At 57.4% G+C, this 277,039-nt stretch overlaps 6 protein-coding genes and 2 long non-coding RNA genes across 26 annotated transcripts; 4 read left to right on the plus strand and 4 right to left on the minus strand.

Annotated features, from left to right (window-relative positions):
- The first annotated feature begins 10,304 nt into the window (after positions 1–10,304).
- On the plus strand, positions 10,305–90,769 carry SEMA4G (semaphorin 4G). Of its 7 annotated transcripts, none has more exons than XM_050958011.1 (17): positions 10,305–10,894; positions 39,198–39,442; positions 58,746–58,894; positions 64,495–64,557; positions 64,664–64,762; positions 66,136–66,229; positions 66,777–66,890; positions 68,048–68,211; positions 70,212–70,381; positions 75,332–75,476; positions 76,682–76,904; positions 77,203–77,318; positions 78,857–79,011; positions 80,949–81,010; positions 81,394–82,623; positions 86,222–86,358; positions 87,791–90,769. In XM_050958011.1, the coding sequence occupies exons 2-15, from the start codon at positions 39,322–39,324 to the stop codon at positions 82,230–82,232; spliced, it is 2,514 nt and encodes an 837-aa protein (XP_050813968.1). In that variant the 5' UTR covers positions 10,305–10,894; positions 39,198–39,321; the 3' UTR covers positions 82,233–82,623; positions 86,222–86,358; positions 87,791–90,769. The 7 variants fall into 7 exon arrangements, with proteins under 7 accessions (XP_050813968.1, XP_050813969.1, XP_050813972.1 ...); XM_050958012.1 differs by lacking the exon at positions 10,305–10,894 and adding an exon at positions 16,628–16,792; XM_050958015.1 differs by lacking the exon at positions 10,305–10,894 and adding an exon at positions 25,280–26,012 and having other exon boundaries at positions 86,198–86,358.
- Positions 90,770–94,459: 3,690 nt separating this feature from the next.
- MRPL43 (mitochondrial ribosomal protein L43) lies at positions 94,460–98,586 on the minus strand. The gene is made up of 3 exons (XM_050958251.1): positions 98,424–98,586; positions 97,605–97,711; positions 94,460–94,704 (listed from the first exon to the last, which is right to left on the minus strand). The coding sequence occupies exons 1-3, from the start codon at positions 98,552–98,554 to the stop codon at positions 94,475–94,477; spliced, it is 468 nt and encodes a 155-aa protein (XP_050814208.1). The 5' UTR covers positions 98,555–98,586; the 3' UTR covers positions 94,460–94,474.
- A 968-nt stretch (positions 98,587–99,554) lies between these two features.
- On the plus strand, positions 99,555–203,388 carry TWNK (twinkle mtDNA helicase). Of its 8 annotated transcripts, XM_050958156.1 has the most exons (8): positions 99,555–100,349; positions 101,269–101,509; positions 102,306–102,413; positions 112,310–112,451; positions 114,654–115,807; positions 115,866–115,923; positions 116,041–116,155; positions 116,215–116,462. In XM_050958156.1, exons 1-5 carry the CDS (start codon positions 99,641–99,643, stop codon positions 114,909–114,911), a joined length of 1,458 nt encoding a protein of 485 aa, XP_050814113.1. In that variant the 5' UTR covers positions 99,555–99,640; the 3' UTR covers positions 114,912–115,807; positions 115,866–115,923; positions 116,041–116,155; positions 116,215–116,462. The 8 variants fall into 8 exon arrangements, with proteins under 8 accessions (XP_050814113.1, XP_050814110.1, XP_050814105.1 ...); XM_050958153.1 differs by lacking the exon at positions 116,215–116,462 and adding an exon at positions 203,367–203,388 and having other exon boundaries at positions 115,866–116,097; XM_050958148.1 differs by lacking the exon at positions 115,866–115,923 and having other exon boundaries at positions 114,654–115,865; positions 115,924–116,155.
- LZTS2 (leucine zipper tumor suppressor 2) lies at positions 132,703–187,194 on the plus strand. Of its 5 annotated transcripts, XM_050958066.1 has the most exons (7): positions 132,703–132,789; positions 133,630–133,833; positions 161,219–161,289; positions 181,506–181,946; positions 182,255–182,845; positions 184,176–184,445; positions 185,422–187,194. In XM_050958066.1, exons 4-7 carry the CDS (start codon positions 181,545–181,547, stop codon positions 186,085–186,087), a joined length of 1,929 nt encoding a protein of 642 aa, XP_050814023.1. In that variant the 5' UTR covers positions 132,703–132,789; positions 133,630–133,833; positions 161,219–161,289; positions 181,506–181,544; the 3' UTR covers positions 186,088–187,194. The 5 variants fall into 5 exon arrangements, with proteins under 5 accessions (XP_050814023.1, XP_050814021.1, XP_050814024.1 ...); XM_050958064.1 differs by lacking the exons at positions 132,703–132,789; positions 133,630–133,833 and adding an exon at positions 147,580–147,660; XM_050958067.1 differs by lacking the exons at positions 132,703–132,789; positions 133,630–133,833 and adding an exon at positions 152,116–152,373.
- On the minus strand, positions 188,909–212,944 carry PDZD7 (PDZ domain containing 7). Its single transcript, XM_050960777.1, has 16 exons — positions 212,752–212,944; positions 211,500–211,640; positions 208,695–208,869; positions 206,720–206,896; positions 205,232–205,379; positions 204,704–204,764; positions 203,590–204,009; positions 201,729–201,917; positions 201,008–201,049; positions 199,612–199,766; positions 197,517–197,608; positions 195,771–195,862; positions 195,022–195,096; positions 193,199–193,747; positions 190,096–190,196; positions 188,909–189,294 (listed from the first exon to the last, which is right to left on the minus strand). The coding sequence occupies exons 1-16, from the start codon at positions 212,942–212,944 to the stop codon at positions 189,109–189,111; spliced, it is 2,796 nt and encodes a 931-aa protein (XP_050816734.1). The 3' UTR covers positions 188,909–189,108.
- An 18,560-nt stretch (positions 212,945–231,504) lies between these two features.
- Positions 231,505–248,939, plus strand: SFXN3 (sideroflexin 3). Of its 2 annotated transcripts, XM_050958203.1 has the most exons (12): positions 231,511–231,593; positions 234,936–235,053; positions 235,639–235,805; positions 236,597–236,767; positions 238,323–238,421; positions 238,810–238,885; positions 239,660–239,745; positions 240,359–240,486; positions 240,641–240,690; positions 241,764–241,813; positions 242,922–242,969; positions 244,480–248,939. In XM_050958203.1, the coding sequence occupies exons 3-12, from the start codon at positions 235,642–235,644 to the stop codon at positions 244,574–244,576; spliced, it is 969 nt and encodes a 322-aa protein (XP_050814160.1). In that variant the 5' UTR covers positions 231,511–231,593; positions 234,936–235,053; positions 235,639–235,641; the 3' UTR covers positions 244,577–248,939. The 2 variants fall into 2 exon arrangements, with proteins under 2 accessions (XP_050814161.1, XP_050814160.1); XM_050958204.1 differs by lacking the exon at positions 234,936–235,053 and having other exon boundaries at positions 231,505–231,593.
- On the minus strand, positions 236,775–238,309 carry LOC127053478 (uncharacterized). Its single transcript, XR_007775046.1, has 5 exons — positions 237,832–238,309; positions 237,652–237,781; positions 237,486–237,559; positions 237,161–237,277; positions 236,775–236,933 (listed from the first exon to the last, which is right to left on the minus strand). It is a non-coding gene; the product is annotated as an uncharacterized LOC127053478 (long non-coding RNA).
- Positions 248,940–268,880: 19,941 nt separating the features above from the next.
- On the minus strand, positions 268,881–269,067 carry LOC127053483 (uncharacterized). The gene is made up of 3 exons (XR_007775052.1): positions 269,043–269,067; positions 268,960–268,999; positions 268,881–268,917 (listed from the first exon to the last, which is right to left on the minus strand). It is a non-coding gene; the product is annotated as an uncharacterized LOC127053483 (long non-coding RNA).
- Positions 269,068–277,039: the final 7,972 nt, after the last annotated feature.

Raw genomic sequence — 277,039 nt, forward strand, 5'->3', positions numbered from 1 at the left:
TCCAGTTAAGAATGGGGGGAAAGTGTTTTCCCCTCAACCCCAGATGGCTCCTGTTGGTGCTTTAATATGTGATCCACCCGCTCCTCCCAGTCACCCGCTGACCAGCAACGGTTGGTTGTGGGTGCGCTCGCCTTTCCCTGCCTATCTGACTGCTGCAAATTTAACATGAGGCTCTGATGGCTTCCAGAGAAAACCAGCACAGCAAAGCTCCCCTGGCTCTGCACAAGGGAGATGTCCTGGGCTCATTTAGTAGACTTACTCCCTAGGCGCCGTAGCGGTCATGGCGTTAGAATGGGGCAGAAAACCATTTTCTTGTCCTGGGAAATTTTTCACTATTTTGAACACTTTTCCTGGCCCGAATTAGTCAAAATCTTGCACCTTTTCATAAAGTGCAACACCTCCCCACCCCAAATATTTTGCATCGGGTCAATGAAAATGTTTTGATTTCAACCTCTTTTTAATGTTTTTTTTTCTATAAATTATCTCACTTTCCCAAACGAAAAGCCGCTTTGAACCGAAAAGAACGTTTCATTTGGAGAAATGCCCAAACAGGATGCACTGGCAATTTTGAAGCTCCCTTCCCCGTCCTCCAAACAGGGAAGTCACCAGACCAGACCCTTTCCCATAAAAAAACCCTTTGTTTTTGACCAATCAGCATTTTCCAGTGAAAAAACATTTCATTGACGAATTCCCAGTGAGCTCACCTGACAGTGCTGGCTCCGTCTGTGCCCATCTCCCAGAGGCCGAGCAAGATCCCTGTACGCTCACTGCCCTAGGACGCTCCCTACTCCATAGTCAGCAGCAGGCTTCCTTCTCCCTCCTCCACCTGTCTTCCTTAATATAGTACCCCCGGCTCGTCTCTTAGGCTGGGATGTGCCATTGGATCCTGAAGCCACCATATTCCCCCTCTTTCCTTCCTGCTGCTTTCTCCCAAAAGCCAGCCTTTGGGTACCTGCTACATGTTCACTCTGAGATGAATGAGTTGTGGGCCACACACTGCATAGGAAGGCTGCAGTTGTAAAAGGCTAATTATATGGTCCGTGACTGGGGCTTCTAGCTGCTAAGATAATGCAGAGGACAATATAAGCATGTTATAGGCGTTGGTTTCTCTTACAGAGGTTTATAAGCTGCCTGGAGCAGATGATTAATAGAAGGCCTGTAAATGGGTTGATTTTGTATAAACTATTCAGAAGAACGTTCAGGCTGCGGCAGATTTAAGATGGCCCCCATGCAACCCTAATTCAGCCCCCTCTTGAGCATATGCATTAGGTTGAATACTATTCCCTCTACCCCTTTAGTGGGGATCTGCTCTGGGGACAAATCAGGGCTGGATAGTGAAGGAGGCTACCTGTGCAGGACCTGTGCCTCTTTTGCATAAGGCCCCGCGGGTCTAGAACCTGGGCCTGAAGAGTTGCTGGCCAGCTGGCAGCTCCATTGTGCCACCCAGCAGCAGCTTTAATCTGCTTATGCTGCACCTTCTGGGATCTGCTGTGGACACAAACCATGGGATTTACCACCTCAAGGATTTGACAGCAGCCTTGTGGCTCCTGATTGGCTCCCTGCCCTATGTAAACCCACGGGGTGTTCCATGAAGTGTCCTGCCACCGGCTTGGCTCTCCTGTTGGTACCATGATTATTCCTGCTCCCAAACGCCTGGCTTTGACCTCAGCTTGATTTGGACTTTGCCTCCTGACCTGAACCCTGAAACCTAACTCAGAGTCTGACCCTTGGTATCTACCCTGGCCTGGAACCTGACTACGAACTCCTCTGCTACTCCCAGACCCAGGTTTGCCCCTGCTCTGACCCCTGGTCCTGACCGCCCGCGTTAGGATCCCGACGGGTTGTTGCAGAGGTTAGAAGGTGTGTAATGAATGAAGATGGTCTCTTGGGTAAGGCAGCTGAATGCTGCCCTGGCGAATTGGATTGTTTTCCTGCCTCTGCCACCGAGTTCTTATGTGGTGCCTGGCAAGTCGCAGAAACTCAGCTTTTCCCAGGTGGCCACTAACTGTGTGTTCCTCATTTTCTGGGTGCTCAGCACAAACCATGTGGGGCTGGATTTGCAGAAGTGCTGAGCACTCACAGCCGCAGCGAAGGTAGAAGGAGCTGTCCTTTGAACTCATGTGCTATGACCACACTAAGGGCTCTGGAAAACAGTGGCCTTGTTGTCCCAGAGTGGGCACCCAAAATTAGTGGATGCTTGGCCTTAATCTCTGTGCTTCAGTTCCCCATCTTTAACAGAAGGGTATTAATCCCACCTACTCTCGGGTGTGGGATGAAGATGAATGCCTGTTTGTAAAGCACTCGGATGCCATGGTGAGAGAGCATCATAAAAACGCCCCAGGAGGAAGTTGTTAATCTTGTACTCAATGCAGGGTTTAGAAAAGCTGTGCTTAAAACAGGCCTGGGGCCACACACTGAACGAGGAAGATGGAGAAAAAATAGTGACTAACTCTTCAGTTACTGAATGAGGCAGGGTCCTGTTAGGGGGTAATAGTCTGTGATCGTGTAATTAAAGACTGTGTCATAACGCATGTGCCGAAGGGGGCTGAATCAAGCTCAGAACTGGCAGTGTTTAACTTTGGAATGCCGGAATGTTAAGACAGCGTAAATCTGTTAATTCAGGTTTATTGGATGATTTTCTAAGTTTTATTTTTAAAAGCCCCAAATTCATCTGGAACCATATTGACCCCCATTTTGGTCAAGAGCAGGCTGTGGACCTTTTGATCCACGGCACAGACATCTGCCGCTTGAGCTAATGGAATAATAATAGCAGTAGTAGGCTGTCGTCCTCTCCGCAGAGTCACCACTAGAGGGAAATGAGACACACACTTTGCTGGTGGGCTTCACAAATGTGTGCTGACAGCAGAGGAGTGGAGAGATTCAGGACTTTGGGTACAATTCTAGCTTTTGGAGGGGGAGTGTGTTCTAGTGGTTACACTTCCACCCCAAACCCTGTCTGTATCCCCCAGCCCTCTCTCTTCCTACCCACTCTCACCCATCCTGGTTCCTGCTCCCCGTCTTCTAACTCCTGCAAATGCTTCCTCCCACTTCTTCATCCTCTGCATTTGAATCAGGTGCTTCCTCTGTCTCCTCCTCGTTGCCTGGATGCCAAAAGGGGAAGCATGAGAGTAGACAGTCTCCCTGATCTCCATTCTCGTGCCCAATGCCACAGTGGCCACCGGCAGCGAGAGGAGCAATTGCAGGGAAAGTCCTGCTCAGCCTCTGCGGCCCTGGGACGGAGCATGCTCAGTTGCTCTGTGGGGATGGCGTATGTGCAGTCCAGTTGCATGTAGGAACCGTGAGGGGCTAGCGCATGCTCAGTGCAGATGGCATCTTGGGAGAATTTAGCTGCCAAACTTTAACAAGTCTGTCCTAGTGTGTGTGAATCAACAGTCTGTCTGTGGCTCCCCTCTCCCTGGGCTTATAATTTGGCCAGATTTGCATGAATTTTCACAGGGATGGCAAAAGACACGTCCCTGGCACCAGGGTGACACCTCCACCCCCACCAAGTTTCAAGTCCTTGCTCCAAAGCAGAGGCACCAGAGCTTCTCAAGAAAACATGGGGAAGAATTATTTATTTTTTGCATGGGCAAAATGTATTTAGCTGCAATTTTGAAAAAATAATTCCATCTGAGGTGTGGACATGGGACACAGCCTGGAAGCAACCTCTGAGGTCATCAAGACCCCTCCCATCACAGGGGCACGGGGCATATCAGCCTGAAGGATTTAAGTTTTGGAAAGTTACAAGCAACTGAAAACTGGGTCATATAGTGCAAAGTGTTGGGCAGCTTTAACTAGAGGTGGCACTGCCAGCTCTGCGTATGATACCCTGAGTCTAAAGTGTGACCAAACGTACGTGAGTGATGCAATGAAAGAAGACGGGACTTTTCATTTTAGCCGTATTCGCGTGGAAGTGTTTTTGAGCACTTGTATGTTGCCGCCTTTGAATGTACTATCTTGTAGTCTGCTGCTATTCTGGTTTGTGTTTTGTTAGTGCTTTCACGACTCTTAATACACAATTCCAATTTATTTGGTCGCATGTACTGGAGGATAAAGAGCATTCATCTGTTGACACAAGGAGAGCCGTGCGAGATAAGGCAGAAGGCACGTCAGCGTTTCAAGGGAGTATAATTGCATTTGATTAGTGCAGAGAGCTTGGCAGAGCGGATCTTCTGAGACTTCACCCTGGCGCTGATCTTTCAGAGTCAGAGATCAGGGACACGAGGGAATATCAGAGACCCGACTCTGCAAATCTTCACACAGTTCTACAATGTAGTATAATTCCCTGAAATGCTGGGGCGAGTCCGTAACTTGCAGCTCTTACTACAGCTGCTGAGTCTAGCGTTCGTTGGGTTTGTGAAGGAGGAGCTGAAGGCGCAGAGTGGCACCTCACTGTCCTTCTGCGTCTTATGTACTTTTAAAAAAAAGTTTAGCCTGTTTTTCTTAACTTAGAAGATGTTGCTCATAGAAAGTCCCTGAAGAACGGCCTGAGCCGCTATGTAACACAGAGAATAGAAGATGGGACCTGACGTTTTCCTCTGGACTATCCTCTTTTTTTTTTAATTAATGCTAAAAAGGGGGAGCTGGCTCTGGTTTCAAATAAGCCTCCAAGTTGGGTGGAGAAGCCCTTAAGCTAATTCTCGGGTGCACATTGGCTGACTTGATATCAGTGGGGATTGGTTGGGGTTGGTTCTGCTTTGAGCAGTGGGTGGGACTAGATGACCTCCTGAGGTCCCTTCCAACCCTGAGATTCTGTGATTCTATGATTGATTGATTCAGTGCTTCTGGCCTCTGAACGTGGGCAGGTTTGGATGTTGGAGTTCCACAGTCCAGTGCTGCCCTCCAAGTAAAAAAACACTTTTACTGGAAAAATTAAGTGAGCTACGCAAGATAGAGGTGAGGTGATTGGTCATCCCTGAACGAGAGCCACATGTGGTGCTGTGCTAGGCTCTGGAGCCAATCTGCAAGCCAGGAGCAGATCTGGTGACTCTCAGGACGGGTATATAAGCCTTGCAGGAGACGTAGCAGCTGAGTCTGCCCAGTGTCACTTCCTGGCTTGGACCTGTCCCCTGCCTGATAGTGGTGACAGACTCCGCATGCCTTTGTCTGCTCCAGCCCTACCCGTGCCTTGTTCCTACTCCACTCTTGACTCCTGGCTCCGGCTCTGACCTCTGGTCCCTGGCCTGGCTGCCATCACACTGACCAATGAGCCGGACTGCCGCTATAGGATCGTCTCTAGTTAAGCAATACCACACATAGAATTACCCATGGTTCCAAGTAACTAGGGGTGTGTGGAAGGCCAATGAGCGCTAGATCTACTGGGACTCACCGCCTCTCCAAGGATAGCCTGATGATTAAGGCGCTGGAGTGGGATTTAGGAGATTGGGATTCACTTCCACATGTCACTTAATCCTACACTTCTGTTTCCCATCTGTAAATGAGATCATATTCCCGCCTCTGTCTGTTTGGACTGTAAGCAAGGACCATCTCCCACTCTGTATCTACACAGCACCTAGCCCAATCTCTGAGGCATCTGGGTGCTACTAGAATATTAATTGTGGTCCCAGCGATATGATGTAGGTCCTCAAGTGTGAATCTAACCTAATCAGCAACTCCAAGGGAAGGCAGTAACTCACGGACTCTAACATTAGACTGGCTTGCTAACGTAGAGGAATGTTCTACCGCCCGCTGATCCCTGCGTTATAGATCTGCCATTTTAAAGTGATCTGTGACCGTTAGCATTTTAGTCCACAGTGATAGAGTTCTGGGGAATGGAAAATCCACTTGGGGCAAGTCTTGCTTGCTTTAGAGTTAATGGAAAAATAAACTGGTTAGCCGTCGGAATGTAATTCACAGCCCCTCATAGGACATCTGTCTTCAGGTATGTATTTTTGCAGTGACTGTCGGAAAGAACAGTACCAAGAGTTCCCATTGTGGGTGGACGCTGTGCATGGGCGGGTTGTGTTTGATTTGAGTCAATGTCACACATGCTAATAACAGTGGGGTGGGAGGCTGTTTTCCAGTGGGGAGCATTCCCTCTGATTGTAGGAGCTTGCGTATATACTTAATGAATGAAGCTGCGTAGCTGGCTGGCCTTGCGAGGCTTTACACTCGACTTGATGGCATTTCTCTGCTTGTAATGCAATAACTTTTGAATGCCACGTCCAGTTAATTCCAAAATTTAAGGGAATGTTTCAGGCATCAATGGTTAGAACTCTAATGACTTTTTCTGGGGGGCGGAGGAACTGAAAGTAGAAAATGGGGGACATCCGGAGGAGCCCCTGGCATTTGGCTAGCAGAGTTATTGGCTTCTGCCACCTCTGTAATTATTGGTTGATGGCAACCATTAGCACATTCCCACATAACAACCTCTCCTTTTAGCCTTGCCGATACTCCCAATAGAACCTAAAAGTGTTGACATCCTGGGAGAGAACGAAAGAAGAATAATATGTAACAAATGGAAGAAAGGGGAATTTGATAGTAAGGAATATAAATCAGAAGTTAGAAATTGTAGAACATTGATAAGGGAAGCAAAGGCACACAAGGAGCAATCTATGGCCAACACAGTTAAGGACAATAAGGAGTTTTTTTGAATATATCAGGAGCAATAAGAATCCTGACAATGGTATTTGTCCATTACTAGAGAGAAATGGTAGAATTAACAATAATAATGCAGAAAAGGCAGAAATTCCAATGTTTCTGTTCTGTATTTGGTGAAAAAACAGATGACATGGTCTCATCCTATGGTGATGATAACACTCTTTCCATTTCAATAGTATCTGTGGAGGATGTTAAACAGAAGCCACTAAAGTCAGACATTTTTAAAGCAACAGGTCCAGATAACTGACATCCAAGAGTTTTTAAAGAGCTGTCAGAGGAGCTTGTTGGACCATTAATGTTGATTTTCAATAAGTCTTGGAGTACTGAGGAAGTTCCAGAAGACTGGGTGAAAGCCAATGTTGTGCCAGTTTTTACATAGGGTAAACTGCATGACCCCAGGTAGTGTGTGACGTGATAAAAAAACTAACATGCTGTCAAATTAACAGAATACACATTACGTGGATTTAAAACTGCCTGATTGATAGGTCTCAAATTGTAATTGTAAATGGGGAATTGTCTGCAAGCAGTGGGGTCTCGCAGGGATTGGTTCTTGGTCCTACGCTATTTAAGATTTTTGTCAATCACCTAGAAGAAAACATGACATCGCTAGTAAAGTTTGCAGATGACTCACGAATTGGGGGAGTGGTAAATAATGAAGAGGACAGGTCACTGATTCAGAGCGATCTGAATCGCTTGATAAACTGGGCACAAGCAAACTGTGTATTTTAATCTGACTAAATGTACACATCTAGGAACAAAGAATCTCGGCCATACAGTATGGGGGACTCTAACCTTGGAAGCAGTGACTCTGAAAAAGATATGGGGGTCGTGTTGGAGAACATGCGCTCCCCGTGCGACACTGTGGCCAAAAGAGCTAACATGACCCTTGGATGACTAAACAGGGGGATCTTGAGTAGGAGTAAAACGGTCATTTTACCTTTATATTTGACACTGGTGCTACTGCTCCTGGAAGGCTGTGTCCAATTCTGGTGCCCACAGTTCAAGAAGGGTGTTGAGCAATTGGAGAGGGTTCAGAGAAGAGTCATGAGAATGATTAAAGGAATGGAAAACCTGCCTTATAGTGATAGCTTTAAAGAGCTCAATCTATTTCGCGTAACAAAGAGAAGGTTAAGAGTTGACTTGATTAGTCTGTAAGTATCTACATGGGGAACTAATATTTAATAATGGGTTCGTCAGTCCACCAGAGAAAGGTGTAGCACAATCTATTGGCTGGAAGTTGAAGCTAGACAAATTCAGACTGGAAATAAGAGGTACGTTTTTAACGGTGAGAGTGACTAACCATTTACTAAGGGTCGTGGTGGGTTCTCCATCGCTGGATTTTGAAATCAAGATGGGATGCTTTTCTAAAAGCTCTGCTGTAGGGATTATTTTGGGGCAGGTCTCTGGCCTGTGCCGTACCGGGAGTCAGGCTAGATGCTCCCACTGGTCTCGTCTGGCCTTGGCATCTAGGAGAATAAGAATGGTGATGAGAATGGGGCACACAGATCCCCTGGCATGGGACGGAGCGAGAGCGTTGCAGGGAGTCCCTAAAATAGATGGGATGGGAAGATGACAACAGGGAACCTGTGGGGGCGGGAGGGAATGGAGGGATGGTAGGAGCCCAGATGGGCTTCTAATGGAACAGGTGACAAATGTGGGTTCTCTTAAAAGCTTATTCTGTTCCATCGCTCTTAGTGTTCTGAATAAGAAGACTGGGTCTAGCGGTTTCTGGGCTATCCTTGTCTGGCCTGAGGCAATACTCTTGTGATAGTGCCTCGAGTCCTCAACCGGACTGGTCTCTGTTCAAGCCAGCATACAAACATGGCAAATGGCCTTCCCTGTCCTAAAGCGCTTACAATCCTAGAGTAACACAGAAAGCCAAGGTCGGTTAAAAACATTCCCATCCAGCTGGTTGTTCCAGCTTAAGTTGTGGTGTGATGGGAACCAGTCCCAAAACTGAATGCAGGTTTGCTGGGCGAGGTGTAACAAAATACAGGAGAAAAATGGAGGGGCCCCCCCTTTTGTTTTATAATCATGGAGCAATTTTTAGTTTGATTTCTGACGTCTAAGAAGAAAGGAATAGGATTTGATTTCAATTTTTACTCTAGAAAAGCTGCGACATTTGCAATGTGTTGTGTCTCTGGCTTGATACCTTTAACTGTTGGTATGGTGGCCTATAATGTGGGGAGAGAAATCTATGGACTATGATTTGAATGTGTTTTTCTTAACCAGGGCTTGCAGGTTAGCAGGCAGAATATTTTCTGTAGAAGGCAGAATATGTATTCCTAAGTATCTGAGAGTTTATGAATGAGAGAGCAGGATTGTGAGAATGTTCACAGTGAATTTCAGCCTATTGGATTTAAGGAAATAAATGTATACCCCAAAAACGATGGCGTGGGGGATTTCTGTTGTCCTCCATGGCAGGAAGAGATCTCAGCTTTTGACACAGGTGCTTTGTTTGACATGCTCAGTCGAAAACTCTTGGGAGCACTGAGTATATTGCTGGCACAAAGGCTTGTTTGGGAAAGCTTTTGATCTGTGTAAATGGCTTGGAACTCTTTCAAGCCACACCATTTAATAGCCAACAGAGAGCACAAGGGCAAAAACTAGGAGTGGGAGGAGGTGGGGCAGCCTAAGCGATAAGTACAATGCAGTGGAAACGGGGGATGTTTCTACCCCAAGCTGGAGTCTAGCTTTCAGAGAGCTGGGTAGTAGTTTCATTTAAGATGTTCCTACACCAGTGCAAGAACAGCCTTTCGTGTGCAGGCCCACTCGACGGGATCATAGGCTTTTCCCACATGCAATCCGGTGATTTAGAGGACAGAAGGAACTCAAATGAGGCTTCCTGGCCCATTAAAATAGATTCTTTTAAGTGTAATAAGGCTTTGGACAGTTGGCAGGTGGGACTGTGGCATCTTACATTGAATACTGCTCTTTAAATGTAAAAGGCTCTGCATTGGGCACGGACGTTCCACTTTGATGCCCACTGATTTGAATGGACACTAAAAACTTAAAGCCCCTTCACAACTTATTCTGATCTGGAGCGACGCAGGAGCGTCTTGACTGGTGGAATAGCACGCAGCCCATGCGGACTGAGGGCTGTGCTATGTCTGAGCCACTCTCTGCATTCCCTTCGTGTGCAAAGCTAAGGACTTTATGAGAAGTATGTAGACGAGCTCAGTGTTACGAAACTGTGGTCTCATGGGGTAAACTCTGTTTATGAAAATCGGACACAGCAGTGGCCAAAGTGCAGACCGACCTAGGATGTTAATTTTTAAATGAAGTGAACTGAGATAAATACGAACTGTGTCCTCAAGCTGCAGCTAATCTTCCTGATTCTCCCTTATAACTGAGTTCACACCACTCAGCTTCATGTTTTGCATGGCCCATGGGGACTGATTTTACTGTTTCCCTCCTAGGAAAAGAGACATTGTCCTGGCTGGAACAGATCAATGGCCAACTCTAGCCTTGTGTCTTTTCTATCCCTGTGATCCCTCCAAAAATGTAGCCAGGCTGGAAAGGAGAGGGTGGTCTGAACAACGGTGGCAGGAGAACACAGTCGGACACATCTCATGCTTGGGGACTGGGTGCAGAGCCCTGTATCACACTATACGGGAAACCTGAGCTACTATCACTCGTTAATATCAATATTAACTGCTTGGATGATAGGGATCAGGGAACAAGATTTAAAAGTTAACAGATGCTTCGTTTTCCAGCAGAACAGTTAAGCGAGGGTTACGTCAGCGTAAGAATCAAGAACAACTCCGCCGAAGTGAACAGACGCTTGCATAAGCAAGATCAGAATCAGGCACCAAGGAGCAGTCCAGGCACACTTCCTGCCTGCTGCCTGGGGGCTCTTTCACGCTGTGATTGGGAAACACCTCAAGTGAGCACTGAGAGGACAGCAGTGAAAAGTGGGGGGACCACAGCGGCCAACAGCCCAGGCTCTAAGACCTCGTGAGGTGAGACAGTCCCAGACGTCAGGCAGCAGCCCCAGCCACAGTATCTACACCACAGTTAAACAGCCCCTCAGCTGGAGTCCCTCGAGCCCTGGTCAGTTGGCATAGGCCGGTCCCAGGTCTCTACCATAAGGGAATGTCTACACTGCTGTTAAAGTACTCGGTCACAGCTGGTATCCGCGTGCATTCCACAGCTGGGTTCTTGGGAACACTCCTTTTCCTCTCAACTCCCAAGAGTCTGACACAGGGTTAAGAGCCCTCTGCGAAGACATCAAGAGACCCCACTGTTTGAGCGCGGGATCAGAAGTCAGATAGGATTTCAGCTCCTGTGTATTGTAAGTCTCTCTGTTTTTTTTTTTTAAAGGAAGCTTTTAAATTAGAATTAGAAAAATGTAATTAGGACCAGAAACTAAGCAAGGAGCTTGCCCCAGGAAAAACAGGCCGACAAGAGGCATAAGCTCTGCTTTAGCCAGGAGTCCTATGCTGCCAGCTTAAAAATGTCAGCTTTAAAAAAAACAGCCAAAACACATGCTGCTGCCGAATGTGTTTTCAGACGCTGAGCTGTTGGTTATGGTGTGAGGTCTGTGTAGCGGCAGCACATGGAAATGTAATCCCTCTTCATAGGCCCTGGCCAGGAGATTTTCAAAAGTCTGTTCGACGCTAACTTATTTCCCAGCACTATTTTATCTGGGGAGGCCATGATAAGTAGAAAATTGCTATATTAACGTAGAAATGCAATTACACCAGCTAGAGTAAACGTTAAAGGAGTATCTATTGTCATGCTTCAGGGCACAACCTAGACTTGTGGAGTAGGGTCAGGAAGAAAGTCGCTACATATACAGCCACATCATGGTATAGTCCAGTTCAGCACTGACTTTTGAAGTGGAACCTTCCCACCTGATGATCCCACTCTCTGTTGGCAGCGAACTTGATGTGGCTTTGGCGAAGCCCGTTTCACAGCAAAGCATTGCCCTGTTTCTCCAAGAATGCTACAAAACTCCCCCTAAAAAGGGCCCTGTCAAGATAAAAAATCAAATAGGTTCATGCCATTTGTGTACAGCACTTTGTTAATGCGCCTGCGTGTTGGAATGAGAGTTATTATGCCCTTGTTTATCTTGTGCTGGCTGTTGACATCTGGGCTCTATGTGGTTAGCATGATGGTTCTGGAGACTGGTTAGTTTTGCTCTCCAGTTCTCACATGTTAGAACAAGACTCTCTGGGTTCCCAGCTTGGCAGGGGAATGCTGGAATGTAAATAAATTGTGTCGAATTTTTTTTTTCCATGCATTATTACTTTTTTTAGTTGAGTAATTTAAATACCAGGGGCTTAGTCTCCTGAGAGCTATTATACTTTGGTCTAATCGTGAACTCTGTGGAGAAAGTGAATCAGGAAGTGTTATTTACCCCTTCCCATAACACAAGAACCAGGAGTCACCCAATGAAATGAATAGGCGGCAGGTTTAAAACAAACACAAGGCAGTATTTCTTCACACAACATCCAGTCAGCTGTGGAACTCCTTGCCAGGGGATGATGCGAGGGCCAAAACTAAAATGGGGTTCAAAAAAGAACTAGATAAGTTCCTGGAGGGTAGGTCCATCAATGGCTATTAGCCAGGATGGGCAGGGATGTAACCCCATGCTCTGGGTGTCCCTAAATCTCTGATGGCTAGAAGCTGGGACAGGACAACAAGGGATCAGACACTCCCCTGTTCATTCACTCTGAAGCATCTGGTACCAGCTGCTGTTGGAAGACAAGATACTGGGCTAGATGGACCATTGGTTTTAACCACTCCGGCCATTCTTATGTCTTAATTCTGGTCGTTCACTTGGTGGCCTGTGATATGCAGGAGGGCAGATGAGATGTTCTGGTGAATCTTTCTGGCCTTAAACTCTGTGGCTCTGGAGAACCTGGGGCAGGCCAGGGAGTGCCCAGGTGGCTTTGGGACTCCCTAATTTTGACCTTCTCCAGGAACCAGCGCAGCCCCCCAAGTGGATTGGATCCAGCTGCCTTCTGTCCTGACCCCTGTGTCAGGTGGGCTGTGTTGGGCTGCTTACCTTGGCCTAGGCTGGGAAAAATCTCCAAGGGGTTGTTCCCCCCACCGGGCCCCTCTTGTTGAACAGAATTGGATTGATTTTTGGGGTGGCAAGGACTGTCTTGCAGGGCCACCCAGAGGATTCAGGGGGTCTGGGGCAAAGCAATTTTGGGGTCCCCTTCCATAAAAAAAAGTTGCAATACTATAGAATACTATATTCTCGTGGGGGCCCCTGCAGGGCCCTGGGTCTGGGGCAAATTGCCCCACTTGCCCCTCCCTCTGGGCAGCCCTCCTGTCTTGTCCGGCTTAGACAGTCTGCTTGGGGCTGCCCAGTGCACAATAGCTCACGTTGTGGCAGTTTCTTTCATCCTGTAGCTTGTCCCCTCCCGAGCTGTGGCATCGTGGATGTCGGTGTTAGAACGTAGACTGGCGTGGTCTGTGGCTGGCACATCCTGGATGAGGCCTGAGAGTGACCTGCAGAGCTGAGATGCATCTGTCCGGTCAGATCGTGCAGTTCTGTTTGTTTCTCTCTCCCTTCATCCCTTTCTGGGCTGAAGGGGGATCAGTCCAGGTAGGAGCAGAGGTGGGGGCATCACGTACAGGCTCAGGGAGGAAGTGCCAGGAGCCTGCCAGGGCATCAAACTTCTAAACCCAGGCTAACTCTGAGGCTGGGACCGAATCTTGTCTTCTCCCCGTCGCTGATTTTCCCGGGGAAAGCCATGCACTTGTTGAACCTGCAGAACAAACCCAGCTTCCTCTGGGTGTGAAATGCCAGCCAGCCAGTCCCCTCGGTCCATGTGGGCACTTCCTCCTCACTGCACTGTGAGCCTTGTATTGCCCCCTGAGACTTGTATTGCCCCCCGACTTGAACTCTGCCATGTGACTCTCTGATCCTTTGCTGAGGAACAGGGTCGAGTTTCTCTCCGCTTTCCCCATGCTGAGTGAAGGCCTCTGAGCACCCAGGTTTGCCAGTCGAACAAGGCCAGGGATGAGTTAATGTCCCCTGCTTGCAAAAAAAAAAAGAAAAGAAAAGAAAAGAAAGAAATTAAAACCCCAGCAGTTCCTCCTCCTGTATCCACTGGGTAAAAAATTAACCAGCTTTTACAGTGAATTGGATGATTGTCCTTCGAGACAAAGAGCTGCCCATTGATCGCAGGCAAAGGAGTGCTGGGAAGGAGGTGTAATTACTGCTCTGCAAAAACACCGAAAAGCTGACTCCATAACCCCTAAGGTGGGAAGACGCGCATGCACTGGCCTCCGGGTCGGCCATTAGCTTTTGCTTTGCCCTATCTGGTTACATTTGAGACTGCTGTTTGAGCAGAGTTTGCTTTGTGATAAAGAAAGGCCCAGCAATCTTTCCTGATGCCGGGCTTGGCCCCGGGCTTGGCCAGCGATCTGCCAGCTTTCTAGAGGAAGAGATGGCAAGGAAACAAAGTTTACGGCTTATTTATTTTTGGAAGACAAACTGCACACGCCTGTCTGTAGCCAGGCAAATGGCATGATTTTTATTGATCTGTTTTTCATCTGGTGCACGGAAGAGAAGTAGCCCAACATTTACCAGCCCAGATGTACAATTTACTTGCATGCCTTTTTTTGGGCAGGGAGCGATCCACTGGCTCCGGACAAATGATTTCATGTTCTCGCTTCTGCTCGATGCAGCATGGTCCAAGCAGTGCGCAAGGCTCGCACGTAGGAGTCCCAGGGATCTGGTGCTTGGGAGCCCGAAGCCGGCTTGCATGAAAGCACTTTGGTGTCGCAGCCCCTGGCAGCCTGTGACACACTGTGCGCCCGCATATGTCAGTGCTTGCAACGGTACTCAGATAAATGCCACCCTGGTGCTTGCCCTTGCTCTTGCGGAACTGGGTGCTGTGTCCTCCATTGCTGGTGCAGCGACTGCTCAGATAGGGGCTGTGCCTATCCAGTTGGTCCCTACAGTGAAGTTCCCCGCATCCTGCTCACCCTTCGGGGACTGCTTGGAGCACGGGCCCTGCCTCCTGCCAAGCCCCTCGCTGGCTAGCTGTACGCAGGGCAGAGAATGGTCCTGCTCCACACTTGGTTTGTCCATTGTCCAAAGCAATGAAGAGACACCAGAACAATGAAATTTCCACTGCATGAGCAGAAACTCTGTGCATCCCCCTAGGGTTCCGTGCAGCGTTGTTCTGGGAAGGCCTCCATTTGGATCCATCCCAGCTTTAGCCCCTCCAGAGAAACTCGAGAGAAGGAAACTTAGCAAAGATCCAAACCCACATCTGAGGAAGGAAACTGTTAACGAAGATCCAAACCCAAATCCTAGAAACATAGATTCCAAGGCCCACAGGGCCCATTGTGATCATGTAATCTGACTGCGTGTGCAGCACAGGTCAGAGAACTGCCCTCCAACAATTCCGAGAGCAGAGCTTTCAGAGAAACATCCCATCTTGGTTTTAAAAGGGTCAGTGACGGAAAATCCACCATGACCCTTGGTAAATTGTTCCTAGGATGAATTATTCTCACCATTAAAAGTGTACGCCCAATTGCCAATCTCCGGTTATGAGCAAGGGTGTACCAACTGCATGCAGATCTGGTTGCCCCGTCTCAAAAATGTCATATTAGATTTGGAAAAGTTACAGAGAAGGGCAACAAAAATGATCAGGGGGGTGGAACAGCTTCCATAGGAGAGATTAAGAAGACGGACTGTTCATCTTAGAAAAAAGATGACAGGTGGCATATGATAGAGGTCTATAAAATCATGACTGGTGTGGAGAAAGTGAATAAGGAAATGTTATTTATTCCTTTCCCGTAACATAAGAACCAGGGATCAACCAATGACATTAATAGGCAGCAGGTTTAAAACAAACACAAGGCAGTATTTCTTCACACAACGCACAGTCTACCTGTCGAACTCCTTGCCAGGAGATGCTGTGAAGGCCAAAACTATAACATGGTTCAAAAAAGAACCAGATAAATTCCTGGAGGACAGGTCCCTCAATGGCTATTAGCCAGGCTGGGCAGGGATGGTGTCCATAGCCTCTGTTTGCTAGAAGCTGGGAGTGAGCGACAGGGGATGGATCATTTGATGATTCCCTGTTCTGTTCATTCCCTCTGGGGCACCTGGCATTGGCCACTGTTGGAAGACAGGATACTCGGCTAGATGGACCTTTGGTCTGACCCTGGATGGCCGTTCTTATGGAATAGCCGTGCAGGGGGCACTGACTTACGTACTGGTTGAACGCCATGTATGCTGCTGGCTTTGGCTCAATAGCCAGGTTCAGAGCTGAGGGTCTCTGGATCACCTTAATCTTGCAGTGATTTGTTTCCAGATGGAGGGTCTCTTACTCCAGCCCCAGGCCCACCTCTTGGTGGTATATAATAGAGCAGAGGGAAATAAGACTTAAATGGGCGTGAGCCGTTCTGAGAATCTGCACGGGAGTTGTGCTGCACAGCCTGCCATACAACAGTTGCCTGGCTTGGGCCAGTAATCAGCTGGGCTGATTTAAAATCAGTGACTTCGAGGGTGGAGGCTCTGTGTACTGTTTTATCAGTCTCCCACGCCAGCCGGTTCTCCCTTGCCTGTGCTGCACCCAGATCTTGCACCGCTCTGGTGAGCTTTAACAGAATGAGCAAACTTACTGTTGTAAAAATGAAAGGCGGCCATGTCTGGAGGCGAATGCGTGTTTCAGGCAGGCTGGGAAGCGAACTGATGTCTCTAAATAGATGTGAGAAAGTTACAAGCCATTAATAAGCGGAGCCGAGATGGGAACGGATCCCGTGGGGGCATCTAAGCAAGGCCACTTTCTGTGCATGCCTCGCAAATGAAAAACAAGGTTATCCATTTCTCAGTGGGCTGCGGCGGTTTTAGAAGTGCTTTGTGGGAAGAGGAATCCAGAGGGGAATATTCGGGCGACTGGTTGTTGCAGGAGGGGAACAGTGACAGCTGCATTCGATATCCGCATACAGAGCTAATGAGGAGATTTTTAACGGCCGCTGGCGTACAAAGGAATGGGAGGAAGTGGCAGGCCCGAATGTTCTGTCGGCAGCTTCTGCCATGTGGGAATGGATTGCTACGGGAGAGGAGGGCCAGCATATTACAGCTCCCCTGTGATCCTTTCGAAGCCCTGACTGCCAGCATCAAACCCCAGTGGGAGTAGCGAGAACTCAGCACCTCTCGCAATCTCAGGCCAGAGGCTTTTGACCCCTTATCCAGCAAAGCACTTTTAAGCATGTGAGTACTCCCGTTAGCAGCTCATCAAGCCATGGGACTTGAAACAAAGCACATGCTCTGCTGGGCTTGGGCTGCAGAGCCGAGGAAAATGGCTCTGCTGATGTAATCGCCGTCCCAGAGCAATGGGCAGTGACATGGGACGGTGGTTTAGTTTTTCCCAGATGGCCATGAAAATTAAAATGGCTCCCACTGTTAGCTCCACAGAGGAGGACAGTGCTGGGGACGGACGGGGGGCGAGCGGCCGTCTGGCTGGTGGGGGCTTCCTCCTGGGAAGTAGATTGGCCCGTGTGGTGGGGAAGAGAACATCCCATCAGGATGTGTGGGGAACATGAGCTTGTCATATCTGTCAGCGCTAAACTCTGCTTTTTTGACTAGCCTGGTGGAGTGGCGCGGAGCCCAGACCCCAGGCCGGGGGGAGGGAAGGAATGCCCGGCCGGTTTTTGCTCTGATTACTGTTAAATAAACACTTGAGTCAACGAATAATTAAAAAATGTCTTGCCACTCTAGAGTAAACAGAGCACTTAGATTCTTCAGTGTCTTACCCTGCCCTGTCGGGCTGTCGGCTACAACAGGGGCTTCTGGTTCAGTCCTTCATCTTGGTATTGTATTAGAGAACAAGTTTGTTTCCAGTGACCAGCTCTCCTCCTAACGCAGCTGCTGTAACACCTTCCTGCTTTTCGTGGGTGGTTCCCACCAGTGGCCTGATCCTGAGGATTTGTACCCATCACTCCTCTTGCAGGCTCCGCTTGGGTGTCTCAAGGTTGTCCGATAAGTGCTAGTCCCAGTAGGGTATTTGCAGAATCAGGCCATTTACTCTCTGTTCCCAGCTCTCCTGAAGGGCTGTGTGCATTGGGCCTGGTTCTCCATTGCCCCGGCAAAGTGGCCGTGTGGATGATCAGGTAGCGTTTGCTGCTCGCTTTGCGCGGGTGTTTCTGATGAGACAAGGCTCACGGCAGGGGACAGTCTGGCTCAGTACATCCTGCTGAACTGAAAGCCGGAGTCCAGCTTTCTGACAGCTGGGTAGTGAGGAGTGGGATGGTGGATGGGCCGTGTCTCCTGGAGAGATGGGAGGACAAGCTAAGGTGCAGGATAGTGTTAAACTGCTCTGGAGACGCTGAAGTGGCAGTCGCAGAAGAAGTGATGGAAGTTGGGACTGAATCTACAAGAGAGTGGAGGTTAAAGGATGAGGAGGAGACAGCTATAGGCAGATGCTATGAACTGGGAGGACCAGCAAGGAGTCTCTGGTCATGCTGGATTCTGCCCAGGGCTTCTGAGCTGGGGGTTGGGACGATGGCAAAGCACCTCTAATCTGGGTACCTATCTGGCCCCCAACACTTTGTCCTGTGGCATTAGGGGCAGGAAGCACAAATGCCCATTTCCACAGTCTCCTAGGTGAGAGGGTTGTAGGTATGTTCCCTTGGGAGTGGTCGAAACACTTTCATTAAAGGTAGGGCTGTGTGAGTTGGGGGTGGGCGTTTAAATGAGAAGTGGCCCCCAACCCCCTCTTTTCCAGCTGAGATGGGGGAAGAGTGAAAAAGCGAGTGGGTTTTTTCCCCAACAAAATCATATTGTCATTTTTTTTTTCCACCAACAAAATTGATTTGACACTTTCATGGGCCGACGGAATTTCAAACAAAACAAAAACACCTTAGTTTCTTGCAAAATATTTTGTGAAATATTACCCCCCTCATCCCCCCTCCCCCGTCTCTGGTGTGCTTCCTGAGAAGTGTATTGCATTGGTCCCAGAAAGACACCGGACTAGAGATGCTGAAATAGCTCAGTGATCATCAGGTGGAGAAGCGCTGCCTGTGATGGAGAGCAGAGATCTCTCTTCTTTGTGTAAGTTTAAAACAAAAAAATCCACACAAAGATTTTGCTCCACACGCTTAAAATCCAAACTGCCCCTTTTTGCTCCCAATTGCAGGGGGCAGCTGGTGGCCCAGCGACTCTGATCTCAGAGGCTCCAGTTACTGGAGTTTAGAGATGAGTTCCCCCTTTGCACTCCGCGCAGTCATTTCCCTCCTTGCCCCGCATCTGAGTCAGCTAGGCCCCTGCGCGCCTCTCTGTAACGTGGGAGGGTGCTTGTGGGGAAGACGGCGCTCTCTTCTGTGCTTGGGGGGAGGGGACGGAACAGGCTTCATGAGCAAAATGATGGTGCCACCCCCAAGAAGTGGCTTAATGTGACCCTTTTGGGGAGGTGGGGGAGTAGCAAAACTGTATAGGAATGTTATACCGAGAGAGAATAATGGAAAGAATCCACTTAGTGCTCTCAGGGATTTAAACCATAGGTATGCACAGAACAGGTCCAGCAGAGGCAGGAGAGGGGCTAGCTCCTTCCTTCCTCTCCTATCTCCCCCTGCCTCCATTCACACCTGCCGTGGTAGTGTGCCCCAGCTCCCGTCTGGATAAACTGCACCTCTTGGGATAATTCAACAGCCTCCGTGGCTCTCACGGGACTGCCAGGCAAAGGAGAAATGACTGTGACAGCTCTAATGGCAGGTGTCACCAGGTGGCACCGTCCTAGTCATCCATGTTCTTAGCATGTGAGCAAGTTTTCACTCTTGGGGAGACATGCTGCCGGGTTGTGTTTTGAGAGTTTCTGTGTAGAGGCAGCCTGGGAAGAGAGGTTGCTATGCAAGCAGGGGAGTTGGCTCTCTGCCTTGGTCTCCGATGCCTCAAAGAGGAACAGGGCTCTGCTGTTGGGCCGAGATTCCTGGAAGAAGGGATGGCTTTGCATGCGCTTTTGAGCGCCTCTATTCCCGGACTGGTGTGTGTGTAAAACCAAGGAGTTACCCTTGGAGTGTACCTGGATTCTTTGACTTTAATTTCTCCTCCAGACATTGGTGACTGCTGACCAGCAAGACTCCAGACATTGGCGACTGCTCAGCAGAGATGTTGTAATGGGCCGCTGGGCAACACAGCCGTCCTATGGGACTGGCTTTTGATCATGCCTGGAAAATTCATCCCTCCAGCTTCTCTCTCCAGGCCCGCAATCCTGTTTAGCCTTTTAGAATTTGTTTGTTCTCTGTTTCAGATCTGATGAAATATTTGCTCTTGGGAAACCATCTGCAGCAAGCATGTTTGAACAGTGTTCTGGAGGGCTAGGTAGTTGGTGTGTGTGTGTGTATATATATATATATATATATATATATAAACAATATGTATATAAACAAATCTTAAGCAAACAAATCCACATTAGTAGCTTTATCAAGAGGTCATCTATTCAGAGTTCTTGGCCCATCTCTCCTGTTCTCATTAGTTCCTTTTAAAATTAGCTGGCAGCTTCTGCTGGAATGGCTATTCCTGTGATGGGATTGGAGCTAAATAGCTTAGAGGCGATGAGGATTTTGTTCATTAGAGCCCAAAGCAGAGGCAGAAACGCGAAAGCCGGCAATAAAGAGACATCAGCTTTTAGGTTTGGTTAATGGCCTTTAACACCCACCTCCCCAGAATCTGGCCTGTACTGTTTTAAAACAGGAACTAGCAGGCCTCAGGGCGACGTCAGGGATTTTTTGGTAAATTACAAAGCTCTCTATACGGATCAGCTTTCTCCACTCGATAGTCTGACTTCCCCTGCTTGAGACCGGCAAGCGCTTTGAGAAGTAGCTTGAAAGCTTATCCCAGGGCTGTTGCTGCTTCTGTGAACGCCTTTCTGTCCTCTCCTGAAACCGAAGAGAGGAACGAGGGAGGGGAGGGAGCAGTGGGAGACGCTCTGGGAGGGTTTTTAAGGCTGCTCGGTGCAAGTGGAGAAGCAGTGGAATGAAACTGTGCAAAGAATGACTGACTTGTGACCCAGGTGGGCATAGAGAGGCCTTTCCATTGTTCGCTGCTGATCAAAACTTGCTGCTGGAAATAGCTTCTTTGCTCATGATTCTTAATAAGGTGCCGCTCTAATGTTTTGGTTTTTGTGCGGGGGGAGAGAGGGCTTGGTTTCCATTGCTGGGCCCTCCGGGTTTGGGAATGCGCTGGTGTTTGCTAGCACAGATGTGTCTGTAAAGGTGATGGTGTGGAGTTGGAGGCAGAGCTGTAGCTGTCTGACGTTCACTCTCTCTGATGCTTTTCCGGTTGTGCTTTACTTGAGCCTGTCTTGCCTCCCGAGTGGAAATGAGAGGCCAATCCGGGGTCAGGACTTGGCTGAGTCTCATTCCCACCCCCACGGCTAAAGAACCATTGCAAATACTTAATCTTAAATCTGTGCTCCTAATGAGCTGGCCCACATAAGTGGATCTAAATAGTGGTGAGTTCACTAGGGTTGGGTATTTCCTCCCTTGCTGGCTGTTGGGGGAGATGCTGCATAAGGGGCACCTGACTGCTGGGACAGTCCTAGCCAGGGTCTCCCCTTCTCCAGTGCACATGAGGCCTGATCCTGTGAAGCGAGCGTGCATGAGCCTGGGTGTTATCGTACACGCGGTCTGTCTTGCTGAGCGGCTGCTTCTCCAGCAGTAGCACTGCCAGCTCTGCTGCTCACGCCTGCACCCACATACTCAGTCCAAGGCCTTGCCCACCCTCCGCTTTTTGCTCTGGTATCAGCCAGCCTAGGGTGAGACAAGCTGGTGCATCCTGGTTGGGTTTCTACTGCAGGAGCTCGACTAGCACTCGGGACAGAGGGACCAGGACTGGATGGGCACGAAGGGCGAGTGTGCAGGTGCTCTCTTAACAAGATTGAGGTTGTTGGTGGGGTAGGGAGGGATAGGCTGGCCCTGGTCCTGGACCTGCCTTGAGATGGCTGGTCTCTGAACGTGGCCCCATGTGCATGGAGCCCAGGGCCAGGTGTCCAACCCCCTGGAGAATAGGAGCCCTGCATGAATCGTTCGGCACTGGCTAGTACTGCTAGGGGTCTTATCCTGGGTTTTCCACGAATGCATCCTCCACCGGCTTATGACTGAGGTCCCGTGTGAGCAGGGAGCAATGTGCAGACAGAGAATAGAGAAGGGCCTGGGAAACCCATTCACTCAGTCTTGCTTCCCCCCTGCTTCAAGTCTCCAGCTGCAGCGGGAAGCCAAGCCAGCTGGCAACGTGCCTCTGTGAAATGCTCTTTGCTGGAAATGTCTCTGCTGCGTTCCCGAGAGCCGATGGCTCCAACCCGGTGCTGAGCTTGAGGCCAGGGCTGCAGGTAACTCCTCAGAGGGGACTGTCCGGGCCGTATCAGGGACTCGGTGCCAGCACAGGCGGGTGAAAGACATTCCTGAGAAAGCAGGGGCGACTAAGGGGCTGGGGATTGCAGGGGGCTCTCCCAACCATCTCTCCCTTTCTGGCTAGGTGGGGGCGCTCTGGGTGGCAGACCCAGGGTTCCACTGTGCAACACCTGACACCGTGCAGTGCCTGTGAGCCTAAGGAGTAAAGCATAGGACAGTATCCGGTCAAAGCTACAGGGGGGAATGTCAGGACGCTCCACGGCCCCTCGTCATGCAAAAAGTGCCCTGCAATTTTCCAGGACCACGAGTGTTTGGAGTCTGTTTTGCATCCCCAGCAGGATGGCCCAGCCCAGCGTGTTGATTCGTGGCTCCCTCTCAGAGGGGAGGAAAGCCACCAACTGACCCACCGTCCCCACTGCCTGCCACGCTCTGGCTTCTCCTGGAAGGTGTCTCTCAAATGCTGTCCAGACCTGACCCTGCAAAGCTTCGGGGAGCTGCTGAGGTCACAGCCTGTGGTGTTCATTCCGCCTCAGCTGGGTGTGGGGTTAGACTCACCCTCATTTATCAGCAGTGTGGTGCTTGCAGTGTCTCTGAAGTCCTCGGTGTGGGGTTCTGGGGCCCTTTGGTTCTCCCTCCCCAGTGCCCTGCTGGGAAGAGCTGGCCCCCAGGCCCTGCAGAAGCCATTGGCACAGCTTCCAGTTCACCCAGAGGAGTCAGTATAGAGCAGGATGTGGGGCGATAGCTCTGAGCCCGAACTCGAGCTCAAGGGTTGAGTGGAACAAATATGTTCCCATGACTCGACACGTGACGAACCCACGTGTCTTTTCCGTAGCGCTGACAGGCGGAGCAGGGCTCATGGGCGTCCAGGCTTCCAAAGCTAACAGCGGCTACTGGGGCGGTAACAGGAGCTGATCCTCCAGGCACCTGGAGATGGCTGCATTGGGCATATTAGCAAGAGTCTGATTTTCAATCTCTCTCTAAACGGTGGGCGCAATTCTGCCAGGGAGGGAAACAGCAGAGGCAGAGATGATCCGAGAACGCAGGCAGGTGGCTTCCTTGGGTGTGCTTTGCTCGGAGTCATCTGAAATACTCCAGCTCCCTGAGGGGAGCAGTGCAGAGAGACAGGGCTCTGGCAAAGCCCAGGCTCTGCCCCTGGGAAGCCGGGCACTGCAGTGACAGCTTCCCTCACCAGCCATCTCTCGGATGAGCTTCTTGCTCCTTCTGCATTGGGAGCAAGGGAAGTCAGTCATGCCCACAGGCACAGGAAGGGAGTGCTGCTGAGTGGTTAGAGCCGGGCACTGAGTTGGGATGGCTGGGTCCATTCCTGGTTCTGGCAGACTCTCCATATAACCTTGTTCAAGCCACTCTAAACTGGGTCAAACGGCCACCTCGCCAGTGGGTGATGCTTGTGCCATGTTTGTGACGCACCTCGGGCCCCCTGGCTGATGTGTGCTATGCACTGGGGCTGCAAAGAAGCCATTAAAGTGAGGGGCCGTTTAAAAGGCTGGGGACTCCCTGCCTGTGTGATGCGGGGTCAGTGACAGGACTTGGCTGAGTCTCTCCTGTTTTCTCTCTGACGGTGTCTTTTCCCATCAGTCACGTTGGCCGGAATTTTCAGAAGTGCCCGAGTGGATTTCTAGCCACACCTGGCCGGCGGGGCTCTGAGCTCTCGAAGCTCCAGCCCGTTATTAGTTATTCCCTGGCATTCCCCTCCCTACTGGCTGTGCCCTGGCAGATATTTAAAGACATATTTATATAGTGGAGCTGATTTTCCGCTTAACAGGCCCCGGGGGTGAAACCAGAAGCTATTGGTTTATGATGCAGCAGGGAAAACATAATGCAATTCCTAGGCACAATCCTAGCCATTCAGCCGGTGGAACGAGCTGAGGTTCTGGGGGATCATCTTGGCCAGAGATAATCAGGGCTAGACTTTGCACCTGTCTATGATGGGAGAGTCAGGAAGGTTGGAACTGGTTGTGTCACAGCTTGTGTGCGAGAACTAATGATTCACTTAGAACATAACATAACATAAGAGCAGCCACCCTGGGTCAGACCAAAGGTCCATCTAGCCCAGTGTCCTGTCTGCCGACTGGCCAATGCCAAGTGTCCCAGGAAATGAACAGAACAGGGAATCATCGCGTGATCCATCCCCTGTCATCCATTCCCAGCTCCTGGCAAACAGAGGCTGGGGACACCATCCTTCACTCCACATGAGTCTCCGTTAGAACCTTGAACCCACAGTAATTTGCATCATCCTGTCTTGGTGAAAGAACTTAATTGTCAGACTCTGGGTCAGACCCCAGACCTTGTCCTTTGCTCCTCTGCCAGCAAAGGAACTAACAGCTGGCACGACTGTCCGAGATAGCAAATAGAGGGATGGATGGAAGAGCCCCCTAACCTTCAGTCCTGTGTGGGGTTGGGGGGACCCTGTTATCTCACACTGAGCTTCCTATAACCAGAGAAGAGTTGGAGACTCAATGAGGTTCGTTGGGCACCTCCATATGGCAATTTAATTTAAGCTGGGAAGTGATCAGACACTATGGGTGGGCAGCTGGTGTGCTGAGACCACTGCCTGTTCTGCTGTGTGCTGACCACTGTCACCTGATTGTTTTCCTCTGCTTCCCCTCTTGGAGCAGGGACTGTCTTTGTACAGCGCCTAGCGCCTTGGCGCCCTGCTCCACAACCACAGTACATATAATGACCGTGGTGATGGCAGCTGTTGCACTCCCCGTAAGGCAGCGGTCCCCAAATTGTGGGGCATGTCCCCCAGGGCGTGCTGAGGAACATTCAGGGGGACATGCAGCGAGGACCAGGCTAGCCCCCATGGAGGGTGCAAGGGAGTGCCACATCCCCAGCCCCGCTCCGCCCCCAGCCCCTCTCCACTCCCAACCCTGTTCAGCCGTAGTCCTGCTCGGCCCAAAGCATGCAGATGGCAGCCCCACTAGATTTGCTTAGCCTTGAAGAGTCCCAGAGGAATAATTATCTAGCTGGGAACCTCAAGGGCATGTCATATAGGTCAGGCCCTGCTTTATTACCCTGACCTTTAGTGTGAAAACAAGGGGTTGTGTGGTGAAACACCAGCATCATACATGTGGGTTGCACAACCTTACGGTGCTGCATCCTGCCTCGACCCCTTTCCTTGCACGCTGTGCTGTGTTCCCCTCCCTGGCTGGCCGTGTAAGCTCTTCCAGGCAAGCACTTGTGTTTGTAACGTATCTCGTGCCCTGATCACATCACCCTAGTTACCAGTAAACCGACTGGAGTTCGCTGCTGCAGAAAGTCAGCAAGTTCAGTCTTGCGTGGCTGGATTGTTTTAATCCTCCCGCCTTCGTTGTGCACAGCAGTTCAGGTTTCCCCTTCTCTTGGTGTGCCGGACTCCGTACTTCAGGGGTGTAAACCGAACTCCTGTGGGAGGCCAGGACGTGGGCTTTTCCCTGCACACCGCAGTGCTTAATTGGCTCCCTCCATTATGGTGTTAGACCTTCCTTTGAAACACAGGGTGTCAGGCACGGCCGGATTAGACGGGTTTGCTGGACCGGATCAGGTCACTGGCACGTTACGTGCGCTTTGGGCCGGAATTTCCTCCCTACTGGAACGGAATCCAAGACAGATGCTGAATTTTCAGGCAGTGTATTAAGGAGAAGCTGAAATCTAGTGGAATAATGTTGGGAAACCCGCTCACCCTACAAACAACTCGGCTAAGGTGCCAAATTGCTCCTGTATTCTCCCTCCGCTCCTTTTCGTTTCTGGTTCTCTGGTTGTGGTCACTGCCTGAAATGTCTTCACCTGAAGGCCCTGTCCGCTCAAGTCTCCCCGCTGTGACTTGCAACTTCAGAGACGCCTTCCCCGGCCCGTCTCAGCACCCGTCCGTAAGCTGAAGGCCTAGGACACAGCTGTGTCAAAGCTGAACAGATCTTGTTAGGGGACTCCACATGTTAATTGCAAAGACGCCGGACCTCCCCTTACCTTGTCTCTCTCAATTGCAAAAAGAGGCATGAATCCAGCTGTGCAGGAAAGGGCTGCCTTTGTGAACAGATGCTGCCTCACGAAAGGGGGCGTCGAGCTCCCTCGGGCTGCAGGAGAGGGTAGGGAAATTGAAAACATCTGGATCTGTTCAGTCTCTTCCTCACATGGTCAGGTTTGTTCCTGGCTAGCTTTTCGCTTCCGAAGGGGCTGGCCCAGGCTTTGGTTTTGAAATGTACAGTGCAGGGAGCTACAGTCCTGTTGATTTGGTTGTCCACTTGCATCACATCCAATAAAGCTTTCAGCTGAAGAGGAACGTGCCCTTCCGGTTTTGGGAACACTTGCTGTGTTCTTTGCCCCTGTCTGGAGAGGAGTCTTAGGGCAGGTCTACACTACAGAATTACTTTGGTGGAACTACGCCGCCCCAGGGTGTGAACCGCCCCCCCCCGAGTGCCGTAGTTACACCGATTTAAGCGCCAATGTAGACAGCGCAGACGTCGCTACTGCCTCTCAGTAGGATTAACTACACTGACGGGAGCGCCCGTTGATGTAGAGCATCTTCATTAAAGCGCTACGGCTGCGCCGATATCAGCGTTTTATGTGTAGACCTGCCCTTCGAGTCTGTCTACACTGCAGTGGGGAGGTGCGATTGTGGCACATGTGGACATAACCGAGCTACCTTTGAGCCCCGTAAGCTGGCGACTTGGAGCGCCTTCTGGCGGTTCAGAGAGATGCTATGACAGCGGAGCCCTAACTCTGACTAGACAGAAGGAAAAATTGCAGAATGAGCCATATGGGACGAGCGGCTTCCCCATCCTGTCTCTCTCCACCGTACCCAGCTTCCTTTGCCATAGCCTGAGAGTTCTCTCTACTTCTCCCTCACGCCATCTTCCATTCAGCAGGGACCGGCGCAGAGAGCTTGGGCCTTCCTGGCCGGTGGGTGCTCTGCCTCTCAGTGGAAAGGGCTGAAGCGTTGTCCTAGGGAGGAGTGGGCGCAGCGCTGGCTGTCCCTTGGGGCTTCTGAGCCAGGCAGTGAGGGAGCTTGGGTCAGGCAGCCCTGCAGCTAATTGTCCCCGCAGGAGCCCTAGGAGCTGCAGAGCAGTTGGAGGCTTCTCAGCTCTGCACCTGGCTGGCATAGGAGCCCCAGCTGTGGTCTGGTTCCTCCTGCCCCCCGTCCACCTCCAAAGCCACCATTAGCTGGCCAAACTGGCCGAAAAGCTATCCCGCCATTGTCATAAACAGATAGCTAAGGGTTAATGTTCTTTTACCTGTAAAGGGTTAACAAAAAGTTACCTGAAACACCTGACCAGAGGACCAATCAGGAAACAAGACTTTTTCAAATCTGGGTGGAGGGAAGTTTTGGGTGTGAGTTCTTTGTTCTTTGTCTTGGTTCAGTGACCCTCTCAGCTCTGAGAGTGATCTTTCTATCTCCAGGCTTTCTAATGTTCTGTTTCCAAGTTGTAAGTACAAGGATAGTAAGACAATAGGTTTATATTTTTTTTTGTATTTACATGTGTGTAGTTGCTGGAATGTGTTAAATTGTATTCTTTTTGGATAAGGCTGTTTATTCATTTTTTCTTTTAAGCAATTGACCCTGTATATTGTCACCTTGATACAGAGACCACTTTATGTCCTTTTTCTTTCTTTTTATATAAAGCTTTCTTTTTAAGACCTGTTTGAGTGTTTTTCACTGGTTAAGGCTAAGAAACGAAGGGAGTGGGAAAATCTCTTTGTGTTAGATTTACTAAGCCTGACTTTGCATACCCTCTGGGTGAGAGGGGAGAGAGATTTGATCCCTTGGTACTTGTGTTTCAAGGACTTGAAGCAGGGAGTATCCTAGGGTCCCCAGGGCAGGGAAATCTGGGAGGAGGTAAAGAGGGGGAAGGGAAGTGGGTTATTTCCCTTTGTGGTGAGACTCAGGGGATCTGAGTCTTGGGGGTTCCCCAGGGAAGGTTTTGGGGAGACCAGAGTGAGCCAGACACTGGAATTTTTCTGGCTGGTGGCAGCGATATCAGATCCAAGCTGGTAATTAAGTTTGGAGGTTTCATGCTAGCTTCTCATGTTCTGAACTCTAAGGTTCAGATCTGAGTAGGACAGTTATGACAGCCATGGGTCCCCTTAGCCCCGATGGCCTGAGCTTCCTCTGCCACTGGCCAAATGGGCCCTGCTCGTGGATGCATTTCGTGGGGCATCTCTAGAGTTACTTGGGTAACATGAAAGGCTCCCCCCACCCCTCCGTTCTGTGACTGTGGCCCTCTGCCCTGCTCTGCTGCCGACACCGAGCGTGCCACACACTGCAGGGAAGTGCTTGGGCTGGGGGCTAGCACTAGGGGTTGTGGAGGTGACCTGGTGCGTGTGAAGCACGTGTGCTGTGTTAAACCGAGCCTGCTTGTGTTCCTAATGCTACAGGAAGCAAGGGAGGTCTCCTGTCTAAACGCACCTTCCATCAGGCTGAACAACCTTAATGCGGCTCTTCCCCAGAAAACCCTCCCCTCCGCCACCTGCCTTCCCAGGCCCCGGCAGGATGTGAGGCCTGGTCTACACTATGAGTTTAAGCTGATTTTAGCAGCATTAAACCGATTTAACGCTGTACCTGTCCACACTATGAGGCCCTTTATATCAATATAAAGGGCTCTTTAAATCGGTTTCTGTACTACTCCCCAACGAGAGGAGTAGCACTGAAATCGGTATTACCATATTGGATTAGGGTTAGTGTGGCCGCAAATTGACGGTATTGGCCTCCAGGCAGTATCCCACAGTGCTCCACTGTGACCGCTCTGGACAGCAATCTGAACTTGGATGCAGTGGCCAGGTAGACAGGAAAAGCCCCGCAAACTTTTGAATTTCATTTCCTGTTTGCCCAGTGTGGAGCTCTGATCAGCACGGGTGGCGATGCAGTCCCAAATCCAAAAAGAGCTCCAGCATGGACCGTACGGGAGATACTGAATCTGATCGCTGTATGGGGAGACAAATCTGTTCTATCAGAGCTCCGTTCCAGAAGACGAAATGACAAAGCGTTTGAAAAAAATCTCCAGGCTACACAGTGCTGCGTGACAAGCGTAACAGAAAGCCAAAGAATCAAATGGACGCTCATGGAGGGAGGGAGGGGGTACTGAGGACTCCAGCTATCCCACAGTCCCCGAAAATCATTTGCATTCTTGGCTGAGCTCCCAATGCCTGTAGGATCAAACACATTGTCCGGGGTGGTTCAGGGTCTATCTTGTCAATTTACCCCCCTTCCCCCTCCGTGATAGAAAAGGGGAAAAATCATTTCTTGACTTTTTTATACGTCACTCTATGTATACTGCATGCTGCTGGTAGACACGGTGCTGCAGCAGTAAACAGTAGCATCCTCTCTCCACCCCTCCCCGGTGGCAGACGGTGCAGTAGTACTGATAGCCGTCCTCGTCATGAGCCCATGAGTGCTCCTGGCTGGCCTCAGGTGAGGCCGGCCAGGGGCGCCTGGGTAAAAAATAGGAATGATTCCCGCTCATTCCCAGTAGATGGTACAGAACGGCTGGTAACTGTCCTCATCATAGCAACTGGGGGCTGAGCTCCATCCGCCCCCTCCCTTTCATGCGTAAAGAAAAGATTCTGTACTGCCTGGACTATCATAGCAGCAGGATGCTGGGCTCCTCTCCCCCGCACCGCTTAATGTCCTGCCTGGACTATCATAGCAGCTGGAGGCTGCCTCCCCCCCCATTTTATCTCACTAACAAGTCAGTGTTTCTTATTCCTGCATTCTTTATAACTTCATCACACAAATGGGGGGGACACTGCCACGGTAGCCCAGGAAGGTTGGGGGAGGAGGGAAGCAATGGGTGGGGTTGTTGCAGGGGCACCCTCCGTGAGTGGCATGCAGCTCATCATTTCTGCGGGATCTGACACGGAGCGGCTGTGCTCTCTGGTTCTCTAGTACACTTGCCCCATATTCTAGGCAGGACTGACTCTATTTTTAGATACCATAAAGGAGGGATTGACTCAGGGAGTCATTCCCATTTTTGTCTTTGCGCCCCCGGCCGACCTCAGCTAGGGGCACCTATGACAGCAGCAGACGGTACAGAACGACAGATAACCGTCTCTGCTATCATGCAAAGGCAAATGAATGCTGCTGTGTAGCGCTGCAGTACCGCGTCTGTTAGCAACATCCAGTAGACATACGGTGACAGTAAAAAAACACTGAATGGGCTCTATTGTTGCCATGCTATGGCGTCTCCCAGGGCAATCCAGGGGAAAAGGACGCGAAATGATTGTCTGCCGTTGCTTTCCCAGAGGAAGGAATGAGTGACGACATTTACCCAGAACCACCCGCGACAATGATTTTTGCCCCAGCAGGCACTGGGATCTCAACCCAGAATTCCAAGGGGCGGGAGAGACTGTGGGAACTATGGGATAGCTATGGAATAGCTACCCACAATGCAACGCTCCGGAAATCGACGCTAACCTCGGACCATGGACTCACACTGCCGAATTAATGTGCTTAGTGTGGCCGCGTGCACTCGACTTTATACAATCTGTTTTACAAAACCGGTTTATGTAAAATCGGAATAACCCCGTAGTGTAGACATACCCTGTGAGCGGAGTGGAAAGTGACTAACCGAGCAGGCAGAGGTGCACCCAGATTAAAGCTCACATCTCTGTCCTCGATTAGTTCCGTGCTTGTGTCTGTCCGCAGCCCTCTTGCCTCTGGAAGTGCCCGATCTCTGCGTGCAGAGCTGGCGAGCAAATCAGCAGAAATCCAGACACCACATCACTGCTAGGCCAACCAACCATGGCGGACCTGTTCTTTGACTTGCTTCTTTCTTAGGCCAAATGCAGCAGGGAGCGATCTTTGCTGAGGTTCTCCAGGAACGGCCTGTTGGGTTTTTTTTATCTTTTCATTGGTTTCATTTTCAGAGCCAGCAATTCCCTCCTTTCCCCCTCCAGCACTGTGGTGTGACTAAGATCAATTGTTTCTCCTACACAGTACTCCTCACGCAGATCAGCTGTGCAAAAAAATGGCCTGAAGGCAAAGGAAGGGAAAGTTTAGGCCAGACCTTAAGGAAGATAATTCTCAGCCCCCAGAGCCATCAGGCCAGAATGCCTAGGGAAGCTGGCAGAGGCACCAATGCTGCAGATCAAAGCAATGAAGAACAATGTTGCAAAAGGCAGATGATCTGAGGGCTGACAAGCCCCTTCTGCCCTTGCGCACAGCCCATCACCCCCTCAACTCCCACGGTGCGCTTGGGGTGCTCAAGGAATGTCGGCCCAGATGCTACACTCCCTTGAGTCAGGAGGGAAGGAAAGCAGCCAAAGTTCCTCCAGTAACCCGGCTATGAAATAAGCTCTACTTTCCTGAAATATTGCCAGGTGCAACCTTGGGTCATGGGTGATAACGAATTTGGTGGCTTCTCCCCACTTTTGTGTTCATGCACCACCTGTCTGATGCAATGTTGCTGGATCTGGACTAGTGGGGAGGGGCCAGTAGCTCCGAGTGGAAGTGAATTGTCCTCACCATGCGTGAGCCCTGAGACAGGAATAACACCAGGAATGCTCCGGACCAGGGCTGGGTGGGAAGGTAATCCAGGACCTCCCTACCTGGCAGGTAACTCAAGCTCCCGTTATGTCTGGTACAACATACTTAACTCTGCCCATTGAAAACACAGCTCGCTGTTGGTTTAACTGAGCCAAGTGTGTGCTGCTCCGGCTGATCTCCTGTTCGATGCCTCGACGGAGAGCAGCCTCCCCATTACCCCAGGCACGGAGACGTTCTTGCTGTGAAAGTCAGGCCCCTGCGGCGCGTCCCGTCGCTGGTTGTTGCATTAACATGGACGTTTGTGTTGGTACAGCCTGGCCGTAATGAGCGACAGTCTGCAAATATCCGCCCGCGAACGCCGAGGGCTGGGTGGTCTCCAGCACACACTGGCAGCACGGGGGCCCTGCCAGCGAGACCAATGCCAAGTGGTGAGTAAGCAGTGGCAGCTGGTCTCCTCCAAAGGAAAGCCGCTCTGTGTGTGTGGGGGAGAGAGGGAGCTGAGCAGTTCCTGTTCCACGTCCCTTCCAGCAGCCCAGGCTCGAGGCAGTGTCACAGAACCATCCTCCATAGAGCCGTCGGGTCAGCTAGTCTAGCCCCCTGCCAAGACGACTTGGTACTTTCCAGTGGGATGTAGCTCGGCTTCGGGAAGCAGGGAAAAGCCTTCGTGCCTTCCCCGGGCTCCCTTGATGAGTCAGCGGTGGAATGGGGCGTGGGCCCCAGCCTTGTGCTCCGGGCATGAGAGCCTGGGATTACAGGCTTAGGGGGCAAAGCCTCAGGCTTGCTGCCTGCCATAGGGCTAAAGTCAGAATTCCTGTGCATGACGCAGCAGGTACATCTGGCCCCTTGGAGCAGTGTTGTTACTGTAACCCCGCCCCGCGCAAAGGCCAGGTGCCTGTGCCCACAACCGCTGCCTGTGCCGACCGGTTGTTTCCCTGTGCTTCCCCTGGCTGTCACTTTTCTCGTATTCGGGTTGTAAGCTGTTTGTGGCAGGGTCAGTCATTTCAGGGTGTGGGGGATGTGCAGTGCCTAGCAAAGCAGGGCCTCGATCCAGGTTTGGGTACCTAGATGCTAGCATAATAGAGATTATCACGTCACCTTCCCACAGCACAGAGGTTACCACACTTTTTGCCGGCACAACCCCATTGTAATGAATTATTTCCTGCCCCAGGCACCACGGAGGGTACCATCGTGAAGAGCACCAAGGCGTGCGAGGTCACTCTAGGAGGAACAAAATGGCATCCCCTGTGCACTAGGGATTGCAGTGATCCCAGCAGCTGAGGGCGTGATGTCATTTGGGTCCATGGCCCACTGTTTGGGAACTGCTGCTGTAGCACTCGTCATTTGAGGTTCTTGCAAAGCAGTAAATCTCCCAGTGCGCTGGGCCTTGGGCATTGTCCCTACTTTACCTCGGCAAATTGACGTGCCCAAGGGCAGTTAGTGGCCAAGCTGAGGGTAGATCCCAGGAGTCCGATTCCAAATACCTCCCCTGCTCTGACCACTGAGCCACCCTTCCCAGGCAGGAGTGGCTCCGGTACAGTGACATCATGGCCTGCCATGAAAGGAACCTTGTTGGTGTGGTTTCCAGGGAGCAGCTCGAGCAAGGCCTGCACCGAGGCACAGAAGGGACCACAAACCCAAGAGGAAAGCGATACCTTGTGGGGATCAGTCGGGAGGTGACCTGAAAGCCAAGCCTCTCCTGCTTCCCATTCTGAAGCAGATGGATTCCCAGCCAGTAATGGGAACAAACCCCTCCTGTCCCAGGGGCCTCCTCTCTGCTCCAGAGGCTGGTGGCAGGTTGAGAAATCTTTCTCCATAACACTTCTTGCAGGGGGTGAAGATCTCTAACCTACGCCTAAAATCTCTAGAGACTGTGGGGTCTGTCCGTGCTGCTCTGGCTTGCAAGCAAAAGCAGGGTGCGACCGAGAGAGACCCAGGCTGCTGGCAGCGGGGGACAGTAGACGGGGACAGAAGACTGGATGGCTGAGCATTGTACTGGGAGCCAGGAGCAGCTGCCCTGCCTCCCATGGCTTTGGGAGATTGCTGAATCTCTCTGGCACAGCTTTTCTATCTGCGAAACAAGGGCAGAACCTCCCACAGGCATGGAGGATTCAGGGCTGAACTGCTCTGAAAGGAGGAAAGTCCTGTGCCCGGGCCAGTGGTGTCCTGATGCCCCAGCATGTTGCCACGGGGTGCTAGGCTGCAGGTGCCATCTGCTGGGCAAAACTTAAACCCAAGATTCTAACCACGTGCAGCCATGATATATCCTAGTGGTTCTCAACCAGGGGTCCGGAGCCCCCTGGGAGCCATGAGCAGGTTTCAGGGGGTCCACGAAGCAGGGCCAGCATTAGACTCACTGGGCCCAGGGCAGAAAGCCAAAGCTCCCCTGCATGGGGCTGAAGCCTGAGGCCCTGAGCCCTGCCACCTGGGGCTGAAGCCGAAGCCTGAGCAACTTAGATTTGTGGGGGTCCCTGTGGCATGGGGCCCCAGGCAATTGCCCTGCTTGCTACCCCCTAACACCGGCCCAGGCTTTTATAAACAGAAAACCAGTTATTGGGGCACAGATGGGCCATGGAGTTTTTAGAGCATGTTTGAGGGGGAGGGGGGCTCTGAAAGAAAAAGGTTGAGAACCCCTGTTATATCCCACATGGCTACCCAGGAGGCAGGAGTGGTCTGTCCTTGTGTCCTGCCCAAATTCTACCTGGCCAGTCACTTAGTCTCCTTCAAATTCCTTACTAGAGTCAGCTGGAGGTGGCACTTTTCACTTCTTGTCCTAAAGTCCTGTGCAGTTGACACAGCTGCTGCATTGTCAGTAGTAGGAGGTGTGAATCTCTCTCTCTCTCTCACACAGACATAACGCGTTTGGATTTTGAAAGGTGCTGGTGAGAGATTAACCTATATAGGGCCAGTGCTTTCAAACCCAGTAAGCGGAGAGAAAAATTGCCTGGTTGCGAGCCAGCCTACCAGGCCTGGGATGTTACGGGGTAAGTCTAAGGTGTGCTTCCCTCGCTTTGAATCATTACGTGACCGCGTTCCTGCTGTGACGGGGGCTCGCAGAGAAGCTAAAAGCTAGCTCTGTCTCTCTGTGATCCTTTGGGACGAGTCGGCATTGCTCAGAACTCCTACAGAAAAGCTGCCCCGATGAAAGCATGGAGAGTCTCGCTGACTTACTCGCCGTGCTGGAGAGCGCTGGAAAGCTGGCAGGGATCAAAGGCGACGGCTTTTATTGGAGTCTGAACAGCTCGGAAGCTGTGAAATAAAGAGAACGGAGTCTGGCTGCCCGCCTTGGCTGCTACGCCTCTCTGCCCACCCCCCTGGGTGTGAAAGAGAACCTGACGTGTATGCAATGGCTCTCTGCCTCCAGCAGTATCTCGGCCTCCCTCTGAGCTCTGCAGCTTCCCCTGAGCGGGTTCAGTGCTGATCAGCGAGACCAGTAGATGGGAACACGGGGCAGCTGCAGGAGGTGCCAGTCAACAGGCCGCAGCCTTCCCTCGGGGCTGGTACTGGACATATTCCTGCAGCGTGGCAGTAGGAGGCGCCGTCTTTCAGGTGAGACTTAACCCCCAGCCCTCCTATCATGGGATTGTCTTCCATGTGGGGCTCGCAGCTGCCACTTCCCTCACCGCCCTCTGCTCCCGGTTTAGCTAGTTAGACGCTTAAAGCCGGAGCAAACGGTTAGCTCTGCCAAGTCTCTCTGCCCTCCTGCCTGTCTAAGTGGCTTTGCTCTCCCGTGGGACGGCCGGGTAAGTTTCTGGATGATAAGGGAACCGCAGTGCCATATCCTTCCTTTCACGCGGCTAGAGCAATGTGACCGTTCAAGCTGGAGACGCTGGGCAGAGCTGACTCCCTTTGGTGTCGCTAGCTGTCTGCCGGCTCTTGCTCCCCGCATGCTTTCAGCCTGGGCAGGTGCACCGGAGGGCCCCGTTTCTTGCCACAATATTCTGAATTGGAAGAAGACCAGCTGCAGCAAAACTCAAAGGGATTGGGAAGCCGGCGCGCCGTGCACGCCCTCTGCTTTGGTGTTAGCAGGAATTCACACCTTTCCCTAGACTCGCTAGAAAACGACACGGCACATGGGGAGGGCGGGGAAATTTTTGCTGATGGTTTCCACCTCTGGCTTACGGTTTAGCAAGTTGCTGCAACTGGTTTGGCTTAATGAATGCAGCATGTTCAGTTAACGACGGCTGCTGTCTGGAAACGGCGCCGCATGTCATGAATCAGAGGCATTGCACCTTTAACTCCATGGTGTGGCTGTGACCACCACTTGCTGTCTTGGAAATGAGCTACAATTGTCAAAGGGGGTTTGCCCTGGTAACCTTGCTTCACCGTGCACGGACGCAGTTGGAGGCTCGTGCAGGAGCCTGGGACCACCTGGGTTCTCTTCCAGTGACCTCCCCAGAACCGTAGGCAAGTAGCCCTGCCTCTAACGAGATATATACTGTAGACAGATAAGAAGACAGAAAATGTCATATTGCCTCCATAAAAATCCATGGTGCACCCAGATCTTGGATCTTGGATACTGGTCACCCCATCTCAAAAAGGATATATTGGAATTGGAAAAGTTACAGAGAAAGGCAGCACATCTGATTAGGGGGAAGGAACAGCTTCTGTATGAGGGGAGATTAAACAAACTGGGACCGTTCAGCTTGGAAAAGAGACAATTCTGGGGAGATATGATCAAGGTTTATAAAATTATGACTAGCGTGGAGAAAGTGAATAAGAAAGGGTTATTTACTCCTTCCCATAACGCACAAACCAGGCTTGCCCAATAAAACTAACAGGCAGCAGGTTTAAAACAAATAAAAGGCAGTATTTCTTCACACAAGGCACAGTCAACCTGTGGAACTCCTTGCCAGAGGATGTTGTGAAGGCCAAAAATATAACGAGTCAAAAAAGAATTAAATAAGTTCCTGGAGGATAAGTCCCTCAATGGCTATTAGCCAGGCTGGGCAGGGATGGTGTCTCTAGCCTCTGTTTGCCAGAAGCTGGGAATGGGCGACGGGATGGATCACTTGAAATTGCCTTGTTCTGTTCATTCCCTCTGGGGCACCTGGCACTGGCCACTGTTGGAAGACAGGACACTGGGCTAGACGGACCTTTGGTCTGACCCAGTCTGGCTGTTGTTATGGTCTTATGTAATTCTCTTTTGCCCTGTTTGTAATCGGTTATCAAAGTTATCCGTTACCCATCTCCAGAGTGTCTGAGTGCCTCCCGAGCAGTTAAAAATAGACATCACCCTAACTCTGTCTCTTCCTTGCCTGGCTGTAGAAGCAGTTTGGTTGGTTCCCAGGGTCAGCGGGTGGGTGGCGTATGGAAAACACTTTCGGGGACAGATAACTCTAAGGAGTGGGTGAGGTTTTTAGTCAGGGAGGTCTCTTGCAAGAGCGAATGAAAGCACTGAAATTGTGCAGTCCCTGGGACTGTCCTTGCTTCCCCCTTGCACCCTCCCCCACTGGCATTGTCATTGTTCCTGTAGCTCAGACCTGTCCTAGGAGATTGTCGTGGTAGAAGGTGTGCTGATCTCTGTGGGAACTGGCCCAAATGCATGGAGGGATAGCGAGACCTTGAGCTGGAATCTGTAGTGGGTGAACCTGGCAAATCGATAAATGCAGTGCACTGGAGGAGTGACTCCCCCTAGGTTGCTGTCTGAAGCATGAATCAGCTTAAATCTTCTAAAAACCCAGACCCGGGAGCAGGGTTCATGACATCATGCAGCAGGGAGTTCCGCAGGCTACCCAATCCCTCAAGTGTTTCCTCTTGGATTTTTTTTGGCTTTAATTTGGTCCTAGATTAGTTTGTTCTTTCAGGTGGGGCAGATAAGTACAGTAGGAAAACAAGAACTAGCCGAAATGAGGCTGAAATATTGGCCCTAACTGTTCAGTGCATTCCATAGGACTCTGTGCTGGATGCAGAATGCAAATAGAGACTCTGGTACCACAAGGATGGCTGGAAGTCCCACTTCTTTTTAATTATGTTTATTATCTCAATTATCTAAACTGAAGCGCTCGGATTGCAAGGTATAATAAAACACAAAGGATCCCCTCATCCTAGAATTCATGGCATTGTTAAACGTGAAGTGTTTGTGCATCTTGCATAAAAAGATCTGGAGGAGCAGGGATACATCAGTTTATTCCCATGTCGCCTCTTCCGGAAATGGCTGCTCCCGAGCCTTTCAGACGCTGTATTTATGATGCACATTGAATGAGTAACTGAGCTGTTACCCAGCTGCACGGCATCTTCTGATTTCTATAATACGTGGGCCACTGTTTGCCTGTGGGAGAAAGTAGCCATGTAGATCTTTGTGCGTTTGGATTTAACGAGGATAGCAGGCTTCTGGGGTTTGGTAAGGTGTGATTTCTATTTGAATGTTTTTCCCATAGGCTGTGCATGTTTATTAAATTCAGCAGATTAATACTGTTGAAAGAGGAGAACCTATCGGAACAGAATCCCTAGCCAGAGGGAGTGATGTGCAGTGGCTAGTGCAGGGGACGCTCAGAACTCCTGAGTTTCTATACTTACCCTGCTACTGACTCATTCTGTGTCTTGGAGTAAATTGTGTCCCCTCTCTTTGCCTCAGTTTCTTCATCTATCAGAAGGGGATAATGCTTCTCATAAACAAACTAGGGAAATGCAACCTAGATGGAGCTACTATAAGGTGGGTGCAGAACTGGTTGGAAAACCGCTCCCAGAGAGTAGATGTCAGTGGTTCACAGTCATCCTGGAAGGGCATAACAAGTGGGGTCCCGCAGGAATCAATTCTGGGTCTGGTTCTCTTCAATGATTCAGATAATGGCATAGAGTACACTTATAAAGTTTGCAGATGATACCAAGCTGAGAGGGGTTGCAAGTGCTTCAGAGGAGAGGAATAAAATTCAAAATGATCTGGAGAAATGGTCTGAAGTAAATAGGACGAAATTCAGTCAGGACAAATGCAAAGTGCTCCACTTAGGAAGGAACAATCCGTTGCACACGTACAGAATGGGAAGAGACTGTCTAGGAAGCAGTACTGCAGAAAGGGATCTAGGGGTTATTGTGTGCCACAAGCTAAATATGAGTCAACAGTGTAACACTGTTGCAAAAAAAAGCTAACCTCATTTTGGGATGTATTAACAGGAGTGTTATAAGCAAGACACAACTAATTCTTCTGCTCTACTCTGTGCTGATTAGGCCTCAGCTGGAGTATTGTGTCCAGTTCTGGGCGCTACATGTCAGGAAAGATGTGGACAAATTGGAGAGAACACAGAGAAGAGCAACACAAATGATGAAAGGTCTAGAAAACATGACCCATGAGGGAAGATTGAAAGAGTTGGGTTTGTTTAGCCTGGAGAAGAGAAGACTGAGAGGGGGCATGAGAACAGTTTTTAAGTACATAAAAGGTTGTTACTAGGAGGAGGGAGAAAAATTGTTCTTAACCTCTGAGGATGGGACAAGAAGCAATGGGCTTAAATTGCAGCAAGGGCGGTTTATGTTGCACATTAGGAAAAGCTTCCTAACTGTTAGGATGGTTAAGCACTGGAATAAATTGCCTAGGGAGGTTGTGGAATCTCCATCATTGGGGATTTTTAAGAGCAGGTTGGACAAACACCTGCCAGGGATGGTCCAGATAATACTTAGTTCTGCCATGAGTGCAGGGGACTGGACTAGATGACCTCTCGAGGTCCCTGCCAGTCCTGTGGTTCTATGATTCCCTGTCTCATGGGGCTGTTGTGGAGCTTAATGTTTGGGGAAGTGCTTTGCGATCCTCAGATGAAAGGATCGGCATGTTCCGTTCCTCAGCTTCCGCTTTGTGTTTCAGGAGCACGGTCGTGGTTTGCCGTGAGACGCGCAGGAGCCGGTGGGGCGATCTCCAGTGAGCTAGGCCCCTGTCTACTGGCACAGAGTTTGTATTGGCAGAGCAACGAGCTCGGTCACCTGGGAAGATGAGAAGACGTATGGCCTGTTACCTGTTGGTCCTGTTGGCGACCGCGACCACAGGCTACCCCTCTCGACGATCCGCTGTCGATTTGGACGCGACCCCAAGGATGACAGTCGCCTATAATGGTAAGGAAGTTTGGTTTTACCCCTGCCCTGGAGAGTTGTAGGACTTGTGAGAGCAGCTGGACACAGTGCATAATTGGAGCATGGCCGGGCGGATGTGAAGGCCGCCTGGCTACGGGGAGTGGAAGGTCCTGGCAGGGCTGGCTCCAGGGTTTTTGCCACCCCAAGCGGCAAAAAAAAACCCCAAGCCCCTGCGATCGGGATCGGCGGCAGCTCCACCGCACTACTTTTTTCTTCGGCGGCAGGTCCTTCCCTCCAAGAGAGACCGAGGGACCCGCTGCCGAAGAGCCAGATGTGCTGCCCCTTCCCCTTGGCCGCCCCAAGCAGCTGCTTGCTAAGCTAGTGCCTGGAGCCGGCCCTGGGTCCTGGGCAGAGGTCCTTAGATCTGTGCTTAGCTTCTGCAGCGAGCACTGTGCAAAGCCCCAGGACGCACAAGAAATGGGGTCTGGTGAGCTCGCGGTGTGCCCCCTCCTCCTCTCTCCGATGACTCCCTGGGGATGAGGCTGATGATTCCCCCTTCCCTCTGGTCCCTTTGTGTTTCGGGAGGTGGGGGAGGGGGAACCGGCTGGGAGAGCAATCAGCCTGCCCTGCGTGCTGTCTGGGAGCTGCTGCCGATTGCTAGCGCCAGATTGGAGCTGTCAGCACGACAGCATCTGCATGTCCGATGACATCAGCATCTCCGCTTTCCCAGGCTCCTGAGGCTCGAGGACATACGGCCGCAGCTCCTCGAACACGAAGGCTCTTTGGCAAGGCCTGTTGTTCCTGCCTGCCCCTGCTCAGCCCCCGGATGCTAGAGCTTCCCAGAGCAATTGCATTAGACTGACCTTCCCTGTGACATCCCTACCTGCTTCCTTCCTGGGGCTTGAAGGGAGGGTTTTGTCTCCTCTGCAGAGGGACCAGCCTGGGGTCCACACACCATCCCATGTAAACCCCAATTCTGCTCATAAGTGGTGCGTGAGCCTTGTCCTGGCCCCTCTGCCTAGGGGTGAATTCCGCCTGTGGTGGGCTGGAGGGTGGTCAGATAGGTTGTTCCAGGCCTGCCATGGTATGGCTTTGTTGGCGGGACTGGTTTCTCCAGCATCCTGCATCATCTTCCCCGACCCATGGACTGACTCCTGGTTGCACTGTCGAAAAGGAGCGGGAGTCTTGCACTTGTCTTTGATAGACGGAAGGCAGCTTGGCCTTTGCCCTGCGGGCTGGGGTGGTGACATCTCACCTGAGATGCCGCTAAATACTTCTAGACATTTTGGAAATGAAGCCAAGGCAAGAGCCTCTACCTTACAGGGATGATGAGAGGGCCGATTAATTAACTAACGGTTGCACAGTGTTTGCTTAAAGGCTGATGGAGCGAGGAGAATTCAGTTCTCATGGAAAAATAAAACCTTCATGTAACTTCAGCAATTTCTTTGCAACAGCAAAAGTGTTGGCTGAAATATCCTTGCGGAATGCTCAAGAGAAGCCAAGAACTTGGTTAAAAGTTCACATTTGAGATGAGTAGATGTCCCATGAGCATCGTGTGGGCTAGCGGGTTTAGTTTAGGGCTTGGCGCCAGGAGGTTGGTCCCAGTTTCTTCACACGTCTACCGCTGAGGGCGTGATTGCTTTGAAAACCAGAGAGCTCCTTATAAACCCTTAGCCACGAAGCAGTTCGGTGTCATTGTTCCATTTTACATAAGAATGTCACCACTGGGTCAGACCAATGGCCCATCTAGACCAGTACATAAGAATGGCCAGACTGGGTCAGACCAAAGGTCCATCCAGCCCAGCACCCTGTCCTCTGACCGTGGCCAGTGCCACGTGCCCCAGAGGGAATGAACAGAGCAGGCAATCATCACATGATCTATCCCCTGTTGCCCATTCCCAGCTTCTGGCAAACAGAGGCTAGGGACACCATCCCTGCCCAGCCTGGCTAATAGCCATTGATGGACCTGTCCTCCAGGAACTTATCTAGCTCTTTTTTGAACCCAGTTATAGTTTTGGCCTCACAACATCCCCTGGCAAGGAGTTCCACAGGTTGACTGGATGTTGTGTGAAGAAATACTGCCTTGTGTTTGTTTTAAATTTGTTGCCTGTTAGTTTTATTGGGTGACCCCTGGTTTGTGTGTTATGTGAAGGGGTAAATAACACTTCCTTATTCACTTTCTCCACAACTGTCATGCTTTATAGACCTCTGTCCTATCCTCCCTTAGTCGTCTCTTTTCCAAGCTGAACAGTCAGTCTTATTAATCTCTCCTAATACAGAAGCTGTTCCATCCCCCAATTGTTTATGTTGCCCTTCTCTGCACCTTTTCCAGTTCTCACATACCTTTGTTGAGATGGGGCGACAACATCTGCACGCAGTATTCAAACTGTGGGCGCACCATGGATTGATACAGTGGCAATTTGATATTTTCTGTTTTATCATCTATCCCTTTCCTAGTGGTTTCTAACAATCTGGTCGCTTTTTTGACTGCGGCTGCACATTGAGTGGATGTTTTCAGAGAACTATCCACAGTGACTCCACAGTCTTTTCTGAGTGGTAACAGCTAATTTAGACCCCATCATCTTGTATGTATAGTTGGGATTATGTTTTCCAATGTGCATTATTCTGCATTTATCAACATTGAATTTCATCTGCCATTTTGTTGCCCAGTTTTGTGAGGTCCTTTTGTAACTCTTCCCAGTCAACTTTGGACTTAACTATTTTGAGTAATGTTGTATTGTTTGCAAACTTTGCCACTTCACCGTTTACCGCTTTTTCCAGCTCATGTATGAATACGATGAACAGAACAGGTCCCGGTACAGATTCCTGTGGGACCCTGCTATTTACCTCTCTCCATTACCTTTGTCTCCTGTCTTTTAACCAGTTACTGATCCATGAGAGGACCTTCCTTTTTATCCCATCAGTGCTTACGTTGCTTAAAAGCCTTTGGTGAGAGACCTTGTCAAAAGCGTTCTGAAAGTCCAAGTACACTATATCCACTGGATCCCCCTTGTCCACATGCTTGTCGACCCCCTCAAAGAATTCCAGTGAATTGGTGAGGTGTGAGTTCCCTTTACAAAAGCTGTGTTGGCTCTTCCCCAGCATATTGTGCTCATCTGTGTGAGTGAGAATTCTGTTCTTTATTATAGCTTCACCCAATGTGCCTGGTACTGAAGTTAGGCTCGCTGGCCTGTAATTGCCAGGATCGCCTCTTGAGCTTTTTTTAAAAATCGGTGTTACATTAGCTACCCTCCAGTTATCTGATACAGAGGCTGATTTAAGCAATAGGTTATGTTCCCCCGTTAGTAGTTCTGCAGTTTCATAGCAGAGTTCCTTCAGAACTCCGGGGTGAAGCCCATCTGGTCCCGGTGACATAAATGACACAGTATTACCAGTTTGTTCCAAAATCTCCTTTGTTGACACCTCAGTCTGGGACAGTTGTTCAGATTTGTCACCAAAAAAGAAGGGCTCAGGTACGGGAATCTCCCTCCTGTCCTCAGCCGTCAAGACCAATGCAGAGAATTCATTTAGCTTCTCTGCAATGGCTTTGTCTTCCCTGAGTGCTTCTTGGGCAGCTGGGTTATGCAATGGGCCTAATGATTGTTTGGCCGGCTTCTTGCTTCAGATGTACTTTAAAAAATGTGCTAGTTGCTCTTCTGTTCTTTTTGGGCCTGCCAGGTTATACATTTACACTTGACTTACCAGAGTTTCGGGTCCTTTCTATTTTCCTCAGTAGGACCTGACTTCCCGTTTTGAAAGGCTGTCTTTTGGCCTCTTATCTTTTCCTCTCTTCAGCTATGGAGGCGGGTTTTTGGCCCTCTCGCTGTTTTTTGTTTTTCTTCGGGGGAGCCTCTGTTACGGTGGTGGTTTAAAAGTTGCCAAAAGTTTATTGATGAGGAACATGAGGCACAGAGAGGGGAAAGGAAGGAATAGCCCAAGATGGTATCAGAGCCTAAACCACTACAGACTAAAATGCTTCACCTCTTCCTGCAGGAGGGGAAGTTGCGGGTGGGGGGAGGGCTCCCCTCTGGTGCTGCTTTTAAGAAAAGAAAATCTAAATGCATTATTTCTTAACAAGGCTTCAGCCAAAGTGGACTGGGCTCTGCCCTCGAGGAGCACGTTGTTCACTAGATGATGGCTAGGTGCGAGAACGTGCAGGGCTGAAAAATAATTTCGGTGCGTGCTCAGTGGGTGTCATTGGAGCTTTTGAGCGGAACCTGAACGAGCTCCCTCCCCCTTAAGACATCTGTGTGCTTTGCCTGCCTGGCTTGAGCTGCTGCTGGGACAGCTGGCGTGAGCCGGTGGGGAGATAACACTTCACCGCTGCATGCAGAAGAGTCCTTCCTGGCCAAAGCTCAGGACATCCAGAAGAGCTGGTGAAAAGCCCATGCACCCCAAAGAGTGAGAAACCTGGGGTCTACCTGCAGTCCTATCTTCGAAAAGAAATCCTAGGAAATGAAATGCCAAAAACTTGGCTAAGATGGCCCGGGTAGGGTTGCCAAGTGACTGGTTTTCGACTGGAAAGTCCAGTCGAAAAGGGGACCTGAAACGTCCAGTCAGATCTACTGACCAGACACCCAAAGTCTGTGGGCAGGAGAGGCACCCAGTCGTCACCTGCGCCATCCCCTACTCAGCTGGGGCTGCCTCTGACCTGCGTTAGTTAGCCGCAGCTCCCAGCTCCGGCTCTGCAGGCAAGTCCCAGGGGTGGAAGAAAAGCAGCAAGCGATGGGGGGAGCGGGAAGAGAAGTGAATGGGGGTGGGGCCTTGGGGGAAGAGGTGAGGCAGGGATGGGGCCTCGGGAAAGCAGGGCCTCAGGGGAGGGGCCTATTGGGAAGGGGCGGGGCAGGCAGGTTCCGTAGGCACCAACTTCACCTCTGTCCGGTGGGTGCTCAGCCTAATCCCACCCCGTACTGCCCTTGCCCCACCCCCATTCCATGCCTTTCCCAAAGTCCCTGCCCCTCCCTGCCTTTTCTCACCCCAGCCCCACCCCCATTCCGCCCCCTTCCCCCAATCCCCGCCCCTGCCCTGCCTCTTCTCCGCCTCCTTCCCTGAGTGCACCGCATCCCCGCTCCTTCCCCCACATCCTGGAAAGTCCATCGCGCCGCCAAACAGCTGTTAGGTGGTGGGAAGCTCCGGGAGGGAGGGGGAGGAGCAGGGACGTAGCACGCAGGGGGAGCTTAGCTGCCGGTGCGTGCGGAGCACCTACTAATTTTTCCCCCTGGGTGCTTCAGCCCCGGATCACCCACGGAGTCGGTGCCTATGGCATTCCTGCTTAGAGCGTCCAGTTTTTCAGTATTACAAAGTTGGCAACCCTAGGCCCAGGGTCCAACAGCATCACCGACTCTGGCCCCGCTGTGCACGCTAGCAGGGTGACTTTGTTCCTCCACCCGCTGAGGGCACGTCTGTGCTGTGACTTCCAGCCTGGGCAGACAGACTCGCGCCATCTTTGCTCCGCTCACAGTAGCCGGGGCACCCAGCTCAGGCTAGCTACCTTCGCTCGGGCTGATTAGAACGTGGTTGGCCAGCCCAACTTGCTGCCCATGCCGCAACATCCATGCTGCTGCTTTTTAGCGTGCTGGCTCGGGCAGAGCGCATGCGAGGAATCGCAGCATCCAGCTGCCGCGTAGGCATGTCCATAGAGGCCCTGAGCTGACGGGCCTGTGTCTCTTGCCCCTGGCAGGAGAGGCTCATGCTTCGACATGCGGAATCAGCTGGCGACATTAGAGGAGTGGTCGATACGCTGGAGGGTGGGGATAGGATACAGATAAACCTAGACAAATTAGAGGACTGGGCCAAAAGAAACCTGATGAAGTTCAACAGGGACAAGTGCAGAATCCTGCACTTAGGACAGAAGAATCCCAGGCACTGCTACAGGCTGGGGACTGAGTGGCTGGGCAGCAGTTCTGCGGAAAAGGACCTGGGGGTTACAGTGGATGAGAAGCTGGATATGAGTCAGCAGTGTGCCCTTGTTGCCAAGGCCAATGGCATATTGGGCTGCATTAGTAGGAGCATTGCCAGCGGATCGAGGGAAGTGATTATTCCCCTCTATTTGGCACTGGTGAGGCCACACTTGGAGTATTCATCCAGTTTTGGGCCCCCCACTGCAAACAGGATGTGGACAAATTGGAGAGAGTCCAGCGGAGGGCAACGGAAATGATTAGGGGGCTGGAGCACATGACTTATGAGGAGAGGCTGAGGGAACTGGGCTTGTTTAGTCTGCAGAAGAGAAGAGTGAGGGGGGGATTCGATAGCTGCTTTCAGCTACCTGAAGGTTACTAGATGGTTCTCAGTGATGGCAGATGACAGAGCAAGGAGCAATGGTCTCAAGTTGCAGTGGGGGAGGTTTAGGTTGGATATTAGGAAAAACTTTTTCACTCAGAGAGTGGTGAAGCACTGGAATGGGTTACCTAGGGCGATGGTGAAATCTCCTTCCTTAGAGGTTTTAAGGTCAGGCTTGACAAAGCCCTGGCTGGGATGATTTAGCTGGGAATTGGTCCTGCTTTGAGCAGGGGGTTGGACTAGATACCTCCTGAGGTCCCTTCCAACTCTGATATTCTGTGATTCTATGATAATAGTGGTGGCCCAAGGTTTTCTGTGTGTTGTTTCTTTCCAGCTAGCTGAGTTTTAGTATGTTCCTCACTAATCTAGTTGAGTTGATTCTCCTCTCCCTTCCCACCCACCCCCACGAGGTTCAGGACCCGCTCCATGAGCTGGGCTGCCGCTTAACTCAGCAGCCATGATGTGCCCTGGGTCGCCCAGCATGGGTTTACAAAGGCAGCTGGGTGCCTGGGGCGGGAGGAGAGAAACGAGCTGGTATGCCTTTTTCGCTGGAGGATGACTGTCAGCTTGTGTGTGGCGCGTCCCAAACGAGGCAGCGAAGTGGCTGTGGCTGGTTTCTCTAGCAGCTGGAAGAGCGTCCCTCCATGGCACGGAGACAATGCGGGTGCGTCACACGCATAGATTGGCAATTAATAGTGTTTAAATGGAGCTCTGGAGGCTTTTCAGATAAGCCCAGCACACCAGATGATTGAAATCCACTTAGCTCAGGCCTGTCAGCTCAGCAGAGCCCGTGTTGTGCTTTCATGATCGGGGCGCAAGCTTGCAGCCATGGACAGTGTGTGGGATTCGCCGTGGCTCTTTGGAGCTGTGTGTGTGTGGGAAGGGAGGGTTCCTGCCTGTGTGTGTTGTGTTCACAGGTAGCAATGGGCAGTATAGCCTAGTGGAGCGGGCACTGGGACTCAGGAGACCTGGGTACTATTCCTGGCTCTGCCATTGGCCTGCTGGATAATCGCTGGCAAGTCACTGCACAACTCTGTGCCTCGGTTTGCCCATCTGTGAAACGGGGATAATGCTCCCAACCGCCTTTGTAAAGCACTTTGAGATCTGAAGAGGAACAGCACTGTAAGAGCTAGGAATTCTTATTATTCGACAGTCATTTCCATCGCCTAGGCTTTGAGCAGACAGGTGCATGTGGGCACGAATGGGCGAGCGGATTCTGGGGCGCTCGCCTTGTGTCTGAAAGATTGTTCCAGGCATCCTCGCTCTGTTTGGATTATTCGTCTTTGTACGTGGTTCTCAATCCAGCCCGCCCTCCCAGTGAGGTTTTCCTTTGCTGAGTCAGGCTGCTTTAGGGTGACCAGATGTCCCGATTTTCTGGGGATAGCCCAGATATTTGGGGCTTTTTCTTATATAGGTGCCTATTACCCCCACCCTCTCTCCCGATTTTTCACACTTTCTGTGTGGTCACCCTAGGCTGTCTAGAGATCTCTGTACCGGCCACGACCTCAGAGCAATTGACAAAATAAGGACATTTCCTTCCCAGGGAAGTGTGCAGGAGTGCGTGTGTTTTGGGATCACTTTTTATTGCAATAGAGGCCCCACTGGAGTTTACAGACCCGAATCCAGATATTCCTGGAGCCTCTTTGCCAGCTGGCTTTAAGACAAGGGGAGGGGATGTGACTTGCCCACTCAGGATCACACGGCAGCTCAGTAGCAAAGCTGGGACTGGAATGCAGGTCTCGGTCCAGTGGTCTAGCCACTAGGCTACGCTGCCTCTCACTGCACTAGCTTGGCCCTTCAGTTTTTGGCTGTATTTGGCACTCCATAAAATTCAGAGCCCATGGTAGTGGCTAATCCCAGCGCATGCTTCCCACTTGTAGCTCTGGCCGCACACCGCTGGCGTGATCAGAATTCCAGGGGGGTTGAACACATCCCTTCTGTTTGCCCGGTTGGTTTGAATAGGCTTTGCCCTGGGCCAGGTGGGGAAGACGTGTTTCGTGGTGCAGGTGACTGCTCCCCTCCCCGCCCAAGGCATGGGAGCAGATAGCTTAGAGGTCACTGTGTCCCCCAGAATGTCACATCTTATCTGTGTGAAGCACGTCTCTGGGTGTCCCCAGACCGCCGTAAGTGAGAGGACAAAGGGCTCTGACTGCGCACAGGCGCCACGCAGGGGTGGTGTAGGAAAGTGATGGTTTGTTCCCACACCATGAGACTGCACCTAGATCTTCCTGCCCCGGCCATTCGCCTCCTCCCCTGCATGCTCTACCCAGCAGCGAAACAGAGCCGGGAGACAAACGCCAGTAACACTGACACCTCGGTGCTGCGCACTGACACCTCGTCTCACTGCACCAGCTGCCGCTGGCGTCCCTGCTTCCGTTCCCATTTTTGAAGGCTTTTTTGTGTGTGTGACCTGAGCGCTGGAGACAAGACGTTAACTTCTAAAATAAAGGACTGGCTTGGTGAACCGCTGAGGATGGAGCCGGTCCAGCCCCTAGATGTGTGCATGTGTGTGATTCCTCCCACACACACCCTGTATGCGCCTTGCATGCACACACTGGTGGGGAGAGAGCTACGGGAGGTGCTGAAATATTCTTCACACTTCTTCAGAACATTCAGCGTCTTAAGATGCAAATCTGCAAACCACGGGTGTGTGTCCCTGTGTTAATCGAAGGCCTGTGAATAGCGGTGCTTGTACAGAAATGTACCTGCAGGATATAAACAGCTGGAGATCACACATTCCCCGGAAACTGCTTGTGTTGGGGTGTTTTGGTCTCCCTTTCTCTGCCTTCTCTTTCTGACAGCTGCAGGGGCCACACGGAGAGGGGAACAGTGCGGGGCAGGGCTGAAGCCACCTCATCTGACATGATTTGGTTCCATCCCTGGTGATCTTTGGAATCCTAGAACCACTCCCCAAATTGGAGCACAAAAGTGAAATGGCTCCACACTGGCTTGGTGGCGTTTCATGGCGGGATCCTGGCGGGCAGCTTTGTACCAGGGCGGCTCCTTACCCCCATAAGGGGACTTGGCTAGATGTTGGAATAGCCCATTTCTGTGGATTTGTGCATTCATGGCCTTTTGGCCACCCAGGTATCTTCAGACTGTCTGGAATTTGCATAATCTCTCTTTAAACAGAAGTCCTGGGGATCGGGGACGTGGTCACTGGGGAGGAGAGAAATCCAGACGCGTATTGGTCCCTGTCTGGGTTTTTTCTCTGTAGTGTGTGTGGAATGAGTACTTCCTTCCGTGCCCTCTGGGTGCGGGGAACCTGAGATCTGGGCAGAGCGGTTGGCTCCTGAAAGAGCTGGGTTGTCATGCAGGAGCACAGGGACCATTCCAGGAGCACTGTGGGTGCGGCCCATGGCCCAGCGAGATGCACCGTGCGTCACGAGGGAGCTGAGCCTGCTCTCTAGGCTTGGGAATGGTGTAACAAGGGCCTTGAAACAATAACGGGTCATCTTGGCATGGTTCTTCTCATCTCACAACTCTCTCTTTTGGTGCTAGGCTGTTAATCGACTTAACATAGCTTGTAGTGTAGACATGCCCTGTGACACTCGAGGAGTTGCAGGAGACCATTCAGAGAGAAGTGGGCGGATAACCCTTCTGCCGCCACAGGACAAAGGAGAGTTAGTGAGTTACGGGTTGTTGTGATGAGCCCAGAAACCAGGGTCTTAACTGAGTCCCCGGCTTTTGGGGCCTGGCAGAGTTATGAATTTAAGGGCTGGTCTGCCCTAGAAAATTCCATTGACCCAGCCACGGTGCTCAGGGGTATGAAAATCCACCCCCTGAGCGAAGCAGTTAGGCCGACCTAAGTCTCCGTCTGGACAGCACTAGGCCAACAGAAGAGTTGTTCCATCGCCCTGGCTCCCTCCTCTCAGGGAAGTGGATGACCTAGGCTGCTGAGAGACGCACACCCTCAACCCTGTTAGTGTAAGGAGCGTCTCTACTCAGCACCGCAGCTGGGCCGTTGTCGCGTTTGAAGTGTGGACGAGGCCTGAGCTCCCCGGCTGGTCTTTAGAAGGTGCTGCGCAGGTTTCCTTTGAGGAGGAGGATGGAGAGGTTGGAGAGTTACAGTCGCCCTCGTTCAGGTAAAAACAGTGTACGTGTTTCTTGAGGGTCAGGGGCTTCTGCACCCCACCCCCTTCCTGCCTCCCTGAAGGGTTTGCCCCACTTCCTCCCTCCAGGGAGAGCTCCATCGTGTAGCCACCAGCTTTCTTGACCTGGCTCTTTGGAGCTGGCCCTCGATGCTCACCAGCATCAGCTGAAGCTAGGGTGACCAGATAGCAAGTGTGAAAAATCGGAAGAGGGGGTGGGGGGTAATAGGAGCCCATATAAAAAAAAAGCCCCAGATATCAGGATTGTCCCTATAAAATCAGGACATCCGGTCACCCTAGCTGAAGCCCCTGTGCTGAGGGTTGACCGTAGCAGTCTCTAAAAACAGCCCCTTGCAGTCCCACAGCTCCCCACCTGTCACCTCTGCTCTCTAGGTTTGGCCCCCGTCACCTCTGCTCTCTAGATTTGCTGGATGGGCTTGTTTCAGGCCGGAAGCCCAAGGGGAGGTTGGCAGCTGCAGTCGGAGGGAAAGTGGCTTTCCAGCCCTGTGTTCGGTCAGGAGTCCCCCTGTGATGCAGCTCAGTGTGTTAACAAGCCATGACCCCATCAGGCAGCCTCCCCTGGGGACCAGGTCTAGATGAAACATCTGGATGCCGCGGCTTGTGCTGCAGATGTGACCCATTTTACGTAATGTATCCCGTGTTAAATGCAGAGGGGGTCGATTCATAAATTCTGGTCCGGGAGACGCTGGGATAAATCCAGAGTAAATAAATTGAAGTCAGAATTGAGCAATGCTGTGGTAAATTTGTACCAGATCAGAATCTGGGTTATGGGCGGGAGGGGGCCGCATGCGCCTCAGGCATTGGAAATATAGCTGCCCTAGCACGGATTCAAGGAAGAGTGAGTGAGAGAATGCAACACATAAGGAATAATATTCCTGGACTTCCCTGTGGAGTAAGTCTATATGTGCTTCCCTGGCACAGGCCTCACAGCTGCTTCTGACTTTTCCCATGGCGTTCAGCTGTGCTGGGCAGAAGGCTGGATGGAGAGCAGGGCCCTTTCTATCAATGAGGGGCTAGTGCAATTGAAGGTTCTGTAAACAAGAGGCATTGGACCTGCAAGGGATGGCTAGATGGCCAGCCAGGTGGGGCTGGGACAAAGATGAGGACAGTATGAGGAAAGATTAAAAAGAGACAACTAAGGGGGGATATGATAGAGGTCTACACAATCATGACTGGTGTGGAGCGTGGTGGTGAGCCCAGGCTGGAATCTGCTCGCAGCAGCGTGGGTTTCCCTTCCTCTAAAGTGACTGTGCAGGGCAGTACCACCCAGCGCACCTGTGGAGTGGCACAGAGCCCTCCCTTCCCCTGATCAGCTGAGCTCTCGGCTGGCTGCAGCAGGGCAGAGCGGTTCAGGGCAGAGATGAGGGGGAAGAGGTGGAGCGAGCTGTGAGCCGCCCAGCCGGGGAACGGGGACCCAGCGACAGCCCCTGCACGTGGGAGCTGTGCTTCTTCGCTCACTCGTTTGACTCCATCGGCAACGGCATCAGAATCCTTATCAAGGCCACATGCAGAATCAGAGTGTGCCTGGTCCTGCGGGAGCTGCTGCCCCACTGCGCCAGCTCTCTGCGCTGGCACACAGCCATTACCGAGACCTCCTTTCACAGCAGAAGGCAAAACTGGGTTAGGCTGGAAGCTGCTGGGAAAAGGGTCCTTGCAGATTCCTCCCTTTTCTCCTCTGCTGGAGTGAAAATCTACCCCACTTCCCTCCCCTGGAACAAGCACAGCACAGGCACACACACACGTACACACCCTGGGCAAGCTTTCCTCCTTCCCCCAGGTCCTGGCACTGTGCTTTACCCAGCCCCAGGGGTCAGGCTGCTGCAGGTAAGAGGGGACGGTTGGCTCCAGGCCTTCTTAGCCATGGCCTCTCTGGGGATCCGTCATGATGGAACCTTTTGTGCTATGGTCACCCATGGATTAACAGTTGGCTTGCTGAGAGATCTCCAAATGGCATTATCCATGGGGCAGCAGCACCCAACAGGGGTGTCCCCAGGGGGGTCCTGTTCTTGGCCCCCCATTATTTAACATTTGTATTAATGACCTGGAAGGAATCATGAAATCATCGCTGGTAACATTTGCAGACGACACAGGAATTGGGAGGCTAAGGTGTAATGGAGAGCACAGGTCACTGATCCAGCGATCTGGATCTCTTGGGAAACGGGGCACAAGCAGCCAATGTGTTTGGATATGGCTACATGTAGACGTATCCGGCTAGGAAGGAAGAACGCCACCGTGCACACAGGGCGGGTGGGGCTATCTTGGGAAGCAGCAACTCGTCAATTTGGAGGTTGAGGTGGAGACTCAGGAGAACCTGAGCTCTCAATGCTGTGGCCAAACATGCACAAACAGGGGGATCTTGAGAAGGAGCAGAGAGGTTATTTTTCCTCTGGATTTGGCCCTGGTGCGACTGCTGCTGGGATCCTGTTTCCAGGTCTGGTGCTCACCATTCAAGGAAGATGTCGATGAATTGGAGGGTGCAAGCCATACGGCTTCCTGCATCGGCACTTGAATTGCAGCGGCTCTGTGGATGCTGCCCATGCCGGCCCACACACGGCGATCCTGCAGTATCCAGTCGTGGCCCTACAGCCTGGTAGCTTGTCTCGATCCTTAGGAGGGGTCTCGGCACATCCCAGGGCACCAAATTAACCAGCAGGGCTGCAGCTGGGAAGCAGGCAGCAGAGCACAGAAAGGGGCTGTGGTTGGGTTTAGATGGCTCCGGGAAATTACCCAGACTGAGCTCCACCCCCAGACTTGTACTTCCCCCAGGCAGCACCTGTCCACTCCCCTCCCTCTGTGTCCATCTTTCCAGCTCCCAAGGCTGGGGGGGTGCAGGAGGAGGTGAAAAACATTTCAAAAACTTCCGCTTAAGAAATGAAACTCAGAGGATCTCACAAAACCTGGGCTCCAGGCAGCTGGCGCCCCAGCATAGGGACGGCTGCTGGGGAATTTATGATGCGAGCGATTTCTGCTCTCCACCCACACGTGCAAACGGCATCTGTCCCGCCCGTTCCCAGGCCTTTGTGCCAGCACATGTATCCTGCTGTCTGATCCCAGAATCTTATACTGCAGGGCCCCGGGCAGGGAAGACAGAATCAGGGAGTGGAGGGGGCTCGTCCAGCTCGGAGTCCTTGGAGCAGAGCTGGCTGGTTACAGAGTGGGCTGTGGGACTGAAGTAACACAAAACGGGCAGGTGTCACAGCTTGGGCGTGGGGTGGGGCGAGAAACCTGTGGTTGGGAGTTCTGGGCTCTGGCCCCCCCATGGGCCTGGGCCCCCTTAGCTTGGGGAGAGGGGAGATCAGTGATAATGTGTCTGGCCAGCGCCCCCTCCTAGCTCGCTTTCATACTAAAAGTCCCCAAATGGGGGGAAGGGGCTTTTCTGAATGCTGGTGAAAGATACCTGGAATCCCCCAGCCCCTACTGCTCTGTCTTCCCCCTCCCCTGTTGCTGAGCAGTAGATCCAGGCAGACACCTGCATGTTGGGACCTGGAAGGAGAGAACTCCCCGCCCTGGTTGGTTTCACACCGGGATAAGTCTTCATCCTCCCCCAGCTCCCCCCCGTCCCTGATCCCGTAACTAGCTGAGAGACAATCTGTGTGGTCCCAGCTTCCAGGCAAATCCAGCCAACCCAACCCAGGCTGCGAGCGCAGGAAGCACGTGCGAAGATCTCCATCCGGAGCGGCCCCATGTTGCCAGCAGCTGGCGTCCTTCCATCAGGCCGGAACCTGGATGTTGTCAGGCTGGCTGGGGACCTTCCGCGTTAGAAGAGAATAATCACTCCAGGTGGACATGGTAATGTGACAGTTTCTAAGGCATTGGCAGCAGGTCCTTCTGCCCTGTTCCTCTGGCCATACTCCGGCAGAACTCCCGGTGCTTTACCTGGGCGGCTGCTGGAGAGGAGACCTCTGGCTCTGGGCCGTTGTCACATCCACTGGGTGGGAAGCTGCGTAGAACTGGGTTCCCTCCCCAGTCATTCCCTCGGAGCAGAAGCACACTCCGGAGCATCTTGGCAAGGCAATCAAAAGACGCCCTCAAAAGCAGGGTGAGTGGCTGCCATGTGGGCCTTTGGGTCCCTTCCCTGTGCCATGTAAGCCTGACCTCAGATCCAGCCAGGAACAGTCAGACGCCAGCTTTCCAGTGGGGTTTGCAATGTATAGCACTCCAGGGACCTTTGGGGAGAGAATGCGGTTGCCTGGTGCTGCGTGAGGTCGCTGGCTCCGAAAACCAGCGCAGAATGCGCATGTGGTGACTGCTTGCAAGTGCCTGATTCCCACGTCGCAGCAGATGGCAACCGGAGTCCTGTCGATTGTGATGTCACCTGCTTAATTGCAGCTCTTGGCCTAAGTTACCTTCCTTCCCTCCTCGCGGCCGGAGCCTAGAACGTCTTGTTTGTTTCCTGACTGCTTTGGAGAGTCAGTCTGCTGTTGTGCATTACTGAAACAGCAACGGCATTTCAAAGGCAGGTGCATGCCATCTGTTCTCACTCCCCTTGGCTAGGGTTCCAGCACCCTGGAGGTCAAAATCAGATGGTTTGTGCTTTGCTTGCTGGGGCAGGGGGGTGAGTTTCCTTTATTTACTCTGCACAGGCCGGTTCATAAAAGTTCAGCTATGCAAATACCTTGCCTGTGTGGATTCCAGGTCGTTTGGGCAGGCAATTGTGCACCTCAGTTGTACACACTGTCACAGTGATTGCGTGTGCAGTCGGTCAGGCCAGTCATTTCGGGGACTGGAAGCTTTTTTTGGAAGGGACTTTGTCTACCTCAGTGTATGCACAGCATCGTGCACAGTGGGCCCCCGATCCTGAGTGGGGCAGCTGGGCAGGACTGTACGATCAATATTACGTGTGCAAAATAGTAATATCTGGTGTTCCTAGCAATCTTCAGCAGCAGCTCTCAGCATGCTTTGCAAAGGAGGGTGGTATTATTATCCCAATTTTACAGATGGGGACACTGAGGCAAGGTCACCCAGCAGCCTAGTGACAGAGCTGAAGAATCCCAAACCCCCTCACAACCATTGCTGGCTTTTCCTGTAGAATGGGGACACGCTCACATCTCTGTCTAGCATTATCTGCATTGACACACAGAGAGGTTAAGTGACTCGTTTAAAGCCACACAGTGAGTCCGAGGCAGCGCTGGGGATGGATCCTTGTTCCTTGCTCTGCCGTTTGTTTAGTGTGTGGTTATTAGGGAGCAGGACCCCATGGTGCTAAGGTGGCCCAGGGCTTTTGGGTAGTTACCTGCTTTCTGCAGGCCCCTCGGGATCGGGCCCGGATGCTGTTCCCACGCGATGGCTCCTCGGGGGCCTGTGTGAAATGAGCGTTGCCCAGTCACCGTGCAGGGAGTGCCCCTGCCCGCTGTTGGGCTCGATTGTGCCCCTGGCAAGCAGCCGCAGCAGGGGGGGCGATGTGTTGGGTGGGCCACAGAGGCTGAGCCCCGCTTTCACCCCTAGCAACTTACTAACCCCTTGGAAAGCTCCTTCTGGCATGGGCCTGGGCCCTGGGAGCCCCTCATCCTTTGTCCCTTCAGTTTCGAATCGCTGCTCCTGTGTGCATTAGCCCCAGAAACAAGACACAAGCCTCTGGGTACCTGTGGGGAGATGGCACTGCCGGTGCTTTAAGGGGTGGCTGGAAAGGTTTGGCTCTTTTCCCTACAGCCGCAGTCAGGTTTCCGTGTGTCCTTCCTTTTGTGTCTGGCTCTCTAACTCCTAGACAACACTATTCCTTGATGAATTCCAGCCGTGCTCTGTACACAGCCCTCAGGCGGGCTCTCCGGGGACACATTTCTTCTCCTTCCAGCAGTGGAAGGACACCGGTGTCATAAGTGTGATTTGTTGTAGCAGGACCCAGACACTAATGGCTCCTGAATCTAAAGAGGGATTTTAATTAGTGGAGAAAACTTTCCAACAGGAGACTGAAAGCAATTAGGGCCTTTCACTTTCCACAAGACCTTCCCCCTCAATTATTTCGTTTGTCCTCTTCGCTTGTTAGCTGAGCTGTTTAAATAACAATACTTGGTGTGCACATTCAAAGTGCTTTACAAACACTGGCTAATCTTCACCCCTGGGGCTGCTTTCAGGTTCTTCAAATGAAAAGGGGCTTTTTTAGGGTGGGAAAAAAGATCCACCTTTTTAAGAACAAAATTGGCAAAATAAAATAAAATAAATAAATGGTGTCACATTTGTATGACAGTGTTTGTTTCCCCCAAACCAGGGCTTTGGTCAATGGAGATGGAATGTTTGGGAGGATGTTTTCAGTAATTTGGGGGGCGGGAAGTGGATAAATGTCACCCACAAAACTTAAAATTGGCTCATTCAAACACTTCCAAATGGAGACAGTTTTTAAGTTGTTCAGTGAACGGGTTTCCAGCCGGCTCTGGCCCAGCCCCTTTCCTGGGCTGGGTAAGGACCCCACGGTTCCTCTTCGTAAACCAGGGCAAAGAGAAGGTGACTTGGCAAAGGCTGCAGAGGGGAGCTGTGGCAGAGCCAAGATAAGGAGCTGGGCGTTCCCGGCAGTTAGTCCTTCACCACTACACTAAATCCCTTCCTAGGCCATTGGCTTTTGTTTTAATTTTTCCCGCCGTGCTGTGAACCTAGTGACCGCACGCGTGTGAAATGTCACAGGAAAACATTCACTGCTTTGCCCAGCAGCATGTGCTTCCTGCGTCTCGCTCTGCTGTGAAATACAACAGATCGGCCCGGCTCGCCGCAGCAAGGTGTAGGGATTCCCGAGCCACCGTCTGACTGGAAACGGGCCCCTTTTCGGGCCCACCAGGCCCAGTCTCCTGGCTTAAAACCTGCACGATATTGCAGACTCTAGCTGGATCCGTCTCCAGCTCATGAGCGGGGAGGTGTTGGGAAAGCCCTGGAAATCACACTGAGGCCTTGTCCCCGGACCGAAGAGGCGCCAGTTTAATTAACAGACACAAACATTCATATTGCTAGCCCAGTGCAACCGCCTGTGTGGCGACCATTTCAGGCAGGTCAGGGAGGCTCAGCCGAACTCAATCGCCTCTATTGCATCGGGCTGGCGGCCGCGGAACTAACCAGCTTTAAAGTTAGTTAAACCAGTGCCTCATACGGGCCTAGTTTATCCCCTCTCCTGCGTGGGAACAGCGATAACGCTGTTGTTAAAGCACTCCGGGTGTAGTTACACCGACTGTTACAGCCGTACGGCTCCTGTGGCTGTACACCAGGCCGGCGGTGCAGAGCTCCGTCTCCCTGCGGTGTTTGTGTCACAGTCGCTTCCCCCGCCGTGGCCCGGCAGCCAGAGGAGGCTTTCCCACTTCTGCTTACGAAATCCCAGCCGGCCTTGGCCCCCCAAGGGAAGCAGCAAGCCGCCTGCCAGCCCCCACTTCCCGTCCATCTGCCTGTCTCTCCCTGCCCCTGGGCGTGAGCCAGGCTGGCAGCCCTAAGGAGAACTGAACGTACCATGGTCATGGGCAGCCCTGCCAGCTGGTGCCGCTTGGAAAGGTGCCTCCTCCCCGCCAGGATCCCCTCCCCCATGTGGGCACTTGGTGCAAACCGACGTAGGGAGGTCCTGTAATGCACTAAAGCCAGGGGGCAAGGGATATGTTCTGAGCAGGGACTCGCTTGGGCTCGCTGTGGGCCCATCTGCTGCCTCAGTTTCCCTCTAGGCTCCAAAGTCTCCCTAGTCATTTTTCAGGGCTTCCCCTGGCTTACAGCCTGATCTGCAGCCTGCCTTGCCTTCCCTCCAGCCACACGACTCCTCAGTGGTCCTCCAAGCTGGGGCTTTTTACCCAGCAGGGCCTGCTCCCTGCATGGCTCTCCCTCTCTCCCTGACCTCAGGCCTTCACTGCATATTGGGACCCACCTCTCCACCGACCCCCACCTCCGGGATAGAGGAGCAGCAGCTCTGTGTCACCGTGCAGTCTGTTGGGCAAAGTCTGGGGGGGAGCCTGCGTCCCCTGCACCAGCACCTTCCCCACCCAACTCCACAGCTGCAGGAGTTTGCTGTTCCCGTCTGGCCATAAAGCACAGATTCACGTTTCTTATGGACTCTCTTGAGCCCAGGCAAAGGTCCAGATACAAGCTGTGCAGGCCAGGGGAGTGACAGCTGAGTGCCTGGTACATGCAGCGCTTAGAGAGAGGTGAGAGAGCGGGGTTCCCTGGAGCTGGGGGACCTCATACAGCAGCCTTACAAAGAGCAAGTGCTGCATCAAAGGGACCAGCATGGACAGCTGGTGTGCGGCTCGCGGCCTCCAAAGCTGGCTCCGGGGAAGCAGCCTTGTCCTTCAGCTCCTAATAAATGCAGCCCGGCAGCAGCAATCACATCTGCCTGCGTGTGCCCCGGCGCGGCTACAGAAGGGCATCGGTTCCTCTGCCTGGACTCATCCAGACATTTGGTTTCCTTTTCCCACCCTGTCCGTGGAGATCAGCTGGGGGATCTCTCAGGGTCCCTTCCAGCCCTGCCTTTGTGTGAGTCTGGGAGATGGCTCCCAAACCCACGCTGCTGCCTACGCGTCCTGATGCTGACCGCTGTCCGCAGCTCCTGGTCTGCTTTGCCTGTCTACAGGAATGACAATTCCAGTGCAGTTTAGTTCTGGGCAGCCACCAGATCCCCAGCTCCATCCCCTTCTGGAGGTGCAAGGGTCTCCCTGTTGTGCACGGCCAAATCCTGAATCCTTCTCTCCCCTTTGAAATCTCACAGTAGCACCCAGGAACCTCTGGCATGGGCCTGGGAAAACGTCCACTCAAATAGATCTGCGGATGCGAGGAGTGGATTTCCTTGCTAATGCCAGTGAAGTTATCCCCGCTCCTGTCTCATGCAGGTGCATTAGAGATGCAGTTCACCCCTTTGGGGGCTAGTCCCAGAGACCTAGATCCCTCTGGGCTGAAGTGGGACCTAGGCCTTCTTGTAGGGGCAAATTTCACCCTAGATGAGCTGAGCCAACTCCCCAAGTGTCCTGTTCTAACACTGCCCTGTGCTTCTCCCCCCACAGAGTTATCCAATGTCCGGCACTTCAGCAGCCGCGCCCTGAACTACACCACCCTGCTGCTGGAGGATGAGAAGGGGATCCTCTACGTGGGAGCGCGAGGGGCCATATTCTCCTTAAACTCCAGCAACATTGCCGACGGCTCCCAGAGGGAGGTGAGCAACACCCCATCTGGGCTTGGCTCTCTTTGCAGCAGTTCTGGCTGAGGTTCCTGAATGGCCAGTTGATCGCTTTGGGTGCTGAGTGTCAGGCGTCTGCAGCTGGGCAAAACCAAGTCACTGGTCACTTGAAATCTTGGCCTTGGCTCCTACCTGCTTTTTTTTTTTAATGACATATAGGGGTCAGATTAGTGCGGGGGGAGGGCAAGGTGGTGGTACTCTTCTAAGCTCCACCCACAAAAATAAACCCCACCCACAAAAATAGGCTCCACCCATGTGTCCCCCCAAAATGAAGCCTGGCTCCCAGGAGAATGTGCGGATCAGTGACCTCCCCTCTGCTTTCTCCCACAAGCAGTGACAGATTTAACCAGGCTGATGTTTGAGTTGGTGTCCTGGGTGTCTGAGCTAACCCCTGGCAGAGCTGAAGGAGGCAGTTTTCACCTCTTCTTGCGATTGCCCCAGGCTCTCTGCCTCAGTGACACTTGTCATGTTTTCGAGATTGTCTTCCTCAGGAGGAAGCTAACGACTTCTTAGTTTGTAATACAAGCTGAGATTCTGGAGGGCAATCAACAGCTCCAGCTGGATGCTCGTTAGGGCTGGGTGAGAGATGGTTTTCTAATCCCAGGAGGATTTTCAACAGTATGAAAAATGCTCCTGTCCCAGATTGTGGAAAAAAAGTCAAAATGTCAAAAATGTTCAAGAACCAAAGATCCACTGTCCACGTCAGTCCAAATGTAACGTTTTGACCCTTTTCGCCTCCCTCCTCCCTTTTTTGTGTGTGTAAATTTACAGACATTTCTGAACTCAAAGTAATTTTGACAACAATTGGAAACGTTCCGGTGCGACAGTGTCTGGCCTCTTTGACCAAGGGGTTCCATGTATGGTGTTTCATTGATCCTGACCTAGTTTCGTAAACAGTTTCGGTTTCGATAAATGGCTTTTTTTGAGGGGGGAAAACAGCTGTTCGTCAGAGAGTTCCCAGCCTGGCAGCACAGCGAACCGGGCGCATACTGTCTGTTTCTGAAGCCTGGACTTAAAGGGGAGAAATGGGCCAGGTTCCCCTAGCGGTTCCCAAAGCGCCCTGTGTTGCTGCCCAGATGATTGGGGTGACGACCGTTGCTCACAGCACCTGCCCTCTCTCTGGGGCAGGAACAAGAGCTTTGCATGCTAGTGGACAGCTCGAGGCTGACAGCCGCAGAGGGGACGCCCTCTATAGGCACAGCAGCAGCAGTGCATGCTGCTCCACTCGCACCCCCAGGGCCAGGCAGCCGAAGGGGGGATGTTCCTTGGCAGAGCAGGCAAAATTGACTCTCAGGTCCATGAGAGAGGAAGGGTGGATGGGCATGCAGCTAAAGCACAGGACTGGGACCCAGGAGATTGAGGTTCGTTTCCCAGCTGTGCCTCAGGATCCCCATGTGACCTTGGGCAAGTCACTTCTGTGCCTCAGTTTCCCATCTGCAAAATGGGGCTAGTAATCCTTCCCTTGTTTGCCTGGCTGTGTCTATGGTAAGCTCTTCAGGACAGGGCAGGGACCTTCTCTTGTTATGTACAGCACCTTGCACCCGGGGGCCCAGATCTTGGCTGGCGCTGCTGTGATTCCAGTCATTAGTGTCAACAACCAGGCTCCGTCATCTCTCAGTTGTCTACCTAAGCCAAGCTAGTTCTTGGTACCAAGTGAGTTTGCCCCCAGCATCCCCCTCTGCCTGAGCAGGGTGCAGTTTGCTGCTCCTGTGCCCACGTGGGGCCGGTCCATCACCTCACGGCATACAGGGCCATTTCGGGTACCAGTAGCTGCACTGGAGCCTTGACTTGCAGCGCTCCTGCGTGTTGGGGTTGGTCCATCTATCCTCCCAGCTGACGCCCCCAAGTGCTTCTCCCTCAGAGTCTCAGCTGCTTTACCTCCTTCCTTTGGGGTGCATGCCAGGCCCCCCGGCAATGCCGGCTGCTGTCCGCTGAGCAAGCCGGGCTTGGGAGAACACCCGTCCTGCAAATCCCACCCTGGCCCTGGCACCCAGCAGCTGAAACCCAACCAAACCCATGGTGCTGTAAAGCCCAGCACGGTCTGAGGTCACAGGCATTAAGGCAAGAAGGGGCCCCCCGGTAACCTGCTGCAGAGCCCAGGCTGTTCTCCCACACCCAGCAGGGAGCCTAGGAAAGTGGAGTAGGCCAAAGACCAGGCTGTTTGCCCCAGGGGGGACTGGGGGCGGGGTGTCCTCAGCCGCCAGCCCTCCCTTGTGGACTCTGCTGTTCCCCAACCCCAGCGCGGCCGCGTGGAGGAAGCCCTGCGAGCTGCGCTGCCTTGCCAGGCTCTCCGCTAGCCCCACTGCCGGCTGTTCATCCTCCCCGGCGGCTTCTTACGGCTGAGGCGGACGGGGATCGTGGAGCACTGGTTCGCTGCGCAGCGGAAGAGCCCTTTGCCTTCATCTGAGCCGCGGGCAGTGCCCCCAGCCAGCAGCATCCGTGCCCGTCTCGCAGAACCCCTTACCCCAAACCCCACGTGGTCAAACACATCTGGCACCCAGCTCCTCCCCAGATGTGACCTTTAACCCCCAGGCCCACTGCCCCCCCATGCCATGCTTCTGGGCTGCCATTGCAAACACGCTCCATTGAAGTCCATGCAGCCTCCAGCTGCTAGCTCCCCTGCGCCGCCCTATGGCCAGTTCAGTGTCTCCCCAAAGCTGGAGGCCTCACCTCGTTCCGGGTTCTTCTCTGCCTGTCTGTCTCACGCCCTTCAGTCCAGTGTCCCCTTCCTCGCTGCCCCAAACGCCAGCACCCTCCCCCAAGCTGTGACCTCTGTAACCCACTCGCGGGTGCTCCTGCTTCTCCCCTCCCCTGCCAGCCCATCCCAAATGCTGCCACTAAAGTCCTTCCCCCCCCAATGCTGGGACACCCCCCTCCCCGGATCCCCCGGCCACCTCCTCCTGCAGGAATTTGGCACCTGCCAAGCGCCCCTGTCTCCCTTCCCTCCAACTCCGCAGCCACTGCTGGGTGCCTGGGACAACTGGAACCCCCCAGGGTGCTGGCTCGATGGGATGAACTGGGCTGGCACATCCTATCCCACTCCTCTCTGCCTAGGGTCTTCTGCAGTGCCAGCCCAGATGCTCTGATGAGGGACGCTGTCAGAATGGGCATGCAGGACAGGCAGTAACCGGCAGCTAAGGACACGCGCCCGCAGGCTGTTGGGAGATCAGACCATTGCAGAGTAGAGTTAAGGTTTTCCAGCCATTAAGTCCTTCCAGATCCTGTTGTCCTGGGGACACACAGTCTTTTGTGTCCCGATTTTAAGATCCTCCCGGCTGACAGGCACAGCGGATGCAATTTCGCAGCCTGACAAATAGGCTGGTGATGAATGTTGTCTCTGTGCCAGCCTCCGCGGAGCTGTTCTCCCCCGCGAGGGGCCAGTCCATCCGGAGGTCTCACTGACAGCAATGCTGTCTCTGCCAGCCCCACTGCATGGGCAGGACGGTGTCGCCGGGTGGTGGAGGGGCATTTTTGCTTCCCGTCCCTGTCTCTCTGAGCCTTTCCCATGAGGGGACCCCTGGGCTTTTGTCACGACGGCAGCAGCGTCCCAGTTGTGCAATGGTTTTATTATGTGTATTACGGTGGCACGGCGAGGCCCCGGTGTGCCAGGTACTGCACAGACAGAGGGACTGTCCCCTGCCTCAGGGAGCTTTGAAATAGGTAGGACGGAGCCCAGGCAGCAGACAAGAAGGATTGTGACCCCGATTGCATGGCGACATTAAGTGGGTCTCCCGGGGCAGCGGAGAGAGGGTCTAAGGTGCCAGTCGCAGCCCCTTCAGGCCCTACGTCACTCAAAGCTTGAGGGCGGGGGAGAGCAGCTTCAGGTATTGACGCAAGGATCCTTCGCCAGCGGAGAATTCGGCACTGCGGAGCCCTTCCCTCCCTGTCCCTGTCTGGCCCAGGAGGTGGTGGGTTTGGGTACTACGGCTTCATATGGGTGGGCAGTGCCCCCTCGTGGGGTGGATTCTCCAGGGCATTAGCTGGTGGTTTAAGCTCCTTCCGGTTCTGTTCAATGTCGTCATCATTGATTTAGATAACGGCGCAGAGTGTCCATTCATACAGTGTGTGGACGATACCAAGCTGGGAGGGGTTGCAAGTGCTTCGGAGGATAGGATTAAAATCCAAACTGATCCGGACAAACTGGAGAAATGGTCTGAAGTAAATAGGATGAAATTCAATAGGGAGAAATGCAAAGTGCTCCACTTAGGAAGGAACAATCCGTTGCACACGTACAGAATGGGAAACGATGGCCTAGGAAGCAGTACTGTGGAAAGGGATCTGGGAGTCATAGTGGATCATAAGCTAAATATGAGTGAACAGTGTAACGCTGTTGCAAAGGCAGACATCGATCTGGGATGTATTAGCAGGAGTGTTGTAAGCAAGACATGAGAAGTAATTGTTCCGCTCTACCCTGCGCTGTTTGAGCCTCAACTGGAGTATTGTGTCCAGTTCTGGGTACCACATTTCAGGAAGGATGTGGACAAACTGGAGAAAGTCCAGAGAAGAGCATTATGATTAAAAGTCTAGAAAACATGACCCATGAGGGAAGATTGAAAGAATTGGGTTTGTTTAGTCTGGAGAAGAGAAGACTGAGAGGGGACATGAGAACAGTTTTTGGGTACATAAAAGGTTGTTATAAGGAGGAGGGAGAAAAATTGTTCTCGTTAACCTCTGAGGATAGGGCAAGAAGCAAGGGGCTTAAATTGCATCAAGGGCAGTTTAGGTTGGATTTTAAGAAAAGCTTCCTAACTCTCAGGGTGGTTGAGCACTGGAATAAATTGCCCAGGGAGGTTGTGGAATCTCCATCATTGGAGATTTTTAAGAGCAGGTTGGACAAACACCTGTCAGGGATGGTCTAGCTCAGGGGTCAGCAACCTTTCAGAAGTGCTGTGCCAAGTCTTCATTTATTCACTCTAATTTAAAGTTTCGCGTGCCAGTAATGCATTCTGACGTTTTTGGAAAGTCTTTTTCTATAAGTCTATAATATAGAACTAAACTATTGTTGTATGTAAAGTAAATAAGGTTTTTAAAATGTTTAAGAAGCTTCATTTCAAATTAAATTAAAATGCAGAGCCCCCCTGGACCGGTGGCCAGGACCCGGGCAGTGTGAGAGGCACTGAAAATCAGCTCGCGTGCCGCAAGTTGCCTGCCCCTGGTCTAGCTAATACTTAGTCCTGTCTCAGTGCAAGGGCCTGGACACGATGATCCCTCGAGGTCCCGTCCAGTCCTGCGATTCTCTAAGTGGGACCAAGTGAACTCGTCAGTCTGGACCATCTGCCCCTGTGCTTTGGGCGGGGAACTCAAAGCACTAAAACCCCAGTCTGTGAGAGGCATTGTCCAGCTGAGCTGGGTGCTGCTGCTGCTCAGCAGGCCCTCGCCTGGGATTAATAGCAGCCAGTCAAGAAACGTGGAAAGCAAATGGACCCAGGCATGGGGCTGTTCCTGTGCCATTAGCGTTTACCAGCCGAGCCGGCTCTTTAGGAGCTTCAATGACATCTCTCCGGGGCGTCGCGGGGCAGCTATCGTCTCCACAGCCGGGAGGCGCCAGTGAGTAACAACCCCTTTTCCCTTCACAGATCCGGTGGGAGGCGTCTCTGGAGAAGCAGATCGACTGCCTCCAGAAGGGCAAGAACAACAAGGTATTTGTGGCCGGGTCTCTGCACGTGCGGGGGGGGTTGAGGGGGCGGGGGGCCTCCGAGCGCTGGAGTCAGGCCCCCGTGTGATGCTCTTTCTTCCTCTCTGCAGACCGAGTGCTTCAACCACATCCGGCTCGTGCAGAGGCTGAATGACACCCACCTGTATGCCTGCGGCACCTACGCCTTCCACCCGCTGTGCGCGGCCATCGTGAGTGCGAGCACGGGGGCCGGGGGCGGAATTCACGAGGAGGGAGACCTCGGCTGGGTGTTGGATGTTCCCTCCATCTTTGTTCATCACTCCGTACTTCCAGCCCTGTCTCAGGCTTCTGTCGCTCCTCGCTGCTTTCCCTCCTGGCTGCCAGTATCTTCCTGGCAACAAGTTGCCACCAGCAGAAGAGAGTCCGCATGGTTGATCCATGGATCACTCAGCGGGGGACGCGGGGCATTGTTAGCCAGCAGGGAGCTCTCCACCCAGCCCGTGTTTGGAAGGGTTACGGGCCTGTCATTTTGTGGCTGGTTGAGTTTTTCTTCTCAGGGGAGCTAGTTGGATTGGTTCAAGGCCCCGACTCGTGGCTATTTTAGAAACGGGAAGATGAGCGGAACCGTTTTCAGGAAACGTAAGGGGGAAAAAAGAAATCCGGGGACATCAGTGTCTTTGTTTGAGCGTCTGCAACCCAAATCTCCCAGCCCAGGCCCCGCTGCGTGACAGTCACGAATTAAACGTGGCTTGCAAGGAATGTGGCTGGATCTTGGCCTCTACCTCAGGCTGCCCCGCCCAGGGTAGGGAGTGAAAAAGTCCATTCTGGGCTTTCTGTTCTTCACCGTAGTCACCTCCGGTCTTTGATACCCAGGAGAGGGCACATTTTAAACCAGTGTGTGGGGTCTCAGCTGAAGGTCCCTTCGCTGATGTCAGACGTTGTGGCCACGGGCGTGGCAGGGCTCTCAAATATATAAAAATAGGCAGGGCTGGGGGAAGGTTGCCTGACACTTCCCATTATAAGACCCTGTTTTCAGTTGCTTCTGACCGTGCCTGTCCAGTAGCCGCTTGGTCCGTTAGTTAGCTAGTTTAGCCGTCTGGTTGGAAGAGCCGAGCCCCGGGAACCTCCAGACTCCACCATGTTCCCCAGACCGCTGGTAATGATGGCACGTCCCGGTGGGCTGGCTTCCAGCAGTGACAGCACAGCACGCCCTGACTGGCAGGGTGGGTGGGGATGGTGGCTCTAGCGTGTGGCCTGGGGGATGAGCTAATGGGCGCTGGAGCTCTGCATCCTCAGGCTGCCAGCTCCTGTCCAGCCCGGGTTGGGCAGCAGCTGACGGCCATAACCATTTGGGGGCTCGGTGATTTGCATGGGGGCGGTGGTCTCTGCCCACTTCCCTGATCAGGCAGTGCCCACATCCCAGGACATTGCTCTGATTGTCTGCCCCTGGAGGGGGGTGCTGCCAGCTCATGGCCTGGGGAGCCTCACCTAGCAGCTGCCACTGCTGTCCCTGGTCTGTGGCCCCTGGAGCTGTGGGTGCTGGTTTCATGCCATCCTGCCCAGCCCAGCAGCTCCTCACCCCCTCACTCCCCTCTCTCTGCAGGATGCCGACAGGTTCACGCTGCCGCCCCACTTGGAGGAGGGCAAGGAGAAGTGTCCGTACGACCCCACCCGCGGCTACACTGGCCTCATCGTAGGTAGGTGGGTCCGGAGGCCGACGGGGCCGTTCGCCTGGAGTTCCCTGGGGAGGTCGCGGCTTGATCTGGCTCTGGGCTGTTGCTGGGCGAGTTGGAGCAGCCCAGGAAGGTTTTCCCCATGTCCCTCTGCCCCCACCCCTCAGGGGCTAGAGCCAGCCTCCCCTACCTCTCCTTTCACAGCCAGTCACCTTCCCACAACAGCCACCTGCCCCACGGCGGGCCAGTTCCCTTCTAACCCGAACAGTGCCCGAGCCCTACGCTGCCTGCCGTGGTGGAGCTGCATGAAGGAGAAATCCCCCGCACCTTCCGACAGGGTCTCTGCGATCAGGGCTGGGGAGCAGTGTCCACGGGCAGCGCCAGCCCTGGGCTGCTCAGCACAGCCCCACGTTACATAGCAGTCCCTAAAGTGGGTCCAGCCTGGCCATGTGGCTTCCCCTTTTCCCCCACTCCTCCCCCGGCCCTGGGGCTAAGTGAGTGGGATGCGGGTTGGGCCACAGGTGGGTTAACAACAGGAGGACCCTGACCCGTCCTTCTGCCCCGATCTTAGACGGCGGGTTGTACACGGCCACGCGGTACGAGTTCCGCAGCCTGCCCGACATCAGGCGCAACCTGCAGCAGCGGCCCCTGAAGACGGAAGAGTCCCCCATGCACTGGCTAAACGGTAAGGTCCAGCGGCCCCAGGAGAGACATGACTCTCCCCCTCCTTTGCCAGCTCTGAGTGCAGCTTCACCCCCTCCGGGCCCAACCCTGCCGTCCTCGGGCAGAATAACGCCCAGGGGACATTTAAACGGGCGGAATAGACTCTTCTGAGTTGACACCCGGGGTCTGAAGGGCATCCTGAGGTCAGAATCTTGGCTGTACATTTCATCCACAGCCCGGCATCTCCTCACTGCCCATCTGGCGTGTGGCACAATGCAGTGTGCTCTGGGGGTGGGTGCCTTGCCCACCTCCAGATCGGCAGGCGGGCGGCCCTTGGCAGGCCTGGCAGTGGGGCAGAGATGCACATGGCTCGGTGGGGCTGCAAAGTATTGGCACAAACGTGGTCAGCCAAAGGCAGCCGAAAGGGCGTTTCTGCTCTTTATGCCACGCTTTCCCCTTTGCCATGGAGAGGGCGGAAGCCGGAGCCTTCTCCGTTAGCGGAGAGCAGGGCGTAGCGGGCACCCGTCGCATGATGCACTCCTCGGAGCCTTGGCACTGATCCTAGCAAACCGCCTACGTGCCCCTTCCCTGGGAGGGCGTGACGCTGGCCATGGAGTGGGCAGCTCTCCTTTGTTCATATGGCTGAGCCCTAACCCTAACCCTTCCTCCTTCTCTTGTATGTCCCTTCAGTCTTTGCCCCCCGCCTCTTTCTGGGGGTGTCCTGGCGGTGATCACTCTCCAAACCTTTTCACACACTGGCCCCATGTTAAGTGTCAGCCTGTCCCGCTGCCCACCCTGGCGAGAACCTGCCGCTGGGAATTTAGGTCACTCCGGTGACAGGGCACCCTGAATGTCTTGCCATGTCTGGGTGGGCGGGGTGCCCTATATCACTAAGAGTTGGGGGGCTCGCTAACCAGACCAGCAGTGGGCACAGATGCCAGCTGGAGTGCTCTGGGCTGGGCAGGGGGGGATGAGACACAGCACGGATCTCAAAGCTCTTGTCAGGCCCTGCAGTAACCCTGCAGGCAGAGGGGTGAGCGGTATCATCCATCCTTATTTCGAGTGAAGGAAGCTGGGGCATCCAGAGGGAAGGGACTCAGCCAGCGGCAGAGCTGGGTGCTGATCAGATCCACCACCCGCCCAGCGGCGGGGCACGTCTGACGTCGCTCCTGTTTGCAGATGCGGAGTTCGTGGCCTCTGTGCTGGTCCGGGAGAGTGTGCGCAGCCCAGTGGGGGACGATGACAAGATCTACTACTTCTTCATGGAGCGGGCAGCGGAGGAGAGCGCCTCCTTCGACAAGAGCCAGGTGGCCAGGGTGGCCAGGGTGGCGCGGGTGTGCAAGGTAAAGAGACGCTACCGGAGCTGGGGCACGCAGCTGGGCAAAGCTTCCCAGGGAAGCCTGGAGGCTGGTGGAATGATGGGCCCTGGGTACGGCCGTTAGGCCAGGAGGGATTTCACCCTCCCAAGGGGAAGCACCCTGAGTGCTGGTGAATTCGCAGCCGCCCTTGGCACCTTGGCCAGACCAGTGTTGGACCCGGGCACCCCCTCCCCAGGTGCATGCAGGCTGGGCTGCCCCTCGCTTCTGTTGTCACCGACGGCGGCTTTTATGGCCCTCCCTCCTCCCCTGTCCACCAACCTCCCTCTGCGTCTATTTCACGCCATGCCTCTTGCAAGCTGTCGTCCCAGGGGTCCTGGTGCTGCTCTGGCTGGGCCTCTGCAGGGCCCACATCTCTGGAGAGGAGACCTCCAGCCACAGCTACAGGCGGGCAGCCCCAGATCAGTTAGTTACGCGCCGGTGTGGGCGCAAGAACAAATGGCTGTAAACTGGCTTGACATTAGGCAAAGGTTTGTAACCATCAGAGGAGTGAAGTTCTGGAACAGCCTCCCAAGGGGAGCAGTGGGGGCAAAAAACCCTAACTGGCTTCCCGACTGACCTTGATAAGTTTATGAAGGGGATGTTATGTTGAGACTGCCTACAGTGGCACGTGACCCATCTGCGACTGCTAGCAGCAGATATCTCCAATGGCCGGTGATGGGACACAAGATGGGGAGGGCTCTGAGTTGTGACTGAGAACTCTTTCCCGTGTGTCTGGCTGGTGGGTCTTGTCCACACGTTCAGGATCTATCTGATTGCCATATTTGGGATTAGGAAGGAATTTCCCCCCAGGTCAGATAAGCAGAGACTTTGGGTTATTTTTGCTGTCCTCTGTAGCGTGGGGTAGGGGTCATAAACTAGAGTAAATGGTGGATTCTCTGTCACTTGAAGTCTTTAAACCATGGCTTGAGAACTTCAGTAGCTGAGCCAGAGCTCAGGGGTCTATTACAGGAGTGGGTGGGTGAGGTTCTGTGGCCTGCAACGTGCAGGAGGTCAGACTAGATGATCACGATGGTCCCTTCTGGCCTTGAAGTCTATGAGCCCCCAGCCCTCGGTGTCGGCGTCCCGCTCCCACCACCGGACTGGCACGAACCGGGCCTGGGGCCTGGCTGCCTCTGTGGGACACAAAGGGGTTTAGCCTTCCTCAGCTGCATCCGGCACAAAGGCTGATGTGACGCGAGGGTGGGAGCTGGCCAAGTCCTCTCTGGCCAGGGCAGGCAGGAGCGGGCATGACGCTGCGGTTTGAAGCAGGAGAAGGGAGAGGCTGGTGTGCTGGACACTTCATACAGGAGCTAAATACACCAGGGTGAGGCAGGTTGAGGGGACGACATGGCCTGTCCTCAGTCCCAACTTACATCGGGGGCAGGAAGGCACGTGGCTGGGTCTCCGTTGGTTGCCCCTCGGGGATCTCGATACTCAGTCCACTCCCTCCACATGAATGGTGCGCGTCAGTGCCCGTCAGTGCCCAGTGCAACAGGGCAACTCCCCAGTAGAACTAGCAGTCGTCTGCAGGGTGTGAGGGGGCTTTGATGGCCAGGGAGGGCATAGAAGGGGCTCCTGAGAGAGCCTCCTGGGTCTGCTGCAGGATGGTGTGAACGTGAGCCGGATTCAACTCACAGCCAGCCCCGAGCCAAATCGGGTGGCTGCCGGCAATGCAGAGTAGTCCCGCCCATGAACATGCAGATGAGGATTGGTTTTGTGGCTATTCTGGGAGCCTGAGGCATGGGCCAGGACCCCGAGGTGCTAGGAGCTGTACAGACACAACAGAAGGACAAGCCCTGCCCCAGCAGTTTGCAATCAAAAAGCCAGCTGCAGTGGGGTTTACATCTGGGGACCCCCCTTCCCTGGCCCATCTGGGGCCCTGAGTAGCTGCAGGGGTGAGGGGTTTGGAAACACCCCAGTCCTGGGGGGCTCAGAGGCTGTGATGGGGCAACCCAGGCGACAGCCTCGCCCTCTTCCCTTCGCAGAGCGACCTGGGAGGGAAGAAGATCCTGCAGCGGAAATGGACGTCGTTCATGAAGGCCCGGCTGGTCTGCTACATCCCCTACTACGAGGTGCTCAAGGCCATGCACAGCGTGGACGGGGGCAGCTGGCCCAGCACCGTCTTCTACGCCACGTTCACCTTGTCGGCTCAGTGGTGAGTAGGGTCTTGCCTGGCCTGCTTTCCCCGCGGGGCCCACAGGCTCGTCCCCAGAGCAGGGGGGCCGTGGGCTGGAGCAGTTTAGCTGGGTCCCCTGGTCCCCTGCGGGCGACCCCGAGAGCTGAGAGAACGGCTGACCCCAGGCTGCAGGGGCTCCTGCCCCTGGTCGGAACAGCTGGTTCTGGCCATTCCCCTAATGGACATGTCACAGCTCCTCCCCCTTTGCATCCCGCCAGCCGTCCCCAAACCGGTCCTCTCCCACCGCGGGTTCTTCCAGAAACTCGCCCTCGGCAGTGGGCTCGGTGCTTTGTCCACTGCCGGCATCTGACCCGTTCCCCCGTCACAACCCTGCTTGGCCAGCCAGGCAGCCGGGCCGGGTCCATGTACTTTCAGCTCCCTGATCTGTGCCAAGCCAGGTCCTGCCTCTGGCTTTCTGGGCAGGCAGATCCTCCTCCTAGCACCCGCTTCTGAGAGCTGAGACTCCGCGGTCCAGCTGCCTCAGCCCTGGCACCCCCTTCCTGGAGCTCGAGCCTTCGGGCTCTCTGGGCTGCCCTGCACCCCAGCACGGAAACGTGAGAGCCGCAGTGCCCAGCCACAGACTGTGAAAACAGCATTCCCAGACCAGTCCCTCTTTCCTATAGACCACACAGGATATACGCAGCTCCAGACAACCCACTAAACCACCCGTAGGCCATCTGCTGCCTCAGTTTCCCCCCCACTCTGCAGAATTTGGATCAGCATCCTTTCAAGGGCTCTGGGCTGCCCTTCCCCTCTCCATCACTGTGTGGGTCTAAAGATTTGTTTTCGCCTTCCTGGGGAAATTCCACTGCTCCAAATCCTCCTCCTGGCCAGCCACTTGGGGAGCTCTGGTTCCCCCAGCTCAGGCAGCCTCTTTAGCATAACCATTGTCCTGTCACAGCACAGACAGTAAGGTTAACAACTTCCTCCCTTCGTTCAGCTGCTTCTTCCGGAGCAGGGGGTGGTGATAGAGATAGGGGCCCCCGATGACTGACTCACGCCCCATTGAGGCATTCACTGATACAGCAATTTCACTCAGTGAACCAGACTTCATGAGCTGTACATAGCCAGATCCCCCAAAGCGTGTCACCTCCCCCACTCTCAAGTGACGATCTACCTTAGCGCGCGCAGATCTGGGCACGCTCCGCAGCACGGGAACGGTACCTGTAGGGACCATGAGAGAAGCTGAGAGCATCATGCGGTTGCCTGGGGTGGCTCGGGGCTGTTGATGGCCCTAGTGTCACAGCTGACTTGTTCCTGGGAACGGTGCGAACAAGACACAGTGTATAAACGTGTCACTGGGAAAACCCAGTGCCCGGAGCTAAGGAGGAAGGCACAAAGCCCGGGTTACTGGGACCGCAGGGAGAGAGGTGGTGTTTTTCCTAATTTGCTGGATTATTTCCCAACCTCGGCACTCCTGCTCCACGGGGAGCTTTCTGCTTTCGCCGTCCATTCCAAACGTGTCGGGTGTTACGAATGTTTGGGCCCCTGTTTGCAATTCTTCATTTGTGTGGGGATCAGTGGGGCACAGAATCAGAATATCAAGGTTGGAAGAGACCTCAGGAGGTATCTAGTCCCACCCCCTGCTCAAAGCAGGACCAATCCCCGACTAAATCATCCCAGCCAGGGCTTTGTCAAGCCTGACCTTAAAAACCTCTAAGGAAGGAGATTCCACCACCTCCCTAGGTAACCCATTCCAGTGCTTCACCACCCTCCTAGTGAAATAGTTTATCCTAATATCCAATCTAAACCTCCCCCACTGCAACTTGAGACCATTACTCCTTGTTCTGTCATCTGCTACCACTGAGAACAGCCGAGCTCCATCCTCTCTGGAACCCCCTTTCAGGTAGTTGAAGGCTTCTATCAAATCCCTCCTCACTCTTCTCTTCTGCAGACTAAACAAGCCCAGTTCCCTCAGCCTCTCCTCATAAGTCATGTGCCCCAGCCCCCTAATCATTTTCGTTGCCCTCCACTGGACTCTCTCCAATTTGTCCACATCCTGTCTGCAGTGGGGGGCCCAAAACTGGACGCAATACTCCAGGTGTGGCCTCATCAGCGCTGAATAGAGGAGGAATAATCACTTCCCTTGATCTGCTGGCCATGCTCCTGCTAATGCAGCCCAGTATGCTGTTAGCCTTCTTGGCAACAAGGGCACACTGCTGACTCATATCCAGCTTCTCATCCACGGTAACCCCCAGGTCCTTTTCTGCAGAACTGCTGCCTAGCCACTCGGTCCCTAGTCTGTAGCAGTGCATGGGATTCTTCCGTCCTAAGTGCAGGACTCTGCACTTGTCCTTGTTGAACCTCATCATGTTTCTTTTGGCCCAATCCTCCAATTTGTCTAGGTCACTCTGGACCTATCTCTACCCTCCAGAGTATCTACCTCTCCTCCCAGCTTGGTGTCATCAGAGAAGCCCGGAGTCCGAAGGCTTCCCCGCAGAACGGTTCATTGTCGCTGCGTGCGTTATGTCACGGAGCAGGGGAGGGAGTGGAACAGTTCTGGCAGGCTTCCTATCTCCACCTTATCTGGTGGAAACGCAGCCCAGTTAAACAGGAGGAGGTTTAGCAGGAACCAGAGCTATCAAGGAGCCGGGGCGTATTTCACTTGTGCACATCTTTGTGCAGGAGGTCGGACTAGATGATCACATTGGTCCCTTTTGACCCTAGAATCTATGAGTCTGAGTCTATCTGGACCAAGCGCCAGTGGCCGTTTCCTATTGGTTATTGACATCGATGTGAATTCTAATGAATCGCTGCCTAGCTAATTAGCCGGGTCTGTCTCTAGAAGCCTGACACTGACTGTGGCTATTTATAGCACAGTGGCACAGGGAGAAGGACTGGGTGGTTTCTATAGAGAAATTCATTAATGATCACTCAGGGGGCTTGTTAACCCCCCAGGAGTGGATCAGCCTGGGGAGTGTGCAGGCAGCTGGGAAGAATCCAGGTGTGAGAGGGTTAAATTAAAGGGAAAGCGGCGATGGCACCATAGCCTAGTAGTTAGTGCAATTCCAGGCAGGGGTCCTGATCCGCTCTCCAGGGCGGTAGCCTTCCTCGCCCAGCCGGTAAGGGGGAGGGTGAAGATGAGCGGGGAGCTGCTTGAGGTGGCAGCAGCAAGCACTAATCCATCCCGCTCCTGATGAGCAGGAAACTGGAAACCACCTCCTGGGCCGGGGCTCCCCCAGGCCCGCCCCCCGCCCCCATGCCAGCTTCTCGCATTGAGCGCACCGGGCGAGGAAGGGGCAGCGGCCCAGGGCAAGCGTCTCCGGGGATCACAGGGCCACCGCGCTACGAAGCACAGAGCTGGGCGTTTACCCTTTCACCTCCCACCTCCCAGCTGTACCGTAAGCTGGGCAGAGGGTGCCGGGCCGGGGCTTAGGCCTCCTCTGTGACCTTGGGAAGGTCAGCGACTGGGAGGTGGAAATAGGGCCAGGCCAGCACTGAAGAAGAAGCCCCCTCTTGCCCCACCTCACAGTGGGGGCTGGATGCCAGGCTGTCTGGGGTTGGGAAGGAATTTCCTCTGGGGTAGGGCACAGGGGTTGTAGGAGCCAGCGGAGCTGTGAGAGCCAGTAGGAGTCCCCCGAGCTACATGCTGAGGGCTGACCGCTCACTGGGGACTGCCCTTCCTCGGCTCTGTGTGATGTCTGGGGTCACAGGGGTAGGTTTAACAGAGTGGGGAAACTGAGGCACTCGGGGCTGGGGCTCGTTGTGCACTGGGTCAGTGGCAGAGACAGGAATAGAGCCCTGGAGTCCTGACTTCCAGAGTCCTCGAATGGCAGCTTCTGTCCACCTCCCGTCCTGCTGATGTGCCATCGTGCCAGGCCCGGCTGGGCAGCGTTTCCCTCTGGTGAGAGCATGCCCTGTGGGCTGCGGGTATGCCACTCTCAGCAACTCCAGCAGGCCTGGTCTGGGGCCCCCTCGGGATCTCCCAGAGAGCCCTGGGCTTGGGAAATCGCCAGGCTCCCAAACTTGGGGGCTCTTCCCCAACCTCTGGGGCCTCCGCCTGGCACTCCCCCACCCCCTGCTGTGGCAGGAAACGTGCAGCAGGTAACCGTGCTATTGCCACGGGCCCGTTAGCATCTCTGTTCCCTGCCAGCTCATCTCCGGTGTCTTTGGGGCTGATCTGCCCACACTGCTGCGGGCAGGGGGCTGGCAGCGCGGGGACGCAGCGACCTCGCTGCCAGAGCGAGGCAGCCGCTGGGAGCAGAACTGGAACCATCTGGGCTTGTGCTGGTTCCTCTTGCGGAGCAGCCTACCTGGGAGACCCAGACCTGAACAGCAGGGGGGTTGCGGGTCAGGACTGAGGGGCGTTGGCAGAGTTGTGTGACGCCCAGGTTGGCGAGGTCGCCCATCTGCTCCCTATGCTGGGCTTGGGCAGTGGCTCTGTGTCATATGTGAATGCGCTGTCCATCCCCCCGTCCCTTGGAGGGCCTGCTGCTCCCACGTCCCATCCTGCCACAGCTCTGCCAATGCCAGCTGCCATGCTGGCATTTGCCATCTGGTGCCTGATGGAGCAAAGGGGGGTTCTCCATTTCCCATTCCTTTTCCCCGGAGACACACGTCTGGGCCTCAGGAGGCTGGGGTTCTCTGCCATTGCCTTGCCGTGTGACTCTGGGCAAGCTCCTTCCCCCTCTGGGCCTCAGGTTCCCATCTGTAAAATGGGCATCATGCTACAGATCCACCTTGCCTCCTGCTTTGAGGTCTCTGGCTGCTGGTCCATGGGATGGTCCTGTCGTTATTTCAGAAAGGGCAGCAGCTCCTTGTCCTCCTCCAGGAAAGCCTGGGTGTTTGGGGCTGTTTCTGTAGGATCCAGCTCTCAGTGAGGGACAGGGCGGCATGGTCAGTGGCGGGGTGTCTGGCGGATGGGGCAGGGAGGTGCATGTAGCCCTTGGGGGGGCTGCGGGTCGCTGATCCTGTCGCTGTCTCTCCTAGGAGGAGCATGGAGGCATCCGCCGTCTGCCAGTACAACATCTCTGAGCTGCAGCGGGCTTTCGAGGGCCCCTACATGCAATACCAGGACACCACCCGCAAATGGACCCTCTACGATGGGGAGGTGCCGTCCCCACGGCCGGGCTCTGTAAGTGACCTGGCGATGCCAGCGCCCCCTGCTGGCCTGCAAACATGCCCTCAGGTTTCATCCCCATGAGGGTTGGGCAAGGGACAGCAGGGGTGGGGCTGGGACCCACGAAGGCCTGGATGCTTGTCCCAGCTCTGCTGCTGACTCACGGCCAGACCCACCCATTCCAGCATGCATGGCTCGCTCCTTGGGGCCTGGGAGGCAGGGGGTGGCGCTCACACCCCAGCCGCCAGCCACTTCCCGAGTTTTGGAGAGTTGAGGGGAGGAATCAGTTGAACGTGAGCTCCCAGGCCAGCTAATGCAATCTGGGGATGTATAAACAGAAGTCTCGAGGAGGAGCAGCGAGGTTATTTTAGCTCTGTGTTTGGCCCTGGTGTGACCGTGGCTGGGGTCCCGTATCCAGGTCTGGTGCCCGCAGTTGAGGAAGGATGTTGATCAATTGGAGGGGGTCAGAGAAAAGCTGGGAGAATGGTTCAAGGACTGGAAAACCCGCCCGGTAGCGATAGATGCAAGGAGCTCAGTCTAGCTAGCTGAACACAGAGCAGGTGATCACAGTCTGTCAGCCCCTAGGTGGGGAACAAATCTTGGGCAATGGGTGCCTCAGTCTAGCGGGGGAAGGTCTAACACCATCTGAAGCTAGAGAACTTCTGACCGGAAATAAGGGGTAAATGTTAGCGGAGAGAGTAACTAACCGCTGGAGCAGTGTACCAAGCGCCTGGTGGATTCCCCGTCACTGGAATCCAGACTGGGCACTTGTCTGAACTCTGCTCTAGGAGGGATTTGGGGGCAGGTCTCTGGCCTTTGCTATGCAAGGGGGCAGACTAGTTGGTCACAGTGGTCCCTTCTGGCCCCGGCATCCAGGAAAACCCTGGAGGCCAAAGGAATCATTTAGTTTGCTCTCCCGTGTAACACAGAGCAGGATGTTTCACCTCGTGCTGAGACCAGGTGCAGTCAGACCACAGCACATCAGTCGTCAGGACTGAAAGGAACAGCAGCGCCCATGCACCAAGCCCCATGCAATGGCTGGGCCCTGGTTAGGTGAGACATGCCCAGGTGACCCCAGCAGATGCCCCTGCAACCTCCCGGCCTGGCCTAGCCTTCCAGGCGCTGTTCACCAGCTGCTGTGTCCCACCCCAGCGGTGGCCGCATTGCCCCAGCGGGCAGGCTGCGTACCCGTCCCTAGCCACCTCTCCTCCCCCGTGCAGTGCATCACCAACCGCTCCCGCGAGGACGGCTACCGCTCCTCCCAGGACCTGCCCAACAGCGTGCTGGAGTTCGTCAAGCTGCACCCGCTGATGTTCGAGGAGGTGAAGCCGGCGCGGGGGGAGCCCCTGCTGGTGAAGAAGAACGTGCTCTACACGGCCCTGGCGGTGGACAGGGCGCCGGCCCTGGACGGCCAGCAGTACGACGTGCTCTTCATGGGGACGGGTGCGTTGGCGCCACCCCTCCCCCACGGGAAGGTTTGGGGGGCAGTGTTGTCTGGGGGCCCTGAGTCGCTCGCCCAGGCTGAGCGGGACGGGGGACTCCAGCGCGGCTGGGGGGCCTGGGTGGAAGCTGCCACCGGAGAGGGGACCCACAGAAGGAGGGGGGGTAGCACAGAGTCCCACACCCCCATTGGGGCAGCAGCCGTGCCCAGGCCGGTGGGGAGCTTAGCTGTGCAGTGGCCTGTGGGCACAGCGCTCTCCCGCCGGCGCTGTCCTGACGGTCCCCCTCTGCCTTTGCCCAGGTGATGGCTGGCTGCACAAGGGGGTGGTGATCGGCTCCGCCGTACACATCGTGGAGGAGCTGCAGGTCTTCGGGGCCCCCCAGCCCGTGGAAAGCCTGGTGATCTCCAAAGGCCAGGTGAGACACCGCTCCGGGCTGCACCCTGACTCTGCCGGGGGAGACAGAATGGAGCCGGCCCCCGAGGAGGAGGCACTGCGGACACGTTGCCCCTCCAGGGGCCCTCTCGCTTGTAGATGACAGAACAAAATGGGCGTGTTGAAGCCCTGGGCTGCCACCACAGCCAGGCCCACTGAAATCTAGTGGCGCATCGGGGCGCCCCTCTGAGGAGGGATTGGAGCCGGGGAGACAGGCGAGGAAGGAGAGGCAGGGACTTCTGCCAGCTGGAGCAGGGGGCCGGGCGTCAGGGCGCCTGGGTTCTATTCCAGAGTCTGCCACCAACTCCTGCCCATCCGCGGCCCCTCTGTACAGTTGCCTGGGCGGGGCAGGAGGAACAGCCGCCTTTGTGATGTTAGCTGGGCTGCCAGGCCCTGGCGCTGCAGGGCGGCAGCGAATGGGGCCCCCGCAGGCTTTTCCGGGGCCTGTCTCCCACCCAGCCATGCTTTAAACTCCTTCCTAGGCAGCTGGCTGAGCAGAGAGGCCTGGCGGTGGGTGCCCGGCGTCCCTGGGGCCTGTCTTGCCCAGAGAGCTGGCAGCACTGCAGGGCGGCTCTGATTAGCCAGCCTGGCCCCTTGCCCACGGCGGAGGCTGACCCCAGCTTGGAATGACAGAGCTTATTGGAGCCTGGGCGCCCTCGGCTGCCTGCCAGCCTGCCCGCCCCAGGGCGGGGACTCAGAGCTGTGCTGTGGGGCAGGGCGCTCTGCTGAATGAGAGGGGTGTTCCTGGGGCCCCTCCCTGCCCTCAGGGTCTCAACCTCCCTCTCTCCAGCCTGCTGCCCTTATCCAAAGCCCTGGGGAGGCCCCCCCATGCACCCCCACTGGCTTTCCAAGCACAGGCCTCAGCAAGCCAGAGGAGGGAGCAACGGCGGAGCCAGGCCCCACCCCCAGCCCAGTGGGGCAGGGCCTGGGGCTGTTCCCGCATGGCCATTGTTACTGGGGAGTCTGCATGGGGGAAGGGAAACCCCCCTCTTTGTAGCACCCCCATCCCAGCCCCTCAGACAGGGCGTGTAGCCCAGAGCCTAGGAACCAGGCAGCCAGGAACCGTACTGATCCCTGGGTGCCACCCAGCCCCGGGCCCCCATTGCTTCCCCAACATCACGGGAGCGAGTCGATTGGGGGGGGGTGAGCCCCATCCCATGGGGGGCTGAGGCAGTGACCTGCCCAAGGACACACATAGGTCAGTGACACAGCTGAGAGGAGAACCCAGGAGTCCAGGCCTTCAGCCTCCCATTCTAACCACTAGACATGCTGCCTCCCAGAGCTGGGAATAGAACCCAGGAGTCCTGATCTCCAATGTCCTGCTCTGTGCCCAGTGGAGCCGCTGCCTGTCTGGGGCTAGTTTCTGGGGGGCAGATTCTCTTAGGCCTTGGTTCAGGTGTGTGTCTGACGATGCCCTAAGGGAAGGCATGTTCCCACATCAGTGTGATCGAGTTTCGCCTCGGCCCAGATCAAGGTTTCAGCCGGCTCATAACACTGGGGTCTCTGCTCTTTGCCTTGCAGAGAAGCGTGTACGTGGGAGCTGCCAGTGGAGTCCTGCAGCTTCCCCTGTCCAGCTGTGCCAGGTACGGCTCCTGCTACGATTGCATCCTGGCCCGGGAACCCTACTGCGCCTGGGACGGCGAGGGCTGCAGGGAGGTGGCCAGTGCTGCGGACAGGTACGGAACTGCTGAGCTTCTCCTGCCCCAGGCCTCCCAGCGGGGAGGTCCTGGCCCCTGAGCGGCCTGCTACCCGGGTGAGACACGGCCGTGAGTTACAGGAGCTGCCGGCCCAGCCGTCGTCCTGGCTCCAGCCCGGGCTGGAGGGATGCCGGACTCAGCCAGCCAGAACGCCATCTGGAAACTGGAGCGCTGCTGGGTGCAGGTGGGGGCACCGCAGCCTCCCCCAACGCTGCCTGGCGGGACGGCTTGCCCTGTACAGGTGAACCCACCTCCTGGTGTCTCCTGCTGGGGACGTGCGCCAGGGCACTGGGACTTCCCTACGCCCCCACCCACCAAGCAAACCTCCCCCCTGCCAGCTCCACCACCAGAGGTGCTGCAGTGCCATCTTAGCCCCTCGTTGGCACTGGTGGCCCCTTCCCAGAGCTGGCCTGGTGCTCAGGGAGCCCCGACTTCTGACCCCGGCTCCCACGCTGCCCCCGGTGCTTTCTTCACCCAGAATGGCACAGTTAACCAGGCTCTGATCAGAGCTGGGATGCTGGGGACCAGCTGACTCTGTGCGCATATGTGTCAGCAGGCGGAGCTGTGTGCATGTGTACCTGTCTGTAGGTGGGGCAGGGTGTGCACACGTGTGCGTGTCTGCGAGCAGGGCTGCATGTGTGTGTGTGCGTGTCTGCGGGCGGGACTGCATGTGTGTGTGTGCAGGTGTGGCTGTGTGTGTGCTTGTCTGCGGGCGGGGTTGCATGTGTGTGTGTGTATGTCTGTGGGCGGGGCTGCGTGTGTGTGTCTGCAGGTGTGGCTGTGTGTGTGTGTGTGTATGTCTGTGGGCGGGGCTGCGTGTGTGTGTCTGCAGGTGTGGCTGTGTGTGTGTGCGCGTGTCTGCGGGCAGGGTTGCATGTGCGTGTCTGCAGGTGGAGTTGCGTATGTGTATGCAGGCAGGGATTTAGGTGTGTGGCTGCAGGTGTGTGTCTGGAGGTGTGGCTGCGTGTGTGTGTCTGGAGGTGGGGCTGCGTGTTGGGGAAGTAGGGAAAGAACTGACCCGGATTTGAAGGGGATTTCATAGTTAAATAGTCCCCTTATGTGAGGTAGTAACAACCCCTCAGCACCGGTGCATTAACCTTACTGGGGGGGGCCAAACTGTAGTTCCCAGTACCGCGTACAACTACCTGATTGAGGGTGGCAAACTAAGTCCTCAGCACCACTTCAAACTAACCTTATTGGGGCGGCGAAACAGTTCCCCAGCACCGCTCTGCATCTCATCTTGCTGCACAGTCAATACGTTCGGATGGCTTAAGCCCAACAGGGATAGACGGCCCCACGGACAGTCCTCCTCCGATACCCCAATAGAGATTTCCAAAGGTCTCTTACCTCTCTTGTGGCGCCATGGGGTTCCAAGGGGAACGATCCGCAGCAGCTGCCGTTGTCTCAGCAGGCATTGCATTCCCGGAAGAGCCCTCAAAATTGTCGGAGAAGAATAGAGTTCTCACTCTCAGGCTGGGTGCAGCAAGTCAGATACTTTATCATCTCTAGCAATTGCGTGGAGGGAGAGCGCTAAACAGGCTCTCCCAGGTAAACAATCACAGCAGCGTTTATACCTTTGTTACATATGATAATGAGCAACGGCTGCATTTTGTTTATACATAGGCCATCCTGATATCTGATTTTTCTCACCTATTTAGACTCTAGTCTACATTCCTACTTATCTAACACAAGGTCGCAACAACTTCTCACACATTTCTTTCCCACTCACCTCGCTTCTACAAATCTCGCGTTATTAGGGTTACAGCTGGCCCAACTCTTGCTCACATAAGGGGACTATTTAACTATGAAATCCCCTTCAAATCCCTCAGTTATTTCTCTCCTTGCACACCGTGCATGTCTCTTAGGGCCGTCGGCCACCGGCCCCCTGCTGACATGGCCCATCTTGCTCCTCACAGGACCCAGCTGACCCAGGACGTGCAGCACGGCAGAGAGGGCTGCAGGAACGGCTCTGCCCAGGGTGAGGCTTTGTCCCGCACTGGTGAACTTATGCCAAGATCATCCAGCCTCTGCTCCATGGAGCCACAGGGGCTGGGCTCTGGCACTGCCCGGGGGGAGAAGGGGAAGCGTCTCGCTGGCCCCCTCACAGCTCCCACCTTCACCCCCAGTTCCCCGGGAGGGAGGTGTTGCCCTGCCCTGCCCAGTCCTTGCACTGGGGGGCTCCAGTTCCAAAGCATTCTGGGAACTCTAATGGTCAGACGTTGCCTTACCATGTCAGTCCCAGGCAGGGGGGGTGGAGAGGGGGGACAGTCCCAAGGCATTCTGGGAGCGTGCTCTGGGCTCAGCATGGGGCGCAGGTCATGGGGCGCTGGCTGAGCTCCCCCTCTCCCGTCTCTCCCCCAGTGCCCCCTGTGCAGAAGAACCGGACGGTGCTGCGGGGCGACGACGTGCTGCTGCCGTGCGAGCAGCGCTCCAATCTGGCACGGGCCACGTGGCTGGTGAACGGCACGGCGGGGCTGGCGGCTGGGCGGGGCCACTTCCGAGTGGGGGTGGATGGGCTGCTGGTGACAGACACCCTGCCCGAGCACAGCGGGGACTACGGCTGCTACGGGGAGGAGAATGGCCTGCGCTCCCTGCTAGCTGCCTATGCCCTGACGGTGCTGCCGGAGCCGCCCAAGGAGCCAGCGGCACCCACGGCCCCGCCGCTCCCCAGCCCCAACCGCCAGGCCTCCCCCGACATGAAGTTCGTCTACATCGCGGTGATCGCCATGCTGGGCGGGCTGTGCCTGGTGCTGAGCGCTGTTCTGCTCCACGTCTCCTGCCTTCAGCGCCGCAAGGGCAGGTACGTGCTGGGCGACCCCAGCGCCCCCTCCGTGGAGCTGCAGACGGTCTCGGCCAACTGCCTGGGCGGGGACCGGGAGGAGGAGGAGCTGAGCCGGGAGGACGGCTGCCTGCAGATCATCCCGGGCGAGGCCCCCACGGCGGCGTCCCCGGCCAGGGAGACGCCTCTGGCGCCCCCCCCGCCACCCCCCCCACTCCCGGCCGAGTTTACCAACGGCATCGCCGCCCTGCCCAACATGCTGCGCAAGATGAACGGCAACAGCTACATGCTGCTGCAGCAGCAGGAGGAGCCCAGCCCCTCGCCCCTCTACAGCACCACCTTCGCCGAGGAGCTGAGCAAGATCCTGGAGAAGCGGAAACACACGCAGCTGGTGGACAAGCTGGACGAGAGCTCCGTGTAGGGGCCCCCGGACGCCAGTTGGATTCAATCCCCTGCCCCCGTTCCCCCCCACCAACCAGTGTTACACAAACCCACGGGAAACTACCTCTGGAACCGAACCGCCGGGCTGGGCCTCGGAGCACCGGGATCCCTCTTGCTGGGACCGCTTGGGCTCAGAGCCTGTTGTAAAGAGACATTGATTGAAATGGCAAATCTATTTATGTATAAAAGATGACAATCCGGAAACAGAGCCAGAAATACGGCTGTGTCGGGGTGGGGCGAGAGGAGACGCCTGCCCGGGCACTGGCCTCGGACCATGGCATCGAACCGCTCCGGCGAGGTCTCTCCTCAGCCTTGGGAGCGGCAGCTGGGCCGCGGAGAGGTGGGAGCTGGCCCCTGTGCGCTGAGAAGAGGTAGGTGACAAAAGCAGCAGTTGTTAAAGCCCTGCCTGCGAGCTGCTTTCTGGTGAAAGCTCTCACGTAGCATCCCAGTGCCAGGTCGGGGCCGAGCGCTGTGGCCGTTGCTTGCCAGGGCTCTCCCAGCGCTCGGGCTTTGGCACCTCATCGCTGCCGGTGGTGGTGGGGTTGGGTCTGGTAGAGCAATGTCCAGCAGCCACAGCTGAGATCGGGGCCCCGTCGTGCTGGGGCTGGGCAGAGACAGTCAGGCGGTCCCTGCCCAGTCTAAGCAGACGTGACAGACTAATCGGGGGAGAGAGGGAGCTCCAGCCATCCCCACCGTTCAGAGTGGACTGAGTGACTCACCCCGGGACCTGAACCCTGAGCTTCTGGGCCCCGCTTACTGCTTGAACCACTAGGCCAGCCTGCCTGATGACAGCTGTGCCCTGCTGTGTGGTTTTGTTTAATAATAATAGGAGATCTGCCTATCTCCTAGGACTAGAAGGGACCTTGCAAGGTCATTGAGTCCAGCCCCCTGCCTTCACTAGCAGGACTTGCCCCAGATCCCTCAGTGGCCCCCTTGAGAGCTGAACTCACAACCCTGGGTTTAGCAGGCCAATGCTCAAACCACTGAGCTAGCCCTCCCCCCTTGCTGATGAGCCTTGGAGCTTGAGTATGTGTGTGTACAAGGATGTGGGGTGCACAAGGACAGGAGGGGGGTGTGTGTGTGCGTACAGAGGATGAGACGAGGGATGTGCACAAGGATAGGGGAGGTGTAGGGATGCAGAGCCCTGTGATACACATGGAGATGTGAGGGGAGGGGTGTCTAGCAGGGTGGTCCAGTGGTTTGACCAGAAGACATGGGACAGCTGCGTTGCTCACACAGGGTGACCCAGCCCCTCTCCTATGAGGGGGGCCCCCTCCTCATCCGTCCATCATGTGGATGGTACTTTAGGGACAGTTCTCAGTGTCTGAACAAATTACGTTGGGATTATTTTCTGTCTCCCTCCACCTGTCCCGCCAGGGGCCATAGTTTCCTGGCTTCCGATGCCCAGGGGGGAGGAAGTCCTCCCCTGCCCGCAGCGTGGGGCAGGGATCCCCATCCCAGCAGGTGGTGGGCCCGTGGTGAGGGGTCGGCCTGTAGAGCCTTGGTGTCTACTGGCCGAGAAGAGCTTCATGGCCTTGGGAGGCGTGACGCCCATCCTGGCCCTTGGGTGATTTGAGGGGGTGGATTCCCCATGGTGGGAGGGGGTTCCCCATCTGGGGGCTCTTTGAGCTGCTCCGACATGGGGTGCTGGGCTCAGCCCTGGGGGTGACAGGCGAGGGGCAGCAATGCGCTCCAAGGTGTGCGATTCTCGCACGGCTCTTTCCTCCCTCCACGTGTGTCACAGGGCCCTGCAATTCATCACATGCATGCAGATGGGGTGAGACACAGAACCCTCCCCCTCACCAGCTCTGTGCTGCCTCGTCCTAGCCTGGCTCAGCCTTGAGCTGGTGGCAAGCGGCTGCTTCCAGCCTGGGCTGAGTCTGTTTGACATCCCTGGGGCCCTGGGCAGAGCACATGGTCCCAGCCAGCCCCAGGAAGGGTAACTAGCCCAGGTTCACTCCTCCGAGAGTGTTGGAGATGCCGGCAGATGGGGTGATGGGAGAGTTGAGTTGGCGCCAGCCTGCAAGGACCTTGCCCAGCTCCTGGGGCATGTGTGGCTCGCTCCTCTGTACCTTTAATGCTTCTGACGGCTCGACTCCTAGGGATCGTGCTCTGCTGCTTAGCTGGGTTCAACACTCGTCTCGGCCCTCGCAGGCTCCTGCCCTGCTCCCTTGAAGCCCATCAGACCCCAGATTGGCCCACCCTCCCCCTGGCTTGGTGAGAGAGACCTGCCCTGGACCCATGAGAACTGCTGCTCTTTGGGGTCAATGGACCATGCAAATGCCCCCTGGCCTGGGGTCTGGAGGAGAGATACTTGGGAGGATCTGGCCCTGTCACTGAGGCCTGGAAGCTGTTGGCTGGCTTAAGAGCATCTTTTTGTTCAGTTGGCAGAGGTGCCAAGCTAGTGGGATCGCCCATGCCCTGTGGGGAGCCAGGCGGCAAAGGAACAGGCCAGCAAGGCGGGTTGAAGGATGCGATAGACCTGGGGTGTTAGCTAGAAATGCCCCTCACACCCGCGCTCTGAGTAGCCACCTGGCTCTTTGAGCCGGCCCAGCTTTGCTCCTGACACCGGGCTGTGTGTGTACTGCCGAGGTATCCTGGCTTCTGCGGGGCTTTAGTCAGTATGTGAATTTCGGTAAGGCCTGGGAAACCCCAGGTGAGTATCAGGGCTCATAAACACGGCCAGGCTGGGTCATCTGTCTAGCCCAGTGTCCTGTCTTCTGACGGTGGCCAACGCCAGGTATTTCAGGGGGAATGAACAGAACTGGGCAATTTATTGAGTTATCCATCTGCTGCTGTCCATTCCCAGCTTCTGGCAGTCAGAGATTTAGGGATATCCAGAGCATGGGATTGCATTCCTGCTCATCCTGGCTTATAGCCATTGATGGACCCGTCCTCCAGGAACTTATCTAGCTCTTTTTTTGAACCTTGTTATAGTCTTGGTCTTCACAACATCCTGTGGCAATGAATTCCCCAGGTAGACTGTGTGTTGTGGAAAAAATACTTCCTTGTGTTTGTTTTAAACCTACTGCCTAGTAATGTCTTTGGGTGAGCCTTGGTTCTTGTGTTATGAGAAGGAGTAAATGACACTTCCTGATTTACTTTCTCCACGCCAGTTATGATTTTACAGAGCTCTGTCGTATCCCGCCTTAGTCGTCTCTTTTCCAAGCTGAACAGTCCCAGACTTTTTAATCTCTCCTCATACGGAAGCTGTTCCATACCCCTAATTATTTTTGTTGCCCTTTCCTGATCCTTTTCCCATTCTCAGATCCATTTTTTGAGATGGGGCAACCAGGTCTGTATGCACTATCCAAGATGTGCACATTGAGGTCCGTGCATGCAAAGATCTTTCCCCAGCACAGCAGAACCACTTTAAAGCAGTTAAACAATTGGATCTGGGCGTAGGGCCCAATTTGGGGTCTGGGATGGGGGAACCTTCATCAGGGGTGGCTCTAGGAATTTTCCTGCCCCAAGCACGGCAGGCAGGCTGCCTTCCGCGGCTTGCCTGCGGACAGTCCGCTGGTCCCACTGCTTTGGCAGACCTCCCGTAGGTGTGGCTGCGGGAAGTCCTCCGAAGCTGCGGAACCAGCAGACCCTCCTCAGGCAAGCTGCCGAGGGCAGCCTGCTTGCAGCCCTCGCAGCACCCGCAGAGTGCCCCCCGTGGCTTGCCGCCCCAACCACGCGCTTGGCGTGCTGGGGCCTGGAGCCACCCCTGACCTTCATGCACTGAAGTGTCTCAAACACATTGATGCCTGTGTGTATTCCCAGAGCCCAGCCTCCAGCACCCACTGCCTGCTTACAGGGCATTCACAGGGGCATGCTGGGTATGAGCATATGCAAAGTAATCGCCGCAAACCCCTCCACCCCCAACTTGCTTGAGAATTTCACCCCCTCTTCACAAGCTGTGATTTGCTCAGCGATCAAATGGGGGGGCTGCCTCTGCAGTGCCCCCCATTTCCTGTGCCACAGACACGGGACCCACCGGACCGAGAGACAGAGCCGGGGAACCCGGCGTGGGAGAGAGCTGGGAGGCGGCGGGATGAGGAGTGGGCAGTGGCTCAGCGCGGGATGGCATCTCAGCTCCAGCGCTGGGCACGCGGCCCCAGGTAGGATCCATGTGGGCACTGCAGAGGGTCTCGGCAGGTCGGTCCCTGCCTGTGGGAAGGGGAGCCCGTCTGCAGGGAATCGGGTGGCAGCTTGGGGTGGCCTTGGTGGAGGGTGGGCAAGGGAGAAGGGCAGCAGTACAGGCACCAGACAGGAGTGGGTCAGGAGCTGTTGGGAAGTGGGGACAAGGCGAGGGGTGGAGGAGGAGACAGGAGCAGTGGGACCCGTCAGCGCCAGGCTCGCCCAGCTCCTGCTGATGGGGTCGAGCCCATGTCCCACCTGGCTGCACTGAGCCATTCCAGCGCAGTGCCTCCTGCCTCGAGCCGGGCAGCAGGGCTGGTTCCAGCCCCCTCCTGGAGCTGGGTCTGGGCATGCCGGGTTTGCAGACCCCCAGCCTCCCCCAGGGGCCCGTGCCAAACAAGGCCCTTTTCCTCCAGCTCATTAACGAATCACTGACCCGGGGCAGCTGGGCTCCCCCTTCCCCATGCCAGAACGGCTTGGCTAGACCGAGCGGATCTGGGGACAGGAGCTAGACGCATGGCCCCCTCCTCAGCTGCTCCCCATAGCAGCCTGCCTCCGCCCTGCCCTGGAAGGATGCCCTCTGGTGGCTAGAGCGGAGACCTGCCCGCAGAAACCTGTGTGATATTGGGTGGGGCCATGCCCACATCTCCAGGAGCCACCCCCAAAGCACTCAGCAAAGCCCTGGGTCCTGGCCTCCATTAGCAGCGGGGCCCCGCCGCTCAGAATTTGGGACAGGCTGGGCAGCCCCATTGCAGATTCCAGTTATGAGATCCCGGGGCAGGGGATGTACTCACCCCTGCTGGAATTCAGCCGGGACGCCGGGGCAGAGTGCCGCCTGCCAACCAGCCATGGCCACTGCTCACAGCACGGCAGCATGCTAGAGGGGTCTCCCCTCCACTTCCTGACACCCCTGTGGGCATGGCTATCGGCTTCTCTCCCACCTACCCCTGCCGGCTTCCCAACCCCAGCTCCCACTGCCAGCCTCCTGGCACCAGTGCCCATCCCACGGGCAGGGGGAGGGACCGGTTTGGAAGACCGTGTCCGGTGTCGCAGGGGGCTACAGAAATAATGGAGAGGGAAAGGCACCGTGCAGCACTGGCAGGACATGCCCAGCCAGCCCAGGAGCCAGGAGCTCACATGGGGTGGGGGGAACGGGTGCCGTGCCACAGCCCAAACCCGCCTCCTGAGGAGAGGTGCTGGAGCTAGACCGGGCCCCGGAGCTGGAACTGGATTTTACGGGAGGCACTGAATGGCAGGGGGTGTCCTGCTCCGCTTAGGGGGTGCCAGGGGGTGTCCCTGTGCTGCAGGGAATGTCTCAGCTCAGGAGGTGCAGGGGGGTGTTACTTGGGCTGGGGACTCTGCTGCACATTCTGTGCAAATGCCTTGACAGAAGTCGTTGTCTGTGTCTCTCAGCAGGAGCCCGTTAGTCTGTGCAGAACGAAGAGTCGTCGCAGTGGTCCAGAAGGGGCTGGCTCTGATGCAGGGCCCTGAGCTGCAGTGCCTGAGGGATGCCGGCTTTCAACACAGCCTGACCTGGTGGGGAGAGCTGTGCCTGGCCCCTCCATCTGCTGGAGAACCTAGCAATGCCAGGCTGCAGCCAGGTCGCAGGGCAGGGGGTGGGGAGAGAGTCACGGCGGAGTGAGTGTGTACGGGGGTCATTGCAGCGTGGGGGTGGAGTGGTGCGTGTGGGTGTCACTGCAGCGTAGGGGTGGAGTGGTACGTGTGGGTGTCACTGCAGCGTGGGGGTGGAGTGGTACGTGTGGGTGTCACTGCAGCGTGGGGGTGGAGTGGTGTGTGTGGGGGTCACTGCAGCGTGGGGGTGGAGTGGTGCGTGTGGGGGTCACTGCAGCGTGGTGGGGGTGTGTGCGAGGGTTCACACCCAGCCACAGCTGCACGAGATCTCCTCATTACCCAGCTTCTGCCCAGATGCCCTGAGCTGCATCTGACCCTGGGTGATCTCAATGTGTCCTACCCCCCCAGCTGTCACTCCCCAGCGCTGGTGCCCAACCTGCGAGACCAACCACTGCCGGTGGCAGCTGTCGACATGGGCAGACCCCGGCTCTCTGCTTGTGGCCTGGCTTCTGCCTTGGTCTGCCCCACGGGCACATACCCTGCTGTACTGGAACAAACTGAGTTCATGACGGGGGAGCTGCCTGGTCCGGGGTACAGCTTAAAGCACTCCCTGCCCCCAGCCTGTGCTGGCCCAACCTGGAGCCCTGAGGTTGGCCCGCTCTGGCCTGGGGCTGCCCGGCTCTTCGCCATGGGGTGCCCTGTGCCCTGCTGCACTGTAGCCTGCCTGCCCTAAGTGTTGTCACGGATGCACCCACCCCAGCCCCTCGGTTTTCACCCCTTACCTGTGGCAGGGCCCTCACTTTGCCAGGCCCCACCAGCCGTTGGGAACCAAGATCCCAGGAGCCAGGCTCAGCAACAGAGGACGGGGTGGGTGAGAGGGCAGGGTTATGTGGACCTCAAGCAAACACCTACCTCCATCCTCACATCCAGGGGAGGGCCCCATCCTGTGCCCTGTCCCAGTTCAGGGCTCGGGTTACACTGATGTAGCTGGGCGCTGGTGCTGGTCCCAGATTCCAGCTCCTCTTGGCTTCTGTTGTCTGTCTCCTGGGTCTTTCCTGCCCCGGTGGCACCTTCCTGCCCATGCGGCCGCAACTCCCCCTGCCTGTGTAAGGCCAGAACGGAGCTGGGCAGGGGAGGGCATTGTGCCAGACCCTGCTGTGTGTGTGTGTGTATGTGCGTGTGTGTGTGTGCACTCAGCTCTGTGGGCTAGACGAGCAGACACATGCCATGCGACCGTGCCCGCTCACTAGCATGCCTGAGTGCAGCTCCGGGGGCTTCCCTTCAGCTCCAGCAGCAGGGGCTGTGTTTTGGGGGCACGAGCTCCGGAGTTCTGGCCCCCGCCGTGCACACATCCTGGGTTTAGTCCAACCACTGACCCCAGGAGCGTGCGGGTGTGCAACACGCGCCAGAGACCGGCCCTCTGCTCGGTTTGTTCTTACGGCGCCTGGGACTGCGCTCGGCTGTCCCGAGAGAGACCAGCTCCCAGCTGAGCTCCACAGCCTCATCCGTCCCCGCTCGACGCGGCTTCACCCCCGCAGAGCTGCTGTCCGGTGCAAAATGACTGATTCATTAACAAGAGCACTCGGTGCCCGGGCCTCCAGCGTGGCTTGGGAACAGCCGGCGGCAACCGGCGCTTCAAACACAGGGACAGTCGACTCCAGAACAGCCACAGGCAGATGTCCCCGAGCATCCTGGCGAGAGCAAGAGAGACGGCGTGGCTAAGGCAACGCGCACACACACCTGGCTCCAGTGGTACCTGGCCAGCTCTCTAGGCAGTGCGAGTTACTGCATCGTCTCTCAAACATCACCGCCACTGAGAGAGAGACAAGGCCTGTCACGCCGTCCCCCCGCCCAGCCAGCGTGGTCTGCCCATGCAGCTGGAAGGGGCCCAAGCCGTGGGGCTGGCGCTGAGTCCCTCGGGGCAACGTTCCCACAGCCTGGCAGAGCCCCGGCCTGCTCTCCTCGGGAGGCTTCGTAGGCTCTCACACCATGGGAGTTCGCACCAGCTCTCCCTGGCTAATTGACTTTGGCCTTCGCTCTGTTACCAGGCTGCCCTGGTATTCGGGGCAGGGTGGGGGGAGAACCACCCGTAAAGCTGCTTCAAAACCCTGCTGTGGCTGGGAGCAGGGGTGTTTGCCCAGCAGACCTGCCTACGTAGCCCCCACTGCTCTCGTTACAAGGTGATGGGCGGGATGGGGGTGGGGGAAATGCTTGTTCTCCCTCCCTGCTGTTGGGAGGTGCAGTGGGGGGGCTTCTGGCATTGGGACAGCGTGGTGAAAATGCAGAGCGAGCCGGCTGATGATCCGACAGCAGTGGCCCCAGGCGCTGCTGTAACCGTCCGGGGCCGTTGCTGCAGGGTTGGTAAGGCTGCTGCTGTGCCCTGCACCCCAGCATTGCGGGTCCTCGCCCATTCCCCAGCCATGCCAGGGAAAGCCCCCGGTCAGCATGGCTCAGGGAGCAAAGTGCAGACCCAGGGCGGTGTGTGCGCGCCAAGGGGTGGTAGCCCTGCTCCTGCACAGATCATCAGCCAGCCTCGGTGCCTGGTTCCTGGGATGGGAAGAGGAGGGAGGAATCGACATGGCCGGGGCTGAGTCCATGGCTGATCCCCTGGGAAGAGACGGGGCTGGAGCCCTGCAAAACGGAAGCACCTCGGCTCCAAGACAGCTTGAGCTAAACCCAATGTACCAACCCGGCTGCCCAGCAGCCTGGCTCATCCTCAGTGACATTCCACCATGGACAGTCATAGCGGCAGCGTACAGCACCGTGCACCTGGTGGCCTCTGCCCCTTGCTGCTCAATAAACCTGGATCTGTCTGAATGAGCTGGTGTGGTGTGAGTCTGGTCTCTGGGGTCCATTCTCTGCTAGGGTCTGGCACTGCTGGGGTGGGGTGAAGAGCTGCAAGGGTAAAGGGGCACCATTCATTAGGGCACTACAGACCCTCCGGATTCAAACCAGGGAACCAGCTCTCTCTGGCCATTGTACTGGGACAGCCCTGGGGTCACCCCACGAGGGTCCATTGGACCATCTCTGCTACAGTATAAGAGGCAGTATGTGGCTGTTAGCTACTGGTGTGAGGCCCCGGCACTGTAATTTCTAAGTGCCCTCGGTAGGTTCAAGGGTTAATGACGGCAGTGAACTCCGCTGGTGGAGCCTGGCCCAGCTATGTTGTCCTCACTGGAATTGTGCTGATTAGCACCAGCTGAGGATCTGGCCACTGGGTGGCGGCTCCCTGCTATTCAGATTCTGAGACTGTGCCTGTCACCGTGGCATCTGGCCTCTTTGACCTCACAGGCTGAACCCAGCCCAAGGTTTACGGTTCTGCTCTGATGCTGAGGGAGGTTCCAGGTGTGAGGGTTTGGGGCAGGAGAGGCACAGCCCAGCCAGGGAAGGGTTAAGGGGCTGGCTGCCCAAGCCCTGTGAGTGGCCAGCTGGCTTATAAACCCTGGTTATGGGGGGCAGGGGAGCCGTGTGTGCTGGGAGAGATGGCTCAGAGCATGGGGCCCTGCATGGGTAAGACTGGTTTGCGCCACCTGAGGCTGCTCTGCGCCATGCGGGCGGGTGAGGATTAGCTAGTGCAACGTTCTCTGCCTCAGCTGGCCTGAGGAGCCAGGAGACCTGGCGGGAGGAAGGTAAAGCAGGATTGCTACCTGCTCCCGGGAAGCAGCTGGTGCCAGGCCCAAGACCACTCGCTGACACGGGAGGGCTGAGCCCTGGTGTCCAGGCCACGTGCTGACTTGGGCCATTGCACACACCCCCACCCCCGGGCGCTGGAGCACGACAGGACTTCCTGGCCTAAACTACGTAGCACTGTTAAAAGTGGCAGCCACGGCCTGCCCCAGAAGTGGTTGCATTTCAGCAGTGGGTGGTGTGTTCGTGCTCCGGGGCCCTTTGGGATCCTGCAGGATGAAAGACACTGGAGATGTTTGTTAGCAGGGAGGGGGTGCTTCAGCCCTCCCTGCCCCCCCATCTCTGTGTGGCCCCTGCTCGCTAGCAGGGGCTCTCTGCACCTCCCCACATCTCGCCAAGGGATTCTGTGCCCCCCCCTCCATGCCAGGTCCCCCATTCCTCACCCCCCATGGCAGGGGCTCTGTGCGCACCCCCAGCCCATCCCCAGCATTGTTTATCTGGGAGATTCTCCCTCGGGAGGCTCAGCCGGGGGCGTTAATTGGAGCCATCCCCAGTTGTTTGAGCGACAGCCCCTTGCTGGGGTGCTTGAAGCTGTGCCTGTACTAAGGAGCTGGCAGGGGCATCCCGCCTGCCCCATCCCCGGGGCCTGGAAACCTGGCAGGGCTGCAAACTCCCTCGCCCCGTGGATGCAGCCAGGGCAAGAGGGTGTGTGCCCCCCTGGAGAGAGGAGGAGCCAGGCATCCTTTTAGCCAGGGAAGGCAGAGCAGGCCTGGGTGGGCCAGTGCTGCAAGGCGGGGTGGCAGGAGACAGGAGCTGCCAGGGACGGCCTGGATGTGCCAACCTTGACCGGGCGGGAGGCTCAGTCCCAATACCTGCCCTGCAAGGAGGGGGTTGGGGGTGGCACTGCCCAGGACCCCCAAGCAAGCGGGGGGGTCGGATTGGCATGGGTCTGCCCAGTGCCATGCTCAGGCCCTGCGGGTGCCTCCTGCTGGTGATAGGGCATGATCACTGTCTGACCCAGTGCAGCAGGGCATGCCCACTCCACTGGGCCCTGGGATGGCTGGGGGGCAGGCCACAGGGCAGGAGGTGGATGGGCTGGTGGGTGGCACAGCCCTGTGCTGGGGCTGGGGAATCATGCTCAGGGAATAGGGGGGGTAGCAGGCCCCTAGTGCTTGGTCAGTGGCCTTTGCTAGTTGTTGGGGTGACGCCCCTGGCTCCTGTCTGGTCTTCCCCCTTCTGCCCCCTCTCACACCCACAGGAGGGGGCCAGGCAGCTGGCTACACAGGCTGGGGAAGGGCTGAAGGGGCAGGAGCATTAAAGCCAGGACGCCCCACCCCAATCTGCAGCCCACAAGCACCCCTCCTCCCTAGCACTGTCCAGGGGCAGCAGGGGAGGGGGCCCAGCACTCCCTGGGGTGAGGGAAGGGCTCCTGGGCCACACAGCCCACGGTAGTGCCCCTGCCCTGGCTGGAGCTGGGCCCATCCTCCCCACGAGACAGCAGCCAGGTTCCAGGTGCTTCAGCAGTGGCTGGAGGGGTGTGGGCTGCACCCCACCCGCCACTTTCAGGGGAGTGTGGTACAGCCTGCCTGGGTGCTGTCCCCGCCCAGGAGGGGCCTGTGGGGTCCATGTCCCGGGCACCGCTCAGGGCTGGTGGGTGGGTGGTGGTCCCTGCCCTGTCCATACAGTAGAACCCCCCGATGGGCCACGGAGCCCGCGTGGTGCTGGGCCAGCGTGGGGAGGAACCGGCTGCTGCAGCTCCTCTGCCAGTGACTCAACTCTCCTGTCCCTGCTCTGCTGAGCCCAGGCCCCTCGCTGGCACGAAATCCCTCCAAGGTGCATACACCCCCCACCCCTAAGGCCAATCACAGGGGGCTGCCCAGCAGCCAGCCCAGCTTCCCCATGACAGAGCCCCCTCCCCAATCCCCCTTCCAGTCAGCGAGGGCTGAGGGAGCCCTGGTGAACAACGGGCCATCTACCACCTGACTGCACCCGCCTCTGGGTCCGTGCAGTCCCTCCCTCCCCCCAGTCCATGGCCTGAAGATTGGGGCTTTCTCCAGACCTGCAGCCGTCTTGCAGCAGGACCTGATTTCTGCACCTCATCTGGCTGTTTCGGGCTGGGGGGGAAGCCGTCGCTCTGAAGTCCTGTCCTGTCTCGCCGTCACAGCGAGAAACGCTGCTCAGTGCTTCCTGCGGCAGGAAATCAGCAGCAGCCCCCCCGAAGCAGCGTGAAGAATCAGGCGGAATGGCCTGGCTGTGGAATTCCCCCAGGGCAAGCGAGGGGGGGGGGGGAACCACATCTGTTGGGAACTTGAAAACTCCCTCGACAAGAAACGCTTCATTTATCCCCCCGAACAGCCCACGTGGGCCCAGGCCTGGGAGGTAACACTGCAAGGCCCGAAAGTTGGGATGGGAGAAAAGTTCAGGACTTTACGAAGGTGAGTGTGGGGGCTGGGACTGAAAGAACAGCTGCCTCCACAGCTCCCTGATCCCTGTGTGCTTTACACGCTCTTGGGATAGAGATCTCACCCCCCTGAAATGCAGCTGTCTCTGGGGTGGAACAGGGCAGCTGACTACTAGGCACAACAGGAATTAGGACTCCTGGTTCTATTTGCTGCTGAGTGACCATGGGCACGACTCCTCCCTTCTCTGTGCCTCTATTGCCCCAAGTGCAAGGTGGGATAAGGGGTCTTTGCATCCCAGGGGGTATAAGTGCTTGGAGAGGTTCAGTTGCATGGCCCCTGTAGTTCCAAGCGTTACTATTAACGATGGGCTGGGTGGACACTTCTCAGAAGTATTTAACCTATGGATCCCTGGGTCTGAACCCGAGAGATGTGTCATCCCCCCTTGCGTGCGCACACACACAAAAAACACGCCTGGTCACACTCTCTTTCCAGCAGGTCACACTTTATTAGGCTGCTGCTCCAGCCTGCGGAGGCTCTGTATGGGGAGGGCGCTCGGCTTGTTGGTGAATGGGTGCCACTGGCCCTGGATGCTGGGGTTGTCCGTGTGGAAGGGCTTGCGGATGCGAATGATCTCCAGCCCTGACTGGTTGGCCAGCTTCTGGACCAGCTGCGTTATCTCAGCCACTGTCTTGTCAGCGACGATCTCTTCCCTCACTGCTCCGTTCACTGGAAGGAAAGAGAAGAGCCCAGGGAGTTGGCCTAGACCCGCTCTGATTGCCAGACACACAGGCTACGCAAGGCTAGTAATAAAGCACACCTGCAGCGCCTCATTTAAAGGGATCCCAATGTGAGCTACATGGACTCCCCCGCACCACCCCAACCGCTGAAATGCAGCCACCTCTGGGTGGAATGTGGCAGCTGTTTGACCGCGCACAGTAACACTGCACAACACTGAGGATGGGATGCAAAGGAAAAACAATTTAAACTGCAGGGGGCTTGGGGCGGTAGATCACCCTCCCCATTTGGAATTTGGACACTGAAATATCGCCCTGATCCACGCCTGCTTAGCTGTAGGTCTGGGCACGCAGCTGCAAGCCAGACCCCTCTGTCATTCCCACCCAGCTACCCCTCGGAGATGGATGCAGGAGAGACTCCTACACTTCTGCTAGCTTTGGGCTGAGGAGGCGTCTGCCTGCCCTGCCCTGCCCCCAGTGGGGGGCACAAGGATCTGCATCTTGTCGGCTGCCTGAGTTATCCCCGTCCCATCCCCTCCCGCCCCCCCAGGAATAACAGAGCTCGTGCCCCTGTGGGCTCTGCAGGAAGGCCCCTATTTCGGCACTGTCAGTGTGTCTATGTGCTGGCACAGCACAGCGAGGGGGCCGTCTTCACCTCCCTCTTGCCTCCCACCATTTGTGTGCCTGGCCCTCCCAGGAATCAACGCGGCCCTGGCCCAGGCAAGCCCCGTTCCTGCCAGACCCCAGGGCGATTCCTGTGCAAGCCGGGGAGACGGCCAGCTGCTATTCTTAGCCCGGCGTGATGCGATCTGCAGCGGCAGGTCCCATTCCACGAGCCTGCACTAGAGCCTCCTGTGGTTCTTCATGGCCTGGTTTTTAAAAACCCTCTGCAGCCCCCCTGCTCAGCCAGTGCTGTCTGCTGAGCTCTGTAGCTGTGCTGCTGAAAGGGGCTGGGCCGGCTGGGAGGAGCCAAACAGGAGAGCTCCAACTAGCGACAGGGCAGGCTCTCCCTGCTCCAAGGTGCCTGCCTCTGCTGAGCGTCAGAGAGTCGTTCTGAATGGGCCAGTACCGTCTGAAGGGCTCTGGCGTGGGTTTGGCCATCTTCGGGAGTGCTGCAATGGCACTGGGGGCGATGCAGGCAGCTGGCCCCCAGCTGAGACCCCGCCAGCTCACTGCACCCAGGCTGCAGGCCTCAATACCCCTGCCAGCTGCATTCAGAGGTGTCAGTCAGGATGGGCTGACGGGAAGCCGCAGCCCATGCACTGCCCAGGCACCTTATAAAGAGCCAGACAGGAAACACCACTGGCCTTTTGGCTTAAAGGCCAGCAAAGGACTCCTGTTTCCCCGTACCACCACCCACGTCCCTGCGGTGAACTCAGCAGCCCTTCCAGCATGACCAAGGGGAGAACATGCAGCGAGGCCCATGCGGGAGATCCAGGGCCATGTGTCTTTCTCGAGACCCTCCCACCGGCTATGGAGAGTCAATGGCACTTGTGGCCGTTAACCCCTTTGCTGCTGAGGGAAGAGGCTTTGGCTTTCTCCAGGATGGGAGCGATCTTAATGAGCGCTCAGCGAATGGAACACAGCCGGGTAATGCGTTCCCCTCAGGACATGTCTCAGATCAATGCATTTCAACACATGATCCCATGTTGATACCTCTCCAGCCTTTCCAGCCACAGCAAAATGCTGAGTGCTTTGCATTTTCTTCTCCAGATACAGTTCTTTACTCTGCTTTTTGTCTTATTTGCGCATCTGAGAAATCTATTCTAGGGAGATGGCACCACCTACCCTTCAGAACATGTACTGCGATGCCAAGATAGTACTTCCCTGGCAAGATGTTAAAAGCCCATTGAAACTGCCTAGATTTCAAATTAGCCATGTTGCTATAACCGCATACCTGCCAGGAAATGAGACAGACAAGGTGGGTGAGGTAATAACTTTTACTGGACCAACTTCTGTTGGCGGAAGAGACAAAGACAAACTTTCGTGCTACGCAGAGCTGTTCCTCCGGGCTGAGCTCTGTGCAGGCTGCAAGCTTGTTTTTGTCTCTTCCACCTACAGAAATTAGGCCAATAAAAAATTATCTCACTTGTCTTGTCTCTCATGGATTTCAAGCTGACAAACAATGACTTAAATGTAGTTGCAGGTCCTACAGCTGGTCCTGACCAACTGCTGCAGTCTTACAATCACAATTAAATTGTTTTTTCTCTTCTTTGCTGCTGCAAGAGACCCAAACCAGGGGAGTTGGAGTACATGAGGCATATGTGCTGTCAAAAGCAAGATCCCACAAACTTTCTTCTAGTTTCTTGTTAGTTCTCTTTGTTGCTTTAAGAACAGATGCATACTTTTCAGACTATGACTAAACCGGGTGTCCATTTAACAAAAGCCATCGTTTTCTTGGGCACTCTGACAGCACAATATGAACAGCACTAAACTTCCAAAAGCTTATTCCCCAAATTCTGGTCTGGGTATAGTTTTACTTGGTAGAGTTTGATTCTCTCCATCCACAGAAGACTCACAGCTCTACTGCCAGAGAATCCATTGTCAGACACCTAGAAGCTGGGGCTTGTCTATGCTCGAAAATTAATTCAGATTAAGATAGCATGTAAATGTAAAGCACTATAGCTAGGCCTGAATAATTCCAGGTGTGGACACTCTTATTCTAGAGTAAGAATGCCTAGCTCTGGTTTAACTTAATCCACTTTAAAAGTGGATTTATCTTTTACCTTCATACAGCTCTTCCCTTTCATTCAAGCCTCTTTGATCTGGGAGGAAGCACTCACCAGTGCGAGGCTTTAAACCCCCTGTTTTCTGGGATGACTGTTAAAAGCAGGGAAGTTCTCAACAAGTCTCCCCTTCAGTTAAGGTGGAAGCAGCATTTTTCATACTCACAATATTCTGCGACCACTGTGGGACTTCGGCATTTCTGTGGGGTCACATATACCACAATGCCAGGGTTCTGCTTGGCAAAGTCCAACACCTTCTCTTCTATGTAGCCTCTACAACAAAAAAGCAGGGAGAAATCAGAGGTGAGGGGTCAGTACTGTAACACCTACGTGTGAGCTCTGCGACCCACCTTACAGAAGGAGTCAGGGTGCAGGTGTGCTCCCCCCACGTGGCACCTGGCAGCTCGCCGAGTGAGACACAGGAGCCAGAATGTAAGATCTGAGTGCAGGGAGCAGGAGCTTAGTGCAAAGATCTTAACAGGTCCTTCATGAGTGGTGAGAGCGCCTGGGGGTCAGGGGTTGGGTGTACACACCTATCCCCCGCCCCGGGGTAGAGGTCAGAGTGCAGGGGTCACAGCACCTGCCTGCCCTGGTTAGAGTGCAGGGGTCAGGGGGTAACGGCACCGGCCTGCCCCAGCCAGAGTGCAGGGGTCATGGCACGTGCCTGCCCCAGTTAGAGGTCAGAGTGCAGGGGTCAGGGGTCACAGCACCTGGCTGCCCAGTTAAAGTGCAGAGTTCAGGGGTCACAGAACCTGCCTGCCCTGGTTAGAGTGCAGGGGTCAGGGGTCACAGCACCTTGCTGCCCCGGTTAGAAGTCGGAGTGCAGGGATCAGGGGGTCACAACACCTGACTGCCCCGTCAGAGTGCAGGGGTCAGGGGTCACAGCACCTGGCTGCCCTGTTAAAGGTCAGAGTGCAGGGGTCAGAGGTCACAGCACCTGGCTTCCCCCGTTACAGGTCAGAGGTCAGGGGTCGGTGGGACGCACCTGGCCCCGCGCGAGGTCTGCCCGCCGGGGCTGAAGACCAGGCTCAGGCGCTGCAGCTGACACACGTAGCGGCCCAGCCCGTTGCGCAGGACGCTGCTCAGGTAGCGGCTCGGAGTCCCCCGCGCGGTCATGGCGCCGCGCTGCTCTTCCGGCTCCGGTCCCGCCCCGGAAGTGACGTGGAGATGTTGTGGTTCCGGGGTCGGGGGAGGATGGCGCCTTTCCTGCGGCACGTGGGGAGCTCGAGAGCGGGCGGGGGCGCGCGGGGGCCGCCGGCCTGAGGGGCGGGAGCGGGGTCGGCGCCGCGGAGGGGAGGGGCGCCGGGGAGTGAGGGGAGGGGCGCGGGGGGGTGGCGCGAAGGGAGGGGGCGGGGGGCTGCGGGCGGTAGGGAGTTGCGGGAGGGCAGGAGTGGGGCAGGGGGAGGGGTACGGGGGGGTTAGGGGGCTACGGGGCCAGGAGGCGGGGGGGCTGCGGGAGGCGGAGGGAGGGGCAGGGGGCTGCGGGGGTTGCGCGGAGGGGGCAGGGGGCTGCAGCCCGTAGGGCCTTGCGGGGCGGCAGGAGGGGGTTGTGGCGGGAGGGGGTGTAGGGGGTCCCCAGGGAGTAGGCGGGAGCTGGGGGGAGGGGCTGCTGGGGGCGCCAGGTGAACTTGTGGCGCCCTGTGCGGGAAGCTGGCACTGGTGGGATGATGGGGGCCCCCCCCCTGCAGAGCCCCCCTGCGCCTGCTGCCTGCGCTCACCGGCTGGGCAAGGGGCTGGGGATCCCCGCTGGGCCTGGGGACCCTGGTTGGCCCCTCCCTGCGGCACTACAAGAAGGAGACGCTCCCTGCCTCCGAGGGCCCCATCCCAGCCGTGACCGTCACCGAGATCCGCCAGTACCTGCGAGCCCAGGGCATCCCCTTCCTCGACGGCTACAGCTGCCTGCACGCGCCCAGCCTCTTCGTGGAGGGGCCGGGAGAGCAGCAGCCCCCTGCCGGCAGCGCCCGCTACAGCCTCTTCATCGACAAGACCACGGGCAGCTTTGTGTGCACAGCCACCCTGGCCGAGGGCACTTGGCAGGACTTCCAGGCTAGTGTGGAATTGAAGCACAAAGGAGTCCCTCATGCTGGCCTGGAGCAGCTTGACGGGGTGGACCAGGCTGGGGAGGACGCCCGCCATATCTGGGACCGGGCGCTGCCACTCTGGGAGCTGCTGGACAAGGAGGAGACTCGGACGGCCAAGGCCATGTTCGGCATCTCCAAGGTGTCGGACGCCACCCTGAAACGCTTCGGGGTGCGCTACCTGAGGACTGCCCGCACCCTAGTCTTCCCCTGGTTCAGCCCCCGTGGCACTGGCCTGAAGGGCCTGAAGCTGCTGGGGGCCAAGTGCCAGGGGGACACAGTACTTTACGTGGAGAACACTCTCCCTCGGCCAAGCGCCTATCACAACCTCTTCGGGCTGCCCCTGATCGGCCGCAGAGACACAGAGGTGGTGCTGACAGGCCGGGAGCTGGACACCCTGGCACTGTACCAGGCTACTGGCTTGCCCAGCTTGTCCCTACCCCGTGGGGCTACCTGCCTGCCCCCGGCCCTGCTTCCCTATCTAGAACAATTCAAGCGCATCACCTTGTGGCTGGGTGAAGACCTTCGCTCCTGGGAGGCCGCCAAGCTCTTTGCCCGCAAACTGAACTCCAAACGCTGCTCCCTGGTGCGACCCGGCGACCAGCAGCCCCGGCCCCTGGAGGCTTTCACCCGCGGTATGAACCTCTCCAAGATCCTCCGCTCCGCCCTGCCTGCCGGGCACAAGTCCATCATCTCCTTCCGCCAGCTGCGGGACGAGGTCTTCGGGGAGCTGTCCAACGTGGAGCAGGTGGCCGGGGTCAAGTGGGCCCGCTTCCCTGAGCTGAACAGACTCCTCAAGGGCCACCGGAAAGGGGAGCTCACCATCTTCACAGGTGTCTGGCTACCGGTGTGAGGGAGGGGGCTGGGAGAATGGGACTCCTCTGGCAGCTTCAGCCTCTGTGTTTGAGCATTTCTTCCCTCTGTCTTTCATTGGCCTAGTTGTGAGGGGGTTGTCTCTGCAGAGGAGTTCTTGTCGCTGCCCTTGTCTTTGATCGTACTCCTATAGCCAGGACTCAATCGAGGTGGCTGCTGCAGACTGGTGGGTTCCTGTTTAATCCTCTCTTCCACACCTGGAATTGCTGGTAATGTCATGTCCTGCACTGTAAAGCTGGCTGTGATGTTACCAGTCTGATTTCCAGTGAGGAATGAGCAGCAGGAGCTGCCAGACATTGAAGAGATAAAGAGCCTGTTTTCATACCGTTGGCCTTAGAAATAATATTCCCCCTTGTTCCCGCTCCCACTGGAAAATGTAAGATACTGCATGAGTTTCTCAAGGACTCTTGGGTGCAGTTGATCCTGTTGAAGTGCTTCCAGGTTAACGTGGCCCAGTTTCTTTTTTCCAAGCTGCTTTAAGTGATGTGTAAATGCCCTGTGCGTCTGGCCTGCCTGTTACTGCAGGCATGGTGACGAGAGGTCGCGTGCTAGTTCCGCATCACTGTTCTCATGTGGAGAACCCTCTTGTGAGGGTGTACAGCAGCGCAACTCAGCACAGAGTCTGGCCCTTCCACATTAGAGACAGAAAAGACCTGTTGGGTCTCACTGAGTCCTTGACTGGAGGAGGGCTGGGCCCTATTGTATATTCCCCAGTGATTTCCCCACCCCAGAGAAGTGGCTCCCAACTAGGGAGGTTCTTCTCTAGTCTCTATTAGGAGGAGTTTCCTGCTGTTCAGCCTCCTGCAGCATTCTCTGGCTAGCAAGGCAGGCGAGCCTAGGGGCTCTAGCTCTCATTTAACCCTCTTGCCATTGAAACAGGCCCGACGGGCAGTGGGAAGACGACCTTTATCAGCGAGTATGCCCTGGACCTCTGCACGCAGGGGGTGAACACCTTGTGGGGTAGCTTTGAGATTAACAACGTGCGCCTGGCTAAGATCATGCTGACCCAGTTTGCTGTGAGGCGGCTGGAGGAGCAGCTGGAGCAGTTCGACGAGTGGGCAGACAAGTTCGAGGACCTGCCACTCTACTTCATGACCTTCCATGGGCACCAGAGCATCAAGTAACGTATCTGCCAGCAGTCCCGTTTTTGCACATCCACCCTCATGAGACCTTTGCACCGTGTTCACCATGGAGGCAGTGATCTGCCCCCAGAATATTTTGTATTGATATAAAATGCTGTGGGGCAGTCGGGGGCGCAGGGACTTCCCCAGGGTCTCACAAGAACTGTCGGTAGTGTCAGGATTAGAACGAGGCAGTTCTTTGCTCCAGATCTTGTGCCCGGTCCACTGGACCACAGCTCCGAGAGGGATCTAGGGGGTCCTCTGTTGCTATGCAGACTGTGATCTGGGGCACTTACATGGACCGAATGGAATCACCAGAGCCATTTGGTACCTAATGCCAAATGTATGCCTGGGGCTAAAAACAGGTCAATGGCCCTGGCCGCAAATGCCTGCCGTCTGCTGCGGGACACTAGAGGGAACATACCCTGGCCTCTGGGGGAAGAGAGTAGCAGCAGCTTTACAGGCAAGGAAGGCCTTTGGTTTGGCCTCTTACAGCCAAAAGTGTGTCTGTGATGCCTTCTGCCCAAAGCACCTTGTGAGTGTCGATGTAATTAACCACACAGCCCAGCCTGTAGATCGGGGGCCAACCCCTGGTGTAGCCGGTTGGCTGAGGTGGTAACTTGCCCTAGGCCTTGTAATGAGTGAGTGGCAAGCTGGGAATGGCTCTTCAGCGTCCCCGTCCCAGGCTTCCACCACAAGCCCCTCGTTCCTCCTCTCACCTTCAGAGGAACCAGCTTCCCTGGTGCCTCGCTGAATGCATGTGACTGAGGCAGCTTCTTCTCCTTTTCTCCGCAGGACGGTGATAGAGACCATGCTGCACGCGGTGTACATGTATGATATCAGCCACGTGGTCATTGACAATCTCCAGTTCATGATGGGGCAGGAGCAGCTCACTGTGGACAGGTGACCCTCTCCCCTCGTACTTGGTGTGTTCCACTCAAGCTTCCTCTCCCCAGCTTAGGACCTCCTCATGCAGTCCTCTCCGGTGTAACCGGTGAACCTGGTTCCTTAGGGCCCCAGCTCACTTGTTCCCCTTCTTACCTGGACCCACATGCCCCAGGGAGCCTTTCCTCATGTAGAGGTGCCGCCTGTATAATGTATTTAGGGAATCTGGTTTTCTTACCATCTGCATTGTGGCAGCACCTAAGTCGTAGACCAGGCCTCGCTGTGCCAGGCATTTTACAAACACAGGACATGCATCCGATGAAGTGGGTTTTCCCCCACGAAAGCTCATGCTCCAAAACGTCTGTTAGTCTATAAGGTGCCACAGGACTCTTTGCTGCTTTTACAGGACATAAAGACAGTGCCTGCCCCAAAGAGCTTCCAGTCCAAGTCATGTGTTTTTCAGTATCAGTCGATAAAATACCTTTGAAGAGAACATCCCGTTAGTCAGTGTCTGCATAGTGAGCTCTGGAGTTTACACTGTTTTTGGGGTTTCGATTTTTTGGTGCAAAGTGTTTTCTCAGCTGGGAATTTTACGTGACAGGAAGATCAGGGCGAAAGGGGGGGGGGAATTGCTTCAGGTGGGTTTGTATTAGGAGATACATTAAAAGCTGTTTTATCTGGCACGTTAGGGGAATAGGGGGTGCCGGTAAGTGAAAAATGCCGGTTAACTAAGAGGGAAGGAGTTTGGGTACGGGAGGGGGTGGGGGCACAGGGGGCGCTCATCTCAGGCAGCTCCCTGCAAGTGGTGACCTGTCCTGGCTGCTCCTAAGAAGAGGCGTGGCAAGCAGCTCTGCACGCTGCCCCTGCCCCGCCGCCTGGCCAGTGGGAGCTGTACTTTATTTATTGACTAGAATGATTTTGTGCTTCTCCAGCCCCTGCAGAATCTCAGGGAGCTTTGCAAATGTAGCAGCCTGCTATACAGACAGTGCACAGGGCTCTCACTTCAGCCACTGCTGAAATGCGGTCTCTTCTGGGGGATGAGGGGGAGCTGTCTGATAGTGCGCAGCAACACCAGGTAGCATTTCAGTGCTGGAAGGGCAGTTACTGGACTCAAGCGGCAGGGGGTTATAGGGAGGCAGAATGTACCTGAGTTTTGTCATTTGGCCTGGAGCCCAGGATTGTGGGGTCTTTGTGATGCACGAGAGATGAGCACTTCGGTTTCTATGTAGCAGCCTTTCCTTTTAAAGAGGCACCGTGTGAAGTTTGCTGCAGCCTTGGGAAGCTGCAGTCAGGACTCCGTTGTGCCGGGCACCGTAAAAACACAGCAAGAGACAGACCCTGCTCTGAAGAGCTTAGTCCAAAAATAGAATGACATTGAGATTTCTCGAGAGCTCGGGTCTCCAGTAACCAGTCTCGATGGGGATGACACAGGATCAGGTTCTTCATCTCAGTGCCTCAAAGTGCTTCCCAAACATCAGTGGCCAGAGCCTCTGCTGATGCGAATGGGTGCAGCTCCACTGAAGTCAACCCACCGGCACCTCTCTCAATCCCCATGTGGGGCAGGGAAGCCTTAGTAGAGGGATACATTGAAATGCAAAGAGATTAAGCAACTTGACTATGGTCATGCTGGATGTGTGTGCCAGAGCTGGGATTAGAACCCAGGTGTCCTGACTCTGCCTGCTGCGCTCACCGCTGCATGGCGCTCTAGCTGCTAGTAGGAAGGATGACTTAGTGGATAGGGGACAGCCTGGAACTTGGGTGCTGTGGGTTCAGTTGTCTGCTCTGCCAAAGACTTCCTGGGTGGCCTTGGGCAAGTCACTCAGTCTCCGTGCCTCAGTTTCCCATATGAGCAATGGGGACAGTAGCTCTGCCCTGCCTCCCAGGGGCATCGGCTCCATCAGTGAGCCTGAGGTGCTCAGGTACTGCGGCGAAGAAAGTCAGACAGTTCCTAGAGAATGGATAATCACAGGGAAATGAAAGACGTAGAATGACAGTGTATCAGGGAGGGCTCATTTCACTTCCTAATGTTTCCCCTCTCTCCTCAGAACTGCATCTTTCCCTCACTTCATGCCCCACTGCTGTTGGGAACCAGAGCTGAGGAACCCCCCTCTCTGACCAGCTGGTTACTGGCTGGTAGCCTGCTGCCATTTACCATCCCCCAGCCCCATGTGAAGTGACCCCCTCTGCTCGCTAGCTGGATGGAGAGTGGCATGTTTAATGCCATGCTTCCGGCTCTTGGGCAGGGCCCGGTACCCGGTAGGAGCGGAACTTGTGACTCCCCAGTGTTTGGCTGTCCCCCTGGGTGCTATCAGTGCCTATAAACTGGAATCTCCTGACTGCTCCTGTGAGAAGGGCTGAAGACAGGCTCCAGGGCTCTCTGGATTGCAAGGAGGCTGGTCTCTTTATTCTGCTCTCAGATTTTATCTCGTCCAAAAGCCCAGTTTATTGCTGAGATGGAACAGTGGGAGCTTTATCTTGTAAAGAGCTCTGCGTTTTAAAACCGGAGACAGCGTGGCCATGCCTGTAAGAGGCATTTTTTTGTACAAAGTTGGTAACAAGTGTTGTAGGCTAATTAGGATGTGCTGAATCCAGATACGGTTATTCCTAAGCTGTACGTTGGGAACAAAGCCTCTACAGAGAGGACAAGGTAGCACATGGAAATCACTGATGGTTCAATCTTTATTACCTTTGCGGTTAGGATTAACAAACTTCAGTTGGATTTTACTGAGCTGCAGGATGTAATAAAAGTGAGCAAACAATATGCACGATCTTTTTATCACGCTATTGAATTTCAGTTTTTATTTGGCAACAGGTACTGGGAATATTTGAATGTAATACCACCAGGAAAGAGCGTGTTCACGCGGCTCTTATATAGTGAGCATTAACACCTTGAAACAAAAGTATGCAATCTGATTTAACTATTAGAAACACAACATCTAATCCAAAAACACCTGCTTTGAAAACAAGTGAGAGAACTTTCTTGACCGAACATTAAGAGGACATTTGAATGCACGCATGTTAATGTTGTACTAGATCAAGAAACTTCGAGTCTTGACAGCGGCAGATTGAATCAACTTCTGATTAGGTCTCTTGTTATGACACACCTGCTCATTTAATGCAACCATCCTAAGCGTCAAAGACATTGACACAACCTTGTTCCAGTTCTCTACGTTTGCATGCTCCTGCACCAACAAGCCATGCTGTCCTGTGCCTACACCACTAACTTTTGCACCTTCTTGTGCAGTCACAGAATATGGTGGTATGGGTGGCAGTGACATGAGCAGTGGCACTGGACTCTGTCCTCCTGTTTCCAACCCATTGTATTTGGCAGAGGAAGTATTGGATTTGGGCAGTGGACCTGTTTCCAAACTAGTGCATGGTAATGAACCCGCTGTATGTGGAAGAAAAGAGCATGACTCGTTGGGGGTAGAGCTTCTGATGACTGCAAGTGTGTGAACTAAGTGGTACATGTGTTGTCAGTGCTGTGAGCTTCTGGCATGCCAGGCACTTCACAAACGAACTCTTCTGCACCCGAGTCCAGCTCACCTTGCCTCAGGTGTGTGAGAAGCTGATGGTGTCACATCTTCTTGCCGTGGTCAGCAGTAAAGGAGGTAGAACCACAGCCAGACAGGGCATGAAATGGGAGCAGAGATTCCAGAACAGTGGGTCCATAGTGTCGTTTCTCACATGACAGGAATGGGAACGTACTTCGGTTCCTTGGCTACGCCAGCGTTCATCCAGAGCTGCCCACGTGTCGTCGTGCTATAGTGAGCCACCGAAAGGCTCTGCGTTCCTGCCTGTTGCCATTGCAGTAGACAGCGTAAAACCATTCTTGTGTCGTCTTCTCCCTGATGTGCACACAGCCAACTGGTGTCGAGCGCAGTGCTTCAGCCTCACCCGGGAAAACGACCAGCCAGAATGATGGTTTTATCCCGTGGTGCTTGTGTCATTAGTGGCTCAGATAAAAATGTGGCCAAGTCCTTCTTATTTTCTGGAAGTGCAATGAGATTTCACTCAGTTACTTGGAAGTGGCATGTATCTGCCTTCCACCACTCTTCAGATGGGTCTTGTACCTCTTGGCCATTTTTGCCTTGTACCACCCTTAATAGATTCTTGTCCTTCCTGTCGAAGCCTGCTGCAAGGTCTCCAAATATTTTGACCCAGACAGCTTTCCTATGGCTTGTATATCTATCACAAGACATCTTCTCCCAGTTGGTGGGAACTGGACATCAGCCGTCAGTACGACACCCAGTGATGCTTCTGTGCCTGTTCTGAGATGGCCATGTGCCTGCTAATGCCAAAAGGAAAGGCATTAACTTACGTTTCAAAATCTATGGCAAATTCCCGGTCCTGCTGGCTTCATAGGCTGTGCTTAGTTGCTGATGGATATTTCAGTCTGCCTCCATGTTTAAGGCCTTTGACTTCTTTCCCTACCTCATATAGCACAGAAAAAGTTAGAGCTTCTTTCTGGGCAGTGGATCATGACTGTGTTCCACGTCCAGGCTCCCGCTCTTGTGCCATAAGCGGGGGCGGCTCTAGGCATTTTGCCGCCCCAAGCACGACAGGCAGGCTGCGTTCGGCGGCTTGCCAGCGGGAGGTCCACTGGTCCCGTGGCTTTGGCGGACCTCCCGCAGCCATGCCTGCGGGAGGTTCACTGAAGCCGCGGGACCAGCGGATCTCCCGCAGGCAAGTTGCCGAAGGCACCCTGCCTGCCGCCCCCGCGGCCCTGGCAGAGCGCCCCCCCGCGGCTTGCCACCCCAAGCACACGCTTGGCATGCTGGGGCCTGGAGCCGCCACTGGCCATAAACCATTACACCCCAGTGCTGTCCAGCTGCACTCATGCTAAGTCTTTGCATTCAACGGTGTGTCTTGTGTGGCTTCAGGAGCCAGATCTTTGTTGCAATATTTTGCAGTGAAGTGGGTGGTTCCTTCTCAGAGAGGTTCTTGACGCTTTGAAGCATTTGTAGGAGTGCATCCTCCTCTTCATTGTCATGTTACTTCTTTGCCTTGACTCGTTGTGAAGACACTGGACCTGGACATCCAGACCAATGTGGAACGTGCATCTGGTGTCTGCTGCGATATGGGCTCCTGGATTGTAAGACCAGGCTCATCTGCAGAGGGCTGAGTGAGTCCTGGTGATGCCTTCCCTTCCGCCTCCCTGTTAAGCCATGCTTGGCCCTGACCGGGGCCACTTGGTTGAACTTCTGACGTGATCTCTTGATGACGACAGGAGAACCCCTTGAGCACTTCAGCTGGTAGCTGATGCATTTCTGTGAGGTACGTGGCACCCCACCGTGCATAGTTTGTGTAGTCAAGATCTCATGAAGAATGGTATGATGTGTCAGGTCTCGAACTCAGGCCTCCCCAGACAGCTGCCATGTCCTGGCCTCCATCCACTACTGAAACCAAGTGGACTGAGAAGTTACTCGGCCTATAACCCCGGCCAAGGCACCACCCACGGGAGCTCTGATTGGAGGATAACCCGGCTCCACCGTTTGGATCAACTGCACTATTTAAGCCAGGAGAAGGCACAGAAAGTTTGTCCGAGCAATGAGGTGGTTTCCTATTGTGGTTACACTGAACCCTGCTTGTCCCTGCCTCCTGCACCCTACCCTGTTCCTGGCTTGTGACGTTATTGATATAAACTGGGACCATAGAGAACGTGGTTTGCAACCAAGGTCCTGTAGTGGCACCAAATCTTATGTAAAGGGGGTCATATAAGGTGTCCAAGACCAAGTTATGAGTTACTGATTATGATTATGCTGTCTGTATGTCTGTATCATTTTGTAGTTGAAGTTATGAATATTGGCTATATACTGTCTATATTTCAAACTTGTGCTGTGTTACTGGGAGAGATCCCAGACAAGTGGGTGTTAGCTCTGCTTAGCCTGCTTGATGGCCCATTAAGGACCATCAGCTACACAATTGACCCATTGAGAGGAGGCAGATATGCCTTGTGACTCAGCAGGGTGTGCAGAAACTGGCCCATGTGACTGCAAACTCCATTTTGCTGTAATTTTCCACAGTAAGAACAAAGAAGTGTTCTTACACCTGGAAGTGCCTATATAAGGCTGATGCCTCATCTCCATCTTGTCTTCAATCCTGCTTCCTACCTCTGGAGGGACTTTGCTACAAGCTGAAGCTCTACACAAGGAACTGATGACCCATCCCAGCGGGGATGTTCTCCAGAGACTTGATTTAAACCTGCAGTTTACTCCATCACTGCTACAAGCCTGACCTAAGAACTTTGCCATTCCTGTATGTAATTGATTCCATTTAACCAATTCTAGCTCTCATCTCTATCTTTTTACTTTTATGAATAAACCTTTAGATTTTAGATTCTAAAGGATTGGCACCAGCGTGATTTGTGGGTAAGATCTGATGTGTGTATTGACCTGGGTCTGGGGCTTGGTCCTTTGGGATCGAGAGAACCTTTTTCTTTTACTGGGGTGTTGGTTTTCATAACCATTCATTCCTAGGACGAGTGGCACTGGTGGTGATACTGGGAGACTGGAATGTCTAAGGAAATTGCTTGTGTGACTTGTGGTTAGCCAGTGGGGTGAAACCGAAGTCATTCTTGTCTGGCTGGTTTGGTTTGCCTTAGAGGTGGAAAAACCCCAGCCTTGGGCTGTGACTACCCTGTTTAAGCAATTGGTCCTGAATTGGCACTCTCAGTTGGGTCCCGGCAGAACCGCATCGTCACATGGCTCCTACCCTGCTCCTGGCTCCTGCCTTACTCACACCTTCGCAGCTGTTCCCACCATGCTTGGTCCTTGCCTCTCCTCCTGCCCTAGGCCTCGCCTCCAATCCTTAGTGACCAGTCCTGGCTCTGACCCTGGCTTCCGACCCTGACTCCAGCTTGACCCTTAGCTCTGGCATTTGGTATCCACCTTGGCTCTGACCCTCTGCTTTGATTCCTGGTTCTGACTCTGGCTTGGCCCCTGGCTCTGGGAACTGGCAGTTGATTCCGGTGCTGACCCTTGGTTTTGTTCCCAAACCTGGATGCCTGCTCCGCCCACTAGTCCTGCTCTGACTACTAGGTCTGACTGCCTACATCCTAGTCCATAACAAATGTCATCGTACATTTGAAGATGTAGAGATGCGGCTCCCAATTTCCTTCTCTCTAGGCATAGGTGAGCATGATCAGTGGGGCCAGCATTTCCATGGACTGCCACCAAAACCTGAAGTTCACACGACCTTGACCATGGCTCATCATAGAGGTGGAGGTGAGATCTTGTGAAGTACAAACTGACGTGAGCTCACCATAAAAATGTGACCCGTCACCTCTGTTCTTGAAATGTCAGATTGTGAGCCTGCGTCGCCCTGGCATGTGGCTTGGCATTCAGAGCTTGTTCTGTTTGGTCCAAGAACTCCACTTCCCATCCAGGCATCTGCTGGCCCTGAAGCCAGTGTGTGCCGACCTGTGTGTTTTTGAAAGTTTATTGAGAAGTGGAGACCTTCTGATCCTGATGTAAGTCGCTCTCTGTACTCTGGTGTGGCTCATTTTAGTTCCATCAATTTACAGTACAGAGCTCAACAGAACCATGTACTGCTGCCCAAGCACTGATGACACGTTTGCATCTCTCCAGTAGTTGTTATTTCTGGGTCTGTTGTCGTGTGCAGTTGGTTGAAATGTGTCCACCTGGAGTTCTCATTTGGATGTTGAACGATAAAGCCCATATCAGAAGCTCTTTCCTCCATTGCAGGTTTGCAGTTTTCTTGAGAGTCAGAGCACCACGTTTTGCAAACACAGCCCTTGGATGGACTGGTTTTGCTTTCCCATTTCATACATTGGCTCATGCGATTGTCGATGGCATCAGGAACGTGGAGTGTGCTGCAGTTTGTAGGCTTTGGGTCAGTCAGTATCGGATCAGGGGCAGGTTCTCTCTGCCAAGCGACAACTGGGGTTGCATGGAAGGAGCGTTTCCCATCCAGAGAAGATCATTTGTGTCAATTTTGCCAGCTGTGTATGAACAGACTTCCTGGGAATCGGGTTGGGAGAAGTAGCAGCACCATTCTCAGTATCCGTAGTTCATAGGGTTTTCTCTGCTAGGGCAGTGTCCACCTTTCAGATTCCTTGGTAAGTAATGCAGTGGCCGGCCTTATGGCCTACGACTCCTACCACTGAGGTAGGAATGTGGAATTTCAGGACCAGCTTCTATGCAAAATTGCTGTAACGATTCCCAATCTCAGATGGCTCCAAAACGTAGCCTTGACTGGCTACAGGCCGAAGCTCATTTTGAAGCCAAAACGTTGCTGTGTCAGTAATTTTGCTACCCTCACTCTTTGTCATCACAGACCCCGCAAACGGGATGTAACCAATCAAGTGGTTCTTACCTTTACGGCAGCTAAACGAACTCTCCTTTTGTGGCCAGACACAGCCTCCTTCATCTGTTCATTCATCTTGAAAGTAGTTACAGAGATGAGCCTCTGTTTAAGGGGCACTTCTTGACAAAAGATGCAGCATCTCCAGTCCATAGGTGTCACAGAACTAGTCTGGCTTGTATTACAGCCACTGGTGTCTTTACTGGGAGCACTACAATTTGCCACGTATCAGTTGCAGATCCTCTTGCTTTGCGTAACCTCTGGATTTTGCCTTTGTCAGCGTATTGGGCACGGCAGTTTCTGTGCCCCGGGACTGATACTGTCTGACATGAATGAAAGATGGACTCCATTCTGTCAGTGGCCACTCTGTGTTTCACATCTTGCATCTTCTCTTTACTGGCTCTTGCCTCCCTTATTCTAGGCAATCCTTGTTCACCTGTTTTACGCACATCTTCTCTACTTGGTTCCTGGAGAATAATACAGAGACTAGGAAACTCAGGTGGCTCTGTTGAAACTTTCAGTTTCCTGTTTTACAACTGTGACCAATAGGAGTGTCATAAACCACTGCCCCATCTAACTACTGTTCTCTGTTTGTAAAATATATCATCCTCACACCTTCTGTGTTAATTCTCCCCTAACCACAAAGCATAGTGGGCTATGAAACCAAGGCCAAGCATCCGAGAAAATGATTTCACATATTACAGGAAAAATAACTTCTGAGTTACGATTGACTTATTGCTAATATTAAGGTCTATGGATGACTGGATATTGTAAAGAGTTGAAGACTAGGGTGCAAAAGGTGATAAAGCCATGATGTGTGACTTTTCCGTTCTGGTCTGAAGAGACCGAAAGGGAATTATGGCAGACAGTGTGACAAGTTCCAGCACACCCCGTTGGTGTACCAAACCTTTTGGGGGAATTTTGTTTGAGGGTCTAAACCTCTGAATTCAGCTTGGTGACAATCATTTTTAAAATCAGCAGGTTCCAGTTATGGTAGAAGAAGTTGGTACCAGCTTTTACCAAAGAGTGTGACTAGACCGCTTCTAGAGGATGGATTGAGATTTCTGTCTAGTTGAATGGTCCGTTTGTTGGAGCTGGAATCTGGCAATCAGGACTCCTGGGTACTAGTCCTGCCTCTGCCTGGCTGTGTGAGCGTTGGGGAGTCACTCCCCTTCTCCCTGCCTCCATTTGCTCATCTGTTAAGTGGGGATAACGGTCCTTTTAACCCGCCACCTCCATGGAGCTGTAGATGTGCAGTGTGTCTGAGTATTTCATAATCATTAGCATATTTATCCGCACAGCACCCCTGAGGCAGGGCAGGGATGTTACCCCATTTTGCAGATGGGGAACTGAGGCACAGAGAGGCTTAGTGATGTGGCCGAGGTCACCCAGTCTGTGGCAGAGCAGGGATTCAAACCCAGCTCGCCCAAGCCCTCAGTTAGTACTCCAACCATTAGACCATCCTCCTCCTTAATTGCCCTGTCACTGTTGGCAAGAGGTTCGTTGCCTGCATGTTGGAAGCACTTCCCAGAACCATGCCACGAGCAATGTCTCTTTCTCATTACCTCCTTGCCATCTTGCTGTTCCAGGCTTGCTGTCCAGGACTACATCGTGGGCGCCTTCCGGAAGTTTGCCACGGACAACAGTTGTCACGTGAGCCTGGTCATCCACCCTCGGAAGGAGGACGAAGAGCGAGAGCTTCAGACGGCCTCTATATTTGGGTCTGCGAAGGTGAGCAGCTATTGGGAATAACCCCAGGCTTGGATCTGCTCAGGCTGGGTCAGCAGCTGGCCAGCATTGTGTGTCAAATGGAGCAATTTGCAGTGGCCTATCTTAAAAGAGTTGGTGGCCCATGCAGACTCCATCTCCCAGAGTGCAGTGCTCTGTTGTGATGAGTCTTCCTGGCCACGGGTGTGATAGAAATGAGCCTGTGCCCGTGCGGGGCTGTTCCCTACAGCACAGTCCTGGTGGGCACTGGTAGCGGTTCCTGCACCTGGGTCACTGATAACTTCTGGTCTCAGCCCAGAGAGGAGCGGGTGTCTTGTAAATTGTGAGTAAAACTGGTTTAGGCAGTTCGGGGTCTGGCACCTTCCCCTAGTATCGAGAACCCGCTTCCGTAGCTCGGGCACCTATGTGTGAAACTTTCAGTGGGTTTGTTCTGCAGTCATCCCTTCGGGACCAGTGCCGGTTGGGAGCCCTCTTCAGGGAATAAAATAAAGAGTTAACGGTGGGACGTCAGCTGAGGGCATGCTCTGGTGAAGAAGAGACCTGCAGACCCTGCAGTGAGGGAGCCAAGCGCCTGGGTAGGGGACACAGTGTGGAGGTTTGAGGATTGAGCCCGATTCTTCATTTGTCTTTCTCGTTGATGCTGAACTGATGTTTGCTGTTACACCCTGAGCGCTGTAGCTCTGCCGGCTTAAGCCCTTGTGTAGACGCAGCTAGGGCGACAGAAGAATTCTCCCATCAACCTAGCTCCTGCTGCTCGGAGAGGTGGGTTAAGGACGCTGGTGGAAAATCAGGAAGCTACAGTGCCAGAGCTGTGCCAGCATAGTGTAGACGTACTGTTAGTGGGGAGACCGGGGGGGATGTGCATGAACGACCCTGGCAGGTGGAGTGCACGGAAGGCTCTGTCTCTCAGGGACACTTGTACCCTCCTCCCAGTGTCTCGCTGTCCCTGGGGCTAGCGGCCATAAAGCTGTAGCAGTCCAAAGTCCTGGAGGGTCCCAGAACAGTGAATAGCTGTGAGCCAGTATCTCAGAAGGGTGCCAGAGGTCCTGACTATTGCAGCCTGGCCCAGTCCCCCTCCTGGCCGGCCACGGTCTCTTGTGAATGGCCCTAACTGCTGGGTCCCAGCCACCGGGGGTGGGCAGAGCCTGGTCGCTGTTCTGGTGCTGGCTCTGTAGGGTTCGCTCCCTGTCTCTGCACCCTTCCGTGGGACAGGAGACTCTGCTGTCCTGCTGCCCCTGGTACCAGGGCCTCTGATGATCTCCTGAGGCCCCCTAGTCCCATGGCTTATGCTTACCCCTGCCCAGGCTGTGGCCACTCTGGGCTCCTAGTTTAACCCCTTCAGGGACAGCGTGGCAGAAAAGCAAGGAGCACAGGGGCTTTCCCAGCCACTGGAGAGTGACAGCTCATTGCAAAACAACAACATTCCTGAGACATCCCTCCCACCCCCACACACGCACTCCTCTGAGGGGAGTCTTGTCAGCGTGTCAGGCCAGGCAGAGCCCCTTCTGCCTCCTCTCTCTCCAGCCTCGGCTTGCGTGGGCCACGGTCTCTGCTCAGGCTGCCCCCCTCCCGTGGTCTCTGCCCCCTTTTGCCAGGTGCCCAGGGTGAGAAACTCCAGCCCTTTCCCCTAGCCAGGCTCCCGTCTAGAGAGAGTTCATTGTTCATGGGGTCGGGCCAGCAAATCACAGCTGATGGGCCGAGGTTGCTCTGAGATGGCTTCCCAGTCCTACTCGTTCCGCCCTTTCCCAGCCCAGCTCCTGTCGGGAATGCAGCACACAGGCTGCCCTTGGCGAGGGCTGGCAGCTTTCAGCGCAGAACCAACTGGGAGACAGGGTACAAACAGAATCTGACACCAGTACGTCCCGCTCTGTCCCACTCACAATTTGGTCATTGCTGACCCACTGCACCTTCCCCAAATGCCAGGGGCTAAATTCCAATTGAGCAGGTCAGCTCCGCCTACTGTCTCCTGTAGTTTTACTTGGCCGTGGAATTCTTCACTTCCTATCCCCTACTGTTGCTGGGTGCTGTTAGACGTGTGCTCCACCCCAAAGGTGGCTGCATTTCCGAGGTGCATGAGGCATTTATGTTTGCATAAACACATAGGCGCTGTCTGAAGTGCTCTGAACCCCTCAGTCTGACAGGCGTGTGTCCAAGTCCAGGTACCTCTCTCCCCATGGCCTTCTCCTTTTTGTCTCTCGTACCCAGGCCAGCCAGGAGGCCGACAACGTGCTGATCCTCCAGGACAGGAAGCTGGTGACGGGGCCAGGGAAGCGGTACCTGCAGGTGTCAAAGAACCGCTTTGATGGGGATGTGGGGGTCTTCCCCCTGGAGTTCAGCAAAGCATCCCTCACCTTCTCCACCCCCGTCAAGGGGAAGGCCCGGCTGAAGAAGGTGAAAGATGACAATGGAGCGCCGCCGAAGCAGGCTCCAGCTGGAGGCAGTGGGGCTTCTAAGAAGCAGTGACCCAGCCCGTGGCATGGGCTGCTCTGGTACAATCCCTTCCCCAGAGCACACCTCGGCCAGTGTTCGTACCAGCCCTGAGGGGAAGGGGGCTGATGCCAGGTGCTAGGGCAGAGGAGATAGGGACACAGCACTGCCAGTTTCCATCGGAGACTCTTAAAGCCAAGGGGTGTTCCCTGTGCTGCTGCCAAGCGGGCCTGGCCAGGCTTGGGTTTGCTGCAGGCTCCTTGCCCCGCTGGGGGGGGGGGGGGAACCTCGGTCTGGTTGCGTTTGGGGAGGAGGAATCGCACACCTACCTCTGCGTTATAGTCAGACGATAAGCTATAAACGGGCTCTTGTTTTAGAGCCTGCCAGGGGCCTGCGACACCCCGGCTGACGGATACAGGCTGGTGCACGGGGGGAGTCCTGTGGGTTACGCCCCCGTCCGTTTGCTTAGCACAGGTCCCATCTGTTTGTCCCTGGGAGCCATATGTCCGGACGCTGGGGTGCTGAGTCAGTGGAGCCTTCGGGCTGGATGTCCGTTTGCCAGACCCTTGCTCCTGTCGCTGGAGTATTTCAGCCAATGGGAGTAAATCCTGACGCCAGACCCTGGAACCGAGGAGGACACGGCGCAGGTCACAAGCCAGTGTGAGTTTGCCAGGGGCTTCTCCAATCAGTCCCTGTTGCACGTCTGGTCTGTGTCGTAGAACTGCTGCTGAATTAGCTCCGCTTGTCTCAGGAGACCTCCCTCCCTTTGCTCCAGGACCGAGATGGTGGGTTCTGCAGGCCAGTCTGGAAGGACACCAGCAGAATTGGGCAAGTCCTGGGGCTGGGAGAGCTGTGGCTGCAGATCAGGAGTGAGGGGCACCAGTAGAGCTGTGCAGGGCAGGTCCCAGGGCTGAGATAGCAGGGGGTTGCAGGTCGGGATTGAGGGGCACCGGCAGAGCTCTGCAGGGCTGGGCTAGCAGGGGGCTGGAGGTCAGGATTGAGGGACACCGGCAGAGCTCTGCAGGGCTGGGCTAGCAGGGGGCTGGAGGTCAGGATTGAGGGGCATCGGCAGAGCTCTGCAGGGCTCCGCTAGCAGGGGGCTGCGAGTCAGCATTGAGGGGCACCGGCAGAGCTCTGCAGGGCTCCGCTAGCAGGGGGCTGCGAGTCAGGCTTGAGGGGCACCGGCAGAGCTCTGCAGGGCTCCGCTAGCAGGGGGCTGCGAGTCAGCATTGAGGGACACCGGCAGAGCTCTGCAGGGCTGGGCTAGCAGGGGGCTGGAAGTCAGGATTGAGGGGCATCGGCAGAGCTCCGCAGGGCTCCGCTAGCAGGGGGCTGTGAGTCAGGCTTGAGGGGCATCAGCAGAGCTCTGCAGGGCTGGGATAGCAGGGGCTGCGGATCAGGCTTGAGGGGCATCAGCAGAGCTGGGAGGGGCTGTATGTGATGAGTGAGGTGAATAGCCAAAGCTCTCGGTTGAGGGATACACAGCTCCAGCCTGCACTGTCCCATGAATCCCTCACTTCCACACGCCCTGGGAGAAGGCAGGAGGGGAAGGCAGGTGCAAGGGAGAGGCAGAGAAGTGGAAGTGACACACTTCCTGCCTGGGGGTAATCAGCAGCCCTGCTTCGGTAGCGTGTGAGTGGAGAGTGTGAAGTCCCTGCATGGCAGGTCAGGAGCCGGGGCGCCCCACCACCATGACACCAGCATCATACAGTTGTCACCGCTGGAGCTGCGGGCTGCACCTGCTTTGCATACACAATTATTTTAAAATAGCAGGAGGCCCAAGCCAGCAATGTGTCGAGAGCTCTTCGTTGCTATCAACAGCGTCTGAGCTCACGGGGCTGGGACACCTTGTTACAGGATTCTCTCAGCTTTGAATTGCCCCACAATCGGGGGGAGAACAGGCCTGTGTGAATGCACCAGCAATAAACTCCCAGCTGTTCAGCTCTGTCCTTGCCTTGCAGCAGGCCACGCTGTGGTGACCTCTGCTCCGCTCAGCTGGGCTCTGGGATTCCAGCCCTCGCTGCCCCAGCAGCGCTAGGTTTCTTTGAAGGTCAAATAATGCCGCTTGTGTCTGAGATGGGTCCCAGAGTGGGGCAGTGTGAAGGAAATGGAGCCCCCCCAGTGAATGCGATGGGGGGATTTCTGAGAGGGTTTTATAAACCATGGTCCCAAAAGACTTTTCAGAGGGCAGTCTGGATTTATTCCTCCTTCCCCAGGATTTGGAATCCTTGTGCTGGTGCATGGGAACCGGACCCTGAATCTCAGCTGACTGGAGCTCAGAAGGCAAAGGGAATCCATCATGCAAATTAGGGTTTTATAAATCCCTCTGGCTAAGCCTGGCTGTGCTGGCTGGTTTCTAATGTGACGGTGATTATGAAATGGTTTGCAGAGTTCTCCCTGTATGGCCGTCTGCAATCCCACGTCTGCTTTGGAAGGCAGACTCCGGGGGGGGGAATAGTTTTCAGTGTCGAATGCTGAATACTGTGATTTGGGGTCCCATTGCACTGGGAGGGGAAAACCTCCACAGTGATTGGCTCTCTGCAATAATTTTGTACACACGAGAGTGTGAAAAAGATCATGTTGATCAGATATTTTGTCTACAGCTTGTCATTTGATTAAAAACAAAGATCGCTTTTCAGTGCTGCATTGTCCTGGGTTTGTCCACAAGGTGTCAGTCTGCGTTAGACTTGAATCTTCTCCTTCTTTTCAAAAGGAAAACTTGATGGAACTTTCCTCAAATTCCCAGGCTCACGGGCAGTTCCTCTGCGTAGCACTAAGCGTCTTGATTTTACGCTGAGCTCAGAAATCTCCATTCCTCAGGCTATGGCTGCTGGCTGAGCCAGCCCTTTCAGAACATGGGTTTGCTTTACCTTTGAATGACCCTTTAAAATTCATGCAGGGCCAGACTGAGAGAGCCCCATACTCTGGGTGGGTAGTGCATGACTCCACGTCCATGGAACAGCGAATACACAGCAAGAGTGAAGGTGCTGGAGAGGGAGAGAAATCCAAACGCATCCCCGGAATACCCCTGCTGGAAGGGTGTCAAGTGATCGACATCTGCTGAGTACAGTGTTAGTCGACTGCTCCTGTCGGTGCAGTCTGTGGGCACAGGCAATCCAGCCGCCTGCCGTCAGCGAAAGGAACCCTCCTGGATGACAAACGCTCCAATCTCCGTTACTTAGGAGGGTGAGGGGTGTGCATCGCGTGCCATAACACCGTCCACGTGGGAATTGGAGAGGTGTACAGCCCAAAATCACTGGTAGGGCTCCAGAGGGAGGAGGAGAGACCTCTCCCCAGGGCACCTGGGCTGTCTTGGTGCACATGCTGGGGTAGATGCTGAATCAGAGAGCTTCGTGCAGACAGGTACAGGGATACGCCTGTGCCCAGGTCTGGGGTTGGCGCCAGGAGCAGGCCCAGGCAGGAGGAGGCCAGGTGCCTGGACAGTTGTGGGACAGGAGGGTTGCCACGGTATTTCCTAAACATTGCCCTGAAGAGCCCATATGGGGCTCCCGCCTGGCCTCGGCCTGGCTGCAGGAGCTCCTGGAACGCAGAGGCTCTCAACAGGCTGAGGTGTAAGCGCTGTGGGGCACCTCCAGCCCCAGTCACAGGCCCCATGCGTCCTGCAGCCCCACGCAGGCCTTTGCCCTAGGGAGGGGGAAGAGATGGATTCCGCTGTCCGATGGCATGTTCTTCCCTCTAGTTTGAGAGCTCTGCCCCCAAAGGAGTGGAGTTATGGGATTCCTCTTCATTTAAAGCAGGGGCGGGCAAACTTTTTGGGCTGAGGGCCATATTGAGTTTCGGAAATTGTATGGAGGACTAATTAGGGGAGGCTGTGCCTCCCCAAACAACCAGATGTGGCCCGGCCCCCACCCCACCTGACCCCGCCTCCCTGCTTTTTCCCCACTGATGGCCCACCTGGGACCTCTGCCCCATCCACCTTCCTACTCTTTGTCCCCTGACCACCCCTGGGACTCCCACCCTGACTGCCCCTCGCTGTCCCATCCAACCCCTCCTCTCATTCCTCACTGCCCCCCCCGGGACCCCTGCCCCATCCAACCACCCCTTTTCCCTGTACCCTGACTGCTCCCGGGCCCCCCTTCCCTGACTGCCCCCTGCCATCCCATCCAACCCCCCCTCCTTCCTGACTGTCCCCCTGGAACCCCTGCCCTCATTCAACCCCCCTGTTCCCCACCTTACGACTGTCTCGACCCCTATCCATGCACCCCCAAAGTCCCTTGCCCTCTATCCAACGCCTCCCCCCGCTCCGTGCCCCCTTACCACACTGCCTGGAGTACCGGGGCTGGCGGCGCTATGGCCATGCCACCGTGCAGCACAAAGCACCAGGTCAGGCTAAGCTCCCCAGCTGTGCTGTCCCAGGAGCTCACAGCCCCGCCACCCAGAGCATTGCGCCTATGGCAAAGCAAGCTGAGGCTGCGGGGTGGGGAAACAGCAGGGGAGGGGCTAGGGGCAAGCCTCCCAGGCCAGGAGCTTGGGCAGGAGGGTCCCATGGACCAGATGTGGCCCCCGAGCCGTAGTTTGCCCCCCTCTGATCTAAGGTGTACATTCTACATTTACATCCTACACACTGGTTCAGGGGCATCATTTATCTGGGGAGCTTCTTTCTCAAACCAGAGGCCAAGACTATAACAGGGTATCATAACCTTAGTCCCAGATTTGGACCTTAGCGTCCAAAATATGGGGGTTAGCATGAAAACCTCCAAGCTTAGTTACCAGCTTGGACCTGGTACTTGCTGCCACCACCCAAAAAATTAGAGTGTTTTGGGGCACTCTGGTCCCCCTGAAAAACCTTCCCTGGGGACCCCAAGACCCAAATCCCTTGAGTCTCACAACAAAGGGAAATAATCCTTTTTCCCTTCCCCCCTCCAGGTGCTCCTGGACAGATACACAGACACAAGCTCTGTGAATCCAAACAGAGTGACTCCCCCTCTCCGTTCCCAGTCCTGGAAACAAAAGCACTTTCCTCTTCACCCAGAGGGAATGCAACACACACAGATCTCCCCCTGATTTCTTCCTCCCACCAATTCCCTGGTGAGTACAGACTCAATTTCCCTGAAATTTCCCAGAAAAGAAAACTCCAACAGGTCTCAAAAAGAAAGCTTTATATAAAAAAGAAAGAAAAAATACATACAAATGGTCTCTCTGAATTAAGGTGACAAAATACAGGGTCAATTGCTTAAAAGAATATTGAATAAACAGCCTTATTCAAAAAGAATACAAATCAAAGCACTCCAGCACTTATATTCATGCAAATACCAAAGAAAAGAAACCATATAACTTACTATCTGATCTCTTTGTCCTTACACTTAGAAACAGAAGACTAGAAAGCAGAAACTACTTCTCCAAAGCTCAGAGAAAGCAGGCAGACAGAAAACAAAGACTCAGACACAAACTTCCCTCCACCCAAAGTTGAAAAAATCCGGTTTCCTGATTGGTCCTCTGGTCAGGTGCTTCAGGTGAAAGAGACATTAACCCTTAGCTATCTGTTTATGACACGCCCCCCAAATTGCAGACAGTGGGGAAGCTCACTGGCGGCGATTTCCTTCTAGAACTTTAAAATAAACAGATTACTACAACACATGCACCTTTACATATACTACTAAGTATATAACTAACAGACTTCTACATTTTAAGAACACTTTTTAACTACTGAATTCTGGGAAACTCTCACGGGAGAGTGCATCAGCAACTTTGTTAGAAGCTCCTGTGATGTGTTGAACTTCAAAATCAAAATCTTGGAGAGCTAAACTCCAACGAAGAAGTTTCTTGTTGTTCCCCTTGGCAGTATGAAGCCACTTTACTGCAGCATGGTCAGTTTGTAGTTGGAACCGCCGTCCCCAAACATATGGGCGTAGCTTTTCCAGGGCGTACACAATGGCATAGCATTCCTTTTCACTGACTGACCAGTGACTTTCCCTCTCAGACAGTTTCTTGCTGAGAAACACGACAGGATGGAAGTTGTGATCTGTTGCTTCCTGCATGAGCACTGCTCCTATACCACGCTCAGATGCATCCGTGGTTGCTAGGAATGGTTTGTCAAAATCCGGGGCCCTGAGCACAGGGTCAGACATGAGCATCGCCTTAAGTTGGGTAAAGGCCTTTTGACACTCATCAGTCCACTTAACTGCATTTGGCTGGGTCTTTTTGGTCAGGTCGGTCAGTGGGGCAGCGATTTGGCTGTAGTGTGGTACAAATTGCCTGTAGTATCCGGCCAAGCCTAAGAAGGATTGGACCTGTTTCTTTGACCGTGGGACAGGCCACTTTTGGATAGCATCCACCTTGGCCTGTAGGGGGTTTATGGTTCCTCGACCCACCTGGTGCCCCAGGTAAGTCACTCTGTTTTGGCCTATTTGACACTTTTTGGCCTTAACAGTTAGTCCGGCCTGCCTGATGCGCTCAAAGACCTTTTCCAGGTGTAGTAGGTGTTCGGGTCAGGAGTCTGAAAAAATGGCCACATCATCGAGGTAGGCAACTGCAAATTCTCCCAGTCCAGCTAGTAGACCATCTACCAGCCTCTGGAAGGTGGCGGGTGCATTTCGAAGGCCGAAAGGAAGGACATTGAATTCATACACCCCCGCATGGGTGACGAATGCTGACCTCTCCTTGGCAGGTTCATCTAGCGGTACTTGCCAGTACCCCTTGGTTAAGTCTATTGTAGAGATGAACTGGGCACGTCCCAACTTCTCCAATAGCTCATCGGTGCGTGGCATTGGATAGTTGTCCGGACGAGTTACCGCATTTAGCTTACGGTAGTCCACGCAAAAGCGTATTTCCCCATCTGGTTTGGGTACCAGAACCACTGGAGATGCCCATGCACTGGTAGATGGGCGGATTATACCCATCTGTAGCATGTTCTGGATCTCCCGTTCCATAGCAGCTTCGGCATGAGGAGACACCCGGTAGGGTGGGGTTCTGATTGGGTGAGCATTACCTGTATCAATGGAGTGGTATGCCCGTTCAGTCCATCCTGGGGTGGCTGAGAACAATGGGGCGAAGCTAGTGCACAGATCCTTGATTTGTCGCCGCTGCAGACGTTCCAGGGTGGTTGAGATGTTCACCTCTTCCACGCTACTGTCTTTTTTTCCGTCGTAGTAGACAACGTCAGGCCACTCAGCATCATCTCCCTGGACTGTAAACTGACAAACCTGTAAGTCTCTGGAATAGAAAGGCTTGAGAGAATTAACATGGTACACTTTAGGCTTTAGTGAGGAATTGGGAAATGCTATGAGGTAGTTTACAGTTCCCAGGCGCTCTTGGACCGTGAATGGCCCTTCCCATGATGCTTCCATCTTATGGGCCTGTTGCGCCTTCAAGACCATAACCTGGTCTCCTACCTTGAAGGAACGTTCTCTGGCATGTCTGTCATACCAGGCCTTTTGCTCTTCTTGAGCATCCTTTAGGTTCTCTCTAGCAAGGGCTAAAGAGTGTCGGAGGGTGCTTTGTAGGTTGCTTACAAAGTCCAGAATGTTAGTTCCTGGAGAAGGTGTAAACCCCTCCCATTGCTGCTTCACCAACTGTAATGGCCCCTTAACCTCGTGACCATACACAAGTTCAAACGGTGAAAACCCTAAACTGGGATGTGGTACAGCCCTGTAGGCAAACAGCAACTGCTGCAACACTAGGTCCCAATTATTGGAGAATTCGTTGATGAATTTTCGTATCATGGCCCCCAAAGTTCCATTGAACCTTTCCACCAGGCCATTGGTTTGATGGTGGTACGGGGTGGCAACCAAGTGATTCACCCCATGAGTTTCCCACAGTTTTTCCATGGTCCCTGCCAGGAAATTAGACCCTGAATCTGTAAGGATGTCGGAGGGCCAACCTACCCTGGCAAAGATGTCTGTTAGGGCCAGGCACACAGTGTTAGCCCTGGTGTTGCCTAGAGCGACTGCTTCTGGCCATCGGGTAGCAAAGTCCACTAAAGTCAGTACGTACTGCTTTCCTCTGGGTGTCTTTTTTGGGAAAGGCCCCAGAATATCCACAGCTACTCGCTGAAATGGGACCTCAACTATGGGGAGTGGCTGGAGAGGGGCCTTGACCTGGTCTTGAGGCTTTCCCACTCTTTGGCACACCTCACAAGACCGGACATACTTGGCAACATCCTTGCCCATCCCCTCCCAGTGGAAGGACTTCCCCAACCGGTCCTTGGTTCTGTTCACCCCAGCATGGCCACTGGGATGATCATGGGCTAAGCTTAAGAGCTTCCCCCGGTACTTAGTTGGAACCACCAACTGTTTTTGCGGCTGCCATTCTTCCCAGTGTCCACCAGAAAGAATCTCCTTGTATAAAAGTCCTTGGTCTATAACAAACCGGGATTGATTAGAAGAGCTGAGAGGCGGTGGGTTGCTCCGTGCCGCCGCCCACGCTTTCTGAAGGCTGTCATCTGCTTCCTGCTCAGTCTGGAACTGTTCCCTTGAGGCTGGGGTCACCAGTTCTTCCTCAGACTGTGGACTTGGGCTTGGTCCCTCTGGAAGCGATGTAGGTGATGGGGTTGTTTCTGTTGCTGGTGAACCGCTCTCCGCTGGTGCACCTGAGGGTATTTCAGGCTCTGGCTGAGCCTTTTGGGTATGGCTGTCTGTTGCTTCTGCCAGTTGTGGCTCGCTGGCGCCCACTGGCGTTGAGTTTGAAGATGGGGTTGCAATCGCTGGTGCTGGTTGCTGTTCCAGTTCCGGGCCTGGGACTGGAGGTGCTGTGGCTGTTTCAGTGGTTGACATGGAATCTGGATCCACTACCTCTGTCTTGGTCTCTGGTAACACAGACGGGGCCTCTGTGGACGGCTCAGGAACAGGAATGGGTCTGGAAGCTTGCCTGGTTTGGCTACGTGTAACCATTCCCACTCTCTTGGCCCGCCTCACCTGGTTGGCCAAGTCTTCTCCCAGTAGCATGGGGATAGGATAATTGTCATAGACTGCAAAAGTCCACATTCCTGACCAGCCTTTGTACTGGACAGGCAGTTGAGCTGTAGGCAAGTCTACAGCTTGTGACATGAAGGGGTAAATTGTAACTTTGGCCTTTGGGTTGATGAATTTGGGGTCAACGAAGGATTGGTGGATAGCTGACACTTGTGCCCCCGTGTCTCTCCACGCAGTAACCTTCTTTCCGCCCACTCTCAAATTTTCCCTTCGCTCCAAGGGTATTTGAGAGGCATCCGGGCCTGGGGATCTTTGGTGTGATGGTGGTGTAATGAATTGCACTCGCATGGTGTTCTTGGGACAGTTGGCCTTGATATGTCCCAGTTCATTACACTTAAAGCATCTTCCATCTGATGGGTCACTGGGCCGAGGTGAGTTACTGGAGACTGGTGAGGTGGACGAATAGGGCATCTGTGGCTTTACTTGGGTTGTATGTGGGGTCTTTGGCTGTCCGCGGTTGTAGGGTTTATGGTCGGTGTGCCCCCTGGGGTATTCGTTCCCCTTGACAGTAGCTTTCTTGCTTTCTGCCACTTCCATCCATTTGGCTCCAATCTCCCCCGCCTCAGCGAGATCTTTGGGTTTTCCATCTTGTATGTACCGTGTGATGTCTTCAGGAACACCATCCAAGAACTGCTCCATTTGTATGAGGAGGTGCAGTTCTTCCAAGGTTTGAACGTTGTGTCCTGTTATCCAGGCCTCATAGTTTTTTGCAACGTAGTAGGCGTGTTTGGGAAATGACACATCTGGTTTCCACTTTTGGGTTCTGAAGCGCCGACGGGCATGATCTGGGGTTATCCCCATTCTGTATCTGGCCTTGGTTTGAAAAAGTTTATAGTCATTCATTTGCTCCTTAGGCATTTCAGCTGCCACCTCTGCTAAAGGTCCACTGAGCTGTGACCTTAATTCTACCATGTACTGGTCTTCGGGGATGCTGTACCCAAGACAGGCTCTTTCAAAATTTTCCAAGAAGGCCTCGGTGTCATCACCTGCCTTGTAGGTGGGAAATTTCCTGTGCTGTGGAGCAATAATTGGCGCCGGGTTGTTAGGGTTGGCTGGCACATGCAGCCCAGCTTTTGCCAAGTCCAGTTCATGTTTTCTCTGTTTTTCCTTCTCTTCATTTTCTTTTTGTTGTTTTTCCATTTCTCGGCGGTGGTCTGCCTCTTTGGCTGCCTGTTCTCTTTGGTAGGCTGCCAGTTTGATGCTTTCTTCCTTTTCTTTCAGCTCCATCTCTTTTTGTTTTATTTCTAGTTCCTGTTTGTGTTTTTCCATCTCTCGCCTGTGTTCAGCTTCTTTGATTTGTTCTTCGGCCTCAGTTTTTGCCTTAGAAGTCATGGTTCCTGTTTTCTTGTGTTGGGGTGCCCTCCGGTGTTTATCTTTAGAACTGCAGGCTCTCTGTTGCCTCCTGAAGTCTGCCTAGCAACAGTGCCTTTAGCTAATCTTCAATGTTAAGTAAACCTGAAAAACCACTTTATTTGCATGTATATAGTGCTGGTAATGACTCTCAATGGGAGTGCTATTGTGTGACAAAAGACTCTTAATAGCACCTTAATGGTTTCTTGCTTAAGATGCAAGCCACAAACTGCCAGAGAGAGCAGAAAAAAAAAATTCTCTTTGGTTCCCTTTTAAAACCAACTGTTTCTCTCTGCTAAAAAGCCCTTAGCAGAGAAAAGAAAAATATAATATTCCTACTGGCTTCTGGATTCTGTCTATCATCCCACCGCTACTACTCATATCATAACCTTAGTCCCAGATTTGGACCTTAGCGTCCAAAATATGGGGGTTAGCATGAAAACCTCCAAGCTTAGTTACCAGCTTGGACCTGGTACTTGCTGCCACCACCCAAAAAATTAGAGTGTTTTGGGGCACTCTGGTCCCCCTGAAAAACCTTCCCTGGGGACCCCAAGACCCAAATCCCTTGAGTCTCACAACAAAGGGAAATAATCCTTTTTCCCTTCCCCCCTCCAGGTGCTCCTGGACAGATACACAGACACAAGCTCTGTGAATCCAAACAGAGTGACTCCCCCTCTCCGTTCCCAGTCCTGGAAACAAAAGCACTTTCCTCTTCACCCAGAGGGAATGCAACACACACAGATCTCCCCCTGATTTCTTCCTCCCACCAATTCCCTGGTGAGTACAGACTCAATTTCCCTGAAATTTCCCAGAAAAGAAATCTCCAACAGGTCTCAAAAAGAAAGCTTTATATAAAAAAGAAAGAAAAAATACATACAAATGGTCTCTCTGTATTAAGGTGACAAAATACAGGGTCAATTGCTTAAAAGAATATTGAATAAACAGCCTTATTCAAAAAGAATACAAATCAAAGCACTCCAGCACTTATATTCATGCAAATACCAAAGAAAAGAAACCATATAACTTACTATCTGATCTCTTTGTCCTTACACTTAGAAACAGAAGACTAGAAAGCAGAAACTACTTCTCCAAAGCTCAGAGAAAGCAGGCAGACAGAAAACAAAGACTCAGACACAAACTTCCCTCCACCCAAAGTTGAAAAAATCCGGTTTCCTGATTGGTCCTCTGGTCAGGTGCTTCAGGTGAAAGAGACATTAACCCTTAGCTATCTGTTTATGACACAGGGTTCAAAAAATAATTAGATCAGTTCATGGAGGATAGGTTAATCAATGGCTGTTAGCCAGAGTGGGCAGGGAATGGGCGACGGGATGGGTCACTGGATGATTTCCTGTTCTGTTCACTCCCTCTGGGGCACCTGGCACTGGCCGCTGTTGGAGGATGGGATACTGGGCTAGATGGACCTTTTGTCTGACTCAGTCTGGCCGTTCTTATGTTCTTAACCAAAAGGTGCATTAACTAGTGGTGTGATGGTGGGGGGCGGTATTTCTGTACTGAAGCAGATTTTCTCAGGGTATTTGAGTCATCCATTCCATGATACTATCTGCTTTTCCGGTAGAGTGTCTTTGTTTGATGAAGGCAGTTTTAAATGTGTTATAGTGTGTATCCTCAACTTTCTCCTCAGAGCATTTTCTGTTGTGTCTGAGTGCTTGGCCGTAGATACCGATTTCTTGATGTATTTGGGGTGGTTACTAGATCGGTGAAGGTAGATGTGGGAATCTGTGGGATTCTTGTATTTAGTTGACTGTACGGTTCCATTGTTAAGAACAAAAGAACAGTCATACTGGTATCATCTGCAGATTTTTCCACCTCGCTGTTTACCCCTTTTTCCAGATCATTTATGAATATGTTGAATAGGGCTGGTCCCAGAACAGACCCCTGGAGGACACCACTGTTTACCTCTCTTCATTGTGAAAGCTGACCATTTATTCCTGTCCTTTGTTTCCTATCTTTTAACCAGTTACCAATCCATGAGAGAACCTTCCCTCTGATCCCATGACAGCTTGAAGCAGATTGTGGTGTTCAGGAAATTGGTGCTGGTGTGGGAGTGTTTCAGACAGAATTTAATGAATCGGTGATGGTGGTTGAAGTTGTGGTGGAAATCTGTCATGGAGTTTAGGTTGTCTGTCCAGAGGATGAAAATATCATTGATGTTTCTCAGATGTCTCCTTGGTTTCGTGGTGCAGAAATTCTGACTCAAGGTGGCCCATGAAGAGGTTGGCATACTGGGGAACCGTCCGAGTACCCCTGGCCGTTCCCATGGTTTGACAAAGGGTTGGTTGTTGTCAAATGTAAAACTGCTATGGATGACAATGAAATGGATGAGTCTGGGGTGGAGATCTGAGGGTTGTCCAGTGTCTTATAAATATTAGAGGCAGGCAGCGATGCTGTCATGGTGAGGGATGTTGGTGTATAGAGAGGTGACACCCATGGTGGCAAGGATGGGTTCCTGAAGGCGGTTGTTAATGGTGCAGAGTTTCTGATGGAAGTCAGCTGTCCTGGAGGAAGCTGGCCCTTTATGCGATGAGTGGTTTGAGGCTGGTTTCTGAGAGTCCCAATACCCCATCATGTCAGAGTGCTGTGGCCAGATACGATGGGCCTGCTGGTTCCCTTGTTCGTGTGCTTGGAAAGCACATAGAAGGTCCCTGGGGTGGGTTTGAGGAGGGGATGAGATTGCAGAGTGTCTCTTGGAGTTGCTGGGGAAGGGTTTGACGATGTCCTTGAATTCCGGGGTGACCTGCGGTGCAGGGTTATCTTTGCGCTCTGTACAGTAGCTGGTGTCAGAGAGTGCTCGGTTGGTTCATTAACGTAGTTATCAGGGTTGAGGACTATGTTGCATTCCCCTGCCTTGGTCTGCTGGCGTGGTCACTATCGACTGGCTGGATTTCAGAGACTGTCTAGCTGTCCTCTTGGCAGTGGAGATATTGTGGTGGATGCAATGCTAAGGATTTCATGGGAGAGGTGGGCAGCTATCCCAGAATGCCCTGCTAAAGGCCAGCTGTGTGTTGATGCACCAAGAGGGGCAAGATGCCTCAGGGCTCTTCTGATGTCCCTGCAGCACTGGCTCCACCCAGCACGAACGCACTGACTGCTTCCCACCCGCCACGCTTGAGTGGCCTTGGTGAAGGCTGTGCTTGTGATCAAGCCAGGCCATCTGCCTGGCAACATCTTGTCTGGGGAAGAGGTTCGGAGCCCAGATGGTCCTAGGTCCTTGTGACAGGTTGGGTCACAGAAACCCCCTTGGGAACTGCCACCTGATGTGCTGGGACTATCCCTGAGCCCGTTTGCCCTGGTGGCTTGGGACTTCAGTACCCTGCCTGGTTGTGCCAGACATGCCAGCCTGCTACAAACACAGATCCAGGACTGAACCATGTCCCCCAAAAACTGCAGGCATAACTGAAAACAGCTTAAGAAGTGCCTCCAGCACTCAGATACCCAACTTCTAATGGGATCCAAACCCCAAATAAATGTGTTTTACTCTGTATAAAGCTTACACCGGGTAAACTCATAAATTGTTCGCCCTCTATAACAGTGATAGAGAGAGATGCACAGCTGTTTGTTCCCCCAGGTATTAATACTTACGCTGGGTTAATTAATAAATAAAAAGTGGTTTTATTAAATATAAAAAGTAGGTTTTAAGTGGTTCCAAATAACGACAGATGGAACAAAGTGAATTACCAAGTAGAATAAAATAAAACACGCAAGTCTAAGTCTAATACTGTAAGAAACTAAATGCAGGTAAATCTCACCCTCAGAGATGTTCCAATGAGTTTCTTTTACAGACTAGACTCCTCCCTAGTCTAGGTCCAGCAATCACTCACCCCACTGTAGTTACTGTCCTTTCTTCCAGTTTCTTTCAGGCATCTCTTTGGGGTGGAGAGGCTATATTCTGAGCCAGCTGAAGACAAAAAGGAGGGGGTTTCCAGGGCCTTATGGGAGCTGAGCTTGGCAGTTCCGGGCCCCACAGTACTGTGCTCGGTGGGAGAGACAGAGATCCCCGCTCCATACAAACGTTGGCTCCAAGTGTGTGAGCCCTGTTCTGCACATGGGAAACTGAGGCATGGCACAGTGACAAGGCTTGACCAGACAGAGAACCCAGCTGTCCTGCCATGTGAGCCCCAGCACCTCTCTTGGAATCCCTTGCTCAGTTCCCAGGCGGCTGGAGAATGAGGAATTGGAGCAAAAGGGGGGGAGGCGGGGCTGGCTGGTGTCTTGGTGCTGCAGACTGCCTGCATGGGGATGGACTTCTCCCTTTGCCCAGCCTGCTCCTGCTTGACTTTCCTGGCTAGGGCCTGGCACTGCACATGCCCCACTGCAGGCTGCCACTGGATCGCTGCAGAGGTCACTGCTTCTCCCCCTCCCCGCAGCTGTCTGTCTGTCTCTCTCCTCACTTGGGAGGGAGACCCTGGTTCTTAGCTTGATGAGCTCCCCAAAGGTCAGAGGATGGGGCAGGGTGCTGCCAGGGAGGTGGCACTTTCTCACAGAAAGCTGGCAGCACCCCCATGGGCACCTCATCATGGGTCTGTCCCCTGCAGAAGTCACCAACTACAGGACAGGCCCACAAAGAAAGTAACAGAACGCCACTAGCCGTCACTTTCAGCCCCCAACTAAAACCTCTCCGGCGCATCATCAAGGATCTACAACCTATCCTGAAGGACAATCACTCACTGTCACAGACTTTGGGAGACAGACCAGTCCTTGCTTACAGACTGCCCCCCAACCTGAAGCAAATACTCACCAGCAACTACACACCACACCACAGAAACACTAACCCAGGAACCAAACCCTGCAACAAACCGCATTGCCAGCTCTGTCTGCATATCTATTCAAGGGACCACATCAGCCACACCATCAGGGGCTTGTTCACCTGCACATCTACTAATGTGATAGATGCCATCATGTACCAGCAATGCCCCTTTGCCATGTACACTGGCCAGACTGGACAGTCTCTGCACAAAAGAATAAATGGACACAAATCAGACATCAGGAATTATAACATTCAAAAACCAGTAGGAGAACATTTCAACCTCTCTGGTCACTCAGTAACAGACCTAAAAGTGGCAATTCGTCAACAAAAGAACTTCAGAAACAGACTCCAACTAGAAACTGCAGAACTGGAATTAATTTGCAAACTTGACACCATCAAATTAGGCCGGAATAAAGACTGGGAGTGGCTGGGTCACTACAAAAAGTAACTTTTCCTCTGCTGATACTCACACCTTCTTGTCAACTGTTGGAAATGGGCAACGTCCACCTTGATTGCATTGGCCTCATCAGCACTACAAAAGTTATTTCCCCTTTCTTGATATTCACTGTTGAGAATAGGGCACTTCCACCTTAATTGAATTGGCCTCATTAGCACTGACCCCCCACTCGGTAAGGCGACTCCCATCTTTTCACGTTCGGTGTGTGTATATATATATATATATACACATTGCTTACTGTATTTTCCACTCCAGGCATCCGATGAAGTGGGCTTTAGCCCATGGAAACTTATGCCCAAATAAATGTGTCTGGGCTCTAAGGACTCCTTATTGTTTTTGTCCACACAGCTGGCTCTTTGATGGGTGTGAGCGCTGCAGACTGGAGCGAAGGCCCCTTTCTCGCTGCCCTTTCTGGCTCCTGGGGCCTGAATTTCCATGGGATAAAGAGGCCCAATGAGTCAAAGGGGTAACATAACGCAGGCACCGTCCAGCATTAAACAGTGTTAACCAAGGGTCAGAAGTGGGCAGCCAGAAACCTGCTTAGTGCCCCTGCAGACGCTCCCTTGAAAATCCTTCCAGCTGTAGCCCACTCTATGAATCGGATATTAAGAATGCCCAGTTCTCTCTCTGAGCATTGCTGGGTGCTTGTCCCCAGATCAGGCCCAGTCTTAGTAAAAGTGCTGTTCAGTTGGGACCCCCATGTGCACCAGGGCAGCGCCCCCCAACCCCACACCACCCAGGACCCTTCTGTATTTGCAACAGTTGGTGTGTGACTTTGCCAAAGGTGTGAATCCTCACACCCAGCCCGGGAGAGATGTGAAGAGCTCAATAAGATTTCACGGGAACAGCCTCCAGTGGCCCCTTTCCCTTAAGCTGGGGAGAGTTTTTAGAAGGAACTCGACAGTCCAGCGATGGTAATCCCTGTCCGGTGGTGGGGAGATGGGAGCTGAGCTGGGGGGAGCTGTCATCTGTTCCAGCCCGTTTCCTAAAAGACAGATGAGCCAAGGCAGAAAACGCAGCTTCTTTCTCTGGTTTACTCACTTCCAACCTCCCTGCTGGAAAAACACGGCCCCGGCCCCCCCAGTCGGATCAGTCACCCTGTGACCGGGCAAACGTGCACCGGCGTCGGGCCCTGGAGGACGTAGCTTCTAGCTGCCTTTCTCTGGTCGCAGGCTCGCAGTGCGAGAGAGACAGCAAAGGGGAGAAGGAAAAGGAGGCAGTGGGGTGACAAGTCTCCCGTTCCAGGTGCTGTTCGGGATGGAGCTGGAGCTGGATCCTCCTTCTCTTGTCTTCCAGCCAGCCAGCGTCATTCCTTTCCCCACCAAAGTCTCCCCTCCTAAGGCCCCCACAAGGGATCGGGGGGGGGGGGGAGACTAGCCCCTCCCTTCCTTATTTTGTCCATAGGCCTAATTTCTGACACACCAACCTCCCCACTCCTAGAAGCTGCCCGAACATGCTGGGCTCGGCGCCAGCTCCAGGAGAAAAAGGCTGGTGTTCTGGGGAGGAACCGTGCCAAAGCAGTCAAACTGCCACTCGGGGAAAGGCCAGAGCAGCTGGAGAGTGAGACGGACACGCTGGAGGGCTCGTGCGCCTGTGTCATGCCTCAGTTTCCCCATCGGTATAATGAGGAGTCTGATCTGCCTTATGGGAGGGAGGAGTTTGTGTGAGATCCTCCAGCCCATCTCCCTGCGGTCAGTCCCTGTGCTGGTGGATAGGCTGCAGGGCAGGGACGTGGCTGGGATATAAAAATATTGGCCTTTTTTGACATTTTTCCCCTCAAGTAAATGCTTTGATTTCCCCACAAACTTTCCAGATTTTTTTTTAACATCCTCGTTGGTCAGTCATCAGTTTTAGGGTTCATCGTCCCCTCACACACCCCCAATCACCAGTTTGGTCGGCTGTGTCACATGGTGGGATCTTCCAAAACCAAAAAGGAGATGAGAATTTTCAGGGCTGCAAAGCTCCAGAGCTGTTTGTCAGAGTCCAGGAGCCCTCAACGCCCCATCAGCAGAGCTCCCCTGCCAACGCAGATGGTCCTGAGTCCTAATCCTGTCTGCGTGGGAGAGTCTGTCTAGCTGCAAACTCCAGAGGAATTTCCTTGCCTAGGACGTTTTTATTTATTTTCCAGCCATCCCTATCTTAGGATATGGTAAAATATTTACCAGCCCCCACAGTCTCAGTTGCTTTGCAGCACCAGGGGCAACTGAAATGCAACCTTGTGAGCCAAGGGAGAGTTTCACCTTATAGACTACAGATCCCAGCATGCAATGTGCTCTGCTAATCAGAGCAGTGCATCCTGGGACCTGTAGTCTCTGAGTGCTGGCTGGGAGCTGCCCTGGGTTTCATGCTGGGAAGATGCTGTGGGTGAATGTCCAAGGTCCGATGGTGCTTGCTGATGTCTCCCCTAGCTAGGTACATGCATGCACCAGGCGCTGTGTAAAGCTCTGCCGCGTGGGGCCGTGGGTAACGAGGGGCGAATGGTGACTGTTGTCCTGCCCCAGTTCCTACGGGGCACCGCGGTCCCTGCCCTGAAGAGAGTGCAGGGCAGAGGGCTAGAAACTCATGTTGTTTTAAATGAGAGCCGAGCGTCTCCCGGGCTCCCCTGACTCCAGGAGCTGGGGCTTAGCGAGAAGTGGGAACGTCCCGAGACCTGCAAGAGCCAGTGCCACTGCTCCAGGCACCGGCCGAGAGTGCAGGAAGGCAGCTGGGGGGAGATGGAGTGGGGAGCAGGAAGGGGAGCGTTGCAGGGTGAGCGGGGGGAGCTTGCCCTTGTTCTCTCCCAACTGCAGCGTGGCCCCGCAATGCTTCCCCCCCATCTCTTCTTGTTCTTGGTGAGTAACAGCCCCCTGCCCTCCCACAGCCCCAACCCCAGCGCGCATAGCAGTGGGCAAATGAGAGCAGCGCGGCCCTGCAGCACCACCCCCCGCTGTGGCATCGTGGGCAACAGAGTGATGGGCACTGTGCCTCCATCCCTGAGACCAGTGTCTCCCAGAGAGCGCCAGGCAGATCTCGCACATGTGCACGTGTGTGTATTTGTGTGTGTGTGTGTGTGTGTGTGGCAGAGGCTGGCACACAGATGCACCCAACACCACACAGACTCTCTCCTCCTGTAACGCTGCCCAGGGCCGTGCAGAGAGGTTCTCTCTGGCTTGTGCTCTGCCCTGGCGCTCTCTCCCCTCAGCTGGGTTTTAGGCCTATCAGACAGGCTGGAGCCGGCCGGCGCTCTAATCCAGCTTTAATTATTTCCAGCAGGAGATTGCACTGAACCTGGCTCGGCTCTCCGAAGCGAGCCCCTACCTGCACCCCAGCCAGCAGGACGGAGCGGCGTGGGTCAGAGGACCGCCTGGCGCTGGGGGGCCATGGATGCTGCTTGAATTCAGGAGCTGCAGGCCCCTGAACCTGCCCCTTCCCCAGCTCCCCGAGCCTGTCCCATCTGTCTGGGCCCTTCTCAAGCAGGTGAGTTACTTCGGGTGCCCCCTTTATTCCACTAGGCCCTGCCCCTAAATCCAGCCGCACCCACTCCGAGGACCCTCTGGGCAGTTTGGGGTCCAGCTTCTGCCACCTCCCACTGAAGTTTAGTGACCCCCAGGGCCTGTCCCACTTCACCCTACTGCCATAGACTCAGGGGTGGGGGCAAGGGGTCCCTCTTGCTAGAGCTGGTGATTTCAGGTCGTGCATCCCTGTCTCCCTCTGGCCACCCCCGCTCAGGCTGGCACGAGGCCTGCGTGAGCTGCCAGGGCAAGGTTTCTTCCCTGCTGCTGGAGATGGTGCCCAGATGCTACGGTGATGGGCAGCTGTATAAAACCCTAAGCCAGACAGGCCCGGTTGTGGTCTGATCCAGCAGCCTAGAATTCCCTGTAGTGGATGTGACAGTCCATTCAGCTCCATCCTGAACTCCCCATTGAGAACCCTCCCCCCACATCCCTCCCCTCCCAATTCTCTCTTGCAAGATGCTTCTGACAGGAAGTCCTGGTGTAGCCGTTCCCCGGCCGGCTCCGTGTTCCTGTCCTCGGACCCTGGCCGGAGCAGTGAGTGTACCCCAAGTTTCATAGGGGCACAGACTGAGATGTTGCTCCCTGGGGATTTCATTTCTCTCCCCGAGGGGCAGACAAGTGCCGTCACGTGCGTGCTGACCCGAGCCGGTTCCCCACCACCCTGGTCTGGCCTCCACGGAGGGCTGGAAATGGTGGGGGAGCCTGTTTTTTCTAAGGGCTCGTTTCAGGGCTGAGCAGCCCAAGGCACCAGGTCTGTAGCAGGAGTCGGACACCACAGCGCTCAGGGATGGTCAGGCCTGGTGCCCGCTCACTGCTGGTTTGGTGCGTGGTGCCCTGGCATTCTGGGCCCGTTGCCTGTGGCGTCAGGGCTGCGATCTCACAGGGCAGCAGGCTGAGGGCTCGGCGAAAGGTTGGATGGGAGGCCAGACTACTGGGTGTCTGTCTCCCCCAGCCCCACCTTCGAGGCTGGCTGTTGCTGCCTGCGATGACCGCGGTGTCGCAATTCGGGGTATGACGCCGTCACCCCCAAGGCGGGCTCTGAAGTAAGGCTCATGGGCATGTGACATGCTGGATTCGAACTGCGGAGCCAGGCAGTTCCTCGAGGCCTTTGCTAGGGGGCTCCCACCTCTGCGTGTGCCCCCAAAACAGCAGCCAGGCAGAAGAGACGGCGGTGGATGGGGGTGAGGAAAAACCTGCCCCAGTCAATGCCCCTCCCTTTAGTGAAGTGGGGTCTGTGTCCATTCCAATTCCTGCGGCCAGGCCCCTTGGCTGCAGGGGGTTACCAGCTGTCCCATGGGTCAGACTCCAGTCCTTTGGAGGTTAGAGGGGTTGAAGAGAACCCAGGCGTCCTGGCTTGCTGTCCCATGCTTCCACCCATTAGGTCGCACTCCCTCCTCCAGCTAAGCAACTGCCTTCTCCAGGTGTCCTGCTGTCAGGCTCCGGCTTCCACCACCGGATCCCTGGTGAGCAGCCTGGTGCATCTGCCCAGTGTGTCTCGGTGCCAGCCGGAGTGTCCCCCCCAGTGCACAGCACCGGAACGCCTGCGCCCTATGGCCCTCAGCCCCGCCCTGCTCCCACAGCCTGGCCCCCCTCGTCTGACCGCCTGGTGTGTCCGACTGGGCGTCTGCTGCGTGAGCCCCGCTGCCCTGCTGGGTTAGCGGGTCAGCGCCCTCCCCTGCCAGCCTGCAACTGCCCTAACGAGGGCTCGGCAGCAAAGGCCCGTGAGCCTAGGGGCTGGGGTGATGGGCACAGAGCAGGAGCCTGGTCTGAGCGTCAGGCTTCTGGGCTGGATCCCACCCTTCCTGGGGTGCTGGGGGTTACTGCCCCTGTTGCACAGGCACGGAGCAAACTGCAGGGCTTTGCCTGCAACTCCCCAACCGAGGGGCTGTTTGGCCCTGGGGGCGATTCTAGCTCTTCTCGCTTGTAGTGCTCCACACGCTGTGTGAAGGAGGTCAGGCTCATTAGCCCACATACAGATGGGGAAACCGAGGCACGAAGACTTGCCCTGGGTCACCCTGCCGCAGAGCAGGACATGACCCAGCCAGTGCTTTGCAGTCACGCCGTGAGGCACAGGATGGCCTCCTGGCCCTTGGAGGCTGTGACCTGGGGATCCCTTTATCGCCAGGCATGGGGCAATGGGGAGGTTTGGCCTTGGGGCCTGTGACACCAAAGTGACCTGTTAGATTCAGCAAAACCCTCAGACCCGTTCGCTCCTGGCACTGGGGGTCTGTGGCATCATCTTCCAGTGCCGGGCACCCCGTTACATGGGATGATGAAAACCGGCCTGGTGCCTGGGGCTGGCCACAGCTCTATGGGAGAGCCCTGCTCAGGCCCCTGCGGACGGGCTGGCTGGTCTAACAGGCTGGGGCCAGCCCCACTGGGCTGAGTCACTCAGGATCGCGTGATCAAATGTGAAACCCAGTGGCCTGGTCACATTCCAAGGGGCTACAACCTGAATAGGCCTCCTGACTCAACAGGATGCGTTACTCATCTCAGCTGTGGGATGAGCTCTTAGGGGGTGTTGCCAGGCAGCTGATGTGTCACACCCCAGAGGAAGTTGCATTTCATTGATGGATCAAGAGATTCCTTTGTATAGGAAGTTCATAAAGACACTTGGATTCTTTCAGAATGAAAGTAGCTATGTATCCATCCCCACCCACCCAGCACCTATCCTTCCCCCATACCCACCCACCCACCAATCATTTGTCTGTCCATCCCCACCCACCCAGCATCTATCTATCCATCCCCCATACTCTCCCACCCACCAATCATCTGTCTATCCATCCCCATCCACCCATCTCCCCCGAATCTATCTATCCATCCCCAACCCCCCATCCCCACCCACCCAGGATCTATCTTTCCATCCCCCATACTCACCCACCCACCAATCATCTATCTATCCATCCCCATCCACCCATCCCCCCCGAATCTATCTATCCATCCCCAACCCCCCATCCCCACCCACCCAGGATCTATCTTTCCATCCCCCATACTCACCCACGCACCAATCATCTATCTATCCATCCCCATCCCCCCATCTCCCTCTGAATCTATCTATCCATCCCCAACCCCCCATCTCCCTCTGAATCTATCTATCCGTCCCCAAACCCCCTTCCCCATCCCCACCCGCCCAGCATCTATCCATCCCCATCCACCCACCCACCAATCATCTGTCTGTCCATCCCCATCCCCACCCAGCATCTATCTGTCCATCCACCCACCATCGTCTATCCATCCCTATACCCCCTTCCTCATCCCCAACCACCCATCATCTATCCATCCCCATCTACCCACCCTCTATCTATCCATCCCCAGGTCCATCCAACCATCATCGATCTATCCCCATCCCCCCCTCCCTATCTAGCTATCTACCCACCCCACTCTCTCAGGTTTCCCTGAGGTGCCTGCCACTGCTATGCCACACATGAGCGTTGTTCAGATTCTCGGCTGTGCCCTTCGCCAGGCGCGTGGTGCATTGATGCCACATCACCTAGGCCCTGGCTTTTCCCAGAGATGTCTGGGCACAGACCGGGCTGTGTGTAGGGTTGCCAACTTTCAGCTTTCACAAAACCCAACACCCTTGCCCTGCCCCTGGTCCCCTTCCTCTGAGGCCCAATCCCTGGCTTACTCCAGCCCTGCCCCCCTATCACTCGCTCTCCCCACCCTCACTTGTTAATTTTCACCAGGCTGGCTCAGGGAGCTGTGGTGCAGGAGGGGGTGAGGGGGCTCCAGCTGGGGGTGTGGGCTGTGGGGTGGGGCCAGGGATGAGGAGTTTAGGGTGCAAGGGGGGGGACAGGCTGGGGAGGTGGAGCTGAGGGGTTTGGAGTATGGGAGGGGCCTCCAGGCTGAGACAGGGGGTTGGCGTGTGGGAGGGAGTATGGGCTTTGGGAATGGATGTGGGTTCTGGGGGGGCAGAAATAAGGGGTTCAGGGTATGGGAGGGGGCTCTGGGCTGGGGCAGGGGGTTGGGGTGGAGGGGGTGAGGGTTTTGGCTGGGGGTATGGGCTCTGGTGTGGGGCTGGAGATGAGGGATTTTGGGTGCAGGAGGGTGCTGTGATCTGGGACTGAGGGGTTTGGAGGGCCGGAGGGGGATCAGGGCTGGGGCAGGGGGCTGGAGCACGGGAGGGGTTCAGGGCTGCAGGATCCGGGCGGCACTTACCTTAAGCAGCTCCTGGAAATTGCTCATGTCCTTCCTCCGCCTCCTATGCAGAGGCATGGCCAGGTGGGTCCGCATGCTGCCCTGTCCGCAGGCACCGCCCCCACGATTCCCAGCCAATGGGAGTGGCAGAGCCGGCGCTTGGGGCGGGGGCAGTGTGGGGAGCCACCTGGCTGCCCCTACACATAGGAGCTGGAGAGGGGACATGCCGGTGCTTCCAGGAGCCGTAGGGAGCCTGCCTTAGCCACACTGCACCACCAACCAGACCTTTAACAGACCAGTCAGCAGTGCTGTCCGGAGCTGCCAGGGTCCCTTTTCGACCTGACGTTCCAGTGGAAAACTGGATACCTGGCAACCCTAGGCACACAGCCTGTGTGGTCAGGCCTGGAGGTGTCAGACAAGTGTGTTGCTCTGTGCGTACCTGGGCTCTCAGCTCAGGCGGTGTGTGTGGGGGGGTGCTTAGACTATGCTGGGCACACAGGATTGGGTGGGGGAGCAGCTGCCTCCCCGTGGGGTCTCCTCTCCTGCCTCGTGTGCCCCATGCCCATGGTGGGAGCTGTGCTGAGCAGGCCCTTGGGGGAGCAGGCCGGGCTGAGCCTGGAGCTGGGTGCTAGGCTGAGCAGACCCCACTGGGTTCCTTGTGTCTCTCCCCTGGGCTGGCTGGAGCCCTGAGGCCTCAGTGAGGGACGAGCAGCCCCAGCAGAGCAGTGGGCCCTGGTTCCCTATGCGGGCATTGCCCCAGGCACCCTGCAATGCCCTGCAGTGGCGTGTCGGGTGGGTCATCCTCAAGCCCTTGTGTGTGACGCCAGCCGAGATCTCGTCCCTCGAGGAGCCCACAGGCACTCACCAACCCTCCTGCCCCCAGGAAACAGTCCCCTATGCCAGCCTGGACGCCCGCATCTTCTCACCACCCAGCGGGTCAGCAGCCCGCCCGACACCCCTCACTGAGCCTGCTTCCCAAAACAGTTGTTTTGTTGCAGTGTCACCAGCTGGACTTCCTCTGGCTGGGGCCCGGCTGTCTGAGCTCTGCCTCCCCGTGACCCTGCTGCCCGGAGTCCAGGCCCAGATCAGGATCACCCATGTCGGTGGCATCTCCTGCCCAGAGCAGCTGGGCGCCGGCGCGGTGCCAGGGCCCACAGAGCGAGGAGGAGTGGAGCACTCTGTTCCCCCACCCCCACCTGGCGGAGAAAAGTTAGCGCTTTCCGGGGAAAGAGACACAGACCCGGACTGAGACAGCCCAGGTGTGGCCTTGGGGGATTGCACCCCGCTCCCAGGGCCGGCACGAGGCCGAGGCACCAGCTGCAAAAAGGAGCAGCTCTAATTTACACCAGTGGCAGATAGGGTATAGCGGAGCTCTGCCCCTCTCCTGCTCTGCCCTCTCCCGCTCTGGATGTGAAGGGTAGATGGCAGGTGCAGGAGGTGCCAGCTTCCCAGTGGTGGGGAGTTCCCCTGCCCCCCAAGATGGAGTTTTCCACTGGCCATCTCCAGCTTCTTTAATGCCACTCTGTGCTGTGGGACATGGCTGCCTGGATAATTGGGTTTGTTATGTTTGTGGAGCCCTATGGTGGGCAAGGCTAATCAATGAGCAGACTGAAGGTGGAGCGAGGAAGGCTGGCCTTGGGGACAAGGCACTGAGCTGGGACCCAGGATATCTGGCTCCAGTTTCTGCCTCTGACACAGACACCATTCGTGATCTTGGGCAAGTCATTTACGCTAAGTGCCTCAGTTTCCCCATCTGTAGTTTGGGGATGACAAGCTGAACTGTCTGCTTAAACTACCAGCCCAGTAGGGATTGTGCCTTACTCTGCCTGTCCAGCCCCTAGCGCGATGGAGCCCGACTGTAATACAAATGTTAAATAACACTCCAAGGGTGTGGTGGAAGCAGGAAAAGAAGAAGATTTAAAGCTACATAAACCTGTTGCTGCCCCAGGTCTGCAACCAAGAGTGCGATGGAGACCGTGGTGTCTTTCTAACCACCCTGGAGGGCTGGGCATCTCCTTAATAACAGTCCTGTGCTGGGAGCGGCTGTGGCTTCACCCTGGCACGTGGGGATCTTATTAACCTCTGGCGGCTTCATAGTTTGAGGTGAACCCTAATTAGGGAGACGGGCCAATAACAGGGTGAGCAGAGCTAATTGCTGCTTCCCGGGTGCATTCGGTGTTGGCGCCGCCCAGCCGAGGGGAGCAGAGCGTAGCGCCGGCCTGGCCTTGCCCTGAGAAGTCCTCAGATAAGGCAGAGGAGGACGACAGAGACTGGCTCAGGCGCTCTGGGGAGGGAGAGGAAGAGGAACGGGGGGCCCTGCCGGATCAGCAGCGGAGCCTGGGGAAATAAAGGTATTTCATGGCCCTGCTTGTTTTGCCATCAGCTGATGGATGGGGGGCTGGTGGGGAGGGGATGCTCCCAGCCTGCAGGCAGCCGGGTTGGGGCCTGATCCCTGCTTTCTGGGTTACTTGGCTGCCTCCTGGGCTGGGAGCACTGGGGTGAATCCGTGGCTCTGGGGAACACGGGCCCCCCCATGGCTTGTCATGGCTGGACGTTTCCACTGTCATTCTCCTACCTCAAGCCACTTGCAGGACCAGAGGTACCTTCATGGGCAGGAGGCAGGGCTTCATTTGTGCCAGGTCAGAGCCTTGGCACCTCCGGGCCTGGTGGTTCATGGCCCCGGTGCCTCCGGGCCTGGCGGTTCAGAGCCCTGGCACCTCCGGGCCTGGCGGTTCATGGCCCCAGCGCCTCCAGGCCTGGTGGTTCAAAGCCCAACACCACTGGGCCTGGCGGTTCATGGCCCCGGCACCTCCGGGCCTGGCGGTTCAGAGCCCGAGGCACCTCTGGGCCTGGCCATTCAGAGCCCCGGCCACCTCTGGGCCTGGCGGTTCATGGCCCCGGCACCTCCGGGCCTGGCGGTTCAGAGCCCCGGGCACCTCCGGGCCTGGCGGTTCAGAGCCCCGGCACCTCTGGGCCTGGCGGTTCAGAGCCCGAGGCACCTCTGGGCCTGGCGGTTCAGAGCCCGAGGCACCTCTGGGCCTGGCGGTTCAGAGCCCCGGCGCCTCTGGGCCTGGCGGTTCAGAGCCCCGGTGCCTCTGGGCCTGGTGGTTCAGAGCCCGACACCGCTGGGCCTGGTGGTTCAGAGCCCGACACTGCTGGGTCTGGCGGTTCAGAGCCCGGCACCTCTGGGCTTCCTGTGTCAGATATGAATGTAAAGAAAATTGCTTGAGCCCCGGCACGTCTTTCATTGCAAATTAAGCCCTGGCAGGAGGCGGGTGTTATTGACACGACCTCGTTTGGGAGCTGGTTTTACTGATCCCCTCCTGGGCTGGAGGGTGGCAAGTTGCTGTGAGGGTCCAGGGGCTGCAGTGTGGGGGGTCACAAAACACAATTGCACTTTGCTGTGCTGCTGTCCTGCTTGTGTTCCTTCCAGAAGCACCCAGACAGGCAGGGGTTAATTCCTGACTGAGACTCGCCCCCGGGCACAGAGAGCAGGGTGAGGGCAGGGGGCTGGCAGGATACCAGGCCTCGCTGTTTGTATTGTTGTTATTTACTGGGTGTGTTGTGGTTGGTGCCCTTGTCCTGGGCCAGGACTCCACTGTGCAAGGTGCTGTACAAACACAGCACAAAGAGACAGCCCCTGCCCCTGAGCTGCCCCAAGCCCCAGGCTCCTCCAGCTTTAACTCTTGCTAGCTGGCTTGTTATGTGAAACGATTGCGCAGCCTCTGGGCTGCTGCGGCCTGTGGCTTCCAACAGCCATTCGCGGATGTTTGCACTGGGTGTTTGGTCATTTCAGTCACATGGTGTGATTTCTTCTGCCTGATTGAGTGACTCATGGGGGAATTTCAAGATGGCAGTGGGCAAGGGACTGAGACTTGGGAGACCAGATTCAATGCCTGGCTCTGCTGCAGACACCTTGGGTGACCAACTTCAACTGTCTGTGCCTCAGTTTCCCCATCTATAAAGCAGGGGCAATGATTCCTCCCAGCCTTCCAGGGATGTTGTGAGGGGAAGCTATGGACTCCCAGACTTGACAGCAATGGAGGCCATGTAAGGACCCGGACAGACAGACGTTCTTGCTTCTCTAGTGGTACCCAGGGCTCTCCAAACACCTCGAAGACTGAAGGGCTGTTGTGGATTTGTTGTTTCCTGTTGCTGACCCAGTTGATGCACCATTGGTACCTGCAGTAGGATTCCATCCAATGAGCAGCATGGCACCTGAGACCCTCCTGATTGAAGCAGTAGCAATTTATGTGGCAACAGCAATCCCAGCTGCAGCAGTTTACATGGCAGCAGCAGGGGGTGCTCATTCTCCCTCTTTCATGTACCACAGGCCGCTAATCACAGAGATCTGCTGCAGCTGGCATTCTAGCCATGTGCACGCAGACTGACTGCCCGGTTCTGCCTCCAAACGCCTCCCTCTTGCAACCCATGCTTCTCCCTCTGAGTTCCAGGCAGGTTTCTCCACTGCCAGGCCAGAGTCTATCAGGAAAGCAAGGACCGTGGGGCTGCCCAACTCTAGAAGCTGGAGCAATGGGCCCTACTCAGGCCCTTTGATTGCCTTGGGCGGGGGAAGCTGGTAGTGCCAGGGGATGCTATTAGATATTAGTGAAAGAAAGTGGTTAGCCTTGCCCACCCAATGCCCCAAGGCCACCCCTATTGTGGGACAGATTGGCACAACTAGGGGGTAATGAGTTACTTGCCACGCCCAGGTGGGCATCCCTGAAGGAACGCCAAACCACCAAGGAACTTTGTTAAGCGCGGCTTGTTTCCTTCAGCACGCTGGGGGTTAACTTAACTCCTTCCTTGGGCCCCTGAGGTGGGAACAGAGAAACAGCCCCAGTTACCTGGGCATGTGGAGGGGGAAGGTCTGTGCCAAAGGGGTGTGGAGTGGCATCACCTGGCACTTTCCAGGGCTGGGCTAGAACCCAGGCTGAGTTTTCCAGTTGGTTTGCTCTTTAATGGATGCGTTGCAGCCAGGGCTGCAAAGCCGGGTTTCTCCCACTGCTGTCTCATAGACTCATAGACTTTAAGGTCAGAAGGGACCATTATAATCATCTAGTCTGACCTCCTGCACAATGCAGGCCACAAAATCTCACCCACCCACTCCTGGAACAAACCCCTAACTCATTCAAACCAGCAGGACCCAATTAGCCCCAATCCATTTCACAAGGTTATGCCTCAATCTACCATATCTCTGGCCCACCTGCTGGCCACTTGGGCACCCGCTCAGCGGTGTTGGCCATGCCCGGTGTGCCAAGCACCAGGTGCTAAATGCTGCTCCATCAGCCAGGGGGATCAAACATCGTCCAGAGCCACTTTAAAGGGACATCAGCAGGAGAAGGCAAATGTGGAGGAGCCAGTAGCTCATTCAAGTCTCTTGGCGCCTGTTCCCCCTGATCACACCCACAACCAAGCCCCTGTGGCGGTGAGCTCAGCCCCACGGCGTCTCTCTCTCTGTCGCTTAAACCGCTCCAAGAATAAAACCTTGCAGGGGAAACTTGCTGACTAACGGGTGGGTTCTTGGCTGCTGAGCCAGCTCCAAAGTCCTTCCGCTCCCCACAGGGTTCCAAACTTCCCCCTTCTTATTTTTACCCACCCATTATTTACATTCTCCAGTCTCTCCTTTCCAGCCTCTACCTACAGATCAGCTGGGAGGCTCTTGCTGGTAGTCCCACAGCTCGACTTTCCCAGGGTGGGGCCTGCTTCCAGGGGGAGCTATGGATCTGCCTCCTGGGGGCGCTCCCCCAAAGCCTGGCTCTGATGGCCCTGCATTGGCTGCAGCGGCTACCTCGTTCTTGGGATAGTTCTACCTATAATTGTCTGTGTTCTTTAGCAGCTGCAAATAGCATCGAGATCTGAAGGTGATCGAGGCTTTTAAAATGACTTTCAATAAGCCCTGAATTTGTATTTGTTTCTTTCTAAGTAGCTGAATTCCTGCTAGTGTCTTCCTTCTTGGCTGGTGCGAAGCCAGCGCTGCGGATTTATACCAGCTGAGGATCTGGCCCTCTAATTAATTCAGACTTGAGAGAGTGCGGCTAATTTGAAGCAAATTATTTGTTCAATTCATTTCACCTTTGGTTCCTCTGTTAGTGGACTGTCTGTAAAGAGACTTTGAAATTCGTTAATTTATTTATTGTTCAAAATTGTTCAAATGTCTCCGGCCGATAATTTTGGCAGACTGGTCCCAAATTGCCAATTGCAGAGGTTTGTTAATTGCATTGTGTGAGTTAATTACAGGGTAACAAATCGCAGCGCTTTACGCTTTTCCTGCGTGGAGCTCAAAGTACTGGATAGAAAAGGATAGATCCCATTACCCCCATTTCACAGATGGAGGAAACTGAGACACAAAGAGACAAAACGATTTGCTGAAGGCCAGGCTTTGAGTCAACAGCAGAGTCCTGTTTGTGTTGGTTTATATAATCCGCCACCCCCAGGTGAAATGCAGATTGCAAATATGACAACTGCACATACGATTTGACATTCCCATTGGGCGGACTGGGTGATGCACAGTGCTAATCTCTAAGACAAACAATCCCGTGTGGTTTAGGTAACTCACCACAGCAGCCGGCATGTCCAATTACAGCCTTGATTGTAATATTCACAAATTTGTATTTCACGCTGTGTCGGTTAGTTACATAAGGCCTCCCGCCAGCGGCTGCAAACAAGGACATGTGATTTGTGAAACCCAGTGGGAATGTGACAACTGAATGTCGACTTGGAAATTCACCTTCTGAGAATAGTCAAGATTAAAAATGGCTCAGTGGAAGCAGAGCTCAAGCATTCGCTCTTTCCAGGGAGTGAACGCAGCAGCATCGCACAGACGATTGAAACAAGATTCACTTCTGAACTCAAATGGATATTTGGGGAGTCAAAAATGTGCAGAGCCCTGTTTATAGGGCTCTGCACAGCATGGCTACTGGTAGGTAACAGACATCCAAAAAAGCAGCTCTCTACCACTCCAGCTAGTGGAGGCTCTCCATTCGCTGTGTGCAGTGTAGGGCTTGGGCCACCCCGGTGAGTAGTTCTGCTTCTATCCCGCAGAGGGCAGTAGGACTAAGACATGCAGGTCAGTCCTTATCTGTTTCACAGATGTGGTGTGTGGATTGAAGTTTTCCTCTGGTGTTGGCGAAGTGTGGAATAAATTCTGAGTATTATTAGTGTTCAAGGTTCAGACCATCACATGCAATACTGTACTGGGACAGGGGTTCCTTTGCTGCCCGGAGACACGATCTCTGCCCAAAGCACTCACAGCTCATTGGATTCATGTCACCAGTGAGCAGTGGCGCAAGCAGATTTGAATTCTTAGTGGTACGCGTAGGTGACTTATGGGAGGGACACAAAGGGGAGCACCAGCTAAAGGGGGGGCAAATGACCTCCCCACATGACGCCCCCCATGGGACTCCTCCCTGCCCGGGGCCCCCACGCTCTCTCCGTCCCTTCCCCATCCCATGTTACTGGGCGGGAGGGGGAGGCTCCGTTCTCCCGCTGCACCAGGTAGCGATTTCTGAACCACAGGGCTCTCTTGGGAGCCGCAGAGGGGAAAGGAGCAGAACACGGGGCCGCTGGCGGCTCCTCCCATGCAGCTGTAGTGCCACCAGCCCTGTCCTGCGGCGGGGCTGTACAGACCCCAGACAGGAGACGCAGCCGCGTGGAAGGGCTGGGGGTGGTACAAGTGCACCGGAGGAGCTGCCGGCGGCCCCACGTTCTGCTCCTTTTGCCTCTGCGGTTCCCAGGAGAGCCCTGTGGTTCTGAAAATGTGTCTCTGTGGTACAGCGTACTGGCAGTAAATATCTTAATGGCACGGCCTACCTGGCCGCACTGGCTTCCTTGCCCCACAGCCCGCGAGAGTCACAGACAGCAGGGGTTTCCTATCCCACGCGCCTTCAGCAGCCACACGCCTCGCTGGGCCCAGCAGTCGGTTCTGATATCTTGTAGGCTCGTATTGTTCTTGCCCTACTTCCCAGAGGCCGCACTCAGAATCCGGGCCCAATTGTGCTGAACGCTGCACATGCAAAGACCTGGGGCCTGAGTCAGCAGCCTTACGAGGTGGCAAAACTTCTGTAGCACCCGCCCTCCCTGCCCCAGAGCCATACGAAATCTTGCAACGTGCAATGGAGAAGAAATCAGCAGAGTTAGCTGCAACGTTTGGCAGCGCTGAATGACAATTCCATTGGAAACCGTGGTTAATTAATGACATGCCCAGCCTCATCCTCCGGTTACCCTGGCATACGCCAGGAGCCACAGTCATGGAGGACACCATGGTGCACCCCGCAGCCGATCAAGTTAGCTTTGCTTCCTTGCCCCCAAAGTTGATGTGGCTCTGACCTTGGGCTGATTGGCAGCCGTCTCTGACAAGTTATTATTTTCCTACTGGGAAGCATGCAGTTATAGCATGCCCTGGTGCTCCCATGTGCTGGGAGGCTGTCAGGACTAATAAGCTAAGCAGGATCAGACTGTGTTACTATGTGGATGGGATCCAGATAGGACTGGGTGCTGACCAGTAGGGTATTTGGGGTACTGTGTGGGTGGGTGACTCAGTAGAGGGTGCTGTTCCTGTGAGGTGCTTTGCCCTCCCAGTTACACACCCCATACCTGGGGGGGGGGCTATGCTGCAGGGGTGAGTCAGTGGGGGGCACTCTGCCCTCCAGTGAGTACTGACCCCTGATGTGTAGGGTCTCCTGCCTTTTGAACAAGGCAAGGATCCAGTGGCATTTTGCCTGTGACCCACATGCTGACCCTGCTCCTAAATGCTCCCGGCCCGGTGCAGCTTCCGCTGGGTCTGGGATTCTTCTTCCCTTCTTGTGCTCCTGGTTTGCTCCCGAGGGGTGCAGCTCAGCCCCACCCGATGGCGTTTCCAGGCCAGGCTCTGGTCCCTATGTGGCAAAGCAGGGCCGTCCAGATGCCGTGTGGCTGTGACACCCGCCCTGGTGGGGAAAGGCCACTGGGGCAGCAGGGCAGCTTTGTACAGCACCTGGCACAATGGCTTCAGCCTGGTAAATGACTGGGGAGTGGTGGAGCTAAATGCTACCATAATATACACAATACAGGGTACCGACAAAATCCTGGCCCCCCCCCTCCCCATAGCAGGATCCTATGGTCTCCTGCCCCTAAAGCACCCCCAGGGGAGGGCTGATCTGGGAGGTTAGGGGTCCCCATCCCCATAGCAGGATCCTATGGTCTCCTGCCCTTAAAGGGGCCCCCACGGGAGGGCTGATCTGGGGGGTCCAGGGTCCCCATCCCCATAGCAGGAGCCTATGGTCTCCTGCCCCTAAAGGGGCCCCCACGGGAGGGCTGATCTGGGGGGGTCCAGGGTCCCCATCCCCATAGCAGGAGCCTATGGTCTCCTGCCCCTAAAGGGGCCCCCACGAGAGGGCTAGTCTGGGGGTGGGGCGGGGCTGTCGCTGGGGCCGGGCTCCGTCTGTAGGGACCCCCCCGAGTCGGGCCCCTCCCCAGCTGCGGCTCCGTGTCGGTGCCCTCCCCGCTGGGGGGGCTCTAGGGGGGCGGAGGCGGCCGGGCGGAGCCAGGCGCTGGGGGCTCCGGCGGGGGTAGGAGCCGCCGTGCGGGGGAGCGCGGGGCGGGCGATGGGAGCGAGCGGAGCCTCCCTGGCCCGGCCCGGGACGGGAGCGGAGCGCGGAGCCGGGGAGCGCCGGTGAGTGGCCAGGAGGGTCCCGGGGCCGCGGGAGAAGTTGGGGGGCGGCGGGAGGAGTTTGGGGGAGTTGGGGGCAGCGGGGGGAGGAGTCTGGGGGGAATTATGGGGTAGTTGTGGGGAGATGTTGAGGGAGGAGTATGGGGGGAGTTGGGGGATGGCGGGCGAGGGAGTTGGGGGGAGTTGTGGGGAGATGTTGGGGGCGGTGTGGGGAGGAGTTTGGGGGAGTTGTGGGGAGATAGTGGGGGAGGAGTTTGGGGGGAGTTGTTGGGAAGGGCGGGGGAAGGACTTTGGGGGAGTTATGGGGAGATGTTGGGGGGAGTTGTTGGGGGATGGCAGGGGGAAGGACTTTGGGGGAGTTATGGGGAGATGTTGGGGGGGAGTTGGGGGGATGGCAGGGAGAAGGACTTTGGGGGAGTTGTGGGGAGATGTTGGGGGGGAGTTGTTGGGGGATGGCAGGGAGAAGGACTTTGGGGGAGTTGTGGGGAGATGTTGGGGGGGAGTTGTTGGGGGATGGCAGGGGGAAGGACTTTGGGGGAGTTATGGAGGGAGGAGTTTAGGAGGAGTTTGGGGGGATGCTGGGGGCGGCGGGAGGAGGAGTTTGGAGGATGTTGGGGGAGTATGTTGGGGGTGGGGGAAGGACTTTGCGGGAGTTGTGGGGAGATGTTGGGGACTTGTTGGGGGATGGCAGGGAGAAGGACTTTGGGGGAGTTATGGGGAGATGTTGGGGGGGAGTTGTTGGGGGATGGCAGGGGGAAGGACTTTGGGGGAGTTGTGGGGAGATGTTGGGGGGAGTTCGGGGATGGCAGGGGGAAGGACTTTGGGGGAGTTATGAGGAGATGTTGGGGGGGAGTTGGGGGGATGGCAGGGAGAAGGTCTTTGGGAGAGTTGTGGGGAGATGTTGGGGGGGAGTTGTTGGGAGATGGCAGGGGGAAGGACTTGGGGGAGTTATGGGGAGATGTTGGGGGGGAGTTGTTGGGGGATGGTAGGGGGAAGGACTTTGAGAGAGTTATGGAGGGAGGAGTTTAGGAGGAGTTTGGGGGGATGCTGGGGGTAGCGGGAGGAGGAGTTTGGAGGATGTTGGGGGAGTATGTTGGGGTGGAGGAAGGACTTTGGGGGAGTTGTGGGCAGATGTTGAGGGCAACAGGGAAGGAGTTTGGAGGGATGAGGGAGTTGTGGGGAGATGGGGGCAGTGGGGGGAGAAGTTTGGGGAGAGTTTGTGGGGATGTTGGGGGCAGCGGGGTGAGGAGTTTGGGAGAGTTGTGGCAGTGGGAGGCTGGGGCATGTTGGGGTGGTGGGGTTGGGGGGCTGGTGGAGTGAGTAGAGGATATAGAGGTCCAGTGTGTCGGGGTGAATGGGGCGGGTTGTTGGGGGAAATGGGGTGAGGGTTTGGAGAATGCATTGTTGGGGGATGGGGAGTGTTGGGGTGGTGGGGTTTAGAGCCATAGAAGGGTGGGGTGAGGAGGTGGGAGGTGAGTTGTGGGGGCATGGGGCATGTTGGGGGGCAGTGGGGTTGGAGGCTGGGATGTTTGGGGTGAGGGGCTGGGGACTGCGGTGAGTGGGGTGTTTATGGGGGTTACTGGGCAGTGGGGGGACTGTTGGGAGATGTGGAGGGTTGTTGGGTATTTGGGGGAGGCGGCAGTGGGGGGCAGTGGGGACGGTTCACACCACGCCCGGCAGGCCACAGCTGGGGCACTGCCCTGCTGCCCTGATTGCGCCATGTCCCTGATCCCCAGTGGCAAGGCCCCGTCCCCAGAGTGCTGGGAAAGTGTCTCGCTCCCTCTGGCCCCTCGCTCTGCTCAGCTCAGGAGGGTGATTTACAGCGGAAGCAGCCCCTGCCTGCTCTCCCTTTGGGTTAAAAGCCGCAAGGGACCGACCCCTTCTGTGTGACCCAGGCCAGCCAGGCCTCTCTTCGCCCACCCCCGCCCTGCCCTTCTAGCCTGGGCAGGGGCTGGCCAAGCTGGTGGCTGCTGTGGTCTATGGATCTCCGTCCTGTTTGGCAAAGTGCAGGTGTGCGGGTTAGGGGAGATGTCCTCTTTCTCTGCCCCCTTCCCATAGGGCTGCCTCTCCTGTCACCTTTGCCGCCCTATGCAAACTCCTGCGGTGTAGCGTGACAGGTGGTTCTGTGGTTAAGACCCTGGATTTGGACTGCAGAGAATCTGGCCTCAGCTCCTGGTTCTCGGGCGAGTTGTTTAAGGCCGGACTGGAGTCCTTCCATTTGCTCGAGTAGGGGCTGGATCCTCCCCTTAGCCTCTCGCTCCGTACCTCAGTGGAATGTAACGGCCGCGCTGGAAAGCGAGTCCTCTAGAGCAGAGAGTCTCATTCCGGGGAGCATCATCCGGAAGCTTCGTCTGAGGAGTCACGATGGGAGAACGCCAGGAGTAGGGCTGGCAGGGTGCCCGGAGAAGGCTAGGAAAAGCATGTGTAGGGGGATGCGTCAAATACACCCTGATCTGGTTTTGGAGGAGCTGGCTTTCACCTCCGCTGGATGGGAGGGCGAGCCCTCTCCTCTCCGGCTAGCTTTGGCTGCCGTGAGAACGCGTGGTTATTGCAGCCAGCCCCGGATTTCAAGCCGACGCCAGCTGCGCCATGAGCTGTTCCTTGAGCCCAGCATAATATGCCTGTTTGCGGCTGGAGCTCGAAGGTCTGAAGGGATCTGTAATGTGATTCTTGGATTGGGAAGGCTGGCGGGGGAGTGGGGAGAGCTCTGACCTGCTCATGATGATGCCAGCTGGAAGGAGGAAAATCTCACAGTCCTTCCTCTTCATGCTTTGCTGCTGAGCAAGGAAACAAGCACCTTCTCCCCCGCCAGTTGCTGCATTAGGCCTGATCCAGAGCCCGTGGAGGTCACCATGAAGTTCGGTGAGGTCCGTAGGGCGGGCAGTATGGGAGTGGGTAAATGTGACCGGAAGGTGCACATGGGATCCAAGTCATGAGCATTAGAGAGACATGCAGCGAGAGGCAGCCCCCCTGCCCCCCCCCGTGCATTCTGATTAGCTGGGGAGGATGTTTTGGTGTGACATTGGAGCCATTGGCGTTGACTTGAAATGGCAAAGGGTTTGTTATTGCAGGGCCTGTGAGCTGATCTCATCTGACTTTCTCCTGTGCAGACAAGCTTCTCCAGCAGGGTGTCATTCCTTTCTGCAGGCTGGCTGCTTTCCCCTTTTAATTTCTCCTGTGTGTCTCTTTCTTTCCCCCACTGCCTCCCTTCCCTCCAGCGGGGTCACGTCGCTGAGGCATGCACAGCAGCACCCCGGGCTGGATGTGGGCACATAGCTCGGCCAGCTTTCGGCTTTGTTGGCAGGAGCGTGTGACGATGCCTAGAGGAAACCTCGGCCCTGCCCTGCTCCCAGCAGCATAAATTTCACTAGGGAAAACGACACCCACTGTTTGGCGGCTGTTACATTAATTACTTGTGTTGTACTTTGGACTCCAAGTCTGCTTGGGTGGGGAATTCAAACTCGGAGCAGCGGGAGGTGTAGCGAGGATCAGTGCTGTGTGGGAGAACTGGCATCTCATCAGCTGTGTGGAAAACCTGAAGGTAGAAAATAGTGTGTGTGTGTGTGTGGGGGGGGGTATGTACACGTGTGTGTGTATTGCTCCTATGCTTGGATTGTTGATTCTAGTAGCAGCAGGGTTATGAACATTGACCAGGCACCTCTGAGCCTGAGGAATACACCTAGTAGCCCTGGGCAGAGAAGAAAAACCAGCAGGAAAAAGCTTTCCCAAGCAGTTTCAGAGTGAAATTGACATGATTCTTGTCAGTTTCCCTTCTGCCCTTGCCTTCTGAATAGCTGGTGTGATACCAACCAGAGTCTTGTGAGTTTCACATGCTGCTGCTGCTTCAGAAACTTCTCAGCAGCTGCAGAGGAGAGCTGTCTGTCTGCAGACTCAGGGTTCATCCGGATACTTGGAAGGCTTTCTTTGCAGCCATAAGGGTTAGAAACTCACATGTTCCAAATTCTTTCACACAACACACATTAAAAACTGACTAACTGATAGGTCTCAAAATGCAACAGTGAATTGTCATTGACTGGGTCTGTTTCCACTGGGGTCCTGCAGGGGTCAATTCTTGATCCTACGCTATTTAACATCTTTATCAATGAGTTGAGAGAGAACTTACAATTATCACTGATAAAGTTTGCAGATGACACAAAACTTGAGTGAGTGGTAAATAATGAAGTGGACAGATCACTGATTCAGAGCATGTGATCTGGATCACTTGGGAAACTGGGTGCAAGGAAACAGTATGCGTTTTAATGCAGCTAAATGTAAATGTAGCCATCTAGGGACAAAGAATGCTGACCATACTTATAGGGTGGGAGATTCTATCTTGGGAAGCAGTGACTCTGAAAAAGATTTTGGGCTGTGGTGAATAATCAGCGGAATGAATGCGATCCTGGGATGCACAAACAGATAGGGCGACCATATGTCCTGCTTTTATAGGGACAGTCCCGATATTTGGGGCTTTTTCTTATATAGGCTCCTATTACCCCCCAAACCCCGTCCCGATTTTTCACACTTGCTGTTTGGTCACCTTACAAACGGGGAAAGCTCAAGAAGGAGCAGAGAGGTTATTTTACCTCTGTACTTGCCACGGGTGTGACCGCTGCTGGGATCCTGTGTCCAGTTCTGGTGCCCGCAGTTCAAGAAGGATGTTGATCAGTTGGAGAGGGGTCAGAGAAGAGTCACGAGAAGGGTTAGAAACCCTGCCTGGTAATGACAGACTCAAGGAGCTCAATCTATGTAATTTAACAAAGAGGAGGCTAAGGGGTTTTTGATTACAGTCTATAAAGTACCAAACGGGGAAGAAATCTCGAATATGGCTGTGCAATCCAGCAGAGAAAGGTATAAAATGACCCAGCGGCTGAGCGTTGTAGCTAGACAAATTCCAACTGGAAATAAGATGGACATTTTGAATGGTGAGTGTGAGTAACCACTGGAGCAATTTCCCAAGGGTAGACATGGGTTCTCTCTCACTATCTGTTTTCCAAAAAGATTTGCTGTAGGAGTTCTTTGGGGGCAGATCTCTGGCCTCTGCTACACAGGAGCTCAGACTAGTTGCTTCTGGCCTTGGAATCTATACGATTCTACTGAGATTGATGGTTTCTTTGCCCCCCCAACCCCTCCCCACCCCATTCTAACTCTCAAGATGTCCCGTGACACTGATGTACTTGTGTACACTGAGGCAAGATGGAAACTATAATCACCCTTCACCATCTTACGGCCCCATTAGGCGGGTGCTTAAAAGGGAGGACATCTGTTGTGATTCCCTGAGGGGGAAGGACTGTGGAGCAAGTTACAAAGCAGCATTTCTGCAGAGGCCAAGGAAGCGCTGGGACAGAAGCTCCAGTGAAACTAGATGACCTTCTAATCCATTTACCCACATGCTGGCAGTTCCCGCTTCCAGGCAGAGGAAGTAAGGATGAATGCAGAGCAATGAAAGTTAATCTGCGTGCAGTGGGGAGGGAAGATCCGGATGGCCGCGGGTCTGGCATCTTCTCCTGGGTGTCTGGCAGTGTCTGCAGATTGCTGCTCTCCTGAGCATCGCCGTGGTATAACTGCATGCGGCAGGTGCTGGGCCTCTCAGGCTAAGCAGGGTTGGGTCTGCTCAGTATGTGAATGGCAAATCACCAAACAAAACCCAAGTTCTGTAGGAAGCGAAGTTGCTTATTTCCTGGGAGGTGCCCTCCTCTCTCTCTCTCTCCATCCCCCCCCACCCTGCTGTGCTGCTGGAGAGACCATCTTTCAAAAGAAATGTAATTCCAAGGACCCAGTCATTAAAGGTCTCCTGTCCCTTTCCCCAAGAGCGATTACAGGCTTCTAACCTAAAATTCCCCATGGAATTTCAACTGGACTAGGGGGTCCCTTTTCACTTCCTCATCTAAACAGACCCCTCGCGTTGCTGTGTGACATTACACAACCTAGAGGTGACTGCATTTTGGTGGTGGGCACAATAATTCCTGCCTACATTGTTCCTGTCTAGCGAGCTGCGAAGTGTTGGGATGCCCCACGCTCTGGTTTTGGTTAAAGATAACGCCAGAGAGGCGTACTTGGGAAGGGCTTTGCTGGTCAGGTCCCCCATGTGCCCATTTCAGGCAGTGGCCCAGCTCAGTGGCCCTAACCACCTGCTGGCCCCATTGGCAACTTCTCAGGAGCCAGAGGGCGACTCCAGAATACTACCGCAGTCATAGCCCCCCTCTGCATGAATGCAGCTATTGTTATGTGTCTCGTGGCAGTGCCGGGAGCAGGACCCCTCTGCGCTAGATGCTGCACAAACAGCACAAAAGACAATCCCTGCCCCCCAAAAGCTCAGCTTGGATGTCCCACCTCCGGATCCCAGAGGAGACTGGTCACATCGCGATGAAGAAGTGCTCGGGGTTTTACAGCCGGGGGTGAGCCCGTAACAAAGAGGAGGGCAGCTATGGGCCGCATGCTGGCAGAACTCCCGCAGGCTGTCCCCGGCAGCGCAAAGCAAACCTTTACTCAGGCACGTTGGTTTCTAACTGACCTGTGCCCGAGCAGTGCCCGTGCCTAGGACAGTGGCAAATGTAGCGATTGCTTTCCCCTGGCAGCGGAGGGCTCCCTGCGGGCCTCTCTCAGAGGCTGGGGGGTGGATTGGTGAGGACACACGGGGCAGGAATTGGAAGTGGTTTCCAGGGGAACTAGCTTGAAATAGTTATGCTTTCTGGTGGAAAATCCAGCTCTCCCCTGCTTTGCTAGAGTCCTGGGTCCCTCAAAGGCCAGCAGGGAGTAGCCTGTATCTGCTGTCCATCCCTCCCGGCCTTGGTGAGCATATTCGTGCTTGTGATTTATTCGCAATAGGATTAAACTGTCCCTTCTGCTCAGGCCTGTATGTCCCCCACCCTCCCACGCCCCATGGAGATGCTGTGATGGGGCTTGTTAACTTGGCCCAAGTGTGTTTCTCTACAAGGTAGTTGAGTGGAGCAGCTGTTCCCCGGAGCTTTAGTTCCCCTCGGCGGTTAGTCATTTAGCGGCTTAATTAATCCTCCCATTGCAGTGGTTCAGCTTGCGGGGGACCCACTGCCCTTACTTTGCCACCTGCCCCTTTGGGCAGGCATGTTCGTGTGGGCGGAGCCTCTCTGCTGAAGGGGGTGTGGCTTTTCAGAGGGCGGAGCCTGGCTGCTGAAAGTGCCGCTCAGCCAAACGGGTGATGGATCAGCTCAGCTGCTTTTCTTTTGGGGTTTTCTCCTGAATGTAAGTAGCTGCTCGGCAGATGTGCCCAGAGCTCCTGGGGAGAGAGAGATGCCGTGGGGCTGAGCTCACCGCCACAGGGGCTTGGTTTTGGGTGTGATCGGGGGAACAGGCGCCAAGAGACTTGAATGAGCTACTGGCTCCTCCACATTTGCCTTCTCCTGCTGATGTCCCTTTAAAGTGGCTCTGGACGATGTTTGATCCCCCTGGCTGATGGAGCAGCATTTAGCACCTGGTGCTTGGCACACCGGGCATGGGTAACACTGCTGAGCGGGTGCCCAGGTGGCCAGCGGGTGGGCCAGAGATATGGTAGATTGAGGCATAACCTTGTGAAATGGATTGGGGCTAATTGGGTCCTGCTGGTTTGAATGAGTTAGGAGGTTGTTCCAGGAGTGGGTGGGTGAGATTTTGTGGCCTGCATTGTGCAGGAGGTCAGACTAGATGATCATAATGGTCCCTTCTGACCTTTAAGTCTATGAGTCTATGAGTTTCCCGGCGGTAACATGCCGGATAGTTAGTGTCCGGCTCCTGTGTCTTAGGCTGGCTGTGCTGTTCTGTGCAGGGCCCGGGGGGAAGGACTGAAAACATGTCTGGTGGGAAGGGGCATGAGGCCCAGCGGGGCTGGTGCAGAAGTGGCCCCCCTGGAGCCGTGAGTGCCAATCATGCAGAAAATGAGTTTGCTGGCTCTCAGCAGCATGGTGCAGCCTCCTGCCATGCGCCCTGCGCTGGGAGCCTTGGCGGATGGATGAGGGGCCGTGCTCCGGAGGGACGCAGCCTGGTTCATCGAGCTCTCTGTGTGTCGGGAGGAGCGGGGAGAGCGGAGGGGGTTTTCCAGCACACCCTGTCCCCTCAGGCCTGGAGCTCGTAGCTGTTCGAGGGAGGAGGAACCGGATGGCTGGTGGCTTCGCGCTCTGAACAGGAGGCAGCATCCCTGGCCAGTGGGAATTCTTTGGGCCTTCGGGGAAGGAGCAGGAAGGTGTTAATTAGCCTCTCCTAGGCTGCCCCAGGGGCTGTGCGAGCCGGGCCATGTGGCCAGGTTGGAGAGGACTCAGAGACGGGGTGGCTGGACACCGCCTGGGGAGCCAGCCATCTGGGGCCGGAGCAGCTGGAGGTGGGTAGCCTGCCAGGCCCAGGTGTCGTCCTTCACGTGGAAGGAGCTGGGGGCTGTGGGGGGCTGGGAGTTTTTCTGCTGGCATTGGGTGACTTGATGAGACTCTGGGGTGACTGGCAGCTTGTCTCATTTCTGGGTGTGTTTCTGGCTGTCCGGGTGCTGGGCATGGGGCCTGGCAAGTGCCCACCCCAGTGACTGAGGTGCTGGAGAGGAGCTCCAGGGGCCTGTGAGATGAGGTTTGAAATCAAATCCTGCCTCTCCCCCTGCCAAGCAGAACTGCCCTGGCTGTGCCCCTCCAACTGTGAACTCCGGGCACCCTGGCTCCGCAGGGGGCTGTGACTGGGTGCTGAGGCTGGGTCCCCTCTGACTGTGGCAAGGGCAGAGCCGCAGCATCCCAGCCCTGAATGGGGACGGCCCCCCTGTGAACACCCCGCTGCATGTCTAGAACCCCGGGGGGGGCTTCCCCCCACCCTCCAGCCCCACCCTGGGACCCTGCTGCCAGGGAGGGAGATTGGCGCAGGGGACCCACCGGCTCCTGGCACCCAAGGCCCTTCCCTGTGGGTCCCTCTGCTGTGGGATGCGCAGTGGGGTCATTCCGTCCCTTGGTCCATCCGAGAGCCGGCCCTGGGACCTGAGAGAGGGGAGCAGCCCCCCAGCAGGCCGGTGGCAGAGCTGAGCGAAGAGCCCCCGAGCTGCACCCTGGTCTCTGAGGCCACACTGCCCTGCACCCTTCTGTCGGGGTCCCCAAGCTGAAGAGGGGGCCCTGGCTGGGCCAACCGGAGCCGCGCTCACATTCTGGGCTGTTGATTGCACAGGGCCAGGCCATGCCCTGCTGCCTGCCCAGCCCGGAGGCCGTCCATGTCCCCGGCCACCCTGGGCCATGCCCTGTTGCCTGCCCAACCCGGAGGCCGCCCGTGTCCCCAGCCGGCCTGGGCCATGCCCTGCTGCCTTCCCAGCCCGGAGGCTGCCCGTGTCCCTGGCCGGCCTGGGCAATGCCCTGCTGCCTGCCCAGCCCGGAGGCTGCCCGTGTCCCTGGCCGGCCTGGGCAATGCCCTGCTGCCTGCCCAGCCCGGAGGCTGCCCATGTCCCTGGCCACCCTGGGCCATGCCCTACTGCCTGCCCAGTCCTGAGGCTGCCCATGTCCCTGGCCATCCTGGGCCATGCCCTGCTGCCTGCCCAGCCCAGAGGCCTCCCGTGTCCCTGGCCGGCCTGGGCCATGCCTTGCTGCCTGCCCCTTTAAGGAAAGTTTGTTTTTCTCCATGCCCGGCAGCTATTTTAGTGCCAGACCAGCTGAGCAAGCGTGCGGGCTCCGGGGCTCCACCCGCGGCAGGAACTGGATGGGCTGCTTGCCCAGCCTTGGCTACCAGGTACAGGAGCGCCAGCAAAGCACCTTTCTCTGCCTCGGGCCTGCCTCTGCCGTCCTCGCTCTGGCAGGGCCTGAGCGCCTTCAGCCGAGGGCAGGGCATCACCCCACGGGCTCCGGCGGAGAAGCCAGCCACACGCCAGCTGAGCGACTTGGAAGCCTGCCTCTTGGAGGCTGATTGTGGGGGGCTGAGCACAGCCCTGTGCCCACTCCCTTGGCACGGGAATGGCGGGACACTACCTTCCCCAGTGGGGAGCAGCCTGCGGCATCTGTGCCAGGTGGCTCCTGCTTTTGCAGCCTGTGCTGCCCCCTCTGCTGATGCCCCTCTGAAATGCCACGAGTGGCTGCCCAGCAACCGCAGAGTCCCTGTGTCACCCGGCAGCCTCCGGTCCTCACCTGCAGGCCGGGATGTGGAGGAATTGCATCTGGTCCTGAGGTGCCAGCTCTCTGCTGAGTCCTCCCAACCCACTGCAGGCCTGGCCGCTGTTGGAGGGGGGCATGTTTGGGGGGCAGAAGGGTCCCGGGGGTCAGGACACTGGCTCAGGACTCCGGAAACTGGGTTCTGTTCCTGGCCCTGCTGCGTGACCTTGGGCAAGTGGCTGCACTGCTCCGTGCCTCAGTTTCCCCAGCTGTAAAATGCAGATCACCGTCCCGACCTCATCTGGAAACTGCTCTGAGATTGGCTGATAAGGGGCCATTCGGCAAGGACGTAGGATTATAAGACCATGTCTCTGCCCTGCAGGGTCTGGGCTCGTGACCCCTTCGCAGCCCTCGGTCAGTGCAGATCGCCATTATCCCTCTCTGGGGGGACTAGCCTGCTCCCCAATTTACAGATGGGGAAACCGAGGCACAGATCATGGCCCCACTGTGTTGAGGCCATGCTGTGGATAACAGCCCGGGAGCGCCAGTGGTCAGAGCACTAGGCCGCGCTGCCCTTCACCACAGCTCTGCCATGTCAGCCCTGCCCGGTGCCCTTCCTGGAGGGGAAGCTGGCACTCACCCTGCCTCTTGTGCCAGGCAGCATTTCCCTGAGGCGTGGTGCCGCCGTGCCCTGGGCAACCCATGAGGTATTCGCCCGATGCCAACCGGGGGAGGAGCACCCGCAGCTGAACAGCTGGGCCCTGGGGTCCCCCCTCCATGCGCCGCCCACACCCTGCCCTGCTTGGCAGTCGGGGCCTGCGTGGGTGGGGGCTGCTGGCACTTGCAGCCCCTCCCCCAGCCTGGGGCCTTGGTTGCTGAAGGTTTTGCTTGAGGAGCTCCTGGGTGGGGTGGAAAATGGGGGTGGGCGGGGACAGCGACCGGCCTGGGAGAAACTAGCAGCCCTTTGTCCCAGGGCTTCCTCCCCCGGCGCCTGGCCTCAGCGGCCATTCAACCCACGTAATCCTCGGGAAACAACCAGCGTGCGGTGGGCCCTGGCTGCCTGGCCGGGGCAGCGGAGGGGGGAGCGGGCATCTTTCCTGGGCAGGGGTCCCTGCACCCGCGGGTCAAAGCGACCGGCTGAACTGGGGGAGCAACGGTCTCATCGGGCCCGATCCCCCGCCCCACGTGGGCTCCTGGTGCCGGCACTGGGGCAGGCCTGGGGGTCGGCGTGGGGCGGGTGGGGAGATGGGGACCCCATTCTAATGAGTGCAGCTGGCGACTGACCGGGCACAGCTGGGCTGGGGCTCCTGTGAGATGTTCTGCTTCTTCCTCCTCCTTCCTTCCTCCTCCTCCTCACCCGCCTGCCACCAGGGCTCGCCCCACGGCTAATCCCCAGCTGCCAGTGAGAGGAACGTACTTCCCATGGGTCCCCCAGAATCCTGGCCTGCCCCTAGCCCCCTGCCCCTCTAGACGGGCCCTCCAGCGTGCGCTGCTCCAAAGGGATCCGTCAGCTGGTGCCCAGGTGCCCGGCTGGGTGGGCATGGAGTGCGGTCGCTGTGTGGGGCCAGCCTGAGGTGGTTTCCTTGGCATGGCACAGCTGGGAGCACCGGCCGGCAGGACATTCAGTGACCCCCTTGCGGCTGGCTGGGGACACTGGAGTTGTTGTCTCAAGCTGGGGATCGGGGTGGAAAGGCACAACGGGGGAACCCCTGCCCCAGAGCTGTCTGGGGGCCCTCAGGATTCCAGAGTTCCAATCCGGCTCTGCCATTGCCTCCCTCTGGGGCACCGCCCAGCTGTGTGCCTCAGTTTCCCCATCTGTAGCCTAGAAGGGGTTGATAGGATGGGGAGGTTAGTGCTTGTGTGGCGATGGGGCTGCTGAGCCCTGTGTGCATGGAGCAAGGGGAGACGCAGAACTGTCCCAGAAATGGGCTGGAAATGCAGGCGCTCAGTGCTGGGTGCCCTGTGAGTGTGATTCAGCAGGGGGCGCTCTTCCCTTCAAGGATGTGAGCCGGGGTGGCCCTGTTCCCATGGCAGCTCTGAGCTCCCCCCGCCCAGTACCGAACGCACGGGGCAGGGACTTTGCATCCTCTCCTGCTCTGTTAAGCAACATTGCGGTGGGCTGTTAAACAGCTGCTGTGCTCTGCTCCAGAGGTGGCTGCATTCCAGTGGCAGGTGCCGTAGTCACTTGCAAAGGGGTCTCTGGGGTGGAAAGAGGCCGGGGAAATGCTAAGCCAGTCAAGGTTTGATGAAGTGTGTTGGGGAGGTTTGCTCGGGCTGGAATGGCGCCGGGCCTGTAGGACGCAGCGTGGGTTTGTCAGCGGGTGCCAGCGAGGTGCCGCCCTTGACTCGGGGCTGCTGGGTAAAGAAGCAAAGAGCAAATGAAGTCCCAGGCCCACGGCTGCCCAAGTGGCGCTCCCTCGGCACGTGGTGGGGGGGCAGGGGCTTGGCACGGTGGGTATATCCCTCCCTCCCGGAGCTAGAGAGTGGCCAGGAGCCCTCGTCGCTCCCATGGAGGCCGGGAGCCAATGTCAGGGCCAGTGAACTGGTGAAACAGGGTAGGGTAGTGGGGGCTGGGCACCTTCCCACAGAATCCCTGTTCTACAGAGGGGAAACTGAGACACATGTAGGGCAGGGTCACAAGGAGTGTGGCAGAACAGGGGATTGAACCTAGCCTGCTGCCTTAGCTCAAGCCCATTCTTCCCGAGTGCAGCGAGTGCGACAGGTCTCAGCCCTGGTCCTTACGGGCTGGTGGTCACCAGACCCAGCCGTGGCTGGCTCTGTCTGGCATCTTGGTGGCAAGGCCCAGGGATACTTGGGGTGGGGCTAGAGGGGGCTGTTTAGGGAACAGCCCCTCCAGGACCTAATGCCCCCTGCTTTGGTGCCAGGTGTGCCGGGGGAGCTCTTCTATGGGGGGCAGGAGGAAGAGCAGGGGCTCTGGCCCCACCTGAGCTGGGCATGGCAGGGTGAGTCCGCCCGTCTGCTGAAGGGCATGGGACTCTGAGTGGTTGTGGGGTGGGGCCATGGGGCACAGGGCGGCCCACAGAGGTCTCCTAGCCAGAAAGTTTGGCCGTCGGGTCTCCACAGATGACGGTTGCCCCTGGGCTGGGCCATGACACCGCAGGCTGGGCAAGCAGGGGGCTGCGGGTCGGGAGTGAGGGGCACCAGCAGAGCTGGGGTTGGGACCCAGGGCTGGGCTAGCAGGGGGCTGCGGGTCAGGAGTGAGGGGCACTGGCAGAGCTGGGGGGCAGCCCAGGGCTGGGGGGCAGCAGGGTGAGGGGTCTCTCATGAGCACCTAGTTTCCCCCTGGATGAAGCTCTCTGCCCTGAGCAGCGCAGTGACCAGGGTGAGCTGATCTTGTGAATGGGCTGATGGACAAGGGGGATCCCCACACCCCTCACCTTCACCCCCCTGCCGTGTGCTGGGCTCAGGCCCCCTCCCCACGTTGCTGCCCCAGGGCCAGGATCTCTGGGTTGCCCCCTCCCTGGGTGATTTTCTGTCCTCTCCCCTTGCAGGAGGCTGTTGAGCTGCGCTGGGGTGACCTGGATCTGAGCTGGCCGGGGCGGATGGGCAGCCAGCGCTGTAGGTGAGTTAGGGCTGCAGCCCCCGGGACCCTCGGCTGTGGGAGTGGGGGTGTCACACGGGTCTAGGGCTTCAGCCTGGTCCCAGGGCTGTCCCACTAGAGAGCAGCCGTTGGCCCCAGCCCCAGCGATCCCCCTGACCGAGTTCTCCTGAGGTTCCCCCTGCCTCTCGGCCAGGCTCTTTGGCATGGACAGGGCCAGCAGGGAAGGGGCATCCCCCTCCCGGTGCCCGGTTCCCATGTGGCTCCCGGGGCGTCTGGGCCCGGCCCACACGGGGTTAAGGCTGGCGGGAGGAATTCTATGGGTGGGGGTGGATGAGCAGCGCTGCCCCCTGCTGGATGGTGTCGCAGCGCCATGTGCAGCCCTGGGAGCCGAGTAGCTGGGGCTGACTGGGAATCCCAGGGACACAGGGAGGGGAGACGGTGGGGTCCCTGGTGGGAGGCACTGGGGGGCTGGCAGGGTGGTGGGCACAAAGGACCCGGTGGAGGGATACTGCGGGTACTGGCAGGGTGGCGGGGATTTCGGGGGGCTGGCAGAGGGCACTGAGGGTGCTGGTGGGGCAGGGGGCTGGAGTCCCTGATGGGGGGGCAGTGGGGGTGCTGGTGGGGTGGTTAGGGGGTCCTGGCGGGGGGGCACTGAGGGTGCTGGCGGGGTGGTGGGCACAGAGGACCTGGTGGTGGGGCACTGGAAGTACTGGCAGGGTGGCGGGGGTTTGCGGGTGCTGGCAGGGTGGTGGGGTCTGGGGACTCTGGCAGGGGGGTATTGGGGATGCTGGCAGGGGCTTGGAGCCCTGATGGGGGGGCCCTGGGGGTGCTAGTGGGGTGGTTGGGGCTGGAGACCCTGATGGGGGGTCCCTGGTGGGGGGCACGGGGGGTGCTGGTGGGGTGGTGGGAGCTGAGGATCCTGGTGGGGGGCCACTGAGGGTGCTGGTGGGGTGGTGGGGGCTGGGGGCCCTGGCGGGGGGGGGGACACTGGGGATGCTGGTGGGGTGGTGGGAGCTCGGGCCCTGGCGAGGTGGCACTAAAGGTGCTGGTGGGGGGAGGGGGCTGGGGGCCCTGCATGTCCCATGTGCCTCTGGCCGGTGTCGCTGCTCTCCCTGCGCGTGGGTGGATTGATTGGAGGTGGCAGCGAGGTGCTGGGCTCTGTGCTGCCAGGCCCATGCCAGCTGCAGCCCTGGCTGCGGGCACCTCCACAGCCGCCGTGCAGCGTGAGAGCAGGCAGCCAAGCGTGTGTGTGTGGGGGCGGTGGTCTGACCCCTCAGCTGGCACACGTCACACGCTGGGCTCCTGGTGTGGGCTGAGGGGTGGGGGATACATGTGCCCAGTTAGGAATGTGTTCAGGCGTCGTGGGGGGGTTGTGAAATCCCCCCCAAGTCCCAGCCTACGCCCCCTCTTCACTCCTGCACCGGAGCATCCATCCCCCATTGATCCGGCCCCCTGCCACTGCCCCCATTGGTCGTCCCGCCTCATTAACACCCTCACTCTTCTCCTGCACCCACGGGCTCCCTGGCCAGGCCTGGTGGCTCTCAGGGAAGGGACTGTGGCTGGGGGGTGAACCGGGTCCCCAGCCCTGCCTGTGAGTGGGGCCAGCTGGGTGGGAGCTGGCCATGCTGTCAGGGCTGCTCCCTTCTCCCCTTTGCTGTGTGTTGGGGCAGCTGGGTCATGGGGCATCTCCTGGGGGCAGGAGGCACAGGTCACTGCCCCCCTGAGCCCCAGTGCGGGGGCTGGGGTCCAAGCAGCCAGGCTGCACGCACACCTGATCAGAGCCGAGAGCAAAAGAGAGCTCGTGCTCCTCACTCCCGACCTGCAGCCCCTGCTAGCCCAGCCCTGGGCTCCTGCAGGCCACAGCTACCTACCGGCTGAAAGGGGCCCATATGGCCAGGCCGTTGGTCTGGGACCGTTGTCCAGGGTCTGGGTTCTGGAGAGCTGCTGAGTCCTGGGAGGGTCCCCTGCCACGCAGGGTGTAGGGCTCTGGCAGGCAGGCGAAGGGCAGCAGGAATAACATTATAATCTCCCTGTGTTGGGCATCATGGCCAGGGATAGAGCTGGAATCCTGCTGATCCATTCGAGCTAAAGGAGAATCCCCCTGAGGTGTCAGCAGTACAGGGCCTATGACATACTGGATCAGTTCCGATTCCATCCAGGAGGGGGCGGCATTGCTCAGACACCCCAGCCAGCTCCCCCTGCCTGAAATAGTCCAAATCTGCGAATCTGCGGTGCGCGCAGCAAGGTGCCTTGGCGGAGGAGGGCGTTGGAGAAGCAAGTGGTTGAGCGGGGAGAGGAAAATGGGGAATTTGGAGCTGCCTGTTTTCTCGGATTCTCCCGCGCTGGGAGCTGCTCTTGGCTCCGTTGATCGTTTTGCAGTGTGTGGGCAGGGAATGCCGGGGGAGGCGCCTCTTGGCTGTTATGACTCTACGGAATAAATAGAGCGACTGGAGAAAGAACAACTTTTCTCTTTGCCTTTTGTGCCTTGCTCAGCCATTTTCGAAGCTGAGGAGGAGAGTTTGGTCTTGTCTGCGGAGCTGCCCAGGTTTGACTTTAAATCGCTGTGGAACATTGACAAGAGACTCAGTTTTGCTGATTTCAGTGGGGCTGGGTCTAGATCCCTCTCCTGGGCTTTAACGAATTCAGCCCTCATGCTGGTCAGTTTCCTCTGTCCTAGGAGAGCTGTTGGGGTGGTGGAGCTCTGAGCTCTCTGGTGACCTTCCCCACACCTGCAGAAGGGCTCTGTGGAGCTCAAAAGCGTGTCCCCTCCATCACCAGCTGTTGAGCCAGTAAAAGACGTTGCTCCTGACCCAAGACGGCTCCCCCTTTGGCGCCAATGGGGACCTCCTCGCCTGTGTCAAGCTTGGCACGTGGTCCGGACTCAAAGGGTGAGGGCTTCCCCCCAGCCAGGGCATGGAAGCGTCTCCGTGTGCACCATGCTCGAGTGGGTGTGTCTCTGAACCATGACCTTCATGCTCCCTTTGCTTTCCCAGCTCTGCGGGTACCGTGGCCCTGGCGTTACCCTGGCTTCGTGCGATGAATTGCTTTGGCAGCTAGAGAGAGCCCCGTGGAGGGGGTCCTGGAGCACCCGCGAGGGAGCACAGGTCATCAGCGGCTGTGCTTGTGCCAGTGCACCACTATTGTTTGGTTTGGTTTCTCCTACTGCCAAGCTGAGTTCACGGGGGCACCAGCAGCAGATGGCCTGGTGGTGGGGGGGACTCACATCTTTTGGAGGATTGTGCTGTTGGCACTTCAAAGAGAAACGGACCCCTCTCCCTGCAGATCGATCTAGCGGGAGCCCTGGGCTGGGGCCATGAGCTGCCTGTGGTGATGTCTCAATGGGCAGATGCCCGCTGTGCACTCTGAAAGGGGCTTTCTGGTCGGGAAGGCCCCAGTCCTGCAATGAGTGTGTCAAGTGCGTGGCATTGGGGGTCTAGCAGAGTTATGAATTTAAGCTCCCAGGCTCGTCTTTTGAAGGTGTCGTGCGGGTTTCCTTTGAGGACGAGGAGCGAGAGGTCAGCTAGGGAGTGATCTCTTTGTGAACCACCGGTGATATGGTGGTTTTGTGTTTGATCGTTTTCCTGTGTGTGAGCTCTTTGAGGGCATTGTGATTGGTTTCACCCAGATAGTTGGTATTGGGGTATTTGATGCACTGGATGAAATACGCCACATGTTGTGATAGGTGTTTGTGGGACCCCTGGATCTTGAAAGGTGTGAACATAAGAACGGCCAGACTGGGTCAGACCAAAGGTCCATCCAGCCCAGTGTCCTGTCCACTGACAGTGGCCAATGCCAGGTGCCCTAGAGGGAGTGAACCTAACAGGTAATGATCAAGTGATCTCTCTCCTGCCATCCATCTCCACCCTCTGACAAACAGAGGCTAGGGACACCATTCCTTACCCATCCTGGCTAATAGCCATTCATGGACTTAACCTCCATGAATTTATCCAGTTCTTTTTTAAATGCTGTTATAGTCCTAGCCTTCACAACCCCCTCAGGCAAGGAGTTCCACAAGTTGACCGTGCGCTGCGTGAAGAACTTCCTTTTATTTGTTTTAAACCTGCTGCCTATTAATTTCATTTGGTGACCCCTAGTTCTTGTATTATGGGAATATATATTATATTCCTTATTCACTTTCTCCACATCACTCATGATTTTATATACCTCTATCATATCCCCCCTTAGTCATCTCTTTTCCAAGCTGAAGAGTCCTAGCCTCTTTAATCTCTCCTCATATGGGACCTGTTCCAAACCCTGAATCATTTTAGTTGCCCTTCTCTGAACTTTTTCTAGTGCCAGGATATCTTTTTTGAGATGAGGAGACCACATCTGTACACAGTATTCAAGATGTGGGCATACCATCGATTTATAGAAGGGCAATAAGATATTCTCTGTCTTATTCTCTGTCTCTTTTTTAAATGATTCCTAACAGCCTGTTTGCTTTTTTGACCGCTGCTGCACTTATGAAGGCCAGAAGAGGGGGTTCAGAAAATATTTCTTTCAAGATGGGGCCTCCATCAAATATGGATTGTAAATGTTTAATAATACCCGTAGGGGTTCCCGTGTGGGGTGGTACGTGACAAGTAGGGGTTTGCGGTCAGTGGGTTTGGGGTTTTTTTCTGTATTGAGGGTGGTTTTCCTGGGGTATTTGAGTGGCCCATTCCATGATGGAATGTGCGGTAGAGTGTCCTTTAGGGTGGTTTAAGTGTGTTAAGGTGTATATCCTCGACTTTCTCCTCCAAGCATGTTCTGTGGTGTCTGAGTGCCCGGCTGTAGATAACTGGTGTTTTGGTGTGGTTGGGGTGGTTACTGGACCTGGGAAGGGACGTGTGCTGATGCGTGGGCTTCTTGTCTGTAGTTGTCTGTAGAGTTCCATTGCTGAAGCTGATTATGATGGAAGTTGATGCTGGTATGGGAGTATTCTAGAGAGAGTTTAATGGATGGTGGTGGATGGAGTTGTGGTGCAGTTCAGATCTGTCCAGAGGATGAAAATACCATTGATGTCTCTCAGGTGTATCATTGGTTTCGTGGTGCATTTGTCCAGAAATCCTTCCTCAAGGTAGCCCATGGAGAGGTCAGCACATTGGGGACCCAACCTTGTTCCCACCATTTGGACAAGGCGTTTGTTGTTGAATGTGAAGCTGCTGTGGCTGAGGATGAAATGGATGGGTTTGGCATTGTGTTTCGGGTGGATTTCTGAGTGTTGTGCGTTATCTTTTAAATACTTGAGGCAGGCGGCGATGCCATCCTGGTGAGGGATGTTGGTGTATAGAGAGGTGACACCCATGGTGGTGAGGATGGGTTCTGAGGGCAGTTGTTAATGGTGCAAAGTTTCTGGAGGAAGTCAGCTGTCCTGGAGGAAGCTGGCCCTTTCTGCAGTGAGTGGTTTGAGGCTGGTTTCTGTGAGTCCCGATACTCCTTCCGTCAGAGTGCTGTGACCAGATACGATTGGTCTGCTGGGTTCCCTTGTTTGTGTATCTTGGGAAGCATGTAGAAGGTCCCTTTGATGTGGGCTTGTGACAGAAGCATGGAACCTGCACAGCTCTGCATTATTGTCATGGGCATTGCAAGCACAGGACACACAATCCTCTGGTATTTGCAGAGCTGTAAGAAGAACCGAATCAGCGCGAAACATGATGATTGCTTGGAGGACAGATTGCTGGGGGACAGAACAAGAACCTACTCAAGGTTGTTGATGTAATTCACAGATCAGCAGCACACAATGGACCACCACTTCTAGGCCTGAGAAATGAGCAGTGACTGGGATTGCACCGTAATGTAGGCTTGGGATGATGAACGGTGCCTGCAGAACTTTTGGCAGTGGGAGGCCGTGTTCCTGGATCTGTGTCCCAAGTTCACTTCAGCCCTCCAGCACAGGGGCATCAGAACGAGAGCTGTACTGACAGTGGAGAAGCAAGGGGCAATCGTACTGTGGACACTTATAAAGTTGGATTGCTGCCGGTCAGTGGGAATCATTTTGGAGTTGGAAAATTCACTATGGGGGCCATTGTCATGCAAGCACCTGGAGCCATTAATCACCACCTGTTATGCCAGACTGAGAGTCTCAGCAATGTGTTGGACATAGTCGATGGATTTGCAGCAATGCCTATTGCAAATAGGCATTCACGTGCCTATTTTAGAACTAGTCCACCTTGCACAGAGTATGTCAACAGAAAGGGCTCCTTTTCCATGATTGTGCAGGCTCTGGTGGATCACCAGGGATGCTTCACTGACACGAACCTTGGCTTATCAGGGAGGGTGCATGACACTTGCATCTTTAAGAACACAGGACTGTTCAGAATGCTACAAGCAGAGACCTTCCGTCCTGACCGGCAGATTACCATTGGCGATGTTGAACTGCCAATAATGGTCCTGGGGGACGCAGCCAAACCCTTTCTCCCCTGGTTCATGGAATCGCATACTGGCCACCTCAACAGCATCGAGGAAAGATTCAGCTACTAGCTCAGCAGGTGCAGAAAGACAGCTGAATGTGCTTTTGGTAGATTGAAGGGACGCTGTCGTTGTATACTCACAAGGTTGGATCTCAGTAGGGAAAAAAAATCCAATGGTTATAGCTGCTTGCTGTGTCCTGCATAATATCTGTGAAGCAAAGGGGGAAAACTTGCCCCTGGGGGATAGGGAAGGGGTAGAGTGGCTATTGGCTGAGTTTGAACAGTCAGACATAAGGGCTATTAGAAGAATTTGACACCGAGTGATACAATTCAGGGAAGCTTTGCAAGAGCATTTTAACAGTGAGCCACAGTAATGCATTGTGATGGACTCTGCTGTACCTGGCGTTTGGTGTTTTGGGGCTTGTTAAGAATTGTGTGGTGCTTGGTGTACATGTATGAATATAACACTGTCGATGCATCACATAATTTTGTTGTTCTTGCTGTACATTTGTGATTATTACTGTCACTAATACTCTGAGTTGTCACACTGCACAGTAACAAGTACTGAAGTGGGTGCTTTCATTGCTCTTTGCAGCATATGCTGGGAACGAATAAAGAAGAATTATTTTCCAAACAATAGAATTTTGGGTAACAAAACCAGGGCAAGCAAAAAATCAGTGCAATTTATAAACAAATCCATTTCCTTACTTTATTACTTTTTTATGTAAGTTAACAAGGGGAAAGAACATTCATGTCCATTTAATCTACACATACAGCACCCATGGTTGTCACAGGTCAGTGTAGGTCAAGCTGTGGCTGTCTGTGGTTTCTCCTGGTGTAGGTTGGTAGCGGTAGGTGTGTAGGCCCTGAGGCCGTATGGAATGCTGAGCTGGGAGAGGGGTGTAGGGACTGCAATAGGAGTCGAGCCCAGGATTGTTGAATCTGGAGATCCCAAGAGTCTGAAGCATCTGTGTTTGCTGGCAGAGAAGCCCCATTGTGTCCTGGTGCACTTCCCTCTCCTTGTCCTGCTGGGACTCCTGGGCCTTTCTTCTGTCCACTAATTCCTTCCCCAGGCTGTCTGCAATATTCACCCTCCTGCCCTTTGTTCGTGATCTGGTGCAGCACTGGCTTGTAGGTTCTCACTTAATGTGTCACCTCAAGTCCTCTTCTTTCTTCTCATCATCTGGCTCAGGTGTTCCATGGGTGTGGAGAAGGAACCACTCAAGGCTGCAACGGCAGCAGCTATAGATAAAACACCCAGAGGTACCACTATCACTATAGTCACAAGGGAAAGTGAAAGTTAGGGTTCAGAACTGCTTTCTCTTACTCCCTTAAAGTTTTAAACAAGACCTGCTTATTGACGCTTCTGCTTCAGAAGGCTTGTGCACGGCACCACTCACGGTACTGGCCATGGTGAGTATGGTCCACCAGAGGCGAGGGGAATGAGGGGGGAATTTCATGTCTTGCAAGACTTGAAGAGTGTCAAGCAGTGGCACTGGACGCTGGCCCTGTTTTCCACAGGTGATGGTGATTTTAGCCGATATATCACTCAAGGGGAACAAGGGCACAGAGAGAGCACCTCTGCTGCTGGAGACCTGAAGCTGTCCAGGCCGGAATGCCGTTAACTTGTTTACTGCAGTGGTGCCTGCTGAAGTTATCACCAGTTGGCATGGGAAAGTGTCCTACCGTGGAGGAAGAAATAAAGCTGCCATCCCTAGAAACCTTTGGGAGAGGATTGCGGAGAACCTCCCTGAAAGTTTCCTCAAGATCTCTCAGGAGGATTAAAAGGACATCCCTGTGTATATAAACAAACTGCTCCTCCACCCCTGCTTAACTGTATAGGGGAACGAAAAGCGGATAACTCTACCTCTTTTTGTTGTAGCGCTGCCTCTTCTAGTGCGACTAAATAAATGGGATGGGAAATACATTTACACACTTACCCAAGGTTCCTTCCCCTTATCGGGCTCACCCCTGCTTGGCTGCCAGGACTGACTGGATTGTGGTGGAGTCTCAAAGAGGTCCTGGCTTGTGGCATAGCTGGATCCCCTGGGCTCATGTCACCTATTTTCGTCCTCGCTGTTCATGCCAGGAGTCTGGGACTCATGCTCCTCGGGGCTATCTCCGATGCTCTGCGGGATGTGATGAAGTCTCCACCAAGTATGGCACGCAGCTCTTTGTAAAAGCGGCAGGTCTGTGGCTCTGCTGTGGATCGAGTATTGGCCTCCCTGGCTTTCTGATCTCCAGTATCTCCTGTCTGCTCCGTGCCAGAGTGTGACTGGAGCGTGGAGCCAGCCCAGCCAGCTGGGCAGTTGCACACAGTGGAGAGTGCACTGGGCAATCAGGAAAAGGGTTTTCAAAAATGTGTGGGGTTTTAAAGGAGAGAGGGGAGGGGAGGGGAGGGGGCACTTCTGGTCCTTGTGACCCCTGAGCAGTGGAGTTCCCAACTGTGACCAGAGCGGTCAGTGTCCAGCATTGTGGGACAGCTGCTGGAAGACATTGAGGGTTGACACAGGTAACCAGATCCAGGCAAGGCTGCTGATGGTCCATCTAACTTTGCAACGTAGCCCAGGCCCTAGCAGGGGGCTGTGATGTTTGTTACGGATTTCACAGTGGAGGTTTTTCCCCTCTGAAGCAATTGAGGTAACAATCCAGTGTGTGGTTTCGCCTGCTGGGGGCGTCCAGTCTGCTGATGACTGTGGGCCGGGAGGCGAAGGAATTCTTGGAGGCAGAGGTGGCGGAAGAATCCTTCTGTTCTCCGCATGTGAGGATGGTGTCGGGTTGGTTCAGTCCTTTGAAGAGTGCAGATAGTTCCAGTCAGGGGCTTCCTGCAAGGGATGATTTCTACTTTGAGATGGTCCCTTCTGGAGCACGTAGGGTGCAGGAGATGGTTCCCCAGTGTCTCTGAAATCTGTCTGCAGAGCTGTTCACCATATCTGGAGTTGTGCATAGTGATCAGAGGGTGGTAATTGGCGAGTCCTCTGGGCATTATGTTTTGTTTCTTGCTTTTGCTCAGGAAGTCAATATTGCTGTTTAGCCTGGCTTCCTCCTTCTTCATCTTGTGAGGTTTCCATTTTCAACAGCAGAATTCAATCTCTTCCCTAGTGGTATTTAGGGTAGTGGTAGCTGAGTTGTTCACCCATGCAGCCTCAGAGGGTTTCCCAGCTGTCTTCAAGCTCCTGGGGAGAAAAGTCTATCTTAAACCGCACAGCCATTGTCTAATCATCTCTCTTGCTTGTCATTATCATGTACTGTGTGTATTATCACAGTGCGTAACTGCTCGTGTCGGATCCCAATGAGCTGGGGGCTGTACAGGCACAGATCAAAAAGACAGTCTCTGCTCCACCTTACATCGAAGTGGTGCACAATCTCTAGTAACTCACAAACCTGTACAGGGATTTTCCTTGGACTTCCCACCCAGCAGCCCACGATCAGCCATGGAACTATTCAGATTTCCTGGGGAATGAGATTCCAGCGACTTCCTCCTCCAACATGATCCTGCCATGAGGCCTCAGGCTCAGACTGCACTCCCCAGGGGGTGCTGGGCCCTTTGCCCCTAGCGCACAGACAGAGACCAGAAGCACAAAGAGTTTAAGGCCAAAAATTTCAACAGTGCCTCTGATTTCTGGATGCCTGACTGGTACCTGTATCTCCCACTGATTCCAGCTGGCATGGGAGGTGCTCAGCACCCCAGAAAATCCAGTTCTAGGTGGGTTTTGTGAAAGGCACAAATAAAACCCTGACATCCCATCCCATAACTCTAACTTCTAGGCTACAGTGCCTCTCCTCCCCTAGGGGTACAGGCTTAGCCTATGGGTGCCTGACAGCACCCGTCTTGCCTGGCGCTGGGTGTTCCTGGGGTTTCAGTGACTCCCCCTTTCCCTCAAACCCGTGCTGTGCGTTCCAGGAGCCTGCTTTGAGAGGGGTGTTGTGTGACACCGGGGGGGTGACATGAGTGTGGTCATTCTCAGTCAGAGGGCATGGCAGTGAGCTAGGGATGGGAAGGATCCCAGTGGAGTTCAAGGTGTGTGAGGTGCTTTGTGCGTGTCCTTGGGCAAGTTGCTTAGCCTCTCTGTGCCTCAGTTTCCCTATCTGTACCATGGGGACAATGGCCCTGCCCTGCCCTGCCTGCTAGAGGGTGTTGCTCCCTGTGGGGGAGCAGGAAGAGCTGGGGAGGGTGCGGGGCCGTGGGGGGGCCGCAGTGGAGCTCGTGGGGCAGTGGGGGTATGGCAGCGTGTTGAGCGGTGCAGGGGGCGTGGCCGAGCGGTTCTGGGGGCGGGGCTAGTCCGGGCAGGGGGCGGGGCCGCGCGGGGCTGGGCGCTGGTCTGGTCCGGGGGCGGGGCCTGGCCGAGCTGGGGGCGGGGCCGATTCCAGCCGGGCCGGGCCGGGGAGCCGAGCGGGCGGGGCTGCGGGGCCGCCCGGCGTCGCGACATGGAGGCGGCCGGCCAAGGTGGGTGCGGGGGGGCCCGATCCCGGCGCGGGGAGCAGCGGGGGGGGCGGCCTGAGCGCCAAGGGGCCGGGAGCCCTGCCCCCCCCCGCCTGCCCCCAGCCCCCCCCCAGGTCCTCCGTCCCCCCGCCTGCTCCGCCCCCCCGCGTCCTCTGTCCCCCCGCGCCGGGTCCTCTGTCCCCCCCGCCTGCTCCACCCCCCCCTCCAGCCCCCCCGCGTCCTCTGTCTCCCCCGCCTGCCCCCAGCCCCCCCACTCCTGCCCCCCCGCCTGCCCCCAGCCCCCCCGCCGGGTCCTCCGCCCCCCCTCCTGCCCCCCCGCCGGATCCTCTGTCCCCCCCACCTGCTCCGCCCCCCCTCCTGCCCCCAGCCCCCCCGCGTTCTCTGTCCCTCCGCCCCCCCTCCTACCCGCCCGCCGGGTCCTCTCCCCCTCCTGCCCCCAGCCCCCCCGCCGGGTCCTCTGTCCCCCCCGCCTGCTCCACCACCCCCTCCAGCCCCCCCCGCGTCCTCTGTCTCCCCCGCCTGCCCCCAGCCCCCCCACTCCTGCCCCCCCGCCTGCCCCGCCCCCCCGCCTGCCCCCAGCCCCCCCGCCGGGTCCTCTGTCCCCCTCCTGCCCCCGCCCCCCCGCCGGGTCCTCTGTCCCCCCCGCCTGCTCCACCCCCCCTCCTGCCCCCCCGCCGGGTCCTCTGACCCCCCGCCTGCTCCCAGCCCCCCCGCTTCTTCTCCCCCCGCCTTCTCTGCCCTCCTTCCTGCCCCCAGCCCCCCGCCTGCTCCCAGCCCCCCCGCTTCTGCTCCCTCCGCCTTCTCTGCCCTCCTTCCTGCCCCCAGCCCCCCCGCCGGGTCCTCTGTCCCCCCCGCCTGCCCCCAGCCCCCCACCGGGTCCTCTGTCCCCCCCGCCTGCACCCAGCCCCCCCGCTCCTGCTCCCCCCGCCTTCTCTGCCCTCCTTCCTGCCCCCAGCCCCCCGCCGGGTCCTCTGTCCACCCGCCTGCTCCGCCCCCCCGCTCCTGCCCCCAGCCCCCCCTTGTCCTCTGTCCCCCCTGCTCCTGCCCCCAGCCCCCCCGCTCCTGCCCCCCGCCTGCTCCGCCCCCACTCCTGCCCCCAGCCCCCCCGCCGGGTCCTCTGTCCCCCCCCGCCTGCTCCGCCCTCCCTCCTGCTCCCAGCCCCCCTGCTCCTGCTCCCCCCGCCTTCTCTGCCCTCCTTCCTGCCCCCACCCCCCCGCGTCCTCTGTCCCCCCTCCTGCCCCCAGCCCCCCAGCTCCTGCCCCCCTGCCTGCTCCGCCCTCCCTCCTGCCCCCAGCCCCCCCGCTCCTGCTCCTGCTCCCCCCGCCTGCCCCACCCTCCTTCCTGCCCCCAGCCCCCCCCCGCGTCCTCTGCTCCCCGTCCTGCCCCCTCTGGCGTCCTCTGTCTCCCTCCTGCTCCAAGCTCCCCCGGTGTCATCTTCCCCCAGCCCCCCCACCTCCTCCTCCCCCTCCCCTCCTGCTCCCAGCCCCCACGGCGTCATCTTCCCCCCTTTTCCCCTTCCTGTCCCAAGCGCCCCCCCCGCATCCTCAGCCCCCTTTTCCCCCTCCCCCGGGGCTGGCTGCCCCATTGCACACGCGTGGGGCCCCTTGCTGGGGTGCGAGAGTCCCGCCTTAATGCCAGGCTGGGGGGCCCTGTGGGACCACGAGCCACCAGGGCTGGCCGGTGGGGAGTGGGGGGCGCGGGGGCTGGAGGTGCTGGTCTGGTCTGTGCATGGTGGGGTGATGGGGTGGAGGTGCCAGTCTGGTCCATGTGGCGGGTATGGGGCATGGGGGACTGGAGGTGCTGGTCTGGTTCGTGCGCGGTGGGGGGCACAGGGGGCTGGAGATGCGAGGCTGGTCCGTGCACGGTGGGGGGCGCGGGGGGCTGGAGGTGCGAGGCTGGTCCGTGCGTGGTGGGGGGCGCAGGGGGCTGGAGGTGCGAGGCTGGTCCGTGCGCGGTGGGGAGCACGGGGCACAGGGGGCTGGAGGTGCAAGGCTGGTCCGTGCGCGGTGGGGGGCGCGGGGGGCTGGAGGTGCGAGGCTGGTCCGTGCGCGGTGGGGGGCGCGGTGGGGGGCTGGAGGTGCGAGGCTGGTCCGGGCGCAGGGGGCTGGAGGTGCGAGGCTGGTCCGTGCGCGGTGGGGGGCGCGGGGGGCTGGAGGTGCGAGGCTGGTCTGTGCGCGGTGGGGGGCGCAGGGGGCTGGAGGTGCGAGGCTGGTCCGTGCGCGGTGGGGGGCGCGGGGGGCTGGAGATGTGAGGCTGGTCCGTGCGCGGTGGGGGGCGCGGGGGGCTGGAGGTGCGAGGCTGGTCCGTGCGCCGTGGGGGGCGCGGGGGGCTGGAGGTGCGAGGCTGGTCCGTGCGCGGTGGGGGACGTGGGGGGCTGGAGGTGTGAGGCTGGTCCGGGCGCGGTGGGGGGCTGGAGGTGCGAGGCTGGTCCATGCGCGGTGGGGAGCGCGGGGGGCTGGAGGTGCGAGGCTGGTCCGTGCGGGGTGGGGGACGCGAGGGGCTGGAGGTGCGAGGCAGGTCCGTGCGCGGTGGGGGGCTGGAGGTGCGAAGCTGGTCCGTGCGCGGTGGGGGGCACAGGGCACAGGGGGCTGGAGATGCGAGGCTGGTCCGTGCGCGGTGGGGGGCGCGGGGCACAGGGGGCTGGAGATGCGAGGCTGGTCCGTGCGCGGTGGGGGGCGCGGGGGGCTGGAGGTGCGAGGCTGGTCCGGGCGCGGGGGGCTGGAGGTGCGAGGCTGGTCCGGGCGTGGAGGGCTGGAAGTGCGAGGCTGGTCCGTGCGCGGTGGGGAGCACGGGGCACAGGGGGCTGGAGATGAGAGGCTGGTCCGTGCGCGGTGGGGGGCGCGGGGGGCTGGAGGTGCGAGGCTGGTCCGTGCGCGGTGGGGAGCACGGGGCACAGGGGGCTGGAGGTGCGAGGCTGGTCCGTGCGCGGTGGGGGGCGCGGGGGGCTGGAGGTGCGAGGCTGGTCCGTGCGCCGTGGGGGGCGCGGGGGGCTGGAGGTGCGAGGCTGGTCCGGGCGCGGTGGGGGGCTGGTGGTGGGAGGCTGGTCCGTGCACGGTGGGGGGCACGGGGCACAGGGGGCTGGAGATGCGAGGCTGGTCCGTGCGCCGTGGGGGGCGCGGGGGGCTGGAGGTGCGAGGCAGGTCCGTATGCAGTAGGGGCACCGGATTGCCCCAGGATTGCCCGGGCTGGCAGGGTGCTGTTGGATGCTGTTTATCTGTGGAGTTGGTGCCAGGTGGCCGTGGGGAGCCCGGCCCAGGGGCAGGCCCGTGTGCCTGTCTCTGTCCTGGGGGCTGCGGCCAGCCATGCTCTGCGAGGCTCCCATTGGGGCTGGGGCATCCCCCCTGCACAGCCCAGCCCCCCAGAGTCGGCCGCGTGGTTCCCCTGACGCAGCCTGGCCCTGCGCCATGTGCCAGGCCTGGGAAAGCCGCTGGCACCGAGTGGCAAGTGGGGGCTGCGTACCAGAGGCTCCTCTGAGCCCCCGGGGGCTGGCCGGCCGCGGAGCCCCCCACACCTGCAGGGAGAGGGTGCTGGTCGGGGTGGATCCGATGGAGTTACCCCTGGCCCCAGAGGGAAGCGCCCAAAGTCTCTCGCTGTCTGCCCCTGGCCTGCGCAGCGTGGGCCTGCTCTGGGCCCCTCGGCACCGGAGGGCTGCACTGGGCTGGGTGGCTCCACGTGGAGCTGGGGGTGACCCAAAGGAGGCTCCAGGTGCGGGGATCAGGCTGGGCCGGGGGCCGACCCCAGCGATGGGCAGGGCCTGAGCACGGGAGGAGCCGTCAGTTGGGCCGCAGAGACCCAGGCTGAACAAAGCCAGGGCAAGGGGGTAGCGCGGGAGAGGCTGAGTTTGTGCCAGACCCCAGCTCCCGTTGCTGATGTCTGGGGGTCAGCGGTGGTGGTCAGGCTGTGGGGGGTGAACTCGGCATCAGTGGGTCTGGCTGGGTTGTTGGGGGCCCTGTGATGGGCATCGGTAGGTCTGGCTGGTTGGGGACATGGTTCCTGGGCCATCCCCTGAGCAGCTGGCCGGGCCGGGCTGGGCTATCCACCTGCCCTGCAGAGTGGGGTGCCCGTGTGGGGGGGGGACGGGGTGACTGGAGCACTGGTGCCAGACCCCCTCCCCACTGACGGGCCCCTTGGTGCAGACAGGCAGTGGTTGGGGGTCAGATATGTTGGGGACCCAGGAGACTGGCCTTGCTGGGTCCTGCTCATTGGGGAGCTGCGCCCCCCCCCCACCCATGCTTGGGCTCAGCGCCCTTGTGACTTTCTTCCCAGGCCTTGATCTCCCGGTAGGAGCAGGGACGCTGGGGGAGAGGTTCCTGAGGAGCATGGCCATGGCCTGACTAACACCCCCCACGTGGACCCCTGGGGACTCCTCGTGCAGAGAAGCAGCAGCCGAGCCTGCGCCTGGACTGCACTGGGCTTTGTCCTCCTCGCCTGGGGAAATAGGCCGTGCAGGGGAGGGGCACGTGGGCTGGTGGGGGGGGGGTAACAGGCTGCTCTGTGGCTGGATGCAGCCTCCCACCAGCCCACGTGCTCCTGAGGGAGGCTCAGGGCCTGGGGGGCCGGGGTGTCTACACGTTCGGAGCCTGGCTTGGGAAGCTCTGGGCTGGATCCCGGCCTTGGCTCCCGTGTCTCGGCCAGCCCAGCCCGGAGAGGAGAGGAGAGAAGCCAGCGGGTGGCTCTGCACTCGGCCTCTCAGCAGGCCTGGCTCCAGACCCCGACGAGCTCACACGTGCAATGAGCTCGGTGGGTCTCTGCTAGTAACTCACCTGCCGACTGTGCCCTACCAGCTACCACCTGGCAGGCACCATGGTCACCTCTGCGCAAGAGAGGCCAAGGAGGGCACCGGCAGAGCTGGAGGGTGGAGGGGAGCTCAGGGCTGGGCCATTAGAGGGCTGCGGGTCGGGAGTGAGGGGCACCGGCAGAGCTCAGGGGAGGGGAGCCCAGGGCTGGGCTAGCAGGGGCTGCGGGTCGGGAGTGAGGGGCACCGGCAGAGCTGGGGGTGGACCCCAGGGCTGGGCTAGCAGGGGGCTGCGGGTCGGGAGTGAGGGGCACCGGCAGAGCTGGGGGTGGACCCCAGGGCTGGGCTAGCAGGGGGCTGCGGGTCGGGAGTGAGGGGCACCGGCAGAGCTGGGGGTGGGAACCCAGGGCTGGGCCATCGGGGCTGCGGGTCAGGATTGAGGGGCTCCTGCTGAGCTGGAGGGTGGAGAGGAGCTCAGGGCTGGGCCATTAGGGGGCTGCGGGTCGGGAGTGAGGGGCACCGGCAGAGCTGGGAGTGGACCCCAGGGCTGGGCTAGCAGGGGGCTGCGGGTCGGGAGTGAGGGGCACCGGCAGAGCTGGGGGTGGACCCCAGGGCTGGGCTAGCAGGGGGCTGCGGGTCGGGAGTGAGGGGCACCGGCAGAGCTGGGGGTGGACCCCAGGGCTGGGCTAGCAGGGGGCTGCGGGTCGGGAGTGAGGGGCACCGGCAGAGCTGGGGGTGGACCCCAGGGCTGGGCTAGCAGGGGGCTGCGGGTCGGGAGTGAGGGGCACTGGCAGAGCTGGGGGTGGACCCCAGGGCTGGGCTAGCAGGGGGCTGCGGGTCAGGAGTGAGGGGCACTGGCAGAGCTGGGGGTGGACCCCAGGGCTGGGCTAGCAGGGGGCTGCGGGTCGCGAGTGAGGGGTACCGGCAGAGCTGGAGGCAAGAGGTGATGCAGGCTTCCACGCCTGCCGGGGCAGCTGGAGGTTGTCTCTTGGCAGGCGTCTCTGGCTCTGCTCCACAGGCCCGTGAAATGGGAACGGGCCCAGATGCTCGTGTCGTGTCAGCGTCACTGAGTCTGTTCCAGGCCGATGGGCTTCTACCTTGATAGCTTCAGCCGATGCCTCCCCTGCCCTGGAGGGAGATGAGACGGGTGGGGGAGGGGAGGTCTCACCCATCCCCCTCCTTTGCTGGAGGGGACCCTGGCTGGGCTGGGGGTCAGGGGAGCCGTTGGCCCGGAGCTAGTACAGGAGGCCCCAACTGCCAGACAAACGCAGCCAGGCGCAAAGCACGCTGGGCTGGGGTGAGATTGATAGGGGCCGAGGGGGCCATGGGAGACGCAGGCCGGGTTGCAGGAGTTGTGAGCCTGGGGGATTGTCTCTTGGAGGACGGGTGGGGAGCCCAGCTCAGGGACTGACCAGCCTGGGCTGAGGGTGGGGCCAGTGTTCAGTCTCCCAGCGCTGGACCTAGCAGCCCCTTTTACAGATGGGAAAACTGAGGCCCAGAGCGTGGGAGGGTCCTAAGCCGTGTGCTCAGACCACCAGCCCCTCCCCACCTGGCATGGCTGCGTCCTGCCAGTACAGTGACCCCAAGTGAATGAGGCACAGAATGATTCAGTGACTCACCTGAGGTCACATGATGAGTCAGTGGCAGAGACGGGACTTGACCTGAGTCCCAGCTCATTGATTTGTAAATGGCCGGCTGGAATCCGGAGCGTCCTGCCCCATGTGGTCCCTGGGTGATGGAGTCCTGTCTCCTCGCCCTCCCTGGGGCTTTGACACACAGAGTGGGGTGGGGCGTGGAGGGAGGGTTATAAATGTGACTGAAGAGATTCACGACCAGCTGCTGCCCCCTGTGCGCTCGGCTGTGTGTGGGATCAGCTCACGAGTTGCCTTAACTCCCCCCCGATGAAAACCCTTCCTGCTGACTCTTTCCCCCCCCCCCCCCCGGGGCCGGTCTCGGGCTGGGCCTGCGGATGGAGGTTCTGGGGTGCTCAGGGCGCTTGGTTCAGCTCAGCCGGCCCTGCCATGAGTTGGGATCCGGGCGCCCCCCAGTTTCTGGGCTGGTGGTTCAGGCACGGCTCTGCCTGGGGCATTTCCAGGAAAACCGGCTCTTTTGTCTCCTCCGAGTTGACTGGCTGCGGCTGGATTCTTGCTCCCTAATCTACGCCCGGCTCAGGCCGGTTGCCGAGCGATGCTGGTTATGCCGGGAACTGGGCTGGTTGCCGGGCGATGCTGGTTATGCCGGGAACAGGAGGACCCTGACATCAGACGGGGAATGCGGCAGCAGGAGCCGGGCCAGAGCCGAAGATCCGGCTTCTGTGCAAACGCCCGTGGCAGTGGGGGAGGGCGTGGGGCTGGTTTAGAGAGCTGCTCCGTGCCCAGTGGCTGGGCTGGGCGAGGAGGAGTCGGGCTCTGCTCCGGATGTGTCCAGGCCTCAGACCCGTTGCTGGTGCAGGGAGCCAGTCCCCGCATGGGGGGTCCCCGCTCAGCAGCCTGACCCATGGCTGGCAGGGTGGGGAGAGCAGTCTGCGGCGGGGGCCGCCTCAATTCGCCAGGCGGGGGAGCTGGCTTGTGCTACTGGCATATGGGAGCCCCTGGGGCGTGGGGCAGAACCTGAGCTCTGCAGAGAGCTGGTGGGAGGTGGGATGTGTGAGTGGGGACCATGCAGGGGTGGGGGTGGAGCAGTGCAGAGGCCGGGGGCCAGGGAGCTGGGATGGAGCAGTCGCCTCGGGCACAGGGAGGATCCCGTGGCCCCATACCAGGCTCCCCCCACCCAGTGTGGCAGCGGGGCTGGTGGGAACCCGGCTGGACGGGGAGGAAGTTGTCCCAAGCACGTCCCGACTCTCTCCTGGAGCAGTGGCACCGGCGCTTGGTGAGCCCAGGGCACAGAGTGGGGTTCGGGGGCACCCACATGCGATGCCCCATGTCAGCTCCATTCCGTGTGTCATAGGAGAGCGGCTTGGCGGGGCCGGGCCTGCCCTGGGGGGCCCGGGAAATCTGCTCACTGGGGGCGGGGGCGGGGAACTGCCACGGTCCTTGCCCTTTAGATCGGCCAGGCCAGGCCAAAATTGGTCCCAGGAGCTGCTCCCCTCCCTTGCCCCATCTAGCCCATTCCCCGCCCCCCTGGTCAGGGCTGGATTGTTTGTCCCCAGGGGCTTGGACCCATCCAGGACTAGATGCCTGAGCAAAGGCCCCTGCCCCCCTTTCCCTGGGGGATCCCCCCACCCAGGAGCTTCTCCTGGAGAGTGTTGTGTCTCCCCTTACTCAGTGTAACCCCATTTCTCTCAGCTCTGCCGGTGCCCCTCACTCCTGACCCACAGCCCCTGCAAGCCCAGCCTGGGCTTCCCCCCAGCTCTTCCAGTGATGGGGCAGTGGGTGGGCAGTTTCCCTGGCAGTTGGGCAGTGGGGGGCAAGCGATATTGGTGGGGAGCAAGTGCCGGGGATGGGAACAATGTCCTCACAGGCAGATGGTGGGGTGTTGTCCCTGGCAGGTGGGTGATATTGGGGTGGGGAGTGGTGCCCCTGCAGGATGGTGGTGAGTGATGGGGGGACAGTGCCCCTGCAGGAGGGCGGTGGGTGAGGGGGGGGACAGTGTCCCTGCAGGTGGGTGGGGAGCGGTGCCCCTGCAGAAGGGGGGTGAGTGAGGGCGGGACAGTGCCCATGCAGGTGGGTGGGGAGCGGTGCCCCTGCAGAAGGGGGGTGAGTGAGGGCGGGACAGTGCCCCTGCAGGAGGGCGGTGAGTGAGGGGGGGACAGTGCCCCTGCAGGTGGGTGGGGAGCGGTGCCCCTGCAGGAGGGCGGTGAGTGAGGGGGGGACAGTGCCCCTGCAGGTGGGTGGGGAGCGGTGCCCCTGCAGGAGGGTGGGGAGTGAGGGGGGGACAGTGCCCCTGCAGGTGGGTGGTGAGTGAGGGGGGGCAGTGCCCCTGCAGGTGGGTGGGGAGCAGTGCCCCTGCAGGAGGGCGGTGGGTGAGGGGGGGACAGTGTCCCTGCAGGTGGGTGGGGAGCGGTGCCCCTGCAGAAGGGGGGTGAGTGAGGGGAGGACAGTGCCCCTGCAGGTGGGTGGGGAGTGAGGGGGGGCAGTGCCCCTGCAGGTGGGCGGTGGGTGAGGGGGGAGCGGTGCCCCTGCAGGTGGGTGGTGAGTGAGGGGGGGCAGTGCCCCTGCAGGTGGGTGGGGAGCGGTGCCCCTGCAGGTGGGTGGAGAGTGAGGGGGGGACAGTGCCCCTGCAGGTGGGCGGTGGGTGAGGGGGGAGCGGTGCCCCTGCAGGTGGGTGGGGAGCGGTGCCCCTGCAGGAGGGTGGTGAGTGAGGGGGGGGACAGTGCCCCTGCAGGTGGGTGGGGAGTGAGGGGGGAGCGGTGCCCCTGCAGGTGGGTGGTGAGTGAGGGGGGGCAGTGCCCCTGCAGGTGGGTGGGGAGCGGTGCCCCTGCAGGAGGGTGGTGAGTGAGGGGGAGCGGTGCCCCTGCAGGAGGGTGGGGAGTGAGGGGGGGACAGTGCCCATGCAGGTGGGTGGGGAGCGGTGCCCCTGCAGCAGCGTGGTGAGTGAGGGGGGGCAGTGCCCCTGCAGGTGGGTGGGGAGCGGTGCCCCTGTGAGAGGGCAGTGGGTGAGGGGGGCAGTGGTGCCCACGGACTCCATCCCAGAGGGGCTCAGTGCTGCTTTCCCTCTCTCCCTGCAGGCTGCCTGCATGGCCCCCCCTGTCTGAGCCCCTCACACCATGGCCATAGTGCAGACCCAGCCTGTCTCCATCGAGCCCGCTTCTGAGGCAGCCACCCAGCTCCGCGCCGGCGCCCGCTCACCCGCCTCTGCCCGCAGCGCCATGGGGAGCGTTAGCAGCCTCATCTCTGGCCGCCCCTGCCACGAGCGGCCGTGCAAGGCCGCTCCCGGCCCCCTCCGGCAGCAGGACAGGCTGCTCCAGGCCGGCCCCCTCCAGGGCCTGCCCCCCGCCAAGCCCTGCTCCGGGGGCAGCGCCTATGCCAGCGAGGACTTCTGGCCTGAGGCTGTGTCCCCCGTCAGCCCCTGCAGCGACGCCGAGGAGCCGAGGGACGATCGGGCTCGGAGCGGCAACATCCAGGGGCCACCCCCGAGGCTGGTCCCTGTCTCCGGGCAGCTGGAGAAGGTGAAGATGCGGGGGGGGGGGGGGGGCGGGGCGCATGTGGCTGGGCTGAATCCATCCCCTCCCCCTGCTGGGCCAGGCCGTTGGGGCATCTGGGTTGGGCCTCCAGCAGTCACCAAGGCTCTGGAGAATGTTGCCCCTCTCCCCAGCGATACACCTGACCTGTTCAGTCATCCATGGGGCGGGGAGGGCTAATTACTTCCTGACCCCCGTGGCCATGACGCACAATGGTGCTTTCCCCTCCTTGGTATTCGTGCCATCGTTAGTGGTGCCAGCAGGTAGCCCCACGGTCTCTGCTCTGTGCCTTTCAGAACGTTGAGAAGACCCTGATCCGCCCGACAGCTTTCAAGCCAGTCGTGCCCAGGGGCAGGAACTCCTCGCTGCCGGGCTCCGTGGTGCCGCGGACCGGGGCGTCGGCGGTCCCCGAGAGCCAGGCCAGCCTCGCCCACCTGCTGGGTGGCACCGCCGCTGCCAGCGCCGAGAAGCACCACTCCTTGAGCTGCCGTCACAGCGCCCACTCAGGCACCCTGTCGGACTCGGGGCGCAATTCCCTCTCCAGCCTGCCCACCTACAGCACGGGCTGCAGCCAGCTGCCGGAGCCAGGCAGCATCTCCATGGGCCACCTCAGCCTGGACAGTCACGGCGGGTACCCGGAGCGGGGCTCCCGGGGCCTGGCTGGCCCCTCCAACTCGGACAGTGGGCGCTCCTCCTCCAGCAAGAGCACGGGGTCCCTCAGTGGGCGGGGCCCCCCCTCCTCTGACGGTGGCTCCTGCGCCCGCTCGCCCGTGGAGGGCGATGAGGCTCTACTTGTCCGCGAGCTGGAGGAGAAGCTGCGGGAGCGGGAGGCGGAGCTGCAGCACCTGCGCCAGAGCCTAGATGAGAACGAGGTGGCCATCTGCCAGGTACCCGGCTCGGTGGGCCGGCGGGAGAGCCCAGCCACTCCCAGTCCTGCTGCCGCAGGCAGCCAGAGGCACTGGGTGTGTCTGCGGGGGACTGGGCACATGGGTGGCAATTGGACACTAGGAGGTGTCTGCTGGGGGGGGGTGGCGGGGCTGGTGCATATGAGGGCAATTGGGAAGGATGGACGGACCAGTTGGGGGAGCAGAGAGAAGGGGACATGGGAAGAGAGCAGAGGTGGGGATGGGGTGCATGAGGGGCTGGGGGAGAGGTGCCCAATAACTGGGGGTGGGGTGGGGGTTGGTGTTTGAAGGGCTGAGGTGGGAGAGGGGCAGGTGGCAGGCTGGTGTATTTGGAGCCCGATCGCTGTGAGCGCCCCCTGGGGGTGCAGGCAGTAAATGCCTTCCCCGCTCTGGAGCTCCCCCTGCTGGAGCTGCTGTAACCTCGGCAGAGCTGTGCTGGCTTCCCGGCAGTGCTGGTGGGCAGGGGCACCACAGGCCTGGCCTGAGAATACCAGTGCTGAGTGTGGGCTTCTCGGAGGGGAAAGGCAGGCAGGGCGCAGGTCTCAGGGTTGTCAATGGGGCCCCATGTTTTCAGTGCGAACAGGCAGCCCATGAAGCCTACAACACCCAGCATGCCCTGCACAACCTCCTGCAGAGTAGCCATGGCACTGCAATGCATCCTGGGAGGTGTAGTCTTGGTGGGCTATGTCTCTGCATGTGATCAAGCCTGGGAGATGCAATGCATGCTGGGAGCAGTAGTCTCTGGGAGCTGCACTGCCTTATGCACTCAGGTCTGGGCTTGGAGCTGTAGTCTCTGTGAAGCGCACCTCTGCATGTGCTCAGGCCCAGGAGATGCAATGCATGCTGGAAATTGTAGTCTTGATGAGCTATGTCGCTACATGCACTCAGGCCCGGGTGACGCAATGCTTGATGGGAGCTGTAGTTTCCTGAACTCATTGCTGCATGTGCTCAGGCCTGGCAGGTGCAATGCATGATGGGAGCTGTAGTCTCCTGAACCACATGTGCTCAGGCCTGGGTGATGCAATGCATGATGGGAGCTGTAGTCTTGATGAGCCATGTCTACATGCACCCAGGCCTGGGTGGTGCAATGTATGCTGGGAGCTGTAGTCTCAGTGAACCGCATCTCCACCTGTGCTCCGGCCTGGACAACACAATGCATGCTGGGAGCTGAAGTGGGTGCAGGGCACCCCCAGCGTTAGCGGAGGAAGGTTGCGATCAGGTGCAGCCCATGGGCTGCGCTGGGTCCGCGGGGCAGAGCTTGGAGGCCGTGGCTGCGCGGGGCCCCCCAGGTGACGCCCTTCCCCCGCCCCAGGTGTACGAGGAGAAGCAGAAGCGCTGTGAGCAGGAGATGGAGGAGCTGCGGCAGGGCTACGCCTCCCAGGTCAAGCAGGCGGCGCAGAAGGCCCAGCGCATGCAGCAGGTGCTGCAGCTGCAGATCTTCCAGCTGCAGCAGGAGAAGAAGCAGCTGCAGGAGGACTTTGCCCAGCTGCTGCAGGAGCGCGAGCTGCTGGAGAAGAGGTGCGCCTCCTTTGAGCGCGAGCAGACCGAGCTGGGGCCGCGGCTGGAGGAGACCAAGTGGGAGGTGAGCCGGGACTGGGTGGGATGGAGCCCCTGGCTCCAATCCCAGCTGGCTGGGGCCCTTGGAGCCCTGATGGTGAGACTCATGGGCTCCACCAAGAGAAGGTTGAGGGGGGACTCGATCCCAGTCTCGAAACCCCACCTGGGGAACAGATACCAGATAGTGGGCCCGTTGAGGGGCTGACACCCTTCCATGGCTGCCAGGTGATGCTAGCCAGCCAAGGTGGATGTTTGCACAGGGAAGGGAGTTCACCCTCAGAGCTGTTCCCCCAGGGCTGTGCTGGATTCTCCACCCCGGCAGCTTTGAATGATTGTCTCTGACTGTGAGATCTGCCCTAGGAGTGACCTCAGGGCTGGGGGATCCTCCAGGCATGGCAGGTGCCAGGCCAGTGTAAAGGGAGGTGCCAGACCTGTTGGCATCCGGCTGGGACCCCGCCCCAGGGTGCTCAGACTCGAGGGCTCTCCAAGCAAGTGCCCGGCTGCTCTGGGTCGCGCTCTGGTTCTGCGGTTCGGCCTTGCCCGGCGGCTGCTGGGTTGTGGCTCGGGGTGGAGTGGAGCTGGTCCGGTGGGGCTTGGTTCCGAAGGCCGCCTCATGGTCTCCCTCCCTGGTGGAGGAGGAGAGACCTGTGGGGCGGGAGGGCTTGCTTAGGCCATGTGCCGTTGGCGAACGTAGCTTAGGGGCAGGATCCTGGTTCTGGGAGCCACCCTATGGGGGGAAGGGGCAGGGCCTGGCTCTGGCAGCCCCATTGGCGATGGGGAGATGGGAGCGGAGTTCTGGGGGCCACCCCATGGCAGAAAGGGCCAGGGCCTGGCTTGGGCAGCCCCATTGGCGATGGGGAGGTGGGAGCGGAGTTCTGGGGACCACCCCATGGCGGAAAGGGTCAGGCCTGGCTTGGGCAGCCCCACTGCTGGCTGGATGGGTGGGAGGTTCTGGAGGCTGCCCAATGGCTCAGGGGGTCTAACCCCGCCCCGCCCCCCAGGTGTGCCAGAAGTCGGGCGAGATCTCCCTGCTGAAGCAGCAGCTGAAGGAGTCGCAGGCAGAGCTGGCACAGCGGGGCACCGAGATGCTGCTGCTGCGGGCCCAGCTGCGGGAGGCGCGGGCGGAGCGGCAGGCGGGCGAGGAGCAGGCGCTGGGGCTGCAGGAGGCGGCGCGCACCCGGGCGCTGGAGCTGGAGGTGTGCGAGAACGAGCTGCAGCGCCGGAAGAGCGAGGCCGAGCTGCTGCGGGAGAAGCTGGGCCAGCTGGAGCAGGAGGTGGCGGGGCTGCGGGGGGCGCGGCGCCAGCCCCGCTGCCCGGAGCCGCCCGAGCCCAGCCTGCTGTGGGCCAGCGACGAGGCCAAGGCCCAGCGGCAGGCGGCCGAGACGCTGCAGGGCCTGCGGGCCGAGCTGCTGCAGGAGCGCCGGCGCGGCCAGGAGCAGCGGGCCGCCTTCGAGGCCGAGCGGCTCACCTGGCAGGGCGAGAAGGACCAGGTGATTGGTTACCAGAAGCAGCTGCAGCACAACTACATCCAGATGTACCGGCGCAGCCGGGAGTTGGAGCACCACCTGCACCGGCTCAGCCTGGAGCTGCAGGCCCACCAGCTGGACGAGTGCGGCCTGCACGGGGCCGAGATCTGCTTCGAAGAGATCACCGCCACTGAGATCTGAGCGGGGGGAGTGCCGGCTGCCCCCCAAGCTAGATGGGGGCTAGCTGGCTGCTTGGGGGGCAGCTGGCAGCGGGGCCCATGGCTGGTTCATGGGGGAATGGAGCTGGGCCTCTGGCTGCTGTAGCCTGAGCGCGGAAAGAGCCAATTAACAGCTGATCCCTTTAGCGCTCGGGAGGGGATTAGCGGCACCTGCTTGTAGCCGGCTGGGGGGTGCCAGGATCAAGCCCTCTGCCGTATGGGTCCTGTCACCCTGCCTGCTGCGCCCCAGAGCCTCCATTGAGCTGCGCTGGGGGAGGAAGGCCCCCCTGTGCTTGGGAGAGTGGGTCCCTCCGTGGCTGCCAGGCTCGCTGGCTGAGCCGGCTGGCATGAGCTCGGTGGCACAGCCCCACAGCATGTCGCCTGCCAGCCTGCTGTCGGGGGGGCTCCCCCGGGGTGGTCTGCGGTGCCAGCTGTGAGAGCAGCGCCCTGGCCCGGCCATGCTCATGGGCTGCCCCCCTGGGGGGCCTGCATGCTGGCAATTTGCCCCGTCAGTGCAGGGTGCAGCCCAGGGCTTGGGATCTCCACGTTTCCTCCTTTTGTGGGCCTGCTCCCTGCAGAGCCTGTGTCAGCGGGCAGGGCACAGGGCAGAAGCCGAGTGGGGGATGCGCCTTGCGCCTGGACTTACCCGGCAGGGGCTGCCCAGCGAGGAGCGAGCGGGCTACAAGCAGGGCTGTTCTGCTCTGTGTGTGCAGTCCCCGTGCCCGGCATCCCCTGCCCACGGCCCATCGGGCTCAGAGTTCCCTGCGCCCAGCCCTCTGCTCTGGGGCATCCCGCCCAGGCAGGCTGCCCCTCTGCGAGCCAAACGCCCGGCTTTGCAGGGTTTCCTTTCTGTGCCATGCAAATGGACTCCATTTGTGTAGGCCCTACAGAAAGGGGTCTGGGCTCCCCGGGTGCAGGAGCAGTTCATTAGTCGGTGTGATTCCGCTCCCCATCCCTCAGCTGGGAGGTCGGTGCACCCCCCCCCCCCCCGCCCTGTGCCTCCTGTTCTGGTGTGCTAAGCTCTGCACCCCCAGTGCCAGGGGCCTGCTGAACTGTTCTGCTAGCCAGCCCCAGCCTGGCTTTGCCATTTGCTTCCTCTGCCTGGCACATGCCCCCCCACAACCCTGCTGGGAGCACCTCTGCATGGGGTGCTGCTCACTGCCCCACCCAGCCCCCACCCCCTGTGGCGAGGCAGGGGCAATCGTGCTGGGGGCGGGGGCAGGGCTGCATGATGCCCGGCGGGCAGAGGGCTGGGATCAGCTGCCCCTTCCCCCTGGCATGTCCCAGGCTGCTCAGGGAATGGCCCCATGGGTGCAATGGGGCCAGGCCCTGGACACCAGCTCCCTCTGGGAGGGGATGCCCCAGCCCGTCCTGCAGGAGTTTCACGTGGAGGGGGCCATGCAGCAGTGGGAGGCCCCCCTTCCCCACTCGTGTGTGTGTGTGTGGGGTCCCTGTGCTGGGAGAGGTGGGGTGGGGGTGGGATGGTGAGTGGGGCAGTGCTTGGCCAGACACCTGCCAGCCCTTGTCTGAGTCACGTTGCCCATGGGTGCCAGCCCTCGAGGTCGGGCTCCTCCTGGGACCTGCTCATACCATGGTGATACCAAGGTGGGGGCGCAGAAACATGGGGGAAGCTGGGAGGCACCAGCCTGCCTTGCTAGAGTGTAGCCGAGGGGCTGGGGCAGCTGCTGTGCCCAGCCTGTGCCCCCTTTGGGATCTGCTGTGCCCGGTCTGGCAGCTGCCATCCCACTGGCAGGGTCCCCAGCCTGACCCGCCCATCTCCAGCTGCAGCCCGAGGGGGTGCATGTACCTGGGGGAGGAGGGAGCCATAAAATACAGGATTAGATCAAATGATTTAAAAACAGCCCCCCCCCCCGTGGGTCCTGGCTGCCTTGGCACAAAGGGCAGGGTTGGCACTAGACCAAAGGAACATCTGGGCTGTGTCCATCCCATTGTTACCGATCCCCCCCACCCCAGGCAGCGCCAGCCGGCGTGGGGTCGGGGGGTTTTACTTTATTTCTGACCTTGTCTGGTTCTCAGGCTGTGTAAATTTCTTGTACAAACCAAGAGGAAAGTGCTAATAAAACCCATCCCTCTGTTTTTAAGAGACGTGTGTATGTGTGTGGCGGGGGGGAGGGGGGGAGAATGGGTGGATGAGGGAGCAGTGAGATGCCAGGAGCTGGCTGAGCCTGGGTACCTGTAAAGTGCATGGGGTACCCCACACAGGTTAACAACCTACAGTGGGAGCTGGCTAGTGGAGCGCTCCCCGGGGAGCAGGGGCATGGGGGGGGTCATTGCACAAGCAGCCTGCTAGAAGCAATGCTCCCCCCAAGCCAGGCTGTGCAGGGGGAGCGGAACGGTCCCCCAGCAGCTTCTGGCAGCAGTAGTAGGGCCTTCAGCCTCTCCTGGGCCCCCCAGCTCAGAGAGGGATTGTGGGGCTGTGGCTGGGAGCTGCCCTGACCTGCGGGCTGCGAGGTGCCAGCTGGACTGTGGCACATGGGAGGCCTCAGGCGCTGCCCTCCCAGCCTCCCCTGCCAGGGCTGCTGGAGCAAGGCCAGTCCCAACCCCAGGACCCCTCCTGCGGGAGCTGAGCAGCCACCCTGCACCCTCGCTGGTGCCACGTGGTCCCCTCACTAGCCCAGCAGGGGCAGGCAGAGAGGGCCAGGAAAACACGGTGACCCGTCACCTGCGGGAGGCGACACATGGGGGCAGCCTAGCTCAGCTGGGGAAGGTGCGGGGCAGGCCGGGGTTGCAGCCCCATGGCATGGCAGCCCCCTGCTGCTCCCCCCTGCCCCGGGACTGAGTCTCGCCCATGCACCCAAGACCAGCATGTGCCAGGGCCTGGGCCCAGGCCTGGCTGAGGCCACCTGGTGCTCTCGGGCAGCGCACTGAGCCGGGGGGCTTGTCCCCCACTCCTGCCAGGCTGCAGTCGGGCTTGTGGGGCTGGATGCCCGTCGCCCTTGAGGCTCTGCTTGTCCTGCCGTGAGCCTGGAAGACGTCTGTTCACTCAGCCCGTCGCTGCCGGCCTGGTGTCGTCCCTGGCTGGGCTGCGTCCCGCCTTGGGCACCTTCACCACCAGCTCCATGGGCGCCTGCCGGTTGGTCCTGTAGGCCTGGCGGATGAGGTCCACCGCCCGCTGGTGGGTGACGTTCTGCAGGCTCGCCCCGTCCACTGACACCAGCTCGGCCCCAGCCTGGCAATGCCAAAGAGACAGGGTTGGGAGCCTACAGGGATCGGTCGCCAGCCACTGGCATGCAGCCTCCTCTGGGGTGGGACACGGCAGCTGTGGCAACAGCCGTTGCAACCCTACACGTTGATGGGGGGCCGCTAGCGGGGGGCCAGTGACCCTGGGCAGCAGGGAGAATGGCTCTTACTGCTTTAAAATCCGGGACTGCAGGGGCCAAGCTTGCCAGCTGCTTCCATGGGTCTGGAAGCCATCAAGCTCCCGGCTGCAGCCTTGTGCTTACAAAGAACCCTTCCAAATGTGACCCAAAGGGTACCTGACACCGGGGGCGCCTACCTGTGGCTGTAGCCAGCCTGGACCAATGGCTCTGAGTGGCCTGAACTGCCCCTTCTCATTCCAACTGACTGTTAGCTCTGAACCCTACTGATGGCAAAAGGCAGCCATTTTGCCTCTCTTGCCCCTGAGCAAAGCACGCAAGGGAGTGCGATGCTCCTGCTATGCAGAGCTGTGCCACCCGCCATGCGCTTTGCCATCTCATGAGAAGGGGTTTGGGGGGGCACAGGCAGAGAGGTCCGTGCTGGTGGCGGAGTCTAGCGCAGGAGAGCAGCTGGGAGTCTGTCCTTCCCCTTGCATGTCTGACTCAGCCCTGGCCAGCACCGTGGTTGTGCGTCCCTCGCCGGGCACCCCCAGGACTCTGTCTCTGTCCAGTGTCTGATCACATACCTGGTCCGTCCCGCAGAGAGCCCAGTTAACCGCCCCGGGAGGTAGCCCCAGCCGCAGCAGGGCGCTCCCGCTCCCCCACCCCCGTACCTTCAGGCTCCCGCTCAGGAACGCTGCCCCTCCGGGAAAGATCTTCTCGATCCTCACCATCGGCTGCACCTTGGACTCGATCCCGCCCGAGATGCTGAGCCCTGGAAGGCAACGAGGAAGCAGTGGACCAGCCTCAGCCTGCCCAGTCCGCCCGGGCCCTGGCACCTCTGCACAGCACCCCCAACGCCTGACCCGCTTCAGGCACCCCCGGCCCTATAGCTGGGATGTGTGGGGTGGGGGGGGCAGAGGGCTAGCGACCCCAGCCGGACACTGTGGCAGGCTTTGGTATTCACACGCGCTTCTAGCACCGTCCCAGCCCGCGTCCCACTGCGCCCACCCAGGCCTGTCTGCGCTAGCAAACAGTGCTGGGTCCCCCTCTGTCCCCCTGGACAGAGACTCATGGGAGTTGGGGGGGCTGGTATCTGTATTTAAGGGAGCCCCCCCCAGCAGATCAGGTTCCCCAGTGACCCCTCCCGGGCTTGGGCCAGGCTGGTTTTCCAACTCCCACGTAACGGGCTCCCGTGTCCCTGAGATTCAACTCCATGGCCGGCCCCGGCGCTGGGGTCTGTGAGCCCAGCCCTGGGGGGACTCGGCCGCCCCGTGACAGCGCCTGTCTCCAGCCCCTGCACGGTGCCCACCCTGCCCCAGCCCACCTGGAGCCTCCCTGCCACAGCCCGGATTTCAGCTGCCACCTGGGAAAAGCCTGGCCTGGGAGCAGGAGCAGCGGGACGGCCTGGGATGATGGGTGCAGGCTGCAGGGTGCCCAGAGCGGGGGGGGGGGCTCCGGGGGTGCACAGGGGGCAGGGAGGGGCTCTAGGGAGCCCAGAGGTGGGGGACTCGGGGGGACAGGGAGGGGGCAGGAGCGAGCCCAGTGGTGGGAGGCACAGGGAGTGCACGGAGGGGCAGGAGCAAGCCCAGCAGTGGACGGGGGGTTCTAGGGGTACACAGGGGGCAGGGAGGGGCAGGAGCGAGCCCAGAAGTGGGGGGGTTCAGGGGTACACAGGGGGCAGGGAGGGGCAGGAGCAAGTCCAGAGGTAGGGGGCTCAGGGGTGCACAGGGGGCAGGGAGGGGCTCTAGGGAGCCCAGAGGTGGGGGAATCGGGGGGACAGGGAGGGGCAGGAGCAAGCCCAGAAGTGGGGGGGTTCAGTGGTACACAGGGGGCAGGGAGGGGCAGGAGCAAGTTCAGAGGTAGGGGGCTCAGGGGTGCACAGGGGGCAGGGAGGGGCAGGAGCGAGCCCAGGGGTGGTGGAGGGCTCTGCAGGTTGCATGAGGGGAAGGGAGGGGCAGGAGCGAGCCCAGCGTCGGGGGACTGGGGGCAGGGAGGGGCAGGAGTGAGCCCAGCCATGGGAGGCACAGGGGGCAGAGGGGGCAGCAGTGAGCCAAGCGGCGGGGGGCTCCAGGGGTGCATGGGGGGGCAGGAGCAAGCTCAGGGGTGGAGAGCTCAGCGGGGTGCACAGGGGGCAGGAGCGAGCCCAGAGGCGGGGTGCTCGGGTGCACGGGGGGCAGGGAGGTGCTGCAGAGAGCCCAGAGGCAGGGGGCAAAGGGGGTGCATGGGGGGTAGGGAAGGGCAGGAGTGTGCCCAGCAGCGGGGGGCTCAGCAGGGTGCACAGAGGGCAGGGAGGGGCAGGAGCGAGCCCAGCGGTGGGGGGCACAGAGGGTGCACGGGGGCAGGGTGGGGCTGCAGGGAGCCCAGCAGTGGGGGGCACAGAGGGTGCACAGGGACAGGGAGGGGCAGGAGCGAGCCCAGCAGCGGGAGGCTCAGCAGAGTGCACAGGGGGCAGGGAGGGGCAGGAGCGAGCCCAGCGGTGGGGGGCACAGAGGGTGCACAGGGGCAGGGAGGGGCTGCAGGGAGCCCAGCGGTGGGGGGGCATAGAGGGTGCACAGGGGGCAGGGAGGGGCTGCCGGGAGCCCAGCAGAGGGCAGGCTCCGGGGTTGCATGGGGGGCAGGAGTGAGCCCAGCGGTGGGGCGCACAGAGGGTGCACAGGGGGCAGGGAGGGCCTGCCGGGAGCCCAGGGGTGGGGGGGCACAGGGGGTGCACAGGGGGCAGGGTGGGGCCGCCGGGAGCCCAGCGGTGGGGGGGCACAGGGGGTGCACAGGGGGCAGGGAGGGGCTGCCGGGAGCCCAGCGGTGGGGGGCACAGGGGGTGCACGGGGTCAGGGAGGGGCTGCCGGGAGCCCAGCGGTGGGGGGCACAGGGGGTGCACGGGGGCAGGGAGGGGCTGCCGGGAGCCCAGCGGTGGGGGGCACAGGGGGTGCACGGGGGCAGGGAGGGGCTGCCGGGAGCCCAGCGGTGGGGGGCACAGGGGGTGCACGGGGACAGGGAGGGGCTGCCGGGAGCCCAGGTGTGGGGGGCACAGGGGGTGCACGGGGACAGGGAGGGGCTGCCGGGAGCCCAGCGGTAGGGGGCACAGGGGGTGCACGGGGACAGGGAGGGGCTGCAAGGAGCGCAGCGGTGGGGGGCACAGGGGGTGCACGGGGACAGGGAGGGGCTGCCGGGAGCCCAGCGGTGGGGGGCACAGGGGGTGCACGGGGACAGGGAGGGGCTGGCGGGAGCCCAGCGGTGGGGGGGCACAGGGGGTGCACAGGGAGGGGCTGCCGGGAGCCCAGCGGTGGGGGGGCACAGGGGGTGCACGGGGACAGGGAGGGGCTGCCGGGAGCCCAGCGGTGGGGGGCACAGGGGGTGCACGGGGACAGGGAGGGGCTGCCGGGAGCCCAGCGGTGGGGGGCACAGGGGGTGCACGGGGACAGGGAGGGGCTGCCGGGAGCCCAGCGGTGGGGGGCACAGGGGGTGCACGGGGACAGGGAGGGGCTGCCGGGAGCGCAGCGGTGGGGGGCACAGGGGGTGCACGGGGACAGGGAGGGGCTGCCCGCAGCCCAGCGGTGGGGGGCACAGGGGGTGCACAGGGACAGGGAGGGGCTGCCGGGAGCCCAGCGGTGGGGAGCACAGGGGGTGCACGGGGACAGGGAGGGGCTGCCGGGAGCCCAGCGGTGGGGGGCACAGGGGGTGCACGGGGACAGGGAGGGGCTGCCGGGAGCCCAGCGGTGGGGGGCACAGGGGGTGCACAGGGAGGGGCTGCCGGGAGCCCAGCGGTGGGCCACTCACCCAAGGACTGCCTGAGCTTGGAGAGGCGGACGCTCATCAGCTCGTACTCCTCGGCTGGGCCCTGGTGGGCCAGCCCCTCAGCCCCCTGGGCCCCTTGGCTGGGCGCCGAGATGCCCGCGGAGAGCTGGCAGATCCGTGGCCGAGCCCGTCGGGGCTTGCTGAGCCCCACGCAGAGCCAGTCCTCCCCCGGCTCGGCCTCCCCCTGCCCATCGGGGGAGCTGGGGGCACGCGGCTGCTCAGCGCCCTGCCCTGCCAGCTGTGCCAACGCCTCTGTGGAGGGTTCGGGACATGGCACGAGTCCCGGGCTCCGGGCAGGCTCCGCCAGCAGCCAGCTGGGCCCACTGGCAGCTGGAGCTTCAGGGGCGTTGTGGGGGGCAGCGCAGGCGTCCATGGGCACGTCGGGCAGGGGCGTGTAGCCGCACAGGTGAGTCCGTCTGGGGGAGCCCTTCAGCCGCTCCGGCTCTGCCCTCGGTGCCAGCCCCCCCTCCTCCTCGGCGCCCCCCGGCTCCGGGGCCTGGAGCGGCCGCAGCAGGAACCCTCCCCGGCGGTCTGCAGGGGAGAGACAGGCTGTTAGCAACACGCCGGGGAACCCCCAGCCCTATCGCCCACCTGGCCTCTGACACCCCCCAAATCCCAGCCTCTGAGTCCTTGTCCTCCGAGACCCCCCCAATCCCAGCCCGAGACCCCCTCCTCTTAGCCCTGCCCTGTCCTCGTCCTCCGAGACCCTCCCAATCCCAGCCCGAGACCCCCTCCTCCTAGCCCTGCCCTGTCCTTGTCCTCCGAGACCCCCCCAATCCCAGCCCCCGAGACCCCTCCTCCTAGCCCTGCCCTGTCCTTGTCCTCCGAGACCCCCCCAATCCCAGCCTGAGACCCCCTCCTCCTAGCCCTGCCCTGTCCTCATCCTCCAAGACCCCCCCAATCCCAGCCCCCGAGACCCCTCCTCCTAGCCCTGCCCTGTCCTCGTTCTCCGAGACCCCCCCAATCCCAGCCCGAGACCCCCTCCTCCTAGCCCTGCCCTGTCTTCGTCCTCCGAGACCCTCCCAATCCCAGCCCCCGAGACCCCTCCTCCTAGCCCTGCCCTGTCCTCGTTCTCCGAGACCCCCCCAATCCCAGCCCCCGAGACCCCTCCTCCTAGCCCTGCCCTGTCCTTGTCCTCCGAGACCCTCCCAATCCCAGCCTGAGACACCCTCCTCCTAGCCCTGCCCTGTCCTCGTTCTCCGAGACCCTCCCAATCCCAGCCCGAGACCCCCTCCTCCTAGCCCTGCCCTGTCCTCGTTCTCCGAGACCCTCCCAATCCCAGCCCCCGAGACGCCTCCTCCTAGCCCTGCCCTGTCCTCGTGCTCCGAGACACCCCCCCAATCCCACCCTCCGAGACCCCCTCCTCTTAGCCCTGTCCCCGGTCTCAGAGACCAATGGCCTCCGAGAACCCTCGGCCCCAGCCCGGCCCTGTCCCCGAGAGGCCCCAGCCCTTTCCTGCCCCATGGCCTCCGAGTCCCCCCCGCCGCCCCCAATGCTCCGAGCCCCCCTTTGGCAGAGAATCAGACATGCAGCGACTGCCTTTCAGATCCCGGCCCCAGGGCTCCAGCCACCCTTCCTGCCAGCCCAGAGCCCTGCCCTGACGGGACCCACAATCCCGTGGGCACTTGGGGCCGGCTGGGACGTGCGGGAACCACCCGAATCAGCCGGTGGCCAGTGACTGTGTTGCCCTCTAGTGACAGAGCCACAGTGCAGCGGTGCCAGCCCAACACGTGCAGCCAAGGGGTTGGGGGGGCTGGGCAGGGGGCAGTGGGGGGCTCTGGCGCAGGGAGGGGGCCAGTACTGACCAGGCACGGGTGTGATGAGGTGTCTCCGGGGAGGCAGTTTCTGCTGCGCCGGACGGAGCGCGGGTGATTTCCCTGCTGGCGGGCGGAGAAGCGCATCAGAGACAGGCCGGATCCTTTGCTGCAGTTCCTGGTACCCGAGGCTCTGGCTGCTGGCACAGTGCCTCCCCCAGCCAGCCCGGCTACCCACGCGGCACCAGGCCGCCACCTCCTTCCAGGCCAAGCCTTGCTGGAAAGTCTGGGGCTTCTGCCACCAGCCCAGTGCTGACTGCAGCTGTGCCCCCCCCAGCTCTCCCAGCAGTGCCCTGCCCACCTGGCACCCGCTGGAAGGGCACTGACCCCCTTCCCCTGCTAGGCTGGGGCCTGGCCCGTGGAGCGCATGTGCTGAGCGTCCAGCCCTGTGCCCGGCTTCAGTGGGGGCTGCTCCGAGCCGATCGCAGGCCTGCTGCCGGGGTGATGGGCTGAGCTCACCCCATAGGACACAGCAATAGGGGCGAGTTTGCAAGATTCCCACCCAGCCTTGGGGAGGCCGGCGGGTTTGGGTCCTCACCTGCTGGGCCCAGAGTTTCATGGTACTCAGGATAAAGGGGGTTTGTGCCAGGACCTAGGGGCTCGAGGAAGGGGCAGGGCCTCGTTCATCACCAGGGGAAAGGCAAGACTGGCAGCCCAGGATCCCCGAAGCCGGCCCCCAAGAGGAGAGGAGAGGAGTTGGGAGCCAGTTGGGCCTGGCCCTCGTGGGGGGCTTCCCCTACCTGCTCTGCTCTTCAACATGTCGTACGCTTCCAGCTCCAGCGGCACGACCATGCTGTCGAAGCGGCCCAGGTCGGTGGAGCTGACCAGGCTCCTGCAAGGGGCAAGCTGTTAGTGCAGCCAAGTGATCACCACTGAAATGCAGCCACCTCTGGGGCGGAATGCGGCAGCTGCCTATCAGCGCACAGCAACATGAGATGACAGCTGAGGGCAGAAGCATCCCACATTCAATTGCAACAGTGGGGGTGATTCTAGGGAGCCCAATGTACTTACCTGGCCAGGATCTGCCCCGGGCGCCACCTCTACACAAGGAGGGGCACGAAGGGTCAGGGGCTTGGACCCAGCCCAGAGCAGCACAGCGCCCCCTAGCACCTTGTGCGGGCAATGCCTCAGTACCTCTTCAGAGGCAAGTGCACCCCCTCGGGACCTGCCCGCATCATGCCCTCGAGCCCCCTGGAAACGCATGGACCTCGAGCTGGGGCAATGGGGCCACGGGGCTCAGGGCTGAGTGGGGGTAAATCCAGCGCTGGTGAAACCAGCAGCCCTGGCAGTGCAGGACAGACTGGGGAGGCAGGGCAGTGTGAAGTCCGAGTGAGGAGACAGTCCGAGCTGGATCGCAGAGCCTAGGGAGGCCGGGAGCGCAGAGCAAGTGTTGGAGGCGGTTCACCGTCGCGGGGCACAGAGGGAAGAGGAGCCAAGGGCTGGGATCATGAGCCAAATCCTGCTCCCGAGGCTGGGGGAGCCTCCCGAGGAGTTAAAGGAGCTGCCGGCTGTTCAGGGCCAAGTTCAGATGAGGGGGATGGAACGGCTGCCGTATGAGGAGAGATTAGTAAGACTGGGACTTTTCAGTTTGGAAAAGAGACGACTAAGGGGGGATCTGACAGAGCAGGGATCGGCAACCTCTGGCCTGCAGCCCACCAGGGTAAGCAACCTCGTGGGACGGGCCAGTTTGTTTACCTGCCGCGTCCACAGGTTCGGCCAATCGCGACTCCCACTGGCCGCGGTTCGCTGCTCCTGGGATTTGCTGGCTGCCACTTCCTGCTGCCCTCATTGGCCTGGGATGGTGAATCGCGGCCAGTGGGAGCCGTGATTGGCAGAACCTGTGGACGCGGCAGGTAAACAAACCGGCCTGGCCCACCAGAGAGCTTACCCCAGCAAGCCGCGTGCCAGAGGTTGCCGATCCCTGGGATAGAGGTCTATAAAATCATGACTGGTGTGGAGGAAGTAAATCAGGAAGTGTTATTTACCCCTTCCCATAACACAAGAACCAGGGGTCACAAAATTAAATTACTAGGCAACAGGTTAAAAACAAACACAAGGCAGTATTTCTTCACACAACACACAGTCAACCTGTGGAACTCTTTGCCAGAGGATGCTGTGAAGGCCAAGACTGTAACAGGGTTCAAAAAAGAACTACATCAGTTCATGGAGGACAGGTCCCTCAATGGCTATTAGCCAAGCTGGGTAGGGATGGTGTCCCTAGCCTCTGTTTGCCAGAAGCTGGGAAGGGGCGACAGGGGATGGATCACTTGAAATTGCCTTGTTCTGTTCACTCCCTCTGGGGCACTTGGCATTGGCCACTGTCAGAAGACAGGACACTGGGCTGGATGGACCTTTGGTCTGACCCAGTCTGGCTGTTCTTATGTTCTTATACCCCCAGGCACAGGAGCCTGTTTCTCTGTCCCCTGGGACATGCCCCATGGAAAGCAGCACAGAGGGAACCCTCCATCCCAACATCGTTCACCCACCTGACATCCCTCAGAAGCAGGAGTTTCTCAGGCCGGTCCAGGATGGCCAGGAGCGGCCTCACCAAGTCCTCCACCCCACCTTCATGGACATACTGCAGGCAAAGGACAGGCAGTGTCAGACAGGCCCCTTTGCTGGCCAGAGCCCAGAGCACCAGGCAGCACTTAGCCAGCGCCAAAATGCAGCCACCTCTGGGGTGGGACACAGGCAGGGTTTCACAGCACCCAGCAACAAGCCAGAACAGCTCTGAAGAGGGAATCATGTTTTCTCCTGGCGATGGGAGGGAGGCAGAACCCGATCACCCCCTACTGGCATTTGGCCAGGACCCTCGGGCTTTCGTGTGGGGCAATGAGTTACTCCTTCCACTTTAAATCCCTTCCCTGTTCTTAATCCAGATTGACACCAGCGTCAGTGAGAACAGGATCCAGCCCCAGGTCGAGCAGTGAGCAAAAGGCTCAGCGACTGCTGGTGCTGCGGTTCGGGACTGACACGGGGGGCCAGCACTGCTGGCTGGGTCACTGGCTTAGCCTGGGAGACCCCAGGGCCGGGGCGTGGGGCAAACTGGGGGCTGGGCAGCGAGGGGCCTGGGGAGGAGACGGCAGCTCCAGTGCAACGGGCCAGTTCTACCCATCACAGCTGGGGAGGCTGCCAGGACTCTTCCCCTCCCCCACATCACCCCATTGCCCAGCGGTCAGGATTAGACCCTCGGGCCAGCGCTCAGACCCAGCCTGAGGCTGGCACCTGAGCTAAGCACTGGAGGGCGACAGCTGGCAGCTGCCCCATGCCAGGAGTGGGAAAGAGGCATGGGTCTGGCTGTGATGCCCCGGCAGGGAGTTGCCATCAGAGACCCAGGGGCTTTGTTACGAGGGGTCCCTGGGAAATGGTTTCCTGGCCAGGAACCTGCTCCAAAGAGGGGCACTGGGGTGACCAGGAGGGGAAGGGGGCCCCAATGGGGCAGGGGGGGAAGTGACGCAGCAGAGCTGGTTTGGCTTATGAGCCAGATTTGAATCAGGACTAAACCCTTGTTACCAATGCGGTGCGGGAGATTGGGGTCTAGGGGCTAGAACTGGGGCCTGGGAGACAGGAACCCAGGGCTCTGCTTGTGACCTGGCACCAGGCCCCCTTGTGCCTCAGTTTCCCCGGCTGTCTGATGGGGCTAATGATGCCTGCTCTCCTCCTCGAGGCACTGGTCTGGCGTGGCTGAGCCGGAGGCTGGCCTCACTTTTACCCTTTTACTCAGTATGCTGGTGGATGACCCTGCGGAAAAAGGGGGTCCCTGCCCATGGCACAAGAGCCCCCCTCCTGGGAGGCCTAGTGGAGATGCCCAGGAGTGGGGGTTGCGAGGGGTTAATCTGGATTCTGTCTGGGTCCAGCCCTTGTCCTGACTGTGGCGGGGGGTGCGGGGTGAGGAAATGGGGTTGGGGTGAGCAATGGGGCTGGGGGAGGCGGGGTGAACGCTCAAGGACACACAAAATCAGCCACAGGAGCGTCCAACGGGCAGGGTCCGAGCGCCATCTAGTGTTCACTAGAGACACCCGCACCTGGCAGGCCCCGGGGTCAGCATGTGCCCAACCTCCCTGGTGACAGGGCTGGGTCTGTGGGGGGCTCCAGGGGGAAGGCTGCCAGGGCACGGAGGGAGAAGGCTGCTCTTCTCTAGCACTTTCGTCCCTGCATGCAGCCATGAGCAAAGCCAGGCACCGTCCCAAGGAGAGATCCAGGTGGGGAAACCGAGGCAAGGGGGGGTGACACATGAACGCAGAGGCAGGGATGGATCTGGGAGAACAACTCAGCTCTCCCGCCACATGGTGGGCCATGGGTGAGTGGGGGGGAGCACAGGATGGTGAGCCAAGGAAACAGGCCCCGGAACAGAGTCCAGAGCCCCTGCCGGGCTGGGAGAAGCACGGGCTGAAGGAACCAGCTGGCTGGGCCAGGGAGCCCTTCCCGAGATCCCATAGGACAGGACAGCCTGGCTCCCCTTTGCCCTGCCCCCTCATCGCTCTCTGCTTTGGGCACTGATCACACCCACCCCGCGTCCCCGCTGGGCTCCTGGCTGTGGTGCAGGACACAGCAGCCTGGGCACGTGCCCGTGCTCCTTACCCGGGTGCAGTGGCGCAGCACGGCCGTCACCTCGTCCTCCGTCAGCAGCTTCCCAGCCATGTCCCGGAGGAGTGGGAGGCAGCTCTCAGCGACTGGGCTGGGCTCGTGGCCGGCGCGCCCCGGGGAGCCCAGGAAGCTGACGGGGCGGCCTTTGTCTGGGGAGCAGAAAAGTGGGGTGAGTGTGGGGCCACTGGTGCAGAGATTGAAGCTCCAGAGAGGTGGCTCTCACCTGAGCCAGGGCTGCAGCCCACTGGCCGTGTCTGTCCCCTCCTCGCCCAGGGGCTCAGAAGCAGGGCTGGGACCAGCCCCTCCCACCGCACAGCTAGGAGAGACTCCACTAGCCGGGAGCAGTAGTAGGCTGTTCTCCCGCAGGGAGGGGGCTGCGGCACGCTCAGCGAGGGGCTTCCCCAGGTAGCTGCGCCCGCGTACAGCTCCCGGGTCGGACCCTGGCCAGCCGCGGGGGCCCCCTTTGCACACACAGTTGTGCACACGCTTTTCAGACCCATGCTCCTGATTCGTCAGCCAGTCCCCCCCGCCCCATTTTCCCCCACCCCGCTCCCCCAGGGACCTGGCCAGGGCAGACTCCAAGCGGGAGCCGAACAGGTGCAGCACTGGGAATGGAGAGACTCTGCAGACCTGGGGGGGCTCCCTCCAAATGCCCAGGGGGCCCCGGGTTGCAGGGGAGCTCGGAACCAGGCCCCCGGAGCCCAGCCCACATGGCGATGGCCCAAGGTGGCTAAAGCCAGAGCCAAAGAGCAGCGGCTTCGCGAAATGTCCGGCGAGGGCCCCACAGGATAATCAGGCACCGCACCCCACGGCCCCAGTGCCGGGGAGGGATCTACAGGGAGCAGCCCAGCGCGGTGTCCCCGGACTGGCCATGGTACAGCTGAGATGCCCCTGCCTTCAAATCAGGGGTGCCTAACGGCCCCTCCCCGAAATCCTCTTGGGGCTCCAATCTCCTCCTGTCACCGGCACCAGGGAAAGAAAGGGAGTCGGATCTCTCCAGGACAGCAAGTGGGGAGGCAAATGGCACACGCACTAGCACATGCATGTACATGCAATGCATGACAGCCCATGTGCACCAGCACATAACAGCACACACCAGCACATGCCTGCACACACGTGCACATGCCTGAAGACACCAGCACACGACTGCAGACACCAGTACACACATGCACACGCCTGCACACACCAGCACACACATGCACATGCACACACCAGCATACATATTGACACGTGCACCATCACACACATGCACATACATGCACACGCCTGCAGACACCAGAACACACATGCACATGCCTGCACACACCAGCACACACATGCTCATGCACACACAGCATACATATGGACACGCACACCATCACACACATGCACACACGTGCACCGCAGTTACCCCGCTTCAGGCTCTGGCTGACAAATTTCTGCAGGGCGCTGGCTGCAGGCGGAAAGCAGAGGGCAAAACCAGCACACCAGGTGATTGCCAGCAGCCCCAGGTAGCCAGGGGTTAATGCCCTGTGGGCGGGGGCTGGACCGTCTCCCCTGGGGCCCAGTGGGTGAGCAGGCACCAGGGGCCTCGAGGCTGCGACTGGCTCCCCCAGCTTGGTGGGCAGGCGGGCAGGTGGCGTGCCAAGCAGGACAGCGCTCTGCGGTTAAGGGGCTGGGAATCAGGAGACCTGGGGTCAACCCCTGACTCTGCCACAGGCCACCGGCGACCCTGGGCAAGTCACTTCACCTTTCTGGGCCTCGACAATCCCAGCTGCAGGGAGGGGAGGGGGCTGCACAGGCTGGCAGCTCTGGGGGCAGGGCCCATCTCCCTGGGTGTGTGGGGGAGCAGGGGCCCTTTCTCTCTAGGTATGGGCGGGGGCAGGGCCATCTCTCCCTGGGCGCCGGGCAGGGCCACCCCAAGCAATCAAAATTCATGTGATTTAAAATAATAAATTCCCTGGGGAATCACCATGGGGCAAGACCCCCCCCTCGAGGAGCAGGGAATCCCCGTGCCCACCCCCACCCCAGGAGTGGAGCTGGGCACGTCCCTCCCACACAGCCCCGGGGGCATTCCAGCCTCCCCTCCCCCTGACACAGCCTTGCCCCCCATGCTTCCCGGCGCCCGTTACCTTTCTCCCGCTCTGGGCTGGCTGGGGACCGGGCCTGTCTCCTGTGCCCAGGCTGCACAGCCCCCTCGCTGCCCGGCGCCCAGCTCTGCTTTGCCCGGCTGCCTCGGAAGAAGAGGTTGACGAGGGTCTTGGAGCGCCGCAGTCCGGCCTTGTCCCCGCTGGGCGCTGGCGGCTCCTGCCTCTTCTCCTCTGGCGCCAGGAAGAGAGCCACCGATTGGACCCGGGGCCAGGTGGCAGCTGCGGCTCAGAGCCAAACACATCTCACCCGGCCCCCTCGGGCACCGCTGGGCATCGGACCCGGGCCCCGATCCCAGCCTGGGTTTGCCAGGCGAGCACCAAAGAGCACAGCCAGCACCACTGTGCTGACCCCCTGCCTCCCCAGCACCCTCCATCCTCATCCTCTCCTGGCCGGGCCCAGCCCCATCTCCCACCCACCTCTAACCATGCTCCCTACCTCCGAGCTTCCTTCTCCCCCCTGCCCTGGGTGGCTGCAGGAGCAGGGCCGCCTGGGGGGGCAAGTGGGGCAATGTGCCCCAGGACCCCTGAATCCTCTGGGCGGCCCTAGGCAGGAGTCAGGGGTCAAACACCCCAATACACATTCTCCTCCGCGCCTGGACATAGGGGACAGTGCCAGGTCAGACCCCCAGACAGCTCGAGGCCCCCCTGGCTGGGGGCAGGGGAAGCGGCAGCTCAGTTCAGACTCCTGGGATGTCACCATCTGAAAGTGGGCAGCCAGGACAAGCTAATGCCCCCCCCGCCCCCCGCCCCGGAGGCATGGCCACTGGAAAGTAGAGGATCCTGCCTGGGACACACGGCAGGGAGGATGCTGCTGTCGCGCCAGGCAGGCAGCGGGCATCCGCTCCCCTGGCTGGGCTGATCCCCTGAGTCTGGTTAAGCCCAAGACGCCCTCTGAGGGGGAGTCGCACCTCCGGACACAGGGTGCTGGCGGCTCCCCTGGCAGAGTCGAGGCTCCAGCACTGGACGAGGAGCTGGGACTGCGGGGGGAGAGCAGGAGAGGAGAGCCCAACGTGGGGGCATTTAAGGTGCATTTAAGGTCGGGCATCAGTAGAGCTCGGGGTGTGGCGGGGAGGCTGGATCACAGGGCTGGGCTAGCAGGGGGCTGCGGGTCAGGAGTGAGGGGCACCAGCAGAGTTCAGGGGGGAGCCCAGGGTGGGGCTAGCAGGGGCTGCAGGACGGGAATGAGGGGCACCAGCAGGGTTTGGGGTAGGGGCAGGGCTGGGCTAGCAGGGGCTGTGGGTCAGGAGTGAGGGGCACCAGCAGATTGGAGCTAGGGGGAAGCTCAGGCCTGGGCGAGCTGGGGGCTGCAGGTCGGGATTCAGGGACACCAGCGGAGCTGGGGGGAAGCCCGGGGCTGCAGGTCGGGACTGAGGGGCACTATAGAGCAGGGGAAAGTGGGGCCAAGGGCTGGGCTGGCAGGGGACTGTGGGTCGGGATTGAGGGGCACCTGCAGGGCTTAGGGGGCAGGCCTGAGCTAGGAGGGGCTGCGAGTCGGGAGTGAGGGCCACTGGCAGACTTGGGGAATGGGGCGCCCAGGGCTGGGCTGGCAGGGGACTGTGGGTCAGGATTGAGGGGCACCAGCAGGGCTTAGGGGGCAGGGCTGAGCTGGGGGGGCTGCAGGTCGGGATTGAGGGGCACTGGCAGAGCTGGGGAATGGGGCGCCCAGGGCTGGCCTGGCAGGGGGCTGCAGGTTGGGAGTGAGGGCCACTGGCAGACCTGGGGAATGGGGGGCCCAGGGCTGGGCTGGCAGGGGGCTGTGGGTTGGGATTGAGGGGCACCAGTATGTGCACACAAGGGGAGCCCATTCAGCTCATGCTCGGCCTGTCCTGGTGTCAGCACCTACCGCCCACGGTGAGGTAGCTCTGGGATCTCTTGAGGGGCTGCCGGGGCCGGCTCAGCGCCAGGAGCAGGGCTGTCCGGGGCAAGCCGGAGAAGGGCCTGTGCTTCTTGCTGGGGAGCGGGTCCCGGAGGCTCTCGGCCCGGATGGCCGTGTCCTGCAGGATCTCCGGTGGGTGCACGGTGCGCCGGGTCTCAGGGGGCAGGTCTGTCTGCATGGCCGTCTCCACTCGCTCCAGGGAGCAGCTGTGCGCCGGAGGGTCCTCTGTGGAGATGGAGACGTCCACCATGTGGGCTGGGGCGGGGCTGGAGAGCAGGGCTGGGGGCCGCCCATCCAGGGAGCTGAGGGGGGTCCCCGAGGAGTAGGAGGAGACGGAGGAGCTGGTCTCCGAGGCCTGCGAGAGCTGCTGCAGTTGGCCATTGCTCACTGGGAAGAGAAGAAGGGGTGAGAATCCGTGGGGAGGGCAGGAGCCACCCCCAGCCTCGGCCCCTGGGATCTCACAGCACCACTGTCTGAGCCCTGTGGAACTTCATGGCCTGGCGGGTGTGGAACCCAGGCCCTGCACTGGGAGCTGCAGGAGAACCGCCAGAGATGCTAGCTGCGTACGCGTCTGTGCGCACCTACTACTCAGCTATGTGTCAGGGGCCCTGTACTGCTGGTAGGTAATGGAGATTCCCCTTGAGCTCTCATGGCCAGGAGCTCATGCTCTTGGGAGCAGCTGGGTCTGGGTGGCCGTGGAGGGCAGCATAGTGACCCCGGGAAGTGACAGCTGGCCAAAGATCATTGGCACCCCTGGCACCAACACTGCGCCTGTGCCCGTGAATCTCAAAGCCCATTCCAGAAGCGACCGCATGGTGCCATCGTCTGAAGGCAGCTGGGTCATGGAGCCCTCAGCAGGCAGTTCCCAAGGCCACGTGGCGAGGCAGGATCAGACACCGGAACAGGAGCCAGGCCTCCTGGCTCCCAGCCCTACGCTCGCTCAGCGAGAGATCACAGCACTGGCGTCTCATTATGATTCCCAGCGGCAGACGGTCCCCCGGGGAACTTGCCCCCAGCCCCCACCCGACCCACTCTAGGCAGGGATGTCCCGGGGGCAGGGGGGTGAGGGGAGCTCTCTTACACCGACTGAGCCAGCAGTACTCGGCCACCATCTCCTTGTAGGCGGGGAAGCGACCCGTCTCCTAGACGCCGAGAGAAGGACGAGGGTTAGCTGCCCCGGGCAGCGTCGTCAACATGAACCCGATCTGAGCGCCGGAGCCTGCCATGAATAATGCAGTCGCCTGCCTGCGCCCAGCTGGACTGAAACTGGATCTGCCCGAGATCGAGGCCCGTGCCACGGCCTGGGCACCAGCCAGGGGCTCCCCAGAGCTGCCTACGTCAGGGGAACGCCGCGGCGGCATTCAGGGCATTTCAGCCACCAGCGCCAGTGCGAGGGAGAGGCAGAGAGTGACTGCTCCGTGCCCTGGGAAGGGCCCTCAGGCTGGGAGTCACTGGAGTCCCTCTCACAGCAACGCGCCAAGTGCCCAGGCCACGATGGGCTTCTCCAGCCTTTCTCAGGATGGCACGGTCCCGCCTCCCCCTCCCCGGGCTGATCCTGGCCTGAGGCATGAGCCCAGCCCAGCCCAGCGTCCCGGGCGGCGGGTCCTACCCGGATGGTCAGCATGATGTGCGTCTGCCCCTTTAGCACTTCCACTGCCTCGCTATGGCTGATGGTGTCGAACTTGACTCCGTTGGCTGCAAGGACTTGATCTCCCACTCTGATCCCGTTCTGCTCTGCCAGCCCGCCGGGGTCGACACTGGAACGACACCCCACGGCAGGCGACCAGTGGCTCTCAGCCCCCGGGACAGGGAGCCCCCCCCGAGCCCAGTTCATCTCCCCAAGGGGCGCACGACCCACCACTGGGGACACTTGAAACTGGACTGGGATGATCAAGTCAAGGGCCTGATCCCAGCCTGGACGGGCTGCCCAGCCTGCTAGATCCAGGGCCAGGAGAAAACCTGCTTCCAGCCAAGCAGTGTCCCCAGACAAGGCCACGTGACACCCCCAATCCCCACACCTGAACCTTCTCAGCCGGGTGCGGGTCCAGCTGTTTCTTGCCAGCAGCTGGGGGATGCTCTGGCTGAGCTGCTGGGCACTAGCTGGGTGCCTGGCTCCGGCTGCTCCTTGCCCCATGCTCCCTGGCTCGGAAGGGGCTGTGTCTGCCCTTGAATGGAGGAGGGGAGTGGTCCCTGGAACTGGAGGGGGTCTCTGGCACAGCAGGAACAAACCTCCACAGGGGTCTCCATTCACCCCCTAAAGCTTTGCCCACCATCTTTCGGACACAGGCAATTTTTGCTAAGCTTAGAGAGAAGCCGGTGTGCACCCCCCCGGCATGGGAACTGTCGCTTGGCATTTCAGAGGATGCTGCTGGGAATCTGGCTCTGGGCGGCGCTTTGCCGGGGAAGGGATGGAGAGACTGTAAACATTTAACATATCGCCTGGACGGAAGGAGCCCTGGAGATCCCACGTGTCCCTTCGATCTTTGCTTTGGAAAGGTGGAGACGTTTGAGCGAGGAACCTGCTGAATTATTCTTAGGGACGGGGCAGGGTAAACCCGCCTGAGAACTGCAGGTGAAAACGAATCCCCAGGGGGATCCACGCTAGGGATGGTAGCAGGACCCAGAAAATCCTGCAGGCTCCTACATAAGAGCTTGCTCCCCCAAACACATGAGATGGGGCTCCTCACAGGCTGTGCAGAGCCGCCCTGGGACAGCAAAGTAATAGATCCACCCCAGCCTTAACTCCACCCCCTTCATAGGGATATGCACCATCCAGGGATCTGATTGGTGGAGCATTCTTAGGCCTGGATCCAGCAGTCCCAGTGGTCAGCTGGCTCCTTGCTATCACGTAGATGGAGACTACAATTCCCAGCAAACCTTGGTCTTAAAGGGCCACCCACCCCACAAACGCACTGGCTGTACCTGGCCTAAGCTGCTTTGTAATGGAGTGAATTAGATTTCCAGCTGCCACCCACTCCCAGGGCTCTGTAAGCAGTATGTGGTTTCTCTCTCAGACATGGAAGCCTGGAAGGCCCCAGAGGACGCTCCGCTGGGTGCCCAGGACACGGTGTGGCTAGCGGGTGCCGAGTGAACGTACCTGGAGACGTAGATGCCGAGGCCGAACTCCTTGCCCCCGCGGATGTTGAAGCCCAGGCAGTCGTCGTCGGAGGTGGTGTAGAGGTGGACCATGCGTCTCACGCCGCCCTCGGAGCTGCTGTCCGATGGGGTCGACCCGCTCTTCTCCACGATCAGGCGCCTGTTCACGACATCCACCCTGCGACCGCGGCAGGATTCAAACGGGGGCCGAAATCCTGGACCTGGCTCTGGCACGACTCGGGTCCCAGGCTGCGTCTACACGGAGAACCCTACGGCAGCCCAGCTGCAGCAGACGCTACATGCGGGACGGGTTCTCCGCTCACCAGAGCGAATCCTCCTGCCCGAGTTGCTGGGTTGACAGAAGAATTCTTCCCTTTACCTAGCGCTGTCTACACAGGGACGTATGTTGGCTTAACTCCATCTCTCAGGGGGTGGATTTTCCACACGTGGCTGGGTTTATCTCAATGTCCTGTGCAGCCCAGCCCAAGCCCCCAGTCTCACGGAGCTTCTCCCCCAATGCGGCAATCTCATGCCATCAGACAACCTGCTGGAAATTCCACCGTGGGAACGGCAGAAATCTCATGAGATTGGCTCTTTCTCCAGCCACTTTTGGGCCCCTGCTAAGGTTCTGGCTGCATCCAAACTGGAAAACGGTTGTTTGGAGACAGACCAAAGCTGGGATGGTCAAAAGTGCCCAACTCCAAATGAACGCCTGTGAGGACTGGCTGTCAGCTTTGAAAATCTCCCCCCAGAGGCAGGCTGGGAGCTGGTGGTTCAAATCAGACTCCTCCTGGGCTTTGCAGGGGGCATGGATCTGTGGGTCCAGTTTTGACCTCTCTCTAGCTTTGATGCTACGTATAGAGGGAAATCTCACCTGCCCGGAGCCTGAACTGCAAACATTGGGAGGTTTGGAAAAGGTGGAGGAACTTTTCATTCCCACGGTGGGACCCCCTCCCCCTTCTGGCCAGTAGACGGGACACCATGAAAGAGGCTGTCCTGGAGGTTTGACCAGAGGGCTCTCCCGGGGGAGCTTGACCATGAGTTTCCAGGCCAGGGGACTCTGCTAGATCAGGGAAGTTTAGGATCAGAATCCAAACTTCCAGGAGCAAATCCCCCCACAGTCTCCAAACCCCCTAAGGTTCTGCCCTAGCACAGCTCCTGAAGCCTGCCCTGCTTCCCAACAGACAGCTGGGGCAGAGTCACCCGCAGCTCCTGAGACGGGTACAGCAGAGGAATCTGGCAGGAATCCAGCGTTCCTCTGCTCACATTGAGCCTGCAGGGATCAAACCCACGACCTCTAGATCAAGAAACAGGCACCTTTACAGCATGAGCTGAGGCAGCCAGGCTCTGCAGGCTGATTCTGCCCTAGAACTGGGAGTTCATTGGGGGTGAACTCTGGAAAAACCCCAATAATGGACAAACCAACCTCTCAACCCTTTAGCCCACATGTCTCGCTGGCCCTGAACGCCAGCCTAGGGCTCTTACACCAAGTCGTACTGAAGCCCACCTCAGGCCCAGCCTGCCACGAAGCTCTGCTAACCCAGACCTGCATGTCTCTGCTAGCGCCCCTCAATCCTGGCTCACAGCCTCCTGCTATCTCCCCCAGCCCCCTGCCAGCGTTCCTCAACCTTTCCCCCGCCGACAGATCTGTGTGATGCGGACAAACCCCAGTGCAACCAACCCAACACGTGTTCAAGGCCAGAGGGGTCCGTGAGATCTAGCACGTGACCCTGGGACGTCCAGTTCCCTGATGGCCCAATGCAGGATTCGAAGCCGACCTCCGGAGGGGACCGCTCAGCGCACTAACCCCATGGGGCACCGAGTCCCGGGTTCATTCCAATGCGCTCGCCTGGCTCCTCGGGAACCCGAGAGCTCCCTCTCTGCTCAGGAGTCTGGCTTTAGCCCACCCGCATCAGACACCTGGGCTGGGCCGAGGTTAGCGGCAAGGTGGAGGTAGCGAGCGCGCCACTGCTTACCACGTGGTCTTTTCTCGGGAGAATTTAATCCCTGGCACCTTTCCCATGCGCCTCAGCATCATCCGCAGCCGGTTGTTCCCAGTCAGGACCTTGACGGCACTCCCCATGGTGATGCTCTCCAAGCTCACGCCGTTCACCTCCGTGATTTTGTCCCCGATGCACAGGCCAGCCAGGTCTGCAACGTTAAACGGAGACCCCTGAGATCAGGCTGGGCTGCGTGGGACGAGGGAGCTAAAAGCTGGAGGACGGCTGCCTGGTCCAGCCAGATGTTCCCCGAGACGGGAAGTTCTCAGCTCAGCAGCAGCTGGATCTCGCCTGGTGTGTTGTAGCAAACACCTCAACCTGGAACGATCGGGTGGGAACTCGCCCTCCAATCCTGGGAGTGGATGGTCATGGCCATGCGGCTTGGGGGAGAGCAGTTTCCTTGATGTCACGCTCCCTGCTTCCCTCATGTGAAGCTGCGCACCGAATTTCCACCAGTAATGACCATGGCCACGGGTCTCAGGTACTTACCTGCAGTATCACAACCTCTAATGCGTTTAGCCTCCCTACAGGCCTGCGAGGTAGAAAGTACCTCCGTGGTCAGACAGAGGAAAAGTGACTTGGCCAAGGTCATGCAGCAAGCCTGTGGCAGACACCAGGAAACTGACCCCACAGCGTCTATCTCCCAGGCTGGTGCTGTGACCATTGGGCCAGGCTTCCCCCAGGGTCCCAGGAAAAGGCTCTGGCCATAAGGAGCTGGCCTGGCCCTGGCCCATTGCTGAGACCGGACACACAAGCTCCTCCAGGCTATTTGGACATCACGTTTTGACCCTGCCCAAAGAGGCAGCTAAGATTTTCATCACCTTTCCTCAAGCTAATTCCCACTACGAGCTAATTCCCATTAATGAGCACTGAACCCGAACCCGCCAGGAACTGGAACAGAGCCCGCCCGGGTGTTGTTATTTCTGATGACAGCGTGTTATTTGGACAGCCTCTGCCCACGCTGAATTGCTCCAGTGCTTGCAGAATTGCAGGGGATGGCCAAATAAATCCTGCCCGTCCCGTAAGGGGTTAACAGAGGAGGCTCCCCATGCCCCACAGAGATACCTAGACCCCCTCACTTCCCACCCCAGTGCAACCAACCCGACACGCCTTCAAGGCCAGAGGGGACTGGGAGATCTGCACAGCACAGACCACAGACCCTCCCCCAGCTGCCCCGGATTGAGGCCAGTCACTTGTGTTTGACTTAAGCCAAGGTCCCCAAACTGTGGGGCAAGGAAGAACATTGTGGGGGGTGGCGGGGCATGGCTGGGGCCTGGGCCAGCCTTCCTGGGGGGCGGGGCAGGAGCTCTGCTCTTGGTCCTGCCCCCAGCTGTTCACCCCTTGTCCCTGTTCACACCCCCCCACTCCCATAGCCGCGGCCCCGGTCCTGGCTGGGGAATATGTGTGTGCAGACAGGGGAAAGGGGGCGCACAAGGTAAAAAGTTTGGACGTAGGGTCCACGCTCCGTCCCCTCCCCCAAAACTCCTCTGGGGGGCTGGAGAGCTATTTGCTTCCTCCTGCTGCAGCCCGGGTTAGGGGCTCTTCCCCTGGAGGCAGGGGGTGGGGTAGGTAGCCGATCGGAGGTGGGGTTCCCCATGGGCCAGTGCCAGGGTCTGCTGGGGGCTCTCGGCGCTAGGCAGGGCAGCCGCAGGTTAAGCCAGGGCTTGGTAGCCTTGCGAGCAGCCAGGCAGGGACGAGTTAATGCAAAGCTGCATCAGGCCCTTTGGTCTCCCATGGCGTCGGGCGCTCTGCCATCGCTCCAGCTGCGCCTCCCACACATTCCGCGCCTGGCAGAGCACGGCCCCTCTCTCCTCGCGCCAGGCCAGGGTCTCCTCCGAAGGCCCCGTCACCAGTGCCCACGGGCCCCTCAATCTGCTTCCCCCGACCTGTTCTGCCAGCCCTAGAACCCCACTCCCCACCCCCGGGTTCTAGATCCAGAAGAGAACTCAGCACTTTGGAAATGTGGGGTCTGTCTGGATCCAGATGGGCATGACCTCTGACCTTTGTGGAACCCCAATTCCCCTGGCAATCCTGGAAGCTGGGCCTGGGAACCCCCCCGGACACCGACTCCCACTGCAGGGCTAATTGCAGCGAGGGAGGAAACCTTGCACAAATCCCAGACTGGGCAGCCTTCCAGAGGCGTCATGGAGCCCACGACCCTCCCAGCCCTCCAGTAAACAAACCGGTGGGACAGCGCCCAGCCTGGGAAGCTGAGCTGGGCGCGGGGCAGCTGTATGGCACGGGGCCACGCCACACAGGCTGCTTCTGCCTCCTTGGCTGAAACAGCCTCCTGTGCCCCGATGCGTCCCTGCCCAGACCTGCATGTGCACATGGCCCTGTCCCCACTCACCCCTGCTCCTTCCCCACCTGCCCACCGGCCCCTGCCGTGCCAGGAGAGCCCACAGGCCGGGACTCGGAGTCAGCGTTCCCTGCACGGCCTTCAGCTCTCCACCCAGACATGGGAGCTGCACAGTTTCTCCTCCCAGGAGGTGCAGCCCCTTGGAGACTACAAATCCCAGCATGCCTCGTTCAGCACCTCCCTGAGCAGGCCTGCGCTTGGACCCGAGACGGAGCGCTGCCTCTTGGGAGCGTTGACAGTCCCCAGGGCAGTTGCAGAACCATGGGGGCAAGGCTCCATCTTTAGCCAAGCCGAAGGCTGCCCGGGTCAAGGTGGAGCATTGCATGCTGGGACTTGTGGTCTCCCCATGACGGCTGGCAGAGGCAGCAGGCGGCCCATTGGGCATGGCCCTGGCATGGTGCCCCTCAACGAGCTCCACTTACCAGCACTGCTGCCCTCCTCCACTTTGCTGACAAAGATGCCCAGCCCGTGCTCCGAGCCGCCCCGCACGCTGAAGCCCAGCTTCCCGTCCGCGCTCTTCTCCACTGTGATGGCATTGATCACGTCGCTCTCGTCGCCGGTGGCTGTGGGGACAGGGCCCAAACATGTGGGAGAGAATAGGGTGGTTTCCGCAGCCGCCAGGCCCCGTACCGCAGCCCACTTACCCAAGAGCTGGGCCAGGCCTAGCTAGGCACGTGAACATGCCAGGCTGTGTTACAGGCACACTGCTGCTTTCTGGTGGCCTCTGGAGCGCCGCTGGAGGGCTCACACAGCATTTACAGGGCTACTGCCCTGCTCCCATACGCGACACGTGCCCACGGAGTCAAGTCCTCACCAAACCCATTAGAAGCGTTAACAGCCAGGGATCACAAAGAGCTTTCCAAAGATCATCTAACTGCAGCATACCCTGCTCCCCTCCCCCAGAGCAGCAGATGGGGATTATCACTCCCATTTCGCAATAGGGAAACTGAGGCACGGGGGAACGGGGGAGTGGCTCTTCAAGTGATAGAACCCAGGTGTCCTGGCACTCAGGCCAGTGCTTTGGCCACAAAACCATCCTTCCTTGTTAGGTAAAGTACCCAGGTGTCCTGGCTCCCTGTCTCTGGCTCCTACCCTGCTTGGATTTGAACGCAAAGGGCCCTGTTCTTCCCTGGTGTAACTGCCTGGGCCCAAGTGCTTAGAGCGGCAGGAGCAGAGTGAGTGCTCGGGGTGACATGCGTCGTGTGGGGAGTTCCCTCCGCTGCAGAATTCCTGCTCATTGATAATCAACGAAAAACAAAACTGCGCCCAATCCCTGCCGCCGGGAGGCTGGGGCTGGCCTCTGGGCCACGCTGCAGCCAATGGCGTTACCCCGGAGATGAATTTACTGCTAAGAGTTTTGCTCCTGCTCAGATCAATGGAGCAGATAAAAGGAACGAAGACAAGTTCCCTGCAGTGGATCTCAGCTTTTTCCAGACTGGTACCTCCTCATCCCCCGACCTCCCTTGCATCCAGCCAGGATGGGGAGACACAAGAGCCAACTTCAGGGGCCCTATCCTGCTTTCATCAGGGCCAAAGTTGTCCCTTGGGGCACTGCCTTGCCCGAGCCACGGCTTGAGAAGGGGGCTGGGAATCAGTATCTGGGTGATGAAGGGTGACCCCAAAAGAAGCACCCCCCCCAGCAATGGAAGCAGAGAGAGGCCCCGGCTGCCGTACCTTCGATGGGCGAGTTGATGAGAATGACCCGTCCCATGGGCGACGAGGTGCGGAAGCCCCGTGAGTGCCCGTTAACCAGCCGGTTCTGCTTCCTCAGCAGGTAGCGGGTGGCTGTGCTGGCGTCGCTGCCCGAGCTGCGGGAGTGGGTGGGGCAGGCCGCATCCCTCAGCACGGAGTCCGAACCGTGTGCCATGGTGTGGCGTGGCGGCCGCTAGTCATAGAGGGACCCTGGCGTTTGGGGGAAGTCTTCAGCGGGGGAGCAGGGAGGGACCCTGCCCCCTGCCCTGGGGAAGCCTGATTCCGTCGGGCGGGCGGGGCAGATTGTTACATTTTGGCTGCTCAGGTTTCGTCCCGCCAGTGGAAGTGGGCGCCTGACGCAGCCTAGGGACATGTTCCTCCAGGTGGGCGTGAAAAGGGGCCGGGGCCACGTTTCCCGTCGGGTCTCAGCTCTGGCCGGGGGCCTCACACGACGGTGCCGATCCTGTGCCTGCAGCGTCAAATCCAAACGGACCCGCGTCAGCCCCACAGCTCTCCCCACCACCAGGCTCCAGGGCCCTACCAGTGAACAACGATGATTAGGAACAGCCCGCCAGCGCCTGACACCCCCACACCCAGGAAAAGCTCCCAGGCCAAATCCGGAGAGGAGCTCTCCAGTCCAGTCATTTACACTGGCCTCCAGTGGAGTCACTCTGGATTTCCACCAGCGCAGGAGGGAATTGGAAACAGTTCTGGCACCTCAGTTAGATCCCCAGTGGGCATTCAGGCCCAGGGCAAGGGGGCCAGGCCCAGCGGGAGAAACAGCTCTGCAGCCAGAGAGCCACAGACTTTTAGACCGTATGGGCCCATGTCGATTGACTGCCTGGCCTGATCTATGTAGCACAAGACACCAACATTCACCTGCTAATTCCTAGCAGTCTAGCAAGCAAGGGCCAGAGGGCTAGCTCAAGGGTCTGAGCGTTAACCTACTCAACCCAGGGTTGTGAGCTCAATCCTTGAGCAGGCTGCTTAGGGGGACCTCAGGCAAAATCAGTCCTGCTAGTGAAGGCAGGGGGCTGGACTCAATGACCTTTCAGGCTCCCTTCCAGCTCTGTGAGATAAATAGAACAGTTAGACCAAAATAGGGTGACCAGACAGCAAGTGTGGGGAAAAATTAGGGTGGGGTAATAGGTGACTATATAAGAAAAAGACCCAAAAAGGGGACTGTCCCTATAAAATTGGGACATCTGGTCACCCTAGACCAAAAGGGGCTCCATCCCATTGGAAACAGCTCTGTTTACATATGGGGAGTTACTCCAGATTTACACCCAGCAGGGATCAGAATCTGGCCCAGCCCCATGCACTACACTGGAGTTAATCCAGATTTACACCTGAGGGTGTGAGATCAGCTTCTGGCCCCCACCTGGCTGATTTAAAGGGAATCCCTGTGGGGAGGGAGATAACAATCCCTTTGGTTTTGCTGGAGCTCCTCTCGGTTTGCCCCTGCGCCGGGAGACCGGGCTCCAGCTGGTTTACAAACAACCCGGGGCTCCTGGGTCCAGGCCAAGCTCCCCGAGGGAAGGGAGCGGATCGAGGCCGGCTCCGGGCAGGGGGCTGGGCTGTGCCAGGCGCAAGGCGAGCCCCGAGCGGCCTGGCCCGATGAATAAGTGATGCGGCCCCTGCACTGCCAGGCCCGGGAGGCAGCGGGCGGGGGGAAGGGACGGAGCCGGCCGGGGAAACACGCGTGGGCCGGGGCAGGACGTCCCCGCACCCTCCACGTACGCAACTTTCCTCCACCCGGCGCCCCGCTGCGCCCCCCGTGGATCGGAGTGAGGGGTGGGGGGGCTCTGCACCTAGGACAGACCCAGCCCCCCGATCCCGGCGGGGGGGGGCTTGGACCCCAGGCTCTCCCCCCCCAGGTGTCTGCAGGTGACCCCCGGCTGGGTCCCTCCCCGCTCCCCTTGCGCCAGAGGGGGCAGCAGCAGCGGGGGCCCAGTAAAGGACCGAAGGGGTTGATGGGGGGGAAGTCTGACGCCCACCCCCTCACCTGTCTCCAGGTTGCTCTGCAGCCTGCCAGCCCCCTCACCTGGCAGAGCCACCGGGCTGAGGCTGCCCCGCCCCCCTCCCCTTAGCCCCACTGATAGGCCGGCCCAGCCGGGACCCGGGTCCCCAGAGGCCAGCCTGGCAGTCAGTCAGTGCCAGCTCTTGCCTGGTGTCTGCAGAGGCTGGACAGGTGAGCTGGGATCCCTGCTCCGGACCTGGTGGTGCCCCTCCCTGGTGGGCAGCGGAGCGAGGGCGGCTCTGCCCAGGGTCCCGCAGCCCGGGCTGGCTGTGACACCCGCCTTGCGGGGACAGTCACACTCCATCGCTCACCTGGGGCTGGGGACCGAAGGCAGCAGGTGCTGACCTGTTGCTGGGGTGCCCCCTGGGCACAGAGCTGCCCCCATCCCCCAAACCCTCCTGCCCACCCTGTGGGAACCCCCACCGGCTCCTCCTTCCGCTGTCGCCAGGGCGGTAGAATTTGGCTGTATTTTGTCGCAGGGCGTCTGGCACACTTCGGCGAGCTCGGCTGTATAAATCTGATCCCACTGTTCTTAATAAGAAGGCCGAGTGCTCCTACGAGATCGCAATCTGCTTTCCAAAGGGCACGCGGGGGTGTGAGCCCTGTTGGACAAGTGGGGAAACTGAGGCAGCACGGCATGGCAGTGAAACACGTGTGGCACTGTAAGCCCATCTGGGCTTGCATGTTCAAAGGGACACGTGCCCAAGTGCCTTGCTGAACTGAGCAGGTGACTTGCCCAAAATCACACAGCACCTCAGTGGCAGAGTTGGGGACACAACCCATGGGTCCTGGTTCCCAGTCCCCCCTCTTCCAACCACTGGACACCACTCCCCTTCCAGAGCTGGGAAAAAGAACACAGGCGTCCTGACTCCCACCTTGCCCTGGCTCTCACCCATCAGCCCCCACTCCAGAGCCAAAAAGAGAACCCAAGCGTCCTGGCTCCCACTCTTACTGTTCCTAATTATGACTGGGCTAAAGCCTGAGGTCCTAGTGGAAGGAGCACAGAACTGGACCAAGGACTCTTTCCCGGCGATTCCCTCCTCCCCGCTTGCCCTAGGCCATGGTCTGGTGAAGTCAAGAGGAGATTGTTTGAACTCATTGGTTCGGTTCTACCCCCTCTCTCAAAGAAACAATGTAGAGGAGGCAGCTGGGGCTGGGTCCCTCCCATGCAGAGAACTGGGCATATTACACCCCTCCCCCCAGGGTGTTCTGGGCCCCCTCACCTCCCAGCCCGAGGCCTTGACACTCCTCTCGCCCGGGGAAGCGGTGTCTGCCCATCGGTTGGTGCGGTTCCCTCACTGCTGGGATGGCCGTGACTGTCACCAGGAGGCGAATTTGATACCAGGCCGGTTTCAGGTGATACGCACCTGCCAGGTATTGGATACCCTGGGGAGAGGAGCTGCCGGGTGGGGGATGATGGGTGAAAGGTCTGCCTGGAGCAGAGCTGATCTGCACCATTTGGAACAGCCAGGCTCTTGGTAAAGCCATCGGCAGCCTGCCCCCCTGCCCCACTCCCATGGAAAGGTGCCTGGCTGCTCACGTAGCCCCACTGATTCAGGAGTAGCAGAGCACCTCCTACCCAGGCTGGCAGAATCGGCTCCTTTTGCGCCAAACTCTGCCAAGGAGCAAAGGAGTCAGGTGGAAACTTAATTCACATACAAGCAAATGCCCTTCAAGATGCGTGGCTGAGCTGGAGTCATGGCTGTCTGTTGTTACAGCCTCAAGGACATTGTCACAGGGCTTGCTGTACTCAGGGCAGGCAGTTTTGGACCCTGTCTCTGACTGGTGCTTTGGAGAAAAGCATAAAACCAACACACCTGTCTAAGTAATAACCCATGGGGCAATTTCTTCCTGACCACAGCTGGTGTGTACCATGAAGCATGAAGATTGAGAACCCACTTTACTTAATCAGTTTCTCATAAGTTTTTTCGTCCCCCTTATTTATAATGATCCACTGAAAACTTGAACCTAAAATTTTACTTTCTATCAAAAATGTGTCCGATCGATATGGCCCCAGTCACCACAGTGACTGAGCATCTCACAGTCATGAATGGATTTTATCTTCCCAACTCCCCTGGGAGGTAGGGAAGGAGCATTACCCCCTTTGTACAGATGGGAAAACTGACGCACCAAGAAGTTATGTAACTTGCCTAAAGTAACACATCAGGTCAGAAGCAGGAATTATATCCAGATCTCCAGGCCTGTGCTTTAACCGTACGGCTATCTTTCCTTCCATCAAATACAAATAAATAATATATCATCATTTCTCTAGAGCAGCAGCTCTCACCTTTTCCAGTCTACTGTCCCCCTTCCAGGAGGCTGATTTGTCTTGCATACCCCCAAGTTTCCCCTCACTTAAAAACGACTTGCTTACAAAACCAGTCATAAAAATACACAAGTAAAACAGCACAGGACCGCTGACAAATTGCTGACTTTTCCATTCCTACCATATCATTATAAAATAAATGAATTGGAATATAAATATTGTACTTACAGTTCAGTGTATAGTGTATATGGAGCAGGATAAACAAGTCATGGTCTGGATGAATTTTAGCATGTTCTGTCTTTGCTGGTGCTTTTTCTGTAGCCTGTTGTAAAACTAGGCAAATATCATGATGAGTTGATGTGCCCCCAGAAGACCTCTGCGTACCCCTGTTGAGAGCTGCTGCTCGAGAACAAATGCGAGTGACAACCATACAATCCTTCATGATCACAGACTTCTTACAAGGCAATCAAGATGGCGCAGCAATTTCCTTCCAAGAGCACAGAAATCCCGGGGATAGTTCCTTGGCACAGTACAGGGAGAAAGTCTTGAATGGAACCAGCCTGATTTGAAAACCGTGTTGCTGTCTCTGAACCGAGCAGCCTTGGTTCTCATAATTCTGCTTTCCATGCCAATGGCAATGGGAGTAAAGGGGGCAGGGCAGGACTCAAGGGCCAACCTTCGCACTATTTGTCCTTTTGCTCCTTCCAACTGTTTGCAAAGTTCCCAGAATTACAAGGACGAGGTTTTCTCAAGGTGTCGGGGCATTGCCTTTTCCCCCTTCTTAACACTTAGATAATGGTCAGCAGCCCTGCAATAACAAAGCTGTCTTGCCAGCGTGGCCCTCACAAGCAGCGCGCTGCCAGGGGAGCAAACGCACATGTGCAGCTGAGCACATTTGTGAGCAACCCTACAATAACAAAGCAGCCTCCTTAGCCTGACACTCGCGGGCCGCACAATAACTAACCAGTGTGCACAGCTTAGCGTTGGCCCGAGCGACATTACAGTAACAAAGCAACCTTGGAAAGCAATAGAAGCTAATAACTGGGGTGTCCAGGTACATTTCAGTGACAACTTTCCTCAGGGTGATTATAAAACAGCAAGGCAAACAGATCCGCTGTTTCCAAAAGTGTGAAAATGAGGCCTGGCCAAAGGGCCTGTTACTGAGCCATGAGCTATCAAGACGGCCTGAATGTGCTTCTAATTGTGTTTCTGCAACAACCACAAGTGGACGATTCTTTTAGAATAGACTTTAATATAATCATCAGCTGAATTTGCTACTAAGAAAAGACAGATTCCCCCCAGGGCTCTGGTGCCTTGGTCCAACACGTGCACTATAACCAAGTCATTCAAATAAAATCATGACGTTTCCCTTAAGTCCCCTCCCAGGGGATATTTTTCAGTATTTCCCTCTGAATGATGCTCACTACAAATATTGATTAAAAAATAATTAGGGGCCCCAGTCTAAATCATTAACCTCTGGGGAGTTAGATCAGGGATTAATATGGCGTGTTCTTTGTCTCCTAAAGCCTGTTGCTTGGAGCTGCAGGTACAGAAGTGGCTGCTGTGTTCCACCCCAGAGGCAGCTGCATTTCCAGTGTGAAATTAATCAGGCCAGCACCTTCAGGTTCCAGTCTAGTGAAACTCCTAACGCTCAGGATGCAGAGAGCTGGAGAGACATAAAGTCACTATTATGCACCCCTTAAAATAACCCAGAAGATTGTAGAGAGCCAGAGTACAAACACAGCAGGTGCTTAGTATAACAACGGTGTCTCTCATGCCATAGGAGAGCTGAGTCTCAGCTGCAGTCAATATAAAGGGGGTGCTTTAGTGAGGCTGACGCTACGCCCCTCTCTGCCGCAAGTCACATGATGTGACTCGGTTTCCCTGTCTGTCTAAGGAGGGTATAACATAAAGCCACGCTGCATGGGAGTTGTGAGGCTAAATTTCTGGCAGATTTGAAAGTGTGTTGAAATCTGCAGATGGAAAGTTCTCTAGATGAGCAGTGTGATTAATCACTATTGATAGTGTGAAGTGTGTGCGTGGGAGGGATGGGTGCACACTACAGTGTGTATATGGGAGAGTGTCGGGGGTACGTGTACCTTGCAATGTGATGGGTTCACATGCAGAACTGTGCAGGTGGGTCAGGTTAGGGGCACATGTATCAAACTGTGTGTTTGTGCGCATGAGTCAGAGGGTGTATGCGCACATGGCACTGTGTGTTAGTTTGTGTGTACACATGGGGGTTCATGTGTATAAATGGTAGAGTTTGTGTGGGGGTGTGTGTATGTACATCTGTGTGCAATGTCTGAAGGACAGGGGGTGCGTCTGTGCATGCAGTCTGTGTGTGTATGTGCGCTCACAGGTCTGTGCGACGGACGGGGTGTGAGTCTGCGTAGCCAGCGTTGTGTGTGCATGCATGGGAATGCGTGTGTGCAAAGCAGAGCGTGTTTGTGTGTGTGTGTAGGTGCCACACCGACTCTCTGTGCGGCGGTCGTCCCTGCCTGCCCCTCTCCCCGCCACCTGCCCCGGGCAGCCCCTGCCAGCCCTGCCTCTGCCCAGCCAAGCTGGGTCCGCCCCCGGCTGGCACTCAGCAGGCTTTGCAGTACACCTCGAAGAGGCTGGCCACGGAGTGCATGCGGTAGAAGATGCCCAGCGGCAGGGAGATCTTGACGATGATGACCCAGAGGGTGAAGCCGTAGAAGGCCTGCTCGATCTGGCTCACCAGGTGCGGGCGCATCCCGTAGGCGTAGAGGATCCACACCTAGCAAAGAAAAGGGGTCAGGCGTCAGCCCCAACGGGGCACAGGCCGGGCTGGGCCACCTCCTGGATGGACTCAGCTGGGCAGGGCCTGATACCTAACAAACCCATTCGCTCCTGGTCTCCCCATTCCCCGTTGAACCTGTCACCAAGGCAGGGCCAGGCCTCGTGCATTCCTCCAGGGTGTGTCCAACCATTGGGAATGGGGCTGAGAACCACCAACTCATTGCACATCATCAGCCACCGAGCACCAGCCCAGCAGTAATGCCTTTCGGTCCCTGCTGGGCCACGCTTCGTCCGCCCAGCAATGAAAAGCCCCCGGCTGGGGCATTGACTCGCCCAGCCTGAGTGCCGCATGGACAGCGCAGAGCGGATGGTGCTTAGTGCATATCCCCATGCCATGCACTGCCAGCAATGTGGGGACAGGGCTTGACGGGGGCCTGCCAGAATCCATGGGGGGGGTCCCAGCTTCATAGAGAGGGTGCTGGTGAGGGGGGCCCATGCGGGGGGACCCTGCCAGGAACAATCCTGCATTGGGCCAGAGGATGGACTCCATTACATGACGGGGGGGCCCTTGGGCTTTGCCCAGTGATTATAATGAGAGATTTGTATTGGCGCAGTGCCCACAGGTCTGGCTGGGCACACGGGCAGGCCTCATGATTCCCCACACGAGGGTCTTTTCACAGCACTGTTTGCTGACCACCAGCCTCATTCGCCCCTTTCTTGCACCCAGCCCAGGAGGCGGATGGGTGGCAAGCACGCTCAGGCCGGCAGTGTGTGAGAGGAGGGGTGGGAGGGGTGCTGGGTGCAGCTGGGTTGTCCCTCCCAGGCACCATGCGGGGATGAAGGGCAGAGCCAGGGTGGATACCATCAAGCACTGCTGCTATCGCCCTGGACACAGCGATCTCTGATCTGCGTGGGCTGAGTCCGTCTATCCTTAGAGTGAGAGCCGCATGGAGCCCCGTCTATTCAGCTGAACACAGAGCAGGGGAAGGGGTGACTGATCACAGCCTGTATGCACTTACATAGTGAATACGGATTTGAGACCTGGCTCTTCAACCCAGCAGACAAAGGGCTCACACCATCCCCTAAACCCTCCCCCACAACGGAGTCTTATTCACGGGGCAGAGCATCGCGGGGGGAAGCGCCTGGGAATATCTGACTTCTGCACAGGCTGGGGGGCCCTTACCAGGCACGGGTACCGCAGGGAGAGGGAAGCTGGCACCTCCCAGCCCCACCAGCCTCGCCTGAGAGAAACTGACTAGGAGACCTGCAGCACCTCAAACCACCGGAATGGTGTGAAGCAGTTGGGAGGTTTAAAGTCCATTCACTTTCACCTTCCCGAGGCCAGATCCTCAGCTGGTGCAAATCAGCTCAGCGCCACAGGCATCCATGGGTTCGCACCAGCTGAGGATCAGGCCTCTTTCCACAGGACTCCTTCCTGGGCAGTCATTGCCCATTCTGTACGTGTGCAATGGATTGTTCCTTCCTAAGAGGAGCACTTTGCATTTGTCCTTATGGAATTCCATCCTATTTACTTCAGACCATTTCTCCAGTTTGTCCAGATCATTTTGAATTTTAATCCTATCCTCCAAAGCGCTGGCAACCAGCTTGGTATCATCTGCAAACTTTATAAGTGTCCTCGCTATGCCACTATCTAAATCATTGATGAAGATATTGAAGAGAACCGGACCCAGAACGGATCCCTGCAGGACCCCACTCATTTTGCCCTTCCAGCATGACTGTGAACCACTGATAACTATTCTCTGGGAACAGTTTTCCAACCAGTTCTGCACCCACCTTATAGTAGTTCCATCTAGGTTGCATTTCCCTAGTTTGTTTCTGAGAAGATCATGCGAGACAGTATCAGAAGCTTTACTAAAGTCAAGATATGCCACAGCTACCGCTTCCCCTGTGGGAGTTAAAGGGCCCCTGTGCAGTGCCCCCCTGATGGATGAGGAAAGCCTCTGCGTTACAGCTGTCTCTAGATGGGAAGTCAAACCTTTCTGGATGCTCCTTTGTGTCAAAGGAGGGCTAGTGGCCAGCGGACCACACGGGCCCAGGAGAACAGCTTTCACTAGGGCGACAGCAGAGCCGGGCAAACAGGTCAATTATTTTTCACTGGAAATCTTGAAGATTTTTCCCCCCTAAATCAATTCTTATGGATTTTTTTTGATGAAAACCCGAAACTGAAACCTTTTGCTCAAACTCCAGAAAATGTTGACCAAAATGAAAAGATGGGGGCTGGACGAAAAGCTATTTTTTGTTGTTGTTGTTCCTTACTCCGCTTCCTCCAAAGTTGGACAAACAAATGCCAGCTGTCTCTAGTGAAAAGCCCTGGGGCTGACTTTGGGGAGGGAGAGTGAAGCTGGGGGCCCCGGGAGAGACAGGTGGGGGTCTGTGGGCAGAGGGGGCATTACACGGGCCGTTTGGCTCAGATATATTTGTGGATCTGGGCCCATGTGACGAGAGCCGGGCAACATTTTTCTACTGAAACTTTTTCAGCAAAAAAACGCAGATTTGGGTTGATTGAAAGCTTTTGCAAATGTGTGTCAATATTTCAGTTGGGAAAATACCTTGAAAAGAATCCAAATGTTCCACTCGGACATTTTCAAAAAGAAATGCTTCAACATTTCGATGCCTGGCACCTTTTTGTGGTGCCGTTTCCTGCGATTTGGCTAATGCAACTAGAAAATCCTTTTGAAAAATGCTCAAAATGGAAACGAGGGTTTGGGGATTTTTTTTGGTTTCGGGTCGAACAAGAAATGTGTTTCGACTTTTCGATTCACCATAAAGTCTGAAAAAGGTTGGTTTTGGGTCAATCTAAAACAATTTTTCCGCCCTTGATTTTTCAGGATTGTCAGAGAACCAAAAACCCTATTATTTGCCCACCTTGATTTGTGATCTGCCTGTCCAGCAAAGCCGGCCCAGGGTACATTCTGCAGAGAAACAACTCACACCAGACAATAACTAGACTAGGTGTCACTGATTTCTGACCTGTATGACCCTGACACCCCCACCCTGTGGCCAAGGGCAGCATTCCTCTCTTTGGTGACTGCTGGGAAACAACTTGGTGGTTCTCAGTGTAGTTTCTGGTGGACAAATATTCACACCACCGACAACTCTTCTGTCTCCCAATGTCCCCTTGCTGGCAGCCTCAAAAGGGCTGAATGGGGTTGTGAGACTGAGCCCCCATCTCGTCCCCGGCCAGGGTCCTCCCAGCAGGGCTGTACTGACGAAGCTCGCTCTGGAGCTGACTGCACAGCATCTACTCAGAAGATAGACCGAAGACCTGAGCTCAGAGCCTCAGCTGGTGATGGCTCGTTAGAGTGATGGTGATTGACACCAGCCGGGGGTGCGGTCGTCAGCCTCCAGAGCTCCCCGTGGGAAGCTAGAGCCCTGGAGCCGGACAATCAGGCGCCATGAGCCAGCTCACCGAGATGTTGTAGAAGATGAGGAGGATGGAGATGTTCTGCAGGATCTTCCTCCGGATGCTGACACGTTCTGGCTCCCCTCTGGGCCGAGACTGCCGGCCCCCGGCGGAGATCTTGGCAAGGGAGTCATTGCTGCCGCTGCAGGCAAGCCAGCACCCCGGCACCTGCTCCTCCAGCTGGGCCACCATCCTGGCTGGCGTGTGGCAGCCGGCCGGGCAGATGGCGCAGTTACTTTCACGGCGGGCAGCCACATCCTGCTGGACCGGCTCTTCGGCGGGGCCTCCGGAGATGGAGAAGACCCATTCGTTGCCTGGGGAGCTGTCAGGAGTGTCTGGCCGGTGCGTGGGCCTGGAGTAAAGGGCTTCGGTGATGAAAAGGTTCTGGCCCAGCACTTGGATGGTCTTGCAGAGGGAGAAGCAGAGGTCCAGGAGGTGGAGGCTGCCATTGATGTGCAGGAAGAAGATGGCCACCAGGGAGAAGACAGAGACCATCAGGGGCCCGCATGAGCTGCTCAGCAAGAGGGTGACGTCCAGGCTCCGCACCACGCTCTTGGAGCAGTCGGTGGAGGCCGGGTCTCTCTGGAGCCGGTAGGCGGCGATGCCAACCAGCGAGGCCAGGAACATGGCAGAGAGCAGCACTGAGTTGAAGATGTAGTAGGTCCGTAGGGCCTCGGGGACCGTCTCGGGGGCCTTGGCCAGCACCCCGAAGGAGATCATCACCCCGAAGGTGGCTGAGATGGCCAGTGCCCCCAGCACCAGCCCCACGAAGGCCCCGCTGAGGTGGAAGCGGCCCCGGGGGCGCGGGCAGGGCTGCCGGGGGCAGGCCGCCTGCCCCGTGTTCTTCCACACCACGTAGAGCATGGTGGAGGAGAAGAGGCTGAACTCGATGTTGAAGGGGTGCAGGTAGGCGGCACCCTCGGAGAAGATGTGACACAGGGTGGTGGCGCACGAGCAGCTGTTGGTGGGCGAACTCCCTGCAGGGGTGGAGGGGATCACTCAGCGCCAGCCTGGGAGTGGGGCAGCATGGGAGGGGGAGGGATGGGATGGGGGCAGGGCTGTGCATAGGGATTGGAGGGCAAGGCTATCTGTGGGGGGCTGTGCAGGTTGGGGCTGTGCCTAGGGGTGGGGGGACAGGGCTGTGGGGGGGGGACAGGGCTGTGGCTATGGGAGGCGGGAGAGGGCAGGGCTGTGGCTAGGAGAGGGGGGACAGGGCTGTCGGGGGGACGGGGCTGTGGCTAGGGGAGGAGGGACGGGGCTGGGGGGGGATGGGGCTGTGGCTAAGGGAGGGGGGACAGGGCTGTATAGGGGGGAGAGGCAGGACCGGCACTAGTGTTTTCAGCACCCTAGGCGCACAGCCATTTCGCCGCCCCGCGCGCTGGTCCGCGGCTCTGGTGGAGCTGCCGCAGCCGTGCCTGTGGGAGGTCCACCGGAGCCGCCTGCCGCCCCCACCCAGCAAAATGCCGCCCCCTAATAATCCTGGTGCCCTAGGCGATTGCCTAGGCCGCCTAAATGGAAGCGCCAGCCCTGGGGAGAGGCTGAGCTGGGGGGGGAGGCTGGGCTGTGCAGGGGGAGGGGCTGTGCCAGGGTGGGGGCGGGCAAGGCTGTGGCTAGGGGAGGGGGACGGGGCTGTGCGGGGGGAGGAGCTGAGCTGGGGGGGCGGGCAAGGCTGTGGCTAGGGGAGGGGGGACACGGCTGTGGCTAGGGGAGGGGGGACGGGGCTGTGGGGGGCAGGGGCTGAGCTGGGGGGGAGGCTGGGCTGTGCGAGGGGAGGGGCTGAGCCTGGGTGGGGGCGGGCAAGGCTGTGGCTAAGGGAGGGGGGACGGGGCTGTGCGGGGGGGAGGGGCTGAGCCGGGGTGGGGGCGGGCAAGGCTGTGGCTAGGGGAGGGGGGACGGGGCTGTGCAGGGTGGAGGGGCTGAGCCGGGGTGGGGGCGGGCAAGGCTGTGGCTAGGGGAGGGGGGACGGGGCTGTGCAGGGTGGAGGGGCTGAGCCGGGGTGGGGGCGGGCAAGGCTGTGGCTAGGGGAGGGGGGACGGGGCTGTGCAGGGTGGAGGGGCTGAGCCGGGGTGGGGGCGGGCAAGGCTGTGGCTAGGGGAGGGGGGACGGGGCTGTGCAGGGTGGAGGGGCTGAGCCGGGGTGGGGGCGGTCAAGGCTGTGGCTAGGGGAGGGGGGACGGGGCTGTGCAGGGTGGAGGGGCTGAGCCGGGGTGGGGGCGGGCAAGGCTGTGGCTAGGGGAGGGGGGACGGGGCTGTGCGGGGGGTAGGGGCTGTGCCAGGGTGGAGGCGGGCAAGGCTGTGGCTAGGGGAGGGGGGACGGGGCTGTGCGGGGGGGAGGGGCTGATCCGGGGTGGGGGTGGGCAAGGCTGTGGCTAGGGGAGGGTGGACGGGGCTGCGCATGGGAGACAGCCTGACCTAGCAAGCAGGGTGCGCGGGGAGCGAGGGCCACGCGAGGGCCATTGCAGGCAGCTGGTGAGGTCGGGATCTGTCTGTGGGAAAGCCCATCCCCGGGAAGGCTGAGGGGCGGATAAGGGTGGGATCCAGGCAGGGGGCCTCTGAGCTGGGCAAGGGGCAGGATGGCACCCTCCAGCCAGAGGGCCAGGCAGCCTCTTCTCTCCCAGCCCTCCCGGAGGACGTCCCATCCCATCCCATTCCCTGCCATCCAGTCCAGGGGCAAGATCTGGCTCCTTAGCTGCCCTCCAGCCCCATCTCACCACTGCTCCCGGTGGGCGTATAAACCCCGTCCCAGGGACCCTTGGCTTGGCTGGTCCCAGTGAATCTCCATGGCACACACTGTGGTGGGTCTATGTGGGGGAAAGGAGTGTGAGCCCCCTGCCATGGGTCCAGCCCCCCCACCCCAGGGGCCCTCACCATGCACGGGCCAGGGGCTCTCCGGCTCATGGCCATCGTAGATCTCCTGCAGCTGCTTCATGGACTCGTCCAGCACCACGCTCATCCACATCAGCACGTTGGTGGCCAGCGTGTGCATCAGGCCAAACCTGGGAGGGGGGAGAGGGCAGGGGGAGCTCACGGCCCGGCCTGGCCCCAAGGGGCTGCCAGCGAAACAACCGGCCCTCGCCCCCATCCCGGCGCACAAGCCGGGAAGACAGGTACCTGTTGAGATGCTGCTGCTCCTGGATGCAGACCTTGGCATGGAAGGACAGCAGAGACACCTGTGCCGAGGGCAGGGAGCAAAGGCAGAAGACAGAGTCAAAGAGCAGTGATACGCAAACGGAAAGGACTAGCCGCTGTGCAGGAATGGCTGAAAGCCACTTTCATGCTGCATGCTGCACCTTTAAAGGCAGCGGCCATCTTGAGAGGCGGGGCTCCCTCCTGGGGACTTGATGTTGGTTCTTTCTTGCTTCGTACTTTCCCTCCTTCTCCACCCGGCCTGTCCCACATGGCCCTAGGGACACCAAGGCTGGTCGAGTCCACGCAGAGCCCTCCCATGCTAACAGCCTACACTAGGGTAACAGCCTACTACAGCGACTCACTAGTGGAGTCACTCCTTGAGCTCATGTGGCCTGCGCTGTGGGGCTAGTGTCACCCAGGTGGGTCTGACTCCTCCCTCCTAGCTGCTAGTGCTCTGAGCGTGCGAGGCCCCTCACCTGGATGATGGTGAAGACGGCTTGCACGACGGGGAAGGCGGTGATGAGTACGGAGGTGCAGTGCTGCAGCTCGTAGTAATACCCCAAGGACAGGCAATCCAGCACCAGCGTGGCCAGGGCGAAGAGCAAGAGCCCGCCTGCCCGGGGAAGAGAACGCCATCACAGCAGCCCTGCGGGCCACGGGGCAAGGACCAGGCTGGGTGCTGTGGGGCCAGTGAAGGGAGAGCCTGGGACCTCTGTAGCCATGGGTTTTGCTTTCTGTCTGCAGCACTTGCGGAGATCTAAGGAGCATGTGTGCTGGGTGGGGAGAGGTGATGGCCGTGCAGATGCAACATGGGAAACAGAGATGCCCCCACCGTGCTCTCTCCTGGAGCCTCGAGGTTTGCTCTCACTGTGTTCTTGTTCCTGATTCTCGCCCTGGGCTGGGATAGCAGGTGGGTGGTCAGGATTGAGGGGCCCCAGCGGAGCTGCTGTGGGGTGATGGACTGATCCCCGTGATTGTTGTCGCCCCAGCAGCACAGGCCCCCCCACCCATAGGCGAGTCACCGAATCCCGGTGCCATGCAGAGGCTGCCGTGGGGCCAGGGGGGTTCCAGGGAGCAGACGGTACCTTTCAGCCAGCTGGCACCGGCGTGGTGGTCCTGGTGCAGCTTCCGGCCCTTGTTCTGGGAGGAGCGCCAGCCGAACCACAGCATCCATGCGCAGGACGTGAGCATGAGCGTGGCCAGGAAGCCGTGGACGTTGCGGCTCTGGGGGCTGCGCTGGTGAATCTCGGCCAGCAGGACGGCGCTGCCCAGGAAGGTGAGCAGCACGAGGTAGAGCAGGGACAGCAGCAAGCCCGCCCGGGCGTTGGCCAAGTCCTGCCAGCCTGTGCCCTCTGGGGTAGCAGGGGAGTCCGGGGCTCCCTGGCCCTGCCCTGCAGTGGAGTGAGGGGAGCCCAAGGGGGGGCACCGCTGCAGCACGTTGCTCATCGCCCCGGGGATCATGGCTGTGAGGGGAGGGGACAGGGAACCATCAAGGAGGGGGCGGACTGGGGCCCAGTGCAGAGGTGGGACAGGGGAGGGGGGATATTCCCTGAGGGTCACCCCCAGAAGGGATAACTAAGGGGGGGGTTACACTGCTCCCCTCACACCTACTCCCCTCGCACCCCCACATGTCCCCATACACTCATCAGCCCATCTGGCTCCGACTCCCCCCCTCCAGCTTTCGTCCTCATCCTCCTGACACCAGCCCTTTCCCTGGGCATAGACACTGGGGCACGGTGCTGGGTGGGGCAGGATCCGGCCCCCAGGAGCCAGCAGAAGGAGGGGGATCAAAGTCACTCCGGCAGCCCACTCCTGGCTTGCGGAGGTCTCTGGGAGGCTGGGAACGGCCATTCCACAAATGGCTTTTGTTGGGCTGAGCCGAGCTGGGAGCAGCCCAGGGCGAAGGCCTCTCAGGTGCCCCCATGGCAGCCTCTGCCCTGGGCATGGAGAAGGAGGCCTGCAGCCCACCACCCTTCCCTACCCAACCATGCGGGGGCATGTGAGCACTGCCCCGCCTCCTCTTTCCATGCACGCCCTCGGCCCCAGAGATGGACACACACACACTCCCAGGTGTGACTCAGAGCAACAACATGACGGGGGCAGACGCCAAGCTCTGTACTCTCCACGCAGCCAGTGGGACCATCTAGACTTCCTTGGGCTGTGCCTGGGACCAGAGGATCATGGCAAGGGTCCAGCAGGCTGTGCCCAGGTCCAGGGGGTCGTGCCCAGCATTCACGGGGCCATGTCCAGGTCCAGGGGGTCATGCCCAGCATTCACGGGGCCGTGTCCAGGTCCAGGGGGCCGTGCCCACCCTTGTCTTTCTGGCTGGACAGGTGAGGGGTTGTGAGGCGCTGGTTGGGTGAAGGTGAGGAGTCAGCGGGCTAGGACCTTTAACTGGGGCTGAGCCAGACTCCCAGAGTGACGGTTGCAGGGCCCCATCCTGCTCCCGTGGGAGGAAGGGCTGGTCGCTCCAGATAGGCTTCCCCTCCCAGCTTCGCTAGGATCTCTGGTGCCACGGCAGACAGACAGATAGACAGATGCCTCCTCCCTCTCCATCCACACAAACCTGCCCGGAACGGATCATGCCAGCATCTTGGCCGAGACGTCCAGCCCTGGGAAGAGATGGCCCTAGACACCCTTGGGATGGGTCTTTGCATCTGCCCCACACTTACATGGTGCCACCGGTCACGCTGGCGACTCAGGATCGTCTCTCATGCCACCCTCTGTCCTGGCCAGCTATGTGGGGCACTCTGCCCAGGGGACGCCTTAATATTCCAGGGGGTGGATCATTCCTCTGCCAGCCTGGCACCTCCCACTAGAGTAATCGGGGCTGGAGGGGTTGCCACAGGCAGCCCCCTCCCCGCTGCACACAGGGAGGAGAGCTGCCCCTCCCTGGCCGCTTGCCCTTTCACGGCAGATTGGAGTTTAATAACCGGAGCGTTTCTGAAGTGATTGTAGCAGCAGCTCCCTGCTGCCAAAGGCCATCGAGGAGACCCGGTGCCGAAAATCCAAGGGCAGAGGAAGGAGAAATCAGAAATTGCTTGCTTTTTGGGGGGGGGGGAGCAGGGAAATGTTGGTTATTTACATCTCTCTGTGTACAGAAAGAAAGATCAGCTTGTTTCTCCGATCACTAGGGAAGTGCACCCAGCACAGCGCCTGTCACACCAGCGGGGCAAATCCAGGGGCGACTGCGAGGAGACAATGTGGACTCTGCTTTTCTGAAACCACAGGGTCGCAGGTAGCGGAGAATCCTCAGCACCTCTTAGCAGTACAGGGTGTCGGCCACACACTGCACAGTTGGATTCCAGCCAGTAGAGGGTGGTGGCACCCGCATAGACACAGCCACACACATCAGAAGCTAATTGCAGCATAGTGACTTACTAAATTAACACTAGCTCGTTAACTGATTATTATTTTGTCATCTTGAACTGTGGACAGAACCTAGAAGCCTGCAATCATGTGCCAGGCCCCCACAGTGCTAGGTGCTGTACAAGCAGAGAACAAAAGAAACCAACAGGCTAAGCACGAAATGCAGGCGTATCCAGGGGCGGTGAGTTATACTGGGCCTGTGGTGCCTGAGCTCCAGCAATATTCAGGGCCCAGCGGCCCGGCTCCACCAATGTTCGGGGCCAGGTCTCTCCCATGGCCCTGCCTGCCTGCCCCGGAGCATCCCTGCCTGTGCCCTGGACAGCGGGTGGCTGCCCTGCTGCTCCGCACTGCGCTCCCTCACTGGCCACTGCGGGCTGCAGCAAAGGCAGTGGTGCCCCCGGCAGGCTGAGGCAGCTGCTGCACCTGCGGGGGGGAGGAGGCGCACATGTGATGGCAGCTCCTTCCCCCCACCGCCCTGGCACCCACCGGGAGCCGACGCCGACGAAGCTTCCTGGAATCTGGACCTGAGCAGCTGGGGCTTGGGTGAGCGTTGGATTCGTGACACCCTGCTCCCCAGCCCGCAGTCACCACTCCTGCCCCAGGCTGGGCAAGGGGCAGCCCCAACCTCCACTGAACGACGTCGCAAAAGAAGAGGCTACATTTTGTTTTCATTTTAGAAAGTATTTGCTTTTGAGGGTTACTGAGCCAAGAGCGCTGGCTTGTTTCCATAGTCAAAAGAGCATTAATACCTTTTTATATTCTTAGTTAAATCCAGTTTTCTTACAATAGTGATATTGTGTAATATAGGGAAACACTGTTTCTCGTCCATTTTTACATAATTTTAAAAATCTAGATTGGCTTAAAAGGCAGTGGGGGGGGCCAGGACTTGGATCCGTTTTGGACACCACCAAAAATTATACAAACCTGCCACCCTGGGCTCATCCCCCAAATAAAAGTGCACTGAGGTCAGCGGCAGCAGCCGCAGAGGAGTGGCACACGCTGCACTCTCTCTCCGGAGACTTGTCTCTGGGTCTTCTCTGTGCTCATGGCTTTTCTCCTGGTAGCAGCTGAAGAGCCGTGGTGCCCAGGACAGGAAGGACACCCGGAGGGGTCTGTAGGGGGCCAGGCCACCTCGGAGCTTGGTAATCGCAGCCTGCCCAGCCACGGTGCGGTGCTACGCACCTGCAAACACCTCTGCTGCTGCTGGGGGCCCCGAGGCGGCTGGCACTAGCCCCCATGGGATGGCCAGTGTGACCAGATGTCCTGATTTTATAGGGACAGTCCCGATTCTTGGGTCTTTTTCTTATATGGGCTCCTATTACCCCCCACCCCCATCCCGCTTTTTCACACTGCTGTCTGGTCTCCCTAAGTGTGGCACAGATTTGCCCCCCCCCCCATTCAGGCTGTCGGTGGAGCTCCTGGGCAGCACCAGCTGCACCTGGCAGCCCCCTGGGGCAGCCCCGGGCTCGGGAAGGCGGCCGCCCTGCCAGCCCTCTCCTGGGGGCAAACTGCCCCAGCGCGGGGACGGGCGCCCGGGGCATGAGAGATCCGCGGCACGGATCACGTCGGGCCTGGTCCTGCCCTCGCCGGGGGCCATGGGAACAGGATTGGTCCCGTCCCCGCTCGCCCGGGCATCCAGCCCCGGCCTGGCAGCCCGCGCGGCTCCCCCCCGGCTGGGCACGGTCCGTGCGCTCGGAGCCTGCAGCTCGGGCAGGGAAGCCGCCTGGCTCCGCCCCGCCGGTGCCCGGCCCCTTCCAGCTGCGCTCCCCGCCCTCCGGCCTGCGCGCCCGCCTGCGCCCTGGGCTGGGGCCGGGGGCCGGATAACGGGCGGGGACCGGCGCTGTCAGCGAGCCGGTGAGTCGGAGCCGCCCCGGGAGCCAGCCCCGCACCCCGGGGGTGCTTGCGGCTGCCTGGGCGCGGGGAGGAGGCGCCCGGGCGGGGGTGTCCGGGATCCACTGGTGCCCAGCGGGAGCCCACGCGGGGGTTCCCACGCGTCCACGGAGCCCCACCCCCACGGGCGCTGCTGGCGGAGGGGGGGGGTCGCTTCCCCTCCCCCACACCCCTCCCCCCCGGTGGCGGCAGCCGGACAACGCAGCCTTGTTCCATCTGCCTGGGCTTGTGCCCCGCCCGGAGTTTCAGCTCCAGGCTCTGGGGCTGGGTTTGCGCCCGTGGCGGTGCGGGGCTGGGCCCCAGGACTTTGGCAGGGCCCCAGGGGCATTGGCCGCTGAAGTGGGGGTTGGTTTGGGACCCTCCCGCGTCAAACCTGCCGGGCTTTGCCGTGACCCCGCAGAGCACGAGTGGGTTCAGCGCAGCACCCCCACGGGCCGGGGGTTCGCGCCCCTGCCAGCCGGCCCGGGTTAGCTGGAGCACCCTAGGGAGCTGTGACCCAGCGGGATTTCACAGCAGGTGCCTGGCACAACTCAGGGCAAGGGGCAAGCAGCAGAGTGGGGCTGGTGGCTAGTGCATTGGCCAAGAGACTAGCGTAAGTGCTGCTACCAGAGCTAGGCCAGAATCACTTGCCCGACATCCTCCTAGGTTTGGAGTAACTGGGTCCTGGGTGCTGAGGGCTTGGTGCCTCATAGCACGCGAATCTCTTCCCCCTCTCCCTCGCCATGCTGCAGCTCTCAGGCAGATGATGCTAAGAGCAGCGGCCAGTCCCCTGCGGGTGGGCAGAGAGGAGACGTTGGGAGACCAGCCTCAGCCCTGGCCTGCCTCTGGTTCTTGTCTTGCTCCACTCCCTTCCTGGCAATCTCACGGCCACGGGCGCAGGAGCCTTCTCCTCTGCATCTTCTGCTGTCTGCAGCAGCCTCTGTTGGTCTCTCCACCCTGTTCCCCAAGGAAATAGTCTTCTCTGGGGAGTGGTGGAGCCAGCCCCCTTGGGTCATTTACACTCAGCTGGGAAAAGGCTCTGGCATATGTTAGGGGGACCAGATGAGAGGAAGAAAATATTGGGACACATTGGGAGTAGGGTGTGCCAGTGGAGCCAAAAAAAAAAAAAAAGTCCAGTGCTGCCGGCGGAGCGAAATATCGGGACAAATGTCTGGGCACCCTAGCGTATGTAGCGTAGGGAACAAGCCTGTCTGGAGGGCGGGGGGGATCAACGGGGGGGGGGGGGACTGGATGCTCCAATCGTTCCTTTCTGTTGCTAGTTTCTTCATCTTGCTGTCTCAGCAAGAGACAGACTTGGGACCTGACGGCCCAGGGAAGCCCCACTGACTTGGAAGAGCTGAGACACTGGCTAGCACGGGGGCTTGGCACGAGGCGGTAGAAATCTGGGCTACTTGCAGAGTAGGTCATGGAGTTCAAATCCTCCTCCTGTCTGGGGATCGGGCTGCTGGCTGAGGCCTGTTTCTACTATCAGGGAGCCAGGTTTTGCCAGGGGGGGCAGGCTGCACCCACAGTAGGTATGGGGCAGTGGGCCAGCATCAGACCTCGCTCACACAGATGGCAAAGTGACTTTGCAGGAGCGACTTCCGGGTTACGCTGATGTCAGTGAGATCAGGATCCAGCCCGAAGTCCCAGATGCTCCTGGGCAGCCTAGCGAATGGGGGAGGGCGGGAGGAAGGGGAGGATGGAGGTAGCAAACGCAGCACCTCTCTTAGTAGGTTTGCTCACCCCTTGAAATGGACTGTGGGTCCTGATTTCACACTTTGCAGTCCCTTCTCCCCAGCGCTTGCCATTTGGGGCAGCCTCATGCCCTCTGGCTGCCGGCTCGGGGTGAAACAGTCGCTTCTCTGCACTGCACTCGCCTGCTTTGAGGGAAACGCAGGAATTAAAAACAACAGAACAAAACAACCCGGGGATAAGGGCTTTAGCAGCTCAGCCGCGGGCAGGCTCCTGCATCCAATTCGTTTCATGACAACCGGCCGTCCCCTCCTCCTGCGCGGGGATTATTCCTGCTGGAGGGCATTAGAAGTATTGGAAGTAAATCTGGGGCGAGCTGCCAGGGAGGGCTGACATTTCCGAGATGCAGGGAGTTGGAGGCCAGTGGTTTCTCTGGTTGCTAGGGGGAAATGCACAGATTTTAGCTGGGAGCCAGATGGCAAAAGAGGAACGGAAAGAGCGGGAGGGCGCCAGGACCTGACACTTGCTCACCCCAGGGATACGCCCTTGGCACACGGCTGACTGCAGAGGAGTCACTCTGGATCGACACCAGGGTGTGTGAGGGCAGAGTTGGGCCCAGTTCTCGGGAGACGCGACTTTGCTGGGTTCTGCCCTTTATTGCTTGGTGAGATGGGGCCTCAGCCAGCGCCTGCAAGTAACTTTGGAGGAAGTTGGGGGTGGAACGTGGCAGCTGGGGGGGTGTCAGCACTCACCAGTAGGGGGCAGGATTCCTGTTCCTTTGCTCCAGCCACAGGGCTGTTCCACGCCCTGAGCTGGCGCTCCCCTGCTTATGTCAGTCACCCCAACTCAGGGCTTGGCTGGGAGAAGACCCCTCTTCCCCCCTCCAGATTGGACATGCTTATGGAACCAATCTGAACCTTTGAGGGTCTCTCAGTGCACCAGGGGCCCTCCGCTCAGCCCTCCTTGCCAGCACATCCTGGTGTCACCCTGCACCCCTGGGTGCGTCAGCAGCCGCCAGGGTTGAACCGGAGCCCTCTGGCTCTTAAGGCCAAGCGCGCTATGGTATCCAAGGCTGTAGCAACCTCTATGTGCCCCCTTGCAATTGGGTGACAGCCTCAGTTTCCCTCCTTGCGTGGCCCACTCACGGGGGAGGCTCACTCTGTAGTCCTGGCTTCCTGGGAAGCTTCTCACGAGCTGGTAGCTGAAGGCTCCTGCTCTCGGTGGTTCCTTAGTGTCTCTGTCGGCTGCCTGGCACCCCATCACGCCAGCTGCTTTTCTCCCGTGGGCCCAGTCCCCAGGGCTAAGCTCCTTACGGCAGCTCTCCTCTCTGACTCACCCCCAGCGACCCCGCCGTGCTTCCTGCATAGGACCCACCCAGCCCGTTTCTCTCCAGCGGGTCTAATCCACAACTGCCCACATCCTCCCCAGGTGCCACAGAACCAGTGAACTGGGCTTGTCTGCTCCCCATAACCCTGTTGCTGCAAGTGTGGGGTTCAGACTCCCTCTTGCAGGAGCCCAGCCCCCACTAGAGGGGGACCGAGTGCTGCCCGGAGTGGGTGTGGGTCCTGCTGGCTGCTCCCTTCTGAAGGAGGCTGGGGGGAATCAAGCATCCTGCTTTCCCTCCCCCCCCAGGCTCCGGACCCTGGCTGAAGAATCTGCTCCCCGTATTAACCCTTTGCTTGTCTGCTGCACCTTCGGCCCTGGCACCTCAAGGCGCTTTTCACACAGCGTTGAGTTTCATCCTTCTGAGGTAGAGGAGCGTTAGCCCCGTTTCCCAGGGGGAGGAACCAAGGCCCGGGGAGGTGAAGGGACTTGCCCATGGGCACATGACAATTCTGGGACGGTGCTGGGGATAGAACCCAGGAGTCCTGCGTCCCCAGCTCTGGGCATCAGCGCCAAGGGCAGGGTAAGGGGACGGTCCGTGTGCACATGCTTTGAGATTTCCTGTTTGCTGGGTGGATCCAGGCTGGCCCTAGCTGGCTGCTGGAGGTTTTCACTGGGGTGCATGCTGAGCAGAGGGTGGTGGAGGCAGAGCCCAGGGCCTCTCCGGGTGAGCGAGGGATCCCATGACATCCCCGGCAGGAAGGAGACAGTGCCCTGTGCTGGGACAATGCAGCAGAGCGATGGAACAGCCTCCTCTGGGCCCCCCAGGCTCAGGACACATGGGAACGAATTGCCTCCAGAGTGGAGGAAGGACCCCACCCCAGTAGAGCTGGGAACCCACCGACCCTCCAGCCACGTGTGTGTCTGGGGGTCTCTGATGGAGGGAGGGCCGCTCCTGGGCTGGGTGCGTGGATCCTTGCTCATAACCTCCCCGCTCGCCATCTCTCCCCAGAGGATGTCGGAGGAGCTGCCCTTGCACATCAACATCCGGGAGCCGCGATGGGACCAGGGCACTTTCCAGGGGCGAGCCAAGCACTTCTTCATGGTGACTGACCCCCGCAACCTCCTGCTGTCCGCGGCGACGCTGGAAGACGCCCGGAGGGTGGTTGAGAATTACAGGTTCTCTGTGAAGTCTGGACTGTTTCCCCCCTAGTGGCTGGGGAGCGGTGGGGGGAGGACACATTATCTGAGAGGGGCTCTGCAATCCGGCTGCTATGCCAGAGTGAGCCCTAGTGGTGGGGTTGGGGGCGATGCCCTGAATGCCGGAGGGCCAGGAGCTGGTCTGTGCCATTGGCTCAAGCCAGCTGTCCTGGCTCCCTCCCGGGAAGGGGGCGACGAGGCGGGTGTCCCCTCTGCAGGGCTGGGCAGTAGCTGGCAGGAGAGGAGGGGGATTTTCTGCTGCCTGGACCCTGTATGCGGGCAGTGCTTGGAGCCACAGGCAGGAGCCAGAGGGCAGTGGCGTGAAGGGGCACAGGTGGCTTCGGGGGTTTAAGGACAGAGGGAGGCTAGGCACAGCCGAGGGTGGGAGGGAATCCCAGCAGTAGCCTGTGGAGCTGGCACCGTGGGGAGGGGAGATGCAGGAGGACGCCAGGTGGCACCAGCCCTCTCTCCAAGGGAAGAAGTAACCTGTGGTGGCAGGGGGAGCCGGGCATCCAGAGCGGAGACACCCACCAAGGAGACCATGGTAGGGCTTTCGCTCCATGGAGACGTGCGGCTCGGCCAGGGGTGCTGGCTGAAGCTGCCAGCTCTTTCCCGGCTGCTGAGGCTCCCAGTAAGGAGCACACAGGAGCAGCGGGTTGGGGGTGATCTGCCCTGGAAGTGAGGGCAGGCGGCACCCAGGCCTGGATGTGGGGGGTCCCCTGATGCGAACAAGGGTAGTCACAGCTCCCTCTGCCTGGCACCACCCGCAGGTCGGGGACGGTATCACCGGACCTGACAGAGGACCAACTCTGGCGGGCAAAATACATCTACGACTCAGCCTTCCACCCCGACACCGGGGAGAAGATGATCCTGATCGGGCGCATGTCGGCCCAGGTGCCCATGAACATGACCATCACCGGCTGCATGCTCACCTTCTACAGGCACGTTAGCCCTGCAGGGCAGGGACCCCCACCCATGCCCTTCAGCACCCCCCGCTGGCCCGGGGCAGGGACCCCCACCCTGTGCCCTTCAGCACCCCCTGCTGGCCCAGGGCAGGGACCCCAACCCCATGCCCTTCAGCACCCCCTGCTGGCCTGGGGCGGGGACCTTCCTGACCTCTCCACCACCCCCTGCTGGCCTGGAGCGGGGAACTTCTTGACCGATCCAGAACCCACCTGCTGTCCCTGGGCGGGGACCCCCACCCATGCCCTTCAGCACCCCCTGCTGGCCCGGGGCAGGGACCCCCACCCATGCCCTTCAGCACCCCCTGCTGGCCCGGAGCAGGGACCCCCACCCATGCCCTTCAGCACCCCCTGCTGGCCCGGAGCAGGGACCACCACCCCGTGCCCTTCAGCACCCGCTGCTGGCCCAGGGCAGGGACCCCAACCCCGTGCCCTTCAGCACCCCCTGCTGGCCTGGAGTGGGGACCTTCCTGACCTCTCCACCACCCCCTGCTGGCCCGAGATGGGGACCTTCCTGACCTCTCCAGAACCCACCTGCTGTCCCGGGGCAGGGACCCCCACCCCGTGCCCTTCAGCACCCCCCGCTGGACCGGGGCAGGGACCCCCACCCTGTGCCCTTCAGCACCCCTTGCTGGCCTGGGATGGGGAGCTTCCTGACCTCTCCACCACCACCTGCTGGCCCGGGGCAGGGACCCACCTGCTGGCCCGGGGCAGGGACCTTCCTGACCTCTCCACCACCGCCTGCTGTCCCGGGGCAGGGACCTTCCTGACCTCTCCAGAACCCCCCTGCTGGCCTGGGGCGGGGACCTTTCCTGACCTCTCCAGAACCCCGCTGCTGGCCTGGGGCCGTGACCTTTCCTGACCTCTCCAGAACCCCCTTGCTGGCCCAGGGTGGGGACACCAACCTGTTCAGCGTCCCCTGCTGGCCTTGGGGCAGGGACCTCCCCTGACTTCTCTAGCACCCCCTGCTGGCCCTGGGGTGGGGACCCCAATCTCTCTAGTGCCTCCTGCTGGTCTTGGAGCAGGGACCCCCCCCCCACGACTTCTCTAGTGCTTCCTGCTGGCCCTGGGGTGGAGAGCCCTTCCCCATGCCCTCCAGCACCCCCTGCCGGCCTTAAGCCTGTGGCAGTAGCGCAGCCTGATCAGTGGCAGCGCATCTCCACGCCTCTTGCACTTTGGCCCACACAAGCCCTGGCAGAGGATGGGCAGTGTCCCTTGGTAAGGTGCCACCAAGTTAACATTCCCGGTAGGTTCCCTGGGGCACAGTGCTGCAGCGAAGGGCAGGGGACTCTGCTAGGCACAAGCCTTAGGGTAGGGGTCTGAGGCGTGAGCGACGAGCAGGGGGTCAGGCGGGGGAGAATCCCAGGCAGATGGGTCCATGGTGTGGGAGGGGAGGGCCGAGCCGCACTAACTCCGCCAGCCACGTCCTGGTGGGCACTTGGCCCCTTTGCGTCCTGTTTCCTGTCTGCTTGGGCAGAGCTGCTGGGACCTCGTCTCTCCCTCCTCCGACGTGCTCTTCCCCACCTCCCCGCAGGACGACCCCCGCGGTGTTATTCTGGCAGTGGGTGAACCAGTCGTTCAACGCGATTGTGAACTACACTAACCGAAGCGGAGACGCCCCCATCACGGTCGGGTAAGGGAGCTGCAGAGCTGGAGCTGCACAGTACGGGGCGCTGGTGCCTTCCCCATGGCACTGCCGTGTGCTGCGCAAAGGTGCCTGCTTTAAGAACAGCCTCGGCCTGTCGCTTGCAACGTGGTGGCTTGAGCTGCCTTCACCCTGGCTGCCTGCTTGGGGCGGTCGGGCTGGAAGGCAGCGCTGCGGGCTCCCTGCTGGGGTGATGGTCCCTGGCTATTCTCGCACAGAACCGGGGCAGGCCACCGGGGGGCACCCTCCATGCCTGGAGGGAAAGGCTCATTGGGGGGGCAGGCAGCCTGGCAGGACGAGGCCCCGTCCTGTTGCCCTGTTGCTGCGCTGCCCAGCGGGTTTCCGGCCTCACTGGACTTGCCTGCTTTCTTTGCAGCCAGCTGGGGACGGCCTACATCAGCGCCACCACCGGGGCAGTTGTGACGGCGCTGGGACTCAAATCTCTCACCAAGGTAGGGGGCCCAGCCCCGCTTCGGGTCGGAGCACGCCTGGCACGGGGTCCAGGGAGTGGGGCTGCCCGGGCTGTACGCTGCAGGACTCATACTCTGGCAAGCAGCAGGGACAGACAATGGGTCCCGGCCGCTCTGCATCCATGTCTGGCCCCCCAGGAGCGACCCAGAGGCTCTCCTAGCCCTGGGAGGAGCCCTGGAGGTGGAGGATGGGGTCTTGCTCGGGGAAGGCCCGAGCATGTTGCTCCCACCCTTTGCCCCGTGTCGGGTGTTTAATGCCCCATGTCGTGTGTCTGCCCTAGCTGACCCAGTGATGCAGGCAGACAATAACAGACCCGATTCTGATCTCCTGCTGGAGTGTAAGTCCCCGGGTCTCCCCAGAGTGGTGCCCCGCGGGGTTAGGGAGAGCAGGGCCGACGGCTCTAAGACAAGCCCCGGGATCCAACTGGAATCCACCGGAGAATGGAGCAGCCGCTTCCAGCTCCGCTCAGGGCCCCAGCCAAGATCAGGGCACCAGGTGCTGCACTGATCGACACACAGTGACAGATCATCCCTGCCCTGACACGCTGGGAGTCTTAATCACACAAGACAGACATAGGGCAAGTCGTTATTCCTGCTTTGCAGATGGGGAGATGACACCTAGAGAGATGAAATGACTGGCCCAGGCAGAGCCAGGAATGAACTGAGCCTTGTGCTCTAACCACTAGACTGTTCTTCCTTCTACCCAGCTGTAGTCTCATTCCCTGGCACGTGATTCTCTCTTTTCTCCCTCTGCAGCATTTGCCATCGATTATTGGCCGCTACGTGCCTTTTGCTGCCGTGGCAGCTGCTAACTGCATCAACATTCCTTTAATGCGGCAGAGGTAAGGGGCCTTCACCCTAACAGAGCAGCTCTGTGCAAACGGGGGAAATCGATGCTGTTGAAGGACATGGATCTGTCTAGCCGGGTACCTTGCTTTGGGCAGTAACCACAATCTGATGCTGTGGGGGGGGCTAGACCCTCCTCATACTGCACTTGGTCAGCAGTGCAGTGCTGTGACAGGTGGAATTCCTTCCTGATCCTCGCAGCTGGTCAGCACTTGCCCTGAAGCATGAGGGTCATTTTAGTTTATAGAACTGCAGTAATGGTCCTTTCCCAGAGATTAGCCATGGTATGAAAGCCTCTCGCCAACCACAGACCCAGTGTGGCACAGGTGGTGTCATGGTGAGCCTCACGCCAGTTTGAAGCTCACGTCTGCCATGGTGGAATTCAGTCCTTGGACTCTCTGCTGAGACCGCTAACGAGTGAGCTGACCCCTAGGAGCTGGGCTGAGAACCCCTCACTCATTCACACAGTTTGCAGACCAAGCCCGTGGAGGGCAATGGCTCTGTGCCCCGTTACCCATCCCTCTGCCCCAGCCAGGCTCCCTAACTGTAGTCCATCTGTGTCCTGGCACGCAGGTAGTGGTAAGGGACTCTGCTCTGTCTCTTTCTCAGGGAGCTGAAGTTTGGGATCCCCGTCACAGATGAGGATGGGAACCGGCTGGGGGAGTCGAGGGCAGCGGCCCAGCAAGCCATCGCTCAGGTGGTGGTGTCCCGGATCGGCATGGCCGCCCCCGCCATGGGTGAGTCACTTCCCTGGCAGATTTGCACTGCGCTTGGGCCGGATCCAGGGCCCCCCTGTGCTCGGGCGCCACAAACTCCTGCCTCGCTTCCTGCCAGCGACACCCGTTGCAGTTAGCGGCACCTGTTAATTTCCTTCTCCTTCGCCCCTCCTAGCCATCCCTCCTGTGATCATGAACGCCCTGGAGAAGAGAGCCTTCCTGAAGGTAAGTCCCCTGCCCAGCCACACCCCAGCAGTCCCTCCAGGGGCTGGATGGCACCCCGTCTACGTGGCTTGGGGGATCCCCTCTCATTACAGCTGGCGCCTGTGTCCACTCAGGGCATCATTTCTACATGTCCCCTGGGGTTCATGGGAGCACCCCGAGATCTGCCCACCTCCCTGGGAGGATCAGGATTCCAGCCCGCCCCTGCCAGTGCAATGGGGCAGAAGGGTTAATGTTAGTCCGGCTGATGGGGACGGTATAAAGCTCATCTGAGGATATGGCTACACTGCATTGTAAACCCAGGGCTGGGGGACCTGGCTTGTCCACTTGGTATTTTCAGAGCCGGGCTTAAGGATTCACATTGCATTGTGACCCTGGGCTTACAATTGCTGGGCCTGGCTCTCCCAGCCATGCTACTGCATCCACAGAGATGTGGCTTGAGCTGCGTCCACACTGCAAACTGACAGGGCTTGGACCTGAGTGGCTTTTACCCACACCCCCAGCGGGGCTCTAGGACCCGCGCCCTGAGCGCTCACTGACCCGAATCAGGCTGATTTGCGCGTGGACGGAAAGGACTCAAACCTGAGTCAGAGTCAGGACTCTGTGTAGACAGATCCTTAAGTGCGAGATTGAGCAGAGACAGGAGATGGGGCTAGAAGGACCGTGGCTCTGGGGAGACGTGGCAGACCCCGGTCCTACCTGACAGCTGTGTGCAGGGCCGAGCCCCGTGTGCGCACAGAGATCCGGGGATTGTCACGGTCTGGACTGGGTTCCGACAGTGATCGTCTCCTGGGCCCCCCGCCCCGTTCATGGTGGGGCACCAACCCTCAGGCAATTCCTGCCAGTGCCGCTGGGGAGAGGTAACCCTAGAAAGGACCTTTAGCGCCTTTCCAAGCTAGCTGGGAACCGGGAACGGAGCAGGCAGCTCTGTGTGGATCACCCGCTAGTGCCCCACGGGCCTGACACAGTGTATAGTGCCAACCTCTCTGAACTGTCTCCTTGGCCTTGATGTATAAGGGACCCCCCATCAATATAACCCTCTTGCTAACCCAAAGCCCCTTTGTCTTTCCGTGTAGCGATACCCCTGGCTGAATGCTCCCTTGCAGGTCGGGCTGGTGGGATTCTGGTAAGTGATGGCTGGAAATCAGGGAAACTCGCCTAGCCCAGCTGAAGGGAAGAAGCCACTCAGGGGCGACTTTCTCCAGGGTTCGCTAGCCTGGTCTCGGCACTGGAAGCATCATTTGCTTCAAACCGGGTGGGATCAAACTGGAACCACCATGAGCCTTCGAAGTGAAGCCAGCCCCTTCAGAGGCTCCTTCCACACCCACTCCCCGTCATCGTTCACTTTGCAGTTAAATTCATGGCCAGGAAATTCAGACGAAGTCAGTGGTCAGACTGCTGCTTTCAGGGCCACCCGGGGGGTGAGTGGGGGCAAAGGGGGGCAATTTGCCCCGGGCCCCACAGGAATATAGAATTCTATAGTATTGCAACTTTTTTAATGGAAGTGGCCCTCGAAATTGCTTTGCCCCAGGCCCCCTGAATATGCTGGGTGGCCTTGGCTGCGTTGCCTGGTGTGCACACACCCTGCGGAACTCCCTGCAGCAGGATGTTGTCAGGCATGAGGCTTCCTAGGTCAGGCCAGAAGCAGGAGTGCCAAGAGACCCTGATTATATTTCTAACCCTCCTGGCAGCAGGAAGGGATAAAACTCACAGGAGTGTGTGTGTCTGGTGAGGTTTCCAGCTCAGCGGAGCAGAGACAAGGGATCTGGATAGTTCAGATAAGCAGCCAACTGCCCTGTTAGAGTAATTTGGGGAGAGGAAGGGAAGCTGGCTGGGAGGTTCATCTGGGGAAGGCAGAGGAGGGTGAATGGAATTTCCTTTAGGGCAGTGTCTCTCTCTGTCTCATCCAGCCCTAATTACCGGGGGTCCGTTGGCACCTCGCTTTTGTTGGGGTGTTTATCCTCGAGACACCCCAGGCAGGAGGTGTAACAGCCCCGCCTTACAGATGGATTCTGAGTCCCAGCCTGGAGCCCTGACCACTGGTCCGTCCTGCCTCCCTGCAGTGGGCCTGTTTGGTTAGGGGGGGCTTCCTGGCCCTCATGACAGTGCTTCCCCAGTCCCAGCCTCTTGTTCCATGGACTGCTGCTTTGTTCCCGCCGTTCTCAGCCTTTGCAGCAATTCCTGGGTTGAGGCGTTAGAAATCAGCTCTGCTCTCGGTGTCTCTCCTTTTGCAGCTTGGTGTTCGCGACCCCGCTGTGCTGCGCACTCTTCCCACAGAAAAGGTAGGGGTTGGCCGGTCTTCGCTGGGCCCTCTGTTTGCCTGGGCCTAGCTGTGTGCGATGTCCCGCACGGCTTAGGAGTTGGGGGGGGGGGTGTTTGTGTGTGTGTATGGATGCACCAAGGCGGTTTAAGACAGTGTCTCTCAACCTTTCCAGACAACTGTCCCCCTTTCGGGGTCTCATTTGTCTTGCGTACCCCAAGTTTCCCCTCATTTAAAAATGACTTGCTTCCAAAATCAGACCTAAAAACACAAAGTGGCCCCGCACATGATTACTGACACATGGCTGACTTTCTCCTGTTTACCGTATAATTATCAGATAAATTGATTGGAATGTAAATATTGTACTTACATTTCAGTGTATAGTATATAGAGCAGGAGAAACAAGTCATTGGATGAAATTTTAGTTTGTACTGACTTTGCTGGTGCCTTTTCTGTAGCCTGTTGTGAAACCAGGCAAATTGACGTACCCCCTGGAGGACCTCTGTGTACCCCCAGGGTACTCACAGAATCATAGAAAATCAGGATTGGAAGGGACTCCCTCCTCAAAGCAAGACCAATCCCCAACTAAATCGTCCCAGGCATACCCCGGTTGAGAACCACTGGCTTAAGACATCTTTGCTCCCTCAAGCCCTGGAGACACTTTTGCACCAGTCAGAGAAGCGGGAAGCTGTGATCAATTATTCTTCATGTTCACTGAAGGTAGGACAAGAAGGAACGGACTTACTCTGCAGCGAAGGAGATTTAGGTTGGATTTTGGGAACATCTCTCTAACCCTAGGAGCTGTGGGACAGGCTTCCAAGGCGGGTTGTGGGTTGTCACTGGATGATTTAGTTGGGGTTGGTCCTGCTTTGAGCAGGGGTAGGACTAGATACCTCCTGAGCTCCCTTCCAACCCTGATCTTCTATGATTCTATGGAGGTTTTTAAGACCAGGTTGGACAAACCCCTGTCAGGGCCGGTCTAGGTTTACTTGGTCCTGCCTCAGCGCACAGGGCTGGGCTTGACGACCTCTCAAGGTCCTTGTGATTCTGGATGCAGGGCCCCATCCTGTGCTTGACCCGGTTCTTGCTAAGAGAGGCAGAAGGGCATTCTGGGCAGCTGGTCTCTGCAGGGCCGTTAGCAACGGCTGGCACAGGAAACGTTTGTGCCTCCGTCTTGGATTCTCTTTGCTCTGCTGCTGCCTCCTCTTCTTGATAAACGGCTCAGTTGGCCCCTCGGAGAGCAGAAATGCTCCCACGTGCCGGAGGCGGCCACTCGCGGGCTGCAACTAGCTTGCGAGCCAGCCTGTAGGCTGAGACTTGCTGTGTAATAGTACATTTACTGGTAGCTTCTGCGTAACCGAGAGATCCATTCAAATCTGAATCTAAAGTTGCTGGATGAGGATGGATTGACTGTGGAGCATTCTCCCACCCGTAGGGAAGGGGAGACATCCTTAGACAACTCTCCAACTGGTAGCCCCAAGTTCCTTGCCCTCCCTGCCTCCTCTCTGAATGGGTTTGTCTCCCTTCCGCAGCTCGATGCGAGTGAGTCGCCTGGAGCCTGAAGTCCAAGCTCTGGTCCGGGAGAAGAACCCTCACATTGAGATTGTCTACTTCAACAAAGGGCTTTAAGCCAGGCTCTGCTCCACTCCCCCAGCTGCCAGGAGAAGAGATCAGGGAACGGATCGGAACCCAGGCGTCCGGGGAGAATGTTAAATGTAGTACTAGAATAATGCCTTTGAGCTGCTGCTTTATTTCTGGCTGTCGTGTGTCAGTAGGTGCTGTGTGTACGATGTAGGTTCCTTGCACTCAGATGACCCATCGCAATAGGTAGTGTTATATGCTGCTGTGGTATAGATTGTCTTTCCTGAACAAAACAGAAACAGGCAGAGCTGATCCTCTCTGGTGGCAGGTCGAGAGCGGCCAGGGCCCCTAAGTAACCCTCCCTCCACTCCACCCTCCTGCTGTGCGTGGTCCCAGAGTGGCTCACATGTCCATCTTTACTGCTCTGGAGAGTAATGCTCTTGAGATGCTTCCATGGGATGCGGCTGCCGTCTTTATAGACACTTGATTGCGATGAGGTGGACTGACTGCTGGGGAAAGCTACGTACTTATACAGCAGAGTCACTCAGAAAAAGATCGAGGGGGGAAAGAAACTACTATACAAGGGATCTTGGTGCAGAGATGGATCCCAGAGAGTTTTGGGGTATCCTGATCTGGGGTTTCTCTGCCTACCAGAGGAGAATTAGCTGCAGTGCCTGAATGTGGGGAAAGCCCGGACCCAGATCTGTAACTCAGCTTTGCACTTGGGCTGATTGCTGCTGTTGGAACCTGGTGTTTGGAACCAGCTTTCACTCATGTGTATGTGTTTTTGCACACTCAGTGCCTGTGCATGTCTGAACTTCCTGGACCTGCACTCTGCAGGGACCAGTTCTGAAACCTTGCTCATGCCCGAATAATGGAATTTCCATGGGGGAGAGTTAAACTGTCTGTGAGGAAATTCCCCTGCCTGTCTGCACAGATCTAACCCGCTGCCCTTTGCATTGCCCCTTTTAAACACACTCTGGGAGGCGTGAGTAGGGCTACCAGACAGCAAGTGTGAAAAATCAGGAAGGGAGTGAGGAGTAATAGGAGCCTATGTAAGAAAAAGACCCAAAAATTGGGACTGTCTCTATAAAATCAGGACATCTGGTCACCCTAGGTGTGAGGGAAAGTCTGCCCCCCCCCCCCCCCGTTTTATTGTGACTATTGACTCAATACACGTAGGGTGCAGGGGAAAATGCATCACAATTGTTTTAGGATGCGAAAGACAAACCCAGGCGCAAGAGATCACTGATCAATAAAGCACAAGAAGAGGAGGAAACCTGCCCCTCTTCTCTTATCGGAAGGAACAGACGCTACAGGGGTAGGGAGACTCTTCCAGTAATCACAGCTCTGTCACAGCCTGCACCATCGAGCTTAAAATCGTCCTTGTACAGGGCTGATCCTGCCCCCTTGAAATCTGCAGGAGCTGCACCGTTGGCTTCAGTGGGTGCAGGAGCAGGGGTCTGAATGCATCTTTTTAAAACTAGCATAATCAAGGCACCTAATGTAGAACGGATGGCTCAGAAATGCCTGACCTGCCTGTCCGCTCATGGAAAAAGCTGGGGAATGTCACAGCTAAGCACAAGGGGCCCAAGGCTACTCCCGGTCAGCAATTTAATCCGGTTTTCCGCTGCTTTCATCTCCAGAGCAAATTACACATTCTAATCTCCAAAAAACAGCCCGGAGGGGTGTTGTTATTTAATGTCGCCTTTGTTCCAGGCTCAAGTCGCATCCTGGGGCTGCTCGACGCCCTTTGAACATGTTTACTTCCACAGGGCTCCTGTCTCCTTGCTGTAAGATCACCCTGTTGTTTGCTAGATCAGCCTCCCTTCGAACATGTGACATTTAAAGGGATCTTGTCACACTGCTTTAAGGTCACTGTGCTTTGTGGCATGGGTGGGTGTGTAGCTACATACAGATAGAAATTGGATGTTTTACAACATCGAAACCAGACAGAAATGTTTCTGTGACATTTAATGAAAATGTGTTTAGTCCTGGCCTGGATATAAATCTTCCCCTGTTGTGCTGGGGACTGGCCCTCTGCTCCTGCCAGAAAGGAGACAGGAAACTGAGTAGACTCGAGGTGAAACTGACCCCCCTGGTTTGCCTGGCCCAGCTGAGTGAGGGGCACAGAGCACACAACCCAGCTCTGGGGCAGAAAGGGAATTGGATATTTAAAAGTAGAACTAGTTGGAGGTGGTGTCACAGTAAGAGCGGTCTTTGATTATATCCTGGAGGGAGAATCAGCCCCATCCTACAAAAGACACAGAGAGAGATCAGATCTGCTGTGTTCAGATCTGCTGCAGAAGATGGCTTGTTGCTCCTCCCAGATGCCTGGGGTGACTCTAGTTCCCAAAGGGAAAACGGGACACTGCGCAGGGCTGGTCTGAGGCCCCCCCCAACCCCCCCCACAGGGCTGGCCCGAGCCCTCCTCCCTGAGCGGGGATGGCCCGAGTTGCTTGCCTGATCCCTGCCTGCCCTCTGCACGGGCTGGGGTTGCTGCTTGCCTGAGCCCTGCCTGCCCCCTGCACAGGGCTGGCATTGCAGCCCCCCCCCCCAATCGCATGTTCCTCTGCACCTCATTTTTTTGACAAAAGTGGGCATTTGGCCCGTTTGCACTTGCTAGCTGATCAAGTCGTCCCCTAGAATAGCCTTGACAGAATCAGGCTCAGCGCTTGTCTGTAATTTGCCCAGATTGCACTGGCTGGGAGGGCAATGATAAGGACCATCAATCCTCATGCTTCAGGGCACAGAGTGATCAGCAGTTGGGGTCAGGCAGAAATCCCCCCCCCACCCTGACTCACATAACAGTGCACTGTGGGTGTTTCACACTTCCCTCTGAAGTGTTTGGTACAGCAGTGGGCATTGCACGGGGCTACGTGAGACATCGGATTCCAGAGGACTTAGATAGGGACAGGCTGACTTTAATCGTCAAGTCCACTGGGGGGACAATCCTTTCCAATGGTTTTGAAAGCCCTCAAGTGTTGGTTTTGAGGGAGGCTGGAGGCAGCTTGGTCCAAGTGGTTTGAGCAGGGCTCTGGGAGTCAGGACTCCTGGGTCTCCATCTTGGTTTGGCCATCGATTTGCTGTGTGCCTGTGGGAAAGCCATTTCACCCGGCCACACCTCGGTTTTCCCGGGTGAGGGGAATGGGGGCATCTGGATGCGATAAATCAATCCCCGAATGGACGCCCATACTCCACCTTGGCGGAGTCGGCAGGGAAGCCACGGCAGTTGACTTGCCGCTGTGAGGCGAATAGCGTAGCTGAAGCTGCGTATCTTAGATCGAGACCCCCACCCCCACCCCGGTGTAGACCAGCCCTAAGAGTCACTCGGCTTGAGCACTAGAGGGACAACAATGGAAACTGGGTGTAAACAAAAGAAAATATGAGAAACTGCAAGTTTTGACAGGGACAAGGAAACAAGGCAAATCCCAGTACTCTTGTCTGTAAAAGTAGCTGGTGTCATTTCTCCTCTGCTTTGAATTCATTTCCAGCAGGGTCCTGCACAGAAATCAGATCTTTGGATGGGCAGGACATTTAAAATCAAACAATCGAAAAAAAACCAAAAGGCACCCTGGCCGCTCCCAGCAGGGGTGTTACGCAATGCAGCGTTTATATGTAGGTCCTACAAAAAGTGTGTTGCTTTCTGGTGATGCAAAGGGGCCCTGTGCTGGCAGCATGTGGGAATAGGTGGTACAGGATGGATGGACTTCCAATGGGAATGAGTTTGGCAAAATCCCTCCAGTTACGTGCTGTTTGTAACCTCCCTTGCCTGAGTCTTTGTCCCGTAACCCAGGTCTGTTCAGAAAGGGCGCGGGCACGTCTCTGAGGAGGGGGCTTAGCTAAGGAGACGCCGGCTTTGACGGGTGGCGTCGCTGAAACGAACGCTGTTGCTTTTGTAACGATCTTGGTGCAGCGTGTGGCGCGTTGGGTCTTGGAGAGCCCCATGAGCAGGGGGAACTGGGGGAGTGTTACACAAAGAGCTTTGACTCTTGCCTTTGGGGAAAGATTTGGGGGCAGGGGGATGCTGCAGGATGGTGGGTTTGCCCCAACTCCAGGATGTTCTGGTGCTCTCCCGTGGGGGCCTGGCCTCTTGCCGATCAAACACACCTGCTTGAGAGCAGAAAGCTTTAACAATCCTTGTGCAATACGGCCTGGGCACTCAGTGTCTGTTAGCGTCACTCCTTCCCCAGGGGCAGGGGGCGAGTCGCAGCACAGGTCTACATCCGATCCCTTCCTGCCGCATGTCCCTTGGTGGAAGGCCTGGCACTGCGCGTGCTGCTCACTCAGTTGGTGTCTGTACCCTGAACTTAGACCTCTCTCGGCGGGACACTGAGCCCATGGCTGACCTCCATTGTCGCTTTAAACAGGGCAATTGTTCCAAAATAAAGGTGATATTTTGTGTCTCTTGCATGTGGCTTTGCTGCTTTGTTGGTGTCCTTGTCCAGTCCCAAATGAGATGGGTATGTTCTGGCTCCATCTGGCATTCTTCTCCAGTGTCTTTCCAGTACAAGTAACGGTGTGACGTCTCCCTCTAGTGGCTGGCTAAAACAGAGGCTAAGAGACCTACTATAGCTGCCAGCAAAGGGAGTGCTCCTTTAGCTCAAGTATGGGAGTGCTGAGCTTCTGGAGGGTTGCCGTCCCAGGCCCCTTTATGCATGCAGGTTAGTGAGCTAGCGTCTCCGTTTCACAGGGATTTGTCACAGTGGGACTGAGCTGTGGAACTTGGATACAGATCTACATCCCAATGATCACAGATTCTTGGATCCAGGACGTGGTCCAACAGTGGCCATGTTCAACCCCAGAAGTGGCTGCAGAGTGACACAGGCTGTGACGTGCCTTGGGCCGGAAAGCAGCATAGAAACACTAGCTGCTGCTGTTTCTTTCGTTCCCGACTGTGGGGCTAGCTCCAATCCCAGCGCACCTGTGTTCTTCAGAGGTTAATCCCTTTTCACGCAGCTAAGATGCCTCAGAGCCCATCTCGCCACATAGGAATGGTGACCTTCAGTCATGCCAGCGTGCTGCAGCTGCTCCCCTGGGGTGTTGGATCCGGGGATTAGCCCTGCTCCAGCTCTTGTCTCTGCATCCTCCAGGCCATGATTCTGGAGTCTTGGCTCCTGCTTTCACAGAAGCAGGGACAGATCTAGCCTGGCTTCAGGCCTATCTGCTGCCTCAGTTTCCCTTCCAGTGGGTCTCTGGCTCCCAGAATGGTTAATCACTGAGAGGACTTACCCTTCAGGGTAACACTGGAAGGAAGCGTTTACATCAAATCCAAACCAAGAAGTCAGCCCAACCCCGAGCTCCCCTCCGCCCCAGATTTGGTAGGCCTGGCCCCTTCTCTTCAGGCTGCCCCCCTGGGCCCTCACCGGCTCCACTCACTCCCTCACCCCCTCCTCCATGTTGGTGCCTCACAAGGTGGCAGCATGGGGAGAAGCCTCTGTGACGGGTTGGATCACAGAAACCCCTCTGGGAGCTGCCAGCTGATGTGCCTAGACTACCTCTGCCCGTTTTCCCTGCCTGCTCAGGACTCCAGCACCCTGTCTTGCTGAGCCAGACACTCCCGTCTGCTCCAACACAGACCCAGGGTCTGAATTACTTGCCCCAAAGCTGCAGGTTTACCTGAAAGCAGCTCACAGAAGTGTGTTTGTCTTTAGCACTCAGATGCCCAACTCCCAATGGGGTCCGAACCCAAATAAATCATTTTACCCTGTATAAAGCTTATGCAGGGTAAACTCATAAATTGTTCACCCTCTATAACACTGATAGAGAGAGATGCACAGCTGTTTGCTCCCCCAGGTATTAATACATACTCTGAGTTAATTAAGAAGTAAAAAGTGATTTTGTTAAATACAGAAAGTAGGATTTGAGTGGTTCCAAGTAGTAACAGACAGAACAAAGTAAGTCACCAAGCAAAATAAAAATAAAATGCACAAATCTGTGTCTAATCAAACTGAATACAGATAATTTCACCCTCAGAGATGCTTCAGTAGGTTTTTCCCTCAGACTGGACACCTTCCAGGCCTGGGCACAATTCTTTCCCCTGGTACAGCTCTTGTTCCAGCTCAGGTGGTAGCTAGGGGATTCTTCATGATGGCTCCTCTCCTCCCTTTGTTCTGTTCCACCCCTTTATATCTCTTTTGCATGAGGGGGAAATCCTTTGTCCCTCTCTGGGTTTCCACCTCCCTCACTGGAAAAGCACCAGGTTAAAGATGGATTCCAGTTCATGTGATATGATCACATGTCACTGTAAGACCCCAAGCCTTCATTCCTCCCAGCCTGGCTCACAGGAAGGCCTGCCTGCAAACAGAGCCCCAGTCAATTGTCCTGGCTGATGGGAGCCATTAAGATTCCAAACCACCATTAAGGGCCCACACTTTGCATAATTACAACAGGCCCTCAGGGTTATATTTCATATTTCTAGTCCCAGATACAAGAGTGGTACGTTTATACAAATAGGATGACCACACTCAGTAGATTACAAGCTTTGTAATGATACCTTACAAGAGACCTTTTGCATAAAGCATGTTCCAGTTACATTATATTCTCTCATTACCATATTTTAATAAAACCATATAGACTGCACAATGTCACACCCTTATCCTATAAGCTCTGAGCCCTGTTACCTTAAACAACTGGGCTGAATCAAACTGCCTTGTCTCCTTCCCACAGCCTCGTCCTAGGCTGCCAGCCGAGAGCACGTGCCCCTGGATCTGCCCTCCCTGGAATCTCCCCCCAACAGGATCTGTGCTGTCCTTACAGTGCCCAGCAGGCCTGGGTCCTAGTCACACGATCCAGTTCGCGTTCCCCACACTGGAGGTGGCAGGTGAGCGCCAGCCCCCGTCTCCAGCCACTTGGGGGCTGTATGGCTGGCTGGCGAGAGTCCAGGGGGGCACTGGGCAGCCATACGAATTTTCCAGCATTGCTGTTACAGAGCCGGGTCTGCAGCAACCCCCAGGCATGTGATCCCAAATGGCCCTGATTTTTATAATGGGCAGAACCAACGATCCAAATGGCCTCGCCGCATGGGCTGTCTGGGCTGTGGATCCAAGCTCATCTCAGCCTGAAACAGCCCCAACGGTCTATGACACCCAGCATCCTGGTCACAGCAGTGACCTGGGCTGGGTGGGAGACCATATCCCAGGAACACGAGGCACTATGCATTACGGGGTCAGCCCCATGCGCTGGGCTGTCTAGCAGATGAGGCTCAGAGATCTGAACGCCTGCATTCTGATCCTGGCCCTGCCAGGTGCCGTCAGGTGAATAACAGCACTGCGCTGTGCCTCAGTTTCCCCACCCTTACTCTGGGGTTGGGAGGATGAAATAATTATTAATTCTTCGCCCTGGGGCAGGAGCAGCCGGAAGTTTCTTCCTGGCCTCAGCTGATGTCCCGAAGCCAGAGGACGGGTGGTCCGTGCAGTGTTTATCGGTCAAGCTGCTGGTGCCTTCTCCTGCATGCACAAGGGTCTTACCCTTTGCTTGAAACTTACTACGCTGCTTTTCTCCAGCCTGGTCCTGCAGCAGGGAGTTTCACAGGCTCACATGCTGTCCCAGGGCGGCGAGGTTGCCGTGGGTGGCACTTTCGCGCTGCATTTTCCTTGGGGCCTCAGGTTGCATCAAAATCCCTGGGTACGCGGCACCTGCAGCCTGATCACCCTCTGGCGTGTTTATTGGGGGAGGGAGGAGGTGTTTGAGCTGGAAACTTGAAGGAAAATTTGGAGTGGGGAGGGCCCGAGAACTGCAAGCAAAATACAACGGAGAGAAAGAGCTGAGTGGCCTGAGGCTCGGTGTGGAACTTGGGGGCTGATCACTCCTATCTGATGAGCTCCCACCTGGCTGATGCTTTCCCTGGGCTAATCCAGTGCTCACCCCTGGGTGTGTAGCTATGATTTGAACTCACCACTTAGCTCTGCCACTCCCCGCTCCCTCCTGCAGGGAGCTGGGCTCCCCAGAAGAGGGCGCTTTGCACCCAGAGAAATCAGGCTGCGTTTCCCATGGCCTGGCTGGCTCCTGCTGGTGGGTCTGACCTCGTGTCAGCCCTGATGTGCACCTGCCGGGGTGTGCTCCCATGTGCAGGCTAGCCGAGTGGGGTGGGAGTGCCGAGGAAATCCCCGTGGGGCCGGTGCCAGTGGGTTTCGGGCTGCATGGCAGCACCAGCCTGGCACCAAACAGTCACGCAGGGCCCAATCTGGCCTGGCACGTCACTGAAGTCGATGCAAGGGAGGGGGACAATCCGGCTTCCTGTGGCCCACCCACCTGTCGTCGCAAGGTCTGCACTCCGCCTGGCCATCACCACAGTGTCTGGGCCCCACTTGACCGGTGTGGTGGGGTCTTCGCTCTGCCCGTTGCTGTAGGGTGGGTGCCATACCCATCACTGCAGGGTCTGGATGTTGCCCAGCGCAATGGGTCCATGTGCCTACCCAGCACCACAGGGTCCATGGCCCAGCCATCCCCGTGGGGTCTACATCGGCCTGTTGCTCTTGGTCCTATGCAGCCCCCATCCCGGCAAGGCCGAGTGCCTGAGGATATCTGAGCACCTGGTCTGGCTGGACCACTGCCAGCCTGAACCTTCGCCCTGAACCCCAGCTCCCCTGGGAGATGGGCCAAGCCCAGAGACCCAAAGGTGGAGGCAGGAAGAGAGTAAAGGAGGTGCAGGGGCAGCAGGGGAAAGCCCCACCCCATCAAACAAATCCCAGCCTCCCCTGGGACTGGAAACGGCTCCTGACCTCCTTCAGTTGTGAGTTCTAACCCCGCGCTGTTCTGCATCCAGCCACCTCGGATCCCGCGCGTTGCAGAGCAGCTCTGACGGATCCCCACCCAGCTGGGCCCTGCTAAGCCCAGCTGGCTCCTGGGCCTGGCAGCTGGGATTTCAGCACATTAGCCCGGCAGTGACGCAGTGCGTCTTTCACCGAAGGTCTCTCTCGGCCGGGCCTCCCTCCTGCTTTTAGATTTCCCCCCCTCCTTTTCATTCCAGCCATCACACGCCAGAGCTGAGGGCCAGGAGAACATGAATCCCCAGGAACCCCCAGATCTAGTTTGCTTGTTGGAAAGTCATTACATGACAGGGAAAAGGCAAGAACCCTCTTCCCTGCTTGTCCGGCTGGGTTTGGGTCCCTGGCGCCTGCTGGGAATGAAATCCAGCTCTGGCTCTTTGATGGACGTGAAACAGCTGCAGCCTTTAGCCACAAGTCCTGAGAGGAAATAACCCGGGACAGGTGGAAGGTGTGCTTCCTGCTCCGCCTGGGGGCCCCTTTGTGTTCACACTCGCCCCTTTGATGTAACCATTGCAAGTGATTTCTGACCCGTTTCCCCGCTGTGAGATTTCTTCTCACTGAAGCCGTCCTCCCAAAAGTTCTGCTTCCAGCCGGGGCAGGAGCAAAGTGGCATGACGATGCCATGTGAATGACGGATAGGTTCAATAACTCACCCCCCAACCTGCTGCCGCCTCCTCATTCATCTTGGGGCTAATGCATGACATAACAGGGACCTAATGAAAAAGTAATGAACAGCCATTGAGCGAGCTTGACGCACGAGGTCACCCCGGGCAGCACCACTTCTTCAGGGCCGTGCCCGCCTGGTGGGAAAAGCAGCCGGAGCCATGGGGAGAAGCGACGGATGGCTTTAGTCATCGGCTTCTGGACTCCCCCTACCCCCATTCTCTCCTTGTGTTTTGCAAGCATCTTCAGCCCCTGGATGAGAATTTCTCTAACCACTTAAACTATTATCCTAGCCAGCTGCAAAAGCAATAGCTATTAATGACCTTCTCCTGATTGCGTTCGGTGCATTCAAATGGATATTGTGTCCTCTGGGCACTAGAATATGAATGCCTCATTTGTCTGCTTTCCTTTTAGCTCCCCTGCCCTCTCATGCTCGGAGATGCCCTTGCCAGAGTGGGCTCCAGCCCAGGCTTTCAGGGCCGTATCGGAAGCACCGGAGCCGTTGCATGCCTGGAACTCCACCAATAGATTGAGGGTGTCACAGCAGGGCACCGAGTTCTGAGTAGGGTGACCAGACAGGAAGTGTGAAAAATCGGGAAGGTGGTGCTGGGTAATAGGGTAATATAAGAAAAAGACACAAAAATCAGGACTGTCCCTATAAAATCGAGACATCTGGTCACCCGAGATCCGAGCCACCCTGGGCTTTGGAAAAGAACAGACGTGGATCGAACCGGCGTGAGCCTGAGTTTTCTGATGGACTTGGACCAGAAACCCAGATCCAAACATGCCTGAACGCTGAGACTTGAATCTCCAGGCTCTAGGCCTGAACGAGTTTTCCTCCAGATCCAGCGGGAATCACGGGCTGTTACTTGCCAGTTTAATAGGCAACCTGGTGATTATTGTTACCATCAGCTGGTGTTAACATAATTGGTCGTAGCCTTTCCTGCACGCCTCCATACCAGAAAGACGGGAGGAATTCAAAGAGCAATAACCATGATTAAGGAGCCGGAGGGATTGATTTATGAGCAAAGACCTGAATGCATCTAGCTAGGCCAAGCGAGGAGGAAGGGGACATGATAACCAGCTACAGGAGAATATTTGAATGGTTGTAAAAGCCAAGAAAGTTGGTATGAAGGGCATTAACTAGGAGCCCTGGGATGAAATGAAGGAAGGTGGCAGGACATGTTGACTTGCAGTCGATGGCTCCCTGGGTCAGGTGGAGTACCAGACAGGGTGTGGACGCTGGTAAACAAAAGACACAAAGGTAGAGCCGTGTGGAAACTTGTGTTCTGTATTGACAACTCTAAGAGTTGGGTCAAAAAAAATCACGAGTGTGTCTTAAAAATCATGAGATTAAAAATAAATCAATATTGGCTTCATTATTTGCCCTTCGGTTTCTGGACTGTTAGATTGCACTTCGGCCACCTTTTCAAGCTTTCCTCTGTGACTACAAGGGCTGGAAATGTACTTTTTAAATAAGTGAAGGTAAGATTCTCATTGCCTCACAGGCCCCCAGGAGCTAGGGTTTTAAGAAACACACCGAACGTCACAGCAGCTGGCAACACTGTGTTTATGCCTGTTGTGGCTTGCTGTAATAAAGACCTCATGTTTAAGGCCTGTGGCTCCATAAATCATAACAGAAGAGAAAACACAAGGCTGATTATTGGGAATCACTTCCTTTCAGCTGTACTAGATCATGGAATGGCCTCCAGAGAGAGTGATGCCAGACTGGAGACATTTCAAACTAGACTGGACCAAATCTGAGCAAATAAGAAAAAGGACACAACCCCGCATTAGCCCTGGAGTCTGGGGCTGGGAGTCTTTTCCATCTCAGATTGCCGTGGCTCACAATGTAGTTGGAAATTTTCTAGAGCAGAGTTCTAGAGTTTTTACTCTAGAACCCCAATGGGTTCTCTGCTTGATTAAGAAGCGTGCCCGTTGCATTTCACATGGATACACGTACCTACATGACAGTCTTTCAGAATGTTACTTTTTACGCTCACACAAGACGCTGGGCTCAAGACAGGAGTAAGCAGGCGATGCTCCCTGGCCAGTGCGCTACAGGACTCAGACTGGACGAGCTAATGTCCTTTGTGGCCAGAAGATCTGGGAAGAGCTTTAGAGAACCGGGCTGAGTACAAATGACTGAAGCCCATGGAATATAGCTGGGGCCAGACCAGATGCTGTCCTACAGCATATGAGGAGGTGGCACGTGTCAAAAGCGGCAGCAGCTGGAGGCCGCCTTAGTGGAAGCCATGGGCCGATGGCCTGACTTTCCCCATACGGTCTGGGGCAGCAGAGATCTTTGGGGGCAGCCGCTCCTGGCCTGATTCCTGCCAGAAGCAGGAGGATGCTCAGCAGAGCCTGCCGGAGGTTCTGGGTTGACCCAACGGGTGGGCGGCACGCGAAGCAGGGGTGGTGGTTCTCTCTCCACGTGGCACCAACAGCCTGATCCCGCGCTCAAGGGAGTCAGGGAGGAAACGCCTGTTCTCCACCACCGTTGGGTCAGGCAGTCTCAGGGTGCAAAAGGCTGCAGCCAACCCACCAGTGCTAATAGCCACAGACCCTCGGGGGAGGTGTCCTCCCAATATGAACAGGCACCCAGACCCACCATTCAATCCGCCCCCTGCCCTCTGCAATGGGCTGACCCCAAATCCTGGATCCCATATCTGGCTGCAAGTTCATTATCCTTTGTCTCTCAGCAGGGACCCTGAAGCATTGCATGCTGGGAACTGTAGTCTCCTTGGGCCTCCCCGCTGCATTAGCGCCCAGAGCGCCAGCTGTCAGCTCTGTATTGTGATCTCCACAGTCCTCGGCACCGAGGCCCTGCCCCTGACTGGACTATCCTCTGCAGGCTGAGGGTCAGGAGGAGCTGTCACTCCTTGATCTGCACAGGCAGCAGGCCGGGGTGATCCCTCCTGCACAAAGGGAAACTGAGGCAGGGACAACCTGCTTTTAGACCACCTAAGCGCTCACAACTTCCCCTGCCCTTGTGCGTCACAGTGGGCTGCTGCAGGTCACAGGACCTAGGCTGCCCAGTCAGTGTCAGAATGCAGGGGTTCCTGGCTGCTTGGCAGCCGCAGCCCTCTGAAGTCCCACCCCCTCAGTCCACGGTCCCCCGCCCCGAGAAAGTCCTGACCCTCCTAGGGTCCAAGCCCCTGCATATTCTCCTCCTCCTTAGATCTCACTCAGACCCCTTCAGCTCCTGATCCTATTCCTGCTCCACTTCCCAAACCTGATCTCATCCTACTCCTCATCCCAATCCAAGCTGGAGCCAGTCCTGCCCTGATCCTCTTGCTGATCCGAACCTGATCCCGATCCTGATGTCACTCCAGTCCTGATCTCATTCCATCCTGTTCTAATCCCCTTCTGCTCCTGCTCCTGTCCCCACTGGGGCTGCAGTCTCTAGTTCCTCAGGAGACTAGGAGCTGGAAGATGTTATGTGAGGTGGGTGTTTGTCCCTCATGGCTCACACCGGCAGCATCCGCGTGACTGTGACTTAATTACCCTCCTGCCTAGGGTGACCAGATGTCCCGATTTTATAGGGACAGTCCCAATTTGGTTTTTTTTTCTTATTTAGGCTCCTATTATCCCCCACCCCCTGTTCTGATTTTTCACACTTGCTGTCTGGTCACCCTACCTCTGTCAAACAAAAGCTTAATACGCCACCCCCCACGGGAATTGTTTAACACATCCAGGCCAGCTGGCTAGCTGGGCCCCCAGTCAAGGCAAGAGGGGCTGTTCAGGCCAGGTGCAGCCCCGCCTCCAATAAGCAGTTTTGCTGGACAAGGTCGGCAGTTAGGCCGAGTTCCCGCGATTCACTGATTTCGAGGTGTTGTGAAACCAGTCCCCGCTCTCAAAGGTGCCTTCCTGCACCACTTTGCTTTGTTCACACGGAAAGCCGTCCAGCCGGGGGGCAGACATGGCCAATGGGTAACAAGCAGCCAGGAACTGACAGCAAGCGACCGACGGGCTGTCATTCATCCATTCAAACTATCGGCCATGTGCTGATGCATAAGGCTGCGCTGGCGCAAATCAAGGCCGGGCCAGGGAGACTGGTGACCCAGGAAGTGGCTGCATTCGGAAGGAGCATTATTGACAAGGAGCAACTCGAGTAGCCCTGATACCGGTATCTTTCACCGGGCATGGCCTGGGAGATACACCGCAGTTCAGCCTCCGCTAAATATCACCCTCACCTTTTCACAGGCGGAGAAACAGAGACGATGGGACTTGCCCAAGGCTAAAAAGTGAGTCAGCGGCGGAGCTGCATCTAACCTCCATGGATCCTGACTCCCAGTCTAGCTCCCTAACTGCCCAGCCACATGCTTCCTTGTGAAGGCCAACTCCTAAGCCTACACAGATCATCTGTCCGCTGATGTCATGGGCTTTGGCTTAGCTTACTCCTCCTCTCCCTGATGTCAATGGCAAAACATCCCCTGACTTCATTGGGAACAGGATCGGGGCCAGAGCAGAGAGAAGGGCAGGTGCCATTCGCCTCCCGTCCCCCCCCAACCCCCTCCCACCTCCACCTTGGCATATTGCGTATCTCAATGCCCTGCCATCAGCCGGGGACTGATAAATAATGCAGGTGCCTGCTGTGCAATAAGACTTGTCAATTGCTTTTCTGCTCTCATAAATTAAAGATGAAAAGGTACAAGGCTCTTGCCAGAAAAATGAAGACAAATTTTTAATAGCTTGCCAAGCGGCGGGGAGAGGGAACGCTTGGGAAAAATGAATTAGGTTTTTATTATGCGTTTTATTATGCTGTAATTGACCAGGATTAGCTGAGAATACAATATATTTCGAACGCAGCTGAAGGTAAAAAAACAATCCACACGCACACACAACAGCCCCCGAGTCTGTCGGGCTGCAGGGCCACAAGTGTGGCTTGGGGGTGGGGGCAGCAGCGCCGGTGAATTCTCCAACTCGCAGGGGAGAGGCTGGAGCCAGAGTGATTGCGAGATGAAGAGGGATCCGATCCTACTAGGGGCCATCAGAGAGAGAGTGGGAGGCAATGGGGATGGATAGATAGATAGACAGAGGGGATGTACAGGGACAGATAGATTAGATTAGATGGGGTGGATAGGGATGGCCCCTCAGGACCCACTTGCCTGGAGGGGCCCAGCCAAGCCCCCACATTGACAGCCCCCCACCCCCGCAACTGGCAGAGACTGGCCAGGCTTCTGCACCACCCAGGCAGCTCAGCTCTGGGGGGACAGGTGGGGCCCCACAGGGGGTAGGAAGCAGAGATGGCCTGAAGCCGGAGGTGCACTAGAGTCTGGCCAGGGGGCAGAGAGGAGCCGGTGGGTGGGGTCGGGGTGAAGACAAGCCCTCGGCTGGCCAGCTGAGAGGAGCAAGTGGCGTGGGGGGGAGCCAGCGGACTGGCGGGGTCTCGGGGCACTGTGCAAGATGAGCAGCCGGGGCCCATTCTGAGCACGGGCTGGGCTATATGCCGGCACTGAACCAGTCTGTCTGGGGCTGGCTGTCAGGCTAACTGGCAGAACTGCTGGAAGGAGGATGCAGGTTTCCCAGGGAGCCGGCAGCACGCTGCAGAAAGCCAGGCATGCATGGGCTTTGGGTGAGGGCTGCATTTCACCAGCCCGCTCTGCAGGTGGGCATGGGGGGAGAGATAGTGCAGTGGTTTGAGCATTGGTCTGCTAAATCCAGCATTGTGAGTTCAGCTCTTGAGGGGTCCACTTAGGGATCTGGGGCAAAATCAGTACTTGGTCCTGCTAGTGAAGGCAGGGGGCTGGACTCAATGACCTTTCTGGGTCCCTTCCAGTTCTAGGAGCTAGGCAGACCTCCATATTTTATTATGACACCCCCAGTTGTCTGCCACAGGGGTAGTGTTCTGAGTCACGCAGTTGGACCTTGAATTCATTGATCCCCCAGGACACTTGCACGTGTGATCCCGCGTGGGCACCAGGAGCATGGGCACAGGATTCCCACCCACAAGGAAGGAAGGGACCATGTCCAAGCTGTGAGGAAGGAGAAACACGCCCCTGGGGGCCATCAAGGCCTGTATGAGGCCCCAGGGAGGAGAAGCGAGATGCAGCCGTAGAAAGCATCAGGGAGATGCCTGCCCCCGAGCTGGGTTGGATGGTGCAGAGAAGGCCGTGGCAGAACAAACTTCGCCTCGGGACTCTGCCAACAAGTCACCTGGGCCAGCTCCAGACCGGGAAGTCTCCATGGGCCATTCCATCCTGGGCCTCTCGGATCCATGGGGTCTGCGCTATGCCCCAGCTCTTACTCAGTCCCCTGGAGATCCCCCTGCCCTGGTTCAGACGCCCACCCCCCGGGATCTCATTCATCTCTGGAGTGCGACTGAGCCTGCAGGTGCCCTCGTGCTGCTCACCACCATGAGCTCTATCTAGCAAGGGCTACGGGGCAGAGACTTGTCCACCCGCCGGGGCTCAGTGCACCTCCACCTGTGTTTGCGATGACACCAGACCGCCTTCCCAAAGCTGAGCAGGGCTGGGAGGGCCTTGGAGCAGGGTCCGGGGAAGGGCCTACGTTAGTAAATGCGAAGGCAGCGTTCAGACTGGCCAGCCTCAGGGCTGCACCCAGCCAGGCAGCTGCAGAATCCACTTTGTCTCTCTCCCTTGCTCTGTCTTTTGTTCCCCGGGTGGGTGCCCCAGATCTCCGTGAGCTCACCCACCTGTCCCCTTTGTTCTCCTGCTCAGGCCTTGCCCTGCGGAGAAATGGTGGTGGTGGGGTCGTATCCTTCTTGGCTTCCTGCTCCTGCCACTGGGGTTCCCACAGTCTCTCTGGCTCCTCTGGCTACAGGTCAGTTTCAGCCAGATGACCTGGCCGTACCACTCCCGACAGGTACATGACCCTCCCTCCCCTTGTCTCCTGGTCTGCCCCAAGAGCAGCTCTCTGCACCCGCTGGGTAGCCAAGCCTAGCCGAGCAAGTCACTGCCATGCACGTCACTCAAAAGCACTGCAGACCGTTCCTGCTTTGCCACGGAGATGCCCAGCGAGGATGCTGACTGGAGCCTAACAGGAGGGTGATTTGGATGCACTAAGACCAGCTGATCTCTCAGGACCAAGCAGTTGCCAGACGACAGCAGTTTGATCAGCATGGCCTGAGAGCCCAGAAATGAAAAGTGCCGTAGCATACCCCCACCCCTGAAGCACCCTGCGTACAAGCCAGGACCTGATCCCCAGCGGTGCCAGAGCTGAGGAGGGACCAGGAGAATGCCCATGGTGCTGCCCAGGGGACATCTCAGCCAACAGAGGAGCCTCCTTTAACCTGCTCTTGATGCCTCACCTTTAAACTAGCTTCCTTCAAACTAATTTCCTTCTTACTCACAGTTATTTATTCAATAACCCGTACAAATGTCTAACCAAGATATGTGGTCTCATTGAATTGTAATTTTCCCCATCATACACACACTGGTTTGGTGGTGGTGGCGAGTGTTGGGCTCAGCATAGTGTGTTGTTATTGTGGGGTTGCTCAAGAGAGTTGAACTGGACACGCTAGTGTTATTGTAGGGTTGCCCAGGAGTGCTGGGTTTGTTATTGTAGGGTTGACCAGGAGTCCAGGCTGGACATGATAGTTTGTTATTGTAGGGTTGCTCAGGAGTGCTGGGTTTGTTATTGTAGGGTTGACCGGGAGTCCAGACTGCACATGCTAGTGTGCTATTGTAGGGTTGCCCAGGAGTGCTGGGTTTGTTTCTGTAGGGTTGTTAGTGGGTGTTGGGCTCAGCATGGGGCTTTGTTATTGTAGGGTTGCCCAGGAGTGCTGGGTTTGTTATTGTAGGGTTGCCCAGGAGTGCTGGGTTTGTTTCTGTAGGGTTGTTAGTGGGTGTTGGGCTCAGCACGGGGGCTTTGTTATTGTAGGGTTGTCCATGCTCTAGATATTGATGTCTTCTACACCAAAAGAGCATCAAAGCATTTATTGTAGAGAGAAAAGAAGCCAAACCCGCCCAACGAATCCCAGTGAAAGAAACTGAGGCGGGGGAGACACTGGATTTCCAGGTCTGACAGACCCAGCTCACCTCCCCCTGGCTGACTGGCTTTTGCCAGCCCAGCGGTGCTGCAGTGGTGTGGGGAAGCAGATGGCCTCAGACCCACTGCGGCCTTGTCTGCACTAGGAAACTGCCCCCTTTGCAGAGCTGAAGCACGAGGGCCCAGCATCGACTGCCGGCCGGGAAGAATCCTGCTCAGGACCCTGGGCTTTTTGGGCCCCCATGGGTGCTCTGCTCACCCAGTGCCTGCTGGGTAGCTGGGCCCGGTTTCCTAGCACAGCTTCCGTGGCAACTTCACCAAGCCCAGGGAAACTTTGGGAAGAGACGTCAAGCTCCCATGAGCCTCTGGGAATTTCCCAGAATTCCCTCTCCTGCCTCCTGACAGGTATACCAAAGGGTCAACAGGTCAAGCCAGCCTGTCCCGCTCTCCCCGATGCTGTGGACGGCCCTGCACCGGAATGTGTTTTTCTCTTCCTAGTTTCATTAGTGCCCGGCTCCGGCTCACCTGCAGCAATCTATGCAATCCCCTTTCCTCCTGGTCCCAGGGCCCCTGGTGCTTGGCTATGATTAAGCAGACCATTAAGTGGAAAGTGCTTTTACCTTTAGGGCTGGAGCCGCTTCTACCTTTCCTCTCAATTAGCACTTTGGAAACCGTCAGCCAAGATTAATAGTTGCACCGCTCTGGGGCAGGGTAAACGAGCGCTGTGGAAGGCAGCCTGGAGCTGGAAGTTCCCAGCCAAGCTGGGCAGGGCCTTCAGGTTTGCCAATGCCTGCTCCTGCACTGGCAGGGAGCTGGCGGCTGCTGCTGACCCTGGTCGCTGCTTCCTTGTGATGGAAAAACCATGGTGGGGAAAAAACCAAGAAGGATCCTGTTCTCTTCCTGCTGGCTCCCGCCATCCGGAGTTAGACAGCAGATCTAGCCGCAGTGCAACATGCAATCCCCCTCCAGTTCAAACGCACAGTGTGGGAGCTACATCCGGGACCCCTTCAGAATGGGCTTGGGAAGTACCCCTGCTCGTGGCCCTTTCGTGTGGAGGGTAACAGCCTACTACTGCTGCCAGCCAAATATTCCTTCATCTCTGCTGAGCTCCGTCTTTGCTGACGACCCATGGTGGGGTTTGTTACATTAATGTAAAAGACGATTGGGGAGGGGAATGTTGTGGGCCTGTCGCCTCTTGATCACAAGTTTGAATCCAACTCCTGTGTGATATGAATCAAAGCTGATGGACCAGACTGTAAGATCTTTGGCATGTGGGATTTTGCCTTTTATGGGCACCTTGTTTGCTGAAGCCCAGATGCGCAAGCCAAAAAATTCAATGGAAAGCTTTCTCTGGGTTTCATTTGTGGATTTAAGGCCAGCAGGGGCCTGCCCTCCTGCTAGTGCAGCCCACACCATGCTGCCATCCCTTATAAATGGTAATGCCTCAGGCTGTATCATCTTGGTCACTCCATCAGCTTCTCCTAACTGTGCTGGGCTGGATTCTGTTCCTGGGTCCCCCAGTGTGTGTCTTGTGCCCTGGAGCACCTTGGGTGTCAAGCAAGTGGCTCCCTGTGCTGAGATCAGAGTCCAGGAACTGAGCTCAGAAAGAGCTGGCTCTTAGCCTGACACATAGAATCAGATGATTAGGGTTGGAAGGGACGTCAAGAGATCATCTAGTCCAACCTCCTGCTCAGAGCAGGACCAATCCCCAAATGGTCCCCTCAAGGACTGAGCTCACAACCCTGGGGTTAGCAGGCCAATGCTCAAATCACTGAGCTATCCCACCCCCCCAGATACAGCAGGGCTCCAGCTGGGGATGTCTAGAGGCTTTGACCGGAAAGTGAAATTTCCTGCAGCAGGTGGGGCTGTGGAATAACATGGCAAACACCTTCTCTGTGGGCATTCGTTCAGGTAAATACCCCACCCCCGAGCGTCTTTTGGTGGCTCCTGCATAGCCCCTCTAACCGTTACACATTGTGAACCTGGTCTGTCATCAGGCACCCCCCAGTACTGAGCCCCGGAGAGGCTCACGGTCACCCCGGAAGGCTGGGGTAGTGCTGGGAACTGACCTGCTGTTTCCCCAAGTCAGAGGTGCATGCCCTAACCACTGGGCCCTGCTTCCTCCCCATGGTGAACCGTGCATCTGCCCGGTCACTGCTGAGAGCGATTGTAATTGGAGTCCGCCATGCCTGGCTCCCTCCACTGCAGACAGGCCTTGGGAGTGGGCGTCTGGCTCCCTTGTGGGCTGGAGGCAGCAGCTGGCCGCACCAAGGAGCAGCCTCTCAGGGGATCTCTACACTGCGTGTAAACCGGCTCTGTGGGCTCCGGGCTGGTGCACTCGGGATTCCCCAGCCTGCACTTGGGTGTCCAAGCTGCATTTACAGCCACTGGTCCCGGGTCCCACGAGCGTGCCAAGGCCTGCACGCTGCACCATGCTGCACCACGCAGACCTTCTGGTTCAGGGCTGCGGCCCGAGCTGCGTCCACACTGCAAACTGACGGGGCTTGGACCTAAGTCGCAACGGGACTCGAGTTCTGACCCCCTCCTCCCGAGCAGGGGCCTAGGACCGGGCCCTGTAGACTTGCTGACCCGAGTCAGACAGATTTGTGTGTGGACAGAAGCAGGGCTTGGGCTCAACCCTGAGCTAGGCCCCGGTTTAGTGGGCAGTGTAGACAGACCCTTATTGGCCAGTCTGGTGACAGGAATCTGTTTTTTTCTCTAAGTGCATTTACGCTGGGGCCTTGGGGTGTCCCACAAGCAGATGAGCCTTCCCAGGAGCCAGGAGGCAGAGGTGGGTTGGGTGTGATGCTTAAAGAGAAGCATAGAGACCACAGATGGAGAGATAACCTCATATAGAGGGCAGACCCAGCGGTTAAAGCTCTTCGGAGCTGGAGTTTAGAGTCTGAGCTGCGATTTCTCTGGTCCCTAGCTGGCCCCGACGCATTAGAGCCACTTACATTATTAATTGTTCCCTGCTGTTCCCATAGCCTGGGGAGGCTTTGAATAGATTCACTAGCTGGACATGCACATCCAGGGCTGGTGGACAAAATTTGGTGGTGCTGGCCTGGCTCGGGTGCCTGGAGACTGCGGTGCCGTGGCTTGCTGCGGCCAGAAGTCCCAGGTACTCCGGATCGCTGGCCCTGATCCTGGTGCCATCAAAGTCTCTAGGAGCATGGCAACTTGAGCGGGAGCAGGGCAGGACTTTGGGCACATGCCCGGGGCAAAAATCTGGGTGAGAGCCATCCCAGAATCAGAACCAAACCGGGCCCATCCTCCCCCCACCTCCAGCTGGGTCGCCACCTACTGAGAGCCGGGTTGCAAAGGTGGGATGGTGGCTCAGTGGTTAGCGCAGGGAGCGGAGTCACAAGACCTGGGCTCTGTTCCCCTCGGGGGAATGCCCTGGCCTCAGTTTTGCCATCTGTAAAGCAGGTAGAAGGACAGACGTGTCCCTAGAGGGAATGCTGAGTGCTCAGGGACTGGTTCTTCCCCTCCCCTCCTGGATCTCTGCTCTGCTTCGGGGCTGAGAGGGGGCAGCCAAGCTCTGATCCTTTCGAGTGCCAAAGAAGAGCCCCCTTTTGTGGGGAGGGATCAATACGGCCCTGGGATTTTTAATGAGCTGCCGCAACCACAGACTTTAACCTTGCAGATAATGGGCTGAGCGGCGGGTAATGCCTATTGACAGAGCCGGCTCCCCCAGCCTTAATGAGCTAATCAATACTTGTTCTCAGCTTAATTTCCATCTAATTGCTCTTTAACGACGCCAGATAATGGGCAGCCCCCTGTGGTGGCGAGGGGGGGCATCACAGGGGGTGGCACAGTCCTGGCCCTCCTCCATATCACACCTCTGCCCACCTGAGATCATATGGGGGAGTGGGCAGTTTTACTGTTGGAGGAGGCAGAGGCTGGAGATGGGAGTGGGGTCTGACTTTACCTGGATACCTGGCACCCGCTGGCACGGTGCCACCCCCCAGTGCTGACGAGAGTCACGCCCCCTAAGTGCTCGGTACAGATGGGCCCATCCGTCAGGCAGATCAGCGGCTTAATGCGTTATCCTAAACGAGGCTCATTAATCTGCCACTGCAGCCCAATCGGGACCCCCCCGGAGCCTTTCCCTTTTCCGTGAACCTTAGAAATCCTTGTTCTTTTCTTCCAGCCAGGCCAAAAGAAGGTGCCCTGCTGGGAGCCCAAAAGCCCAATGTGCTGATGCCCAGTGTGCGCCCAGCACAGGCAGGGGCAGGCAGGGGGTGCTGGGCAAGCCCCCGGCCTGCTATAGAAGGGGGCAGCTCTCCATGACCCAGCAGCTCCCTTCCTGTCCTATGCCCCTGCCCATCTCCTGGATGGGTGTGAAGGGATCTCTCTCTCTGAGGCCCGTGGGACCCCAAGGCTGCCAGTGGGGGGCAGTTAGTGCCTGTTGTGGGGCAGGGATTTTGATGCGGTGGGTCAGGAATGGGTGGGATTAGCCCCTGTGGCTTGTCCTTGGGAGCACATCCCAGCAATGCCCCCCTCACCCTGCGCCCAACTGCCCTTTATCAGTCCCGGCAGCCTGGGGCTGGCCTGCCAGGGTCAGCGCGTCGGCTGGGCTTTCTTCAGCCTGGTAGCCATCGATCAACATCGATTTGCCAGCGGCCAGCGCACCAGGTTCCTTATAGACTCATAGACTCATAGATTCTAGGGTCAGAAGGGACCAATGCAATCATCTAGTCTGACCTCCTGCACAAAGCAGGCCACAGAACCCCACCCATCCACTTCTATAACAAACCCCTAACCTACGTCTGAGTTATTGAAGTCCTCCTTGGCTTCCTTTGGCATGAGACTTTTTAAATGTCCCACAACTGGAGAGCTGGACGCAGCAGAGATCAGCATCTCTCCTGGACTCTTCCAGTGTGTTCCCAGCTGCTCCGGTGCCAGGCTCCCCCACCCCAGCTCTGCCAACGCCCCTCATCGCTGACGCGCAGCCCCCCACTAGCCCATCCCTGGGCTCCACACGGCTCTGCCGGTGCCCCTCACTCCCGACCCGCAGCCCCACTTGCTAGTCTCACCCATCCATTTTAAAAAGTCCGTCCAGCAGGGATCTTGTTTGCCAGGCTCGGAGTGACGGGCGGTGTGCTGCTTGGCGCTCGGCTGCAGTCTGTACACGGTGTCTGTACTGTGTCGATCATGGGGGTGACGAGCGGTTATTGGACCCGCTTCTATTGGCCTCTGAGTGTGGCGGAGCCTGTCTGCAGGGCTGGGGAAGGACGCAGAGCGTTTGCGGGACTGTGGGCGACATGTTACCGATAGCCTGGTTCTGCCCTTCGTGTTATACCTCTGGAGAAAGGTGTTTTGTACTGGTCCAGCTTCCAGCCCTGTCCAGGCAGGAACCCTGCCACCTTTACCCCAGTCTCCCTTCATGCTGGGGTGTGTGTGTGTTTGTGTTTCTCTAACTCGGCTGGGCTAGGGTCAGCAACTGGGCGGGGGGGAGAGGTCAGGCCTCAGCCTTGTTGCTCTGTGTGTGGGAACGAAAGATTTATCCCTTGGGGTGACAGCAAAGACCCCAGTCATGCTGTGACCAGCTCCGATGGCTCATGGTCCGAGCAGAGGGCTTTGGCCCCCAGGTGCTGCTTGAAGGCTCCCGCATAGCTGGTATGTTGCAGGAGAACCCAGGATGCACCTTGTAAACTGGCCCCAGGCTTTCAGAGGAAGCCTCCTGCCCAAATCAAAGACCCGCCTGCCTGCCCCATCCCACTCGTGGTCCTGTCGCCCCACCCAGCTGGCAAAACAGCCCTGCCTGGGGCTCTGAGCACAATGCTGAGAAGGATCAGCGGGATCACCGCAGTTTCCCTGTTGATCTGTTGCCTCTCATCTTCCCGCCCTGAGACCTTGCATGGTCTGAAAATAAAATGGATTGTACACCTGCACAGCTGGCAGAGCCCCCCCCCCCACAGTGGATTGTACACCTGCACAGCTGGCAGAGCCCCTCCCCCACAATGGATTGTACACCTGCACAGCTGGCAGAGCCCCCCACCCCACAGTGGATTGTACACCTGCACAGCTGGCAGAGCCCCTCCCCCACAATGGATTGTACACCTGCACAGCTGGCAGAGCCCCCCACCCCACAGTGGATTGTACACCTGCACAGCTGGCAGAGCCCCCCACCCCACAGTGGATTGTACACCTGCACAGCTGGCAGAGCCCCTCCCCCACAATGGATTGTACACCTGCACAGCTGGCAGAGCTCCCGCCCACAATGGATTGTACACCTGCACAGCTGGCAGAGCTCCCGCCCACAATGGATTGTACACCTGCACAGCTGGCAGAACCCCCCACACACAATGATTGTACACCTGCACAGCTGGCAGAGCCCCTCCCCCCACACAATGGATTGTACACCTGCAGAGCTGGAAGAGCCCCTCCCCCCAATGGATTGTACACCTGCACAGCTGGCAGAACCCCCCGCACACAATGATTGTACACCTGCACACCTGGCAGAGCCCCCTGCACACAATGGATTGTACACCTGCACAGCTGGCATAGCCCCCCGCACACAATGGATTGTACACCTGCACAGCTGGCAGAGCCCCCCCCCACAATGGATTGTACACCTGCACAGCTGGAAGAGCCCCTCCCCCACAATGGATTGTACACCTGTACAGCTGGCAGAGCTCCCCCCACAATGGATTGTACACCTGCACAGCTGGCAGAGCCCCACCCCCACAATGGATTGTACACCTGCACAGCTGGAAGAGCCCCCACCACACAATGGATTGTACACCTGCACAGCTGGCAGAGCTCCCCCCACAATGGATTGTACACCTGCACAGCTGGCAGAGCCCCTCCCCCACAATCGATTGCACACCTGCACAGCTGGCAGAGCCCCCCCCAATGGATTGTACACCTGCACATCTGGCATAGCCTCCCCCATGGATTGTACACCTGCACAGCTGGCAGAGCCCCCCGCACACAATGGATCGTACACCTGCACAGCTGGCAGAGCCCCCCCCCCCCACACAATGGATTGTACACCTGCACAGCTGGCAGAGCCCCCCCCCCCAATGGATTGTACACCTGCACGGTTGGCAGAGCCCCTCCTCAATAGATTGCACACCTGCACAGCTCGCAGAGCTCCCCCCACACAATGGATTGTACACCTGCACAGCTGGCAGAGCTCCCCCGACCACACAATGGATTGTGCACAGAGCCACACACACACACAAGCACACAATCCCAAACTGGCTATACAGCAAGTCACCACTAGATGGCAGCCTAACCAGCCACTCCAGGGCTGTAACAGCCCCCAGGTGGCCAGTTTGGGTGGGACTGTTCCTGAAGGTTCCAGCACAGGACATCATCTCTAATTAATCTTTAATTCCTTGAGACACCAGGACAATCCTGGAGAGTTGGCAACCCTACTCCTGGGTCATAAGAACATCAGAGAGGGAGCCGGGTTAGCCTGGATCTCTAAAAAGCGACAAAGAGTCCTGTGGCACCTTACAGAGTATTGGGGCATGAGCTTTCGTGGGTGAATACCCACTTCGTCAGACACTTGCATGTATTCACCCACGAAAGCTCATGCTCCAATGCGTCTGTTAGTCTATAAGGTGCCTCAGGACTCTTTGTTGCTAAGAACATAAGAACAGTCAGACTGGATCAGGCCAAAGGTCCATCCAGCCCAGTATCCTGTCTGCCGACAGTGGCCAATGCCAGGTGCCCCAGAGGGAGTGAACAGAGCAGGGAATCCTTTGCTGGCCTCCAAAGGGCACGGTGGGGGCTGCAGTCTGGTTTCTGGCATGTCTTGGTGCAGGGGAATGACACTTGCCGAGCGAGCATCCTGGGGGTGGCTGTTGGGGGGATGCTGGATTCCTGGCAGATCAGAGGGTGGGGGTGGTGGGGGATGGATTTGGGGAGCGGGTACAGGGAGCCGGAACTGGACCTGGGACTGGGAGGCAGGGTAGGACTAGTAGGCAGGCCTGGACAGCTGGGATGGGCAGGGCAGGGTGCTTTCGGGGCGGCAGTAGAGCTAGGCGTGGGCTGGGTCATTTCCCTGGGGAACAGGGGTCTTCAGGAGTGGGGGGTGGGGAGGGGAGGAGGAGAACTCAGGAGCTGCAGGTGAGTGCAACTAACTGAGGACAAGAGGTGTTGCCTGCGGTGCTCAGAGGGTTAAACCCTTGGATTGCTAAACCCCATTGTACAACGTGGCCCCACAGCACATCAGCTGGCCCTCCGGGACACTATGCCCGGGGAGGAGGGCTCCAGGCCCCTGCACTCTGGCCTCCATCGCGCACACGGACTCTGTCCTCCAAGGTGCCGCAGGGGGAGGTCGGAGATCAGGAAGGCAGTTTAGGGGGCGGGGGGACCCACTGCTGATTGAGCAGGTGGGTGGGAGGCTCATCAGTCCCCCAGCTGGGGGACAAGGGCAGCAGGAGCTGCAGTAGGGGTGCCCGTCGCCAGCTGATCCACAGCGGGGCATTAGCCCCTGTCTTGGGGAAGGCCATGGGGTAAGAATGGCAAGAAGCAGCCTCCTGCTGAGCCCGGCTCTGCCCGGGGCTGATGGAGGAACTCGCCTGACTGCCCTGGGCAGCAGTGGGGAGATGGAGCTGGGAGTTGCCTTTGGAAACAGCTGCCTAGCCCCCAAAAGAGAGCCCTGAAATAAATCAAAGCGTGCAGCCTAGTTCTTCTGTGCAACCCTACAATAACCAACTAGCATGTGCAACACTAATACGGGAGCACGTTGCAGCCTGACTGGAACTGGGGGAAGCACAAGAGACCACTGCACAAGCTGGGTGACCAGACAGCAAGTGTGAAAAATCGGGACGGGGGTGGGGGGTAATAGGAGCCCATATAAGAAAAAGCCCCAAATATCGAGACTGGCCCTATAAAATCAGGACCTCTGGTCACCCTCCCTTCACACCCCCTTTGTCACAAGCATCTGTATGAGCAAAGTTCTGCTTGCATGTGTCGGTGTGGAGGGAATCCCGGGCCTCGCACTGAAGCTTCGGAAACGAAATCTCTTTTGTGCGGAGCTGAACCTTGTTTTGGGCACTAGGCGTTCAGAAGGGTGAGGTCCTCCAATCAGGGAGCAGAACCAAGACCATGGGACTCAGCTGACCCATCCCACATTGCCATCTCTCACTCACAATTGTCTCGCGGCTTCCAGAATAGCTGGTGTTTTTCTTAAGCTCCAGCTGCTGGAATCAGGAGATCGCAGAAAAGCTTCAGCTTCCATTAAAGCCAGTTTCTAGCTCTCGCGGTGGCAGAGAAAAGCCTGAAATTTGAAGCAAAGGCACCGTAAAGGGCTGAAAACGAGAATGCAAAGGAAAAGAACTCAACATTAAAAAAAAAAACTCATGATTTTTCAGCCCGTCTCACAACTTTTGAATGTCTGGGCTTGGCCATGCAGCTCAGAGATTGAATACTCCTGGGTCCCCGAGAGCCTGGGACTGCAGCACAGAAAATATTGGCCCAACAGTTCTGAACAGAGAGACTCTGGGAAAACAGCACCTGGCTAGCTCTCCAGATCCCTCCTCAGCAGTGGATCTCACAGCCCTTAGCAAAGGAGAGCAGCCTCGTAATAAGAGTAATACCTAGTTCTTATGTAGACCTTGTTCCTCTGTAGATCCCCAAGCCCTTTAAAAAGGAAGTCAGTATCATTATCCCCATTTTACAGATGGGGAAACCGAGGCACAGAGAGCAGGTGTGACTTGCCCAAAGTCATCCAGCAGGCTAATAGTAGAGCCAGAAATAGAACCAGGTCTCCTGAGTCCCAGTCCGGTCCTGTTTGGTCCAAGGCTCATTCGCAAACAGGGTTGCTACATTAGTTGGATAAATTATTAGGTCACAAATTGTTCCCCCAGCTCAAATTCCAGCACTGAAGAGCTACCCTGATAACACAAGCCCTCTTGCAACGCTCCCACCCTACTATTCTGAGCAACCCTACAATAACAACCCAGCTACACAGTCTGACACAACCATGCTGATAACAAGCAAACATGCACCGGGCCGTGATTTATGAGCATCCCTACAATAACAATTCAGTGTGTGCAGCACAGAGCTCACGCACAGTGCTGTAATACACCAGTCCTCCTGGAGGACCCTACAAAAACAACCCACTAAGGTGCACCTGTGCACTGTTCAGCAAGGAAACTGATTTGACTTCCTAGGGGCCAAGAAGTTGCTTATAAACCTCAGAGCACCAAATGATTAATAAAAAAACCCAGTGTCTTTTAAGCATAAACAATGATCATCTTTAATGGTGGGTGTCACGGAGTCCCCGGGCGATGCTCTGGAACAGCTCCCCACAAAGCCAGGCAGGACTTTGGGGAGCCTCCTCTCCCTCAGAGCAGACTTGTTCAGGGCAAGAAGCTCACACGGCTTCACCTCCTGGGTCTCTCCTTGCCGCATTCAGCATCCTCTGCCCCTCCGTGCGCTTCCCACAGTGAACCCACCCAGCGGGGTCCTGGGGAAGCCACAGGGTCCTGCACCCCCACTTCGCAGTCAGACGTGACTCTCAGCCAGCCAGTAACACAGAGGTTTATTCGATGACAGGAACAGGGTCTAAAACAGAGCTTGTAGATACAGCGAACCGGACCCCTCGGCCGGGTCCATTCTGGGGGGCAGTGAGCCAGACCCCTCATCTGCCCTCAGCCAGTTTCAGACTAACCACCCCCTCCAGCCCCTCCTCCTCTGCTCAACCCCTTTCCCGGGCCAGGAGGTCACCTGATCCCTTTGTCTCCAACACCTTCAGCTGGCACCTTTGCAGAGGAGGGGCCCAGGCCATCAGTTGCTAGGAGGCAGAGTGTCAGGCATTTAGGTGCACTGGCCCTTTGCTCTGCCAGATACTTAAGAACTGCCATGGGGACACTGAGGCACCAACACAGTATTCAGAGAAAACACCAAGAACATTCCCAGTTCGTCACAGTGGGATGGGCTGAGACTGGAGTCAGAGCAGGGTCTCCCTAGGTTCGGTGTTCTAGTTTGGATCTGGTGTTTGGGCTGCGCATTGCTGGAAGCTCCTGAATGGAGCTGTCTAAAGCATGGAATTCCCTTCCTGGGAAAATGTTCACATTGGAGGGGGTGGGGGAGAAGACAGTCCCAAATTGGGACAAAACCCCCAAACCACCAAATTTTTCACTGAAAAGTATCCTAAGAAACATTCCATTTTGGGAGAACCAACACAGATTTTTCTGGTTACTGTCACTGAAATTGACAAGAGGCTACCAGGCGGGCTGCTGGAGGCTGACCCTCCCTCCACTTCCCGGGAATTCAGCCTCTGGCAGCCCCCGGAAGGCTCTTGGTGGTTTCTCGTTCTGCCTGCAAGCCAGGGAGCCGTCCTTTCGATCTTCCCCAACGGACATTGGGAATCTTTTGGCAAAATTTCCAGGTGGAAAACTGTTCTGATGGGAAATCCCCGACCCGCTCGACTCCCTGAGTTCTTTTTCAAGGCCACAGAACGAAGGAAATCCCATGGCATGCACCCAGCTAACCATCCGCTGGGGTGGAGAAATGTCCCCTCCACCACCTGGGGCCACAGTCTCGCAGGGGCAGCTGCATCCAGACCGGGCCTGGAAAATAGCCCCGTTTCCAGCATGGGACCTGACCCAGCCATGAATACACAGGGGTGGGGTCAGTTTTGGCCTCTCCTGTCACCTCCATATTACACAGGTGGGAGCCGATTCGGTCCCATCTCTAGCGCGGTGGGAAAGAAATGGAGCAAGAAGCAGTTTTCAGCCCCGTTACCCGGACTCTCCCCTGTCCCTTTGGCTGTTTCAGCTCGGCCTTTGCACTGTGGAGTAGGAGCAAGTTTGTGTGCCCGAGGCAAGGCCCATTGTCTCCCCCGGTTGTGTGGGGGGCTGAGCCTTCACCTTCCCAACCTGCCGGGGAACAAGGTGTCTGTCCCAGCCAAGGCCCTGCTCTGACCTCTCCAGCGGGGCCAGCGCCTTGTCTGTTCTCACACCTCATAGGTAAGGCCCTATTCCTACCAAATTCACAGCCTTGAAAAACTCATCCTGGACCATGAAATCTGGTCTCCCCCTGTGAAATCTGGTCTTTTGTGGGCTTTTACCTTATACTATACAGATTTCGTGGGGGAGATCAGCATAGTTCAAATCAGGGGTCCTGACCCAAAAGGGAGTTGCAGGGGCGCCGCAAGGTTATTTTAGGAGAGATCGTGGTATTGCCACCCTTCCTTCTGTGCTGCCGTGAGAGCTGGCTGGCCGGAGAGCAGCGGCTGTTGGCCAGGCACCCAGCTCTGAGCTGGGAGGTTTGCAAGGATTCCAGCCCTGTGAGAAGAGGAGACACACTCTGGGCTAATATCTCCCAGCAGCTGGTGTGTTGAGCGGATGGGACCTGCGCTGCCCCCTGCCATGGCTGCTCATGTGTCCCCTTAGCATCCCCATGCTGCTTGTGGCCCCAACCCCACTTTGAGTGGCTGGGGGGGTCCCCTCTCAAAGAGGCAGAAGCAGCTGCAGCGGGGACCCCTTTCCCTCCAGGAGCAACAGGGGTGGTAACAAGGATCCTCCTTGCCCCTCCAGAATAAGGGACTGGGGGATTCCCAGTACTAAGCCCAGCAGCCGGTGTGTCTCTGCAGGGATGGGGTTTGGTAGGGCCATGCAGAGCAGTAGTTCTTGGGGTGCACTCCCCATTGAAATGCCCGGGGGCACTTCCTCTTCTCGGAGTAATGGGCTCAGGCTCTCTGTAGACTCGGGCAGCGTCATTGTGTCAGTTACACTCAGGGCAGTTACTCCCTCTCACAGCGAGGGGTTCAGGCTCTCTGCAGATTCAGGCAGATGTGGCTATATCGCTTACACTCAGGGCAGCTCCTCCTTGCTCTCAGAGTGATTGTCTGAGGCTCTCTGCAGACTCAGGTAGTATCAGGGCAGGCCCCCCTCTCAGACAGATTGGCTCAGTCTCTCTGCAGACGCAGGCAGCTGTCAATGCTTTGCTTACACACAGATCACGTTTCCAAGCTTTTCCTTGCAGCCAAGAGAGCTGGATACATAATATTTTTTTAATGACAGCTGAGATTTCTGATCTCACCATGTGACTCCAGGAGCAGGGGCTTTAGACACAGGCCTGTGGGGCATCTGCTTTAATACAGCTGTGGTAGCAGCTCTAAAGTATGTGTGGGGAGCACGAGGAAAAGAAAGGATGATTCTTCCTGGCCCATCCTGGCCACTTTTCAAGAGGGATCTGACCTGGCCGGACTAAATTCAGCCCTCGCATAACCACGGGTAGCTCTCATTTGAGCCAGTATAGTAAGCTTTGTGACTGCTTACTCCTCAGCATTGCCACTCTGTGACCTAGGACAAGTCACTGCCCAGACATCTGCCTCAGTTTCCCCATCTGTAAAATGCACCTGTCGCCTGTAACTGCCGGTTTCTAGAGCACCTTGAGACCTTAGGATGAGGGCTGCTGAGGATGTGAGCAGGGTGGTTAATTACTCGTTAGAACCCTGGGGAGACACTTCCTGTGTCTGTTCCTGCCGAGCAGCTCCCAGCCTCCCCTTTGGAGGCCAGACGTGTGTGATTCTCCCAGATCTCCCGCTCACTCAGCTGTTTCTCCCTGGCTCTGCAGGAGCCAGACCTCGGGAAGATGACTCTGCCAGACCCTAGGACTTGGAAGGCTTCCCAGCTCTGCCCCTGCAGAGTCACCATCAGCTGGCCTCATAACCCCACCTTTGGATTTGGTAGGGGGCGGTGGGTCATCTCAGCTGATGGGCAATGGGGGTTACCTAATGGGCTCTGGCATTAACTCCTCATGGAGCGGGGGTGGATGGGGAGGGAAGGAGAGTGGCCAGGGGGATCTGGAAAGGGGGATGGGGGAAGAATTAGGAGCTGGTGGATCAGTGCGGGGTGGCGGAGTTTGCCCAGGCAGAGGGACCCCTGCGTAGCTCGGCTCGGTGAAGGGAACAGGGCAGCTGGCTCTCCGGTGACTCGCTCAGAGATGGCCCCCCACAGCTTAGGGCCCTTTGCAGCTGTCACTGATTTCAGCTCTGATTTCAGACCTTGGCCTGGCCACATCCAGACATCGGGCTCAGGGACTTCGGAGGGGGCCAGGCAGGCTTGGCTGGGAACCGGACGGCTTTCCAGGAACTCCCGCTGCTCTGGCTGCGGGACAGCCCTGTGCATCCTGCAGGCTATAATTAACCCCCTTTTCCTGCTCCCCAGCCCGGCCCATCGCAGGCCACAGTGCGACAGGCTTGGCAAGAGAAGAACTACAGGTCTGAGCGTTCAGATCCGTAGTGGGACAATCCGTCCATGCATGGAGCTGCAGGCCCATCATCCCAGGTTGGACCGGAGGCTGACTCAGGTGGGTGCTAAGAGCCCATCAGGCACCACTCTTCACACTCCAATCCCTCCCAGAGACCCTATGCATTCCCTTCCCCAGTGCAAGCCCAAAGCACGCTCTCCTAGCCCGGCAGGGAGGCAGGACCCTCCCGTCGCCAGCCAGGTTCCCACGGTGCTGCGTCGCCCAGCGACTGGTTTATGGGTAGCTGAGCAGGCACAGACCCGAATGGGGTGAGAGGATTTATCTCCCCCCTGGGAAGAGTTTTAAAGTGATGGCTGAATTTTATCCCGGGACTCCCCACAGCGCTGGGCACCGCGTGTCACTGCTCTGAGTCGCACGGGCCCGGGCCGGGAGGTCCCGTTGAGGCTCCAACGCCTGGAGCACCAACCCCGGAGCGATGACATTTGAACCCTGGGCCAGCCGGCCCCTCGCCCTGAGAAGCAAGGCAGTTTGGAAGAACCGCAGCGTGTCTCACTGTATCGGGGGCGGGGAAGGAGACTGCCCCTTAAGACGCTCATGGCATGTAGCGCTGGGCAGTCGTTGAACCCCAGAGGGGGAAAACTGCTGCCACCCCAAAACCTTCCAGGGGTTGAAATACCCAGCTTTCCCTCTGTAAGGGAGGGGTGACTCCAGCACAGGCTGGACTTGGTCCTCCTCTGAGCTGCTTCTCCTGTCTCCCGAGCTCTTGCTGCCGGTCCCTTCCCTGTGGGCTCCATGGCCTGGGAGCCGCTGGCGAGGTGGCTGGGGGACGGCCTCTTCCCTTCCCTAGCTGGTCTCTCCACCCTGGCTGAGGCCCTGGCTTACCTGGATCTCCAGCACAGCCATGGGGCCTGATCTCTTGCAATGCCCTTAGGAAGTCTGG

The sequence above is a fragment of the Gopherus flavomarginatus genome, chromosome 6 (genome assembly GCF_025201925.1).
Source record: "Gopherus flavomarginatus isolate rGopFla2 chromosome 6, rGopFla2.mat.asm, whole genome shotgun sequence".
Classification (NCBI taxonomy): domain Eukaryota; kingdom Metazoa; phylum Chordata; order Testudines; family Testudinidae; genus Gopherus; species Gopherus flavomarginatus.

Coding starts and splice junctions, on each gene's coding strand:
- SEMA4G (XM_050958011.1), top strand. CDS start 39,322: ATGAGAAGACGTATGGCCTGTTACCTGTTGGTCCTGTTGGCGACCGCG. Junction 75,477..76,681: donor CGTCCCCACGGCCGGGCTCT/GTAAGTGACCTG, acceptor TCCCCCGTGCAG/TGCATCACCAACCGCTCCCG. Junction 77,319..78,856: donor TGGTGATCTCCAAAGGCCAG/GTGAGACACCGC, acceptor TTTGCCTTGCAG/AGAAGCGTGTACGTGGGAGC.
- MRPL43 (XM_050958251.1), bottom strand. CDS start 98,554: ATGACCGCGCGGGGGACTCCGAGCCGCTACCTGAGCAGCGTCCTGCGC. Junction 97,712..98,423: donor CAGACCTCGCGCGGGGCCAG/GTGCGTCCCACC, acceptor TTTTTGTTGTAG/AGGCTACATAGAAGAGAAGG. Junction 94,705..97,604: donor CACAGTGGTCGCAGAATATT/GTGAGTATGAAA, acceptor CTTTCCTTCCAG/TGAACGGAGCAGTGAGGGAA.
- TWNK (XM_050958153.1), top strand. CDS start 99,641: ATGTTCGGCATCTCCAAGGTGTCGGACGCCACCCTGAAACGCTTCGGG. Junction 100,350..101,268: donor GGAGCTCACCATCTTCACAG/GTGTCTGGCTAC, acceptor CCATTGAAACAG/GCCCGACGGGCAGTGGGAAG. Junction 101,510..102,305: donor CATGGGCACCAGAGCATCAA/GTAACGTATCTG, acceptor TTTTCTCCGCAG/GACGGTGATAGAGACCATGC.
- LZTS2 (XM_050958066.1), top strand. CDS start 181,545: ATGGCCATAGTGCAGACCCAGCCTGTCTCCATCGAGCCCGCTTCTGAG. Junction 182,846..184,175: donor ACGAGGTGGCCATCTGCCAG/GTACCCGGCTCG, acceptor CCCCCGCCCCAG/GTGTACGAGGAGAAGCAGAA. Junction 184,446..185,421: donor TGGAGGAGACCAAGTGGGAG/GTGAGCCGGGAC, acceptor CCCGCCCCCCAG/GTGTGCCAGAAGTCGGGCGA.
- PDZD7 (XM_050960777.1), bottom strand. CDS start 212,944: ATGGCACACGGTTCGGACTCCGTGCTGAGGGATGCGGCCTGCCCCACC. Junction 201,050..201,728: donor CAGCCCAGAGCGGGAGAAAG/GTAACGGGCGCC, acceptor TTCCGCCTGCAG/CCAGCGCCCTGCAGAAATTT. Junction 195,863..197,516: donor CTGCTTCTGAGGGATGTCAG/GTGGGTGAACGA, acceptor TGCCCCTTGCAG/GAGCCTGGTCAGCTCCACCG.
- SFXN3 (XM_050958204.1), top strand. CDS start 235,642: ATGTCGGAGGAGCTGCCCTTGCACATCAACATCCGGGAGCCGCGATGG. Junction 238,886..239,659: donor GACTCAAATCTCTCACCAAG/GTAGGGGGCCCA, acceptor CTCCCTCTGCAG/CATTTGCCATCGATTATTGG. Junction 240,691..241,763: donor AGAAGAGAGCCTTCCTGAAG/GTAAGTCCCCTG, acceptor CTTTCCGTGTAG/CGATACCCCTGGCTGAATGC.